General features: G+C 46.1%; 2 protein-coding genes across 2 annotated transcripts; one reads left to right on the forward strand and one right to left on the reverse strand.

The window, feature by feature from the left end:
• The first annotated feature begins 41455 nt into the window (after nucleotides 1–41455).
• PRMT8 (protein arginine methyltransferase 8) lies at nucleotides 41456–122220 on the forward strand. The gene is made up of 9 exons (XM_056855132.1): nucleotides 41456–41569; nucleotides 57899–58054; nucleotides 83517–83580; nucleotides 100084–100226; nucleotides 101631–101718; nucleotides 103650–103765; nucleotides 112243–112393; nucleotides 119182–119303; nucleotides 122098–122220. Exons 1-9 carry the CDS (start codon nucleotides 41516–41518, stop codon nucleotides 122218–122220), a joined length of 1017 nt encoding a protein of 338 aa, XP_056711110.1. The 5' UTR covers nucleotides 41456–41515.
• A 15180-nt stretch (nucleotides 122221–137400) lies between these two features.
• CRACR2A (calcium release activated channel regulator 2A) lies at nucleotides 137401–231321 on the reverse strand. The gene is made up of 17 exons (XM_056855753.1): nucleotides 231157–231321; nucleotides 211230–211341; nucleotides 201640–201811; nucleotides 197495–197641; nucleotides 190406–190496; nucleotides 188417–188512; nucleotides 176907–177094; nucleotides 176121–176192; nucleotides 175223–175268; nucleotides 173251–173342; nucleotides 165777–166098; nucleotides 159196–159328; nucleotides 153263–153344; nucleotides 152253–152367; nucleotides 142872–142973; nucleotides 139364–139440; nucleotides 137401–137491 (listed from the first exon to the last, which is right to left on the reverse strand). Exons 1-17 carry the CDS (start codon nucleotides 231319–231321, stop codon nucleotides 137401–137403), a joined length of 2103 nt encoding a protein of 700 aa, XP_056711731.1.
• Between the last annotated feature and the right edge of the window lie 57037 nt (nucleotides 231322–288358).

The raw sequence follows: 288358 nt of genomic DNA on the forward strand, positions 1-288358 counted from the left end.
TAAAGTAACACAATAACACAACATCTTTTTAACACATTTCTGTCTTTATGAAGCCTAATGGGACATGTTTTCATATCAAAATCCTGTTCATATGTAGTTGCCTGGGACAATGGGACCTGTCCCACCATGGGTTGAGCAGGGTGTGCTCGACATAGCTCGTCCACCTCTTGCCATAGCCTCTCCAGCAAGCCCCGCAGGGTAGCTACCTGCTCGATCAGTTCATGGTTTTGGTGCTGGAGGCGTTGGTAATCCTCGTCCCGTTCTCGCCATCTCTGTGTCTGGAGTTGAAAGTCCTCGTCTCTCTCTCGCCACCTTTGCATCTGGCTCAGTCCCGTGCCCCACAGTGGTGGCTCCTCAAAACCCCCTGTCTCTCCCATCCAAGAGTCAAAAGCAAAATCCCAGTCTTCCTCCGGCAAGATGGAGCCCACTCCCCGCCGCTGCCGGGTATTAACGTGTGGAGGCACCCATGGCCGAGGAGACTCCAGCCATAGTCGCAGACAAACGTCTGGAAGTCCAGGTACCCCTCCGTCCGTGCCCCAAGGCTTCAGTTTCTCCAACAGGTACCTGGGGTCCCCTGGTCCCACCGGCAACTCCGGCAACTTAGGCTCCTCCTCTGGTGCCTTAGGGTTCGCTGGCTCCTGATCAGGAAAACCCATGTCATAGTGTCTGGCACTTTGGTGTCCAGAGCTTCCCCCATGGTGTTGGGGAGAACACGGCACCTCAGCCTGAAAATAGATTTACTAACCTAATGTCAGTCTCAGACGTCTGCCCCTAGTATCCCTCAAGCACACTCATCCAGACAGGTAGATCTGAAGCAGTAATACTTTATTAGGAACTAAAAGGCAAAATAAAAGAACTGACTGCACTCAGGCAGGCGAGGTTAGCAATGGAGACCCAGTACAGGTTACTTGCTTAAAAACATTAGGACGGGAGAATAAGATAAACATTGCTAGGCAACAGCGAGATAAGCAGTTTCCGTGGATGAAGACAAAACACGCCACAGCTGTGAGCACTGGCACAAACAGGAGAGACACAGGAGCTTCTGACCCTGGGAACCAAGGACTTGACTTGTGGCCAGAACTTGGCCTGATCTTATGTCAAGAGCCTGACTGAAAGTTGGGTTCAGCGAAGAACCTGACACTCTCTTTGCGACTCCTTGTTTAGCTGGATCCATATTACCGCCACTCCCCATCCTCATTCTCCCTTCCCCCTCTCTTTTCTTAATCTCTGCTCTTGGCTGCCTGAGGGTGTTGCAGCTAAGACGATACACTGGTTTATAGATTTAATCAACAGTTTGGCATTAATGCAATATTTGCAGCAATTCATTTTTGTGATGTACTGTGATTCTCAAGGTAGTTTACTCCCCCCCCCCGCCCCTGCCACCCGTTCAGCGAACCTGGCTAGATCCAGACTGTCTTTTCTCTCAATACTCCAAAGCTTGGGTAAGTACATAAGAACATAAGAAAAGCCATGCTGGATCAGACCAAGGCCCATCAAGTCTAGAAGACTGTTCACACAGCTGCCAACCAGGTGCTTCTAGGAAGCCTACAAACAAGACAACTGCAGCAGCGCCATCCTGCCTGTGTTCCACAGCACCTCATATAATAGGCATGCTCCTCTGATCCAGGAGAGAATAGGTGTGCATCATGACTAGTATCCATTTTTACAATGGATACCCATCTCCTCCATGAACATGTCCACTCTCCTCTTAAAGCCCTCCAAGTTGACAGCCATCACCACATCCTGGGGCAGGGCGTTCCACAATTTAACTATGCGTTGTGTGAAGAAGTACTTCCTTTATCAGTTTTGAATCTCTCACCCTCCAGCTTCAGCAGATGACCCCACATTCTGGTATTATGAGAGAGGGAGAAAAGCTTCTCCCTGTCCACCCTCTCCATACCAGGCATAATTTTATACACATCTATCGTGTCTCCCCCTTAGCCGCCTTCTTTCTTATTCTTTTTCTTTAAATAATTTTTATTGTTTTTCTAAGTCAAATAAACATATACATTTCTACAATTGCTAACAAACAAAAAGAAAAAAACACGTTATATTGTTGTTGAAAGTATATCCAATATAAAAAGAAAAAGAAAAAAGAAGAAAAAAGACTTCCCCTAAATCTTCCTCCATCCATCAATAAGCCTATGTACTCTTTAGTATAGATAATTCCAATCCTAATATTTGTAATTTTATTAATTAAACTAAATCACATGCAATTTTAAAGGTAAAGCATTGAATATATTCGTTAAAAAATTAATTGATACTAACACAACAAAAAATTAATAAATCTCATTAATAGTAAATGGATTAGAAGAATCAGTAACATTTATTACCTCCTTTAAAAGTCAATTTCTCTGTAAACCCTCCATGTCTCCCAATCACTCATAATTGTAAGTTATCTTTCTAGTATATGAGGTTAGTAAATTGTTCCATTTTCACCAAAACTAAGCCTTTTAACCAGTTCCTTTTTTGTTCCAGAAAATCTAAACTCTTTTAACCAGTCCCTTTGTCCAGAATTTCCAATGTTTTCCACTTTTCCTCTTTAACACCAAACGTCGAAGAGCATCCTTGGAGAGTGTTGATAAAATTCCCTCTGCAGCCATAGGGTTCTCATAGTAAATCTGCATTGTAATTTCTTCCATCCCAAAGTCGTAGAGAGAGAACCCAGTAACTCCAGCCTTTCCACCCTTTAAATCCTCCAAGTTAGCATTAAAGAGTTCTTCAGGCAGGTTGCAAAGACAGAAATCAAAGTCTCTTACATTCAGATCCATTATAGCCAGCTGATCTATTACAGTTTCTTCTTGAAGGTCTGCAGCCTCTGGTTGTTTATCATGGCTTTCCAGTTCCTTTATAGGATTTTTCTGTTCTTCAGCCGTCTTCCCAGTTAGAAAATCCACTGCTCCCACATCTGGCTTCATTATAGTAGCTTGGTTATTTATATCTCTAAGTTCGTCTACGATGATGTCCAATTTTTGGTTGATAGATTGATATTGAGAGTTTATCATAGCAAGTAGTTGATCCAGCTGATTAATCGCACGTTCCATGGTTGCTGCTTTTAAAAATTCTGTTAAAGCTTAATTGGAAAAGTCCAGACAAATACACCGAAAAAAGAAAGTTTATAAATAGTTTGGCAGGGTTCTTGTGTTGTGGGTAGTACTTCAGTATTAGAATACCATCAAGTTGAAGACACTCTAGCACAGAGATGCTGCAGGAAACAGGATATACACAGGAAGTTACTGGATCGTGGACCTTCCGTTACCTCCTCTTGATATCCAGGAACTGGGGAGATATTTGCCATTTGCACAAGGGAGACACACTTCCGGTCCCATGATCGATGATACTACAATGGTATTAGATGCCTTAGAGAGCAACAAGTTTTTTACTGTCTTCCGGTTCTCCAAGATAAGTCGCTTCCAGGGGAAATGTGGCTGGAGGACCTACTTAAGTCGGAAAGGCATCACCACTAGGGTGGGGGGTATCTCCTCCCTCCCCTTTCTGTGTCGTAGTGTCTGATTGGTAGTTGTAGCGTCTTTCAAAAGATCCTGTTCGTTATGTCTACCCACCGATAAAATTGATAAGATTCCTGCCGGTTTATCAGATATTTTCTTGTTTTCAACGAGTCATTTATACATTAGGCGGGGAGACGCAGATTTAATAGATGTATTTAACAATCCTTCAGAGCTTCCAAATCCAGGTAAAACGAAAGAGTTCTTGTAACTTACTCAGATTTTAGAAGAGTAGGTATTCTAGCTTCCATGTAGTTGCTTAGATGGTAATAGATAGAGGAGATCTGAGCCTGATGCCAAAGAGACGTTTGCGGCGATATATTTCCCCTCAATGCCGGCGGGACCACACCCAATGTTCCGAGAGACTTCCAGGAGTTCTCTCAGAAAAAATGGGGGTCAAACCGCTCTTCATGGCTGCAGGGGTATTCCTGCTTCCCAGTTCACTGTTTAGGAACCTGGGGGGGTGCAGGGTTGCACCCCAAATTCAAACGTTTCTTGGGTCCCTCGGGAGCTCCCGAGGAACGTGGCACCCAGATCAGCGTCTCTACCGGAAGTCCCTTAGCCGCCTTCTTTCCAAGCTTTCCCCACAGGGTAGCTGCTCTAGTCCCCTACATTTGGAAAGAGTTATTGAACAGGAATGTTTGCTGAGAAATAGCCTTTAAAAAAAACTTAATTTTTTTCACAAAAAACAAGATGACAAAACAGATAGTATCACATATATCCAATTACACAGTTCTAGAGCCAAAATTAGACAGATCAAAAAATCACAGAGGAGGTGAATTACCAAAAAATGTTCCCAGCTATGTGGAAATGCTGCAATTGAAAGATGCCTGGAGATGGAAAAATCCAAAGGAGGAGGGCTGGACATTCTTATTCAGACAGAGGCAGCCCCCCACCCCCATTTTTCAGTCACAACTCCTCCTCATCCACCCTGCTTGGCAACTTGGAATGCATTTAATAGTAGGATAGCAGCAAACCTTTGGGAATATTATGAACAGATGGGGAGAGTTAATATTTTCCCATAATCGATCAAAGTAGTAAAAGGATGTCCCCCACTTCCACCCTTTATATGCATGGTAATAGAATGTTAATCTGCCTTGGTAATAAATGAGGAACAGAAGTTATATCTTAGCTTAGCCTCCATTGCAAATAGTGTGTGTGTGTGTGTGTGTGTGTGTGTGTGTGTGTGTGTAGTTAACCTGGGCCAGGATGGTCTGATTCCTTTCATTTTTGGCCCTGGAACTCCTATGATCATCTCATTTTGACATTCCTAGGTTTATAGTCTGATGAATTATGCCTTCCACCAATAGACAGACAGATGGACATGTGGATTTTGAAATTATTATTACAGATGCATGGCAAGAGCCAGCCCAATGTGGTTTTTTTTTTTTCTGGGAGTGGTATTTGATTCGGATCAGGGTTGTATGGGGGGGCAGAGGGAATCCTTGCCCATGGTGGCTTTTGGCCGCTCTGGATGTTGGCAAGGCCAAAGTAGTGATCCTTTGTTTAGATGGGCATATGGGATGTTTTAATTATTGGGCTAATTAAATTATCATGCCACACTATCTGACCTCTTGTGGCCTGTTTGAGTGTGGAGCACCAGTTAGGGAATGACTTCTGTCAGGGCAGGGATATCATTTTTGTTTACATCACTGTGTAAAGTATGCACCAAAGGCATTGTAGAATTGATGTAGAAATAACAGCAATCTTAAGACCTTATTGACCTGCCCAGTGCAAAATATCACACTTGACACTTTCCCTTAAAAAGATGGAAGAAGGTGAAATGAAGAGAAAAATGGGGGGACCTTGTTGCCCTGAAAATTATGTAAGGAACTCACCTTGAAATGTGTATCTATCTCTGTTACAAAAAAATGATGTCTGTGGGGGATGAATACATGAGTTATTCCCAGTTGCACTCCCTCTCAAGGAGACAAAAAAAAACAATACTGAAGAAAGGATCATGTTCCTGCGATCTTTCTGAAATGAGTGTTGGAGCAGAGAGACACACACACACACCCTGTCCTTGTGTGGCCTTGTTTTTTTCGGCAGGTTACTTTTTGGCAGCTCGTTCTCCCCGGGCGCTGTGGCTCTGTCGAGCGCTGCAGCTCTATTTTTAGTTTGTGCCATGACACTCGGTAATGAAAATCTATTCCAGACCCTCCTTTGCTTCCAGTTCTCAGTCCTTTACCCCTGTCTTTAGCGTACACTGAATCACCCTTGACTTTTGAAGTTCTTCAGGCAAAATGTAGGCTAGCCTGTTCTGGTACCTGCTAAGAATTTAAAGAAACCAATCCTTCTCCTCCACTTCTACTATCTAGCTGCTTAATGTGTGAGGGTAAAGGGAAGATGACTGGGGAAGGCACTGGCAAACCACCCCGTAAACAAAGTCTGCCTAGTAAACGTCAGGATGTGACATCACCCCATGGGTCAGGAATGATCTGGTGCTTGCACAGGGGACCTTTACTTTTAATGTGTGGAAACTGGGTTGTTTTCTTATCTGTATCATTTTCGTATTAGAATGCTACAGCCCAGTTACTGTTGGGCACTAAGGGGAACACATATCTGAAACCCATTCTGTAGACTCTCCATTTGTTACCAGTCCTCTACTGAATTCAATTCAAGGTCCTGGGTGTCATCTACAAAGCCCTAAAGGGCCTCGGGCCCATATATCAGCAGGACCACGTCTCCCCCTACCCTCCGCAGTGACCGCTTCCCCATTGGAACGGCCTGCCTGAGGAGGTCAGGAAAGTTTCCACACTTCTACCATTCCTCAGAATGAGTGGGACAGTCAGGTTCAAGGGAGGGTTTTTGTTTTTAAAATGCCTGGGTGCCAACAGCAGGGGATGGCCTTGGCCTCTATGACCTGTTTGGTGACCTCCAGGGCAACTGGTTTAGCCACTGTGTGGGTTGCCAGGTCCCTCTCCGCCACTGGCAGGAGGTTTTTGGGGCAGAGCCTCAGGAGGGTGGGGTTTGGGGAGGGGAGGGACTTCAATGCCATAAAGTCCAGTTGCCAAAGTGGCCATTTTCTCCAGGGGAACTGATCTCTATCAGCTGGTGATCCGTTGTAGTAGCAGGAGATCTCCAGCTAGTACCTGGAGGTTGACAACCCTAAGTGGAACAGGTTGCTGGTCTAAAAGGACCCTCACTGGTCTAGAAGGACCCTCTAGCAGGGCTATTCAAGCCTGTGGGGACTTGATATGAATGTTCGGATTGCATCAAAATCTGTCTGTGTGCAAACCTGCATTTTATTTGAAAGTGCCCAAGAACAACCAGCCTCTAAATAAGCTGAAGAATAAACTTAATTCCTCTTGTACTTTAAGTGGATACTGAATATATCAGCCTCCTGTTTATACCATGGTACAGACAATGGCTAAATGAATGGCACTTTGATTACCTGTCAATTACCTCATTTGAGTGGGTGAACATAATTTTTCAGGCTTTATTAAAATCCAGTTCTTCTCTGAGTATGTAAAAATAGCCCTTTCTTATTCACTGCTTTCTTCTCTGTTAAATGGGATATTAAAATGTCCTTTCTGAAGGATTTTGATTCTGCTCCTAGGTAGCTGCTCGATACTTCATTGAAATATGATGCAATCTTATATTCTAATAGCAAAGTCGGCCAAATCTGGGGATACTTAAATCCAGTGACTCAAGCTGTGAACGGGGCCTACAAACTGAAAAGGGCCCCAGGTTTGCAGAAAAATGTAAAATAAAAAAATACATGGGGGGAGTTTTAAAAACAAACCAAAAATGATAACAGGAGTTATCATTTAAGCAACAGATTCCCTCACTGGCTGTTGCTAGGCAACTACAGGTTCCAAGGCTAGGTTCTGTCAGTAAAAGCAATGGAGGGGGGGGGGGGCAGAGAACTTCCCAGGGTTGTTTTGGCCTTTGAGGGAGGCCTCATCGGGGCCAAACCCTGTAGGGTTGCCAGGTCCAAATTGGGAAATTTGTGGAGATTTTGGGATGGAGTCTGAGTAAGACAGGGTTTGGGAAGGGAAGAGACCGCCGCTGGATTTAATGCCATAGAGTCCATCCTCCAAAGCAGCCATTTCCTCCAATTGTGGGGGGGGGGGAGCAGATGTCTGTAATCTGGAGATAAGTTGTAATTCTGGGAGATTTCCAGGTCCCACCTGGAGGTTGGCAACCTAGGCCTGGCAGTAACCACTGGGTGACTTGATACCACTCAACTTGCATGACTCAACTAGGCCTACCAGCTTGCTACTGTTCAACAGCAGGCACCCTATGAAAGCCAGTGGTATAGGGGTTAGAACTTCAGAGTGATGTCTGGGGGACTCAGGTTCGAATCTCCATCTGGCTGTGGAAGGTCACTGGGTGATTTTGGCCCAACCATGTACTTTCAGCCTAACCTACCTCACAGGGTTGTTGTGAGGATTAAAAGGAGGAGCGGAGTATAATGTAAGCTGCTTAGGTTCCCACTGTGGAGAAAGGTAAAGTATAAATGAAGTAAATAATAAATACAGCTGAAAAGGGGAGGTAGATAAAAGGAAATCTGGTGAATGACTGAGAAGGAGAGAATGAGACAGGGAAAGGGGAGAGGATATGGGGGTTGCCAGGAGTGTCAAAAGACAGTGTGGGGAGGAGGAAAGTGAGGTGTCCTCTCTAAAGCCCTTCAGGATTCCCTACCATTCAAGTGGGCCACAGTTTCCCTGGGCAGGTGCTGCCGGGCAGGGGGTGGTGGATGAAAGCATAAGACAGAGGGCAGATAAAGGTAGGTGGTCAATTGGGTAGGAAAGCGATAGGGTTGCCAACTCCAGGTTAGGAAACACCTAATAATCTGGGGAGATGAAGCCAGAAGAGGGTGAGGTTTGAGAAGGGACCTCAGAGGGATATAATGCCATAGACTCCACCCTCCAAAGCAGCCATTTCCTCCAGGGAAACTAAGGTTGTCAACCTCCAGGTGTGGGCTGAAACTCACCCGGAATTACAACTGCTGTCCAGATGACAGAGATCAATTCTCCTGGAGAAAATGGCTGCTTTGGAGGGTGGATTCTGTGTCATAACCTGCTGAGGTCATTTCCCTCCACAAACCTCATCCTCCCAAGGCTCCACCCAAATCTCCAGGACTTTCCCAGCCTGGATCTGGCAGCCCCAAGGGGGACTTCAGTCTTTGGGTGCCTCCGGCTGCTTGCCCTGTTCCTGTTCCACCCTAACTCTAACGGTGGACTTGCCATAATGATGAACATTTCACTGTTGCTTACTTATTGAGCCAGTGTGGTGTGGTGGTTAAGAGCGTGGTTAAGAGGTGGTTAAAGATACATAACTTTATAGGCATATAAATTCCTAGACTAGCAGTATAAGCCAACCTGTCAGGCCTAGCCTGTGCAATGTGCAGAGAATGCCAGGCATGGTCTGACAGAGGATGTTGTGCTTTCTCCAGGTGCTGCCCAAGGTCAGCTCTAACAACTCTACCAACTGCCAACTATGTGTTTTGACTCTGGACTCTGTGGGAATCTTGCCTCAATGGGAGGGGGTTACTGTGGCGACCTGAGTTGTTCTATGCTCTTTCATATGTACCCTGCACCAGGCTTATAGTTCTCATTAGTGCCAACGTGACTCTTAGCTGCTGTAAACCTGTGGATTTTCCAATAAATCAACTCTCTTTTGGACTGCTTGTCTACGGATGTTGTTTATGGGATTGTCAATGGACAAGTGCTCACATTATGGCACTAATCTCCCTTACCTCTTTTAATTGAATTTGGATCCCTGGCTGGAGCCCTAGGGGGGTCGCTGGGACCTTGGGTTGGAGCAGAGGACGTGCTCCCCGAGCGTGTAGACCTTGGCTGGAGCCCTGGAGGGTTCGCCTGGGCACTCGTCTCCTCCGCTTGAGGTACGAGGCGAGGGTTCCGATTTGCTGCATGCCGTCTTAGAGGAGACGCTGCGAACCGACGCGGAGGCCACCTGATCAGTGGCATCGCCTAGCTGAGACGACCCGTTGGACGACCCAAGACGCTGATCTACGTGCCCGCACCGACCTTTTGGGACTGGATTCTTTACTGGAAGAGGTCCGGCTGGCGCATGAGGACCTTGCCCTGCTAACTCGGTTGTTGTCTGAACTGAAGCTCAACGACCCGCAATGGGAGTCAGTGGTCCCCGTACTGGGGCTCGGGTCCAGTTCCGTGATGGCGGCAACCGGAGGGGAAGACGTTCCGCCAGCTGTCCCAGACCCCACCGCATGCCACTGGGAAGCACAGAACATTGCTGCTCGGACAGTCCTGGCCCTTATGGATTTACCGCCAACCACAGCAACGGTTGCAGAAGTGGAAAAGGTTTTAAAACCGGACTTTGGTGTTTCCTCCGTGGATTTGGCTCAACAGGTACACCTGCTGTTGGGAAATCATAAAGAGATCCTATTACTCTTGGAACAAATGGCCGAACCCATTGTGACGGCCACCGCAGTTGCCAAACTCGAGGCGGACCGAGTGCTCGCGGGTGGAGGAGCAACTGTTGGCCGATGCGGCCGCTGCTCGGGCGCGAGTGACGGCAAGAGACGATGTGCGACCAAAGGTGAGCAGGGGACTGGAACAATCTTTCCCCTCGTTTTCCACGGATTGTGGCCTGCCTCGAGATGTGGCACGCAGATGACGACTTGCCTTCGCTTCCGACGTGCTGGAGTACTCGGATGATGAGGACTTGTATACAGAGGAGGACTGGAATACCCATTTCCGAGTCGGGCCTCCTGCCTCCTGCCTGAGACTGTGGATTTGTCTCCCCTGCCTGGCATTAGCAAAAGGGGGCGGCTTCAGTATGTTTCTGTTTGTGTCTCAGACTCATTTGTTTTACAGCTCCTGTGGAAAGACTGGTGATTTTTAGTTCTGGATCTGTGGCAGTCATGCCTATTTTAGACTGCCTGAGTTCTCTGGTGTTTTCGTGTTTCTCTTTGTAATGATCTCAACTGTATGACTATTGTGAAAGGTTTTGTGAACATATAAGGTTGTGCTTTCACCAGGTGCTGGCCAAGGTCAGCCTTACCAACGGTCAACTGCCAACTATGTATTTTGACTCTGAACTTCGTGGGAATTTATTCCAGTGGGAGGGGCGTTACTATGGTTTCCGGAGGTGCTCTGTGTTCTTTCATTTATACCCAGCACCAAGCTTTTAGTTCTCATAAGTGCCGTCTTGATTCCTAGCTGCTGTTAACCTGTGGATTCTCCAATAAATCAACTCTCTTTTGGACTACTTGTCTGTGGATGTTGTTTATGGGATTGTCACGGGGCAAGTGCTGACAAGTTCACGCAGTCTCAGCTCAATTGGCCGATCTGGAAAAAGGAGGCTGCTGCGGTCAAGCATGCCCTCACGGTGTGGAGACAATTTTTAGAGGGTTCTAAAGTCCCTTTTGAAGTGTGGAGTGATCACAGAAACCTGAAAGCGTTAACGGGGACTCACAAACTGTCCACGAAACAGGTAAGATGGGTGGACTTCTTTGCCCAATTTTCCTTTGTATTGAAATATGTGCCAGGGAAGCAAAACTTGCTAGCTGATGCTTTGTCTAGACTGCCCCAATATCCTACCAAGATTGAGTGCCCCACAGAGTCCCTCTTCACTCCTGCTCAGAGGGGTTTACTGCCCACCTTGGCAGTACAAACCTGGTCGTAGACCCGACCCCCAACGCAGCCTTCGCAGGGGGGGAAACCCAAAGCCCGACCACATGGGTCGGCCCGTCCACCCCGCTCCCCACGCCTCCTTCACCGGCTCTGGTTTCACCCCTCATGCAATCCCGAAATGCCTGTCCTGAAGAGCAAAGGCCCGTCCGCCCAAGCGAACCGACTGCCCAAACCCCCCAACAGCGCCAACACCTTCTCCTGCAACGAAACCTGTTGGCGTGGTGCCCACAACGCCGGACATGGAGGAAGTAACCGATTCCTTTAGGGAATCTCTCCGTTGCAGTTGCCAAGCCGAACTCTCCACGAAAACCCTCCCGGCTTCTCTGATTGGGCACGGGGGTTATTGGTATAAAGAATCTAAGTTGTATATATCTAAAGTACTGCGGAGGGAGGTTCTGCATCTGGTTCATGGGGCCAAAACCGGAGGACACTTTGGTTTTCTTCAGACTTTGCATCTGCTAAGGAGACAATTTTGGTGGGCGGGCATGCGAACTGACGTGGATTCGTTCATCTGCAGTGTGTGCTGCTGCCAAGAGACCCCAGGGCAAACCACCCAGACTGTTGCAACCTTTGGAAACCCCCACTAGACCCTGGGAAGTGATCGCAATGGATTTTATGACAACTACCTCTCAGCAAGGGAAAAACTGTACTTTGGGTAATCACAGACCTATTCTCGAAACAGGTGCATCTTGTACCTTGCACAGGTATCCCTTCCGCCCCAAAACTGGCCCGTCTCTTCGTGTCACACGTCTTCTGATTGCACGGATTTCCACGTAAGGCGGCCAGCGACCGTGGAAGTACTTATGTGGCTAAGTTCTGGAAAGCTTTCCTAAAGTTGGTTGGGGTGGAACAAGGACTGTCAACCGCCTTCCATCCCCAAACGGATGGCCAAACTGAACGGGTAAATGCTGTGTTGGAGTGCTACTTACACTGTTATGTTAATTACCACCAAGATGATTGGGTAGAACTGTTGCCCTTTGCTGAATATGCTTATAATAACGCTGTGCACCAGTCCACCGGGTTTAGCCCTTTTCAAGCTGTGTATGGACAAGATTTCAGCCCCATTGGCCATATTGACATATCTGGGGAGGAGGGAGGAGGAGATGTGGCTGCCTGGGTACACATAATTCAAACAACCTGGCCGTGGTTAATAAAAAATCTGGAATGTGCCAAAGGCAAATATAAGGCTCAAGCTGACAAACACTGATCGCCGGGTAAGGAATACGGGGTGGGAGATACGGTTTATCTATCCACCAAAAACCTACGGTCAACCCGCCCGTGCGGCAAACTCAGTGCCAAGTATGTGGGTCCGTTTCCCATTTCCCGCATCATCAACCCAGTCACTGTAGAACTCTCGCTCCCGAAGTCATTAAGGCGAATCCATACCATATTTCACGTCAGTCTGTGAAGCCGCATGTTCCCTCCCCGAATTGGCATCCCGAACCACCGCCTGAAGTGCCTGTGCTGGTGGGGGGGGGGGGGAGAAGCATTTTGAAGTTGCTAAAATCTTGGACTCGTGTATCCGTCATAGTTCCCTCCAAGATCTAGTTTGTTGGAAGCACTTCAGTTCTGCTCAGGACGAGTGGGTGCGCTCGCATGATATTTCTGCCCCTCACCTGATCCGTGAGTTCCATGATGCCTACCCGCATAAACCAGCACCCGGAAAGTGAAAGGGGGGGCCTTTGGGGGGGGCAGAATGTCAGGCCTAGCCTGTGCAATGTGCAGAGAATGCCAGGCATGGTCTGACAGAGGATGTTGTGCTTTCTCCAGGTGCTGCCCAAGGTCAGCTCTAACAACTCTACCAACTGCCAACTATGTGTTTTGACTCTGGACTCTGTGGGAATCTTGCCTCAATGGGAGGGGGTTACCGTGGCGACCTGAGTTGTTCTATGCTCTTTCATATGTACCCTGCACCAGGCTTATAGTTCTCATTAGTGCCAACGTGACTCTTAGCTGCTGTAAACCTGTGGATCTTCCAATAAATCAACTCTCTTTTGGACTACTTGTCTACAGATGTTGTTTATGGGATTGTCATGGGACAAGTGCTCACACGACCTTACTTTTTTGCACTCAGAACTCAGGAAGTCAGCCGTCTAATAAAAGTCACACCATTGTTTCCAGAGCACACAAATGCCTGCGCTAAAACCGTGTTTTTCCTGGGAGTTCAAAGGTAGGCAGGAAGGTGTCTCTGGCAGGAAGATGTTGACTCAAGCAGATGAGAAGCTCCTCCGGATGCAAGAGCAGCACTACTTCCATTAGCACACGGTATTTGCACACTCCAGGAACAAGAACCTCCGTGGCAGCGTGGATCTTCTGCCCCGTGGGAGTGCCTCGCGCCTCCGCCTGTGCTGAATGTGGACTCTTACCACTACAGTCCTGCCCAGGAGCCTCAACGGCGGCTCTCTGCCAATGCTGCTCTCCCACAACCACCAGGGCTCTCGTATGACAGGCACAACCCCCTAACAAGTGGTTTTCTGTACACTTTAAAAGATGGTCATGAAGCCTGAGACACGGCCACGTCCTTGCTCACTGTACAGAGTCTCTCCCTCCCACAAGAGGAGGCATGTGCTTGAGTGCTGAGTAGGGACGCTTGAACGGCACTCAGCAGTTCAGCTCATGTCCTGGCCGCCCACTGTTTCCGGGCAGCGCTCCAGCAGGGATGCAGGTCAGGATGGACCCAAAGTACCAATCATCTGCTGAACCTAAAACACAATCAACAGTTACCAGGGCCTTATCTACATTATTTTCAAGGGGGGGGGGCAAAAGTAGAAAATGATGCCCCCCATATATTATATACATATAATATAGCCAGGCTTGATAAATGATCTTAGTCATAATTGCATGAATATGCTTAGCTTGGAGACAACTTCTAAAGCATGGGTGTTCTCAGGGGAAACCATTTTTTTTTCTCTGAGAACATTAAATAATACAGTTAACTGTGAAGCTGTTGTGATAAACAATGTGTGCAGGTTCTTGTTTCCGAAATCCATATACCAGAAGCACAGGAAAATGGCAAACCTTCCTGCACGGCCATCAACGAGTTCAGAAACCCATACCTGCGCACCTCAAATTGCCTTTCTGGTTTATTTATTCTTTCATTTCTACCCTGCCCTCCATCGCTGGAGCTCAAGGTGGCCTCTGTCATCTAATATAATCCATATCGCAATACAATAAAACCATAAAATCTATCTACAATCATTAAAATCACAGATTCCAACAGATAAACCACTCCAAAGGAGCAGGATAAGAGAAGCGGGGCTGCCGGCAGCCACCCCTGCAATGCAGTCAGGGCCCCTAATTCAATCTGATAACATCTTAAGGGGAAAGGGGAGGTAGGGAGGTCAGCTCTGATGGAACCGTCACTGTCCTCAACTATAGGCCTGGTGGAGAATCTCCGTCTTACAGGTCCTGCAGAAGTCTTTAAGAGAGCCTGTGTGGTGTAGTGGTTAAGAGCGGTGGTTTGGAGTGGTGGAGTCTGATCTGGAGAACTGGGTTTGATTCTCCACTCCTCCACATGAGCGGCGGAGGCTAATCTGGTGAACTGGGCTGGTTTACCCACTCCTACTCATGAAGCCAGCTGGGTGACCTTGGGCTAATCACAGCTCTCTCAGCCCCACCTAACCTCACAGGATGTCTGTTGTGGGGGGGGGAGGGAAGGCGATTGTAAGCTGGTTTGATTCTTTCTTATGTGGCAGAGAAAGTCGGCACCAACTCTTCTTCTTCTCTGGGCAGGCAGGCGGGAGGGCCGAGGGTCTTCCTCCAGGAAGGGCTTGGCCTGGCAGCAATGGGGGGCAGGGGTCCTGGGTGACCTTGGGCTAGTCACAGCTCTCTTAGAGCTCTCTCAGCCCCACCTACCTCACAGGGTGTCTGTTGTGAGGAGGGGAAGGGAAGGTGATTGTAAGCCGGTTTGATTCTCCCTTAAGTGGTAGAGAAAGTCGGCATGTAAAAACCAACTCTTCTTCCTCCTCCTCTTAAGGTCCAACAGGACCCTGGTCTCACCAGATACAGGATTCCACCTGACCTAGGCCACCAGGCCTAGTTGAGGACAGGGCCCAGGTCTCACTAGACAGAGAGTTCCACCAGGCTGGAACTGGGCCTTTTTGGCCCTGGTCGAGGACAGCCAGATGTTCTTAGGGCCAGGGATTGCCAGTAGATTAGGGCTTTAAAGGTTAAAACTGGAACCTTCAACTTGATCCAGAATTCAGTGTGGACCCAGTGCAGCTAGTGAAGCACCGGTTGGTTATGTGTAGTCCAAGATGCTCCTGTTAGGACTCGCACAGCCGCAATCTGGACCAGTTGCAGTTTCCGGAGCAACTTCAAGGGCAGCCCCAGAAAGAGCGAATTACAGTAGTCTAGTCTAGAGGTGACCATTGCATGGATCACTGTGGCTAGGTTGGTACAAGACAGATAGGGGGCTTACTGCTGGACCTGGTAAAGGTGGAAGAATGCTGTCCTGGCAGTCTGTGTAACCTGGGCCTCCATAGATAAGCTGGCATCCAGGGTTACCCCTCCAGACTCTAGATGGAGGCTGATGGTTTAAGCTACACCCCATCAAGAGTGGGAAGATGGAATTCGTGTCTGTGCCTCCCCGACCCAACCACAGGACCACCATCTTTGATGAGTTCCATTTCAGGCGACTCTGCTTTAGCCACTTCACCACAGCCTCCAGACACCTGGCCAGATTTTCTGGGGCAGTGGCCAGCTGGCCGCACATCAACAGATATAGCTGGATGTCATCAGCATACTGATGACACCCAAGCCCAAAATTCCATACCAACTGGCTGAGGGTGCGCATGTAGATGTTGAAAAGCACTGGGGAGAGAATCGCCCCTTGTGGGATGCTGCATGGTGTGTGGAAACTGCCTCTCCCCAATTACCACCCTCTGTCCCTGGCCGTGGAGGAATGAAGACAGCCACTGAAGGGCGGTTCCCCCCGCCCCTCCAGCACTGGCAAGGCGGTTGGTCAGCCGTGTCGTGGTTGGTCATGTCAAATGTTGCTGTGAGATCGAGCAACACAAGAAGCGACGACCCACCCCAATCCAGTTGTCTCTGGAGTTTGTCTGTGAGAGCTAGGGCTGCTGGAAAAAAAAATCGGTATAGTTCGGATTCGGCAGAATTCAGCCCGTCTGGATTCAGGATATGCCGAAGTCCGAACTCCCCCGCTTCGGATCCGTGCAATTCGGCACGAATTCAAAGTTCGGGGGAAAAATTCGGCCGAATAAAGCCATTAAAAACACAACCGTGCCTTTCCGCGGCTCCAGGGGGGGCATTTTTGGGGGTAGAGGTCCCAAACTTTCAGCGGAGCTTCAAAGGACCCTTCTTGCAAGACCCCCCATGTTTTGTAAAGATTGGGTCAGGGGGGCCTGAGATATGAGCCCCAAAAGGGGTCCCCCCACCCTTAATGTGCATCTCTGAGCAGAGCTTGCCGCCCATGCACAAAGCTCCCAGCCCCGACAAACAGCTGAGAGCAAGGGCGGGGCAGGTGCTAAGAAGTTTGCAAAGCAACAGAACTGCAAAGCAACACTGCAAAGCAACACAACTGCAAAGCAACACCCACAACTGCAAAGCAACACCTTTGCAACCATGCAAAGCAACACCTGACACCTGGGAGTTTGCAAACCATGGAAAGGGTTTTATGGATCTTAAGGGAGCTTTTGATACCATCCCGAGGGAGAGGCTATGGTTGAAACTATCACATTCTACTATGGATAGGAGGTTACTATGGCTTATTCAGCAATTTCATACCGACCTCACAGCTCAGGTTCGCTGTGGCAACCAAGGAGAACTAACCGAGCCCTTTGAGCTCGTCAAGGGAGTTAGACAAGGTTGCCTCCTTGCTCCTCTCTTGTTTAATCTATACCTGAATGATATGGCAACCAATTTCTCAGAGTTTTACCACCCCCCAAAGCTTGCAAGTCATCCCACCCCGATTCTACTCTATGCTGACGATGCAGTTCTCCTGTCCCGCACAAGAATTGGTTTGAAAAGATCTTTGCAAACTTTTTCTGAGTACTGCTCTAGGGAAGGTCTTAAAATAAACCATCATAAATCTAAGATTATGATCTTCACTAAGAGGAGAAAAATGCCTCTTTTTCGCTGGGTATTAGATGGCTTTGAGGTTGATCAAGTCAAGGAGTTTGTTTACCTTGGCATTCTGTTTTCCCATAACCTAAATTGGAATGCCCATCAAAAAGCAGTGTCCAACAAAATTAAACCTGGGGTTGGTGCTATTGTCAATTTTTTTCACACCAAAGGTGGCAAATATATTCCAGGGGCTATTCAGGTTTTTAACCTGAAAATTACCCCAATTATCCTCTTTGGTGTTCCCAAGGTCATCAGTCATCAATTACAGTCATCAATGAATCTATAGATCGTCCACTGCTTCAGTTCTTACGAAAACTCCTAAATGCCCCTCGATGTGTTGCTGGCATTACTCTTCGTTCCGGGTTTGGCCAAATGTCACTTGAAGCTAGGGAGTGGTTGGCCGCCTTTAAACTACACCTTAAACTGTGCTTTAGCACTGAGGGGTTCCTAGCTTCCCTTTTAAATCCTCATGGCAAAAAATCTTAGATGAGAAACTGGCGTTGTTGGGCTTCTTGCAGGATATATCAGATCTTGGGAAAACTGAAGCTTTTGCCAAAATTAAAAAGCGCATTAAAGAGCTCGATTATAACAGCACTACTTTTCGTGCTCGTCATGTCTGTTCATCCCAGTTCTTCGGAATACCCCCTCCACGTGGTCTGCCTGCCTATACATATTATCTAACAACTCCTCATCTCTGTAGAGCTTTTTGCTTGGCTAGATTGAATGCTAACCCTTCTATGGTAATGCAGGGCAGAATTCTGAATATACCATACTCAGACAGGATCTGCCCTTGCTCTTTTGGCTTTATTGACTCATTAGCCCATGCCCTTTTGGAATGCCGCTTTTACGAGGAACTTCATTCGCACTATATTTTCCCCCCTTTTAATATACAAATCCAATGCCTCTGTGACTGACATAATGCCTTTTTTACTGTGATAGGGACCCCAAGGCTACATTGTCAGTGGCAAGATTTGTTTCAGTCCTTATATCCCTCCAACGCTAGGTATATGCTGCTCAAGATGAATTGATCAAGGAGCTTCTAAGGCAGTGGTTCTCATCCTGTGGGTTTTCTGGGGGGTCGTCGCCTCCCATACGTTTTAGCCCATGCTTCTTTGGTATGGAACAGGGCAGTCCGGCTCCTTCAGTGCGCCTGCGCACTTTTGAGCGCTCTCCACGTCCTTTTTCTCTCCCTTCCCGCTCTGCTGCCCTTAAGAAAGATGGTGCCCGCGGTAACCAATCAAGAGTGGTTGCGGCGAGCTCGGATGACGTGTTAGGGGTGCGCCGCTGCCACCGGAGGAGAGCGCGGGGGGAGCCGCTTGAGTCGAGCGGAAAACGTCTAGCGCGATAAGTCTCGGCTTGGCTCCACCGCCTTGGACGCCCCACTGCCTTTTCCATCTAGGCCTTTGAGCGGTGGGCAGGGATGCGGCTGCAGCAGCGAAGGCGCCCGGGTCTGAGGAGGCCGCTGGGGCGGCGGACAGAGGAGCTGCAAGTGCCGACTGGCTCTCAGCCTTCTTTATGCCCGTATCATCAGGACGGGGATGGCACCGCACCTTGCCTGCCTGCACGAGCCGTTCCCCTTTGGTGGCTCGTCTGTGCAACAAGGGAAGGGCCGGTGCGCTTTCCGTTAATGGTGGAAGCACCTCTGTTGGATGTTGAGCATTGAAGCGCCCTCTTAGAGAAGAAGGGGGGGAGAACCCCAGCCCAAATAATGCACTTTCAATCCACTTTCACGGCACCTTAACAATCGTTTGCAAGTGGGTTTTGCCGGTTCACACAGTAAAATCCACCTTCAAAGTGCATTGAAAGTGGATTGAAAGTCCATTGTTTGGGCTGGGCTGGTTTGAAGGTGGATTTTACTGTGTGAACTGGCAAAATCCCCTTGCAAACAATAGTTAAGCGGCAGTGAAAGTGGACTGGAAGTGCATTATTTGGGCTGTGTGAAAGTGCCCCTGCTGAGCCTCCTCACAGGGAAGTGTGTGCAGGATATGAGCCTTTTGGGCAAGCAGTCTGGTGGAGCTCCTATCAGTCCTGTTGGACCCAGCGGAATTCATTTCCGGGTGAACAGGTGCATGAGGCTGGTATAAGAGTTTTGGTGCACCTGAAAGGCTAACGAATTTAGGTGTATCCTCTTGTGAACCAGATCTCACTTTGCTCCTGTGTAATTTTGAGATCCAATGAAATCTATTGGAGGGCAGAGGAGTTTGGACTGGGCTATTCTTCTGAATTTAGTGGGTCTAAATTGGGTAACTTTCAAGTACTCAGCTGGTTTGCCCTTCTGTGGACCAACACGGCTAAAAGGAGACAGTTAAGGGGTCCCTGCTGTTGGTGAGTCAGTTTTGAAAAAGAGTAGTAGGTTCCATCATAAACTGGCAAGGCCAATCATAAAGTAGGTGCCATAGGAGGCTGTCCCAACTATAAAATGGCTGTAATAGGGGAAGGGGAATCACAAAATGTCAGGCAGTTCCAAGCCTGGTGTCCTCTTGCTACAGAGGTATCTGCTTCCAAATGGGCACTCTGTGTGGAGGCAGAGGATGCCTCCTGTGATCTTCTGAAGCACTACCTGTTCCAAAGAGTTGGATCATCATCTTTCTCTGGGGTAGTAATGCCTCTCAATCTCAGTGACCAAAGTTTTAATTCCATTTGCCTCTACATATCTCTGCAAGAGTGGATTTTCAACGCTTCTTCATATCAAAACAAAGGCAAGAAACAGACTAAATGTTGAGGATGACATGAGGTTGGCTTTAACAAACACTCAGCCACAAATTTTGAAGCTGGTTACCCAGATGCAAGCACAACCATCACATTAAATATTAATTAATTATTTAATGAAATTAGTTAATTAAATATTACATTGGAATTCTATTCTGAAAAATCTATTTTTAATGTGTTTTCTTTATCCTATTGAAAATGTCATTTTATGGCTTATGCAAATGTGGCGGGGGTCGCAGGTTACTTAACAATTGTAAAAGGGGGTCGCGGCTCGAAAAAGGTTGAGAACCACTGTTCTAAGGGATAAAAGGAAAGGAAAGGAAAGGGACAGAGGCAGCTAACTATACATAATTAGCAGTAGGGGTGGAATTTCCCCTTTTACATCGGACCTGGGACCAGGAAAATGCATTCTTTAAGTAACCATTTGAAAACCAGTTTTGAGCAAGCATCAAAATAGACCTAACTGGTCTTATGAATGATGGAAAACCTGAGGACACACAACTGAAGCCCCCCCTCAAACCAGGGAGAGACTCGAGGGGGCACATACACCCCAGGCAGAATGGGCGAAAGCCCCCTTTGGCTTCCCCCCCACACCCACAGAAACTGCTCCCTCCCCACACACACACAGACTCTGCTTCCCCCCCCACACACACACACAGGAGAAAAATTATAGATTAAAGCCCCCAAAGGGGTCTTACTGTGGCTGTCTTCTGTTCCATCAGGAGGGGCTGGCAGGAATGGGTAATCCAATATGATTCCATTTAAGCATGGAAGGTTTTGCCGCTCTGGAGATGCATACAGTATCGGGTGATCCATTCATCCCAATAGGGAAAAGGGGAAAGCCCATATCTCGGGACCCCCTGACCCAATGTTTACAAAACTTGGGGGGTCTCTTACGAAGGCTCGTCTGAAGCTATGTTGAATGTTTGGGGGCTGCACCCCCAAAAATGCATCTCCTGCAGCCACGGAAAGAGAAAAGGGGGGAGCCCATATTTCTGCCCCCACTGAACTCATCTTTACAAAACTTGGGGGGTTTCTTAAGAAGGCTCGTCTGAAGCTATGCTGAAAGTTTGGGGGCTGCACCCCCAAAAAAGCACCCCCTGCAGCCACGGAAATGGAAAAGGGGGGAGGGAAAAGGGGTGGAGCCCATATTTCGGGACCCCCTGACCCAACATTTACAAAACTTGGAGGGTCTCTTCAGAAGGCTTGTCTGAAGCTCCGCCGAAAGTTTGGGATCTCTACCCCCCAAAATGCGCCCCCTGCAGCCACAGAAAGGAGTGAATGTGCACAAGCACCCCCCATGAGGATTTCTCTCACTCTCCCCGGCCCGGCCGCGCAGCAGCTGATTCCTCCAGTACTCAATCCTGACTGGCCAGAAGAAGACCCAGCTTGGCCACCGATTGGCTGGGGGAGAAGAATGCTGCTTACTGACGGTTATGCTGCTTACTGACGCCCGGAATTTGCCGAATTTATTCATGAACTCCCGAACTCACTGAATTTGGCTCCCCTGGTTTCCCGCCATTTTTTAGTTCGGTTTGTCCCAAACTAAAAACCGCCGAATCGGGAAATTCGGCTGTTTTTCAGTTCAGGCCGAACCGAATCGACAGCCCTAGTGAGAGCTACCAGCACTGTCTCCGGCCCTTTGCCAGGCCGGAAGCTGGATTGAAATGGATCCAGTGCCGATAAACCTGCTACATGCACAGTTAAAAGTGCCTTTCTGTACTGAGAAATGCTCAAAACGGCACATGCAGTTTGGCCTTGGACATAACAGTCCAGCAAAAGCTGATGTCATGTTTCAAGGAACTAGTTTGTATAACTGTTTGGTTCACTTCCATGGATTTCAATTTGAATGGGATTGAATTGTGATGAATCTGGGTACAGCATGGTTACAATTATTTCATAGAAAACAATTTTTATGTCTTCCATTTAGCAGAGCAATGGACTTGTACGACATAAATACATGGAGGCCACAGAGAGCCCTGCATAAGATTATGACTCTTTGAAAGGAACTCTCTTCCTCTCCTTCAAACATTTTTAAATGAACCCAAATTATAAATACCGTATTTTTCGCTCCATAGGACGCACCGCTCCATAAGACGCACCTAGTTTTTAGAGGAGGAAAACAAGAAAAAATCTTGTTTTCCTCCTCTAGAAACGCGGGCAGGGAGCGGGCGCGCCAAGCGCTCAGAGCGGGCGGGGAGGAGGCGGGCGGGCGCTCCAAGAGCTCAGAGCGAGCTGGGAGGAGCCAGGCGGGAGAGGCGTGCCAAGCGCTCAGAGCGGGCGGGGAGGAGGCGGGCGGGCGCTCCAAGAGCTCAGAGCGAGCTGGGAGGAGCCGGGCGGGAGAGGCGCGCCAAGCGCTCAGAGCGGGCGGGGAGGAGGCGGGCGGGCGCGCCAAGCCGCCCCCCCTCCGTTTCCCAGCTGGGAGGCGAGCAAGCGCACAGAGCGGGCTGGGGGGGCGCACAGAGCCGGCTGGGCGCGCTGGAACGGTGCGAGGCAGCTTTCCCCGGCTGCCTCCCAGCGCGCCCAGCCGGCTCTGTGCGCACATTCGCTCTATAAGACGCACCCACATTTCCCCTCACTTTTGAGAAGGAAAAAAGTGCGTCTTATGGAGCGAAAAATACGGTAGTTGCCAGTTTTGAGTCTAAGTTTGAAAGAATTAAAAAATTTAGTAGGCAGGCAAAATTCTTAGATTTGGTGTGTGCTTTTCTACCACATCTTTTAAAATAGAACTGTGAAAAGCGTTTTGATGTACCTGAACATGTAATTGTTTTGCTGATCCAAATATCCCCTGAAGTGTTCAGTCAGTCTTCCTATAGAGAGAAGTATAAGAACTGTTCAAAAGCTTGAAACTTGGAGTGCCTTATGGAAACAAGATTATGTAACAGAATCAATCCAGTTACTAAAATCCAATTATTAAGATCTTAACTGTTGTGGGATTTCTGACTTGCTCAGAAACAATAAATTCAAAATCTCAAAAGTTAACTATCTAAACGCAGATGGGGCAAGCTGCGCCCCCCCGGGGGGGTCTGGTTATGAGCTGTAGACTTCTGTTGAAGGTCAGCATTTACAACTGAACATCTGAAGTCTATATTTCTGATACTTTACAATCATTACAAGATCCTACTGTTACCACATCCCCACCAACACGTGAACATACATAGCTGTGAGTAGCAAATTTTCAGTAGGAAAAGAATGGCAGAAACTTAATTAAAAGGAATATAGAGTTTATTGAGGGATTTAGTACAATAGTAGGAGGGGGATCTTATCCTAAGCAAAAAGTAGTGATAGTAAATCAAACCACAGACATTCCTTATGCTATCTAATATAGCAACAACAACAATGTTCAGCAGAGTTATCTTTGAGCTAAAGGTGTACATTTGGGGAAATGGGGAACAGGACCGAGGAGAAGTAAAATCAGTTGGGACAGAGGGGGACAGAATTTCAGATGTGAGGGCCTAAAGAGCAGAGAGGAGCAAAATGCCAGCTACCTGTGTGGTGCAAGTGTGGACTGGAAAATAAATGGGGAAAGATTAAAATGGGGAACAAAGATACCTGTCCTAGTCTGCAAATAAATCGAGATGAAAGAAGGAGTGACCCCATGTCTGTTGCAGTTTAGTTGGTAGCCAGGATCAGAATCAGATTACTGGCTCTAAAGCCAGGCTAATTATACTGTTGTACTGTTTTGGGGTTCTTTTTAGGAAACAAAAGATTATGACTGAGGATAAGGAATACTTGAGAGATGCCAAAGGATGCTTGAAGGCTGTGTTCCATTACTGGGACTTTATCTATACATCTAATTCCCACGTGTGCTCCCTGTCTGTGGAAACCTAAATTCACAGATAGGGGGGCACATTCACCCCAAACAGATGTTTCTGCAGACTTGGGGGCCCCACCTAGGACTGCATTGGGCCCAGCGGCGGCCTCAGTAGCTCCCAGCAGGGGCCTCAGAGCTCCTGACTAGACCAGTCTGGGTGAGCCACCGAAAGAGCAAGAGGGAGGGAGGGAAGCCTCGGTGCATCTGCGTGAAGCAGTCTGGGCAAGCCAACGGGGAGGGGGCGAAGTGGGTTGGTTTCCCCGCTCCTCCACATAAAGCCTGCTGAGTGATCTTGGGCTAGTCACAGTTCTCTCTGAACTCTCTCAGCCCCACCCACCTCACAAGGTGCCTATTGTGGGGAGGGGAGTGGAAGGTGATTGTAAGCCCCTTTGAGACTCCTTAAAGGTAGAGAAAATTAATAAATTCATGCTATTTTCATCTTAACCCTTGATGCCTATTTTTGCATCCTTGTCCACCTTCTTCCCACGGGAGAGCCCCCCACCCTTCCACATTGGTTACACTTTCCAAAATATTTTACAAGACCTCATAAAGAAATTGATGACCTGATGAAAGAAATGCCGTTCACAGATATAATAACCGGTTATCATTAAGGCTGCATGGGAGGTGAAATTGTTCAAGGCAGCCAAATACTCTGGTAGCTAAACTATGCAGTAAAAGGGGAAAGAAAGGAGATAATTTCATTCCACCGCTCAAGTAGCTAATGGTGATATGATGAACTTTTAAAAGACGTTGGATGAGAGACAAATGCAGGGAGGAAAGGGCACTTCCATGAATTAGTGATGAATCACAACGGCCAAGAAAGTAAGCCCAGTTTCAGACATAATCTTCTATTACAGAAAGACTAAACGGAAATTGCCTGGAAAGGGGTGATGGTGTTGGAGACGGTGGCTGCTGCGGAGGGTTCACATCCAGGCCCATCTCTGGTGTCTCTCATCCTCTGGTTGCTGAACAATGTGGGCTGGATGATCTCTTGATTTTCATCACTCTATAACTTGAAGTTGACTTCTCTGAAGTAACCCCGGTTCTGAAACGGCAGGACTTTTTGACCCAAAGTCTGAGGCCCAGTTCAGGGCTCAGCAGAGAGGGCCCCGAAGAGGTTGTCCAGGGTTCTGCAAGGGGGTTTTATTTGGTGCCCTAAACTGAAAACCTCTGTTGAAGCACTTATTGAGCATGCGTAGATGACATTAAGTATTTCTGCCAAATGCTCATCCTACACATGCAGCACATGAGACACACTGCCCTGCTGAAGCTGCACATGCAGCCCTCCGCCACCCGGGTCTAGAGGAGCAGCTGCCATGATGACTGCTCTGCCCCCCTGCCCAAAGGACCCCATGCAACATCATAGCTTCTGGGAGTTCACACATGCGTCCTGGCATGCTGAGTCTGGAGTCTGGGTGTGGAGCACACATGCAGCTGCCGTCCCGTCCTCTGTTGCAGGGTGACTCCACGTTAGGGTTTTGATTCTGCCAAGAATTTTTCATAATCTGGCAGGCATCCCAAGGTTTCCTGGAGTTTGCACATGATCCATATCACTTTTAAAATGTGCTGCTGCTTCTTTTTTGTGGGGGGGGGATCTCTAGACAGCAACATGGTGGGGCTTGTAACAATGTATGTTGCCATTTGTGCCATAATGAAGTATTAAACAGTCATGGCCAGTGGGCAATATTTTATGACTGCACTCATTCCACTAACTGGTCATTTGAAGAGGCCGTCATGCAAGTTCCAAGCGGACAGCGGGCCTCCCTTTTGGCAGCAGCTAGGCTCTTTCATCTTGAGGAGTTCCATTCAGAAGTCCTGGACAGGGTGTGTAGCTCACTTCAGGACTTGGCAGGCTTGTTTACACTCCATGTTATAAAGGAGGGTAAAGAGTTCATGAAGCACAGAATGCATGAAGCACTCTTTAGGGGACATCAGGAGGAAGAGAGAAAGGAACTAGTTGAGTAACTCAACTAGAGAAAGGAACTAGTTGAGTACCTCAGCTAGAGTACTGTGTTCAGTTTTGGGCACCACAATTTAAGAAAGATGTAGACAAGCTGGAATGTGTCCAGAGAAGGGCAACAAAGATGGTGAGGGGTCTGGAGACCAAGTCCTATGAGGAAAGGTTGAAGGAGCTGGGTATGTTTAGCCTGAAGAGGAGAAGACTAAGGGGAGAAGAAGAAGAGGGGATATGATAACCATGTTCAAGTAATTGAAGGGCTGTCATATAGAGGAGGGTGCCGAGTTGTTTTCTGTTGCCCAAGAAGGTCGAACCAGAACCAACGGGTTGAAATTAAATCAAAAGAGTTTCTGTCTAGACATTAGGAAGAATTTTCTAACAGAGCGGTTCCTCAGTGGAACAGGCTTCCTCGGGAGGTGGTAAGCGCTCCTTCCCTGGAGGTTTTTAAGAAGTTAGATGGCCATCTGTCAGCAATACTGATTCTGTGACCTTAGGCAGATGATGAGAGGGAGGGCATCTTGGCCATCTTCTGGTCACTAGGGGTGTGGAAGGGGAAGGTAGTTGTGAAATTCCTGCATTGTGCAGAGGGTTGGACTTGATGGCCCTGGTGGTCCCTTCCAACTCTATGATTTTATGAATCTCAATGAATGGAGGCACAACCCAAACACGAGGAGGAGGCATGGAAGAATGTGACCCACTGGAGCTGGAAAATCAGGACTCCTTCTGATCCTCTGTTGCTCAGCAATCAGTTCCAGGAACTTCCATAGATACGAGAGACACTGTCCTTCAGTGTTATTCCTCTGAAGATGCCTGCCACAGCTGCTGGCGAAAGGTCAGGAAAGAAAATACCAAGTCACACAGCCCGGATAACCTACAAGAACCAATCCATAGATACTGATTCTGGACTACGGGAACAAGGGCTACCCTCCCTCCAAAGCTTGAAAGAAATTTCTCAGGCTCCTGCGCATGAGAGGTCTCAATCTTCCACTCCCCAATTAAGGAAGAGGCATGTTCTGGTCATTGGGGATTCCCTACTGAGAGGGTTAGAGTCTACGGTGTGCCGACCGGACTTTTCAACTTGAGAAGTCTGCTGTCTACCAGGTGCCCGCATTCAGGATGTGACAGAAAGGGTAGGAAGACTCATCAAGCGCACAGATTATTACCCTTTCTTGCTCATTCATGTAGGAACAAATTACATTGCCCGACACAGCCCAGAACGTATTTAAAGAGACTATGCAGCTCTGGGTGAGAAGGTGAAGGACCTGGGGGAACAGGTTGTGTTTTCATCATTTCTGCCTGTAGAAGGTCGTGGCTTAGGAAGGGAAAGACAAATAGTACAAATGAATGACTGGCTGCGTAGATGGTGTCGTCAAGAAAGGTTTGGATTTTTGGACCATGCTTATGCTTTCGAGATGAAGCTCTTCTATCAGGAGATGGTTTGCACCTCATGAGGGTAGGAAAAAATGTTTTTGGTGAGAGCCTTGCCAACCTGATAAGGAGGGCTTTAAACTAAATACTATGGGGGAGCGAGACAAGAATTTAAAGCCTAGCTTGATGACAATAACTGGAGATGAGGACAATAAAGATTTGTGGGGAGTGCCATGTATGCGAGGAAACATAAACTTGAGGGTAAGTTCAGAGACTAAAACCTCAGGGCACATAAACCATGGATTCCGATGTCTGTACACTAATGCACAGAGTATGGGAAACAAGCAGGAACTTGAAGCCCTAATACAGGAAGGGGATTTTGACCTAATTGGCATTACTGAAACTTGGTGGGATATCACTCACGATTGGAATGTTAAGATGCAACTTGTTTAGAAGGGATAGACAGATAAGGAAGGGGGGAGGAGTAGCACTGTATGTCAAAGATGTGTATACTTGTGAAGAAGTACATGAATCTGAACATGGTAGTTCAGTCAAGAGTCTATGGGTAAAAATAAAAGGAGTAAGAAATAATTATGATATTATGGTGGGGGTCTGCTATCGACCACCAAACTAGGCAGAGGACTTGGATGGAACACTCATAGACCAGATTACAAAGTTATCAAAGAGACGGGATGTGGTGGTCATGGGAGATTTCAATTATCCAGATATCTGTTGGAAGACCAGCTCTGCTAAAAATGCAAGATCCAATAAATTCCTGACTTGTCTTGCTGACAACTTCCTATTCCAGAAAGTGGACAGGGAAACAAGGGGAATCTGCTGTCTTAGACTTGATTCTCACCAACAGGGAAGGACTGGTTGATGAGGTTAAAGTAGTAGGCACACTGGGTAGTAGTGACCATGTAATCTTGGAATTTACAATCTTGGGGAAAGGAAAAAACTGTATGTAGACAGACATATAGGTTGGACTTTATAGGAAAGCAAATTTTAACAAGCTTAAACTTATGCTGGGTAGAATCACATGGTTAGAAATATTTAAGGAGAAGGGAGTTCAAGAAGGGTGGGAGTTCCTTAAAAATGAAATACTGAAGGCACAATCACAAACCATTCCTATGAGAAGGAAAAATTGGAAAAGCCTAAAGAGGCCAGGATGGCTCCATAAACAGCTTTTTAAAGAGTTGAGAAATAAAAAAGACTCATTTAGGAAGTGGAAGGAGGGCCTTATAACCAAAGAGGAATATAAACAAATAACTGGTGCTTGTAGGGAAAGTGTTAGGAAAGCTAAAGCTCAGTATGAGCTTAGGCTAGAGCGAGATGCTAAACACAACAAAAAGAGCAAGAGTCCAGTAGCCCCTTAAAGGCTAACAAAAATATTTTCTGGTAGGGTATGAGCTTTTGTGAACCACAGCTCACTTCTTCAGATCACTGAAGAAGTGAGCTGTGGCTCATGAAAGCTCCTACCCTACCAGAAAATATTTTTGTTAATCTTTAAGGTGCTACTGGACTCTTGCCCTTTTTGACTACTGCGAACAGACTAACACGGCTACCCACTGTGAATTAACAACAAAAAGAATTATTTTCCGATGTACAGAGTAAGAGTAAGAACAAGGAAAGGAAAGTGAAATTGTAACAGGAGATGAAGAGAGGGCGGAACTCCTCAATTCCTACTTTTCCACAGTCTTTTCTTGTGAGGGAAGTGGTGCTCAACATGATATAAACAGAACACATGAAACAAAGCCCTCTGGGCCAGATGAATTGCATCCAAGGGTACTCAAAGAACTTGCAGGTGTAATTTCTGAGCCTCTGTCCATTATTTTTGAGAATTTATGGAGTACAGGTGAGGTGCCAGTAGACTGGAGGCGGGCAAATGTTGTCCCCATTTTCAAGAAGGGGAAAAAGGAGGATCCGGGTAACTACCGACTCCTCAGCTTGACTTCTATACCGGGAAAAGTTTTTGAACAAATCATCAAACAGTCAGTCCTTGAGCATTTAGAAAGGATGGATCTGATCACTAAGAACCAGCACGAACAAGTCATGTCAGACTAATCTTATCTCCTTTGTTGAGAAAATTACTACCTTGCTGGATCAGGGGAATGCAGTAGACATAGCTTATCTTGATTTCCCCCCTTCTGGATGCACATCTTAATGTGGTGAGGGGGTTTGTGAGTGTCAGGAAAGCTTAGAGCAATACCGTAAGGGATCTTGACTCTATCAAGAGACTAAACTCCTAGCAGAGTCACTCAAGACGGAATGGTCACAGCTGAGACACCAGACAAAGATGCATCCACCCCCTTAAGGGAGCAATGGCCACATCCGCAGAACAGGCAGTTCCAATGGGGATGGGGGTAGAGGAATCCCTGAAGGTTAGCTACTGGGCAGCAGCAGTAGTGGAAGGTGACACTGGCGGAAGATCTTTCGTAGACAACGGCAGTGCCACTACGGCTAACTCTGGTTAGTACTGCACAGAAGAAGGCACTGGTAAACCACTTCTGACCAACCTTTACCTTGAAACCCCTATGATGAGACAATCCAAAATGAAAAAAGATATAGTGCTGGAAGATGGGATCCCCAGGTCGGATGGCACTCAATCTGCTACTGGGGTAGAGCAGAGGACAAGTACGAGTAGCGCTGTTCCTAATGATGCGATTGGACTAAAGCCGAAAGGACGTTCAGTGGTTGACATGAATAGATGCAAAAGGAAAGTCCGAAGCTGTTCGACGCATATAATAGGAACATGGAATGTGAGAAGCATGAATCAGGGTAAGCTTGAAATTGTTAAACAAGAAATGGAATGTATGGACATTTCAGTCCTGGGAGTAAGTGAATTAAAGTGGACTGGATTAGGACATTTTCAATCAGAAAATTACAAAGTGTTTTATTCAGGGAATGACAAAAAGAGAAGAAACGGAGTTGCTTTAATAGTGAGGCAAGATGTAGCAAAGGCAGTCAGGAGCTATAATGCAAAGTCTGACCGAATAATATCAATCAGACTTCAGGGAAAGCCTATCAACATAAGCATCCTTCAAGTTTATGCCCCAACTACAGATGCTGATGAGGAAGAAATTGAAAGTTTTTATGCCAGTGTTCAGGAAGAAATTGATCACACACCTAAACAAGATATGCTGATAATCATAGGTGATTGGAACACAAAAGTAGGAAACAAAGCAGAATCAAATGTTGTTGGCAGATTTGGGCTAGGAGCACGGAATGAAGCAGGAGAATGCCTTGTAGAATTCTGTGAAGACAACAATCTGTTCATTGCAAACACATGTTTCAGGCAACCAAACAGACGATTGTATACATGGAAATCACCAGACGGCCAGTATAGAAATCAAATAGATTATATAATTGGAAGCAGAAGATGGAGAAGCTCTATTCTCTCGGCCAAAACAAGACCAGGAGCCGACTGCGGTACAGATCATGAATTGGTAATATCGAAAATCAAGATAAAGCTTAAGAAAAACACCAAAACATTCATAGCACCAAAATACAATCTAAGCAATATTCCGGAAGAGTTTAAAGACCATGTAAAGAACAGATTTGCATTACTAAGTTCAAGTGAATGTAAACCTGAAGAACTATGGGTGGAAACTAGAGCTATTATCAAGGAAAAATGTGCAAAGACTATTCCTGTAGCCAAAAGAAAAGAAAAACCTCGATGGATGTCTGAGGAAACTCTTAAAATTGCCAGAGATAGATGAGAAGCAAAAGTAGAAGGTGACAGCGACTAGCACGTAGAGACAAAGAGACCTATTATAATAACCAGTGTAAAGAAATAGAAGAGAACAACAAAAAAGTAAGAACAAGAGATCTGTTCCACAAGATCCAAGAAATCAAAGGGAAATTTAAAGCACGGTTAGGCATGCTGAAAGATCAGCAAGGAAATACATTAACTGAACAGGACAAAATAAAGAAAAGATGGGAACAATACACTGAAGAACTATACAGAAGAGATGAAAGGATAAAAGATTCTTTCCAAGAAGAATCTTTTGAAGAAGAACCTACAGTTTTAGAAAGTGAAGTGAAAGCTGCATTGAGAGCAATCGGGAGAAACAAATCACCAGGAGCAGATGGGATATCAATAGAGCTATTCCAAGCCACAGAAACGGAGTCCATCAAAACCTTGACAAGAATATGCCAACAGATATGGACAACAAAACAATGGCCCACAGACTGGAAACGATCCATTTACATTCCAGTTCCCAAGAAAGGAGACATCAAAGATTGCTACAACTATCGGACCATTGCATTAATTTCTCATGCAAGTAAAGTGATGCTCAAAATCTTACAGCAAAGGCTGTTACCATATATGGAACGAGAAATGCCTGAAGTTCAAGCTGGTTTCAGAAAAGGAAGAGGCACTAGAGATCATATTGCAAATATACCTGGTTACTGGAGCGTACGAGAGAATTTCAGAAGAAAATCAGCTTGTGTTTCATAGATTACAGCAAAGCTTTTGACTGTGTGAAAAGCTATGGCTGGTTTTAAAGGAAATGGGTGTGCCACTACATCTGATCGTTTTGATGCGCAACCTGTACTCTGGACAAGAGGCCACAGTTAGAACAGAATATAGAGAAACGGAATGGTTTCCAATTGGCAAAGGTGTCAGACAAGGATGTATTTTATCTCCCTATCTCTTCAATCTATATGCAGAACATATAATTAGGAAAGCTGGATTAGATTTAGATGAAGGTGGAGTGAAAATTGGAGGGAGGAACATTAATAATTTGAGATATGCTGATGACACTACATTATTGGCAGAAAATAGTGAAGATTTGAAACAACTACTGCTGAAAGTTAAAAGAGAAAGTGCCAAAGCAGGACTACAGCTGAACATCAAGAAAACAAAAGTAATGACTACAGGAGAATTACACAACTTTAAGGTTGACAATGAGGAAATTGAAATTGTTCAAGACTTTCTATTCCTTGGCTCCACCATCAACCAAAAGGGAGATTTCAGCCAAGAAATTAGAAGGAGGTTGAGACTGGGAAGGGCAGCCATGAAGGAGCTAGAAAAGGTTTTGAAGTGTAAGGATGTGACTCTGGCCACCAAGACTAGATTAATTCATGCCATCATATTCGCTATTACTATGTATGGGTGTGAAAGCTGGGCAGTGAAGAAAGCTGATAGGAAGAAAATAGATTCCTTTGAAATGTGGTGTTGGAGGAGAGTGTTACGGATTCCGTGGACCGCCAAAAAAACAAATCAGTGGGTTATAGATCAAATCAAGCCTGAACTGACCCTAGAAGCTGAAATGACTAAACTGAGGCTATCATATTTTGGTCATGTCATGAGACGACAAGAGTCACTGGAAAAGACAGTCATGCTAGGAAAAGCTGAGGGCAGCAGGAAAAGAGGAAGACCCAACAAGAGATGGATGGACTCAATAAAGGAAGCCACAGCCTTCAATTTGCAAGATCTGAGCAAGGCTGTCAAAGATAGGACATTTTGGAGGACTTTCATTCATAGGTTGCCATGAGTCGGAAGCGACTTGACGGCACTTAACGCACACATCTTGATTTCAGTAAGGCTTTAGATAAGGTTCCCCATAGTATTCTTGTTGAGAAACTGGGAAAATGTGGTTTAGATCCTATTACTGTTAGGTGGATCTGTAACTGGTTGACAGATCGCACCCAAAGAGTGCTTGTTAATGGTTCCTCTTCCACTTGGAGAGGAGTGACTAGTGGAGTGCCTCAGGGATCTGTCATGAGCCCTGTGTTGTTCAACATCTTTATAAATGATTTGATTGAAGGAACAGAGGGGATGCTTATTAAATTTGCAGATGATACTAAATTGGGAGGGGCAGCAAATACAGTAGAAGACAGAGCCAGGATACAGGATGATCTTGACAAGCTGGAGAATTGGGCTAAAACCAATAAAATGCATTTCAGCAGAGATAAATGTAAAGTTCTGCATTTAGGTAGGAAAAATCAAATGCATAATTGTAGGATGGGGGAGACTTGTCTAAGCAGCAGTGTGTGCAAAAAGGATCTTGGGGTCTTAGTAGACCGAACACTGAACAAGAGTCAGCAGTGTGACGCGGTAGCTAAAAAGGCAACTGTGAACTTGGGCGAGTCCTGGCGGAGGGGAAGGTGGGCGCTCTGCTGCATGTCCTGGGGTGGGGGGGCGGTCCTTGGGAAGGGTCTTCTGTGGGCCCTGGTTTGGTTCCGGCTCCCTGCTTGGCCCGGCCTGCCCAAGAGTGCTTTGGAGGGCAACTCTTGGCCCTGTTCCCAGGCAGAGGGAAGCCAGGGGGCAGCGGGCAAAGGGGGGGGCAGGCCGGGGGGGAGGGGGAGGGGGGCCGGTAGTCTTTCGGCAGCCGGTGGAGCATCGGAGGCGAGGGCGGCGGGGGGGGGGGTCGGTCGCCTGCCTGCCTGCCTGCCTGCCCCCCAAGCCCCGGGGCGGCAACCGGTGGGCTGGACTGGCCGGGCCGGGGGGGCGGGAGGGGGCGGGCGGTGCGGCGAGGCGCGGCGGGCAGAGGCGGCGGCGGCGGCGAGCGGCGCGGCCCGTGCGGGGCCCCGATGGGGGGGAAGCCCTCCTCGCCGGGCTGCTGCCTGCTCCTGCCCAGGCACACGGCGGAGGGCGGCCAGGTGAGCGGAGCGGCGGGGGGGGGGGGTTGGGGGTTGGGGGCGGGCGCTGTCCCGGGTGCTGCAGGGGCCGGCTCCTGGGGCTGGGGGGGGCGGCGGGGCGCTCTCCCGGCAGGCAGGCAGGTCCCGCCCGCTCCCCCGGAGGCGGCGGCAGCAGGAGGGCAGTTGGGGAGCCCTCCGCCAAGGGAGCCCCCCGGGGGTGCGCGGCGCCCCCCCCCCGCCCATGCTGCCCCCCTGGGTGGAGGCCTGCGAGTCCGCCAGAAGGGGCGCGGTCCCGGGGTGGGGGTGGGGGGCGGGGGCTTGGCTTGGGGTGACTGGGCCGCCCGGCGAGCAGAGCGGGGGGCGGCGGGGTGGGCGGCGGCGGGGGTCCTTCGCCTCACGCCCCTGCCTCTTCTGCAGGGAAGGGGGCGCGGGGGGGTGGGGGTGGGGGCCGGACCCCCCTCCCTGCGGCTGCCCCCAGCCCGGCGGCCAAAGGAGAGGCCGGCGGAGGGGGCCCCGGCAGGAGCGGGCCTCCAGGGTCCAGGAGCTGTGGGCGGCGCGGGCCCCTGGCCAGCCCGGCCGCACACCGCCCCACAGCCCGGGGCCCAGCGGCCCCCTGCCGCCCCCTCCCCTCCCCTCCCCTCCCCGCGCGTCGGCCTCCTGCCCTCAGGGGAGGTCGCCTCCATTCCCTTTGGCCTCCCCCCAGACAGCCTTCCCCTCCTGCCAGGCATGGCTGGGATGCTCTCCTGGCTTCATCCAGCGTTGAATTCAGGAGACCTTTCGCTGGCTGATCTGTAGCACGTGCTTGGCCCTCCCCTTGGAAGCTGGCCGGCCCCTTCCCCGCTTTTGAGCCCAGGACCTGATGGGGAGGAGGACTTGCCCTGCTTTTGCCCAGAAAAGTCTCTCCGGTATGTTCTCGTTGGGAGGCTGGCTGGCTGGCTGGCTGTAACATCGCTGGGAAAATACCGGAAATCCCCAGTGCGCCGTCTGGCTCAGTCATGGATCACTTTGATGGCTGCCTAGAGGACCCTGAGACCTGGAAAGGCTGCCACTTGTAGTCTGGGTCCTTTCCAGCCCTGCTACTGAATGCATGTAAGCAGGATCATATCAATGAGCTCCTAATGTCCGTTCTAAATCCGTCAAGACCCAAGGCCCCTGTGAGGTTCTCCAGCCAACCTCAGCAATCCCAAAAAGTCACTCGCTCAGACAGGCAGGTCTAAAGCAGGTAAACGTTTATTCAGGAGCCGCAGACACAGCATGAGCAATCCACAGGTTCAAAGCTGCTAATGGCAAACCAAACTACAAAGCATAACTTTAAGCACGGTGTCATCCCAGGTGCAAAGCCAAGCGGCCTGGGAATTAAGAGATAACAGTGCCTGGTAGGAAGCAGGGAGTGAGCAAGCCATAAGACTGAAGTTGCTTGCTAGAGACTCAAGGTCAGAGCAGAGGGGGAGGAAAGGAGGGGGAACAGCTTGAACAGTTCAGAGAAACAAAACCAAAGGATAACATAGGAACAGGAATGGGCCTAACTCATGTCAGGAGCCTGTCTGGACAGCATGACTCCAGACAGCTTGACCATTTCAGAGAAACAAAACCACTAGACATACTTGAACAACTAAACCATTAGTTACACTTGAACAGTACAACCACTAGATACACTTGAACAGAAATAAGCAGGACTCTTGGAAGGACTCATGACATGCCTCTTGGCATGACTCTTGACAGCCCCCTTCCCTGGGCTCTAAAACCAGTGGTCATCTGTCCGTTACTTTAAACATCTTCGCTAGAGAAGAATGATGTAGCCAGCTAGTTCCTGATCTCTGTTTTGCCCTTTGTAAGCAAGGAGCCCCGTGGCACAGAGTAGTAAGCTGCAGTACTACAGTCAAGGTTCTGCTCACAACCTGAGTTCAATCCCAACGGAAGTCGGTTTCAGGTCGCCGGCTCGAGGTCGACTCCGCCTTCCATCCTTCCAAGGTCGGTAAAAGGAGTAACCAGCTTGCTGGGGGGTAAACGGAGGATGACTGGGGAAGGCAATGGCAAACCACCCCGTAAACAAAGTCGTCACCCCATGGGTCAGTAATGACCCAGTGCTTGCACAGGGGACCTTTACCTTCAAGCAAAGTGATAGAGTGAGCAGCAGAAGAACCACTCTGGGTCTTTCTAGATAACTCATCTGTCCTGGACACCGTTCCGCCCGGTTTCAGGCCAGGCTAGGTGATGAAGGCAGCGCCAGCGGCCTCAGTCAAGGACCTCCACCTGAATGTGGACGAGGACTTGTGCCCCTTGGTTGCTTTTGCGGGGCTTCTCAGCAGCTGTTGATACTGTGAAGCAGGTGGTCTTGTTGAGGCATTTGGGGGTAGAGGTAGGGGTAGGGATGAAAGGGTGTGCTTTGGATTCATTTAAAACTGTTCCCTCCAGGTAGTGTAGGCTGAAGGCCATGCTGCCGAGCAGAATGTTCTTTTCCCTCAGAAAGGCAAAGTGTGAGGAAAGGGTTGGTGCCTGCCTGGGACTGGGGTGGGACTCTGCCTGCTCCCCATCGACTATATCATGGCCCCATGCAAATGACAGAAAAAATGCACCCCACCACAGAGGTCTCAGGGTGGGTGGAGGCGTGGAGCCATTGAGTGCTGTTCAGGATCCATCTGCTGGAGTCCTTCTGAAGGGTCCCACGGCTCACGGCCCACGACTGAAGAGGACATGCCAATATGTAGGGCAGTGGAGAATGTGCAGTCCCCAAGTTCATTGGGTCCAGAAAGACTTTCTGGGCTCTCTGTGCTTACTGGTTAAACCTGAGTGGGATGGCATGGAGGAGGTCCCAAGTGCGCTGAAGTCTTTCCGGAGCAATTTCTCCTTTGCTTTTGCAATTACCTCGTAAGGGAACAGAACCTTCACAGGGCAAGGTTTTCGGAACATTTAAAAGACTGGTGCCCATCAGAATGACAGCATCTTAACTACACTTCATAACTATTTCAAAGGCTGCCTTCTCGTATCACACCAAGGATCCATCTAGTCCCGCATTCTGCTTCCAACAGAAACAGCCAGTCAGCTGACTTTGGGGAGCTCAGAACTGGAATTTCCTAGTTCAAATCTCTAGTTTTTGACAGCCTGTTCTTTCTCAGTCTCCACATCTGCAGTAGTGTCCTACTTTACAAGGTTATTATAAAGATTACTAAAACAACATGTGTGAAGTCCTCTGAAAATTGTAAATGCATCACATAAATGGTGTCATGATAGTCTCTGTTGTTTTTTAGCGCCTGAGATATCCTGCTGTCTTGCCCCAGGGGGAAGACACAAGTAACTCTTCTTTCTCTTTTGAGCCTGTAAGAGAAGTCCTGACCTGGATAGCAATAGCCCAGGTCAGCCTGATCTCAGCAGATCTTGCTCAGTTAGTATTTGGATGGGAGACCACCAGGGAAGTCCAGGGCCACTAGCAGAAGCAGGCAATGGTTAGTCTCTTGCCTTGAAAACCCCACAAAGGGTCACCCTAAGTCAGCTGTGAACTGACTGCAGAGAGAGGGAGGGTTTTTTTTTTCTTTAGGAATTTCTGTACTGGAAGACTGTCCTTTCTCTGTCTCCTTCCTCCCTGAGGCCAGTGATTGTTTACATTAATAAGCTACTTGCTTGCCAAGCAGATGTCAAAACAGCAATAAATCAAGCAATTGACAAGATGGATTGCAGGTTTTTGAAGCAATTCAGATTTTTGAAGGAATTCACAGGATGGATTGCAGGTTTTTGAAGCAAAATAAAACCGAAGCCCAGTGGGTCACCTGAAAGACTGCCACAATTTATTTCAATATGAGCTTTTGTGAGTCACAGCGCACATTTTCAGATGTGTGATTTTTGAAGAAAAACCAGTAGTGGAACTAGAGAGCATTAATTCAATATCGCATATAGATATTTATAAAATGTTTTCTGAAAGTGATGCCTAAGGGTTGAACCTAGTTATTCTTACAACTATTTGAGTATGTGTAACATCTATCCCAATAATTTGAAAATAAAACAAGTTTTGAAATATTGACCATAGTGGTTCTTGTAGGTTATCCGGGCTGTGTGACCGTGGCATAGGTATTTTCTTCCCTGATGTTTCCCCCGCAGCTGTGGCAGGCATCTTCAGAGGAGTAACACTGAAGGACAGTGTCTCTCAGTGTCAAGTGTGTAGGAAGAGTAATTTTGACTATATATTTTGACTATATATTTTGACTTTCTGACTATATATTACTCTTCCTACACACTTGACACTGAGAGACACTGTCCTTCAGTGTTACTACTCTGAAGATGCCTGCCACAGCTGCTGGCGAAACGTCAGGAAAGAAAATACCAAGACCATGGTCACACAGCCCAGATAACCTACAAGAACCAATGAACTCTGACCATGAAAGCCTTCGACAATATATTGACCATAGTGTTTTCAGGACCTGTGTTCTGAGTGCAAAAAGTAAGGTTGGCTTATACCAGTGATCGGCAAACCGCGGCTCGCGAGCCGCATGCTGCTCTTTGGCCCCTTGAGTGCGGCTCTGGAAAGCGCCCTCCTCCTCCTCCTCCTCCCCCTATCACACGGGGGCGTGGCCATCGCCGCAGAGACCATCTCTGCCCGAGAGGACGGAGTGACCAAGACAACCTCTTCCGCCTCAGACCAGTCGGAAGGGGAGTCTGAGCTGCTCTCTCCTTCCGACGTCGCCAGGGTGCCTCCGCGTGCTTAGCACCGGCAACCTCTGGCTTTTCCATCCTCCCCGGCAGTACAGCTTCTCTGGCCTCTTAACCTCTCGGCCAGAGAGTTCCCCTCCCCCAACTCCGCCCCTAAGCCTCCCCCCGGAAGACCCTCAAGTGCGGGGAGGTGAGTCCCTCCCCTTCCCCATCACGCGGCGACTGGCGTGCAGTGCGGCAGTTCCTGGGGCGCGCCCGCCGATCAGCTGATGGGCGGGGCAATTCTCCTCTGCGGGAGCCTTCACCAGAGCGGTGGATTACCGCTCCATGCTGGCTGCTGGGGTGGTGCCGCTTTTCCCTCCGCGTCTTCTTCTTCTGCTGGCTCCTGCAAGGGAAGACGGACAGGGTGTGGCTGGCGTTGCAAGAGGGCTGGTAAGTGTGGGGTTGTGAGAAAGACCCGTGGAACGGGGTTGTACCCCCATCCCAGGACACCCCCATTTCCCTCCCCTCACAGCGCATCCGGGTTTTGCACACGGCGCTCGAGGGCCGGCGGCGCCAAGGCTGGCGGCGGCAGCCAATCAGCGGGCTGCATTTTTCTCTACATGCACATTTTCCCCATCCAGATTCTCTAAACTCTGCATGGGGGGTTATTGGCCATTTATGAATGGGAGGTTTTGCCTTGGATTTGCCACTCAGATGCACATTTTCCCCATCCAGATTCTCAAAACTCAACAATAAGCCCCCCTGCAGAGTTTTGAGAATCTGGATGAGGAAAATGTGCATCTAGAGAGCGGCAAATCCAGGGCAAAACCTCCCATGCATGAATGGTTGTTAAAAGGCGTTGAGGAAATAAATAAGATCATTATTAAGTATGATATCAAGTTTTATTCAGTGTACCTATAGTTTAATTAAGACTTAAAACTTTAATTAAAGTTTATTAAGTTAATAAACAGTGTACCTACCTATATAGTTTAAGTTTAAGAAATTTGGCTCTCAAAAGAAATCTCAATCGTTGTACTGTTGATATTTGGCTCTGTTGACTAATGAGTTTGCCGACCACTGGCTTATACCACTAGTCCAGGAACTTATATGTCTATAAAGTTATGTATCTAACTAGTTGACAGATCAAAAATCAAATGCATAATTATAGGATGGGGAGACTTGTCTGAGCAGTAGTGTGTGCTGAAAGGATCTTGGGGTCTTAGTAGACCAAACACTGAACATGAGTCAGCAGTGTGATGTGGTAGCTAAAAAGGCAAATGCTATTTTGGGCTGTATTAACAGAAGTATAGTGTCCAGATCACGCTATAGTTAGAACTCACCTAGAATACTGTGTTCATTTTTGGGCACCATAATTTAAGAAGGATGTAGACAAGCTGGAATGTGTCCAGAGCAGGGCAACAAAGATGGTGTGGAGTCTGGAGACAAAGATGTATGAGGAAAGGTTGAAGGAACTGGGTATGTTTAGGCTGGAGAGGAGACAACTGAGAGGGGATATTATAACCATCTTCAAGTCCTTGAAGGGTTGTCATATAGAGGATGGTGCCAAGTTGTTTTCTGTTACCCCAGAAGGTTGGCCCAGAACCAACGGGTTGAAATTAAATAAAAAAAGTTTCCAGCTAAACATAAGGAAGAACTTCCTGACAGTTAGAGCAGTTCCTCTGTGGAGCATGCTTCCTCGGGAGGTGATGGGCCCTCCTTTTTGAATATTTTTAAGCAGAGGCCATCTGTCAGCAATGTTGATTCTGTGCAGATAATGAGAGGGAAAGCAGGAACGGTTGTGTCAGTATTTGGCTGTCATGGCCCTTTCTTACATGCCCAGGAAAATATAGATCACCACAATTTTCCTCCACTTTGGAGTAAGGAATTTCCTCCAGACCAGATTGGCCAGGGATCCTGGAGGATGTTCTTTTTTACCATCTTCTGGGCATGAAGTCTGGGTTACTGAGGGTGTGGGGGAGAAAGCAGTTGTGAAATTCCTGCATTGTGCAGGAGGTTGGACTAGATGACCCTGGTGGTCCCTTCCAAGTCTATGGTTCTATGACTCTACCATTACTGATCAATGGGTGTGTGTGTGTGTTTTGGGTCTCATCTCATTTTGGGTCTTACTCTTTTCCTATTTCCCTTAATGTTCTCTAGCAATACTGTTCAATACCAATCATTAAAATTAAACCAGTCACACCTTTGGCGAGTGCTGCTTCTGAGAATTAATGATTTGTAGCTTGCTCATGGCCCCAATGTCTCCAACAATTTAAGAAAAATAACCAGTAAAATAAAGATAGTCTCTAGTAACCCAAGACTGCTCCCATTTCGGTGGTCATCTGCATGTACCCCTTGCTCCTAAAATAGACTGCAAAGCATATTTTTTGAATGACATTCAACTGGACCTAAAGCCTGACTTCCAGGAACAGATGATGTTCTCTGAGAGCAAAACCAGACCTTGTGTTTTGACATGAGCCAGGTCAGAGTTCCCCAAGGTGTAGTATTCTGTGCATGTACCTCTCCAAATGGGATCAATAATCAGCTCTGGGACCATTTTGGGTTGGGAAGGCAGTGGGGAGACTGACTGTGAGAGGATTGGGCAAAATGTACAGGGGCTGCTTCCTTCTGCATGAGGAATGGCCAGACCTTCTTGAGTTTGTTTAGAACTTGCTCCATTGGTGCTGCCGCCGCCGCTGTTGGCAATGGTGTTGTCACGCATAGGATGAAAGTCAAGAATCTGAAGGTTGGAAACTTGAATCTGAATTGATAAGTTATTTTGCAGTAACAGAACCAAACTCAACAAATGGCAAGGATCGTTCCCTTATCTGTGTGACATGTATGTTGTGTTTTCTCAGATTAATTTTGGCTCTCGAGTGAAACGCTTACTGGGATGAGTCCAAAAAAGCCAAAATGTCTCAAGCTTTTCATTAATTTTCATTAGCTGTAAGAAACAGGAGTGTTAGTTTGGCAATGTTTTTCAAGTTGGGGAAGCTACACATAGAAAGATGGGTGGGGGGAGAGAATACACAGAAGGAAGATGCATAACTGGAAAACTGGACATTGCACCAGGTTAAGCAGCCCTTTGGCTCAGTTGCACTAATACTGGCTTATGCCTTCCTAGGTTTGCGGTGGCCCTTCCCAGACTCCTCAACCTGTTGCCGCTTCAAAGCCTGTAATTCATGAGCCTTTGCAAGCCAGCTGCCCGGGCCGGGGAAGATTGGCAAAACTCCTGAATCCAGAAGAGATGACATCAAGAGATTATTATTTTGATTCGTACGCTCACTTTGGGATTCATGAGGTAATTACATTTGTTTGTTTGGGGGGGGAACGTCTAACCCACCTTTGTCTCAGGCTGGGACTCCAAAATAATAAATCTTTTGGCAACATATAACAGAGCAATGTATTTTCAAACACTTCCTTACTATGTAATGGTTAACCGGATGTGATGAACAGCATTGGGCTGCCATTGAAAACAGCATTCATCTACCGAGCTGCCCCCCCCCCAACCTGCCATAGCTCACAGCAACACCAGGCTGTGCCTTTACTTGCCACTTCATTGGTGCGGAGTGTGATGCAGAATACGGCTACTTAAGTGCTGATGGAGACGCAGTGTGTCAATCCTTCAATTCCTGTATTAATTGTCCTTCATGGGCTTCCACTATGTTTCTTGGCCCAATTCAGATTGCTCGCTTTGACTCTGAAAGCTCTCAGTGTCTTCAGGACCACCTTCTCCGACATGTAGGCACTAGGGTTGTGCATATTGATAAACCCGAACCAAAAATAAACCCGAAATTAGCTGTTTTGGTAAGTTTTGGGTTTGGGGTTTACTGAACTCCAAAGCCGAAGCCGAATAGCCAATTCTCGAAAAAGCTGAATATTCAGCTTTTCGGGTTTGGCTAGTCACTTTTGCTCAGAGGCACGGGTCTGTGCTTTCTCCCCTTTTTCTTTCTTTTTTTGACTGGTTGTCTATGGGGCCCTTTTGAGATGGGGATCATGTAATCAGAGCCAACTTGGTCTGACCAGCTTTCCAGGCATATCACCCAACAGAAGACTAGTCTGCAGGCAGAAGAGTCATTAAAAGATGGGGCTCACCTAGCTCCATCCAGAGGGATATACCCTCCAAATAAAAAGAGCCAGCTTCAACAGCTGCTGACACTACCAGGCTTCCGAAGGAGATTTCTTAATCCACGTGGATGAGCAATCTCCTTCAGACAGTCCCTATGGTCAAGACTTTGACTGGCTCTGATCTCACCCCCCCCCAAAAAAAACTGCTCTCAAACTTGAGGTTGCCCCTAGTAGAGGCTTCGTTTCCCCGCACGGTGACTATCTGTTTGAATCAGATTTTTCATAACCCCAATAAAGGGCTGCTCACAAGGTGTCATTTGCCACCAAAAGGAATGTTTACCATGCCTTATTTCTCTTGTATTTAAGCCTTTTTCCTTTGTTTGGAAGCTCATTTGCATGGACATCATGAAAGCAACCCAGAAATGAGGGCAGACCCCAGACTTTGAGGCACCAGCCTGGAATCGCCTCTGTCCGCCAGTCCTTGGCAGTGCTGAACCTTTGAACCTGATGGACAGCTCGGCTCGCAAATGCCTGGGGGATGGGGGCAACCCCTTTGCAGGCCCATAAAATTGGACCCCCTGTCCCAATGTTCATCAAACTTTGGTGACTGTTGGTGATCCTTGCAGCCACACTGAAAATTTGGGGACTCTACCTCCAAAAATGTCCCCCCAGGAGCTTCGAAAAATCCCCATTGACTATAATGGGCCTGAATTTTTCAGGAAACCTAAAAATAATCCAAATACCCATATTTACCGGTATGGGTATTCAGCTTATTTCAGGCTTACCCCCCAAAAAATCAGGCCAAAAACACGCGAACATCAAATTTACCCAATTTTCTTTGGGGGGGCACAACCCTAGTAGGCACCCACATGCCTCGGTCATTGGGAGACATTCTGATCCATGGTTTACCACCACTGGAAATGCAGAGGAGGACATGCAAGAGAAGACCTTCTTAAAAATTTGGCAGCACCAAAACTTTGGAACTCCCTACTTTGTGAAGCTTGTTTGGCCCAATTCCTTTTGGACTTCACAAAAATAGTCAAGACTGTTTCCAGTAGGTGGAGAGATTAGCTGTGGTTCTAGGATTGTGATGATGGTATTGTACTAATTGCTTAGTTTCTCATCTGTGTTGGTCTGGATCTTTTTTTACGTAGCTTTGAAGGCCAGATTTTATACCTTATTGTATGTTGTGGCTTTACATGTTTACTAGAGTGTAAGCCTTTTTTAAAAATCAAAAGTAAAATAAATATGTTTGCCCAGGGCCCCAGAATCACTAAAACGGTCCCTGTCCGCTCCAGATCGCCAGGTGGGCCTGTGTCAGGCCCTGGAGCACCCAACCCCTGGGACCGGAGGGGAGGAGCAGGGGTGCAGTCCCAAAGGAGGCAGCAGCACAGTGGCAGGACTGAAGGGAGAAGATCAGACTGGGGGGGGGGTCTAAGGAGCAGGAAGGGGGGGCTGCACTCACTTAGCACTAGGTAAGCTTGCCAACATCCAGAGATCAGTTCCACTGGCAAAAATGGTTGATTTAGAACAGTGGTTCCCAAAGGGGGCAGTACCGAAAGATCCAGGAGGCAGTGAGGGAACAGGGAACGGTCGGGGGGGCATCAGAACCAATTGGGCAAAAAAAGTTTTAGACAAGCTAGATGACAAAATCTATGCACAAAAATCTAAGCAACAACACTTAAGTAACATTTATGCTATACAAAGAATAATAGCAACATAGAGTTATACATGGAAACATGTTTTTATTTTACTTTGTAGTCCAAAGTCAGAGTTAAAGTCAGAATGTTTGTATTTTGGTGATATGGGCTGGACAGGACACGTTGCCAACCTCCAGGTCATGGCTGGAGATCTCCTGCTATTACAACTGATCTCCAGGCGACAGAGATCAGTTCCCCTGAAGAAAATGGCCGCCTTGGCAATTGGACTCTGTGGCATTGAAGCCCTTCCCCAAATCCCGCCATCCTCAGGCTCCACTGCCAAAATCTCCAGGTATTTCTCAACTTGGAGCTGGCAACTCTCCGCTGCACACATCAGCCAGCCCAGTCGGCAGATGCCGCGGGAACTGAGGATCATTGCGTGTTCATGTCTGCAGGTGGAACCCATGTCATTTTTACGTTTACATTTCATTTCTATTAAAAGGTTTAGAATTTAGGGCCTAGAGAGCAAAAGGTCACAGAGCATGGGCAGTTAGTCAAGTTGCTGGCATATTACCAACTGCAAAAAAACCCCTCCTCAAGTCAGTCTGGCCTGTAGCGGGCGAGTGGAGAAAGCGCGGAGCTGGGCTGAAGGAACTGCTCATGTCTTTGCAGGTAGGGGGTGGGCCCAACCAGGGAGAAAGAAAGGTTTTGTTAAGCTGCTGATTTGTGGTTTAAGATATCTGGTTTCAAACTCTTTCCCCTGAGGAGCCAGTCTGGCCTGCAGCAGGAGAGAAAGAGCCCAGGGACTGACTGAGGGAAACTGCAGATTTCTTTGCAAGCCCAAGCCAGAGAAATCCAACATCCAGCAGCAGCAGCAGCAGCAAGAGCCGTTGAAAGAGCAGATGGGGGGAAAGGCGCTCTCCACTTCTTTAAATTAAGCTGTTGGATTTCTTTTTTCCTTGCGCTATTGGGCACTGTTTGCTGGGATTTGTTTTTGTTCTGAGTCCCCTTTCTGAAGGGCACTGGTGATCCTGTTTCTACAAATGCTCGTGTTAATAAGCATTTTGATTCAGGGCACTTTCACGCATGCCGAATAATGCACTTTCCATCCACTTTCAATGCACTTTGCAGCTGGGTTTTGCTGCGTGGAATGGCAAAATCCACTAGCAAACGATTGCTAAAGTGCATTGAAAGTGGATTGAAAGTGCATTATTCAGCATGTGTGAAAGCGCCATCAGTTGTACCACTAGTTGTAAGTTGTTGAGTTTATGATAAAAGTTTATTACCTTGAATTTTGTTCTTCTTTCTGAAGCATCTTCACATTTGCTTGCCAAGCCACAAAGGTGCTGTCAAATATTTATTTGAATTCCCCCCCCCTCAACTCTCCCATTGGAAAAGGTAATTTAGGAGAGGGATCCATGTAGTTGGGGGGTTCTGCAGGAAACAAAGGTTTGTAAGCTTTACAAATTATCTTCAGTCTTGCACTGTACATTCACACAATATATAAATTATATGATTGAGTGGTATCAGTGGACAGATGTCAAAGGGTGTGAAAATGTTGTGCCAAGGCTGGGATTTGCACTATTTTCATGTTTCTCAGGTTGGCCCAGTCTGCAGTATCTTTCATACAAACAAGGATAAAAGAACATGAAAGATACTGCAGACTGGGCCAACCTGAGAAATCAGCAGTGGCTGAACATGGACTGACACAAACAGGACACAGGGTCTTATTCCAAGACACTGAAAGACTGGACAATTCTACCAACTATTTTGTCAGCTTGCACAGAGAAGCCATTGAAATTCATAAACATCAGCACAACTTTAACAGAAAAGAAGCGAGTTTAAGAATGAATAAGGCTTGGCTTCCTGTCTTGAAAAACTCCAGACTAACAAAGACTACAGTCAACAATAGCCATGCAGATTAGCTTTGGATATCACGCATTAACAGATCACTTCAGGATACAATGGTTCCATATTAACATACCACACCCTCATTAGCACATTATCTTGATACTTACAGGACAATGGTTAGCACATTACCTTTGTTACTTTTTGCAGGACAATGATTCAGCTCAAACCCAACCCCTTTCTGACTATATATTACTCTTCCTACACACTTGACACTGAGAGACACTGTCCTTCAGTGTTACTCCTCTGAAGATGCCGGCCACACTGCTGGCGAAACGTTAGGAAAGAAAATACCAAGACAACGGTTACACATCCCGGATAACCTACGAGAACCAATAACTTTTCAGATTAGTTTTATGGTTATATCAAAAAATTTACAGATAGATAATTATTACGGGGTGAACCATCCCCAGTTTCATTTGGGCCACCAAGGCCTTTGCATTTCCTTGTTGCAGTTTGCATTTTGCACGCCTGCCCTGCCTTACCCTTGGGTAGAGGAACTTCATTAAAATATTCCCAAACTGGCTATCCATGACTCAGCACTGATCAAAATGTTTGTCCAGGTCACCATTAAAATAATATTGTATGAAATTCTCTAGTGTGATCTGTTTTAATTCTTTTGTGTAACATTATTATTTCTAGAACACCTCTGAGATTTCTAAAATATACCATATTACATAATTGTCCTATTTCTTATTAGAGGGCTTTGATGAAAACCTGAGTGTACTCTCCAAAGAATCATAGCAATGAGAAGCGAGGGAACACACACACACACAGAGAGAGAAACACTGACCTTGACAGAGAAACTAAGAACACTCGTTTTAGTATTTCCGTTAGTATTTAAGGTGCCACCGGATTTTCTTGTGTTCTCAGCATTTTCCTGGAGTTACATAGTAGGGGGTAATGCTGCCCATCAATGGCACGGCAGCCTTTTCAGAGCCAGGTGTGTCCGTCACAATGATGGGCAACAATGACTGTATGGACCGGGGGTTGTGAGCACCACACCAGCTTCCAGTTTGCTTCTGGATGTCAGGCCTAGCCTGGGCAATGTACAGAGAATGCCAGGCATAGTCTGACAGAGAATGTTGTGCTTTCACCAGGTGCTGCCCAAAGTCAGCCTCATCAACGGTCAACTGCCAACTATGTATTTTGACTCTGAACTTCGTGGGAACTTATTCCTGTGGGAGGGGGGTTGCCATGGTTTCCTGTGTTATTCTGTGTTCTTTCATTTATACCCAGCACCAAGCTTTTAGTTCTCATAAGTGCCGTCTTGATTCCTAGCTACTGTTAACCTGTGGATTCTCCAATAAGTCAACTCTTTTTTGGACTACTTGTCTGTGAATGCTGTTTATGGGATTGTCACGGGGCAAGTGCTTACATTACGGCACTTATCTCCTTCTTACCTTTTGTACCTGGACTCAAGTCCCTGGCTGGAGCCCTAAGGGGATTGCCGGGGCCTCGGGTGGAGCAGAGGACGTGCTCCCCGGGTGCCTAGATCGTGGCTGGAGCCCTGGAGGGTGTGCCAGGATGCTCGTCTCCACAACGTGGCCTACTAGTCGAGGATCCCGCTTTGTTGCAGGACGTTTTGGAAGAAACGCTACGGACTGACGCGGAGGCTACCTGGCTGTTAGGCGCAGATCTGTTCCCCCCCCCCCCCGCGCGCCATCAAAAGGCTTCCCTGAAGCCGCATGGGGGGCCCTTTAATCAGATGTGTGCCTCCCAACCGGGAGGCACAAATCTGTTCCACCACCCCCCGCGCGCCTTCAGGGGGCTTCCCTGAAGGCGCGGGGGGGCCCTTTAAACAGATCTGCACCTCCCAGCTGGGAGGTGCAGATCTGTTAAAGGGCCCCCTGTGCGCCTTCAGGGACGCCCCCTGAAGGCGCATGGGGGGAAAAACAGATCTGCGCCTAACAGCTGTTAGGCGCAGATCTGTTTAAAGCCCCCCCCCCGCGCGCCTTCAGGGAAGCCCTGTGAAGGCCCGCGGGGGGGCTGAATTTCCCCCCCGAACTCCGGATCTCGCCCGAATTTTGGGGATCCGAAGAGGGGCAGTTCGGACTTCAACACGGCCCGAATTTAAAAGGGCCGAATTTTGCCAAAGCTGAAGTGTACCGAATTTTTTTTCAACAGCCCTACCGTTTGGTGCCAACGGGAAGCTCAGAACATGGTGGCCAGGATGGTTATGGTCCTCCTGGACTTGCCGCCGACCACGACAATGGTGGCTGAGGTCGAGAAGCTACTGGTCCCTGAGTTTGGCTCTGCCTCAACGGATCTAGCTGCCCTGGTTCAACCGCTGTTGGGCCAATCCAAGGAGATTGAGTTGCTCTTGCAACGTGAGGCCCTACCGATCGTGACAATGGCTGCCGCCGCCAAACTCGAAACAGATCAAGCTCTTGCTGACCAAAAGTGAGCGGAGGAGCAACGTTTGGCCGATGCGGCTGCCGCTCGGGCGCGACCAGCGGCAAGAACCGATGTGCGCCCGAAGGGGTCCAGAGGACTAGGACAGTATTTCCCCTCATTTTCACCGGATTGAGGTCTGCCCCGGGAGGCGGCACGCAGACAACGGCTCACCTTCTCTTCCGACATGCTAGAATATTCGGATGAGGAGGATTTTTACTGTGAGGGGGACGAATGGAATACCAACTTCCGTGTCAGCCAAGCCTGCTGCACCGGGACATCTGAAGAGGAGGTTCATCTCCTACGGTTCCAAAACCGGGACTTAACGGACCACTTAGCCCGTGTGCAAGACCAAATGGACGTACTGATGCGGGAATACGACCGTCTACAGTGCACTCAAACGACTCCGGCAGCTCCACCGCAAGTGCCACCACCACAGGTGCCACCGCCGCAAGTGCCACCACTGGCACTTCCATCACAAGTGCCCCCAGAGTGACCAGTCCAGCAACCCCTGGCACTGCCGGCCCAACCACTTCCTGGACAGCCTCCGGCACCTCCTCCGGCGGTCCCAGTTATGCAGTGGAATCAACCCCGTCTACAAGTGACTTATGACAGCTCCGTAGAGACGTTACCCTGTTTTCTGCACCAAGTGGACAGTTATATGAGGGAACAGGGGCACCACTTTCCCACGGAAAATAGCAGGGTTTGGTTCGTCTCCTCGCTCTTGGTGGGAAAGGCCGCGGATTGGATGGTCCTTCAGTTCGACACATGGGCCCGATCCATCTGCTCGCTTAACGAGTTTATGCGAGTGTTACGGCGACGGTTTGAAGACCCGTTCCAAGGGGAGAAGGCCAAAGCCACCCTCCTTCAGCTCCGTCAAGGATCCTCTTCAGTCAGAGACTTTGGTGATGAATTTCAACGACTAGCAAGTAAGATAGTGGATTGGACTGAGGCTACTCGGGTGCATTATTTCCGTGAAGCCTTGCATCCCGAGATATTGAACTGGGCTTACATGTAACGGGATCCAGCCACCCTGGAGGAGTGGATCCTACTGGCAGCAGAAGTTGAGAGCTGCCGCCAGTTCATAACCTTGGCCCGACGTCAAGCCAAGGAGGGAGCAAACCAGAAAGCCCTTCCAAAAGCTCCTATCCCGTGGAGGCTGGCTGAACCCGAGCAAGACCGAGTGTTGCGTTTTCAAAGGGGAGCCTGCCTCGTTTGCAGTGGCATGGGTCATTTTGCTGGGGCCTGCCCGTCTCGTCCGGAGCAGCCAACTCTCGCTCCCCGCCCAGAGGGAACACCCTGTGGAAGGGGACATGCTCCGAGGAGAAGCGCAGCGACAGATCGCAGTGCCGCACCGGGGCGGAGAGCGCCCCCAGCCCTCCATGTCGAGGAGCCAGAACATGAGATTTCGCCAGCAGACCCATCAGGGTCCCGGATTACAATTGGCCCGTCGGGGTCCCGGATTACAATTGCCCCAACAGGGGATGGTTCAGCATCATCGGATGAGGACCGCTACTGGGATTCCGCCTTGAACCTGAAGTCTCCTCTGGATCTGTCAAAAAACGGACTGGGTCTGCGGTGAGTGGAGCGGCCCCGCAGACCTCCGCAGACATTTTTGCCAAACCCAAGGCTCCTGTGAAGGTGAGTGAAGTGGGAGAGACTGTATATGTGGACGTGGAATTACAACATCATAGCAAGGGACCCCCGTTATGAGTTAAAGCTCTTATAGACTCGGGATGTGCCCGCTCTTTGATAAATGAAGCCACTTTCAAGGCACTCAAGGTAAAATCAGTGCCTCTACCAACCCCCATTCATTTCGCCCAAATGGATGGCAGCGACTTCAAAGGTGGACCTGTTGACCGTCGCACTAGGGGAGTGGCGATGGGCATCTGTCACCATTGGGAACAAATCTACTTCACTATAGCTCCCAATATACGGTATGCTGTCGTATTGTGAATTAATTGGCTGAGGGGACACAGCCCCTCCATTAACTGGGAGGCCGAGACTTTATCATTTTCCAGCCCATGTTGTGAATGACATCGGTATGAGGTGGCTGTTAAAACCGTACTCCCGACAACCCCTGCCTTGTTTTCGGATGCCTCTGGGTCATCCCAACTATCTGCTGAATACCAGGACTTTGCGGATATCTTTGATGTACAAGAGTGTGATGTACTACCCCCCCACCGCAGAACAGACTGTGCTATTGAGCTGGTGGGGGAGGGGAAACTACCCAAAAGCAAGATTTATTCCATGAGCGCGTCTGAACTAACAGTGCTTCGTGACTTCTTAGACAAGAATTTGGCTCGAGGTTTTATCCAACCCTCTACTGCCCCAAATCAGCCCCCACTTTCTTCATGCACATAAAGACCGGTGACTTGCGATTATGCATTGACTTTGGGCCAATAACCCCCATGCAGAGTTTTGAGAATCTGGATGGGGAAAATGTGCATCTGAGTGGCAAATCCAAGATCCTTTGATCTCAGATATTTTGGGACAGTTAAAGGAGGGATGCATTTTCAGCAAGTTGGACTTAGTCGAAGCCTATTATAGAGTCAGGATTCGAGAAGAAGACGAGCCCCTAACAACCTTTTCCAGTTGCTTTGGTATGTTTGAATTTTTAGTGATGCCGTTTGGATTAAAGGGGGCTCCGGGGGTCTTCATGCAACTCATTAATGAAATACTGCATGACTTGCTATATAAAGGAGTGGTGGTTTATTTAGATGACATTGTTATTTACTCTAAAACCATGGATGAACACGTCGCCCTGGTTAGGGAAGTCTTACAACGTCTTAGACACAATCAACTCTATGCTAAGGTATCCAAGTGTGAATTTCACCAAAAGCAATTGACTTTTCTGGGCTATATAATTTCACACCATGGACTCACGATGGACCTGGAGAAAGTGCAAGTGGTAACCACCCTCAACCCATAAACAAGTTCAAAGGTTTCTCGGATTTGCAAATTTCTTTTTTTTTCTAAAATGTTTCTTTTATAAAAAATTTTTTATTGTTTTTTCATACATTCGATACAATCAATTAACATTACCTTTCAATATTTTCTAATTCTCAATTAAGAGTAATATATATATAACAATTATCTTCCCCTGCTTTGACTTCCCCTCTTCCTTCTTCTATCTCTAACTTATCTTTGTAATCCTCTTAGCAATTATTTTCTACTTCTTTATAAAAAATTTTTTTGTAAAACCTTCTACAGTTATTAAAAAAGAAAGAAAAATAGAAACAAGAAAATTAACCTAGTCTAAGTTGTAACCTTTAACATTTTGTACATTAAGTTCATTTTTGCAATAAACAATCCACGCCTCCCACTCCTTAACAAATTCATCATTATCTTTTTGATTTATTAACTCAGTCAATTTTGCCATTTCTGCTAGTTCAACCATTTTATGAATCCAATGAGTTCTGTCCGGTATTTCAGACATTTTCCATTTAGCTGCGTATACCATTCTCGCAGCTGTGGTGGCATAGAGTAAAAAAGTCCGTTGTGTTATAATGTGGTCCGGTATAATGCTTAACAACATCATCTCTGGAGTTTTAGGGATGTTTTGTTGTAGAATTAACCTTAGCTCATTGTATATCATATCCCAAAAGTTTTTAGCTTTATCACAAAGCCACCAAACATGATAAAATGAGCCAACTTTATCCTGACATTTCCAACAGTTTGGTGACATTGTACTGTACATTGCAGACAATTTTTTCGGTGTCAAGTACCACCTGTAAATCATTTTGTAGATATTTTCCCTTATTGATTGGGAAAGAATCTTTTTCATGTCTCTTGACCAAAGTCTTTCCCAACTTTTCAAGGAAATAGAGTGACGAATTGTTTGTGCCCAGGTAATCATTGTTGGCTTGATTCTTTCTTGTTCTGTATACAGCAACAATAAAAACTTATACATCCTATAAATTAGATGATCAGTATTATCCAAAAGTGTCAGTTGTAGAATTGATTTTTCTTTAAGAAATCCCTTTTTCATATCTTGGATGTATACAGATTGTACTTGATAATATTGAAGCCATGATACTTTATGTCTTTAACCTCATCAAAATCCTTCAGGGCACATGTATTCTCTTCCCATTTTAAAAGATCTTGGTATATTATAAATTGTGATGGTCTTAACGGTCGCAAAGTTAACATTTCTTGAGAAGATATCCATAGTGGTTCTTTGTCTCCAACAGATGTTTATATCTCAACCAGGTTTTTATCAATGATGATCTGATAATATGGTGTTGGAAAGCCACATGTATTTTAGTTTTGTCATACCACAAATACCCATGCCACCCAAATCTATTGTCAAAGCCTTCTAAGTCCAGTAAACGTGCATTTTTCAGCGTTATCCAATCTTTTAACCATACCATAGCTGAAGCTTCCGCATAAAGTTTAAAATTAGGAAGAGCAAAGCCACCTCTCTCTTTTGCATCTACCAAATATTTATATGCGATTCTTGGTTTTTTCCATTGCCAAATAAAGTTCAACAGGTCTTTCCTCCATACATCAAAATATTTTGTTTGCGTAAGTATTGGTAAGTTCTGAAACAAAAACAACATCCTTGGCAAAATGTTTTTTTGTGTTACAGCAATACGACCCAATAAAGAAATATTTTTATTTGACCACAATATCATATCTTTTTTAACTACTTCCCAAAGTTTAGAATAGTTATTAACCAATAAATCCTTGGTTTTATTTGTAATCCAAACTCCCAAGTATAGTACCTTACTCATTTTTGTCCAGTTAGAAATCTCCAAAAAATCCTTCTGTTGTTCCTTAGAAAGATTCTTAAATAATATCTGAGTCTTATCTTGGTTTATCTTGAATCCAGAAACTTCACCATATTGTTTCATCAAAAGCAACAAATATTTTATGGAACGATTTGGGCCATCCAAAATAAATAACAGGTCATCCGCAAAGGCTCTTAGTTTATACTCATGTTTGTTTACTTTCAAACCACGAATAGCCTCCATATCACGTATTTTACTGCAGAGAGTTTCCAAAGTCAAAATAAACAATAAAGGCGACAAAGGACAACCTTGTCTTGTTCCTTTTTGTATCTCACAGTTAGCTGACATCGATTCATTTACTAGTATTTTAGCTTTTTGCACCTTGTAGATAGCATCTATCCCTGTTCGGAATTTATTTCCAAAATTCAACTTTTCCAAGACCTTTTTCATAAACTCCCAGGAAACCATATCAAAAGCTTTCTCCGCATCCAAGAAAATGAAAGCCACTTTACGTTGTATATTTTGTTCGTAATATTCTATTGCATCAAATAGTATTCTCAGGTTGTCCTTTATCTGCCTTCCAGGTACAAAACCCGCTTGATCTTCATATATCAAGGTTGTTATGATCTGCTTTAGCCGGTTTGACAGTATTGAGGCATATATTTTATAATCCACATTCAATAGTGATATAGGCCTATAATTTGTAACTCTCTCTGTGTCCTTTCCAGCCTTAGGAATGAGTGATATAAACGCATGTGACTATGTCTCTGGGGCTTGACCTGTCTGCAATATGGAATTACATATCCTCAAAAAGGGAGTCTTTAAGTCTTCTTTAAACAATTTAAAAAACATAGCTGTAATACCATCTGGGCCAGGTGTTTTATCAATCTTTTGCCTAGATATAGCTTCTTCTAGTTCCGTAGTTGTAATTGAAGCATCAATCATGTCTCGCTGCTCTGAGGTTAACTTGTTAATATTTACTGTACTCAAAAAGGTTTCCATTTTCTTCTCCGGGATCAAATCCTTTTGGTACAATTTTGTATAAAATGATTCAAATTCTTTCTGTATAGCAGTAGTTGTAAAAACTGGCCCTTTCACCATCTGTAGTTTATTTATTATTTGTTTTTTGTCTAGAGTTCCTCAGTTGACTAGCAAGGAATTTTCCTGGTCGATTTGCTTGTTCAAAATATCTCTGCTTCGCGTACTTCAGATTTTTATTCATTTCTTCCATAACTACTAAATTTAATTGGTGTTTCACTACCTTTAACTTCTGGATTATTTCAAGTCTTTTGACATCATTTAATTCTTGAATTAATTGTTGTTCTAATTTTTGTAGGTCCCATAGTATTTCATTGGTTTGTTGCAGCTGTTTTTTCTTCCAGGCAGTATTCTTTTGAATCATAAATCCCCTTAAAACAGCTTTGAAGGCATCCCAAACTATATTCAAATTAGTTTCTCCATCCATATTAATTTCAAAGTAGTCCTGCAGTAATTTGTGCAGTTCTCGGACCTAGAACAAATGTTTATAGTCCAGGTAGATGCTTCAGACATTGCGATGGGGGGTGCTTTATTGCAGCGAGGGAGAGACGGTCAACTCCACCTGTGTGCTTACTTCTCAAAGAAGTTCACACATTCTCAGCTCAATTGGCTGATCTGGGAAAAGGAGGTGGCCGTGGTTAAGCATGCCCTCACCATGTGGAGACAATTTTTGGAGGGTTCTAAAGTCCCATTTGAGGTATGGAGGTATGCAACGAACCCTGCTAGCGTGGTGCCCACTATGCCGGACATGGAGGAACTAACCGATTCCTTCAGGGAATCTCTCCGTGGCGGTTGCCAAGCCGAACTCTCTGCAAAGACCCTCCCAACGTCACTGATTGAACACGGGGGTTATTGGTATAAAGACTCCAGGTTGTATGTGCCTACGGTACTACGGAGGGAGGTTCTACATCTGGTTCATGGGGCCAAAACCGCAGGACATTTTGATTTTCTTAAGACGTTACATTTACTAAGGAGACCGTTTTGGTGGGCGGGCATGCGATCTGACGTGGATTAGTTCATCCGCAGTTGCCCAGTGTGTGCTGCGGCCAAAAGACCCTAGGGCAAATCACCCGGACTGTTACAACCTTTTGACACCCCCACCAGACCCTGGGAAGTGATTGCAATGGATTTCATGACTAATCTACCCCTCAGCAAGGGAAAAACTGTACTTTGGGTAATCACGGACCTGTTCTCGAAATAGGTGCATCTTGTACCTTGCGCGGGCATCCTTTCAGCTCCAAAACTGGCCTGCCTCTTTGTGACGCACATCTTTCGATTGCACGGATTTCCGCGCAAGGTGGTCGGCGACCGCGGAAGTAGTTTTGTGGCTAAATTCTGGAAAGCTTTCCTAAAATTGGTTGGGGTGGAACAAGGACTGTCAACCGCCTTCCATCCCCAAACAGACGGCCAAACTGACGGGTGAACGCTGTGCTAGAATGTTATTTGCGCTGTTATGTTAATTACCACCAAGATGATTGGGTTGAGCTGTTGCCCTTTGCTGAATATACTTACAATAACGCAGTACACCAATCCATTGGGTTTAGCCCTTTTCAAGCTGTGTATGGACATGATTTCGGCCCCATCGGCCATGTGGACATGTCTGAGGTGGTGGGAGGTGGAGATGTGGTTGCCTGGGTATACACGATTCAAACCACCTGGCCATGGTTAATAAAAAATCTGGAACGGGCCAAAAGCAAGTACAAAGCTCAAGCTGACAAACACTGGGTGCCTGGTAAGGACTACGGGGTGGGGGATACAGTTTATCTCTCCACCAAAAACCTACGGTCAACCCGCCCGTGTGGCCAATTCAGTGCCAAATATGTCAGTCCGTTCCCCATCTCCCGCATCATCAACCCAGTCACTGTGGAACTTTCACTCCCGAAGTCTTCAAGGCGTATCCATCCCATGTTTCATGTCAGTCTGTTGAAACCGCATGTTTCCTCCCCAGAGTGGCATCCCAAGCCTCCGCCCGAGGTGCCTATACTGGTGGTGGTGGGGCGGAGCATTTTGAAGTTGCTAAGATCCTGGACTCGCGTGTCCGTCCTGGTTCCCTCCAGTATCTAGTTCATTGGAAGCACTTCAGTTCTGCTCAGGACGAGTGGGTACGCTTGCACGACATTTCCCCCCCTCACCTGGTCGTTGAATTCCATGATGCCTACCCGCATAAGCCAGCGCCTGGAAGGTGAAAGGGGGGCCTTTGGGGGGGGGCAGAATGTCAGGCCTAGCCTTGGCGATGTACAGAAAATGCCAGGCATAGTCTGACAGAGAATGTTGTGCTTTCACCAGGTGCTGCCCAAGGTCAGCCTCACCAACGGTCAACTGCCAACTATGTATTTTGACTCTGAACTTCGTGGGAACTTATTCCGGTGGGGGGGGGTTGCCATGGTTTCCTGAGGTGTTCTGTGTTCTTTCATTTATACCCAGCACCAAGCTTTTAGTTCTCATAAGTGCCGTCTTGATTCCTAGCTACTGTTAACCTGTGGATTCTCCAATAAATCAACTCTCTTTTGGACTACTTGTCTGTGGATGTTGTTTATGGGATTGTCACAGGGCAAGTGCTTACACTGGACTGAACTCCAAGAGCTAGTCTGTGCAGTCCTGAACGGCCTGGTTCGTCTGAGGCACCGTCTTCTCCAATGTATTCCTGTCAGTTCACTGAGGTAATCTTCAGAGGCACTTCCCCGAGGGCCAAACTACACAGTATGCTTTTGGACACGTTCAGTCCCTGGATCCCCCAGGAGCCCAGTTTGGCTCAAGACAATGGCACGGGGAGAGCAGGGGCTCCCCCCCATGCGTAGAGTGTTCCATGCATATGCAGCTCCGAAGATGGGGAAATTACCGCCCCCCCCCCCAGCCATTTCAGTTCAGGATAACAATGCAGGGGTGGATGCAGGAGCCCCTCCCACCACCCCACAGCCCTCGCCAGCCTGTTAGGATTCCGAGGGACTTTAAAAGCTCCCCTCTCTGCAGCTGCCGTGTGTGACTGTGAGGAAAGGGAGTTGGGGCTGGGCAAGCTGGACCCAGCTTGTCCACAAATATAATGTGTAGTTTGACCCTGAGTCACTCTTCTCTCGGAGGTGAGGTGATGGTGACCAGTGAGGAGGGCCATCTCAGCTGCAGCACCAGGCCTGCGAGGTCTGGTTGCCACCCTCTTTCCTAGCACTGAGATATCTACTATAGACTTTGTTTATGTTTGCTTTCTCCTATACTCTGCTTCAGTCAACTTGCTGGACAGTGCCTCATTCTGCTGTAATGTGGATGTAATTTTAGATGTAGATGTGAGAAGCATCTGCATGGCTAGCAAGTATTTTGTTTAAAGAATCAAATCTTTTATTATACCATATTTAAAATTTGGGAGTTTGGGATCAGATAATATGGCCCAGGAAGGGGCTGGATCCTGGCGATCTGGTGGCCGTTTCTGGCATTCACCAACCACTGATTAATATTGTCTGGCGCAATCAGTGGCATTTCATTGTTGGCACTGCAGCCTGCCCTCTCCACAGGATCAGGTCAATGTTGCCCTGAGACAATGTGCATGTCATTAGGCAAATTTAATCTTATGTTGTAAAGAAGGCTTCTGCATCAGGCTCCAGAGAGGCAACACATGAAGTGGCTCTGGTGGAAAAACCTTACTCCAAATACCTCTCTCTGATTGTCTCAGCTCTAGCCAACCAACTATGGTGTTTAGTATTAGATTGCCTAACATTTTCAGATTGCTTTGGCATGTTGTAAGTTCTGCTTGTGTCCTTTCACATTGGCAAACAGCATTCTTGTGATACGTGATTCTTTTACAAAATTAATTTAGTTTTGTGCTGTCAAGTAAACATTTGATGCCTTTTTCTAACACAGGAAATGTTGAAGGATGAGGTGCGCACATTAACATATAGGAACTCCATGTATCACAATAAACATGTGTTTAAGGATAAGATTGTATTGGATGTTGGAAGTGGCACGGGGATCCTCTCAATGTTTGCAGCAAAGGCGGGAGCCAAGAAAGTGTACGGGGTAAGAAGAGCATTTCCCTTTCACACATACAACAGCACGTGAATATATATATATATATATATATATATATATATATATATATATATATATATATATATATATATATATATATATAATATATACATGCCCACACACGCATGAAATACACACACTTAAGAAGTAGAGTTGCCAACTTGGATGGGGCTAGGGAGGACGTTCCAGTGGATTTTTACAGATCAGCAAGTAGGAGCCAGACGTGGGAGTATTTATGAGAGCCGTTCCTCTTGCCCTCCAATTGCTGAGGCCCCTTTTCCTTTTGGCTTTCTGCATCATTGCTTCGCTCAACTCAGCAGAACCTGTGTGGGCAGCTACAGAGGAACAGCAGAACCACACCCACAGGCACGGGGCAAACTGGAATGCAGAATCACGGGAGATGGTCGGCTGGGCAAGCTCAACAACATGGTTCCTTTTTGCCCGTGCACAACTCAAGCTTGGGCACTGAGTGGGAAAACAGCCGTTGGCTTTTCACATACCAAAAATCCAGTTTGATTAAAAAAATTCTAACAATAAGCCCAAATTCTTGGCATCTATGTGAAAGATTTATGCCATGAACAAAGGCCAAGGGGCATACCAGCGGGGGCAGGGAGTGTCAGGAGAGTTGGCAACCCTACTCGGAAGGGACCTGCATGGGATATTATTTCTGTATTGATGTTGTTTTCCTCCAGTTTGTCACCATGTGTGTCACTTTTATGCGTATTTGCATCTGGGCCAGATCATCAACGGATGTCAATGAGGTGGGAGGCAGAAGTCCATTCTGAGGCGAGGGGTATCGGGGTGAGTTGATGAGGAGGAGGTAATGGTGCCCAGTGGTGTGTGAGTGCGGAAAGACAGCAACCACCTGTTGGGACTGCTGGTTCACCCTCATGGGGCTTTATGCAGAGCTGCAGTTGGAGACTGATCTGAGCTGGATCTGCCCTCCAGGCAGATTTGGAAGGTTGGTTTCATGTGATTTATCTGAGCAATTGTGAAGAAAGCAAGCAAGTATTTCAGCGAGGCCCACAAAACTGGCCCTGAGTTTCTGCCTTCCTCTCAGTTGCTACCAGTTTATTTTGATCCAAAATGTAAAAATTGTTGAAGGAATCTTGAAAGAAGCAAAAATGGGTTAGCAACATTGCAAAGAAGAGAGGCACTTATCCGTAGTCAGAGCCTTTAAGCAACGCCTCCTTCTGTCAGTAATCTTTGTGGTGGTTTACTCGTGCCAGTGAAGCAGTCTGAGAAATGAAAACACCCTCCTAAAGCCCTGTAAACAAAGAAAAGGGAAAAGATAAATATGCAATTGTTGCTAGTGTCAAAAATATCTTAATAAAGGTGATTCATAGATAAAATTGTGATAAAAGTGGTGGCTACACATATAAGCACTTGTATTCAAACAAGCATTGGCCAGTTTCAAACCAGGGTTTGACACGAGAAGTCCACTCCTTAGGCCAGCCACAGCTACCCAATGGCCTCAGGCTCCACCACCAGTGCATTGATGAGACCATTATAGCATTGTAAGGATCCTGGTTGAGGGGAAATATGTGGCAGAAACTCCCCAACAAAATGCAGAGAACATGGAGATTGCGCCAGAGTCCATAGAAAGCCACCGGTCATGAGTGGCATGCTGAGAGGCAGGCGTAGACATGGGCCACGGCCCCTGATGTTAGGCCACCTTCACCCATATGGAGAGCATGTCAAGGGAGGGAGTAAAGAGGGCAGATCATGCTCGGCCAGAAGGAGCAGGTGTGGGTCTGAGTCCTTTCCCACAACCAGGTTTCCTTTTGCCAGGTGTTTCCATAGGGAAGGGGAGATCTCCAAAGCTGCCGCAGCATTCACAGAAGACAAAGCCCGCTTTTTGGCAAGCGGCAGCAAAGCAGAGAGCAGAGGATGGCCTCAGCCCACCCCCCCCCAACACACACACACACACACACTCCGGAGCAGCTCCCCAACCACCTCTCCAACTGGGCACACAGGAATGAGATGCAGCAGAACACCACTGGCATCATGTAGCAGCCCCCAGACATCAAGACCAGCCACATGACGCCGGTGGAAAGGCATCGCTTTTGATTTTATTTATTTATTTGGTGTGTTTTGATCCCACTTTTCTCCTCAGCGGGGACTCAAAGCGGCTTACAAAAACACAATACAATGTAACATACAATGTAGAGCCAGTGTGGTATAGTGGTTAAGAGCGGTGCTTTGGGGTGGTGGACTCTGATTTGGAGAACTGGGTTTGATTCCCCCACTACTCCTCCACATGAGCGGCAGATGCTAATCTGGTGAACCGGGTTGGTTTCCCCACTCCGACACATGAAGCCTGCTGAGTGACCTTGGGCTAGTCACAGCTCTCTTAGAGCTCTCTGAGCCTTACCTACTTCACAAGGTGTCTGTTGTGGGGAGGGGAAGGGAAGGTGATTGTAAGCTGGTAGCTAAAAAGACAAACGCGATCTTGGGCTGCATCAACACAAGTATAATGTCCAAATCACGTGAAGGGATGGTATCACTTTACTCTGCTCTGTGTTTAGCTTTGGGCACCACAATTTAAGAAGGATGTAGACAAGCTGGAACGTGTCCAGAGGAGGGCAACAAAGATGGTGAGGGGTCTGGAGACCAAGTCCTATGAGGAAGGGTTGAAGGAGCTTGGGGGTATGTTTTAGCCTGAAGAGGAGAAGACTGAGAGGGGATATGGTAACCATCTTCAAGTACTTGAAGGGCTGTCACATAGAGGATGGTGCCGAGTTGTTTTCTGTTGCCCCAGAAGGTCGGACCAGAACCAATGGGTTGAAATTAGATCAAAAGGGTTTCTGTCTAGACATTAGGAAGAACTTTCTGACAGAGTGGTTCCTCAGAGGAACAGGCTTCCTCAGGAGGTGGTAAGTAGGGCTGTTGGAAAAAAAAATTCGGTATAGTTCGGATTTTGCCGAATTCGGCCTGTCTGGGTTCAGGATATGCCAAAGTCCGAACTCCCCCACTTCGGGTCCGTGCAATTCGGCGCGAATTCAAAGTTCGGGGGAAAAAATTGGCCAAATAAAGCCATTAAAAACACAACTGCGCCTTTCTGCGGCTCCGGGGGGGCATTTTTGGGGGTAGAGGTCCCAAACTTTCAGCAGAGCTTCAAAGGACCCTTCTTGCAAGACCCCCCACGTTTTGTAAAGATTGGGTCAGGGGGGGCTGAGATATGGGCCCCGAAAGGGGTCCCCCCACCCTTAATGTTCATCTCTGAGCAGACCTTGCTGCACACGCACAAAGCTCCCAGCCCCGACAAACAGCTGAACTGCGGGGAGCAAGGGCGGGGCAGGTGTGAAGAAGTTTGCAAAGCAACACAACTGCAAAGCAGCACAACCATTCAAAGCAACACGTTTGCAACCATGCAAAGCAACACCTGACACCTGGGAGTTTGCAAATCATGGAAAGGGACAGAGGCAGCTAGCTATGCATAATGAGCAGGAGGGGGTGGAATTTCCCCTTTTGCATCGGACTCGGGACCAGGAAAATGCATTCTTTAAGTCACCATTTGAAAACCAGTTTTGAGCAAGCATCAAAATAGACCTAACCGATCTTATGAATGAGGGAAAACCTGAGGACACACAACTGAAGCCCCCCCCTCAAACCAGGGAGAGAGAGATTCGAGGGGGCACACACACCCCAGGCAGAACGGGCGAAAGCTCCCTTTGGCTTCCCCCACCCACCCACAGAAACTGCTCCCTCCCCACACACACACAGACTCTGCTTCCCCCCCCCCCACACACAGGAGAAAAATTATAGATTAAAGCCCCCAAAGGGGTCTTACTGTGGTTGTCTTCTGTTCCATCAGGAGGGGCTGGGAGGACTGGGTAATCCAATACAATTCTATTTAAGCACGGGAGGTTTTGCCTTGGATTTGCCGCTCTGGAGATGCATACAGGATCAGCTGATCCATTCATCCCAATAGGGAAAAGGGGAAAGCCCATATCTCGGGACCCCCTGACCCAATGTTTACAAAACTTGGGGGGTCTCTTAAGAAGGCTCGTCTGAAGCTATGCTGAAAGTTTGGGGGCTGCACCCCCAAAAAAGCACCCCCTGCAGCCACGGAAATGGAAAAGAGGGGAAAAGGGTGGAGCCCATATCTCGGGACCCCCTTACCCAATGTTTACAAAACTTGGGGTCTCTTAAGAAGGCTCGTCTGAAGCTCCGCTGAAAGTTTGGGGTCTCTACCCCTAAAAATGTGCCCCCTGCAGCTACAGAAAAGAGCGAATGTGCACACGCACCCCCCACGAGGATTTCTCTCTCTTTCTCTCCCTGGCCGGGCCGCGCAGCAGCTGATTCCTCCAGTACTCAATCCTGACTGATTGGCCAGAAGAAGACCCAGCTTGGCCACCAATTGGCCGGGTGAGAATGCTGCTTACTGACGGTTTTGCTGCTGCGCCCTGAATTTGCCGAATTTATTCGTGAACTCCCGAACTTGCTGAATTCGGCTCCCCTGTTTTCCTGCCATTTTTAAGTTCGCTTCATTTCGAACTAAAAACCGCCGAATCAGGGGAAATTCGGCTGTTTTTCGGTTCGGGCTGAACCGAATCGACAGCCCTAGTGGTAAGCGCTCCTTCCCTGGAGGCTAGATGGCCATCTGTCAGCAATGACCTTAGTTCATGAGAGGGAGGGCATCTTGGCCATCTTCTGGGCATGGAGTAGGGGTCACTGGGGGAGTAGTTGTGAATTTCCTGCATTGTGCAGGGGGTTGGACTAGATTACCCTGGTGGTCCCTTCCAACTCTATGATTCTATGATTACTTAAGTGGTAGAGAAAGTCAGCATGTAAAAACCAACTCCTCCCCCTCCTCTTCCTCTTCTTCACAAATTTCAATAAAATAATAGAACCCCCCCCCCCCACACACACACAGACACACAATACATCTTGGGCTGGTGTCCACCAAGTTACTCCATCCAGGTGGTTCTCTGCTCCTTCTCTCAGCCCAGCTGACTTGACTTATCAGTCTCCTTCTGAAGTCCCAGTGTTCATATGTTGTGTTATAAATTAATCGCTGTAAATAGAAAAGTATGAGTGGGGGCTTGTGTGGAGGGGGGAATCCCATCTCCCCCTTGTGGTGGGAGTCCCATCCCCCCCTTCAGGGCTCAAGGTGTTCCCCCCCCCCCAGCCTTGCTTACTTGCCGGATTGGCCAGAACCGCTCGGTGAGCGCGTGGTGATGCCTTCCTCCCGCCCAGCCCCACTCTCTGGCCGGCTCTCGGCTCCTGCTGCCACTGTGGGGGAAGGGGAAATCCCGTCTCCCCTCCCCCCTCATCACTTGCCTTGCAGTGATGGGGGGGCAAGTGGGCCCACCAGCAGCTCCCAGGCTCCCCTACCACCGCGGATGGGCTCTGCGGCCGCCAAGCTGCTGGGCTCCCCCGCCAGCTCCTGGGTTCTGCCACGGATCCCTGTGGGGCCTGGCCACGGCAGCCAAGGCAAGGCTCCTCGGACACCACAACGAAATCAGCAAGCCGGTCAGAGACAGCAGCCCACGGCATGCTTGGTACTCCTGCAAGGAAGGCAGGGAAGGGCACACGTTTCATTTTACTTCCCACAGATTCTCCATCATTAAGTATTCATATTGTACTTATTCTATATGCATTCCCTTTTACATATTCTCATACATTCACACCAAACCAGATAATGCAAGTGTGACTAGTGGTGAGGAAGAATTAGATTTCTCCATGGGAGGAAGAAGAGCCGGTTCAGGATTTGAGATCAATCAGTAGTGTCTAATTTAATATGGAAATACTTGCTCCCTGCAGCAGGCATCCTGCCATCTAAGCTTTAAAAAAGTGGGAGTAGGAGAGACTGTTATTAAATAAAACCAGAATGCCCGAGAGCCTTATTGTGCTGCTTGAAGCATTTGTGTCCAATACCACAAGTCTGCCAGGTCAGGTAATATAATAATAATAATATTTATTGGTACAGTCAATCAGACCAGCCAGGTCAGGTAAAAAATGCTGAAATCGACCAAGCAGGAGTCAGGATTTAGCATCTTTTACCTGTGTTTTCCATTTTTGTAAAAATAAACAATAAAAATAAGCAAATAAAAACAAAAACCCCATCACCTCCACTTGCGGATCCCAGGAAAAGAGGAAACGTTCAGCTGCAGACAGATTTACCCTCCCTGTGCCCACAGTTCAAATGAGGATTTTAAGTGCCTCTAAATTAGGAGTTGCTTTCTCTCATCTGTCTCAAACCTGCAGGCAAATTCCCTACAATGCCTGAGAATTTAATTCCAATTGCCGGATTTTTAAAATGTACAAAATGTACAGTCCTAGGGGGAAATGTGCAATTATGAAGGAACATTAGTGGAGTTCAAAAATTCGTGTCATACCTAATTTGTATTATGTTAGCAGACAACAATGTGAAAACCAGGTGGATATGTGTCTCCCATTTAAACCAATGAAAATTAATAAAACAGGAGAAAAAATAATCCAAACTAGTATAATAATTGTTACTTTTAAAAAAATGAACAATACAGTCATAATGAAATGTCCTTACCAGGGTTGCAGTTGTCGACCGTTTCTGGATAGGGCTCTTCTGAGTTTGGGGTGTGTTTCAATCTGTGTGTTTGACTCAACCCCCTTTTTATCAGCATTGGTTCTAATACCAGATGTGACCCTTCTTGAACCTTATCAAAAGTAAATACAAAATATATAAAATACCAAAACAAATGAGAAATATATGACCCACAAAATAACTCTGTATGAGTTGGGGCTTCCTTTGCAGATTTCACTGAAACGTCACCTGGTCCAAAAATGCTGCCGTTGCAGGTTGGTGCTGAGCTGGGGGCCCTGGGGCCCGTCTGGCAGGACCTTTTCACTTGTTTCTTGATGTGTGGAAGCCTTCATGGCATGAATCCACAATTTCAGACGGGTTCTTGGTTTCGTATACATGAATCTACCCATCCACTGTGGTCTCCCTGTTGCCTGAGGTGAAATGGGCTGTGACCAGTGGTAGAACCTTTTCTGATGTGGCACCACATATCTGGAACATCATCCCAATTAAGTTCATCTAGTGCCCTCACTAATGGGATCTAGGTGCCAGGTGAAAATCTTTTCATTCCATCGTGCTTTCCTTTCCTTTCTCTGTTTGTTGTGTTCATCCTTGTGACCCCTGAGCCACAGAGGACCTGATGTGAACACTTCGCATGTAGTTGGATGTGGGTGGAGATGCCTGCTGCCTCCCTGCATGAAGAGAAGACGTGCTTTTATCGGCAGCTCCTGCTTTGTGTTTTTGTCTTTGGCACCTCTCATTCTAAGGCATGGAATAATCTCAGCATCTCTACTCTCTCCACATTATGGCAAAAGAAGTGCTTTTTAAAAAGTGCTCCCAGTAGCAATGGTGAGATATCCCAAGTTGACATTCACTCCTTGGTGAGGAGCATGATGTCTCTTGCTGCTGGGTAGGTCAGCAGTTTATGCTTCAGGCATACAATGATATGGCTTCAAAAGCAGCCTTCTGGGGAAAGGTGGGGAAGGCCACACTTCACCCATTGTGAAGGTTTATAAAGATGTCTTCAACAGATGTGCAAGATCAACTTTGCTTCCATTGGTCCCAATATCAGTTTCATGGTCCTCTACATCAGAACCAAGCGTTCCCCTGAAAAATCCATGGACAAATCAGTTTGATGGAGCCATTCAGAACTACTGTATAAGAAGCCCAAATAAAAGCAAAAACATATAGGAGAAATCCAATTCAGATAAGCAAATGAGGATGGAACAAACGAGCCCCACCGGGAGTGGCACACGTTAATTTTTTTTAATTGTCTGGAGGATTCAGGTGAAACAGGGATGACACAAAGTTTATAGACGATAATACTTTATTAAGAGGATAAACAATCCCAAATGGGTTGCAAGGTGCTTTTCTTTAAGTCAGACTTGTCCATACCGTTGAATTCCTTCTCTTCCTTTAGCCTCAAGCCCTCTTTGTTTCATGGTTTCTCAGTGGTTGAAAATCCAATCTTTTCTGCTCATCAGCATAACAAAAGAACTGCATCTTTACTTGTTATTGAAGTTCACATTGGAGGTGACTCATGCCTGCAGCTGCACCCATGCAAAGAGGACTGAAGGCCAGAGGGCTGTATGCACCAGTCCAAAAAGCCAGATAAGGTGCCTGAGACTAAAGCAGACTGAAGAAGAAGAGTTGGTTTTTATACGCTGACTTTCTCTACCACTTAAAGAAGAATCAAACTGGCTTACAATCACCTTCCCCTCCCCACAACAGACACCCTGTGAGGTAGGTGGGGCTGAGAGAGCTCTAAGAGAGCTGTGTCTAGCCCAAGGTCACCCAGCTGGCTTCATGTGTAGGAGTGGGGAATGAAACCCAGTTCACCAGATTAGCCTCCGCCGCTCATGTGGAGGAGTGGGGAATCAAACCTGGTTCTCCAGATTAGAGTCCACTGCTCCAAACCACCACCCTTAACCACTACACCATGCTGGCTCTCATCCAAAACGGCCAGTGTGTGTGTGCGCGCGGTGGTGGTAGTGGTGCTGCTCCCAAGTGACTATTCTTTTAGCAGTTTTTCAGGGAGGCTCAAGCTGGATGGAGGCACCACGTCTGTGACTTTTGCAATAGAGGGATATTCTCTTTTCCTTTCTCTGTTCAGGAGGGCATGAAAACAATGACTTCCGGGAGCAGCAGGGAGGACACACATTCCTGTTGCACAGGCAGCAAGATTTCTGCCTTGCAACACTAGACTAGCAGGTCGTGAACCTGGTGGTGCAGCACAACAAGACAGGGCAGCTCAGTGGAAATACCACAAACAAACGGATGGGCAGAATTTGAGTTAACTGTTGGGTTTGAAAGCTGCCTCTCTTCTCTCCCCTGGGGTTAGAGGGAAGTTTTCAGCTAAGGCCAGTTTGTCATCACATGCTAGTAAGTGTGCATTAACAACAGGATTGTTTCCCGACAACTGGGAATTTTAACCATGCCTTTATCCTGGTTGGAGGGAAGGCAGCCTGGTATAGCCCAATCTTGTCAGATCTCAAAAGCTAATCAGGGTTGGTACTTAGAAGGGTGACATCCAAGGAAGACTCTGCAGAAGAAGGCAATGGCAAACCACCTCTGCTTCTCACTTGCCTCGAAAGCCCCTTGCTGGGGTCACCATAAGTCAACTATGACTTGACGGCACTTTACACACACAATCCTGATTAAGAACCATTGGCTCTGAGGTGAGAACCAACCATTCTGTTGACGCGCTCTGCATTTTTGGTGCTCTCGGCTCTGAGCCTCCTGCTAAAGCCTAGTTTTACAGCTAAAGGGCAGACAGGTGCCCCCTGTTTCCATCTTTGCTTCCATCAGCTTTGATCTCTCTCTACCCAGCACACCTATTTTGAAACTCCTGCTAATGCCTAGCTCTAAGGCTCACACTCAAATAAATCAAGCTTGGCTCCACCTGATTTTGTTCTAGCTGTTGACTAGGAAGACGTTGTTTTGGAGCAGATGCTTGGCTTTACACCCCCTCCTCACTCCTGGAGGGTGTCTCAAAATCCCTTTCTGAGGGCAAGCTTAAGCAATATGCCACTCTTTGCTTGGTTCCATTGCAGTCTTCCCAATCATTGAAGAAGTGTCTTGGGTATTTTCAGCTGCCTTTTCTGACAGAAGTGGTGATGCTTTTGTCTTGACTGTGAGGGCACCTCTGAGGCTCATCATTCCATGTGTGTTTATGTTCAGGCTTTGCTCTCACTCCTTTCCTCTCTTTTATTGGCATCGCTCCACATAAGACTGTCCCTGGTGTTCTGAGGACTAGAATCATCACTGATTCTGAGGAAGAGTTCTCCATTCCACCAGTTTTGACCAGCCTTCAGAGTCATCCACACATCACACCCCCTGCAACTCTGCATCCGTCTCTCTAAAGGAGGACTTACGTCTCTACTCACAGTAGGTACTCTGATGGAAGAAGTCTCCCTGGACATTGCAGTCTTTTCTAAACTGGCTTCTGATAGAGCTGCTTCTGGAAACCTTCAGAATATGCATATTCTTTCAGGATTGTTCCATCCTCTTTACACTAATCTCTGTTGATGTTCATGCAATGCAGATAAAATATCGCTCCACCTCTCATTCAGCAAAGTCTTTAAGATATGTGCCCTTGGCAAGCAGCTATATCCTCCTCAGCAATTTCCCTTTAACAGGCTAATTACCGGCTCCCCCCCAGCACATGACCCTTCTCTTTGACTCCATCTGGTAGAGGTTAGCCAAGGTGTTATAAACTGAGGCCACCAAGCTCTCCAACAGATGTTTATCTTTGTTCTACCTGGTCCATAGCCTCAGCTGCTGTTTTACATATGCTTAGATTCAGTGTCTTGGCTACATGAGGCAGTGTGGGGGATTTACTACTTGAGGACTATGAAGTGCTTAATACCTGGGCAGATGATGCCCTAAGAAAAATGAGAAAGAACAGGCTCATTGACAAGTCCTCTTTTGCCTCTCCTCTTATATGAGGATCCTGGGTACCAGTCCTTTAGCAGCTTCCAAATACTTTACTCCTATTCCTACTGTGAATACCCTCTTTCCATCTGTACTCTAAAAAGATATACTGTGGATCTGTGGCCTTATCTGTCATTGGCTGATTTCCACTCTTTCTGAACTTTTAGATGAAAATGACTCCCATCGCTTGGGAGTCAAAACATTGTTTTGTCTGACTGTTTCCTATTGTTTCCCCCATCTGTGTTGTGGGGACTCACTTGCCATCACTTTGTTTTGGGGACTCACTCCCCATCGCTTAGCGACCTTGCCATTCTTTACTGTGTGGAGGTCACCTGCCTTCCAAATAAAGGAAGAATTCCATCTATGGATTCCCCTGTGACTGAGCAAGGGTTTTATCCCTGCTACTTCTTCCTATTTTTAGTTCTGTATGATCTGATTTAGTGGATTACAGTTTCTAAGTTTTGCTTGGTTACCTTACAATTGTTAGAAATATAGGTCTGGTTCCCTGCCATAATTTTATTTATGTATTTAGAACATTTATGTGTTCCCGCTCCAGAACTTTAAGTAGCTTACAACTAGTGAAACCAAATAATTTAAAAAGCCAATCGTTAAAAAGTCAATGAAACACAAACATTAAGAAACAGGCCTATGTCATCAAGGTAAAATCAATAATAAGCTATAATAAAAAGACAATTTTGAGAGACAACAACTTCTCTCTACCTCCCTGCAGAAAGCCCCTCTGTGTTTGGTGTGCAAATATTCATGAGCAAAACATGGCCCTTTTCTTCTGTTTGACACAGAACAAAAGGAGCCTTTATGGTCTCCTCAACTGCAGTTGAATTTTTACTGCAGTAAAAGTGTGCCTGTATGGGACACTTGGGCACAATATTGTTTCTCTCTCTCTTCCAAGGCAGATAGTCCTGTGTGCTGACCTGGTGGTCCTCAGTGTCATAATTTTTCCTGTGGCATCCTCTTTGGCTCTGTGTCTCTGGATTTTTGTGTAACCTCATATGCCTCCCTTACAGAATGGGGTACCTGCTGTAAGGGTATCTCTACCAGTAGTTCCTGGTCTCCTGCTAAATCAATTTGTCGCCCTACCCTCTTAGACACAGAGCATTAAGATCTGTCATTTCTTTTGCTATAGTGTCATCACAGACATTATGATTGTATTTTATAGACTATACGTAATAGCTGGGAAGGAGAGCTTTCAGGAGGATGCTTTAAGTCGAACCCTGCCTAAGAACCAGGAGTGGTCAATTCTACCTCACCTCCTCCTTGCCGTTTTTCCTTTGAGCTTGGTTTTCCTACAGTGGCCTGTTTTGCTACCCAGTAGACCATCAAAGACCTTTTGCCTCCTTGCTGCCAGGAACCCCCATTTCCTTGGGAAAGCCCCTCTAGTGTCTTGGCAGGATCATCTGTTCTCTGCTCCCCCTCCCCTTGCCCTCACGGGATGATGTGTGTTCTGCCCGCTGCACAAGGTCCAGTTGCAGATATGGAAAGTCGATGCCACCCTTGTCAGATACCAACAAAGGGAGCTTTGGCTCCCTTTGGCTCTTGTTGGTCTCAAATAGAAGAAGAAGAAGTTAGTTTTTATATGCCGACTTTCTATGCCACTTAAAGAAGAATCAAACCGGCTTACAATCGCCTTCCCTTCCCCTCCCCACAACAGACACCCTGTGAGGAAGGTGGGGCTGAGAGAGCTCTAAGAGAGCTGTGACTAGCCCAAGGTCACCCAGCTGGCTTCATGTGGAGGAGTGGGGAAACCAACCCAGTTCACCAGATTAGCCTCCGCCACTCATGTGGAGGAGTGGGGAATCAAAACTGGTCTCCAGATCAGTCTCCTCCACTCCAAACCACCACTCTTAACCACTACACCACACTGGTTGTCTCAGTGATAAGAATGCATTTTAGAGTGAGGACTTCAGTGTTATCCACTTGTATCCCGATCCGATTAGTTCCTTGGCTTGCACTGTTTCCATGACCCCTGAACAGATGGGATCAGGTAGCCTATGAGAAGAACACTTACTGTTTGTCAACAATGTTGATGGAGTTGCCAAGAGAGGCAGCAAACAAGCATTAAAAAGTCAGGGTAAACACCACTCCTCGGCTTCCTTTTCATGATGAATATACCCACCAGTGAAAATTCAACATATCACCAAAATGTGGATAATGGCCATTGTAAAACAGAAGACACAAGTGGGGCCCCACGGAACTCACAGGGGGAATCCCATCTCACATTTGGGGGGGGGAAGTCCCATCTGCCCCCAATCGCAGCTCTAGGCCTCCTCACCTCCCAGCCCCACTCACTCGCAAGCTCGCCCAAAGCCGCTCCGTGATGGCATGGTGAGGCCTCCCCCCCCAACCCCGCTCTCTCACCATCTCGGGTCTGGAGTGGCTCCTGGCCTCCACTGCAGGGGAGGGGGAAATCCCACCTCCCCCTCCCATTGCTTACCTTGCAGCGAAGTGGGTGGGTGGGGAGCAGGCCTGCTGTCGGCTGTCGGGCTCCCCCGTCACCGTGGATGAGCTCTGCTGCTGCCGCGCTCCCAAACTCTGCCATGGGCAGACTCTGCTGCTGACTCCACCATGGAATCCGAGCCCAGGATCCTCCTCTGCCACCACAACTCTCGCCAGGCTCTAAGGGGGTAAGTGTATTCTCTGAGCATGTGCAGACAACACTTTGTTTAGTTGTTTTTTTGGGGGGGGGTTTAACCCCCTCTTTATTTTTAAAACTTTTTGTATTTTTCCGCAAACCCAGGAGGTCCCCTTAGTCAGCAGAAAAACCTGTTGGGGAAAGCGTGTCCCCTCTCTGCGGATCTAAGAATCTGCAGGCAGGGGCCACACTCGGGAATGAGATACATAGATTAATGTAAGCCATGTATCTGTAAGGCCAGCCCAGTTTTTGGATTTCTTTTGGGGCCTCCTTTGCTCGGTGGAGTGGTAGGATAAGCATGGGATCCACCCCATTATATACTTCAACTTCCAAAAGTCATTTGACAGTTTTCCTTGCTGATGATTCCTGAGTCAGTTTAGTTGTCATTGGATAAGAGCATTAAAATTGGTTAACTGACAGGAAGCAGAAAGCAGAAATAAATGAACAATTGGAGAGCTAGTGTGGTGTAGTGGTTAAGAGCGGTGGACTCTAATCTGGAGAACCGAGTTCGATTCCCTACTCCTCTACATGAAGCCTGCTGGATGAGGGGCTGTGGGAGGGGCCGTGGCTCAGTTTGTAGAGCATCTGCTTGGCATGCAGAAGGTCCCAGGTTCAATCCCCAGCATCTCCAGTTAAAGGGACTAGGCGGGAGGATGATGTGAAAGACCTCTGCCTGAGACCCTGGAGAGCCGCTGCCGGTCTGAGTAGACAATACTGACTTTGATGGACCAAATGTCTGATTCAGTATAAGGCAACTTCATGTGTTCTTCATGTGACCTTGGGCTAGTTACAGTTCCCTCCAAACTCTCTCAGCCTCACCTACCTCTCAAGGTGCCTGTTATGGGGAAGGTAAGGTGATTGTAAGCCGCTTTGAGACTCCTTAAGGTAGAGAAAAGCGGGGTATAAAACCAGCTCTTCTTCTTCTTTCATTCCCACTATGGGAAGTGAGCAGTAAGATCAATATTTGGAGTGGTGCTATTTACATTATTTATTAGTGATCTGGAATTGGGTATATTGACCAAGTCAGCGGATGATATCAAAGAATTCAGGATGGTGACTGTCCCTGCAAGGTTCCTGGGGCCCCTCTGTTCCCCAGGAGTAGCAATTGGGCTGAATTGGGAGTGGGGAGGTAAGAATGTTGGGGTCTGCAGATGGAAATCCCTTCTGTCCATGGATATCCTCAGCTGGATCCAGCCCACACCCATCCTTGGGCTGTTTTGTATAAGGCTGTCAAAAAAATTTTTTTGGTACAGTTCGGATTCGGCCGAATTTGGCCCTTGTGGGTTCGGTACGTGCCGAAGTCCGAACTCCCCCACTTCGGATCCATTCAATTCGGCGGGAATTCAAAGTTCGGAAAAAAATTCGGCCGAATAAAGCCATTAAAAACACAATCACGCCTTTCCGCGGCTCTGGGGGGGCATTTTTGGGGTTAGAGGTCCCAAACTTTTGGCAGAGCTTCAAAGGACGTTTATTGAAAGACTCCCCAAGTTTTGTAAAGATTGGGTCAGGGGGGGGCTGAGATATGGGCCCTGAAAGGGGTCCCCCCACCCTTAATGTGCATCTCTCAGCAGAGCTTGCCGCCCATGCACAAAGCTCCCAGCCCCGACAACAGCTGAGAAATTAGCAAAACAACTGCAAACACAACCTTGTTAAACAACACCTTTGCAACACACAACTGGAACCTCCCCCCTCAAACCAGGGAGCGAGAGACTCGAGGGGGAACACACACCCCAGGCAGAACCGACGAAAGCCCCCTTTGGCTTCCCCCCCACCCACAGAAACTGCTCCCTCCCCACACACACACAGACTCTGCTTCCCCCCCACACACACACATACACAGGAGAAAAATTATAGATTAAAGCCCCCAAAGGGGTCTTACTGTGGCTGTCTTCTGTTCCATCAAGAGGGGCTGAAGAGAGGACTTGTAATCCAAGATGATTCCAATTAGGCACGGAACGTTTTGCTCTGGAGAAGATGCACAGGATCTGATCCATTCATCCCAATAGGGAAAAGGGGAAAGGGGAAAGCCCATATCTCGGGACCCCCTGACCCAATGTTCACAAAACTTGGGGGGTATCTTAAGAACACTGGTCTGAAACTCCGCTCAAAGTTTGGGATCTGCACCCCCAAAAATGCGTCCCCTACAGCCATGGAAAGAGAAAAGGGGGGAGGCGATATTTCTGCCCCCACTGAACCCATCTTTACAAAACTTGGGTAGTATCTTAAGAATAATTCACTGAAGCTATGCTAAAAGTTTGGGGGCTATATCCCCCAAAAAGCGCCCCCTGCAGCCACATAAATGGAAAAAGGGGGGAGGGAAAAGGGGGAGAGCCCATATCTCGAGACCCCCTGACCCAATGTTTACAAAACTTGGGGGGTATCTTAAGAACACTGGTCTGAAACTCTGCTCAAAGTTTGGGATCTGTACCCCCAAAAATGCGCCCCCTGCAGCCATGGAAAGAAAAAGGGGGGAGCCCATATCTCGGGACCCCCTGACCCAATGTTCACAAAACTTGGGGGGTATCTTAAGAACACTGGTCTGAAACTCTGCTCAAAGTTTGGGATCTGCACCCCCAAAAATGCACCCCCTGCAGCCCTGGAAAGAGAAAAGGGGGGAGGCGATATTTCTGCCCCCACTGAACCCATCTTTACAAAACTTGGGTAGTATCTTAAGAATAATTGACTGAAGCTATGCTAAAAGTTTGGGGGCTATATCCCCAAAAAAGCGCCCCCTGCAGCCACATAAATGGAAAAAGGGGGGAGGGAAAAGGGGGAGAGCCCATATCTCGAGACCCCCTGACCCAATGTTTACAAAACTTGGGGGGTATCTTAAGAACACTGGTCTGAAACTCCGCTCAAAGTTTGGGATCTGTACCCCCAAAAATGCGTCCCTGCAGCCATGGAAAGAAAAAGGGGGGAGCCCATATCTCGGGACCCCCTGACCCAATGTTTACAAAACTTGGGGGGTACCTTAAGAAGCTTCATCTGAAGCTCCAGTGAAAGTTTTGTGTCTGTACCCCCAAAAATACGCCCCCTGCAGCCACAGAAAGGAGCGAATGTGCACAAGCACCCCCCCACACACACACGAGGATTTCTCTCTCTCTCTCTCTCTCTCTCCCTGGCCGGGCCGCACATCAGCTGATTCCTCCAGTACTCAATCCTGACTGATTGGCCAGAAGAAGACCCAGCTTGCCCACCGATTGGCCGGGGGAGGAGAATGCTGCTTACTGACGGTTATGCTGCTTACTGACGGCCGAATTTGCCGAATTTATTTGCGAACTCCCGAACTCGCTGAATTCGGCCCCCCTGGTTGCCCGCCAGTTTTGAGTTCGGTTCCTCCCGAACTAAAAACCACCGAATCAGGGGAAATTCGGCTGATTTTCAGTTCGGGCCGAACCGAATTGACAGCCCTAGTTTTGTAATTATTATATATTATTATTTTTATTGTTATTAATACACCAACAGCGGTCAGGGTGACCTGGGAACTCAGAAAAGCCCTCTCAGACCTACCATGCTCACTAGTGTGACATCCCTTCCCTGTTGGAAACTTGAAAACTGTTGAAAATATGAGCAGTGAGTGGAAATCAATCCTTACCTACCAACTCCCAAGCAAACATAAAGAAGTAAAATGTAAAGGTGCAAGCACCAGGTCATTCCTGACCCATGGGATGACGTCACATCCCAACGTTTACTAGGCAGACTATGTTTATGGGGTGGTTTGCCATTGCCTTCCCCAGTCATCTTCCCTTTACCCCCAGCAACCTGGGTACTCATTTTACCGACCTCGGAAGGATGGAAGGCTGAGTCGACCTTGAGCCGGCTACCTGAAACCAACTTCCGTCGGGATCAAACTCAGGTCGTGAGCAGAGCTTGGACTGCGGTACTGCAGCTGACCACTCTGCGCCACGGGGCTCTTGCTAAACAAACATAAACAGAACTTTAAAACAAGCCACATGTTATCAGAAATGGGGTTTTGAAAGAAAGGCAGATGGATGGGGTTGCCAACTCTCTTGGTGTGTTGTATATAGAGGCTGGCTAATCTCCTGTTAAGGAAAAATATCCCAACACACAGCCACTTCCAATTCTTTTGTTATTTTTATATTTTTCCTATGCTTAGTATCTCTTTAAATACCAGTTCACAAAGTTTTCATAACACGATTTACAAAACTAAACCACCATAGACAAGATAGATAAATTGTCCACAATGTCCTGCAATCCAAGTCCTCAAAGAGAAATTACAGATGTCTTGCTGCACAGTGTCGTCTTGCAATATGTCTTCTAAAAGTCAGCTGTTGTAATTCCCTATGGCTACCTATGGCCAGCAGGAGGCGTGTTTTATCCATATGTTCAATTCGGTTCAGCCATTTGGCCTAAATTCCTCCTTGGACCGCATCTGTTTTTTGTAAATAAGGAATAAGTAGATTTTGCACATAACTGGTTGTAATTCTAAAGGGAGAGAAAGTAGTGGTAGCCATAGGGAATTACAACACTGAGTACTATTCTTTTGCAAGAGTAGAAGAACGTAAGAGTTATCCTTGATTTACTTGCACTATGAATGTGTATAACAGGCAGTAATTCAAAAGGAGTAGATCATATAGAGTACATACCTGTTGTAAAAGAGTTGACTGTAAGATTTATCCCTTGATGTACCTGTAGAATGAAATGATTATATGTATGAAATTATATAACAGGTTGTAATTCAAAGGGAGTGAATTATAGTTGTTAACCTTGGAAAATCACAATTAAGGTGGAATTATCCCTTGTTGTACCTGTGAAATGGAATGATATCACCTGTATGAATTTATATAATGTAAAAGAGAAATAGCCTGACATTATAAGTGATATGGAGACATCTTTGTAAATGAGTGCTATAGATAGCTATAGGGAATTACAATACCAATAGAGTACTATTCTCGTGTAAGAGTAGTAGAATGTAAGAATTATCCTTTGATTTACCTGCACTATGAATGTGTACAACAGGCAGTAATTCAAAGGGAGTAGATCATAGAGAGTACTTACCTTTCGTAAAAGAGTTGACTGTAAGATTTATCCCTTGATGTACCTGTAGATTGAAATGATATTACATGTATGAAATTACATAACAGGTTGTAATTCAAAGGGGAGTGAATTATAGTTGTTAACCTTGAAAAATCACAATTAAGATGGAATTATCCCTTGTTGTACCTGTGAAATGAAATGATATCACCTGTATGAATTTATACAATGTAAAAGAGAAGTAGCCTGACATTATAAGTGATATGGAGACATCTTTGTAAATGAGTGCTAGATATTATAGGACATATCCATAGTTATAATTGTGAATCCCATGGGGTAGGTCATAGTTTAGGGCTGTAGTGAATGCTAAGTACAACAGAATACTTACCTTTTACAAGGAAGTTGAATGCATACACCTGTCGTTTGCTGTGTGATCTTTAAAGTAGAATAGTTAAGCTTAGGAATCTAAGGTGCCTATAAGGCTTATGAGCATGGAACTTTGAATCGCAAAATTGTGATCGGGTAAAAGGATATTAATATTGGTAAAATAATACTTGCATGTAATTATATTATATTTTTTATAATTGATAAATGTAAGGAGCATTATATTATCTATACCATTATGTTTTGTAGATGAAATTGTAATTATCTGAAGAAGCAGAAATCCAGTGAAACAAGGCATAACCGGTTGCTTGTCATATTATTGCATTAGCCTGCATATATTCACTACGGTGGATACTGAGTATGGATTGTTAAATGGCTGTGCAAAAGAGGAATCCTATTGGTCAGCTTGTCAGCTGACTTTTAGAAGACATATTGCAAGACGACACTGTGCAGCAAGACATCTGTAATTTCTCTTTGAGGACTTGGATTGCAGGACATTGTGGACAATTTATCTATCTTGTCTATGGTGGTTTAGTATTGTAAATCGTGTTATGAAAACTTTGTGAACTGGTATTTAAAGAGATACTAAGCATAGGAAAAATATAAAAATAACAAAAGAATTTGAAGTGGCTGCGTGTTGGGATATTTTTCCTTAACAGGAGATTAGCCCAACTCTCTTGGTGTAGCAAGGCTCCAGTGCCCTTGACAGACTACAGAATCACGGGTAGAGGTAACCCTATCATGGTATGCTCAAGATAGGTACAACTCAAGATAGGTCAAACAACTGTTTTTTTAACAGCTTGTCATGGTGAGAGTTGGCAACACTACCGCACAGCATTTAGCTGTTGTGTGGGCTCATGTACTTAGCCATGGCTTCCCTTAGGAGTTCCCGCATGGTGAGATGCATTTGTTGTGGGAGTGTCAGGCATGGCCTGAGAAAAGGATGTTGTGGTTTCTCCAGGTGCTGGCCAAGGCCAGCTCTAGCCCTGCAGACAACGTGTTCTGACTGGACTCTGTGGGAATGCCGGTAGAATCCTACCTCCCTGACAGCTCCTGCAAGGGGGGTTGCCATGGCATCCAGATCTACCCTGATTTGCCCTATGCTCTTTCATATATGCCCTGTACCGTGCTTATAGTTTTCATTAGTGTCCATTTGACTCTTAGCTTCTGTTAACCTGTGGATTTTCCAATAAATCAACTCTCTTTTGGATTACTTGTCTACGGATGTCTGTTTATGGGATTATCATGGGACTAGAGCTAACAGGGAGACATTGTAGTTATTCAGCCAGTACTTACCCATACCTTGTAGGGAATTGCATTGCAATCTTAATGGCCATTCCTGTTGGGGCTACTCCAGAAGATCGTGAGTCAGCGAGTGGCTCCTAGTCACCAAGAAATGTGGTCGGGCTGGTTGTTTCCATCACTCGCACGCGGGATTCCTCCATTCACATTCTTTTGTGCTGATTTCATGGTTCTGTGCTTAAAAGAGCTGGGATTGACTGCAGACTTAGTTTGCATCCTAAACTGTGCCCTGGCCATGTAGACATGGTGGGAGGTGGGGGGGTCATCTTTTTACTCCCACTGGTCTCCCTGGCAATGTGTGTATTTGTACCAGAGATTTTACACTCCCTTCTAAAAAGGAGGAGCTGTGGCTCAGTGGTAGAGCATCTGCTTGGCATGCAGAAGGTCCCAGGTTCAATCCCAGCATCTCCAGTTAAAGGGACCAGGCGAGTAGGTGATGTGAAAGACCTCTGCCTGAGACCCTGGAGAGCCGCTGCCGGTCTGAGTAGACAAGACTGACTTTGATGGGCAAAGGGTCTGATTCAGTATAAGGCAGCTTCATGTGTTCATGTGTACCAGGGTAGCCTTGTGCAGAGGGCAGGATGCGTGAGGGCAGGACTGTGAGGGCTTAAGACACCAACTGTTGACCCAGCATGCCCTTGGTGCTGCCCATATCTGGCCCCTATGCCAGTGCTAGGTTTACCAGCACAGCATTGGTCAGCCACGATGCTGGCGTAACTGCAAAAATCTGATTTATGATGAAATGGGGGCTAGCAGCTATCCCCAGCAGTGTCAAGCCAGGCCTTAGGATTGCCCCCTGAATCTTTTACAAATGCACAGAACTCTTCCCTCAAGCTTAATAAAAAAGAAATGTCTCATGGCACTGACCCCAGAATCTTACACCTATGAAAAACAGGCCGCGTAGCTGGAAGTCACCTGCTTCCTCTCCTCATGGCCTCCTCTGTGGTCCCCTCTAGACGGAGGGCTGCTGTCCTTGAGTGGTGGTCTCACAGCAATGCCCGTGGCATGGGACTGGAATGGGCTCACAAGTTTCCAACAGAAGTTTACCAGGCAATTGTTGGAAGTGAGTTGCCTCAACAAGGCTTCGGCTATGTAAGCCTCCACGCCGACCCACCCCCCAAAAAGCAAACAGGAACTCTTCCTGGCATATTACCAGGATTGAACACCCTCTGACACTACACTCCTCTGAAGCTTCAAGTCATCCCTCTCTTATCTGGGATGGGGCAAGCACCTTTCTCCAAGCCTTTCTCCTTCAATGTCTTCATTGCCTTCCTCTAGACACGTTCCAGCTTGTCTACATCCTTCTTAAATTGTGGTGCCCAAAACTGAACACAATACTCTAGGTGAGGTCTAACCAGAGCAGAGTAAAGCGATACCATCATATTGCATTATCTGGATACTATAGTTCTTTTGATACAGCCCAAAATCGCATTTGACTTTTTAGCTACTGCATCACACTGCTGACTCATGTTCAATGTATGGTCTACTAAGACCCCTAGGTCTGTTTTGCACATACTACTGCCAAGACAAGTCTATCTCCATTGAAATTTATTTTATTAGTTTTAACTCAGTTCTCCAGCCTGTCACGATCATCCTGCATCTTGGCTCTGTCTTCTACCATATTTGCTACCCCTCCCAATTTAGTATCATCTGCAAATTTAATATGCATCCCCTCTATTCCTTCATCCAGATCATTTATAAAGAATTTGAACAACACAGGTCCTAGGACAGATCCCTGAGGCACTCCACTAGTCAATTCTCTCCAAGTGGTTGAGGAACCATTAACAAGCACTCTTTGGGTGTGATCTGTCAACCAGTTACAGATCCACCTAACAATAATAGGATCTAACCCACATTTTACCAACTTGTCAACAAGAATATTATGAGGAACCTTATCAAAAGCCTTACTTGAAGTCAAGATAAACCATATCCACAGCATATCCAGCATGGTAGTAACTTTCTCAAAAAAAGAGATGAGGTTAGTCTGATATGACTTGTTCTTGAGAAACCCATGCTGGCTCTTCGTAATCACAGCCATTCTTTCTAAATGTTCAAGGACTGACTGATGGTTTGTTCTAAAACTTTTCCAGGTATAGACATCAAACTGATGGGTTGGTAGTTACCGGATCCTCATTTTCCCCCTTCTTGAAGATGGAGGCAACATTTGCCCGCCTCCAATCTTCTGGCACCTCACTTGTTCTCCAAGAATTCTCAAAAATAATGGACAGGGGCTCAGAAATTACAACAGCGAGTTCTTTTAGTACCCTTGGATACAATTCTTCTGGCCCTGAGGACTTACTTTCATTTAAAGCAGCTAGGTGTTTATGTACTACCCCTATACTGATCCTAGGCTGCAACTCCCTTCTCTCATCATCTGTTCTGTTTTTGCCATGTTGAGCACCATTTCCCTCAAAAGAGAAGACTGAGAAAAAGTAGGTATTGAGCAGTTCTGCCCTCTCTTCATCTCCTGTTACAATTTCACTTCCCTTTCCCCGCAATATGCCAGCCATGACCTTGTTCTTTTTTATGAACATTACAAAAGAACCCCTTTTTACTGTGTGTAGCATCTCTCACTAGCCTAAGCTCGTACTGATCTTTATCTTTTCTAACACTCTCCCTACAAGCACTGGTTATTTGTTTATATTCATGCTTGGTTGTAAGGCCCTCTTTCCATTTCCTAAATGAGTCTTTTTTATTTCTCAAATCTTTAGAAAGCTTTTTTATGAAGCCACCCTGGCTTCTTTAGACTCCTCCCATTTTTCCTTCTCGTAGGAATCGTTTGTGATTGTGCCTTTAATATTTCACTTTTAAGAAACTCTCACCCCTCTTTTTGTGTGTGTGTTCAATTTATAACCCGCCCTTCCCGGCCAAGACCAGGTTCGGGGCGGGGAACATCAAACATATCAATATTAATAATAAAGTAATAATTCTAAAATTAAACAATAAAACCCAATTAAAAACTCTCTTAAGTATTTCTGAACCTAGGATTCTACCTAGCATAACTTTAAGTTTGTTAAAATTTGCTCTCCTAAAGTCCAGCCTATATGTCTGACTATGTACAGCGTTTCCCTCATCTAGGCTTGTAAATTCCAAATTACATGGTCACTACTACCCAGGGTTCCCACTCCTTTCACCTCATCAACCAGTTGTTCGCTGTTGGTAAGAACCAAGTCCAAGATAGCAGAACCCCTTGTTTCCCTCTCCACTGTCTGGAAAATGACGTTATCTGCAAGACAAGTCAGGAATTCATTTGACCTTCCACTTTTAGCAGTGTTGGACTTTCAACATATATCCGGGTAATTGAAATCTCCCATGACCACTGTGTCCCATCTCTTTGACAACTTTGTAATCTGGTCTAGGAGTGTCTCATCCAAGTTCTCTGCCTGGTTTTGTGGTCTATACCACAAACCCACCACAATATCACTATTATTTCTTACTCCTTTTATTTTTTCCCAGAGACTCTTGACTGAACTTCCATGCTCAGATTCATGTATTTCCTCAAAAGTATACACATCCTTGACATCTAATACTACTACTCCCCCCTTATCTATCTATCCCTTTTAAACAAGTTGTACCTATCAATCCTAATATTCCAATCATGAGTGTCATCCCACCAAGTTTCAGTAATGCCTAGTCCCAGGACTTCAAGTTCCTTCTGCTTTTTTCCCATACTCTAACCATTACTGAAGAGACATTGGAATCCATGGTTTACGTGCCCTCAGGATTTCATTTCTGGGCTTACCCATGAGTTAATGTTTCCTTGCATATTGGCCACTCCCCATAAATCTTTTGTGTTCTCATCTCCAGTTATTGGCATTATACTAGGCTTTAAGGTTTTGTCTCGCTTCCCCATAGGATCTAGTTTAAAGCCCTCCTTATCCATTTGCAAGGCTCTTACCAAACACATTTTTCCTACCTTCATAATGTGCAAATCATCTGATAACAGAGCTTCATGTGGAAAGTGTGAGCCATGATCCCAATAAACCAAACCTTTCCTGATGACACCATCTATGTAGCTGGTCGTTTATTCACAGTATTCTTTTTTCCTTCAACAGGAAGAATGGATGAAAACACAACCTGGGCCCTCAGGTCCTTCATCTTCTTGTCCAGAGCTGCATAGTCTCTTTTAATACATTCTGGGCTGTGCTGGGCAATATCATTTGTTCCCACATGGATTAGCAGTAGAGGATAATAATCTGTGGGCTTGATTCTGTTCATGTAGATTCTGTTCTGATAAATTTTTGGATAGAACCAATTTCTAACACTTAAAGAGGTGATATGTACACTCATTAAGAAACATTACCATGCCTTTTGTCATGGGGCAAAAACGCACGGTCGCTTTAGCCTCCTTTATTCCCTGTTTCAGCCAGGATTCAGCCAGGATCAAACACACGTTTGGTGAAACGCATGCGTTCTATCCTGGCTGAATCCTGGCTGAAACAGGGAATAAAGGAGGCTAAAGCAACCATGCGTTTTCGCCCATGGACTCTGCATGCCACTTTAGACCAAGCTCCTAAGACTGTATGTATTCACAGCAACCCATTTCTCCTGGCTTGCAATAATGTCTTTGCATTGCCCCACTAAGTGTAGCTCGGCTTCTGCTAAACATCTGGTCAAAATTTAATCATGTAAAACTAGGGCTGCCAACATGCCTAGAGAAAGATGTCCTACCCTTTAACAGAGGATTAATGGGGCCCACGCTAGCCTGATCTTGTCAGATCTCAGAAGCTAGGCAGGGTCAGTCCTGGCTTGTACTCAGATGGGAGACTACCAAGGAATACCAGGGTCACTGTGCGGAGGGAGGCAATGGCAAACCACCTCTGTCCGTCTCTTGCCTTGAAAACCTACTCGGTTGCCATAAGTCAGCTGTGACTTGATGACACTTTACACACACACACACACATTTCCCTCCATGAAAAGCTTCAACTGCCTATTCCCACACATTAAGCCTGTGTTATAAGGACAGAACATTTTTCTTCAGGCATGTTGGCAGCCCTTCATCTCTGCATTCTGAAGTGGTACTAATTTGGATGATTGCATGCTGAAGCCCCACCTAAAAATTGTTTATTCCAAGTGATATAATCAAATACAGTCTCAATACAGTTGGCTTGTCACCTTTCTGAATCACTCTGTATGACCTGAATCACGCTATATGACAGGAAATAATCAGAGTTCTTATTTTTTTCTTAAATAGAATAATAAGACCTGTAGCTAAAACATCCCAACTCAGAGAGAATCTTTACTCTGCCCTCTGTGTGTGTGTGTGTGTGTGTGTGTGTGTGTGTGTAAAGTGCTGTCAAGTCACAGCTGACCTATGATGACCCCGTAGGGTTTTCAAGGCAAGAGTAATTCAGAGGTGGTGGTGTGCCATTGCCTGCCTCTGTGTCATGACCCTGGTATTCTTGGTGGTCTCCCATCCAATTACTAATCAAGGCTGACCCTGCTTAGCTTTTGAGATCTGACGACATCAGGCTAGCCTGGGCCATCCAGGTCAGGACAATCTAAACTATACTATAAACTTAAATCAGTTCAGCAGTCATTCCTTTCCTTTTAGTTATATGCTTTTATGTACCTATGTTCTTAGGTCTATTCTCTGGTTTTGAAAAGCTCAACTCAAAATTCTTCCTTTCTCTACCCTTTATCCCTATCTTTTTCCACCCCCCTTTCCTATTCTTCTTTAGATTGAATGTTCCAGTATATCTGACTACTCAGAAAAAATCATCAAGGCCAACCATTTGGATCACAGTAAGAAAGTTCTAAAAAATGTGGTTGTGTCTACTGTTTGGTTTTCTTGTACATTATTTATACAGCAATAATGGTGTCCGCCTATTCAGTTGATGGGTTTATTGTAATATAAAAGATATGCCTTCATAACCATAGGAACACTATTATAACTTGAGAGTCACAAATCTTTCCATTAATAGAAGAGAACCAGTCCCTTAATGTAAGAAAAACCTTGCTGGGCTAGCCTCAGGGTGGCCGGCCAGATGCTTCTGAGCATGTGGAGGCCGGTCTTCCCCTAAGGCTTTTCCTAAGGCAATGGGCCTCAGAGGATTCACACATAGGGCTTTCATGGAGCTATCATGACTACTGTTAATAGGACATGTGCAAAGACAAATCTGATTTAAAGTTTGATTGTAACTTTAGTCTGTCAAACTCTTTAATGCCAAAAGTATGACATTACATATAATTCAGGATAGAAGACCTTTAAATATCAGTTCCCTACCACAGAGAGATGATCTGAGAGAAGCCTCAGCATCTGCTTGTCTGCCTTGGACCTTGGTGCAGTTCTGTAGCTCCTCCTGTCAGCCAGTGACTATATAAACAAAGCATTTCTCTTTGTCCCTCTGCCTCATGAGTCTTGTTGCCATTGCCTTCCTGTAGTGAGGAGGGAAGGGCCTTGGCCTCTGTCCCCCCACCCACACCCCATCGACCAGTTGATATCAGGAAAGCTTGTCCTCTGCCTGGCCAGCAGGACATGCTTACATAGGCTCGAAAAGCCCTCTTAAATCTTGGGGGACAGTGCAGTGATGGGAGGAAAACAGAGACACAGACTGAACGCAAAAATGCCTATTTATCCATTTCTGCTGCCAGTATTTGTGTCATGCATGTCACTGATGACGTCATTCCTTATTTATTTTAAAAATGCATATCTTGTTCTTCCAAAAAGCCCAAAGCAACTTACATAATAATAATTAAATGCATTAAAGAAAAATTAGGAGAGAACAAAACAAACTAAAAAGCACACCAAAAGTGTAACTCTACCCATAGGCCAGTAGAACACCATCAGCAGTCCACAAATGTCCTCAGAAACAAGGTGGGCTGTGTGGCAAAATGACCCCTCAGAAGTCATGGATGACCCATCAGCTCTTGACCCTTTCCAGTCAGGCTTCCAGCCTGGTCATGGAACCAAAACTGCCCTGGTTACCCTCACAGGTTATCTCCCTTGATAGCTGGTTCGAGGTGAGTCAGCGCTGCTGATCTTACTTGATCTTTCATCAGCGTTCGGTAGGGTTGATCATGAGCTGTTAAACCACCGCCCCTCGCCCACCTTGGACTTCGGGAAGTGGCTTTCTTCCTTTCTCCAGGGTGGCGCTGGGGGGGAAAGTTATAGTCCCGTCACCCCTACTGTGTGGGGTGCCACAAAGGCCAGTCCTTTCCCCAATACTTTTCAAAATTTATATGCGCCCTCTTGCCCAGTCAGGAGTTTTGGGCTGGGCTGTCACCAATACGCGGATGGCACCCAGCTCCACCTGTTGATGGATGACCAGTTGGGATCGGGGGCAATGGACCTGACTAGTGGCCAGGATGCCGTGGTGAAGTGGTTGAGACTGTGCCGGCTGAAACTTGACAGAGCTTCTGTGGTTGAGCTAGACTGGACTAGGATGGGGGCTACAGCTACTGGCTCTTGACGGGACACAATTAGAGCCAAGATCGTCCATCAGGAGTCTAGATGCCATCGCTGACCATGGAACAGCAGGTCTTGACTGTTACCAGGGTGGCTTTTGATCACCGTGTCTGGCAATTAGCCCCCTACCTGTCTTGCTCTGACTTGGCCACAGGGATCCATGCAACAGTCACCTCCAGGCTGGACTACTGTAACTTGCTCTACATAGGGCTGCTCCAGAAGCTTCAATTGGTAAAGAAAACAGCAACAAGGGATCTAACAAGGTCGCCTTGGAGAGTTTCTGTCCAGCCTATTCTCTGCCAGCTGCATTGGTTGCCGATATGCTTCCAGATCAGGTTCAAAGTGCTGGTTTTAACTTTTAAAGCTCTTAACAGTCTGGGACCCTCATACTTGTGGGAATGCCTCTCCTGCTGTGTCTCCCTCCCCCCAGGATGCTTCATTTTAGTTCTCATAATTTAATGGCAGTCCCTGGCCTGAGGGCAGTCTGATTGTCCTCAGCCAGGGCCTTTTTGGCCATGGCCCCTGCCTGGTGGAACTCTCTATCTGAGGAGACAGGCCTTCGACTTATCTTTGTGACCTTAAAGAAACAGGCAGAAGCAGCTTAATTCTTTCAGGGAGCTTTGGTGGGGTGAGCCTTCTCTGCCCAACAGCCAAAAAGCAGTGCAAAACTCCGACTCAAAATAATATTACTCCCCGGCTTTCAGAGCAAGATGTTTACACATTGCATAAGCAAGCCAGGGAAACAACAACACAGTTTCTAGTCTACAAGTACTTTTTAGCAATGGTGGACACCATCCCTAATTATGCCCGGGCTTCAGTCTTAACAGACAAGACAGGGAAGGGAATGTTGAAAGCCTGTAAAGATATCTTCAAGCAAGAAAGAACACCCACTAAGCTTCAAACTGATCATGGTAAAGAGTTTCTAAACAAGTCTTTAGGCAGTGTGTTAAAGCAGCACGGAGTTTATCACCTGTGTCACCAATACTGAAGTCAGAGCCGCCAACGTGGAGCGCTTCAATGAAGCCTTAAAAAAATGTGAAGGACATGTTCAGACGTATTCAAACAAACAACTGTATATGTGGACATCGGTAACCAGAAAAAAACCCACATGAAAAAGCCCACAAGAAAATTGCTCACAAAAAAACCCCACAGTCATAAATGCACACAAGAAAAGAGCCCACATGGAAAAAAGCCCACACAGAAAAAAGCCCACATGGAAAAAAGCCCACACAGAAAGAAGCCCACACGGAAAGAAGCCCACACAGAAAGAAGCCCACATAGAAAAAACCGCACATGGAAAAAAGCCCACACAAAAAAACTCCACATGGAAAAAAGCCCACACAGAAAGAACCCCACACAGAAAGAAGCCCACACGGAAAGAACCCCACATGGGGGAAAGCCCACACAGAAAAATACTCACATTTGAATACTTAATATTATTTATTTATTTTGTTTTTAAAAAATTACAGCCATAATATAATTTTTACAACCCATAACATAACTTTCACAACTATTAACATTAACAATTACTTAATAAAAAATAACTAGATCAGAAAGAACCATATTTTATTATTTCGAAATCATGAAAAACACTATTTGTAGTGGTATGATAATACCTGATAATTATTCATTTTTTATTCTTACATTTCACGTTAATTTTATTCACACTTCTGTAAAAGTCTCTTATTTGTTATTTAACTGTATACTTTATTCCTTTATAGTGATTATTTGACATGAAATTAAAGCCATTTCACTGTTTTAATATCCCTGCCAATTCTTTCATTTGACATGAAAATGAAGCTATGTCACTGTTTTTATATCTCTGCCAGCTGTTGAAAACAAACCCGGAATGAATGGGGACCCCCTGGATTAAATGAGGGACCAACATTCAATAATAAATCGAGTAAATAATAATTCAGATATAAATCTTTACTGCAAATTAGCCAATCTCCTTAAGTAAGTAAGTTTATCTTCCACCTGCTCATACTCCTGCACAGAAGTGGCAACCATGTCATGTAGTGCCTCGTATCTTCTCTTTTTCACCTCTGGGCGACCTGCTTGTGCATTATCCAACGTTAATTTGTGGCAAGCCAGGTCCCTCTGCAGTCCATCAAATAGAAACCACACACTGGGATGACTGCAGTGGAACAGGGAATTAAGAGCGTTATGAAATCCTTCACAACAGTTGGTAGTTTTTGGTGACCGTTCAAGGTCTGCATCATGATGATTCCATATTCTTATAGGAAACTGAGGATCTCTACCTGCTGCACCCTCGATATATGTAGAAAAGAAGTACGTGAGCACCTCATTGTAGCTGTCTTCATCTGGAAATGTGGCGGCAAGCTTTTCAAAAACACTTCTTACATCATCTATTGGGACAAAGGCAAATGCAGCAAGAGACTTCAGTGTAATTTTTATGTTCATATTAGTTTCATATTCAGTCTTCAAGCCAACATTGTTGATTTTCCTAATGAGACTCTGACACAGATGAAAATAACACCCTTTGACCTCAGCGTGTGGAAAGGCAATCTTCACTGCATTCATACAAGCCTTCTCAAAATCGACTAAAACCTTTTGAGGTGCCAGATTTGGAATCAATAGCTTCATTATTTGAAACATTCTATTATAGGTGTCTGTGTTCTTTTTTTGGAGTAAAATGTAAATACATGGCGGATATGAATTACCCACCTTACCATGCCACGTGTACAGTTGGTAAAACATATTTGGCACTTTATCAAATGTGCCATCTCCATAGATGGTATCTTTGTTCAATTCGAGCATCAGATCTCTATCAACTAAAACCAGAATTCTGTCTGGATTCTCCACACCTGAAACGTGAAGTATGAGTTGACTGTACTTTTCAGGGATGTCAAAATTTATGGTTTTGGGGTTAGGCAAATTACCATTTGTCTGTGATAGAGAAGACTTCTTGCAAGGGATGATTGTCTGGGCATATGGGCCAATATATCATTAGTTAACACTGACAACACATTTCCCATCACATTGCGAGGAGTAGCACTTACTGCTCCCATGTCTTCCCTCATTTTGCTTCTGGCAATGTTTGCTGCTGCTTTGTGAGGACAGGAATCGTGACAATGCTCTGTTGGTTCTTGAACTACGTTGCCATCTTTTGTTTTTATAATTGAATGACACTTTATAGAGCGATTCTGTCTGCATCTCCAAGTCACCACTCCATTGACAGTGAGAAAAGTGAGATACTCAAACCCCAAGTAAATCATAACTTCATTGTTCTTCTGGCTTCTTGAAAACTCCACTGTTTGCACTACAAAAATAAAAAATAAAACTCATAATGTACATTAAAAAAATAAGATAGTTGTGTAATAATTGTGCAAGTCAATAGTGTGCCTGTGCAACTCAGACTTGAGGCAAATGCTGAAGTAGGCCTCTGGCGCACCTCCCTGCCATCCCCCTGCCCCCCATCCAGAGTCCTCATCTGGCGGCCTGGTCTACCGCCATAAAAGCCTCTTGGTAGACCTGGCCTCCAGCTGAGTCCCATCGGGAGGCCAGGTCTACCTATTGGCTTTCTTGGTGGTAGACTCCCTGGACTCTAGGGGCCTATAGAAGCCAAAGGGTAGACCTGGCCTCCGAGGGTCTTCACAAATGAGAGTGTTCTTGTTGTCTCAGAACACAAGCACAGGAAACTACACACACTTCAGCAATTCTCCAAAAACTACAGGGGCTGAAAAGGTCCAAACAGGCAGCTCCAACTAAAAAGCACAAAAAACTTTCTGATCCATAACACCTTTTACAAAGACACTTCAGAACTGTGTCAGCTCTGAGGGGAGAAACTTGGAGTTGTTGCCTGGCAGAGCCTCCAAATTCAGAACAGCTCTTTTCTAAGGCTTTGGCTGCAACCTGATTGAAAGAAGAGCTTAGGAGTACCTGAAGCAGCCCCCCTCCCTACCATGCAAAAGAATGTTCTCAATCAAGGATATACCCCATGCCTAGCAAAAAATGACAATAGCAGCAAGCAAGCAAACAACCAAAGCTATTTCAACAAGGAAATATAGGCACTACCCTTCCCCAGTGTTCTATTTCCAAACTAGAGTGAAATGATAACATGACTGAAAAGTAAAATAAAATAGAGACTCACTTTTCCCCCTTCGTGGATAGATGAGGTAGCTGTGTTTGTGTGTCCGAAGTAGAATAGAGCAAGAGTCCAGTAGAGAATGCAACTCAATTAACATCTGTGTGAGAACTCCAGAGGTAACGCCCTGCTTCTCTGAACTGAAGGTACTCAGGAAGCCAATTGTTGAAGGTAACGGATGGCCTTTCAAATGGACTATGAAGGTACTCATCATTTTAAACAAATAAGATGTTTGCTTCCAAACATATTGTGAATATGGAAATTTTTTACTTTGAGTATTTTTCCATGTGGGCTTTTTTCCGTGTGGGCTTTTTTCCGTGTGGGCTTTTTTCCGTGTGGGCTTTCTTCCATGTGGGCTTTCTTCCGTGTGGGCTTTTTTCCATGTGGGCTTTTTTCTTGTGTGCATTTATGACCATGGGTTTTTTCTGTGGGCAATTTTTTTGTGGGCTTTTTTTGTGGGCTTTTTTCATAGAACCATGGACATCACCATACAACCAATATAGAACTCAAATAGATTATATCAGCAGAAGATGGAAAAGCTCAAGCCCAGGACAAGGAGCCAGTTGTGGTACACAGACCATTAATAATGAAAATTAGAATAAAGCTGAAGAAAAATACCGAAATACCTTCCTGGGACCTGAGGTGTAGGATTGGTGGAGAGATGGAGATCCTCCCAGCTGGAACACCTTCACTGAAGATGCAACATTTGGAATCTTCTACAGGGAGAAGAGGTGTGATTTCAGCATTTATGATCTGGCAGGGAACATAAACATTGGCCAAAAACGCATGGTCCCTTAACCCACTTTATTCCCCGCTTCAGCCAGGATCAACTTTACCAGGGCTGGGGGGGAAACTATACGCATTACCTTGAAAAGCAGGGATGAAACTGTGCCAATCAATCCATGTAGACAGAAAACGCGGGAGACATGAAGTTCCAGTTTAGTTTGGCACACACCCCACGCCCCCGGTGATTGGTCATTTAAAATTGACCAATGACGGCCTTCCCTGCCCTGGGAAATGACCAATCACCAGGGGCAGGGATGTTGCAAGCTAAACAGGAACTGTGCATCTCTCCCACATTTTCTATTTACATGGATTGATTTGCACACAGTTTCGTCCCTGTTTTTCAAGGTAACGCGTACAGTTTCCCCCCAGCCAGGGTAAATTTGATCCTGGCTGAAGCGGGGAATAAAGTGGGTTAAGGGACCATGTGTCAGATAGGCTCTCTGCCGGCCCCAGATAATAATCAAGATGGTTCCCCCCCACGGACAAAATGGAGTTTTTGTGCACTCCATTCCTTTCCTTTTTGCACCCGGTCTCCTGACCAAGATCTGCACCTCAATGGAGACCCACCCGAGTAATCGCTGATCTGATATCGGGTCCCGCAAAACAATGCCGGGAGCCCGGGAAGATCAGCCAGTTAAAGCACGCATTTATTTCCTATATGCGTTGCCTTAAGTCATTACCGGTAGTTCATTTCTGTATTGTTTCTTTGTTTCTATAACCTAATCAACCCCATTGTATTTACCCTATATATGTACCGATACCCCCCCATGTCTGTATTCTAGTCTTATGTTTCTATGATCTGCTGAACTAGCTGACTTGCTGAAATAAAACTTTTAACTTGCTGCACCGTCTGGAGGAAAGTCTTTATTACCAGGAACGCAACGTGTTGCTGAGATCTGACACCATGTGGTTTTGGCCATTGTCACTCAGTCTCATCAATACTCTCCTGAACTGAGCCTCGACTATGACTGTGTTGAGGAAGGTCATACTAAAAGTGCCACCTACCTACACCTTTTCAGCATCTGCAGAACCTTTTAGGGGTGGCCTCAAATCAGCCTGTCAAAACCTACCTTTCACAGAAGACGTCACAGGAGGATTCAATGCTTTGTATGTTTATACAGCAGTGACCATCAACCGTGCAAATCATTTGGTCTTTCAGCCTTTCTGACTGTATGTAGGAACTTCCAAAGAGATCAATTTTATGTCAAGATTTAAGAAGTTTAGCATTATTTAGGCATTTTAGTATAACTTCTTTAGTTTCAACTGTTTGCCTTGTGTGTTGGCGGAAGCCCCTTAACACCCCTTTGCCTGAGCCCCCACCTCCCCCTTTCCACATTTTATACATGCGGGATCCCTTTTTAAATTTTTGAGAATGTTGTCACATGAAGCAGCCACAGTCCGGATGGTCTCCATAGCTCTTAAAGGACCGGAAGATGCCTGTGTGTTCATGCCCAGAAAACCTGGTGCTCGTTTACCCAGAGTTTCCATCTGCTCCTTTGCATAATAACCCAAACGAGCCACGTGCTATCACATGCAGCATTGAAAGCAGCATTAGGATTAGTAATGCCCATTTTCTGTTTCTTGCAGGGCGGCACAAAACCACCACCCCTTTTCTGTCTGTAGCTGTTTTGGTGTGCGTGAGGGCTAGTTTTGATTTACCATGTGCTTCTGGCTCGGGTCGGTTTGCCAATCCTTTCACACAGGTCTGTTGTAGGGACTGCTGATCTTGAGGCCTTGCTGGCAGATTCACAAGAGGAGGCGTGCTGCTTTTTTGACTAGTGGTTTATACTGCAGTTCTGCTGCAGGGAGCTTTGGTTTGAAGCTCTTTTAGGAGAGCCATAGGTCTGGAGGGAGAGAGAAAATGATTGCACTGGGAACAGCCACAAACTTTGGGGTGGACACAGCCCATTGGATTTACTTACTTATTTGTACACGGGGCTCCCTCGTTGCTAGCATGTGTTCTGCAGTGGGGGCATTTCACCAAATCAAACTTATAATACTCATTCAAAACATTTAACATTTCCAACACCATTTAACATTTCCTAACGCTAACCCCACCCACCCAGATAATTTTTTTAACTGTACCCTTGCCCTGCATTTTGCCACAAATGCCACAAAACAGCGTGCAATCCAAATATTTAAAGATAGCTGGTTGTGGCTTTTTGGGCTTCGTGGCACTCTGGAGGCCCTGCTGCGGAGCTGTATTCTTTTCTTTGGAGTTGCTGCTGCACGTGCAGGCTTGTGATGATGAATCCCTGCCGCTGCCCCCACTTTTGCTATCCGGAACAAAATAGGAGGCAGCAAACAAACAAAAAACCCCCCCTGCTTTTTGCTAAATAGGTAGCCATTTTTTTAAAAAGACCCCAAAATATTTACCCTCATTTTGAAGGATGGTTCCCAGACCACTGCTAGAAATGCTCATGGTTGATCTTTTTTTGATGGGTGAGCTGACCAGCAGGCTGTTCCACTTATGAATGAAATACCAGAGGTATCTTTTATATACAAAGGAACGTTGGAAACCAAAAGTCTAAGAAAATGGCCCAGATATTTGGAAATGGGTTCTAACACAGAATTGCTTCCAGATACAAAAAGTCTCCCTGGAAGGGACTTAATACCTTTATGAATTTTAGGTAATACATAAAATACTGGTGTTTTAGGATTTATATTATATCAAACAATTTTCTCTCTTGGTGAAATGTAACCCATTATCTCAACTTCTTCCAGTAGAAATCTAATTTCATCCTGTATGGATTTTAAAGGATATAACCAGTTTGATTATTGAGTTGCCCCATAACCTGTAGTTCATGGTCTACTCAGTTTTGTATAACAATTGGCTCCTCCCTTATCTGCTCCCTTTATAATTATGCTATGTTCATTGGTCAAGGTAAGTGCTTCTCTTTCTAGATTATTTAAATTCGACCAATAAGGTTTTATATCCTTTTCAATATTCTCTAAATCTTGCATTAATTTGTTTTCAAATACCTGAATAGAGAGAGGCACAGGACCTGGGGGCATAAATTGGGAGGGAGGGTGGAATTTTGTAGAGCAAGAACCATTTTCTAATGCACTTCCCCACCCCCCACCCCCCAAAAAAGCTTTTAGCATCAGGTTCCTGATAAACTTAAAAATCCAACTTTATATCTACTGGATCATGAGGAGGCGTGTGGGTACAAAAGACAAACTCCTGCTTAGAAGGCATTTCTTCCAGCTCTGTGAGAGTCCTATCAGATAGATTGTAAATCAAAGTCTCTGTTTTTTGTTTGGTTTGTGTAGTCTTTTCTCCCAAGGAGGTTGTTTTCTTCTGGTGGACATAATGCTTCTCTAAGACCATTAATGCATAGCTAGGTTTGAACTTGAGCGCATGGTGCGACAAGGCATGCCGCCGCTCTGCCTCTGATGAGTGAAGACAAGTGGAGGCGGCAGCGACTGGGCTGCCGAGCTGAGAGGGGGGCAGCGGCGGAGGGGGCGGGGGAGGGGGGAGAGAGAGGCTCGGGGTCCAGCTCTCTGCCTCTGACGGGTAGAGGCGATGGCAATTGGATGTGTGCACCATTGGTGCACGTGTGCTCTTCTTGGCGGGCTGTTGAGTGGAGAGGAAGGAGATGGAGATGGAGGAGTGCGTGGAAGCAGCGGGAGAGGGGAAAGGAGGCACAGGGTCTGGGGTGGAAAGGTGCCGCTGCCGCTGCTGTTGGTGCTGGGCAGTCCCCTGGCGGGGAGTTGACCTGGGTGCCAAAAACGCACCGGCAAACTCTAGGAACTATCACAAACCTTCCATTTAAATCGCGACAAAGCAGCAATTGGAAAATCCAGAAACGTAGGAGGTGGGTTGATCATGCGCATAGGAGAAGGATGTGCATTTTAACATTATATATTCACAACATTCGTGGGAGAATCTCTGGGCAAAACAGCCATGCATTTTCAATGTAAGTGGCAGCCTTTCAAATGCTTAAAAGAGCAATCATTTCCCCCCTCAATCTCCTCTTCTCAGCCTTTCCTTGTAGGGTTTTGGTCTTCAGGACTCTGATCATCCTTGTCGACCTCTCTGCACCCACTCCATTTTATCCCCATCCTTTTTGAAGTGAGGCCTCCAGAACTGCACATAATTGGTCAGGTGCAGCCTGACCAATGCAGTAGACAGCGGGACTATGACATCTTGCGATTTGGATGTTATGCCTCTGAGGATACACCCCAAGATCGCATTAGCCTTTTTTGTCACTGCATCACACTGACTGCTCATATTCAGTTTACAGTCCCCTCTGTATCTTGTTCACACACAAATATCAGTTAATATTAAGTTGAGGATGGCTGAACCCCTCATAGCTTCCTCCATCATTTGAAAAAGGAAGTTGGCGGCCAGGCAGATCAGGAAGTTGTGTAAAAAGATATATTTTGGCCTGGCACCTAAAAGAAAGTAAAGTAGGCACCAGGTGAGCCTCAAGGTGGCAGATGTTTCAACGGTGAGGTGCCATCACAGAATATGCCCTGTCTCTGGTTGTCACGTGCCTCGACTATGAAGGCAGGGGCACAGAGAGCAGAGCTGGAGAGGCAGATCTTAACTGGTGAGCTGGATAGCACGGGAGGAGATGGTGCAAATTTTTCAATGCAGAAACAATGCATGTAAGCAGCCCCTGGCAATAACCTGGCTGCAGCATTATTTCTGGACCATTTTCAAAGGTAGCCCCACATAGGGCACATTAGAATAATCTAACTTGGATGTGGTCAGTGCATGGGCTGCTGTGGCCACATCACCCTTTCTGAGGAATGGTGGTAGCTGGTGAACCCATCAGAGCTGACAGATAGCGCTAATTGCCACAGAGAAGACCTGAGCCTCCGACCGTAGGCCAGGATCCAGCAGCACCCCCAAACTGTCTCATCTTTATCACAGTGGCAACAAACCTTGCCATTCAGAAACTTAATACATTTTCCCCCTATCTGCAAGTAGTATTACTAATCCTGATCTGACCTTCCTGGGAAACAAGATTTAATGGTCCTCAGAAATCTTTTGCACTCAGCCTCAAATCTTGGGCACTGGAATGTGACATTTGACAACTCCTCCATGTGCTTATAATCAAAAGAGCAGGCCCTGGAGGTGTACAAAAGATCATTTTTAGCCAATAGTTAATGGCTGCTTTGTAAATCCAAGGTTGTTATTGAGGACGGTGATCATTGTCCTCTGGACATAGCTGAAGATGTTGAGAAAGGAGCAGCAAACAGGAGGCGGGCAAAGTTGTTTTCTGCAACTTATAGGCACTGGAGATTTCTAGAGCCTCCAATTACTGCTCCATATAGAAATTGGGGCAGTAATTTCATTTTAAAAATTTAAAAAGTTGGAGAAACCAAGCAACCTCATCTCTTCCTATAATATCTAAGGATACCAAGGACAACCTTTTCGAGGTTATGCTTAGGGCTGTCGATTCGGTTCGTCCTGAACCAAAAAACAGCCGAATTCCCCCCGATTCGGCGGTTTTTAGTTCAAATGGAACCGAACTCAAAAAAGGCTGGAAAACGGGGAGCCGAATTCAGTGAGTTCGGGGTATTCGGTGAATAAATTCAGAAAATTCAGGGTTCGGCACAGCAGCATAACCGTCAGTTAGTAAGCAGCATTCTCCCGTGGCCAGTCGGTGGCCAAGCAGGGTCTTCCTCTGGCCAATCAGTTGCGATTGAGCATGTGAGCCCAGCTGCCGTGTGGCCTGGGGAGAGAAAGAGAGTATCTGTTTGTGTGAGTGTCAGGCCTGCTTTCCACTGCTCTCAGCAGCCTGTCAGACTGAGAATGGTTTAGTTTCGATTCCACCAGGTGCCTCTCAAGGTCAAACTTGCTAACTGCTGAATTCCTGTTCCAGCGCTATCTCCTGTGGGAACGGCTCCTCGTTAGAGGGGGGGCCGCCATGACCCGTTGTGACTGGTACTTTCCCTTATAGGCCCTACACTGTGCTCCCCGTTGCCATTCGTGCCAATTTACCTGTAGCTCTGCAAACCTGTATGTTTTCCAATAAATCAGCTCTCTTTTGGACTCCTCATCTGTGGATGCTGTTTGTGGGATTACCATGGGGACAAGTGCTTACAGTGAGAGAGAAATCCCCTTGGGTGTGTGTGTGTGCACATTCGCTCCTTTCTGTGGCAGCAGGGGGTGCATTTTTGGGGGTACAGCCCCCAAAATTTCAGCGTAGCTTCAGATGAGGCTTCTTGCAAGAACCCCCAAGTTTTGTAAAGATTGGGTCATGGGGTCCCGAGATATGGGGCCCGAAAGGGGTCCCCCCTTTATGTGCATTTTTATTCCATTTACAGCACACATTCGAGCTATTCCGTGGCTGCAGGGGGCGCATTTTTGGGGGTGCAGCCCCCAAACTTTCAGCATAGCTTTAGATGAGGCTTCTTGCAAGAACCCCCAAGTTTTGTAAAGATGGGATCAGGGGGTCCAGAGATAAGGGTTCCCCCCTTTCCCTATTGGGATGAATGGGATCAGCGGATCCTATGCATCTAGAGAGTGGCAAATCCAAGGCAAAACCTCCCGTGCTTAAATGGAATCGTATTGGATTACCCAGTCCCTCATGATGGAACAGAAGACATCCACAGTAAGACCCCTTTTGGGACTTTAATCTATAATTTTTTCCCGTGTGTATGTGGGGGGGGGAAAGCAGAGTCTGTGGGGGGGAAGTTTCTGTGGGGGGGGGAGCCAAAGGAGGCTTTCGCCCATTCTGTCAAGGTGTGTGTGACCGCTCACCTCTGTGGGAGTGTGTGTACTGCTTTTTTTAAAGTTTAAAGTTGAGTCTGTGCGGCGGCTAGCGAGTCTCTCTCCGCTCAGCACCCAGGCCGCACCTCCTCCTTGGTGTTTTTCACTGTTTTTGCCTCTAGCCTGGGGTTGAGTGCAATGGGGCGGCTTGCGTGAGATCCCCTGTGTCTTGGATTTTTTCCCTGTTTGGGGGGTGCACTGTGGCGCCATATTGGTTGGAGAGGTGGGGGGTGGTGCTGGTGAGACTTGCTTGAGTTTGGTGGGGTCGTCTGCATAAGGGGGGAGCGTCCCTCCACCATGAGAAGGAGCAGGGCAGAAAATACAAACTCTGGGGTTGTTGTTTTTTGCATGGTCTGTTTTGTTGCTCACTCAAAAATGTTTTTGCAAAATCTGACTTTCACAATACATTTTCACTGTCCAAGTCACCTGCTCCTTTTTCCCTTTTTGGTATAGCTAGCCTAGTGCGCCTCTGTTCCTTTCCATGGTCTAGTGCGCCTCTGTTCCTTTCCATGGTCGCTCACGTGTTGCTTTGCATTGCAATGGTTAGCACTGGAGGTTTTGCCTTGGATTTGCCACTCTCTAGATGCATAGGATCGGCTGATCCCATTCATCCCAATAGGGAAAAGGGGGGAACCCATATTTCAGGACCCCCTGATCCCATCTTTACAAAACTTGGGGGTTCTGGCAAGAAGCCTCATCTGAAGCTACGCTGAAAGTTTGGGGGCTGCACCCCCCAAAAAACGCCCCCTGCAGCCACAGAGTGGCTCGAATGTGTGCTATAAATGAAATAAAAATGCACATTAAGGGGGGACCCCTTTCGGGCCCAATATCTCGAGACCCCCTGACCCAATCTTTACAAAACTTGGGCGTTCTTGCAAGAAGGCTAATCTGAAGCTACCCTGAAAGTTTGAGACCTCTACCCACAAAAATGCCCCCCGGAGCCGCGGAAAAGCGCCAATGTGCTTTAAGTGGCTTTATTCCTGTCACTGTGGGCGATTTTTTGGGGGGCAACCTCTTCCGGGCCCCTTATCTCGGGACCCCCTGACCCAATCTTTACAAAACTTGGGGGTTCTTGCAAGAAGTGTCCCCTCAAGCTACCTCGAAGGTTTGAGACCTCTACCCCCAAAAATGCCCCCCCAGAGCCGCGGAAAGGCGCGAATGTGTTTTTAATGACTTTATTCGGCCGAATATTCCCACTGAACTCGAACTAGGCGCCGAATTCCACGGATCCGAATCGGGGGAGTTTGGACTTCAGCATATCCTGAATTGAAACGGGCCGAATTCTGCCGAATCTGAACTATACCGAATTTTTTTTTCAACAGCCCTAGTTATGCTTGGCATAATCAATATGGGCAGTCCAAGAGCCTGACTGATGGAATACCCTCCCCTCAGTACTGAAAACCAGACACCTGCTATAATGGCTTCTCATACATTGTCCATTTATAATGATGGTGCTGTTCCTCTGAAGACCATGATCTTATTTTTATCATAATTTACATGGAGTAGATTTGTTTTACGATAGGAGCTGAACTGTTTCAACAACCTTCTTGGGTATGGAAAATTAGTAATGTGCATGAAATAAAACTGAGAAGGCCTTCCCTCCTACTCTAGCTTCAAAAAATTGGGATCCCAACAGGTATTGTCCCATATCATTTATATATACATTTAAAAGCAATGGGGTCAAAATACAACCTTGATGTACCCCTTTTTGAGGTTTTAACTGCGGTAGAAAGTTGGCCAGGCAGCACAGTCTGGGGGGGGTAGGGGGGTGGGGAAGCTGTGCTGGGGCTATGCCGGGAAGAACAGTGGTGTAGCTGAGTCTCTCCCTAAGGAGAAAATTACGCTGCCGCCAGCACCAAATCACTCAGGCGATTCTGGCTTTTGTGTACAAAGACAACATTTTGGGGGGAGTTAAACAAGTCACAAATGGGAACATCATTTTATTTAAACTCTAAACTCCATCTTCCAGTTCAGGTACCTACCTAAGACTGGAGAGGTCACATCAAGCATTTCTACCCACCTCATTCCATGTTTGGGTGACTCTACTCTGATTAGTTGTCCAGATCAGATCAGATTTATTATTAGTACGGCATATGCCAGTAAAACATTTGTATCATCTATACATGAGACAAAAGATTACATAGATTGGTTAGTTGCCCAAATTATTCTTAGCTCTCACACTCTAAATTGTGTTTAGGGAATCTATCCTTGTCATCATCCTCTGAGCTACGAAGCTGTGGACACGGGCGTTCAACCAGCCCCGTGGCAATTCCTGTCCCAGATCCTCGGGCTGCAAAGACCTGGGAAACTAATCTGAGAAAAACCCCTTCATCCTACAAATTGTTCCTCAGGATACATACTGGCATCCCACACTATAGTTGATTTCCTTTACAACTCCACAAATAGTGTGGGGAGGGTGGTACGGGGGGTACATCCTTACATGTTCCCTACCACACAATTGGGCCTGGCCTGGCAGCCAGCACCATACAGCTGGGCCAGAGGTTTCCCATGTAGAGGCTGTGGGGGGGGGGAGAGAAAGCTGAAAATGGGGTAGGGTTGCCAGGTCCTTCTTCTCAACCGGCGAGGGATTTTGGAGGCGGAGCCTGAAGAGGGCGGGGTTTGGGGAGGGGAGGGACTTCAATGCCAAAGCATCCATTTTTCTCCAGGTGATCTGATCTCTATCGGCTGAAGATCAGTTGAATTAGCAGGAGATCTCCTGCTACTACCTGGCAATTGGCAACCCTAAGATAGGGGCAGATAAAGAAGAGAAAAAATGGGGGAAAGGGGAGGCTATGGGGGCTCCAATGGAAGAGAAAGAGGAAATGGGGGAGGGGATCTCCTCTGTACATCCTTGCATGCCCCCCCCACTTGTTGTACAATAGTTTTCCAAATGAATAAAATGATCCAAATGAACACATGAACTATTTAGAAGATCCTTCCTTTGGGTAAACTGCATACCTGCTATTTTAGATTAGAGTCCCAATCATGATATTTTATTTTTCTGCAAAGAAGACATTTAAAAGTTTCATGTATCCTTCCTAAATAGACAAAGGGACAGGATGAGAATGAAATCCAGTTACCCCAGTGCCAGAGACCCTGTTTTTCACCAGGTCTTTATTTGTATATATAACTGGAAGATATAATCATGCTCAATAGCAAAGTCTTACTAGGTGAGCATACTACTGTGTGAAATTTATTTGTTTTGGGTTCTTTGTGCAGTAATCACAATATTTAAGGGCAAAGTAGAAGAAGTTGAGTTGCCCGTCAACAAAGTAGACATCATCATCAGTGAATGGATGGGTTACTGCCTTTTCTATGAGTCCATGCTGAACACAGTTATCTTTGCCCGAGACAAGTGGCTGGTAAGTGCTTTATATGGGGTTGGACTAGATGACCCTGGTGGTCCCTTCAAACTCTATGATTCTATGATATGTCCCACTTCTTGCCAGAGGGAATTGCGAAGCATTCTGTTATCTTCTCCTAATTATCACCAGAAGACATAATTAACCATAAGAGTATCAGTTGTGATGGATGCTTTGTAAAAGGTCTGCATAGAGGCTGCAATAAACCAAGGCGAAGAAGTTGCAGCGTTGAATTAAAACTTTGCCGTGTGGTTTTGCTGCTGTACTGAGTGGCTCAAAGGCATGTTTTGGGAGGCTGCTTTGGGGTATCCACCCCAGAAGCCTGCCTCTTTACAGAACAACTACTAACGCTACAGCTTTGCAGCTTGGGTGGGTCAAAGTAATGGAGGGCTCAGCCTTGGCTGCTGACTGGGTGGTCCCCTGCCCCTCACAAGGAGAAGAATCCTCATGGAGGAAAGGGCCGCTGGGGCCACGCACAGCCTGTCAGGACACCTCTCAAGGCAGCTGGAAAGGGGGCTGAGGACTTATCAAGAAAGGGATCCGGGCAAGGCATGACTGCTCCATTTCTGCACTAGGTATTCCTCCCCCTTTGACCCTTCCCTCATGTTTGAAATTCCTTACGACACCTAGCCATAGGCGTTGCTTTTATGCTCACCAGATTGAATGTCCTGCCAATTGCAGAAATGAGAGGATGATTCGCTAAAATACCATTCTCAGAATGTTTTTGTGATTGTGTATCTGGTGCATTAGAGACTCCAGACCATGCTGTGCATTTCTGTGACCAATGGGCTCCTCCCTGAGCCCTCTGGATTTTTCCAATTTGGTCCAGATACCAGCTCCCTGTTGAGCCCTGGGTGGTACTGTTATTATTAGCAGATCGTGATCCACAAATAACCTGATCTGCTGCAAAATATCTGACAATAGTGATCTCCCTAAAACATTGCTAAAATGAGTACTATTTTGTGATTTTAGGAGAAAATGTATAGGCTCATTGTTATATCTTACTTTTTAATGTGTCGTAGATTTTATGAGATATATGTATTTTATTGATTTTGTAGGGTTTTTTTTGTTCTGTCATGTTATATTGGTCTGAATTTTGATCTCCAATGATGTATTGGTTTTATGTTCAAGACCTTTGGTCATGGAAGCTTAATTATAAAAGGAAAGGATTCGACAGGAAAAGGAGGAATGTGGCGCTCGCAATCCTATGCACTCCTGATTTTGAGGCCCAAGGGCACTGTCCCCTGACACAAAATCTCACTCTGACACTTGGAGGAAAAATAACACAATTGCATTCAAGAGGGGAGGGCTGGCAGTATGTGTTTTTGTATGTTCAGTTCAAAATGTGGTGTCTTTGTCAGGTGAATAGATTACGAGATGCATTTCTCCACAATTCATCAACAGAAACCTGGCGGGCTCATGTTTCCAGACCGGGCTGCTTTGTATGTAGTAGCAATTGAAGACAGACAGTACAAGGACTTCAAAATTCACTGTGAGTACCCAGGTTATACTCTCTTCCTATACATTACGATACAGAAATGTGCAGCTTCTTAACTAAAGCTGATTGCTATTGGGCAGCTTCTTGAATTTTAGTGGAGCTGCACTGAATAGTCTCTATTTTCCATTTAAAAAAACAGCAATTTCATCTCAGATAGTACTTTCTTCTTTCTTTACTTTGATCAGCGCCATTGCTTCTCCAGCTGTTATTGTTCTAGGGACTGTTTTTCAGATGGCCGTTGCAGCTTTCTCCTGCCTCAGTTAGGCATAGAGATGATGTGCTATAGAGCCACTCAAATCAAATCTTCATTTTCACCATCCTGAATACTTGGTATCAATCTTGTCAAAAGCCTTTGCGAAGGCCAGGTGTATAATGTCTACCAGCTCACTCTTATCCACATGCTTGCTAACCTGCTCAAAGAACTCCAAAAGACTGGTGAAGCACAAAATGTTTAATGCCAAGAAGGTGCTCCCGCAACTCTTATACGGTTGTCCCATTTGGATCACAGCTCTCAATCAAACTATTGGGAGCATTCAAGCCTCTTTTCTAAGACGAATTCTAGGACCACCTAAATGCATTTCCTACCTAGCTACCTGTGCAGTTAGGTCAAATCTGTATTAATACTAAGGCTTGGATTGCCCCTTTTAAATATTGGATTAAAATCCATTTTAGATCTGTACCTGACAGTCTTCTAACCTATTTGAAAAGGGATCCTTATAGCCCGCAAAGCTATTCTACAGACGTTGGCCTGTATTCGAATTGATTTTGACACTTTATTACTTTCTGATGAAAGATCCGCTTTTCGAGTAATCAAGCAAAGGCTTCTGGATCATGAGCTGCAAATCCTTTTTCCTACTAAGGAGTATATATGTTCACCTACTTTTTTGGCATTTCTAGCCAGCTAAGCTCTATGGCTCATTATTTTCTGATCCAGACCAAAGAAGAGCTTTTTTCTTAGCTCATATGAATGCCTTTCCATCGAAGGTCCTACTAGATAGATTCAGTCACATTCCGTATCAGGAGAGACTCTGCCCCTGCGGTTCAGGATCTCTAGATTCGCTTATGCATATTATATTGGAATGCCGCCTGGGTGAGGGCCCTCATAATGACTGTCTATTAGATCTGCTTGACACGAAAATAGTCAATAATAAAAGTTGAATGTTATTTGCTCTATTGTCTGATGCTAAGCCTTAAACAACTGCTTCGGTTGCAAAATATTTGGTAACGTTATTGAGACGGGGATCCATGTAGCCCATCTAATATTTTAAGCTGCTGTTGTGATTGTGCCTTTATCTAGTGAATGGTCTATGATTGACTATTATTGTTTATTGTATTGTATCACTGCCCAGCTGGATGGGCAGATTATTTTAACTTTTTGCTTAATTTCAATAATGTGGTACATTTAATATATTTCATATTTATTTGTATTTTATATATTCTGTATATTTCTGAGCCTGATAGGGGCCCTGGTTTGTTCATCTTGGGTTGGTGTGATTTGATTTTGATCATGAGAATCTGTATGAGATGTCTTTTGAACTATGCCAATTAAAGATTAATGATGATGATGATGGTGGTGAAGCATGACTTTCCTTTGAAGAACGCATGCAAATTTTCATCGTTTGTCTTCCAGTGCAGCCCCACATATCAGCAGTCCTGCCTTCGGTAGACTCTTTTCTAGCTCCATAGCAACATCATAAAAATGTTTAAGCAACATTTCTGGGGAGTTTTCTGCTTTCCATTTTCTCTTCTCAAAAAAATATAATTTGCTTTTAACATGAGTATACTGTGCAAATTAAGTTATAAAAAATGTAAGCAATCTTATGGTTGCAATTTACAGAAGTATAAACAAATGAGAAATCAGGTTGGTCCTTCAATTTCTCGTTCAATTTGGTCCTTGACTTTTGACTCTTGCATTTATTTAACAGGGTGGGAGAATGTGTACGGCTTTGACATGACCTGCATCAGGGATGTTGCCATGAAGGAGCCATTGGTGGACATTGTAGACCCAAAGCAAGTGGTGACCAATGCCTGTTTAATAAAGGTTTGGTGCTTTATAAAGTATAAACTTGGCTTTTCTTGAAGGATTTCTGACATTTTTCAGGAAGGCAATGTTTTCTCCTAGTTACTTAGCATTGCTAAAATGCATCATGAATTCAGCATGCTGTAGTGATTAGAGTAGGAGACCCAGGTTCAAATCTCCATTCACCCATAAAGCTCACTGGGTGAGTTCACTCTCAGCCTAGCCTACCTCGCATGGTTTTTGTGAGGGTAAAATGGAGGTGGAGGGGGCTGAGGTCAGCTGCTCTGAGCTCCTTGGAGGCAGGGTGGGCTGATAGCGTGCCAAGGGAATGAATAAATAAATACCTCAATATGAAAGCAGGGCACGTTCCCTGCTGGAGATATGGTTCACAGGTGGTTGGGGCCAGATTCAGGGCGGGCCCACGGCGAATGCTTATGAGGAACATATTGGATAGATCTCACAAAAGAAGCAGTACTCCCACTCTGCCCTATATGTTTAAGCAAGCTATCAAAATATTTAACCTAACAGATGTTTGACAATGCCTTCACCCAAAATTAACATATACATTTTTCCCAGTCCCCCGTAATCCCCCCTCACACATACATTTCTCCTTAGTGTTGTCTGCTTTTGTTAATAATATAGACCAGGCTAAGATTGAGGTTAACACTTTTGCAACTCATGCTACGACTTCTATTAATCTGATTTTCAAAAAAGATGTCTAGAAATTGGAGATTTGATAATGTGACAATTTATTTCTTTATTTGTTTGTTTCTTTAATTCAATTTTGATCCTGCCCATTCCTGACTCAGGGTGGCTATAATCATGAAATAAGGGGGAAATGGCCAAGGGAAATGCAGATTTATCTTAATATCAATTTGGAACAGGAGACTTTGCCTATTAGTGTTTGGGAAGCAGGTAAAGCTTACTTCAGGGGTCTTGCAATCAGTACCTGTGGCTCAGTGGTAGAGCCTCTGCTTGCCATGCAGAAGGTCCCAGGTTCAATCCCTGGCATCTCCAGTTAAAGGGACCAGGCAAGTAGGTGATGTGAAATACCCTTTTCTGCCTGAGACCCTGGAGAGCCGCTGCCAGTCTGAGTAGGCAATACTAAAGGGTCTGATTCAGTATGAGGCAGCTTCATGTGTTCATGTGTATATTAGAAAACATAGAGAAGCAGAGCATAATAAGTGTATCAATATAATTAAAGAATTGGAAGCTAAACATAAAGCTGGCCACAATATAAAGAATTTGATGCTTAACGAAGCAAGATCAAAGTTCAGTTTATGATTGAAGAGTGTATAAATGTGTATAAATGCTGCAAAGGTAATGTCTAAAATTAATTACTTGGTATCCATTGTCCCTGTTATGATCCCTAACAAGACTTCAAAAGAGTGGCAGAGTGAAATAAATACATTTATTTGATACTCTAAAGATGAGACTGAAAGTCGCCCAACTGAAGAAGGCCCAGGGAGGTATTGCGGTACCTCATGTTAAGTTATACCACCATGCAGCAAAGATAGCCTGGCTGGCAAAAGGGATTAAGAACCAGCCTGTTGATCTTGAGATTGCAACTGAGTAGTAAGCTTTTGTGAGAACGCTACTGAAAACCCTTCCCCTTGGATTAGCACGTCTATTAGGCACCAGCTATGTAAGAAGGATATTTTTATCAGCAATAATTAAACTGCAGTTTTAAGATTCACAGAGAAAGAAACTGGCTCCGGGCATTTCACCATTGTCCTCCATGGTGAGAGAATGAGATAAAATCCAAAATTATCAGCTTCATTTGGTAAAAAAATGGGAATGATGTAATCTTAGACACCTATGAAAATTGAATTAGGTATAATTCCATTACTAACTTCGATACAGTTATTTATTGAAGCAGTTATAAGGTAAATTTTTTCAAGTATCTTCATGTTAAAAACTTTTATCGGGGAAAAAGCCAAGTGATGGCTTAAAATTATGAAAGAATTTGGAATTAGAAAATGTAATCAGGGGAGATCATTCTCATTAATTTACAGATTGTTAATGTCCATAATGTTGATCTAGCAAATAAGCAAAGCTTTCAGATAAAATGGGAAAGGGATTTGGGCTGTAATTTTACTGTATCTTCTCATTTTAAGGAAAATTTCCTGAAAATGTTACACCAGTGGTATCTTACCTCACATAAATTAGCAAGAATCTATGGTAATTCACCTGATATATGCTGGTATTTAAATCACTGAGAGCAGGTTTCCATCACATGTGGTGGACCCCTGCCCGTGAGCAAATAATTACAGGAAAGCTTGCTCAGACGTAATGGGGAGGGGGCTTCGGATTAAACTCCCCTTTGTCAATCGAGGCTCTTTTGCTCAACTATCTTCCTAGGGTTCCGAAAGTGTTACACTCTACAATGTTGAATCTTATCACAGTGGCTAGAATTGTCCTTGCAAGACACTGTAAACAAGAACTAGATAAAAGCAAAATTATCAGCTTCAGACGGTAAAAAAATGAGACCAGTAAGTCCTAGAATGGGCTCAAAAATGTTAGGAGGAGACCTACCATTTGATCAAATTAACTAATTTGCCAGCGTGGTGTAGTGGTTAAGAGAGGCGGACTCTAATCCGGTGAACTGGGTTGATTTCCCCACTCCTCCACATGAAACCTGCTGGGTGACCTTGGCTAGTCACAGCTCTCTTATTTGTTTTATTTATTTATTTTTCGAATTTATAACCTGCCCTCATCTCCAGCAAACCGGGCTCAGGGCGGGTAGCAACAGTTAAAACATAAATATCCAATATAAAACCATAAAAAATTAAACCCATAGACATTAAAACCATTAAAATCCTAACCAGATGGCCATAACTATACCTAGGTGCCCCAGCAGATAAGTGTCAGCATATCAGTCCCCCACAGATTTCAAGAGTGGGGGCAGGATGGGGAGGCCAGTAAAGATGGATGTTCTTCTTGCTGCTGTTCTCAGTTATAGGCCTGGTGGAATAGCTCCATTTTACAGGCCCTGCGGAACTCCTTAAGATCCTGCAGGGCCCTGATGTTACCAGGAAGACTATTCCACCAGGCCAGGGCCAGGGCCAAAAAAGCCCTGGCCCTCGTTGAGGATAGCCGCACATTCTTTGGGCCAGGGACCACCAGTAAATTACTGTTAACAGATCGTAACGCTCTCTGTGGGGGCATACCAGGAGAAGCGGTCCCGCAGGTACAATGGTCCCAAACTGTGTAAGGCTTTAAAGATCAAAACCAGCACCTTGAACCTGATCCGATACTCCAGCTGGAGCCAGTGCAGTTGTTTTAACACTGGTGTTATATGATCCCTCGGCAAAGACCCTGTGAGGAGCCTTTTGCACCAGTTGGAGCCTTTGGGTCAGTCTCAAGGGCAGCCCTACGTAGAGCAAGTTACAGTAATCCAGTCTAGAGGTGACCGTCGCAAGGATCACCGACCGTCGCTAGGTCGGGGCAGGAGAGGTAAGGCGCCAGCTGCCAGGCCCGGCGGAGATGAAAAAAGGCCGCCTTGACCACTGCTGTGACCTGAGCCTCCATAGATAAGGAGGCATCAAGGATCACACCCAGACTCTTGACGGCAGGGGCAGATGTTAATTGCATGCAATCAAGAGTTGGAACTCTGTCTCGACCTCGTGTGTTCTCCCCACGCGGACTTAACAGTGGCGATGAAGGTGGGATTTCTGGGCTACTTGATTGACACAGATGGCATCCACCAAACGCCCACCAAGATCAAGGCCATCCACAGCACACACACCCCAGTGCAAGCAGGAGCTCCAGGCGTTCCTTGGGCTCTTGAACTTCTACGACGCCTTCCTCCCCAACAAGGCATCGGTTGCGGAGCCTCTCCACTGCCTCCTCGACAAGGCTGCCCCATGGTCGTGGGGCCGGCCCAGCAGTGCGCTTTCGAGGCTGCCAAGGGCCTCCTGTCGTCTTCCAGCTTGCTTGTGCACTTCGATGAGAGGCTGCTGGTGGTTTTAACCTGCGATGCCTCGCCCTATGGCGTCGGAGCAGTCCTCAACCACCTGCTGCCAGACGGTCGGGAGGCCCCAATTGCCTTCTACTCTTGGACTTTCTCCACGGTGTGATGCGCCCAGATCGACCGGGAGGCACTCGCCGTCGTGGCCAGATTTAAAAAGTTCCATGCCTACGTTTATGGCCCCCCGTTCACCATCGTGATGGACAACAAGCCGCTCCTGGGACTGTTCGTGCCAGATCGCCAGACGTCACAGATCCTGTCCCCCGGCTGGTCGATTGTTCGCAACGCATACGACTTCTGGCTCCTGCATCAGCCTGGGAAGAGCATCGCCAATGCGGACGCCCTCATCTGCCTGCCGCTCGAGGGACACGACCCCAACCGCTCCCCGGCCCACGACGTCCTCCTACTGGAAACCCTTCCAGAGCCTCCCCTGCACACAGTGGACATTGTCTCCCATACGGCAAAGGACCGTACCCTTGCCCAGGTTCTCAACTGGGTGGGGAAGGGGTGACCGGCAACTCGGCCAGATGGGGAATTCAAGCCGTTCACCACCCGCCAACACGAGCTGTCATTACACAAGGGCTGCCTCCTCTGGGGGAGCCGGGTCGTGGTCCCAACCAAGCTCCGCATGAGGGTCCTGGAGGCTCTACATGCCTGCCACCCGAGGATCGTGCTCATGAAGGCGCTAGCAAGGAGCTGCGTGTGGTAGCCGGGCATCGATGCCCCAGTGGAGGAATGGGTCAAGCGTTGCCAACCCTGCCAGGAGTTGCAACCGGAAATTCCATGTGCCCCGACCCAACACTGGGAGTCGACACACACACCCTGGTCCCGCATCCATATAGACTTCACGGGGCCATTCCAGGGCAAGACCTTCCTGATCATCGTGGATTCCAAGTGGCTGGAAGTGGTCGACGTCAGGTCCATGACCTCGCAAGTAGTCATTCGGGAGCTGCACTGGATCTTTGTGACCCACGGCTTGCCGGACACCATGGTCTCCGACAATGGGGCCCAATTTACATCCACCGAGTTTCAGAACTTCATGGCTAAGAACTTAATCCGCCATATAACCTCAGCACCATTCCACTCCGCCACCAATGGCCAGGCAGAGCGAATGGCCCAGATGACCAAGGAGGCGTTACGGCGCATCGACTGCGGGGACTGGGACGTGTGACTGGCAGACTTCCTGTTAATCCAGCACATCACACCGAGCTCTGTGACCGGCAGGACCCCAGCCGAACTCCTCATGGGCCGCCGGCCAAAGGCCTTGCTCGACCGACTACACCCCGATCTTGCGCCAGAGTGTCCGGCCCACAAGGACTTTACTGCCACCCCGAGGGTCATAGAACAAGATGACCTGGTCTACGCCCGTAACTATGGGGCGGGCCCAGCCTGGATCCCGGCCACGGTCCAGGAAGCCACCGGCCCGGTGTCCTACCGGGTCGCCACCCCGGAGGGTCGTGTCTTGAGGCGGCACATTGACCAACTGCGCTGCTGCCCAGCAGATGCGCCCGACCTTGCCACCGCCTCGGAAGCCCCAGCGCTCCCCAGAGCCGCAGAGCCGGAGCAAGTTGCGGCGTTGGAGACCGAGTGCGCCGAGCGGTGACCACCAGCAAATGAGGCATATGCCCCCGAGGCCCGTCTGGAGGAAGGACTGGCCGCTGCAAGTGCGTCCAGCCCAGGCACCGCCGAACCAGCAGCAGCTCCCATTCCAGGGACTCCCGTTCCAGCACCTCGCCGCTCACAGCAGGCACAAGCAAGGCTGAGCTATCTCGAGGACTTTGTGTGTTCGTGTATTGTTCGGACTTAGGGGGGAGGGGTGTTATGTATGTATATAGTTAGGCCGGTAAGCAGGGGAAAACCTAGGAGCTTGAGTCCCCGATGAAGGATCCTAAACCTGCACTTGCCATTGGCCCTAAGCCGGCACTTGCCATTGGCCCTAAGCCAGCACATGCCATTGGTGACCTGGGGGTTATTCCCCCCTACCCTGGATCAGGGTGGGAGTGGCCACGGGCAGCCAGGGGGGCATATAAGCAGGGCTGGTTCACTGTATTCCTTAGTTCTGTTCTGTTCACAATAAACGCGTTGCTGTTGGAACTCCGTCTCGACCTCGTGTGTCCTCCCCACGTGGACTTAACAATACTGATGACAACCCAGCCCGAAACTCCTGACAAGCTGGGCAAGAGGGTGCATAAAGATGTTGAACAGCATAGGGGAGAGTATTGTACCCTGCGGCACCCCACACACCAAAGGTGCCACTGTGACACCTGCTCCCCTAGCACCACTCTTTGTTCCCGACCTTGGAGAAAAGAGCGAAACCATTGATTCCAATGTCGGCGAAACAGTGGTCTAGAAGATCGTAGTCGACCATGTCAAAGGCTGCTGACAGATTTAAGAGTATCAGCAGCCCCGACCCATCTCAATCCAGCTGCCGGCAGAGATCATCTGTGAGGGGGACCAGAGCCGTCTCCGTCCCATGGCCAGGGCGGAAGCCCGACTGGAATGGGTCCAGCGCCAATGCATCATCCAGGAATCTTCAGCTGCTCGGCAACCTGCTCTCTCAAATACCTTGCCCAGGACGAGAGATTCGAAACTGGGCGGTAATTGGTAAGTTTCTTAGGATCTAACAAAGGCTTCTTCAAGAGCGGTCATACCACGGCCTCCTTTAACTCCCCTGGGAAGGTCCCAGTACTTAGGGACAGGTTAACAATCTCTCCCAGGGGAGCCCGCACCAAATCCAGGCTGGCTTTCACCAGCCAGGACTGGCATGGGTCAAGAAGGCACGTGGTAGGCCTCACAGCTAGCAGGATCCTGTCAACATCGGCTGGTTCAAGCCGACTGAAATGGCCTCTAGCTCCCTTACTGTATCAAGATTGGCAGGGAGGTCACGGCGGAGCGACAAGACCTTATCCGCAAAAAAGCTTGCAAATGCCTCACAGCTATGGGTCAAATTCGTAATTAAATTTGGCTGTCCATCCAGGGACGTTAGAGACCTAATTATTCTAAATAATTGTGCTGGGTGAGAGCTAGCAGGCGCGATTTTCGCTGTGTAGTATTCTTTTTTAGCAGCTTTCACCGCCATCTCATAGGCTTTCATAAACGTCCTATAAGATGTTCTTGCAGCCTTGGTGTGAGTTCGACGCCAAACTCGCTCTAGCCATCTAAGCCTTTGCTTCATTACTCGGAGGCCCTCAGTGTACCAAGGGGCTCAGGTTCGGCGAGGGCAAAGAGAGTATTTGGGTGCGATTTCATCAATGGCAGTGGAAAGTCGGCTATGCCAGTCATCGAGAGAACCGCCAGGTGGGTTAGGATCCTGCAGAGCCCTCTGGAATCCAATTGGATCCATGAATCTCTGTGGGCGAGCGTAAATCAGCTCTTCGCCCAAACAAGGAAGAGGCAAGAAGTCAATCCAGGCCTTCAGGACAATGTGATCTGACCGTGGAACTTCCTCTTTCGGCATCAGAGCCAAACCTACCCCGGCCCCAAAGACAAGATCCAGCGTGTGGCCTCCTTGGTGCGTAAGGCCCGAAACAACTTGAGAGCTCTCTCAGCCCCACCTACCTCACAGGGTGTCTGTTGTGGGGAGGGAAAGGGAAGGCAATTATAAGCAGCTTTGAGACTCCTTAAAGGTAGAGAAAAGTGGGGTATAAAAAACAACTCTTCTTCTTCTTCCCCCTTCTCGGTCAAAGTTCCCCCTCTCTCTTTCTGCCCCACCCCATATCTGTCAATCTTTGCTCACCTGCCTTCTCCCCAATCCCTATATGTCAGTCTTTCCCCACTCCTTTCTCTAGCCATCTTTTCTTACCTCCCCTTTCTCCCCTCACCCCTTGTGTAGCAGAAGTGTTCTGGCAGTGGAATGATCGGTTGCAGAGTGGAATGACAGAGTCCCTAGGAATAAAATCAGAGCTCTGGGACTCAAATGACAGCCCCCCTGAGTTGAATGATGATCCCGGGGGGGGGGGCTTTCATTTTAGTCCTAGAACACTTCTGCTACTCTGAGGGGCTGTCATTCCACTCTGCTATCTGTCATTCAGTTCCAAGAACACTTCTGCTACCCTCTCCCCTCAATCAATCTCCCCCTTCTTCCTCTCCCCCTCTCCCTCATGCTGGTGCAGAGAGGTCTGTTTGGGGGGGAGGGATTAAAGACCACCTGCCAATTTTGGCAAAATTTTTAGATTTTTCTGCATACCTGGTGGGAATCCCAAGTTTGCCGGAACACACACACACACACTGATTAGTGGTCCCTGTTTTGAGAACAGAATGCAATGCAATGAATATACTGCTTTTAATTTTTATCTTGAATGTATCCAAAAGCAGCAGGCTGTGGCCTGGTACCTGGGCCCCTCCCCTGATGCCTTACTCACCTCCATTTCAAAAGGGCTTACCAAGAAGAAAAGAAAAAGAAAAAACCCAGCCCTCTCTGCCTTGTGCCCTTCAGTCAGTAAAAAAAATCCTCTTATTTTGTCAGGTTGGGAATTAGATATATTTATCGAGACTTGTCTAAATGCCCTGCTTTTCTCCATCAATACAGGAAGTGGATATTTATACAGTGAAGCCAGAGGACCTGGCGTTTACTTCAGCATTTTGTCTCCAGATTCAGCGCAATGACTACATCCACGCCTTGGCTACGTACTTTAATATAGACTTTACAAAGTGCCACAAGACGACGGGATTTTCTACAGGTAAATTCCTTTGTATTGTTTTCATATTATGGGTCACGATTATATGCAGGCCCTGTACCTACAGGGAGCAAATGGTGGCCGTATTCCCAGAAATATGCCATCTCCTCTGGATTCCCAATTTTAATTTAAAATAAAAAATAAGCCTGTAGTCTTTTATAATGATGGAAATGATAATAATAATGAATGGGAACCCACAAAGACCTGCGGGAGGCATCTCCTTTCACCTCCCCCCTCACTGTTTCCTCTTTCCCTTTCCTCAGCACCCCCAGAGCCCCTCTCCCCTTTTCCTACTTCCTTCTCTCCTTCTAGGGTTGCCAGCCTCCAGGTGGGGCCTGGAGACCTTCTGGAATCAAAACAGATCTCCCAACTGCAGAGATCAGTTTTCTCTTAGGGTTGCATGCTCCAGGTTTGGACATTCTTGGAGATTTGGGGGTAAAGCCTTGAGAGGGCAAGGTTTGGGGAAGGGCCATGGCTCAGTGGTAGAGCATCTGCTTGGCATGCAGAAGGTCCCAGGTTCAATCCCCAGCATCTCCAGTTAAAGGGACCAGGCAAGTAGGTGATGGGAAAGACCCCTGCCTGAGACCCTGGAGAGCCACTGCTGGTCTACGTAGACAATACTGACTTTGATGGACCCGGGGGTGTGTGTGTCTGATTCAGTAGAAGGCAGCTTAGTGTGTGACTCACCTGTCCCCAAACCCTGCCATCCTCAGACTCTACCACAAAATCTCTGGAGCGGGCAACACCAGTGAGGCCTGGCCACAAGGTGCCCTCCGTGAAAGGCTAAAATAGGTCTGGAAAGGGCTCTGCCCCCTCCCCCTGCCTTTTACTCACAGAACCAAGCCTTGGAATGCTGTGGTTGCCTAGAAACAGCCACTAAGGGAATCTGTTGCTAAATGCTACTGGTGCTCCTTTTATCATTTTCGGATTTTTTAAACCCCCAATGTATTTTTTTTAGATTTCACATTTTTCTACAAACCTGGGGCCCTTTTCAGGTTTGTAGAAAGATCTGTCTTGCCAGTTCACAGCTCCAGTCATGGGTTTAAGTATCCAAAGATACGGCTGGCTTCACTATTTAGAATATACAGTTGTGAGCACTTGCCCCGTGACAATCCCATAAACAAAATCCACAGACAAGTAGTCCAAAAGATAGTTGATTTATCGGAGAATCCACAGGTTAACAACAGCTAGAAATCAAGACGGCACTTATGAGAACTAAAAGCTTGGTGCTGGGTATAAATGAAAGAACACAGAACACCTCAGGATACCATGGTAACCCCCCTCCCACCGGAGTAAGTTCCCACGAAGTTCAGAGTCAAAATACATAATTGGCAGTTGACCGTTGGTGAGGCTGACCTTGGGCAGCACCTGGTGAAAGCACAACATTCTCTGTCAGAAAGCACAACATCCTCTGTCAGACCATGCCTGGCATTCTCTGCACATCGCCCAGGCTAGGCCTGACATTCTGCCCCCCCAAAGGCCCCCCTTTCACCTTCCTGGCGCTGGCTTATGCGGGTAGGCATCATGGAATTCACGGATCAGGCAAGGGGCGGAAATATCACGCGAGCGCACCTACTCGTCCTGAGCAGAACTGAAGTGCTTCCAACGAAATAGATATTGGAGGGAACCATGACGGATATGTGAGTCCAAGATCTTAGCAACTACAAAATGCTCCTCCCCCCCCACCAGCATAGGCACCTCGGGTGGAGGCTCGAGATGCCACTCCGGGGAAAAAACATGCGGCTTCAACAGACTGACATGAAACACGGGATGGATACGCCTTAAAGACTTCGGGAGCGAAAGTTCTACAGTGACTGGGTTGATGATGCGGGAGATGGGGAATGGACCGACATATTTGGCATGGAGTTTGCCACATGGGCGGGTTGACCATAGGTTTTTGGTGGAGAGATAAACTGTATCCCCCATCCCGTAGTCCTTACCCGGCGCCCGGTGTTTGTCAGCTTGAGCTTTGTACTTGCTTTTGGCCCGTTCCAAATTTTTATTAACCATGGCCAGGTGGTTTGAATCGTGTGTACCCAGGCAGCCACATCTCCACCTCCCACCTCCTCAGACATGTCCATATGGCCGATGGGGCCGAAATCGTGTCCATATACAGCTTGAAAAGGGCTAAACCCAGTGGATTGGTGTACCACGTTATTGTAAGCATATTCAGCAAAGGGCAACAGCTCAACCCAATCATCTTGGTGGTAATTAATATAACAGCGCAAGTAACATTCTAACACAGCGTTCACCCGTCAGTTTGGCCGTCTGTTTGGGGATGGAAGGCGGCTGACAGTCCTTGTTCCACCCCAACCAATTTTAGGAAAGCTTTCAAGAATTTAGCCACGAAACTACTTCCGCGGTCGCTGACCACCTTGCACGAAAATCCGTGGAATTGAAAGATGTGCATCACAAAGAGGCGGGCCAGTTTTGGGGCAGAAGGGATGCCGGCGCAAGGTACAAGATGCATCTGTTTCGAGAACAGGTCCGTGATTACCCAAAGTACAGTTTTTCCCTCGCTGAGGGGTAGATCAGTCATAAAATCCAAGGCAATCACTTCCCAGGGTCTAGTGGGGGTTTCCAAAGGTTGTAACAGCCCGGGTGATTTGCCCTGGGGTCTTTTGGCAGCAGCACAGACTGGACAACTGCGGACGAATGAATCCACGTCAGATTGCATGCCCGCCCACCAAAACTGTCTCCTTAGTAAATGTAATGTTTTAAGAAAACCAAAATGTCCTGCTGTTTTGGCCCCGTGAACCAGATGTAGAACCTCCCTCCGTAGTACCTTAGGCACATACAACCTGGAGTCTTTATACCAATAACCCCCGTGTTCAATCAGTGACGTTGGGAGGGACTTTGCAGAGAGTTCGGCTTGGCAACTGCCATGGAGAGATTCCCTGAAGGAATCGGTTAGTCCCTCTATGTCCGGCGTAGTGGGCACCACGCTAGCAGGGTTCGTTGCAGGAGAAGGAGTCGGTGCCGTTGGGGGGGTTTGGGCTGTCGGTTCGCCTGGGCGGACGGGCCCCTGCCCCTCGGGACTGGCATTCCGGGATTGCATGGGGGTGGAGCCAGAGCCTATGAAGGAGGCTCGGGAAGCGGGGTGGACGGGCCGACCGACGTGGTCGGGCTTTGGGCTTTTCCCCCCTGAGAAGGCTGTGTTGGGAGCCGGGTCTGCGACCGGGTTTGCACTGCCAGGGTGGGCAGTAAACCCCTCTGAGCAGGAGTGAAGAGGGACTCGGTGGGGCGCTCAATCTTGGTAGGGTATTGGGGGAGTCTAGACAAAGCATCAGCCAGCACGTTTTGCTTCCCCGGCACGTATTTCAATACAAAGCGGAATTGGGCAAAGAAGTCCGCCCATCGTACCTGTTTCGCGGACAGTTTGTGAGCCCCCGTCAATGCCTCCAGGTTTAAGGCAGAATCCCAGTGGTGGTCCTCATCCGATGAAGTCTTACAACGTCTTAGATGCAATCAACTCTACGCTAAGGTGTCCAAATGTGAATTTCACCAAAAGCAGTTGACTTTTCTGGGCTATATAATTTCACACCATGGACTCACGATGGACCCGGAGAAAGTGCAAGCAGTAACCACTTGGGAACCACCCTCATCCGGTAAACAGGTTCAAAGATTTCTCAGGTTCGCAAATTTCTACAGGGGTTTCATTCCCAGCTTTGCTCAAATTGCACTGCCCATGGGGCCCATCCGCCCAGGCGAACCGACAGCCCAAACCACCCCGACGGCACCGACTCCTTCTCCTGCAACAAACCCTGCTAGCGTGGTGCCCACTACACCGGACATAGAGGGACTAACCGATTCCTTCAGGGAATCTCTCCGTGGCGGTTGCCAAGCCGAACTCTCTGCGAAGACCCTCCCAACGTCACTGATTGAACACGGGGGTTATTGGTACAAAGACTCCAGGTTGTATGTGCCTAAGGTACTACAGAGGGAGGTTCTACATCTGGTTCATGGGGCCAGCAGTTTCTCAACGTCGGCCACCAGTGCCATAGCTGGCAAGTCCAAAAGGACCATAACCATCCTGGCTGCCACGTTCCGAGCTTCCTGTTGACACAAAGCGGGATTGGGAACAGTGGACTGGAGAGTTCCCCCCACAACTCCCGCCATAATTGTAAAATCCTCAGATCCCCAGATTGGGGCCACTGGCGTTTGTGGCGCCTCACGGAGAGAGAGGTCCGCCAACAAACGAATCAATGTAGCTAGCTGGACTTCTTCGAGCAAAATGTCCAGTTGCTGAAAGTCGTCCTGGGCAAGTTGATCAGCATCTGAAGACTTCCAGGGAGACGCCGTGGCCAGACGACGCCACTGGTCACTTACAAAGCTGACAAGCTGGGTGGCCTCTGCGTCAGTCCGCAGTGTCTCATCCAAAACGTCCTGCAACAGGTCAGGGTCATCGGAGAACGCGTCCGGTGTTCCCAACGAAGAAAACGAGTGTCTAGGCGAACCCTCCAGGGCTCCAGCCAGAGGCAGTTCACTTGGGGAGCACGTCCTATGCTCCAACCCGAGATCCCAGCGATCCTTCCAGGGCTCCAGCCAGGGATTGCAAATCAGTCAAAAGAAGTAAGAAGGATAAGTGCCGTAATGTGAGCACTTGCCCCGTGACAATCCCATAAACAACATCCACAGACAAGTAGTCCAAAAGAGAGTTGATTTACTGGAGAATCCACAGGTTAACAACAGCTAGGAATCAAGACGGCACTTATGGGAACTAAAAGCTTGGTGCTGGGTATAAATGAAAGAACACAGAACACCTCAGGATACCATGGTAACCCCCCTCCCACTGGAGTAAGTTCCCATGAAGTTCAGAGTCAAAATACATAGTTGGCAGTTGACCGTTGGTAAGGCTGACCTTGGCCAGCACCTGGTGAAAGCACAACATCCTCTGTCAGACTATGCCTGGCATTCTCTGCACATCGCCCAGGCTAGGCCTGACAACAGTAACATAAGTGGGCACCCACGAAACTCACGGGGGGGGGGGAACCCACATGTCCCCTTCATGGGGAGGGAAAACCCATCTGCCCCCAGGACTGCTGCTGGCCATCCTGGGCCCTGTAAAGTTCCTAGCCTCTGCTGCTGAGCTCGCTGCAGATTCCCCCCACACACACACACACACATTGCTGCTGCCGCCGACCTCAGGCCCATTGAGGCTCCAGCTTCTGCTGCAGTGGCTTTCTGCACATGCGCAGACAACACTTTTTTAAAAAAAACCTGAAAGAATTTAAACCTCCAACAACAGCAAAACTATTGTGTCTGGATATTTTGATGTGTTGGCACGTGATTGGTCAGTCGGCCGTATTAATAAATTTGGATTTGAACCCCCCCATACACACTTTTTTTACTTTCAGTTTTTTCTGCCAACTTGGGGCGTGCCCCAAGTATGGCGAAACATCTGTTTGGGGTGAGTGTGCCCTCTATTTGTGGCTTTAAGTATCCGCAGTCAAGGGGCACACTTTGGAATCAGATATATAGACAAATCAGATGTTTTGGTTTGGTTTGCCTGGGAAGGAAGGAGGATAGGGAAATGAAACTCTTCCGGGACAAATTAATTCTATCCTGCTCTGTCCCATCAGCCTTTCTGCCTTGACCCTTTGCATCTTTCTTTCTTTTCTGTTTGCTTCAATGTGCACAGTGAAAAGTAAGAACGTTGAACAGAAGCTGAAGTGAAATGTATCTAGGGTTGCCAGGTCCCTCTTCGCCACCAGCGGGAGGTTTCTGGGGCAGAGCCTGAGGAGGGCGGGGTTTGGGGATGGGTGGGACTTCAATGCCATAGAGTCCAATTGCCAAAGCGGCCATTTTCTGCAGGGGAACTGAGCTCTATCGGCTGGAGATCCGTTGTAATAGCAGGAGATCTCCAGCTAATACCTGGAAATTGGCAGCCCTAAATGTATCCTATTTGGGGATTGCAGCCTTTGTTTGTAGTGGGGAATTTGCCTCAAGAGGAGGGGGCATGGGAGGGGGCAGGTACAGATTTTTTTCAGTTATCTATTTAATCATAAATTGCAAGCCAGCTAGAACTTGTGTCTGTGAAAGATAATCAGTTCTTTTCAGTTTCCAAAAGAGACGACTAAGAGGGGACATGAAAAAGGTTTATAAAATTATGCATGGGGTGGAGAGAGTTGACAAGGAGAACTTTTTCTCCCTCACCCAAAATACCAGAACTTGAGGGCATCCAATGAAGTTGATAGGCAGTAGATTCAAGATGGACAAAAGGAAATATTTCTTTACATCACAGGTGATTAAAAGGGGGAATTAGCTGCCAGAGGGTGTGGGCAACGGGGGATTAGATGGATCCATGGAGGATTAGATAGATCCATGGAGGAGGAGAGGCCCATCAATGGACACTACCCATGGTGTCTAAAGGGAACCTCCACATTCAGAGGCAGTCAGCTTCTGAATCCCAATGGCCAGGAGGCAACATCAAGGGAAGGGGCCCTTGTTGCTGTGGCCCTCCAGAAGAATTGGTTGGCCACTGTGTGAGGCAGGATGCTGGACTAGTTGGACCCCTCACTGGTCTCATCCAGCAGGGGCTCTTCTTGTGTTCTTACGTTCTATGCATTGATGGTGAATTGGCTGGGGGTAATCTCTAGATTAGGAATGGGCTGGCACAGCTGTTTAAGGAGACTGCACAAGGACGTGGGCTTGCTGAGGCTGCTTGAAGAAGGAGGCCAAAAGCAGGCAGGCAGGGCAGGCTGCATGCCGCAGTGATGCTGCACCGATCCACCCTCCAGGGTCTTGACATGTGTTGCTGTGTCTGCAAGCCCTGTTAATCCCTTCTGCAGCTCCAGACGCTCCTTACACCCACTGGAAGCAAACTGTGTTCTACTTGGAAGACTACCTAACTGTAAGAAGAGGGGAGGAAATCTTCGGCACTCTGTCCATGAAACAAAATGCAAACAATGTGGTGAGTTGGCTTGGCTTACTTGAATTGGGAAGGTTTTTCATTTGGGAAGTTCTAGATTTCATCACAAACAGGGGCACAGTGTTGGTTTGAAATACCTGAAAACAATTGGCATTCACATCCGTTTATAGCAACCTGTGATATGTAGATTACTCAGGAATCTTCCTGTCTTCAAGATTGCGTCACGTGTCAGGGAATGTGTGTGTGTATGTTTGTGATTAAGCTTGTTATGGATCCACCATTTCCCTGTTGTCATTCTGTCCATATGTGAGGTTTTCATCTGAAGTTAAAACAAATAAATTGAATGTCCTGGAGCAATTCAGGGTGAGCATTATTGCATGAAAAATCCTGAATCTCTTGTCTCATAGAATCATAGACTCAGAGTTGGAAGGGACCACCAGGGTCATCTAGTCCAACCCCCTGCACGATGCAGGAAATTCACAGCTACCTCCCCCCCACACCCCTAGTGACCAGAAGATGGCCAAGATGCCCTCCCTCTCATCATCTGCCTAAGGTCACAGAATCAGCATTGCTGACAGATGGCCATCTAACCTTTTCTTAAAAACCTCCAGGGAAGGAGAGCTTACCACCTACTGAGGAAGCCTGTTCCACTGAGGAACCGCTCTGTTAGAAAATTCTTCCTAATGTCTAGACAGAAACTCTTCTGATTTAATTTCAACCCATTGGTTCTGGTCCGGCCTTTTTGGGCTCAATCTCCTTCTGGGCTCAATTGGGACATTAATGCACTCGTTGTTCTTATTTTTTTAAAAAGGGAACCCTACATTGAGAACTTGTGTGAGCCAATTTTCATGAGTTACACCATGCATTCTCTTGTACATGCTCAAGAACTCCTGTGATAGAATCAGAGTTGGAAGGGACCACCAGGGTCATCTAGTCCAACCCCCTACTCAATGCAGGAAATTCCAAACTACCTCCCCACACACACACTGGGCATGGAGTAGGGGTCACTGGGGGTGTGGGGGGGGAGGTAGTTGTGAATTTCCTGCATTGTGTAGGGGGTTGGACTAGATGACCCTGGTGGTCCCTTCCAACTCTATGATTCTATGATCAGCTCACTGTGAGCTTTGGCCTCTCTGACCTACAGTGCCTAGAAACCTGCAGATGCTCTTCTTCAGAATTCTGTCCTTGCCTCCATTTCTTGAAGATTTCCTTTTTCTCCCTTAGCTCATCATGGAGTCCTTTGTTCATCCACCTTGGCTTCCTGGATCCCCTTTCCTTCTTGTTGGAATAGTGAGGGCTTGAGCTTGCAACAGCTCTTGTTTCAGGAGAGCCCCCCTTCACTTGCTCCTTTCCCTTCCAGCAGTCTTGCCCATAGAATGATTCTCACTATGCCTCTGAGTTTATTAAAGTCTGCCCTACCAAAATCTAACAGACACGTGTGGCTACGAAATTCCTTGGTGTCCCACAGCAAAAGGAATTCTAGGAGGACATGGTCGCTTCCCCCTAAGGTCCCCACCACCTTCACCTCATCTACCATCTCTTGCCTGTTGGTCAATATTAAGTCGAGTATAGCTGAGCCCCTCATAGCTTCCTCTATCATTTGATGAAGGAAGTTGTTGGCCAGGCAGATCAGGAACTTCTGTTACTGTGGACACTTTGCAGAGTTTATTGGTTCTTGTGGGTTATCCGGGCTGTGTAACCGTGATCTTGGTATTTTCTTTCCTGACGTTTCGCCAGCATCTGTGGCAGGCATCTTCAGAGGAGTAACACTGTCAGTGTTACTCCTCTGAAGATGCCTGCCACAGCTGCTGGCGAAACGTCAGGAAAGAAAATACCAAGACCACGATTACACAGCCCGGATAACCCACAAGAACCAATGAACTCTGACCATGAAAGCCTTCGACAATATTTTGCAGAGTTTGTCTCCCAGCACACACCAGGAAAGTTCAAGTCACCCATGTTGTTTGGATACCTTGTCAAGCTGTTCAAGGAGTGTAGCATCAACTTCCTTACCCTGGTCAGGAGGTCTGTAGAAGACCACAATACTGTTTGTCCTTCCTTCCCTTATCCTCACCCAGAAAATTTCCACTGGGCTGTCACCCACCTCCGCTAGTATTTCCTGACAAGCAAACCTAATCATATCTAAATCATATCCCTCTGTCTGCATTAGAAGCTCAAGCTCTTCCTTCTTATCGCCCAAGCTTTGGGCATTGGTACATCGACACTTGAAGCCCCGCACCTGTGGCTCCTTTAGATCCAGCCCTCCCAGGTGGGCCTCTGCTGTTTGATCATCTTCATTTAAATCCCTACGTTGCTCATCCCCTTGCAGTATTAGTTTAAAGCCCTCCTGACGAATCTCTCCAGGTTTCTTCCAAAAACATTCTTCCCCAACCTTGAAAGGTGAATTCCATCGCGTGCTGGTAGGTCGTCATCCAGGAAGCCCCAGCCCTGTGGTCCCAGAATCCCAATCACTCCTGCCAGGCCCACCAACGCAGCCAGTGGTTCACCTCCATTATGTTCCCATCACGCATTCCCCCCTTTCTCTGACACCAACTGTGCCACCATCCCCTTCAGCTTCCTCCCCAGAGCTTCATAGTCAGCCTTAATGTTTTTGATGGTGTTCTCATGGTCCATGTGTTGGTTCCCACATGGACCATCACAAGTGGGTAATGGTCTTTAGGTTTGACCTGTTTGGGTGTCTGGTCTACAATATCTTTAATTTTTGCCCCAGGCAAGCAACTCTCCTCTTGGGTCATGGGGTCAGGCCTGGACACATGACCTTCCATACCCCTCAGCAGTGAGTCCCTGACAACCAACACTTCCCTTTTCCTTCCAGTGCCATCTCTTCGTGTCCCCCTATTCTCCTCCCTCTGTCTTCCTTGTGTTTGTGATTCTTCTGCTGGCAGTGTTTCCGGCTCTGCCACCACCACAAGGGCCTGGAATCGATCCTGAGTTCTAATGGCACTGAGTACCGTCTCTCTCGATGCCTTTGTGTACGGGGCTCTGAGGAGTCCCGTTAGGGCAGGCAACCACACTGTTGTCCCTTTGGATTGTCTTCCCTTCTTATGCAGGGCCTCCAGGCTTGTGTTAATAAAATCCTCCCCTTCCTTGATGTCATGGAGAGTAGCAATCCTTTCCTCCAGGCTCCGAGCCTTGTCTTCTAAAAGTCCTATCAACTTATACTTCTGACAGGTGAAGTCAATCTTGTCCTCAGGGAGGACAAACATGGCACACTCCCTGCAGGTGACTGGAAATGGTTCGTGAGCATCCATAATCACACATGTAGCGAATGTGTTGATCTACCCTGAAACTAACAGACCTGAACAAATGTCTACTGAAGGCAAAAGGGATAACAAGAACACCAATGTAAACACTTCTTAACTACTTAATTGGTGCCCAGGCCTGATCCCCAGCCTAAGAGCCACAGGGCAAGAGCCCTTTAGCTCTAACCCTGTGGCTCTTGCCAAAGGCTTGTGCCTCTGGCGAGGAGGAGCCTTGTACTTCAAAGCTCACAGCCCCACCTCTCAACAGTCGAGGCAAACAGGACCTCTTCACTCAGCAACAAGACAAAAGAACACATAGAACCACTCAGAAACCCCTCTTCAACAGACTCCAAGCAACTAGCAAAATGAAAAAAATTAAAGTTATTTGCACGTTAAACTTTCATTAAATTGTTTCAGACTTTTCCCCTTCTCTGTGTTTTAAATAAATGTTTTCTAAGTGTTTTTTAACGAGTTCTAAGAATTATTCCAGAGTTTTATGTAAATAAGCTTTTTTAAGAAGTTGGTAATTTTGCTTTACTGGGTCTGCCAGATCTTTAAGGGGTTGGCATTGCATTTGGTGAGCTCTTAAAACTGTAGAATCCCATAAAAATGACTTCTGCCATGGTGGGAATGTGTCCTCGCCCTCCACTGCCCAAGTCCTGCTCGCCCTCGGCCCCCCTCAGATGCACCAAGGGCCCCAAGGGCCCCAGCAGCCCCTTCTCAGACCACTTCCCAGCATCAGCCTCCCAAGGGGTCAGTGGCATTTTATGCATTGCCATACTTGACATGATAAAGAAGCACATCTTGACCGGAGTATGCAGACACAAACATTGTCAGACTCAGGCGTCTGTCCCTAGCATCCTACAAGCAAATTCATCCAGGCAGGTAGCTCTGAAGCAGTAATACTTTATTAGGAGCAACAGGACAGATAAAAGAACTGACTGTCTACAAACAGGTGAGGCTTGTAATGAGGAAACATTGGTAGGTGACATGGTTTAAAAGCAATGCAGGCTCTGGAAATAAACATGAGCAAGCAATCCTGAGATAAGCAGTTCCCAGGGAGAAAGACTAAACAGTGGCCCGACATCTGCGGAGCTGAGGAAAACAGGACGGTGAATACTATACACAGAGTTTACAGGCATGAGAACTGAGTTTGCAGGCATGAGAACTGAAGACTTGATACGTAGCCAAGCACTGGCCTAACTCAGATCAACAGCCTATACTCCTGTTAGAGAGCTAGGCCTGACATTCTGCTCCCACTAAGGCCCCCCTCCCTCAGCCAGTGGGTGAGGCATCTGGGGGTACGCTTCGTGAAACTGGCGCACCAGACGGGGAGCAGCTACATGGTGTTCCGCGACCCACTCATCATGGCTAGGACCCAGGTGTTTCCAACGAACTAGGTAATAAAGCACTTTATTGCGAACTCAGGAATCCAGGATCTTGGAAACTTCGAAATGTCCCCCCCCCACACACCAACACCGGGAGCTTGGGAGTAGGACCGGGGTGCCATTCTGGTGCAGGCATGCGTCTCTTTAGCAAACTGACATGAAACACTGGATGGATGCCCCGCAGGGACTTCGGAAGGCTGAGTTCCACATTGACTTCATTAATGAGCCGTGAGACCGGGAAGGGTCCCACATACTTCTCACTGAGTTTCTTACATGGGCGTAAAGAGCGAAGGTTCTTTGTGGACAGATAAACCTGATCCCCCACCTTAACCTCCCACCCCAGAGAACGATGCTTATCTGCTTGTTCTTTGTATTTGCGTTTTGTCCGTTCCAGGTTCTTTTCACAGTGGGTAGCCATGTTAGTCTGTCTGCAGTAGTAGAAAAGAGCAAGAGTCCAGTAGCACCTTAAAGACTAACAAAAATATTTTCTGGCAGGGTATGAGCTTTCGTGAGCCACAGCTCACTTCTCCAGATGTATCTGAAGAAGTGAGCTGTGGCTCACGAAAGCTCATACCCTGCCAGAAAATATTTTTGTTAGTCTTTAAGGTGCTACTGGACTCTTGCTCTTTTTTACTACTCCAGGTTCTTTTGTAACCAGGGCCAAGTGTTCTGTATTGTGTTCACCCAGTCGGCCACGTCAGTGTCAACCTCCACCCCCGTAAGATTCACTTTACCAAAGGGTCCGAAATCTTTACCATAGATCGCTTGGAACGGGCTGAGATAAGCAGTTCCCAAGGAGAAAGACTAAACAGCGGCCCGACATCTGCGGAGCTGGGGAAAACAGGATGGTGAATACTATACACAAAGTTTACAGGCATGAGAACTGAGTTTTCTGGCATGAGAACTGAAGACTTGATACGTAGCCAAGCACTGGCCTAGCTCAGGTCAACAGCCTATACTCCTGTTAGAAAGCTAGGCCTGACAAACATAAAAGAAAAGAACAAAGTTAACCCAGAAAGGATAAAATGCTTATAATGCACTTCTAACCCACTACTAATGAATGTGTTCACCGACGGAGTCATTATTATAAAAATAGCCACTCTTCAATGCTTCATCAGAGATATCCTACAAAGTACTTTACATATAAGTATATATTCTATAGGCTTCCAGGTAACTCCCTTTCATCAGTTATGCACTGACAAAATTAGCTTTAAAAGCCCATTGCTTTTAAAAAGCATTAAACTGAGGGGACATCTTTTCATGATATAGTTTATAAAAACCAACAGCACAATCCTGAGGGGAGGGACTGAAAGGCCTGAGGGATCAGAGTGACCCAAACGCCGGTGTAAGTAGCCCTAATGCCAGTGTAAGGGCTGGTTACACCAGCGCTGAGCCTCAGCTCAGCAGCACTGCAAATTCGCACACCCCCATAACATCTTTTTGTCCCCCCTGGGATCAGCAGCCCTCACAGACCCGGGGACCATGTAATCCCCACTGCCAGACAGAGGCAACAGTTGCTTATGTGAACTGGTGCCCTCCCCCCTCAGCCACCGCTCACATGGGGACATAATGGCTCGGGGATGGGGGTGCCTCCGCTAGAGCTAATGGTTGGCTGCCCCAGTGGGGATTGGCCCTCACTGATTGAATAGTTGTGAGGGGTGGGGTAGATAAGAGGTTGACCCTGCAATCATGGATGTCGGGAACCCCAAACAGGACCAGGACCCTCGCCGATGCCGAGGGGCCCACCGCAGGGATGCTGTTGAGGAGGACTGGTGGTCACTGCGGGCAATAGTCATCACAGCATGGAGTGGAGGGTGACCTCAACGATGAGACCGTGATGCCAGAGGGGGCAGGCCTGAGGCACTGTTGCCACTGGCCCCACCCCAAGGGCTGGCCCTAGACTAGGTGAAGACCCTCTTGACCTCTGGGGCACCCACCAGGAAGCTTCTGGCGCTCTGGTGTGGCTTTACAAACACCTTTCCTCCCACAGAGGTGTCCAGTGGTTGAAACATCTGCATTTGCCTGAATGTCTTGTGCTCAGACCCACACCTGTCTGGGGGCTGACCCCGTAGACTCATGCCCTGGTGAGCTTGCCTGTCTGGGAGTGTCTGGCATTGGGGATAGCGCCAGTGCCCAAGGTCCATGGCCAGTCTGCAGTCCGCCTTTTCCCTTTGCCCCCCCAATAAAGCTTCCACTACTCCAATCCCAGCGTCTCCTGTCCTCTATGAGGGCAGGTGGTTGAAAGGAAGGGTGGGTTGGAAGACCCTGGAAGAGGTGCACCCTGGATAGTCATTGAGCACCTACAGCCTGCCGGATGTAGCCATGCGCTCTGCCAGCACAGCAGCCTACAACACCTTGTCACTCCAGGGGGAGATGAGTGCCCCCACCCCAGAAGCAGCGTGGTGGACCCTCTACTGGAGCTTGGGGTGGACATGAGGGAGGGAGTTTGCAGACATGTAGCATTGCTGGGCAAATACATGGAAGGGCTAGAGAATGGCAGCGCCCAATGAAAGGGACCCTTGAACCAAGACTCAGCTTGCATTGAGGGGTGGGTTGGAGAGGGGCCACAGCTGGGGCAGTCCCCTTGTGGTGACAGATATGGCTGGTTGCGGGAAACCACGCCTATCCCCCTTTGGAGAGGCCATGTGGCCAATCTTGAACGGTGTGGCTGAAAGGAGGCATTAGTGGCTCCTTGGGCCCCCGCAGGCCCCCACCACTGGTCTCTTCCCAAGCCAACTCCAGCCCCTGCAGGGACCACTATGGAGCGGGAATAGTGGCATGCTGTGGAGAGTGGTGGCTGCCAACTGTGCGGGGGTTCCAACGCTCACCCACGGTACCAGGATGAGCCGCCATATGGCTGTCTATCCAGGCCCATGATTGGTGGCTGCCTCCCTTTCCATTAGGCCCACCCTCCTGCTAGGTGCCAGGGCATCTTTCATGATGAATCAAAGTCCACAGTCCAAGACAAGGTTTCCTGTCAGCAAGCCCCACCAACCAGATGAGACATGAGGCACAGGGTAGGCACCTGAGACAAAGCACCTGGGTCCCCCTCTCCTTTATCTTAGGCTCTGCAGTTACCAACAACTTGCTGAGTTTCAGTTAAAGAAGTGTCCATCTTTGCTAGGCCTCAGCCTGAACCACTGTCTGAATAAAGCAAGGAACTGCATTAAGAGATCAGTTTTCTGACAGGCCATTTCATGAGCCGCAATGGAGAAGGCACATGTATGGACGGTTGTTGACTTTGCCCATTTGTAGGCTGGCACCCACAGGAGACCCTGCTGACATGAGCTGTTGTGGTGCAGCATAGGGGTAGAGGCGGTCCCACCGATAAGAGGGGCCAAGGCCATGAAGGGCTTTGTATGTGATTGAGCCTGGTAACAGATGGGCAGCCGATGGGGTGTCTGCAGAATGGGAGAATAGGCATGCTCTGACCAGCTCCCCTTAATAGCCAAGCCGTGGCATTCTGCACCAGCTGGAGTTCCCAAATTGACTCTGAGGGGAGACCCATGTACAATGCATTACAGTAGTCTAGACTCGAAATGCCGACATACCACTGTAAAGGTAGGCCAAGCAAGTTCCCAACTTCCTTTTTAAAAAAAAAGTAAATCCCTATCAACTTCACAGTGGGTAGCCGTGTTAGTCTGTCTGCAGTAGTAGAAAAGAGCAAGAGTCCAGTAGCACCTTAAAGACTAACAAAAATATTTTCTGCCAGAAAATATTTTTGTTAGTCTTTTAAGGTGCTACTGGACTCTTGCTCTTTTCCCCTATCAACTTCCTTTGTGGAGATATAAGGGGGAAAGGCATATCTCCACAAGGGAAAGGTTAGAGACTTATTTTTTAAAAATGAGCTGGGAATTCAGAGAACCTGAGTGACCCGGCGTCACAGATGTTATGGCGATATTTTAGCGCCTTCTAAAAAAAATGCATCAATGATATTGATATCAGCAAGCACAAAAAATAAAAAGGGTGTGTGTGTGCTGTGAGGCCACTGATGACAACAGCGCACAGCATGGTGTGGCGGTTAGGAGCAGTGGGGCTCTGGAGATCTGGGTTCGATTCCCCACTCCTCCACATGAAGCCTGCTGGGTTACCTTGGGCTAGTCACAGTTCTCTCCGAACTCTCTCAGCCCCACCCACCTCACAAGGAGTCTGCTGTGGGGAGGGGAAGGCGATTGTAAGCCGGTTTGATTCTTCCTTTAGTGTTAGAGAAAGTCAGCATATAAAAACCAACTCTTCTTCCCTTTAAAACCGTGATTATTTAAGACAGCGCAGAAGAAAATAAACTGACTCCATAGATGTGAAAATGCCAGGGGAGGGGGGGAGAGACGTGCAGAAGAACCGTGCCCAAACTGATTCCAGTGTTTGTGGATTGATCCCCAAGAAAATCAGAAGTCAAGTGGGCAAAAAAGCCCCAGTGCAAAACCCAGCGCTGCACTTCCAAGTGGATCAATGTTTCTTACACAAAAAATGACCAGGGGACATTTGCCCAGATGTAAACATTCATATGAGTGCTAAAAACTGGAGCACAATTGCCTAAAAAAACTTAATTTTGATGCAGTGCAACCCCTGGAAAACTATTATTTGCCTGACAATCATATAATACTTTCAAGCAATGTAGGGGTCCTGAATAGCCAGCGATCTATCGGCAGCAGAGCTAAGGAACAGTGGATTGCCCGAGGCCCTCCATCGCCGGCCCGTCTCTCAGCCACTGCAGTATGTCTCGAGAACAGAATTTGTTGTAACAACTTTTTTTAATGAGAGCCCCTGTGCAGTTTAACAGTGTTTTATTCCAGCACAAACCAAAGTCAGTTGTGTCTTTATCATCTGCATAAATCTGTACATCTTCATTACAGCGTGATCTGGATTTCACATTAGACTTGGATTTGAAAGGACAACTATGTGATGTGTCTGTGTCTAGTGACTACAGAATGCGCTAGCAGCCGGGGGCTTTCTTTGAAAGAGCAAAAGGACGCTGAATCGTGATCTGCGGCACCTCATGATGGGAACAGTCACTTGCAGGACTTTTCAGTTGCCGATGGGAAGTTAGTCGCTCTGTCCCGCCTGCTTGCAGCAAAAAGAGCTTTGTATGAATAAGCAGTAGAAACTATATGATGCAGCATTTCAGGGTTCTTCCACTGCACAGTGTAGCATTTTTCTTACCAGAATATTTAAGGACAGGGAGTTGCCATACATGACTGAGAGTGTTTGCAGTATAAAATATACCCCTAATACTGTCTGTCACAAGAATTCTGTTGTTTCATCATAGAATTTTGTTTTGTGGTTGGCTGGTTTGTTTCTCTTTCAGTTTTAGTTGAGATGATAACTGCACTAAATTGCCAGCCACCCTCACAGTTTTTGTTTTTTACCAAAACACGCGAGATGTCGAAGAGCACAATAGTAGAACGGGGGGGGGGGGGTGCTTCTCATTCTGAGCATGTGGGCAGTTCCTTGCTTTTTTGGGGGTTTTCTGTACTGCAGTTTTTGAGAAGTTCTTCAAGCTATGCATTAGTGAAAGCTAGAAAGTGAGTTTTCCTCTTTTTTTAAAGCACAGCTCTTTGCTCCTATTCATGCTTTGAAAGACTTCTTTTAACTTCCAAGGCTGATTTCTGATTTGTCTGATTTTGCTTTCATTACAGATAGTGACTATTTTTATGTAGATGCCTAACCAAGCTGGCTATAGAGGGTTTTCTCATTTAAGAAAACTGTAAAGATTTTTATCACTTGAATGTGGTGCTTATGAGTGGAGTTTGCACGGACGCCAGCTGAAACTGAACAAAATGGTCTCTGAATGTGATGCGTCTAAAGCATATTTTTAGCAAAGGCTACCAGGGTGGATTTTTCTTCTTCTTACAATCTCATTTTGCTTCATAATAAACACAAGCTTTATATTTAATCTTCAGTGGTTTCCCTCTGCTTTTTCTCCTTTGTTTCTGTTTCAAGTCAGATGTATCAAACATAAGGTTCTAGATGTGATTCCTATCAAAGTGGCCATTTTTATTGACAAGTAGCTAAGAGGACAAGCGGCGAATGTCTTAAAGGAGAGAGCCAAAGGGGGAAGACGTTAAGTTTCCAAGTGGAGGGAGTATACTGCATACAAGCACAACTATGTTTGTGTCAGGATAAAAGGCATAGCCTGGCTCAAGGCACTCAGCAATGGCACATCAGACACTTTAATATGTTGGTGCTTTGCTGAGTTCATCCTGAAGGAAATCCAGGAATGTCACATTTCTGTGCTGATTAGCACACCTACCCTTGCATCCTGCTAAGAAAACCCCCTTCCAGTTTTTGTGGTGCTCCCCAAATCTTGTATTTTGCTGCCACTCAACTGCCAAGCTGGACTGCTTTCAAGACAGGTGTTTTCCACATTTCAGCCACTAGACTGGTACAGGTTTTTAAATATGTTTCCACATGATATTTTGTCCTCTAATTGTGCACCGACCATTAGCAGTGACAGAATATGCAAGTCTGTTCATATTAGCTATGACAGGTGGATTTAGATTCAGGGGATCTAAGTGTCAAGCTCTACTGGTACTGGTGGTTATCCCTGGGCATTGGCACAATCCGCCAGCTCCCGCAACAGGGCTCTGGGCCCAGTTTGCTACGCCTCACGGGACTAGTGAGAGTAGCACAGCAGCATCCAGGATTCCAGAAGCCATAGAAGCTGTAGAAGCAGTGGGAGATAGAGTGGTGAGATGGATCAATCTCAAATTCCCTTGGAGAAGCTGACCCAGGACAACTATGCTACGTGGTCGGTGAGATTGGAACATTATCTCAAGAGGGAGGCTCAGTGGGGAGCCGTAGATCATGTGCCTGTAACTGCAGTGGAGCGGGAACGGGTTAGTAAGGCTCTAGCTAATATAATTCTGTCAGTAGACAACAGTCAATTAGTCTACGTGTCAGGAAAGGCAAATGCCAGGGAAGCGTGGGAGGCTTTGAAACAGGTGCATCTTCAGACTTCAGCCGGGACTATCCTCTCATTAACGAGGAGGCTGTACCGAAGCCATAAATCACCCCACACGCCAGCAGCCGAGCACCTCAGGAATCTAGCAGAGATTTTCAGACAGCTAGAGCTGAGGGGGAAGAATTACACACCAGAAGACTGAATGCACATTATGCTAGGATCCCTAGATGAAAGCTACCATGTGCTGATAACATCTCTGGAGTGTATGGACGCGGCACGTTTAACGTCAGAGTACGTGTCGGGGAGAATCCTTGAAGATGAAGCAAGACGGTGGGAGAGCCAGGATGAGATGGCCGCAGCCCATGCGAGACCGCATCCGGTGATAAGAGCAGCTCATCAATCATCGTGGCAGACAGCAGCCCAGCAGTGGGAGGGTCACCCGAGAGAGGGACATCCCAAACAGTCTACGCCGATGGCAACGCAGATGACAACGCCGATGACTTCGCCGATGACATCGCCAAAGACACCAGGATGGGAGGCGTTCGTCTACCCTGCGCAGAGTTTGCAGCAGAAGCAAGCATGTGGAGCTAGTCGGAGGAGCGGTGGCTTCAAGGAGGAACCGGAGGAGTGCGTGCTCTTTGTCAGGAAATGCTTCAGCTGTGGCTCAATGAAGCACTTCAAGCACTTCGAAGCCCTAATGAGCTGGCCAAGAGACGTCAGCGTAAACAGATTGAACATTCCTCACATACCTCTGTAGTACTGGCAGAGGCTGGAGAAGCAAGCAGCCTCTGGCTAATTGACAGTGGAGCTTCCACGGTTTTTGTTAACTCTGCTGCAATGTTAAACGCAAAGAAATGTTCTGCCAAGAGTCATGTAAGTTTGGCAGATGGGAAGCGTTTGGAGGTGGCATGTGAGGGGGAGGTGTTTTTTTCTGCGTTAAATCACACGTTCAAGTCTGTGCTGTGTGTCCCAGGGCTCGAGAATAATCTATTAAGTGTTTCAGCCCTCACCCAGGCTGGATATATGGTGGTGTTTCAGGACAAAGCCGGCCTGATTAAGAAAAATGAGGCTGTGTTGTTAAAGGGGCACATTAACAAAGATGTTTATGTGGTGCACAGTGGCTCAGAAGAGTCTAATGCGGTGGAAGCATTAAACCCTAAACCACATGATGGCTGCCAGCATCTCCTCCACAGGAGGCTTGGCCATACGTCATATTCTACTCTTAGGAAAACCCTAGAGGCATTAGGGGGTGAACTGAAAGTAAATAAGTGCAACTCTTTCTTGGACTGCACAGTTTGCAAATCAGTGAAGAGTAGGAGGGGTCCAGTGGCAAAAGCCAGCGGCAGGGTTAGTAGCCAACCCCTAGAGCTCGTGCACATGGACCTGAGTGGCCCCTATCCAGACAGTGTGTCCAAGAATAAATATGCATTATGTGTGGTTGATGACAGGACCCGTTTTGGATGGATTTATCTCTTGAAAAATAAGAGTGAGGCTTGTCAAACTATCAAATATTGGCTTGCCAGGGTTGAAAGGCAATTAAACCTCAAAGTAAAAAAGATACAGTGTGATAGGGGTGGAGAATTCTTATCACATGCCCTGGATCAGTGGCTGGAAAGTAAAGGCATTGAGCAGAGACTTGCTAATCCCGGGATGCCACAGGAGAATGGGGTCGCAGAGTGCAATCAATACTTGCAATCAATGATGCAAGCTCTGCTGGAAGACTCTCAGCTCAAACCTAGATTTTGGGGAGAGGAGATCAAGACTGCAAATTACTTGATCAACCGCTTGTGGACCTCAAGCATAAATGACATCCCCTATAAAATGTTATATGGGAAGAACCCATCTTTAAAGCATTTGAGGATTTTTGGGTCTAAAGCTTGGGTCAATATACCTTTGCATCAAAGAAGAAAGGGTGGCAAAAGGTCTAAACAATTACTTTTCCTAGGCTATCAGAATGCAGCCATATCCTACAGGTTTGGAGATCCCCAAAATAAGATCACGTTCAGCAGATCAGCAAGCTTTGGGGAATCTTTAAACTGGCCAAGGCTGCATGGGGAGGAAAAGGAGCAGGAAACAGTGCAGATGAGAAAGATTCCAGATCAACAAGTGGGTACATCTTGTTTCTGGGGAAGGCACCAATTCACTGGAAGTCCCTTAAGCAAACATTCGTGGCTACTAGCTCATGTGAAGCAGAGTATAGCGCCATTAGAGAGTGTGTGGGACAAATAGAATGGTTTGTGTTCTTAATGAAGGAATTGGGTGTAAATGTATCTCTGCTGGTACAAGTGTTTTCAGATAATGAAGCAGCGCAAACTCTTGCTAATGAGCAGTCATTCCGTGGCAAGAGCAAGCATGTCAAGATAAGGTATCAAAATGTGTCGGCTGCAATAAACAATAATCTGATAACAGTAATGAGATGTGCAGGTGTAAACAATATTGCAGATCTGTTCACCAAGGTGGTGGATTGCAACAGATTCTTGCAACTGTCAAAGCAAATATGACAAACTTGAGAAGGAGTGACAGAATATGCAAGTCTGTTCATATTAGCTATGACAGGTGGATTTAGATTCAGGGGATCTAAGTGTCAAGCTCTACTGGTACTGGTGGTTATCCCTGGGCGTTGGCACAAGCAGCCGGTTATATTTTATTTTAAGCCTGTAAATAAATGGTGCGCTATGAGCACTATCAGCAGGAGCATTTTCTTGTGTCTGAAGGGGGAATACTGTAATGGCAGGACTTCAGTGAAGAGCTAGTCAGTCACTTGTTGATGACCGCAGGGGGCCAGTCAGCCCAAGACAACAATTAACATAACAGAAGAGAACCAGCTGCCTTTTAAACAAGGGAGAGGGGACGTCTGGAAGGGCCTCTGCAAATACGTGGACTTTGAAAAACAGTTTTTAAAAGTTATTGCATTATTCCTATGCAGTGTTAGGTATGCTTGTGGAGATTTTCCCCAAAACCAGAACAGAACCCCCCATACCTCAGCCTGGCTTTTGGACTGGGAGGAGGGAAGGGGTTTGTTTCTCAAAATAAAACTTGAAAAGGGAGGGTAGTGAATGCTGAGGGTCACATGAGAACATAGCGGGGCTTCAATGCACATTGGATGTGAAAAATGGATTACCTTCTGCCACCTAGAATCTCTGCTGCAAGGACTATTTCATACACCACCACATTAGCAACCTGGCCACTACAGAAAACCACCCTGGTCTGGAAGCAGCCCTGGAGGAGCTGAGGTGTGGGTGTAGGGTGTAGGAGGTGAGTAATATGAACCACCAACACTTTAGTAAACACTTAGAAAGGCCAACAGCCCAAATGGGGATGCTTTGCACTGTATTGGTAATTACTTCCTGTGTAGGCAAACCACAGAAAACAATTGGGGGAGAGGCCTGATATGAATGTGGAGGTAAACGTTTGACAGGTCCACAGATATTATGTAGTCATTGTGTTGTAAGGATCACACAACTGAATGAAAAGATTCCCTCCAGAGGTAGGAATCTTTTTAATCTAAAAGTTGAGCCATTTAAGATCCAGAATGGTCAAGAGCCTCAACTTTTCTTGGGCACAATGAAAGAAATTGAGTAGTCCCCAGAGTGGAAGCTGTTCTTCAGGAACAGGTTCTACTACTATCTCAAGCAGATGTCGGATAGTTAAGAGAATGAACTTATGCGTATTGTCTTGCACCTAGATATCTGACAGCATACGGCATCATGTGTGGTAAAACTGTGGAAGATACTTCAGTGGATCAGAGGGCAGGGCTGCTCAAAAATAGGATTTCTTAGGCAACTCAGAAAGGTAATGGATCATTTGTTCATTTATTTAATGCTCATAGACCAATCAGTCATGTGCATAGAGGAAAGGTACACTATTAGAAAACACAATTAAATATACAAGCTCAAATATAGGAATTACATTTACAGCCTTCATAAAACATTTTTAAAATTTTAGATATACAAAATTGTACAGTTTAAAATTTAGCAGCATCATTTAATGCCACAGATAGAAATTTTGCAACTGCCGGAGTCACATTTGGATCGGTGTCTACTGATAGCTTGATTACAAGTTCCTGTTTTTCAATAAGTCTCCATTTCTGAATATATTTAGTAATCAATTTCTCTCAGGCCGCGTTATACTTTTTACAATTGATAAAGAATTGCCAGGTGGTATCCAGCTCCCCTGATTTGCAGTTGCAGAGCTGCTTGGAAAAGGGGATCCCCTTTGAATCTGCCTGTTGGCTCCCCTAAAGGGCAAGGAGTTCATTCTGGCTTTTGAAAATAAAATTCTATATTTGGGTCCTGTTAGAGACTTACAGTATGCTGATTAGGGTCTTCGAAATTTGAAGACCCAAATAATATAAAGTGCATACTCTTTGAGCTGTACAGCATATGCTCCATTTATCGAATTTAAAGACACAAAGTTTAATTTGCTTGCATGCAAAGTGTAAATCCATTTGGTTAAAAGTTTCAAAGAAAAGACCCAATTTTTGTAATCTGTCATCTGCCAATTTCAACCATGAACTTTGAAAACCATCCTTGTTCAGATAGTACAGGTAGCAGACCTCTGGAGAATGGTGGATTTTATCTAAGGGAAAAGGTTGTTATCCAGGCCTTGGCCTCCATGGATGGTATGGCAAATTCTAGGCAAATAGCTGGGCCGGAGACACGTTTAGGGCTATTTGACAGTGAACTTAGGAAATAATTTAAACAGGAGTTGTACCTTTCATTTATCTTGGCTATGGCCAATGGAGCACCATAAAATAAAATGGGTGCTACCTTCACATGGAAAGCATGAATAGCAGCAGGTAAATAATTACCACCCAAAGTTCAAAAGAATCTCAAAAGAGCTGAAGAATGTATTGACGCTAACTTTTTAGTAGCAGTAATGTGTCCTTTCCAATTTAAATTATAATTAAAGGTAACACCAAGGTAACGAAAAGTATTCACTTGCTCAATTTGCTGATCATTTATAGACCAGGATAAATGTTGTGAAGGAGCACCTTTACAGAAAACCATAACTTTGGTCTTTTGATAATTAATTTCCAGTGACTTATTCATGCAATAATGTGCGAAAGCATTCAGCAATCGCCTCAGCCCAGTATTGCAACACAATATTGTCTGCATAAAGTAAATGTGAAATAGGTCTACTGGATAGGTTTGGAGGATGGAATGATTCACTAGAAAGAGAGCCATCAATATTGTTTAGGTAGAGGTTAAAGATGTAGGGAGCCAATAGGCAGCTCTGGCAAAGTTAATGGATCTTGAGCACCTTACACAAGATTTTGGGAAATATTCCTGATGAAATAGCCAGTATCTCCCTCCTCAGGAGCTAAGGAAGTATCAGAGCACTCAGACCCTAAAGATAAGTCATCCAACAAAGGCCTCCCATTACTTCTGCCTCTTAGTAGGTAGCTGAGTGGATGATGAATGGGGGGGGGGGGAATGTAACCTGAGACCTTGTTCCGGTGGCAAAGGAGACTTGGGACATGGGGAAGAGTCTCTGTCTATATCTGCCCCTATGACTAGACATTTCACTGGAGCACACCACACACACACACACACACAGAGAGAGAGAGAGAGAAGGGAAAGCAAACACTTTGTGGTTGGACAGCCACCAACACACACACACACCTTGGTAGGTCTCCAAGTAGAGACAAAGTATAATGTGTGAAATCTGGTAAAACCAAGGAGCTCCATGGTTGTGGTTTTCTGCGGGGGGCGGGGGGTGACCTTTTTTTTGTTAAAGGCAATTGCATGTTTCCTTCCATCTGACAAAATTATTTTTGGGGACAGAAACTGCTCTCCATCTTCAAACACTAGTGTAGATGAATGAATTGTATGGCTATCTGGCACAGTTTCATTTTCCTACCAATCCCTTTTAACATTTATTTTTACACTTTTGGGAATGCTGTTAAAATGTAGATAATATAATTATTTTTTAGTGCAGAGGAAAACTGAAGAACAAGATAGGCAAAAGCAGCATTGCAGACTCATTCCACCATAGTTCCTTAAGGAGTGATGCTACAGGGCGAGGGGAGAACTTGGATCATGAAGCTCTAAGCTACAACCAGGCGTTATTGCCAACTCTTGTCTAGTGTCATAAACAGTGTCCCTTCTCTCTCCCGGCAATATTTAGTAGGACTAAACAAGTGCCATGACGTCATCATATTACCCATTCCTCTGGCTCCGGAAACAACAGCCCATGAAGAGTAGGGAAACTCACATTAGCCTGCGGCACCCCTGCTGCAGCGGAGAGGAGGTGGAAGAGCAGCCAGCCAGCCACGCAGGGGCCCGGAGGTCCAGCTGGGAGGGAGATCTGTTTGGGAGGGGATAACTGACTGGCTCTTTTGTGGAATTTTACCACTGTCAATATTCAGTAACACACATAAAGTAAATACACCCCCAACTTCATTCAGCGGCTTTTTATCTTTCCATGGAGAAAACAAGAATAAGGTGTTTGTTAAGACTAATTGAGCCCCAGAATAAACCACAAATGCAACCAATATGCTTTTGCATAAGACAAACGTGGCAATGTAAGCAAAGGGGGTATTACGTTTCCTTATTCAAGAGGGAAAGTGGGAACATACAGGTCCTCTACTGTCTGGAACAACATGGCTTTTTCTTAAAACCTTGATGCAGCTGAACAGTCTTCTCCTTCACTTTGTCTTCTTGTTTTTTTAAAATCCTAGAAAGAAGCATAAAACAGCTGATTTGCTACATCAGGCCAATTGTTCATCTGATCCTGCATTCTGTCTACAACCACAACTAGCCACACTCTCTGGGGAGCTCATGAACAGGTTATAGCAATGCCTGTTTTTTGTCTCCATACACACCTTATAACCTATAGCTTCGAAAGCCTGACTATGGCTTTTCTAAAGACAACTGACCCCAGCTCTCAACTGGGCCTCTGACCTTAGAGGGTGACATTAAATGTCTGAAAGTATGTTCAAGGATAGGAAGGCCATTTGAACAGGCAACAAGATTTTCTGCTTGCAAATGAAGGAAATTGTTTATCTACACAGACAGACAGAACAAACAGTATCAGAGACTCTGAAACTGAGTAACTAATTTGGAACAAAACATTATTTAGCCATGATTTGTGAAAAAAGCCCATCTCCTGAACAATATGAAAGGGAGGGGTCAGGCTGAAACCCTTTTCTCACCGTTTAGCCTACAAAAGAAGTCAAACTTGACCAGCTCTTTGTCATTCTGGGGAAAGAGATCAGGCTTTCCATTGTGGTTGCCATCTTTGTCTTTCCTCAGGGTGATCCAGAGCGCTCTGACTTATTGTTGGTCTGTCTGTTAGTCTCTGTGTGGGGTTTATTAAATCTGTCACGTATTATTCTTCTCTTTTGCCTTATAACCTTTGTAAGTTCAATAAATCTATAAGCTTTACTGTTATATGCGTGTGTGTGGATTGGTCCTAAGTCTATGGTCTGTGTTTCTATCACATTCTCTGGCTTTGTTTTGGTAAGTAGCAGGCAGAGAGATTCCAATGTAAAAGAACCAAGGGAAGGGAAAAGGGAAATTCTCCCCACAATACCCTTCTTCCATAGAAGTAGCAAAAGAAAGAAGACTGAAAATCCTTATCAGCGTAAGCAAAGAATTCCTTGCAAATGATAGTTAAATGGCTTTGTGCCACCAAAGAGCCAGAACCTCCAGAGATCCCCCCCCAGGCTGTTTCTGACCCAAATTCCCAATGAAAGCTGCTTCCGAGACCAGCTTCCTTCCCAGCCCGGCTCTCTGATGCCAGCGTGTGGCAAGGTCTGGGCAGCCAGTGGGGCCGGGTACTTCCAGGATCAGACTGCGAGGGGTGAGGGGAGGTGGAAGGAAGGAAGGAGGCAGGAAGACATCAGGGGAAGCTGCCCGCAGCAGGCGCCAGCCGGAGGAAGACGCTTCCAGCACCTCCCCTGACCAGCTGGGACTCACGAAGCAGCAGGTGGCTGGCAAGCCTGGCTACGGAGGAAGCCGGGCTCGTGGAGCCTGCAGGAGACCCCTCTTTGCCGGGGGAGGCTGCAGGGGATGCAGGGAGCCTGGCAGGTCAGAAGGCGCAAGGGGTCAGCCAGGTCCTTAGCGAAAGGGAAGGTGTGCAAAGCTCTCTGCAGCACCAGGGCAAGGGACCGAGCGCGGGGGAGGTCACTCGCTGGACTCTGATGAGAGGCCAGAGAGCGCTTGTGGGCCCCAGGGGAGCCTGGGGGGCACCCCCACTGAGGAAAACGCAGGGGCACCCAGCCTGAGGCTACTGAGCTCACAACGCCCTGGCACGTCCACGTCCAGTCTTTTCCGCAACCAGCCCCCAACCAACGGAGGCTGCAAAGCACCCACGACCATCAACCTCGGCCTGACTTGGTTGTCTAATTGCACCCCCAACATTGATGCACAGGGATTCCAACACCAGGAAAACTGGAAAAACACCAACACGGTTCACTGTATTTATAACATAAAAACTGGCCCCCAAATTTTGGAGCCCCAGATTTTCTACTTATTGTGGCTATGGTAGACCGACACAGCTGGTGCCCCTATGGCACAGTGTACTAGCAACCACTCTCTTCTTTACCTTGCCAAATGAAGTACAGACTCACTGGTGTTGTGACCAGACAAGGCGCTGCATTCGTAGAAAATTAAATCATACTCCTAGAACAGAATGGGAAGAGGACAGTTTGCTTACATTAGTCTTCCACCAAGAAAATGGCAAAAATATAGGCAAATAGGAGTGGAGGGACTGTGGACCACAGACTAGGGCTGTCGATTCAGTTTGGCCCGAACTGAAAAACAGCCAAATTTCCCCTGATTCGGTGGGTTTGAGTTTGGGACGAACCGAACTCAAAAATGGCGGGAAACCAGGGGAGCCGAATTCAGCGAGTTCGGGAGTTCATGAATAAATCCGGCAAATTCGGGGCCATCAGTAAGCAGCATTCTCCTTCCCCGGCCAATCAGTGGCCAAGCTGGGTCTTCTTCTGGCCAATCAGTCAGGATTGAGTACTGGAGGAATCAGCTGCTGCGCGGCCGGGCCCGGGAGAGAGAGTGAGAGAAATCCTCATGTGTGTGTGGGGGTGCTTGTGCACATTCGCTCCTTACCGTGGCTGCAGGGGGTGCATTTTTGGGGTACAGACCCCAAACTTTCAGTGGAGCTTCAGACAAGCCTTCTTAAGAGACCCAAGTTTTGTAAACATTGGGTCAGGGGGTCCCGAGATATGGGCTCCCCCCTTTTCTCTTTCTGTGGCTGCAGGGGGCACATTTTTAGGGGTACAGACCCCAAACTTTCAGCGGAGCTTTAGACGAGCCTTCTTAAGAGGCCCCCCAAGTTTTGTAGACTTTGGGTCAGGGGGTCCTGAGATATGGGCTCCACCCCTTTTTCCTCCCCCTTTTCCATTTCCGTGGCTGCAGGGGGCGCTTTTTTGGGGGTGCAGCCCCCAAATCTTCAGGATATCTTCAGACGAGCCTTCTTAAGAGACCCCCCAAGTTTTGTAAAGATGGGTTCAGTGGGGGCAGAAATATCGGCTCCCCCCTTTTCTCTTTCCGTGGCTGCAGGAGGCGCATTTTTGGGGGTACAGACCCCAAACTTTCAGCGGAGCTTCAGACAAGCCTTCTTAAGAGAACCCCCAAGTTTCGTAAACATTGGGTCAGGGCCCCCCAAGATATGGGCTTTTCCCTTTTCCCTTTTCTCTATTGGGATGAATGGGATCCTGTATGCATCTCCAGAGCAAAACGTCCTGTGCTTAAATGGAATCGTCTTGGATTACCCAGTCCTCCTTCCACCCCTCCTGATGGAACAGAAGACAGCCACAGTAAGACCCCTTTGGGGGCTTTAATCTATACTTTTTCTCCTGTGTGTGTGTGTGTGGGGGGGGGGAAAGCAGAGTCTGTGTGTGTGTGTGGAGGGAGCAGTTTCTGTGGGTGGGGGGGAAGCCAAAGGGGGCTTTTGCCCGTTCTGCCTGGGGGTGTGTGCCCCCTCGAGTCTTCAGTGTGTCCTCAGGTTTTCCCTCATTCATAATATCAGTTAGGTCTATTTTGATACTTGCTCAAAACTGGTTTTCAAATGGTGACTTAAAGAATGCATTTTCCTGGTCCCAGTCCAATGCAAAAGGGGAAATTCCACCCCCTCCTGCTCCTTATGCATAGCTAGCTGCCTCTGTCCCTTTCCATGCTTTGCACGGTTGCAAAGGTGTTGCTTTGCAGGGTTGTGTTGCTTTGCAGTTGTGTTGCTTTGCAAACTTCTTAGCACCTGCCCCGCCCTTTGCATATTTGCAAAGGTGTTGCTTTGTGGTTGTGTTGCTTTGCAGTGTTGCTTTGCAGTTGTGTTGCTTTGCAAACTTCTTAGCACCTGCCCCGCCCTTGCTCTCATCAGCTGTTTGTTGGGGCTGGGAGCTTTGTGCGTGAGCGGCAAGCTCTGCTCAGAGATGCACATTAAGGGTGGGGGGGACCCCTTTCGGGGCCCATATCTCAGCCCCCCCTGACCCAATCTTTACAAAACTTGGGGGGTCTGGCAAGAAGGGTCCTTTGAAGCTCTGCTGAAAGTTTGGGACCTCTACCCCCAAAAATGCTCCCCAGAGCCGCGGAAAGGCGCGGTTGTGTTTTTAATGGCTTTATTCGACCGAATTTTTTCCCCGAACTTTGAATTCCTGCCGAATTGCACGGACCGAATTGGGGGAGTTCGGACTTCGGCATATCCCGAATCTAAACGGGCTGAATTCAGCCGAATCCGAACTATACCAAATTTTCTTTAATTCAACAGCCCTACCACAGACAGAGGCCCTCACGTTTGGGGCGAATCATGTAAAAACTTTGGAACTGATACCTGCATTTCTTGGGAAACTTTTTGTATTGGGAAACTCAGTGATTTTTCTGGAGAGACCTTTCCCCACCTGGCATTTTGTTTGGAAATAGTTGTTGTAAAGAGTGTTGCCAACATGAGGTTGGGAAAATCCTGGAGATTTTGGGGGTGGCGCCAGTGGAAGGTAGGGTTTGGGGGAGGGGGTGGCCTCATATAGCCCATGCTCCAAAACAGTCAATTTCTCCAGGGGAATTGATCTCTGTCAGCTGGAGATCGCTTATGATTCCAGGAAATCTCCAGGCCCCACCTGGAGGTTGGCAACCCTATTTGTAAAACACCCATCCTTCTAAAAAGCTGCAGAAGGAAGCAGATACTTTCCTACCAGAAGGCACCACAAAGAGATAGATTGGAAGGACTTGTAAGATTGACTTATCTTGCTTTATCCCTTTCTCCAGAATCCTGATTTTCAGCAGGAGGAACAACCGTCCTTGGCTTTATTTAAATCAGCAGCACCTCCCTTAATTTGGCAGCAGACATGTTTGGGGAGAGAGCAGCAGCCACCCAATGAATTTGCAGCTTTAAAAAATGCAAAGAGCTGCAACTCTTCATGTCAAAGATACGTTGCCCCCTTCTCCTCTCTGGGAGTGGAGGGCAGGCGACGGCATTCTGCAGCCGCGCACTGCCTCCCTGAGAAAGGGGGTTCTGCTCCCTTGTTACAAACCAGATAGGACTCTGTTCCCTCATCATCAGAAACAGAAGTGGAACCAGGCTCTACCAGGGACATTATTCTACACTTGGAAGGCGCAATTTGAAAACAAGTCCTCCCCCACTGTTAACACGGCAGCATCAAATGCATTCTCTAAACAAAGCACATGTAGGCTGCTGATTCATATTCCACAGTTTATCAGTAACCCCAGGTCAAAGAAGGTCAACAGTCATCGACTAAATTATTGTACAAAATAGTTCTTAAGCACAACTATTGAGGAAAGAAGGGTTTCAATTTTTAATTTAAAACCTCATTTAGGTTATTTAATGACAACATGTTTGGTGTGACTTTCTTTCACACTTGGCTACCTTGACCCATGGGGAAAAGGGGATATAAATGTATTGATTTAGAAATTGTTTATGCCACCTCTCCGGAAATAATAAAAACAAAAGGTATTAATGAAAATCCAGCAAATAAACTCATCCCAGCATAAAAAGTATAGATCATAAAATAGACCATAACTTAAAATTCTAACTAAAATAGTGTTTAAAAATATTTTGATAAATATCTGTGTATATACTGTACCTTGGCTAGATGCGCTCCTGATCCATAGGGGACTTCCCGTTCTTTTTCATTATCAGTTTTATTACCCAGCAAAAGGACAGGAATGTTCTCCCCTGTTGCCTCCTAAGACACAATGGACACTTGATATTGGTTCCCAGAATGTATGGACAATACTATCAGGATACCAGTAGGCAATTAATCAATTTCTCATAAAAAGATCATGTTTTACATTAAGGAAAAGGACTAAAAGGTGCATTCTATTCAGCTCATGACTGTTATCATAATGCCTTTTTCAGATCTCTGCCAGAAATTATTTTTTCAGATCTTTAATAAAGACATATAGTTTTACCTGGAATAATTTAGTATTGTAACTTTTTTTCCAATTAGACATCACTACATTGAATTGGGAATGGATTTTAATCATAATTTATTTTATTTATTTACTTCATTAATACCCCATCTTTCTCCACAATGAGAACCCAAAACAGCTTTCTCCTCTCCATTTTATCTAGTTGTTAATTATAACTAGGGCTGTGCACCATTTTTTTCCGGTATTTTTCGGATTCAGGTTTATTAAAGACAGAAATTTTTGAAAATCCAAAAAAGCTAAATATAAAGGATTCGGCTTTTTTGAATAATCAAAATTTTTCAGGTTTAATACTCGAGCCCAGTGCTTAGTTCTGTGCCACCTGTGGTCTCCGAAGTCCACATGGACATCGGAGGCGGTCCAGAGTTTAGATTGCCGTCCCCTGCTGCCTCCGGGATTGGAGGCTGCAGCAGACGGGCAAACTGCATGCTGGGCTCCAGACCAGCGCTTAGCTCATCGCCCCCATCTCAGAGGCGGCAGCAGCGACAACTGGGGCCGAAGCAGCCCTGAATCATGCTGGGAAAATTCAGCATGATTCGGGATCCGCTTTTTTGGCTCCCTTTAATCTCTGCAATTTTTTTTAATTGGTAATTTTTTTTCCAGTTCAGATTTAGCCGAATGCACACCCCTAATTATAACAACTGTAGCAATAATTTAAACAACTAGAAGTGCATTGTAATTGGGAACATAGTACAGAACCACTGCATTTCTTTAAATGTCCTCTTAAAAGCTTCTAATCTTTATTATCAATGGCATAATGTGACCTTGTTTGGGGTTTTTGTATTTTCAGTGGGAGGACTCAGTTTTTTACTTCTTCCTCCAAGAATGCCAGAGGTCCAACCTGACACCAGCACCTTAAATCTGCATACTTGATGCTGACAAGACAGTGTCTTAAAACCGTGACCTGAGTCATCTCCCTGAGTCGTCTCCCTCCACCCTTTTAGTGTGGTAATATATAGCCTGACGAAGAGTACTGGAGAAGGCTTCCATCATATAGCTTTGTTTTGCATCATATCGGTCGTTCCCAATAAAAGGTGCTACGAGCATTATACTCTTGTTTTCAGATTTAACATAACATAGTGCCTGTTACGATGGTCATTGTGTATGTGCCTGTGAGTCAGACTCAGCTGTAGACAGCAGGCTTTGCTTTCACTGCAACAACTAGTACAGGGTTTCCCTTCTAACCATAGATGAGCAAGGCAACAATAGGTTCATATGGGAGAAAGCAAAAGAGAGAGGGAAGGGCTGAACCTATTCCCTGACTCTTGCAATCCCTGAGTCTGGGATACTCGGCTATTTTATAGCAGTACTAAAATATCAGCTACTGAAAACAGCCAAATAACTACTTTTCTCCACAGATAACGCCCCCTTACACACACACACACACACACAGAGAGAGAGAGAGAGAGAAAGAGAGAGAGAGAGAGAGAGAGAGAGAGAGAGAGAGAGAGAGAGAGAGAGAGAGAGAGAGAGAGAGAGACTTGGGTCTTTTGGGGGCATGCATATTATTTATTTAACACCTATTCTATCTTATTTTATGCACCTTCTTATAACAACAATATAGCTACATAAAACCACACAAAAAGCTAGTCACCATAAAACGAAGTCACCAAGATAGCAATGCAACCTCAAAACAAGAAAGGTATTAATTAAAACTTGTATGAATATAAATATTTTATCTGGAACCAAAAAGTAAAGAAAATCCTAGATGAGAAGGGGAAATTGTCCTCGCCCTCCCTGGATCAGGGCTTCTTAAACTTTTTCCACTCGCAGCCCCTTTTCTCCCGAGAAATTTTTATGCGACCCTGGGTATATAGGTATATAAAATAGGTATACAAATGAAACATTTACTGATAACAAATCATAAAGAAATTTATTTTAAAACAATTCTACGGTATACATATAATTTTACCATTTATTAAAGACAAAAGCAAATTTGCATACTAATGAGATGGATGTTCTTATTTCGCGATCCCCACATTCAGTTATGCAATCCCATATGGGGTCGCGGCCCACAGTTTAAGAAACTTTGTTCTAAAGTAGGGCTGGCTACTACTTTTAGAGTTGTCTTTGCATTTCGTATGAATTTTCAGTGAAGAATTTACTTTGGGTGAATGAGGAATTTCCTTAAGAGAAACAGAGCTTCTGAAAGGGAAGATTTCATGTCTTTTTCATTTCCCCCTTGATCCAAGCCAGGAAGTTGCAATGTTTGAGGTTGCAGATTCTCCCTGTTTTTCCTTCCCTGAAGGTGGGGGGAAGGCTGATTAGGATCCGAAGAGGGGGAGGCCCCAATTCTTGCTTGTAGGACTATTATAGGAGGCATCGGGACAGGGCAGGGCCTATAAACAGAGTACTAAATGTACAACTCTGTTGGGCAAGGGATATTTTCAGAGCCATTGGTGGCAGCAGGTAGCCAGTTTTTAGGCACACCTGGAGAGTGAGAGGAAAAGTTGGGGACTTGGGGAAGGTTTTTCCGACCTCCTGGGGCCAACCACATAGAACAGGGGGGGCTTGTGAGCCTATTCCTACACAACCCACAATATCATTTTTGCATTTTCATTCACCATTTCATTTTGCACCAAGAAATGCTGAGCAGTAAACCTCGAAGACAGATAATGTTTTGAGTAAGAACATAAGAACATAAGGAAAGGCCTGCTGGATCAGACCAAGGTCCATCAAGTCCAGCAGTCTGTTCACACAGTGGCCAACCAGGTTCCTCTAGGAAGCCCACAAACAAGACAACTGCAGCAGCATTTATCCTGCCTGTGTTCCACAGCACCCAATATAACAGACCTGCTCCTCTGATCCTGGAGAGAATAGGGATGCATCATGACTAGTATCCATTTTGACTAGTAGCCATGAATAGCCCTCTCCTCCATGAATGTGTCCACTCCCCTCTTGAAGCCTTCCACGTTGGCAGCCATCACCACATCCTGGGGCAGGGAGTTCCACAATTTAACTATGAGTGTGATCATAAAAACTGTTAATGTTTTTTCAAGCCAGAGGTCTCAGCCATAAGCAATTTAACTGCCTTCTGGAGGAGAGTATGATCAGCCACTGGGTACCACATCACACTGAAGTGGACCGAAGCAGTCACAGAACTGTAGCGGAATACTTGTATGAATTACATAGCTAGATATAGTCATTTCTGAATCAGAAAGGGGTGTGAGGTACTGCCATGCATCACTTTCGCTTTTGCCCGTACAAGCGGCTCCTGACATGATTCTGGCCTCGGCTGTACAGTTCCCACTCCCTGTGCTGCCCCCCTCCCTGTGGCCTTGACTGCTCGCTCATTAGCAACCGCTATGAGTAAGCCCCAGCCTGTGTTGTCTGCTTCGCTGTTATCAAATCCTTTCCCACAGCACAGAGCTGGGCACCTGCTTTGTAGAATTGCTTATAGCTGTGTACTGTGCTCTGAACAATCACTTGCAGCTTTGCCTCTGCGAGGGCCTAGCTGAACCTGTTGCTTCTAAATAAAGTTTACCTGCTTCTGACCTGACCGTCTGAGCGAGTGGCCTTTTTGGAATAGCCCAGGAGGGCTGGAGAGCCTCACATTAAGCTGCAAGTCTTTTGCTTCAACTCCTGCTCCTGTTCGACGTTTGGACAGCTATGGCAGGGAATGGAGATGACAAAACGGACGAGGACAAGACTGTGCCTGATCCTGATTCCAAGACGGAGAAGCCTCCTGGGAAAACACCCAGTGGGGCTGGCTCTGGATCTGGCTCGGGCGCAAAGTCTAAGAATACCCGGCTGAGTGCCTGGCTGGAGTCCCCCCGACACTGGATGGGGTCGGGGGTGGACACATGGTCTCGGAGACCCAGATTTACAGGTATTGGGCTTGAGGAGGACCCAGCCCGAAAGGAAGCTGTATGGCAGCACCAGTTGGACGAGGAACGGCAGCAGTGGCGTTCGGAGTGGCAGGAGATGGTTGACCGGATGGATGCCATGCAGGCCGTTATGTTGGACATGGCCCGCGAGTTGGATGACTTGCGACAGAACCCGTCGCAGCCTGCAGCACCAGTGGGGGGTGGACAGCCCGTGGCGCCCGCTCCCCCACTGCGCCCTGCTCCGCCACCGTGGCAGGATATAAAAATCACCTTTGATGGGACGGGTGATCTGTTGTCTTACTTCTTGATCCAAGTGGACATTTTTGTGCGGGAGCAGGATGGAACCTTCGCTTCGGACGAAAGCCGGGTGCAGTATGTTGCCTCATTGCTGCGGGGAGAGGCGGCAGCGTGGATGGTACAGCACTATGAGTTGCATTCCCGAGTGCTGCGAAGTCTTGATGACTTCATGATAGCCCTCCGGAATCGGTTCGAGGATCCGCACTGGGGTAAACGGGCCAAAACTGCCTTATTGCAGCTGCGCCAAGGGACTAAGTCGGTGGTGCAGTATGCTAGCGAGTTCCAGCTACTCGCGAGTAAAATTCTGGATTGGAGTGAAGCCACCTGGGTGCAATATTTTCGTGAAGGACTAAACTCTGAATTGCAACATTGGGCTTTCATGCAAGGAAACCCTCCAGATGTGGAGGGCTGGGTCCGCCATGCAGCCGACATCGAGAACCGGAGGCAATTGCTGTACCTCTCTAAACAGAGGACAGGACGGGAAACCAGACCCCATGGAGACAGGCCTGGTGCCCTGAAGGACTCTCGCTTCCCTCCTGGGGGGGGGGCGTCAGTAGCGGAACGCCGCAAGCGTTTTGAGAGCGGGGCCTGTCTCATTTGTGGTGGTATGGGACACTTCGCCTCCCAATGCCCGTCCCGGACCGGAAAGCAGGGACCTGCTCTGCCAGCGACAAGGGAGCCGGAACAAGCCTGCCCTGAGGGACAGTCTTGTCGCCGCAGCGGCGCGCCAGGGAGACGGAGCGCCTCCTCGGCTCTGCAAGCGCAACCCGACCAAGGACCGTTGAAAGCTGCTGGCCCATCGGGGCCACGGAATACAAATGCAGTTGAGGGCTCGTCGGAGCCACGGATTACAGTTTCTGACTCTCCCTCCTCCAGCGAGGGGGAGGATTGGGACCTGCCGGCAAAAAACGCCGTCGGTCTGTTGTAAAGGGGGTTCCTCAGCAGACCGCTTCGGACCTCGAGCAGGGAGCTCCGATTATGGTAAGCGACCAGGAGGACAATGTTTACATGAAGGTTGCCCTTACTTTGCCTAAAGGGGGACCCCTGGTGCGTGTGGTGGCCCTAGTGGACTCGGGCTGTGCCCGCACTCTGATAAGGGAGGAGACCGCCCGAGAGCTACGTGTTAAATGGGTGAGGTTACCTGAACCCATCCAATTTGCTCAGATGGACGGTAGTGACTTTAAGGGGGGGGCAGTCACTCATCGCATGGCTAGGGTAGTGCTGGGCATGGGAGAACATTGGGAACACCTCCATTTGACTATTGCCCCCATAAAGGCCCCTGTAGTGTTGGGGATGAACTGGTTACTGAGGCATAACCCGTCTATTGATTGGATAGAACGAACTCTCACATTCCCGGGCTCCCTGTGTAGCCAACACAGGTGGGAAAGGGCACTCCGGGAGCAGGTGGCCGCGTTGACAGAGTTGCCAGTGGCCAGGTCTCCGGCGCCCCAACTCCCCAAGGAGTATGCCCAGTTTGTTGATGTGTTTGATGTCTGAGAGTGCGACGAATTACCCCCACACACACACACCGAGATACTGACTGTGCGATCGAAGTGGTGGGCGACGGTAAACTTTCAAAAGGGAAAATTTACCCAATGAGTCCTAAAGAAAAGACAGTGTTACGAGACTATCTAGATGCCAATTTAGCGCGGGGGTTCATCCGCCTCTCGAAGGCACCGTATTCAGCACCCGCCTTCTTCGTGAAGAAGAAAACGGGGGACTTGAGACTCTGTATTGACTTCCGTAGACTGAATGCAGTCACTCAGTCTAATGCTTACCCCCTTCCTCTCATTCCAGACCTGCTCGCACATTTGAAGGAGGGCTGGATTTTCACTAAACTGGACTTAGTGGAGGCTTATCATCGCATCAGAATAAGGGAAGGGAATGAACCTAAAACAGCCTTCTCTTGTTGTTTTGGAATGTTTGAGTACTTGGTGATGCCGTTTGGATTAATGGGGGCTCCGAGTGTGTTCATGCAAATGATTAATGAGGTCTTACATGATCTGTTATTCCGTGGAGTTATTGTTTATCTGGATGATATCCTTATTTATACCAAAACGATGAAAGAACACGTACGTTTAGTGCAAGAGGTGTTGAAACGTTTGCGCGCTCATAAACTGTATGCCAAGGTTTCTAAATGTGACTTTCATCAGCCTTCCATTACCTTTTTGGGCTATGTGGTATCCCATCTGGGTTTGGAAATGGACCCTGAAAAGGTTCGTGCAGTGGTTGAGTGGGACGCCCCCACCACGCGCAAACAATTACAGCAATTCCTTGGGTTTGCTAATTTCTATCGGAACTTTATCCCAAACTTCACTCGGGTAGCTCTGCCCCTTACCTCGCTTTTGCGCACAAAAGGAAAAGGAGAGGCCGCTACTCTGCCAACTGCCAAATTGCTGTGGTCTCCAGAGTGTCAGCAGGCGTTTGAGTCGCTTAAGCAGTTATTTACGTCCGAGCCCGTATTGGTGCACCCCGATTGTGAAAAGCCTTTTGTGGTACAAGTAGACGCCTCTGACGTTGCCATGGGGGGTGCCCTTTTGCAAAGGGATAAAAGTGGTCAGCTGAGGCCGTGCGCTTATTTCTCCAAAAAATTCTCCCAAGCAGAAATTAATTGGGCCATCTGGGAGAAGGAAGCGGCGGCCGTAAAACATGCTCTCACCATCTGGAGGCATTTTCTGGAAGGGGTTGAGGTCCCCTTTGTGGTCTGGAGCGATCACAAAAATCTGGAGGCCCTGAAGGGGGCTAAGAAACTGTCAGCCAAGCAAGTTCGTTGGGCGCAGTTCTTTGTCAAGTTTCGGTTCGTCCCTAAACATGTATCTGGGAAGGACAATTCTTTGGTGATGCCCTATCTCGGCTTCCCCAGTACCGCAATGACTTTGACCGGCCAATTGAGTCATTGTTTACCCCAGAGCAACTAGGGGTAACTCCTGGACTGGCAGTGACTACTCGTTCTCATGCTCAAGCTAAAGACTCTACCCCCCATTGCGGGGTCCCAGAAACCTTTCAAATAAAGCTGAGTGAAGCCGCTCAACAGGAGGAAGGGAACCAAACACTCCCTCAAGCCCTTATCCGTCAAGGGACTTTATGGTTTCATGGAGACAAGCTGTATGTTCCTGATAAGCTACGGAAAGAGGTGTTAGAGATGGTTCATGGGGCCAGAACTGCGGCGCACTTTGGGTTTGTCAAATCTTTGCATTTGCTGCGGCGTCAGTTTTGGTGGCCAGGTATGAGGGCCGATGTGGATTTGTTTGTGCGCAGTTGCCCCACCTGTGCCACTGCAAAGAAACTTATGGGAAAGCCTCCAGGACTTTTAAAGCCTCTGGAAACCCTAACCATTCCTTGGGAGGTAGTAGCGATGGACTTTATTACTGATCTGCCTCCCAGCCGGGGTAAGACTGTATTATGGGTGATAACTGATTTGTTTTCTAAACAGGTTCATTTTGTTCCCTGTTCAGGAGTACCTTCTGCTCAGAAGTTAGCCCAACTGTTCGTTACTCATGTGGTCAAACACCATTCGATCCCACGGAAGGTCCTCTCTGACAGAGGACCCCAGTTCGTGGCCAAATTCTGGAAGTCCTTTCTGAAAGTGATGGGGGTGGAGGAACAGGGACTGTCCTCTGCCTATCATCCTCAGACGGATGGACAAACGAAACATGTTAATGCAGTAGTGGAGTGTTATTTAAGATGTTATGTGAATTACCACCAAGACGATTGGGTTGATCTGTTGCCCTTTGCTGAATATGCGTACAATAATGCCCCTCATTCCTCTACAGGTTTCAGTCCCTTTTGGGTTGTGTATGGGAGGGAGTTTGGGCCATTTGGTACAACGGCTCTCACTCCTGAGATTGAGGAGGTGCATGAAGTACAAGACTGGGTGCGGGTGGTACAATCCACATGGCCCTGGCTTCAGAAAAACCTGGAGAGAGCAAAACGTAAATACAAGGATCAAGCCGACAAACACCGTTCCCCTGGGTGGGAGTTGAAGGTGGCAGAACTGGTGTATCCACCAAAAACCTACGGTCGTTATGTCCTTGCAAAAAACTCAATGACAGGTATGTGGGTCCTTTCCCTATCACTCGAGTCATCAATGAAGTCACTGTTGAGTTGGAGCTTCCTAAAAATCTCTGAGGGGTACACCCAGTGTTTCATATCAGTCTTCTGAAGCCATACTCTGCGGCTCCCCAGTTCCACCCTCAGCCACAGCCAGAAGTGCCTACGGTGGTGGGTGGGGAGGTCCATCTCGAAGTGTCTAAGGTGTTAGATTCTAGACTGAAAAAAGGCAAACTGTTTTACTTAGTTCGCTAGAAACACCTGGGGCCTGCTCACGATGAGTGGGTGGCGGCTCCCCATGTCGCGGCCCCTCGTCTGGTTCATGAGTTTCATGCTGCCTATCCTCACAAGCCTCATCCAGCCACGATGGGGGTGGGGGGGCCTTAAGAGGGGCAGAATGTGAGGTACTGCCATGCATCACTTTCGCCCGTACAAGCGGCTCCTGACATGATTCTGGCCTCGGCCGTACAGTTCCCACTCCCTCACAAGGGGCACGCAAGAACTGGAAGATGGCTTCAAAATCTCACTTTATGGCAGACAGCACAGAGCACCAAGTGGGCGTAACACAAAGATGCAGTGCAGTGGTTTGAATGTGAGGGAAAATTCACTGGGGAAATCCCCCCCCTCTCTCTCTCTCCCCCTCCCTCCCTCCCCCTCCCCATAGGGTTAGTGTGAGGACAGAACAAATGAGGGAACAACCATGTCTGCTTCCCTAACTTCTTTGGGATATAAATGGGACAGAAACAGCAGAGACTGTAAAATGCATTCTTGGTTTCCTGCTTTCTTCTATGAAAGGGAGGCTGTACAGAGTGCCTCAAGGTACATCTAGGGTGCATTGTGTTTACAGCTCATCCATCTTACCTCGATGCTCACCAACCACTGCTTCACAGCTGTCAATGTGTTTCTTTCTGTTATGTCATACATCACAATGATACCATCAGCTTTTCGGAAGAACTGCTTGGCAATGCTGTGATACCTGCAAATCACAACTTCTTAATAGAGCTTTGAACAATATCATTTATATATTTAAAAATTAGGCCCTCCCTGTCCACCATATGTGGTTCTCAAGGCAGCCTACAAACTATGCTGTCCTCTTGTTAAACTGAGAATTTGAAATGCCAAAAAACTCTGCGGTTGGGCAGAAGCCCAACATAACACAAAAGTTGTTTTGCTATTTTGGAGACCAATCTATTGAGAAAGGCATTATAAGAACATAAGAAAGGCCCTGCTGGATCAGACCCAGCCCATCAAGTCCAGCAGTCTGTTCACACAGTGGCCAACCAGATACCTCCAGGAAGCCCACAAGCAAGACAACTGCAGCAGCAGCATCCTGCCTGTGCTCCACAGCACTTAATATATTTGGCATGCTCTTCTGATCTGGAGAGAAAAGCATCTCACATTATTGCTCCTTGTTCAATTCCCACTCTTTGCTTCCAGTCCTTTTCAGACATGCGGTTAAACCCCAAGGAATGTCACTTGGTTTATTCCACAAGTAGACTTCCCACTGTCTGCCATCTGTCCTATACTCTAAGCCTATTAATTTTCAGCTAATGTAACCCTTTGAATCTGAAGACATAAGGGAGGGAGGGAGGGAGGGAGGGAGGGAGGGAGGGAGGGAGAGAGGGAGAGAGGGAGAGAGGGAGAGAGGGAGAGAGGGAGAGAGGGAGAGAGGGAGAGAGGGAGAGAGAGAGGGAGAGAGGGAGAGAGGGAGAGAGGGAGAGAGGGAGAGAGGGAGAGAGGGAGAGAGAGAGAGAGAGAGAGAGAGAGAGAGAGAGAGAGAGAGAGAGAGAGAGAGAGAGAGAGAGAGAGAATATCCCAGGGCGGCTCCTTCTAGACGAACACGGCGTCAGGTCAAGGGGGCGTCTCCTTACCTTTCTTGCCCAGCCGTGTCCCAGAGCTGCAGCGCCACCTGGCTGTTATCCACTGTCATTGTTTTCACTCTGTAATCCACACCTGTTAAGAAAAGATAGGACAAATCGTCTCCTTGCTGTGTACTTGGTTTAGTTTAAGGAAACCCATTTAAGAAAATGCACAGCTTTCTAACTTGACACTTAAGCATGTCTGCATAACATGTGACTCACCAAGCTGAATGCAACTCACCAGACAAGTATTATAGTCTGTCAGGTGCTTAAAATGTGCCTCCCTTAGCCACTTTCACAGCCCCCCAGAAAATTCACTGAGCCCTTCATGGACTGCCATATTGAGCTGACGAACTGCGTTTGACTTGGCGGATCACAAGCGGCAAGATCTTCCACTGATGCCTCGTTCACAGAGTCATGTAAGGCAAGGCAGCGACTTCCCTGAGTGTCTTAGTTGCAACCTTCAGTCTTCTAATTATTTATATAAAAACATATACCCATATTTACCAGAAAGAAAGACAACACTGAATGTAAGACCACCAGCCCTAAAAACAAAGTCTCACGTACACATAAAGTGTTTTTATTACTAATTAGACATACCTGTAATTTGCATGTGGATTTAATCTGACCCCCTATTCTTCTTGACCACTTCTGAGAAAAAAACCCTCATCTTCCTGTCATATAAATAGGGCAGTTATGGGGCTGGAGAGCTGTCCCCAAAGGTGCACATGGTTAAAGAGAATATGCTTTGGGCTGTGTATCTTCTGCAATTAAAAAAATATGTATCAAAGTAACCCAAGAGCTGGATTCTGAAACCTATTAAAAAAATGTAGATTAAATATATTTTGATGATTCTGATGCTGCTAATTTTAGCAGCGAGAGGATGTACAAGACATTGAACCACCAGAGGAAGGTCTAAAACGCACAGTCACTTACTCCAGTTTCTGCCCAGTTTCCTCCCCGTTCCAGCCAGGATTAAATGAACCCGGGCTGGGGGAGAATCTGTACGCATTACCTTTGTTGATCCATGGCAAAACTGTGTGCTGATCCGTCTGTGAAAACAGAAAATGTGGGAGACACGCACTTCCTGGTCATTCAGCAACACCCCCTCCCCCTGGTGATTGGTCGATTCACACTGACCAACGACAGCCTTGCGAGGGGAGGGGTTTGGAGGCAGGCGGGCTGTTGTGACGCGGGAAGACTCGGCTCATGTTTATCTGAGACGAGCCAGGGATAACGGTTTGGCTTTTCGATTGCAAAACGGGGTTCGTTTTGGGTCGACACATTGCTCAGCCAGCAGCAAATTAGGTGCTGTTCGTTTGCGAGGATTTGATCCTGGGTGAAACGGAATAAACAGGGAGGAAACTGGGCAGAAACCAGAGTAAGTGACCATGCGTTTTAGACCGAAGTCTTATTCACTTCCTCCTCCAGCTTCTGAGATCTTATCAGGTATAAGGACAAATTCTCCATCGAGCACCTCTTTGCCGGCTCCTTCTGTGCTCACACAGAATGGCAGAGTGCAAAACACCTCGATTCTGTGCCTTAGAATCACTTCACTTCCTACCACTGGAGTGAAAAGGGGTTTTATACTACTAGTAAATTCTTGTTTGCCCCAGCAGATGCGAGGCCACCTGTTCCCTGGGGGCTGCACCCCACTCCTGGCTTCAGACAGTACTTCTTAAAGTGACTGGATGGCAAAAGCAGGGCAGGGAATCCCTTCATGTTCTACCCAACCGTAATAGTTTCACCAGGTTGGAAAACCATCTCTTGCAGCTCTAATAAAGCAGAGTCAGATAATGATATGGTAAATGAAAACAAAAGTGGGAGAGAGGAAAGTGATGTCCTGGGGGTCCCTTTCTACCCCTACCCTAAGTGCCCACATTTCTGCAGGTGTGCCAGACCATGTCTATGAAGAATTTACTGGCTGTATAAACATTCCCTTTTCATTCCCCAGTGAATGTGCCGGGATGCACATGAGCAGTCCTATTCCTAGGTGGGTACAGATCCCTGCTGACTGAAGCATGTTTCCCAGGAAACTCTACACCAGGGGTGGGGAACCTTTTTTCTGCCAAGGGCCATTTGGATATTTAGAGCATCATTTGCTGGCCATACAAAATTATCAACTTAAAAAGTAGCCTGCTATATTTGGTCAAACATTTAGCCAAGAGGCACGACCGGAGACGGCTCTGAGTTCATTGGTTCTTGTAGGTTATCCGGGCTGTGTAACCGTGGTCTTGGAATTTTCTTTCCTGACGTTTCGCCAGCAACTGTGGCAGGCATCTTCAGAGTAGTAACACTGAAGGACAGTGTCTCTCAGTGTCAAGGGTGTAGGAAGAGTAATATATAGTCAGCCTTCGACAATACGGCTCTGAGTGTCTGCCACATAGAGCGACTCGCTTTTGAGCTCTGCTGTCCACAGCTGGGCCCAAGAGATTCAGACAGGGCAGCATCCTTCTGAGCTAGAGATCTGCCAGGACCCATGAAGGGCCAGACCAAATGATTTTGCGGGCCTTATACGGCCCCCGGGCCTGACGTTCCCCATCCCTGCTCTACACACTACTGCTCTCTTAATGCCACCCTCAGGTGATGATCATTTGGCAGTTCTAGGATACTTTGTAAAGATCTGATCGTATGCCAAATTGCTGCTGCAGATCTCTGCTTGTGCGCAGGTGACATGCAGGTCAATATAATGTGAACTTTAATCCAACTGTCAGAGTGGCATAGGATATCTTCTGGCCCAACAGGGACTGCTTGTATGATCCAAGTAATGAGTACATCTGTAATAATATTTGGATGCATTCCTGATAAAACTTGAGAACTCTCTGAAATCAAATCTCTGCCATCCACACTCCTCTGTCGTGTGAGACTGAGGCAGGGAGAAAGCGTGAGCTCCAATGAGATTAGCTGGTGAATAAATGATGGTCTGTATGTGACACAAAATAATTTTGTTGAAGCATAAGGAAGTATTGCTGGAGACTAAGATCAAGATAATTCATTCCTCATTACTATGTATAGAAGTGAAAGCTGACAAGGAAGAAAACTGATTCATTTGAAATGTGGTGTTGGAGGAGTGTTTTACAAATACTGTGGACTGCCAAAAAGATACAAAGAAACTCTGGCAAAGAAAAAAACCCTCATGAAACTGTCAAACACACTTGAAATTGACATAAGCAACCTGGCAAGCCCATAGAAAACCTCCTGAGATGCAAAAACAATGGGGGAGAGGGGGAGAACAAATGGGAGCCTCCTGGTCTTCCCGGTATATCCTGAATATTTCTAGGATTTCCCAGGACGTTTCTTTTGGTATCCTGAAAAATGCCCAGATATGGTTGGTATGCCAAATATACCCCCAAAATACAGATAACGTATTTTTCGGGTATACTTTTGGTTCATGTGTATCCAAATGTACACCCCTAATACATTCTGCACAGCAATGAATTCAGCAAGGAATACAAAAGAAAGGTGTAAACACACAATTCCTCTGTTCCTCACATTTTTCGGGTATACTTTTGGTTCATGTGTATCCAAATGTACACCCCTAATACATTCTGCACAGCAATGAATTCAGCAAGGAATACAAAAGAAAGGTGTAAACACACAATTCCTCTGTTCCTCACATTTTTCGGGTATACTATTGGTTCGTGTGTATCCAAATGTACACCCTTAATACATTCTGCACAGCAATGAATTCAGCAAAGAATACAAAAGAAAGGTGTAAACACACAATTCCTCTGTTCCTCACTCTGCACATGCCCTAGCTGATCTTATTCTAAGGCAGGCTCTTTAATTAGAAATTACTGTTTTCTAAACAATTCCCATCACCTTGGAACCTTTCTCAGGATCCAATCCTTTGTCTGTTCCACATGGCAATGGAGACCATCAAGGTAGAGCTTACCGTATATACCCATGTATAAGCCGACCCACGTATAAGCCGAAGTGACTAATTTCTCCCCAAAAATGGGGAAAAATTAGGCACCCGCGTATAAGTCGAGGGTCGGCTTATAACCCCTCCCCCCCCGCAGGCTTACCTGACAGGGCTCTCCAGCGGCGAGGGTCAGGCGGCGGCGCGGCCCGGGGGGGCCTGGGCAGCCTTCCTGCGGCTGCAGGAGGCTGCCCCAGGCCGCTCCCGGCGGGAGGAAGCGGCGGTGAGGCCCAGGGGGACCCGGAGCAGCCTTCCTGCGGCTGCAGGAGGCTGCCCAAGGCCCCTCCAGCCCGGGAAAAATGGCGGGGGGGGCGGGAAGGGCCGGGGCAGCCATCCTGCGGCTGCAGAAGGCTGCCCAAGGCCCCTCCCGCCCAGGAAAAATGGCGGCGGGGCCCGGGAAGGGCCGGGGTAGCCATCCTGCGGCTGCAGGAGGCTGCCCAAGGCCCCTCCCGCCCGGGAAAAATGGCAGGGGGGGCGGGAAGGGCCAGGGCAGCCATCCTGCGGCTGCAGGAGGCTGCCCAAGGCCCCTCCCGCCCGGGAAAAATGGCGGTGGGGGCCGGGAAGGGCCGCGGCAGCCATCCTGCAGCTGCAGGAGGCTGCCCCAGGCCGCTCCCGGCGGCAGGAAGTGGCACGGGCCCGGCGGCGGCAGCGACGGCGGTAAGTTTCCCCCTCCCTCCTCCCTCCCTCCCCCCGTATTGACCCGCGTATAAGCCGAGGCTGGCTTTTTCAGCCCATTTTTGGGGCTGAAAAACTCGGCTTATACGCGAGTATATACGGTAGGTGTGAGAGCTCCTTACTCCAAACGTATTCTGCCAAAATGGACCCCTCTCCATTCATGGCAAAGGATTTTATATCTTCATCCCCTTGTGGGTCAAACAATCCTTTCCTGAAATCTCTAGGAAGATACAATCTAGCCCCTCACACGTCAAACTCTCTGTGTCTCTTCTAGATGTCAGATTCTAGTCAAGATGTCTCTGGCCACAATATCCATTAGCATTTCCAAAGTTTTGATGATTGGTGGTTGAGTGATACTTGGAAGCAACTGACTTCCCCTTACCTGCCTGTGTTCTTCTAGGAGAGAGAAAAAAACTTTTAAAACTAAAAGGTGCAGCTGTGTCAAGCCCAAATCCCAAAATAAAAAGGTTACAAAACACAGTTACAAAATACGGTGTGGAACAGATTAAGGCAGCAATCCCATGCTTTCTTTTCTGGGAGTAGGCCTGCTGAACACAGTGGAGGTTACTTCTATAAAGGCATTCATAGGATCAGGGTGTAAGGTTTGAAAGCTGGGTACTATGTGGAGCAAGTCTATAATCTACAATGAATATTCAAATTGTGGTAACGATTGATTTATCATTTTCATCCCAGCCAACTTTCAGGAGTGTCCCCTAAACAGTGGCATTACAAGAGTGAAAGAACTCATAGGGAAAGGGAGCTCCCATTTCCTGTAATCCCCACCTGGCCTCTGCGCTCTCTCTTCTTTCTCACCCACCCCGCCTCCTCTTGCATCTGCCTCCTCCTCCCCCTCCCTCTTGCTCTCTTGCTCCCTCCCTCAATGCTCCATTTTCTGCTTTCTCCCCCTCCCCTCAGCCACTCCTTACGTTTTTTAATGCTCAGAAGATATCAGTCAACTTTTTTTCAATTTGGGATGTGTGTGTAGGCTTACACCTAGCTTTTCCATTGGGAGACCTTAAGCTAACCATTTTTTTAACTTTTAGGGTTTTTTCTGCAAACCAAGGTGCTTACCCAAGATTATAGAAATCTTTCTACACTTGGCCCATTGTGTGGATTTTGAAATCCATACTCAGATGCCGTTCAAAATTAGCTGTATGATTTCCCAGTTTTGGGCCCATTGCTCATGTGAATGCTATTTAGGTAGCTGCCAACATACCTTTTTAAAACACATATCTCTTTTTTGACATTCAGAACATTTTCTGGGAATGCTGGCAGTTCTCAAATGCTGACAGCACCTGCGTGTGCAGGCGTGTTGTCGCGTGCCTCATGTGTGTCTTCTTTAACTTACCTACAGTAGCAGCAGTGCCGGGGGAGAAACGGTCTTCACAGAACCTCCTTAAAAAGGAAGTCTTTCCCACGCTCGAATTGCCCACAAAAACAATCTTGAATAAACGATCTGGGGCAGAATATGTCCGCTTCTCCTTTAATCAAGCATAAACATGGGCTGTTCAGTCAGTACTTCTGTATTTGAGACATGCTTCATAGAGGGATTTTATGTAACACCAGTTTTAAAACAGTTGTGTAGCAGACAGCTACTGGTAAATAGATGCTTGGAGTGTGTCGACTGGCAGAATGAGAAAAAGATCTGAAATTTCTTTCAGGCAGATACTCAATGACTTGCATGCCCTGTGTATTTGTGTGTGTAAAGTGCCGTCAAGTCACAGCCAACCTATGGCAACCCAGTAGGGTTTTCAAGGCAAGAGACGTTCAGAGGTGGTTTGCCTTTCTCTGCATAACAACCCTGGCGTTCCTTGGTGTTCTCCTGTCCCAAGTACTAACCAGGGCCAGGAGCTTTTGAGATTTGACGAGATCAGGCAAGCCTGGGCCATCCAGGTAAGGGCTACAAGTCCTGCACCTTCCTTAGAACCCAATAAATTCACTGTGAAAGATATTTTAATGAGCCTTTTGTTAGAAAAAGCTAAATCTCTCTGACTTCAGGTACTTGAAGGTTTGACTTCACTTTGTTTATAAACCCTTCTTTGAACTGCTTTTGCTGCTAGTATCTTAACTGCCTTTGCTGCTAGTATCTTAAAATGCCTCATGTAAGGTTGTGTGTGCAAACCAGCATTTCCCAATGTGCGGGCCCCTGACACAAAAGTAGACGGCACTACCAGTGCCAGAGGGTCTCTGGCTTCTGCAGTTTTATTGGTTCGCTCATGCTCTGGTTTTTTACATGGGTCACAATATAAAGTACATTTGGACTTGTGGCTCACCATTTGAAAAATGTTTGGGGACCAAGGCTGTGAACTACAAGCTGGCAGCATGGAACAACTGCATCTTCTGTAATGTGGGTCTCTGTGACAGCCAGCTCCTCAGTCGGCCCTCCCTCAGGATCCCGAGAATGGCTCAATAATGCTCAGAATATTAACTTTCAGTCTGTTTATTAAATGTATGTATTTAATGGTTCAAGCCATATAGTTGATTCATCTGTTCACTGCAGAATAGCATGAGCATATATACCAATACACTTGCTGCTGATGACAGCGCAAGGGTTTTTCATGATGGGATAATTTTGGCTGAAAAATATCTAAAGATGAATAGATTATATGCTGCCTTCTTCTATTTGAAGTCGGTATTTGACACTATAAGCAGAGAAAAGCTATGGGTCGAGTTACAAATGTAAGCAATTTCTAAACGATTACTGCATCTAATTCAATTGCTGTATACAAACATAATTTTACAGATTCGATGGTCAAAACAGGGTCTTTTAACAGAAGAATTCTGGTGGTTAAAGGAATGTGGCAAGGATGCATTTTGGCTCCAATGCTTTTTGCACTCAGCAAAAAAAGAAAAAGAAAAAAGGCAGCATATAATCTAGAAACGACCTGAGACCGTTTTAGTCAAAAGTGAATGTAATGGCTCTATCACTAGGAAGACATCTAGTTAATCTAATGCTATATGCTATTGCTGTCTTGTTATTATCATTGATTAGGTAAGATTTAAGAACTCAAATTAAGCAATTTATTAATTACTGTGACATGGAGTTACTCAGCATAAGTCAAAATAAATCTAAAATACTGGTGTTCAAAGACAATAGGAAGATGGGGGGATCCTTGGAGGCTGTAGAGGATGGAGTTTGAGCAAGTCTATGCTTATAAATATCTGGGTATCCATTTTGATGCACTTTTGACATGGGAAATCCATTTAAAATATATAATAAGTAGCTTTCAGCTTCTGTCTAAATCCTTCAGAAAAATTTCACTTTACAAAAGGTGGACAGCATATGATTGTTAAAGACTTTTAGGGGAGGGGCCGTGGCTCAGTGGTGGAGCACCTGCTTGGCATGCAGAAGGTCCCAGGTTCAATCCCTGGCAACTCTAGTTAAAGGGACTAGGCAAGTAGGTGTTGCGAAAGACCCCTGCCTGAGACCCTGGAGAGCTGCTGCCAGTCTGAGTAGACCAATACTTTGATGGACCACGGGTCTGATTCAGTATAAGGCAGCTTCATGTGTTCATGTGATTTCAAAAAAATTGCAGATAAGTTTTTTTCAAAGTATACTGGGAATTCCCAATTGTGTCTCCAATTCAGTAACTAGATTAGAAATTGGGTTGTGCTCCCTACAATCAATTACATGGAAATATGCTATCAAGATGTAGTTTAAAATATTCTTGCTACAACCCCCTAGTCAATTAGTATATCTCATTTTTATCATCAATACTTTTCTTGGTAAATTGCATGAGTTGGGATTTTCGACAGATGATAATTTATTTAATTATTATTCTGATTGCTTATCAAATACAATAAGCAAAATATTTTAATGCAAGATTGGTCTGGGCTGCTTACTGATTTGTATAGGAAGTGTTCTTCTTTATATTATGGGTGTATTCCCACTATCTGTTTTATGGTTGCCAACTGTTTGATCACTATGCAAACCCTAAACATAGACACTTAATTTTATTAGCAAGATGCCATTCATTTCCATTGGCCGAATATGTTGGAAGGCTTAAAGCCATTCCCTGGATGGAAATAAAGGGTTGTTGTGCTCCTGGAACAATAGAAACTGTCTCACACATATTGTTACATTGTACCTTGATTGTTAAAGATAGGTGCAATATATTGGGAGGTTTTGTTAATTCTGAAGTTCAGTGTTCTAGTAATTATATTATCTTGAAATTGTTTTTTCTAATGATATGGATTGGTTGGAAATTGTTGCTAAATTTCTTGCACATGTTTTAAATACTTGTAATATTCAATGATTTATTAATTTGTTTTTGTTTGTTGTTTCCTTTTTCCAAATTCTACCAACATATAGTTGACGGGATAGGACGAAATAAAATAAATAATGTCAGCAAAATCAATCCCAGCGGTCCCAGCCAGACAAGAAGGGAGCGGCTGACTCTTGAAAGCCGATACCCTGAAAATCTTTTTCGCCTCTAAGGTCCTCCTGGATTTGAATCAACTGTTCTACTGCAGACCAACACGGCCGCCCTCACAAACTATCCTGTGATAGTTTCTCATGTTTTAACCTATACAGGGTGCCTCTGGTGATTCCACCTGCTGCAGTCCTGTATACACTTGAGCTGCTTAAACCCACAAATCCTCCAGTAGTTAAGCAGTCTGTCTGCAAGCAGGATTCCAGCCAAATGATTGCAGCTAGCCTGCTGAAACACAGGGAACAGCTGCAGAAGGGTCTTTAGCTCCCTCTATTCTCTAGCTCATTCCCTCTCTTGCCCCTTCTCTCGCTTCCCCTGAGCTGCTCTAAAGGATTTGCTACATCCTTAATTCTTTAGCTCTCACAACTTTCTCGGGAGAGAGAAGAAGAGTTGGTTTTTATATGTTGACTTTCTCTACCACTTAAGGAAGAATCAAACAGGCTTACAATCACCTTCCCTTTCCCTCCCCACAACAGACACCTTCTGAGGTAGATGGGGCTGAGAGAATGTGACTAGCCCAAGGTCACCCAACTGGCATCAAGTGGAGGAGTGGGGAATCAAACCCAGTTCTCCAGACCAGAGTCCACCGCTCCAAACCACAGCTCTTAACCACTACACCACACTGGAGGGATGTGTGACTGCACAGATGTGCATCAGATTAACTACAGTTAAAGCACAAGCCTGTTCTCACTTTTGTGGCATCTGTAACTAACAAGTTACTTCCTCAAGGATGGTGAGTCTTTCCTTTAAGCAGCAAATATAAAACATCCTTCCCTACCTCCACTTCCCTTCCAATACTGATGTCAGATGATTCACAGTGGGTAGCCGTGTTAGTCTGTTTGCAGTAGTCAAAAAGGGCAAGAGTCCAGTAGCACCTTAAAGAGTAAAAAAAATATTTTCTGTTAGGGTATGAGCTTTCGTGAGCCACAGCTCACTTCTTCAGATACCTGAAGAATCTGAAGAAGTGAGCTGTGGCTCACGAAAGCTCATACCCTAACAGAAAATATTTTTTTTAGTCTTTAAGGTGCTACTGGACTCTTGCCCTTTTTGATGTCAGATGAGTAATTCTTTATAAACAGAGGCATTTGGACTACGTTGCTCACAGCCACTCTCAGGCACCAGAATGTTTTGTTTTTAATCAGCAGTTGACACATCAGCATAGTGTTATAATGTTATATAACACTCTGTGTGTCAAAGTCTCTGAATTCTCAGCTTTTATTTTTAAAAGGTATGTCTTTATCCCTTTTGTAGCGGAGATAACTGATAGACAAATTGTTGTAACAATACATAAATGTCAATTAAAACAACAGCAACAAGAAAGCCCTCCAAGGGAAGAGAGGGACCACTGTGAGGCCCTGGGTGGTATCGGTTATACCTGCATATAAAATGAATAAAAATAAAATTTATTTTAAACATGTGTTTATTGTATTCAATAATTAAAGATACTAGAAGTATCCTGAGGCCGTTCCCTCTGAAGTTCTAAGGACAAACCTCAGGGAACCCATACAGAACCTAAGCGCCTCTCTGTTCTGGCCTCTTTTTGCAGGGTATAATGGATCTCCTTTTGTTTTATTTTTTCCATCACCAACCACCACTATCACTCCTGAGACTTATTAAATGTCTCTTGTTGTTTTTTCTGTCCCACACTTAAGATGGTTGGGGAATCCGCCCCCAAAAAATCATTCTTTGTAAAAGTCAGAAATATGGCATAAGAGAGGCTTATTGAAATAAAAACTCAAAACTGTTTTGTCTCTTGCGGGGAAATGGTAAAGTCAGGTTAACAAGGAAGTTTCAGAAAATAAAACTTGGCTGGTAACAAAACAACAGGGATAAGAAAACTTAGGCGGTTTATAAACAGTAGATATTTTGTACTCAGGATGTTTCTCACAGACAGGTGTTGATACTTTTGATACGTACTGAGATAGAGTTCACTTGGCAGTCACTGCTTAGTTGAAGAAGCATACATTTCTTGAAACAATAGTTCTTAAGTTGAAAAAGTTAGGAACACACAATTTCCCCCAGTTTTTTTCCACTTAGGAGCTATTTCCCTTAGGGAAAGACTTTCAAATCACTCCCCTCACACATAGGATCCTTCTTGATCCCAAAACAAATGTGTTCCTCTTATCCCAGCTGCCAGCCTCACCTGTCAGTTATCAACTGTCAGTTTCTTTACTGATCTCCCTCAACTGCCACTTGTAGAATTCTCAGGGCTTTTCTCTTTTCTTTTCGAACCTCCTGTCACTCAAAGTTCTATGACCTGGACAACTTATCCTTATGCAGCTGTCCATCACACCTGGCCTTTCATTTTCACTCTTGCAAGGAACTGTCTTCATACTGGGCACTTTTCAGCTTTGTGACCCCTCTCTCAAACAAAGTATAGTGACAGGGGTCCTCACACTGGGTCATCTTGCTCCCATCATCTGCTACTTTTTTCAGTTTCTAATTTTTGTAATCCCAGTTCTACTGCATTGTTTATTAGATCATTCATGCTATTTGATTACATTGTTTTGCAATATATAATACGCCTTCTCAGTGGGTATGGTGGCCTATAAACAGAATAAAAAAGTTTGAATGTCTGATTAAAATGAACATTTTTATCCACAGTGGTGAGGAGAGGGCTGAGGGAGAGTGAGCATCCCCTCCTGCTCCTCGTCTTCACATGACACTGAAGCCAGGTAGGAACATTAAAGAGGAGCAAAGCGGGGGGTACCTTACACTCTGATAAGCCAGAGCATCTTTTTGCAGTTGGCATTGTGAGGAATGCACAGATGCAACAAAGATGAACTAGTTCCTCCTGGTGACCCAGTATGCGGGGGAGTACATGGTAGCAGGTTCAAGACCAAACATCTCAGAATGTTAGTATGTAATAACTGGAACTGTTACTTCATGATAGAGGTCTATAAAATTATGCATGATACAGAGAGAATGGACAGGGAGAAGCTTTTCTCCCTCTCTCATAATACTAGAACACGGGGTCATCTGCTGAAGCTGAAGGGTGAGAGATTCAAAAGAGATAAAAGGAAATATTTGTTCACACAATGCATAGTTAAATTGCGGAACTCCCTGCCCAATGATGTGGTGACGGTTGCCAACTTGGACATGTTCATGAAGGAGAGGGCTATTCATGGTTGCTAGTAAAAATGGATACTAGTCATGATGCATACCTATTCTCTCCAGGATCAGAAGAGCATGCCTATTATATTAGGTGCTGTGGAACACAGGCAGGACGGTGCTGCTGCAGTTGTCTTGTTTGAGGGCTTCCTAGAGGCACCTGGATGGCCACTGTGTGAACAGTCTGCTGGACTTGATAGACTTTGGTCTGATCCAGCATGGCCTTTCTTATGTTCATCATGTTGGAGTACTAACAATCACATACTCCCAGCAAATAAGTCATATTGACACAAGCCCCTCATTTATATGGAGAGATCTGTAAAAATACAGTTCACACAGTTTGTGCAAAAGAAAAAAAGAAAAAATATATTATTTTGTTCCTTACATTTGACAGTGCTTCTGTCCCCACTGGTTGTCCTCTGGGAGAGGAAGGTTCAGAAGAGGGTTTTATCTGGATTCTGTCCATTTCTGTTTCTGGTGAACCATTTTCCTCTTCTTCTGGCCATTTAGTGAGCTGCCCATCTCCTGACCTATCAAGAAGCTGTGGCAGATGATCTTCTTCAATTGATATTATCCTTTGGAGGTGCTTTTTTTTAGTCAGTCGTGCATCAGTAGTAGAGTCAGAATCTAATGAAATGTGCCCATTCAAGGCAAAGGAATCTCTTCTTCTTGAGACGCTAACTGTATCATCTTCCTCTGAAGACTGGCTAGAAAATTATTAAGAAAAATATTACCAAATACTGCATAGTTCTGAACATAAAAATCATGGTAGAATTCTGAATGAATCTTGAATGAAAAATCTTGAATTTGAAATTTGAGTTCATATTTTGAATGTGAAATCTGAATTTAAAATGTGATATTTTAAATAATTTTAGAAGGTATTAAATATTAAATATTATTTTAAATAATTGGTTGGATCCTTTTTTACTCAGTTTCAGTATCAGTCCCTGTCCCACATAACATTTGTTTATGGTTTCATGAGCTGCGGAAGAAGGCCTTTTCAGTGATCAAAGGCAACCCCTTCCTCCCTTTTTCACCAGTAGAAGGAGGTGGCCGGATTCAAACCCACCCCCCCATTCTCAGAAATTGCATTCCAACTATTAAATCCCATCAAGTACCACTGAATGCTATCAAATACTGCTCCATGGCAAATCTCAAATATAGAAAAGGAAATCAGCTATCCAATCCTACCACAAATGAAACCCTAAATTCAGATGTCAAATATATGGCAAATATTTAATTTAATTTCAAAGTTCACATATGAGAATTCTGAGACATTTCAGTTCTACTACTAAATTACTCTTATCTTTTGATTTCAATAAACATAAATCTTTCGGTACGTTCTGTAAACATAAATATGGTGGTTGGGGGTGTTTTTCTACACTCCTGGTTTCACATGATAAGCCTTCCATAGCTGTGCCATACATTCTTTGCTGTGGTCTTGTGTCTGAAAACATACGGTGGGATAAATATGTTCTAAATGGTCAAGTATATTATGGCAATATTCTTCAGAGGATTCTTCAGCTTAAATCAGAACAGTTCAAATAACTTTGTTTTATCATGTGATTTTGTGCAATTGGTATTTCATCCTTAAAGGCTCAAGGATTTGTTTACTTCATTTATACCCCACTTTTCTACTCAATGAGGATTGAAAGTGGCTTACAACACCCTCAACCATTTTATCCGGACAACAACCTGTGAGATAGGTTAGGCTTAGAGTGTGTCACTTACCCCAGGTCACCCAGCAAGTTTCCACGGAACAGTGGAGATTCACATCTGGGTACTCAAGCATGAAACCCAAACCACTACACCACCACACCATCAGCTCTGATCAGGCTGTCACACAAGTCTACAAATTCACAAGGTTGGAAGAGACCACAAGGGCCATCCAGTCCAACCCCCTGCCATGCAGGATCACACAATCAAAGCGCTCCCGACAGATGGCCATCCAGCCTCTGCTTAAAGACCTCCAAAGACAGGGACTCCACTCCCACCCCTCTGAGGCAGCACATTCCATCGCTGAACAGCCCTCACCATCAGAAAGTTCTTCCTAATGTTTAGGTGGAATCGCTTTTCTCTTAGTTTAAATCCTTTACTCCGTGTCCTAGTCTCTGGAGCAACAGAAAACAAGCTAGTTCCCTCATCAACATGACATCCCTTCAAATATTTAAAAATGGCTATCATGTCACCCCTTAACCTTCTCCAGACTAAACAAACCCAGCTCCTTAAGTCTCTCTTCATAGGGCATGGATTCCAGACCTTTGACCATTCTAGTCACTCTCCTCTGGACATGCTCCAACTTGTCAACATCCTTCTTAAATTGTGGAGCCCAAAACTGGACACAGTGAGGTCTGACCAATGCAGAATACAGTGGTAGTATTACTTCCTTTGATCTAGAAACTGGGGCTGTTGATTCGGTTCGGCCCGAACTGAAAAACAGCAGAATTTCCCCCGATTCGGTGGTTTTTAGTTCGGGACGAACCAAACTCAAAAATGGCGGGCAACCGGGGAGCCAAATTCAGCAACTTCGGGAGTTCACGAATAAATCCGGCCAATTCGGGGCATCAGTAAGCAGCATAACCGTCAGTAAGCAGCATTCTCCTTCCCCGGCCAATTGGTGGCCAAGCTGGGTCTTCTTCTGGCCAATCAGTCAGGATTGAGTACTGGAGGAATCAGCTGATGTACGGCCTGGCTGGCGAGAGAGAGAGAGAGAGGGAAATCCTCATGTGTGTGTGGGGGGGTGCTTGTGCACATTCGCTCCTTTCTGTGGCTGCAGGGGATGTATTTTTGGGGGTACAGACCCCAAACTTTCAGCAGAGATTCAGACAAGCCTTCTTAAGAGACCACCCAAGTTTTGTAAACATTGGGTCAGGGGGGCCCAAGATATGGGCTCCCCCTTTTTTCTTTCCATGGCTGCAGGGGGTGCATTTTTGGGGGTACAGACCCCAAACTTTCAGTGGAGCTTCAGATGAGCCTTCTTAAGATACCCCCCAAATTTTGTAAACATTGGGCCTGGGGGTCTCGAGATATGGGCTCCACCCCTTTTCCCTCCCCCCCCTTTTCCATTTACATGGCTGCAGGGGGCGCTTTTTTGGGGATACATACCCCAAACTTTCAGCATAGCTTCAGACAATCCTTCTTAAGATACCACCCAAGTTTTGTAAAGATGGGTTCAGTGGGGGCAGAAATATTGGCTCCCCCCTTTTCTTTCCGTGGCTGCAGGGGGCACATTTTTGGGAGTGCAGATCCCAAACTTTGAGTGGAGCTTCAGACGAGCCTTCTTAAGAGACCACCCAAGTTTTGTAAACATTGGGTCAGGGGGTCCCGAGATATGGGCTTTCCCCTTTCCCCTTTTCCCTATTGGGATGAATGGATCAGCTGATCCTGTATGCATCTCCAGAGCAAAACGTCCCGTGCCTAAATGGAATCGTCTTGGATTACCCAGTCCTCCCCAGCCCCTCCTGATGGAACAGAAGACAGCCACAGTAAGACCCCTTTGGGGGCTTTAATCTATAATTTTTCTCCTGTGTGTGTGGGGGGGGGAAGCAGAGTCTGTGTGTGTGGGGGGAGGGAGCAGTTTATGTGGGTGGGGGGGGAAGCCAAAGGGGGCTTTTGCCGGTTCTGCCTGGGGTGTGTGTTCCCCCTCGCGTCTCTCTCTCCCTGGTTTGAGGGGGTGTTTTAGTTGTGTGTCTTCAGGTTTTCCCTCATTTATAAGAGCGGTTAGGTTTATTTGGATGCTTGCTCAAAACTGGTTTTCAAATGGTGACTTAAAGAATGCATTTGGAGTCCCATGCAAAAGGGTAAATTCCACCCCTCCTGCTCATTATGCATAGCTAGCTGCCTCTGTCCCTTTCCATGGTTTGCAAACTCCCAGGTGTCAGGTGTTGCTTTGCACAGTTGCAAAGGTGTTGCTTACAAGGTTCTGTTGCTTTGCAGTCGTGTTGCAATGCTTTGCAAACTTCTCAGCTGTTTGTCGGGGCTGGGAGCTTTGTGAGTGGGCGGCAAGCTCTGCTCAGACATGCACATTAAGGGGGGACCCCTTTCGGGGCCCATATCTCAGCCCCCCCTGACCCAATCTTTACAAAACTTGGGGGGTCTGGCAAGAAGCGTCCTTTGAAGCTCTGCTGAAAGTTTGGGACCTCTAACCCCCAAAATGCCCCCCCAGAGCCGCGGAAAGGCACGGTTGTGTTTTTAATGGCTTTATTCGGCCGAATTTTTCCCCGAACTTTGAATTCCCACCGAATTGCATGGACCGAAGTGGGGGAGTTCGGACTTCGGCATATCCCGAATCTAAACGGGCCGAATTCAGCAGAATCCGAACTATGCCAAAAAAAATTAATTCAACAGCCCTACTAGAAACAATACTTCTATTGATGCAGCCCAGAATTGCATTGGCCTTCTTAGCTGCCCTATCACCCTGTTGACTCATGTTCAGTTTGTGGTCCACTAAGACTCTCAGATCTCTTTCACATGTACTGTTGTCAAGCCAACTATCTCCCAACCTATATGTTGTTTCTGCCTAGGTGAAATACCTTACACTTCTCCCTATTGAAATCCATTATTGCTTATGGCCCAGATCTCCAGTCTATCAAGGTCATACTGAACTCTGGCCCTGTCCTCTGGGGTATTAACTACCCCTCCCAACTTGGTGTCATCTACAAATTTGATTAGCATATCCTCTATTCCATCATCCAAGTCATTTATAAAAATATTAAATAGTACCGGTCCCAGGACAGACCCCTGTGACACCCCACTGTAGGGCTGTTGAAAAAAAAATTCGGTAAAATTCAGATCCAGCAAAATTGGGCCCATTTTTATTCGGGAAATGCCAAAGTCTGAACTCCCCCAATTTAGATCCATGGAATTTGGCCTGAAATTCAGAGTTCGCAAATAAATTTGGCCATTTAAAGCCATTAAAAACACATGCACACCTTTCCGTGGCTCCGGGGGGCATTTTTTGAGGTAGAGGTCCTAAACCTTCAGGGTAGCTTGGGGGGACCCTTCTTGCAAGAACCCCCACATTTTGTGAAGATTGGGTCAGGGGGTCCCCAGTTATGGGGTCTGGAAGCGGTCCCCCCATCTACCCATTGGAATAAAGCCATTTAAAGCACATATGCGGCTTTCCGTGGCTCGGGGGGGGCATTTTTGGAGGTAGAGGTCCCAAACCTTCAGGGTAGCTTGGAGGGATCCTACTTACAAGAACCCCCAAGTTTTGTGAAGATTGGGTCAGGGGGTCCCGGGTTATGGGGTCCCCCCATCCGCCCATTGGAATGAATGGGAGCAGGCAATCCTTAATGGGCATCTAGAGAGCGGCAAATCCAAGGCAAAACCTCCCATTGTTTCTGGGGCAGCCAGAGAGAGACTCACCGACCTACACTGACTTCCAGGCGAAGGTGGCAACCAGTGAAAACAGCAACAATCACACTCGCAAAGAGGAGATCAAGCCCCCCCAGGACAGGTCACCCCCCCCCTTTGACTCCCCCTCTCACACACAGTAGAAGCCAGTCCGTGGCTTCTAAGAGCCGATGTAACTATGCCAAAAGTGCATCCAACAACGCTCAAAGCGTAAGTAAACAGTGTAACTAGCATGGGTAACGTTTCTTTTCATTTCAACACAGTCAAAGTGCATCTCATAAGGCTACTAGCGTTGGTGCGACCTGTGCAAATTGCGTATATTCAGTATTGATAGATTTCATGCTGCTGGATTCAAATCTTCCACAGCAACAATCACACTCGCAAAGAGGAGATCAAGCCTCCCCCCCCCAGGACAGGTAACCCCCCCAAATCACACTCCACAGAGGCAATCAAGCCCCCCCCAGCAGAACAGACCCCCCGAACCAGAAGACGCAAATTCCTAATGAAGGAGAAGAACAGGCCAGACAGAGAGAGACTCACTGACATGGGATGTACTAAAATGAATGACAGGCTAGCCCATTAGAAACAACAGGAGCGGCTGCACAGCCCATTGGAAATAATAGGAGCCAGCCAGAGAGAGACTCACTGACCCACAGTTAACTCCAGACGAAGTTGGCAACCAGTGAAAACAGCAGAAAGCACAGTCCCACACAGAGGCAATCAAGCCCACCCCCCAGCAGAACAGGTAAACCTGTTTACACACACACAGAAAAAAAGTTATAGAGAAATGGGTCAAACTGTGGATGTCTTCTCTTCCATCAGGAGCAGGGACTGGGAGTCAGGACTCAGGAGTAATCCAATACAATTCTAGCAGCAGGTCAGCTTGGGAGTTCTTGCAAGCAGGGTCCCTCTAAGCTATGCTGAAGGTTTGGGACCTCCAAAAATGCCCCCCAGAGCCGCGGAAAACCGTGAATGTGCTTTAAATGGCTTTATTCCAATGGGCGGATGGGGGGGGGACTGCTTCCAGACCCCCTAACTCGGGACCCCCCGACCCAATCTTCACAAAACTTGGGGGTGCTTGCAAATAGGGTCCCTCCAAGCCACCCTGAAGGTGTGGGACCTCTACTTCCAAAAATGCTTCCCCCCCGGAGCCGCGGAAAGCCGTGAATGGGCTTTAAATGGCTTTATTCCATTGGGCGGATGGGGGGACCCCTTCCAGGCCCCATAACTGGGGACCCCTGAATGTGCACACGAACCCCCCACGGGGATCTCTTACACAAACAGACACTCTCTCTTTCACTTCCCGGACCGCGCAGCAGCCAGGCTCACGGACTCATCCGCGACTGATTGGCCAGAAGAAGACCCAGCTTGGCCACCGATTGGCTGCGGGAGAATGCTGCTTTGGGGGCTCCAAACTTGTACGAATTTATTCAGCGTCCACCCGAACTCGCTGAGTTCAGCTTGTCGTTTTCCCACCTTTTTTGACTGGTTCTATCCAAAGTAGAAACTGCCGAATTGGGGAAAATTTGGCTGTTTTTCATGTCGGATGGAACCAAATCGACAGCCCTACCCCACTGTCCATCAATTCCAAATACATTCTGTGATCCCATTCATTTCAACGCAGGAGAGAGTAGTCTGGTGGACTGTGCCCTTGGCAAGGACTGACTGTCTCTTACTCTGCAGCATTTACTCTTACTCGACACCCCAAATCTACCACTTTTACAGCCCATTCCTGAGGGGGAGGGCTGCGCTGGTGGCTGGAGGCATGGGAAAACCCGTGCAACTGCTCCACTGGGTTGCATGGGGATACGCCACCTCAAAAGGTGGGGTATCTCCAGGTAAGGGCAAAGGGGGCGTTCCTGGGCTGAAACAGCTTAGGAGGCTGCCCAAAGGCGGCTCCTCCTCTGCCCTGGTGCGGGAACACCCCGGGAACGCACCCGGGAGGACGGTGCATAGAAGGATGCCATTTGGATGCCGTCGCAAGGCTGTGCCAGCATCCATGGGTGGCGTTGCCATGGCAGCACCAGGAGAATGGTGTGCGCCCCCCCGGCATCCATGCCATCCTGGGTGGCATAAGTGGCACAGGCACAAAGGGCCCAGATGCCAGCGCAGCCCCTTCCCAGTCTCCTAAGGACTTTCGTCCTTTCGGCTCATGAATGGGCTGTAAGGATGCTGCTTTCCCTTATCTCATGGAAGCCCTCCAGCTTCAAAAGAAGTTTTGTTTGCTGCACCTCAGTTGAGTCACAGCTGAAGACAACACCACAAATAACAAGTTCAGAAAAGAAATAGTTCAACAAATGGGCAAGCTAATCAAGATGTATTGTTTATATTATAACAAGTGGGATGAAATTTTATTTATATACTGCTTGTCTCACTGAATTATGAATCAGTATATTCTTTATATGCCATATGTCTCACTGAATCAATGTTATCTGTGTTTTGTATGTGCGTGTGTATATAAACATTTCTACATTTAAAATTAAAAATAAAATAAAAAGACGTACCTCTTGAGTGAAACTTTGGCCTCCACATATTTGCCAATGACTGACCCTGACCTTTGTATCCTGCTGGCAGTCGGAACGCTCTTCCTACATTTCTAGAGAAATAGTTTATTGAAATGTATGAATGAGGGAGCCATCCTAAGCAGCCATACTCAGAAGTAAGTCCCATTTTATTCCGTGGAGACTATTCTTAGGATTGCAGCCTTGAGGCAATAAAATATTTATTTACTGCTAACAATGATCTCCGCCCTGACCTGGATGGCCCCCAGGCTAGCCTGATCTTGTCAGATCTCAAAAACTAAGCAGGGTTAGAATTTGGATGGGCAACCTCCAAGGAATACCAGGGTAGTGACGCGGGGGCAGGCAATGGCAAACCACCTCTGTCCGTCTCTTGCCTTGAAAGCCCGAGGAGGGGGGGGTCACCCAAAGTCAGCTGCAACTTGATGGCTCTTTCTACCACCAACCATTAGCTCCAAAGTAGTTTAGAGAATAAAACATAATTTAATGCATGATAAATAAAACTGAACAGCTCATGGGAGCAGAATCATTTGGCGAGTTGGTTAAGGTGGCCTTAATATGCACCGCAAGGGTACAACGGTAGGAATAACAGCAACAGAGCTGGGGAAAGGATATACTGTGGAGCAGAGGGAGCAGCACAGAAGAAGACGATGGCATCGTGCCATCATAATAACCCTCATAAAATCTAGCTGACTACTTCCATCCATCTGAAATTTTGATCAGAGAATCTCCTTGGCAAGTGGTGTGATCTGGCACATTTCAGAGGGATTCATTGGGAAAAAACAACTGCATTTTTTTTTGTTACCCTTACTTGCCTGTATATAATTTTGAATATCTCCCCTTTCTGATTTCAATTGCCGCAAAATATTTTCATGGGTATTATTTACTTCATTTATACCAAAAACAGCTTACACTATTCTCCTCCATTTTTTCACCACAACAGCCCTGTGAGGTAGGTTAATTTGAGAGTATGTGACTGGCTCTGGGTCACCCAGTAAGCTTCCATGGCAGAGCGGTCTCCCAGGTCCTAGTCTGAGACTCTATCCACTACACAAATGGAACACGCCCTTCCGGTTTCTGGAAAAATCCTTTGTGATTTAAAGTTGTGAGGCTTTCAGATCCCTATGTTAATACTGTACTGAATTAAAGACGTGGCAAAGTAAACCTCCCCGTGCAACGTGGGACCAAAAGAAAAATGGCTGCCAAAGGCAGTGACCTGGTAATGCACAGCCAGTGATTCTTTTAAAAAGAACAAAAGACGACATGTGTATGATGCATTCCTAAATACGAGCGCTGCTGTGCTTTTGGGAAGCTGCTCTTTATTTCAATGGATCAGGGCAACTTCATGTAGATTATGCATACTACCTGTCTTCCCTTTCTCTGAAATGCCTGTCTTTGCCATTTCTGGGGTCTCCAAGCCAGAATGGGGCATGCTGGTGTGTTATCGTTGTTGTTTTGTTTTGGGTTTTGCATTTCCCGGGAAAGGAAAAGGGCGGGGTGTAAATAAAATAAATAAATACTCGAGCAGTAAAGAGACTGAATTGAGGGAGGCAAAGGGTGATTGTGTTATATAAATGCTTATATTAGTGCAAAATTGTGCAGGCAGGGGAGGAAGGAAAACAGCCTCGACGAGGCAAGTGGCAGGATTGTGGCTACGTGCACAATAAAGTTAAACCATATATAACATTGTTTCACATAACGCTTCAGTTCCTCAGCCGTTACTCAGAGCTACTGTGGACAACCAGAAGAGTAGAGGTCAGAATCTTCAAAAACAGACGGGATGTGGACAGTGTTGTTTTGGGATGGGGGCGGGCGGCACACACACGCAGAGTACCTAAACTGCAGTCCCAACACAGTTCCCAGACTAGTGAATTGAGGTAAGAGATGGAATGTCGTGGTATATGCTGAAGGTACCCATGATCAGAAAAAAAAAACTAGACAAGTGAAATTTGTTTACCTGTAAACACATGTCACGTTCATCTTTTAGATATTTGTTCCTTTCTCTATAGGGAGAAACCAAGATATCAGTTACTGTTGGAAGTGAAGGACTTTGGAAGTGAAGGACTTAACCTCAGACTCCAGAGGAGGACAAGACTAGTGAGTCAGAGAGATAGAGGGGACAAGACACTGGGGCATCCTTTCTCTACTGCTCTGACCTATCCCTTTGATGTGTAGATTGCTACTCTTAGGAAACTTCCTTCCTTCCTGCTTCTTCACCTCCTCACACACACTAGCACTTGTTCTCCATCTTGCCACCATGAGGGAAGGACACATGTCCTGGATCTCCCTCCACCCTAGTTAGTTAGAATAGATAGGCAACTATACTTTATCCTATCCAGAAATGGATTTCCTATAATAAATGAAGTATATTAGTTAAATAGACAAAAGGCTCCTAGCAATTTTGTTCCTGGCACACACAGAGGTTTGGATGGGCTTCTCTGCGCACAACAGCCTTTGTGCACTCTGCTAATTTAACAGGGATTTGGGCATAACAAAACCCTCACAATCCAACAGTTACATTCCTCCTTTGCCAAGGACAGGACCTTTGCCAAGGACAGTGACCAGGCGCTATAATTTTGTGCCTGACCAGGTCACTTAAAAACAATTAGGGGGTTTGTTCTTTTGACTAAACCTGGCAGACGAGCTGTCATTTCCCATCCCCCTCCTGTGTGGTACAATTCAGGAAGTTCAATTGTTAAACTGATATATAAGTCAGCCCCCCCCCCCAAAGCCATCTGCTTTCTTAAACAATTCTGCTGCCTCCCTCTTTCGGCCACAGACCTGGAACTCCTCCTCAAGAATCACTTCTCTCTCCTTTTCACAAATCCTTCCACAGAACTGACCAACGTTCTTACCTTAAGAAATCCAGCTGCTTCAGAAGACCTGATTTCTCCCTCTGCAAAGCTTCTGTCACTCTGTAGACCTCTCTAGGGGGACAAATATCAGACACACTATCAAACTCCATTTCTAGTATTACTTAGAGATAATGCTACTGAGATCTGTGCTCTCTGCATCACTTTGCGTGATCTGGACACTATACTTCTGTTGATGCAGTCCAAGATCACATTGGCCTTTTTAGCTATCGCATCACACTGCTGACTCATGTTCAGTGTTTGGTCTACTAAGACCCCAAGATCCTTTTTGCACACACTGCTGCTCAGAGAAGTCTCCCTCATCCTACAATTATGCATATAATTAATCATTCAATCTAGCAAAGCCACAAAGTTATCACTCCTTAACTTTTCTACAACGGACTTGCACCACCGACGCATGATTCTTAATATGCTGTATCATACTGTAACCTTTTACTGGGTTAATCGTCAGCAAGAGGTTGGAATCCCTGACCTCTCTCATCATTCATTATGTGTAACAAGCTGATCCCATTCCCGTCCGTTAGGCAGAGAATCATACCTGGAAAAAGCACAATGGGATTCCAGCCGAGCCTTTCTCTGCCCCAGCTCCTCCTCGCTTTCCCCCTCCCTTTCTGTAGTTTTCCTTAGGCAAATGTGAACTATGATTTCCTCTTCATGGCATCTGAAGAAGTGAGCTCTGACCTCATGAAAGCTCATGTTGGAATAAATGTTGTTAGTCTTCAAGGTGCCGGTGGGCTCTGTTTTTATGTAGGAGCAACTGTTACTCACATTTCCTTTTCTTCCTGCAGTATTTTGGCCTCATCCTGCAGCATCTGCAACTGTTGCTGGGCAATAACTAACTCCTGGGATGTTCTCTCCACATCTTTGTGAAGTTCTTGGTTGGTGAGCTTCAGCCTGGTATTCTCCACTTTGGTCTCATGCTTGTCACTGTGCAGCTCTTTACACTGTCTCTCCAACTGGGAGGGAGAAGAAACACAGGCTGTAAAAGTACACTGTGCTGCCTTGTTAGATAGAAATACAAACATTCAAGGTGCCCCAGTGGTAGCTCAGGAGATGCTTCCCGGGACAAGGAGGGCTTTCTCCGTCCCTCCTCCAGGACGAGAGGTGTTTGATGTCCTGAGAGCCAGGCAGAGGGGAACCAGGTGCTGTAGTAGAAATGCTCCGAACTTCACAGACAGCAGGTTTGAAAACTGGGCACTTGTGAGCAGGGCAATCTCTCATCCTCACCCAAGTCAAGCACAACCCCCCCCCCCATATTGATACTGAAGATCTTTTGCAATCTAAAATGAGACATAGGGCTGAGCGATTTTGCATCTATGCAGCTGGTGGCATTCATCATCACACAAGAAGCCGGCCAAGAGCCACTGCTTGACAACATATGTAATGTGTAGCTAGTAAGCAGTTTGGACATAGATTAGACTGATCTAAAGTGACAGCTAGTGTCATGTGACTAAGCCAGCCAGAACCGGTTTAGGTGACGTGAGCAGCCTGAGAAGGGAATTTCCAGAATGACTCACCATGACTCAGCAATTGTATATGATTGGTCAATTGTATGGATGTAAATGTATATAAGTCCATGATATGTGTACAGAAGTATGGTGGAGAGAAAATAGATGTTTGGCAGAGCAGTTTGTTGGAGAGAACTGTATCCTGACTGTGTAAATATTGTAAATAAATTGTATAAAGCTGTCCTGGTGTGGACTGAATTGTTGCCAGGTAACCCTGCATTCCAGCTCAGCTGCGCGCGTCACTGCTGTGGCGAGCTCAAAACTTACTGGGAACTGTATTTTCTCAACCTTCTATTCAGTTTGGGAGGCCACAAATCTAAACTTCGTAGCAAGTCTTGCACGAAGTCATGCTGTGGAAGACTGGGAAGAGTAATTTACAGGAAAGGCAGGAAGGGAAGTGAAAGTTACTGGCTTGGGAAGGAGGGCAACTGCTGGGAGAGGGAACAGACAAGAAAGCAGTAGGTCCTTGTAGGCACGTGCACACACGAGCACTCGTACACACTTTTTAAAAGTTCAACAGGAGGGCCTGCAAGAATGCAAGTGGTTCTGGTTGAAGCCTGGCGGTCTTCACACATCTACTTACTTAGGGTTGCCAACTACCAGGTAGTAGAAGGAGATCTCCTGCTAATTCAACTGATCTCCAGCCGATAGAGATCAGATCACCTGGAGAAAAATGACCACTTTGGCAATTGGTCTCTATGGCATTGAAGCCCCTCCCCTCCCCAAACCCCACCCTCTGCAGGATCCACCCCAAAAATCTCCCGCTGGTGGCGAAGAGGGACCTGGCAACCCTAGACTTACTCCTGCAAGCAAGACCCCAGTATGGGGGCCCCCTTATCCAGCAGCTCATTACACACATAGGAACACCCACTATGTCAGTAATCAGCCGACTGGGTGGGTGCCGGGTGGGTGCTAATGAAACATGCAGACAGGCTGGTGTGCACATGAAAAGTGCAGTGCCATTCATTTTTATGCGGTCTTTCTACCTAATGTTGGTTCCACAAGGGGGGGGGGGGAGACACACAATAAAAAATGCTAAAACAGTTTAAAAATCTACCGTGGGGCACTTTGATGGCTCAGGGCCCTCCAGAGGGGATAAGGACGTCTTGGAAGACGAGCCCAGTGGTGGTGGGGGCACAGGGGCACAGAGGGCAGCAGTCAGGGCAACCAGCCGGCCGAGTTTGTCTAGGAGTGTTGATGGTTGGGTGAGGGGCAGGTGGCAGCACATGGTGGCAGCACATGGGGAGGGGCATTTAGTTGGAATAAGTAGGTACTTAGGGATCCATACACCTGAGGATCCAAAATTGTTCTGTAAATACAACTGGGCCCCAATTCTCAGCAAAATTAAAGATGAATGCTTGCATCTGGCTTCTTTGCAGTTAGCTCTGTTTGACAGAATTAATGTATTAAAATGCTTGTCCTTCTGAAGTTAGATTATTATTTTTTTTAAATTTTCTGCTTATATCCCAGATGCTGAATTTAAAAAAATGTCAGAAATGTATTTTGGAATTTGTCTGGGGAAAAAGAAGCCAGGGATTGACTGAAAGCAAGCACAGCAGAAATGGAAATGTGAGATGCTGAAAACGCAGTCGCAATCCATTCCTAGAAGGAAGGAAAACAGAAGTCATTATAAGCAACCAGACTGGCTTTATAGGGGGCATTTGAATGATCTGCGGTTGAATAGGGTTAAATATGGGGAGTGGAAGAAGGGATATGTTGATAGGGACAAGTATATAAGGCTAGCTAAGATCTGCCGTGAGATACTCAGTAGGGCTAAGTGTTGGGTCTTAGATAACGAGATTCGTTACATGTCAGACAGTCAAGAGAAACCGCTGCCCAGTTACCTTTTTAGTTACCAAGCTGAAAGGATGGAAGAGCACATTCTCCCTGTGAGAATGGCTGCTCGTGAGTAAGCGTAGTAACTGCTAGAGAAGTCTAGCAAGCCTAGAGAACGTAGCTATGTAGGAAGTTTATTGTTTAACCCATGTACCTTACCCTTGAGATTAGTTAGTAAAGAATTGATTTGATTAAGAAAACGACTCTGTGGTGTTTTTGTGTGTGACTAACATTTACTTTCAATAAGCCAAAATCCAAGATCCATCAATCTGAATGGTAGCAGATTAATTAAGGGAGTTACAGAATCTAACAAGTGGTAGCAGAGACGGTTGAGGTTACTGGCTATTGAAATAAAGTCACACAGCATAATTTTTGATTTTTGAATTGTGTCCCATCGGGGAACTGAGGAATACAAAGGACCTTACAGATGCCTGAGGGAATTTTCTGTGAAGAAGCTGAGCAGCCAGTCTGTGAGGACGACAGGAAAACTCAACCCTCGCACGCTGCAAGAATGGGAGAGGACACGAACCAGGCAACCCTGCCAGTCACATCGAGCACAAACGCAGGAGCCGTGAGTGTAAATGCGAAAGGGATCCAATCAGTAATTATCCCTCACATAAGTCAATCATCCTTTCCGATATGGAAAAGATCTGTCGAGTTAGCATTCAAAGCGCTGGGAATTAAACATGTATTAAATGAAGATGCCCCAGAACGGACTGACACTGAAAAGTTTAATGCTTTTGATAAGGCTGATGCACAAGGGATGTGCCTTTTGGTGGGAGCAATATCACCAACAGAATCATCCATAATTTTAAATAGTAATTCAGCGAAAGATATGATGAATGCACTCAATGAAAAGTTTGGTGTTTTGTCAAAAAATCAGAAAATGAGCCTCAAGGCGGATCTATTCTCATGTAAAATGCCTGAAAATGTAACTCTCTTACAACATTTAAAGCATATGCAAGATTTGGAATCAGAGGTGAAATTTGCAGGAGGGGAAGTGAGCTCAGAAGATTTTTTAACAATATTCATTGGGAGTCTGCACCCCCGCTTTAATGCAGAAAAGCGGAACCTCCTAGGCAGAGAGGATTTAACCCTTAATAAGCTAATCACAGTCTTGAAAGAATCTGAGACAGACAGAGCTCGCGAAAATGAACTGTCTAATAGGGCTGTCGATTCAGTTCAGCCCGAACTGAAAAACAGCCGAATTTCCCGATTCGGCGTTTTTTAGTTCGGGACGAACCGAACTCAAAAATGGAGGGAAACCGGGGGAGCAGAATTCAGCAAGTTCGGGAGTTCACGAATAAATCTGGCAAAATCGGGGCGTCAGTAAGCAGCATAACCGTCAGTAAGCAGCATTCTCCTCCCCCGGCCAATCGGTGGCCAAGCTGGGTTTTCTTCTGGCCAGTCAGGATTGAGTACTGGAGGAATCAGCTGCTGCACGGCCAGGCCAGGGAGAGAGAGAGAGTGAGAGAAATCCTCATGGGGGGGTTACTTGTGCACGTTCGCTCCTTTCCGTGGCTGCAGGGGGCGCATTTTTGGGGATAGAGACCCCAAACTTTCAGCGGAGCTTTAGACGAGCCTTCTTAAGAGACCACCCCAAGTTTTGTAATCATTGGGTCAGGGGGTCCCGAGATATGGGCTCCACCCCTTTTCCCTATTGGGATGAATGGATCACCCGATCCTGTATGCATCTCCAAAACCTTCCGTGCTTAAATGGAATCATATTGGATTACCCAGTCCTCCTCCCAGCCCCTCCTGATGGAACAGAAGACAGCCACAGTAAGACCCCTTTGGGGGCTTTAATCTATAATTTTTCTCCTCTGTGTGTGTGTGTGGGGGGGAAGCAGAGTCTGTGTGTGGGGGGGGAGGGAGCAGTTTCTGTGGGGGGGGGAGCCAAAGGGGGCTTTCGCCCATTCTGCCTGGGGTGTGCATGCCCCCTCGAGTCTCTCTCTCCCTGGTTTGAGGGGGGGCTTCAGTTGTGTGTCCTCAGGTTTTCCCTCATTCATAAGATCGGTTAGGTCTATTCTGATGCTTGCTCAAAACTGGTTTTCAAATGGTTACTTAAAGAATGCATTTGCCTGGTCCCGGGTCTGATGCAAAAGGGGAAATTCCACCCCCTCCTGCTCATTATGCATAGCTAGCTGCCTCTGTCTCTTTCCATGGTTTGCAAACTCCCAGGTGTCAGGTGTTGCTTTGCATGGTTGCAAAGGTGTTGCTTTGCAGTTGTGGGTGTTGCTTTGCAGTGTTGCTTTGCAGTTGTGTTGCTTTGCAAACTTCTTCGCACATGCCCTGCCCTTGCTCTCATCAGCTGTTTGTCAGGGCTGGGAGCTTTGTGCGTGGGCGGCAAGCTCTGCTCAGAGATACACATTAAGGGTGGGGGGACCCCTTTCGGGGACCATATCTCAGCCCCCCCTGACCCAATCTTTACAAAACTTGGGGGTCTTGCAAGAAGGGTCCTTTGAAGCTCTGCTGAAAGTTTGGGACCTCTACCCCCAAAAATGCCCCCCCTGGAGCCGCGGAAAGGCGCAGTTGTGTTTTTAATGGCTTTATTCAGCCGAATTTTTTTCCCAAACTTTGAATTCGTGCCGAATTGCACGGACCCGAAGCAGGGGAGTTCGGACTTCGGCATATCCTGAATCCAGATGGGCTGAATTCAGCCGAATCCGAACTATACCGAATTTTTTTTCCAACAGCCCTACTGTCTAATGGAATACAGGTATTGCATGTGCATGAGAAAAAGTTTAAATGTTTCACCTGTGGAAGAATTGGCCATAAATCGTATGAATGCAGGCAGAGGGAATCAAAAGGGGGAACTCCCCCCCCCTCGGGGGGAAAAGCCCGCGAATTTTAGACAAAGACCAGAGAGGGAGCAGCAGAGACCAGATTCAGCCACAAGAGGGAGCCAAAGCTATAGCAAACCCAAGAGACCAGATCAGATCATTACGCTTTTGCTAAAAAGTCAATCAACTCATATTTTACCAATTAGAGATGACCCAAAGCGTGTACAAAAATTGCTTTTGGATAGCGGAGCAAGTAATCATACATGCGGAATTATGGAAGCGTTTGATTATTTGGAACCTTGCGCTGAAACGTTCATAATGGCCAATGGTGAGAGACAAATGTGCACCCAGAAAGGACAAATTTCAGTTTCTATCCAGTCTCTCTGTGGAAATGTAATGGGCTTAAAACTACAGAATGTACTTTATATGCCAAACTCCAAAGATTGTTTGCTGTCTGTGAAAAAGCTAGCAAATGCTAAGTTCCAAGTGACAATAAATGAGAACGGTTGCTATTTGTATGATTCTCAAGCAAGGGAATATGAAGTTTTGTCAGAAGGTTCTCATTTTTACTTGGAGAATGTTGCAGATCAGATTGTGGATTATACTGAGGACAGTGTTAATTCTGATGAACTGTATCAGTATGAGAAAGACAATGGACTTTGTGCAAAAGAAGATGCTGTTGTTAATGAGAAGGAATGCTTTGTTGGCTGCAATACGGAGATCAAAAGTTTAAATACTAAGAATTGTAAGCATGAGGATTGTGTGTATTTCTGGCATTTGAAATTGAAACACAGAAATATGGAGTCTGTGAGGCAGCAACTACATGAATTTAGCTTGCCAGTGAAGGACTGTATGAAAAGATTTGAACAATGTGATATATGTGTTGAAGCTTCAGAGCATGCGCAGAGTGATTCGGCAGAACCTCTAGCGCCATCTACTGATGAAGGAAATGTTAGCATCTCAGGGGAAAGGAAATTTCCATTGTGAACGAGATGAATGCAACTGAGTCTGAGAGAATGAGTGATGGAAAGGTTGGAAGAGGTGAGACCGAGCTGGTCAAATCCTCAGGGTGGGAGCTTATGCCGCCTGACGTAATAAAATGTCTAAAGGATACAGCGTCAGATGAGGGCAGTCCTGATGAAGCTGATGGAAATGTAGATGTCTCACCTTCCTTAAACCATTCTGAAGTGAAAAGTAACTTCTCAAGCCGGGAGAACAAAGAGCAAAAGTTTCTCGTTGGGGAGAAGGAATCACTGCAACAACATACAGCGATAAACATACTTTTAAACATTGCCACTTCAATGAAAATGCCAGTGATTATGTTTACTGTTACAGATAGTCATAAGCTTACTTCGCAACTACAGAGGCAAGGCTTCAAAAGAGGAAATAAAGAGAAATGTCTATTCAGCAGAAAGGAAAATGGACTATTGCAATACATTTTAATGATAATGGATAATGTTTTAATTTGCTGTGATACTGAGTCAAATGCAAAAAAAAATGCTGAACAACTGGAGAAATCAGCAGGATCCAAACTCTTTGAAGAAAGACACTGTTTTGATATGGAAACAGAAAGAGTCAAAATATTGGAATTTCTCAAGCAAAGAAAAGTGCAAGAACGCAAATCAAACAAGACAAGGAAGAAATCTTCAACTCAAGATTAACTCATTGAAAGACAAGAAACAAAGAGGACTTATTGATATGATATGTTAATAAATGTGATGAATTGTGTTTGCATGTCTGAATGTAACTGAACCTCGAAAAGGGGCTTGTTGGGTCTTAGATAGCGAGATTCGTTACTTGTCAGACAGTCAAGGGTTAATTAGCCAAATGGTCAGGAAGAGCAGATCACCATTGCATTCATGTCATATGGTCACGTAGGCAAAGTAATCTACATTTTACTGCCCTGATATATCCTTTGTTTGAAAGAGAAACCGCTGCCCAGTTACCTTTTTAGTTACCAAGCTGAAAGGACGGAAGAGCACATTCTCCCTGTGAGAATGGCTACTCGTAAGAGTAGTAACTGCTAGAGGAGTCTAGCAAGCCTAGGGAACGTAGCTATGTAGGAAGTTTATTGTTTAACCCATGTACCTTACCCTTGAGATTAGTTAGTAAAGAATTGATTTGATCAAGAAAACGACTCTGTGGTGTTTTTGTGTGTGACTAACCTTTACTTTCAATAAGCCAAAATCCAAGATCCATCAATCTGAATGGTAGCAGATTAATTGAGTTACAGAATCTAACACTAAGGCCCCAAATTAACTTTGGTTGGTGAGGGAGGTAACAGTGGAAAGGGGCTGCTGGTTTTTTAGTCATGTTAGGAGTAAAGAGGAAGAATAAGGGGAGGGGATGAGCATGTTTTAATAAGTGATGATGAAATGGCTGAGCTTTTAAATTCTTACTTTGTTTCAGGTTTTTCCTGTAGAGGAACTAGAATACAACACGGAGAGGAAGATGGGGATGATCACATAGTGTCAGATAGGGCTTCTGACAGCTCCGTCCTCAAACAAGATGGTATCCCCACAAACAAAATGGAGTTCTCCGTGCACTCCCCCCACCCCGTTTTGCACACGAGCTCCGGCCAGAGATTTACAATTGTATTGGGACCCGCCCGTGTAAATCTTCGATCTGATATCGGGTCCCGCGCACAAAGCCGAGAGCTCGGCCATCTCCTCCACTGATTGTTCATGATTGTTTCTGTTTCAGTTTTACTTAAGTCATTACCGGCAGGAAACGACTACATTGTCTCTTTGTTCCTGTAACCCTATTGTATCAGCCCTATAAATGTATCCACACTCCCCCTGTCATGTATTCTAACCTTGCGGGTCTCTTACTGAAATCACTGACTTCTGAAATAAATCTTTGAATTGCTGCTCTGCCTGGATTGAAGGTCTATTGCCTGAAACGCTGTGTATTTGCTGAAACCTGACACATAGAGGGATTTCATTCTAGAGTAAATTGGGATATAGTCTGGGAAAACAGAGTTGTACTTACCTGTATGTGTTGTTCATCAAGTGGTAGTCTGTGCAGTCCCATGCTGGGAGTGCGCATGCGCAGGCCGCCACAGGAAAGATGTCCAGAGCTTTTTAGCAGACGAGGAGCGCCCCTCTTCCCTCTGGCAGCTAACTGCCAAAATGGTCTCCTGGCCAGGAGGAGTGGGCGCCACTCCCTCAGTTCTCTCCGTGCCGCCGCTGGAGACCCCAAGAAACTAAAGTTCCAGAGAGTTCACAGCAGGGCAGGAGGGAGGGACGTGTGCCTACACAGAACGTGTGCCTACTCGATGCACAACAGTTACACATAAGTCCAAATCTGTTTTCATCTTTGTGGCTTCTGTGCAGTCCCACATTGGGAGATTAGCAAGCTCATTGAGTTATGGAGGTGGGTGTGAAGCTCTCAGTGGAAGAGACCATAGATGACCGCCTTCCCACTATGTTATCGTTAAATCTCAGCAGCACTTTCCTTAGGAATAAGTCATGTCAGACCAAGTTGATCCCTTTTTTCGACAGTCACTAGTTTGGTGGATCAAGGAAATACTGCGGATGTGGTCTATTTGGATTTTAGTAAAGTTTTTGACATGGGGCCCCACGATGCTCTTGTTGAGAAGGTGGTGAGATAAGGAATGGACTACTGTGAGGCGGATTAAGCCCTGGTGGACAGATTGTGCCCAAAGGGTGACAGTTCGATGACTCCCATCAACCTGGAGGAAGGTGATGAGTGGGGGGGGGTCCCTTAGGCTTCTGTTTGGGGCCCTGTCCTGTTTAACATCTTTATAAAAGACTTTTTTCAAGGAAAGAGATGTTGGAGATGGTTTGCCTTCATGGGGAGGAGTGGGGAATTGAACTTGTTTCTCCAGATTAGAGTCCACCGCTCTTTAACCACTACACCAAGCCGGCTCTCCTTTAAGGGCTACTAACTGTGAGGAACTGTACTGCTCCTTTGCTCTGTGTGTCTGGTTTGCCCGTACAAGCGGCAAGGCAGAACTTTGGTTCAGGTTGCTGTGTTTTAAATTTCCAGTGGGCCTCAAACTGGAATGTTGTGCTGATTCTCATACCCTCCTGTCTCCCAGTCCCTTCTCCCTCCTTTCTGCTTTCCGTGACCTTGGCTGTGTAGATTGTTAACGAGCTTCCTGAGACCTTTGATGTTACTGTGCAAGGCTTGGCCTGTTACGGTTATCTGTCTGTGAGTTCTCAAAACATGTAACTGACATCTGCAGTAGAGAAATGCTTATAGTCTAGCTTTTGTGAATGTACTGGCACTTGCAACTTTGGTCTTGTAAGAGATCCTATCTTTCTGAAGCCTTCCAATAAACTTACCTGCTTCTGAGTTGACCGTCTGAGCAAGTGATTTTGTGGAAGTTGCACAGGGAGGTGGGAAACCCTCACACTAACCTCATCACCTGCCTACCTGATATTTGGGGATGGGTTTCTTGACTGAGTAGCCACCTCCTCTAGGGCCACCACCCTAGAGGGCCATTGCTGACTGGAAGCAAGAGGAGCCAAAAGCCCCAGCAACGCTGCCTGGCCCTCAGGTGCTGCTCAGCCCGGACCCCTCACCAGCCGCGGGGGCTGGGGTCCGCTCTCAGAGTGCTTCCTCCTGCCCTGCTTGGAGGGACAATGCAGTAGGGAGCTAATGCCCACTGTCAGCCCCACAGAGTGGAGGGCCCCCACAAGGCCATCTTGGAGCAGAGGCCACCCATGGTGGTTTACTCCAGGGCCATTTTCACCTCTCAGCCCACACCTGATAACGTCAAGTGAGACGACACCACCATCGCCTCTGGTCCTGCAGTGCTCCCTCTCCTCTTCCCACTGACTGAACACCCCCCCCCCACACACACACACCTCTCCTTAGAAATGCTGTTAAGTTTTCATAACTGCGTGGGCGGGTACAGGCCAAATGTCATTCAAAAATACCAAAAACCTGAATACTTTTGTTTTGCCTTGATATTATGTTCTCCAGTCAAGCCAGCATCCTGTTAATCCTGGAACTCTCTAGAGATAATTTCTGTCCCAGTATCTTCAGTTCCTGCCACTAAAAGCCCATCAGCTGACCTTCTTTTCAGAGCATGTACGGAGGGATGGGATTTCCCCCCCTGGCAGGGCTCCTCTGCCTCTTGCAGCAGGGGCACTCAACAGTGCAACACACCCAGGAGATGAAAAAGTTTTGTGTGGAAGTTGTGCCCGACATACAGCTAAACTGGTTTGCTAAACTGTAGGCCAAGGTGGAACGACATGCAGCAGTGGTGGCTCCCACCCAGTCCTCCATTCCATCCCTTATTTGTAGTAATGAACAGGATTTCAGGTTTACAGAGGATGGGATGAGGGTGCAGATGAAAGGAGCAGGGGAAACCAGGGAGGAGAAGTCACAGCCACGCCACCTGGGGAATTAAAGACCTCGCTTCCGCCCCAGACTGCAACTCGGCAACCCAAGCTGTTAAAGGCATCTGATCCTGACAAAGGGAGCTTTGACTCTCCAAAGCTGACACCTGGGAAATCTTGTTGGTCTCTAAGATGCCACTGGACTTGAACCAAAGCCCAACGCAGCGCACTGAGAACTGTGCGCAGGTGGCCCATCAGGCACTTGACAAACCACCTCTTTTTGCAGCTTGTTTGGAATGCTAAAATAGGGGAGCTATCAAGACCCTGGCAAGCCTTCATGCAGGACTGGTGGACTAAATTCTGCTTGGCGGGCTACGTCACATAGACCTGATGTCTTTGAGGGAAGGGATAGCAACATTATTTGCTAAATCCCCTCCAGATAATGCAGGATCAAAGAGATCCATGCTGGATCCGGCATTCAACTTTTTCACTCAGTGCTGTTCAATTGCCTCTCTTAATTCGGCCTCTGTCCCACACAGCTTTTGACCTCGTGGGTCCCACAATCCCCAGCATGGCCTTTTTGATAGCCACCCCCCTTTTCACTATCAGAAGAGCTGGCTGGATCCACCTGAGAATACCCTGCTGTAAGTTCTCGATGACTCCGGACTTGAGGGCTTCCTCCTGGCTGAGTCAAGAACTTACAGGCCTCCTTACCAAAAATACCACATGGCATTAGCCCCACATACACCTGAACAGAGGTAATGACAGACCTCTCGCCCAACCTCAAGTTTTGCCAGGAAACCACTGTTCTCTCTGCATCATATATAATGTTTACATACACTTTTCTGTTTCTGAGCCAGTTGTTCCAGTTCCTGCTCTTTCACTGCAAGTTTTTGCTCCAGATCCTGTCTTCGTGATTGAAATCTTTCAGTGTCCTGGAAAATTATAAAGATTCGCCCTTCAGAAGAGATGAACATTAATTCTAAACAGGGGACTAGAAAGAACTAAGGAAACAAAAGGCAACACCAAATGCCAAAGATGTCTATCAGCGCATGTAGTGAAGGCTCCACCAAAACCATTTAAGGTCTATCTCAACAGCACTATGTGAACACCTTTCCTCCTCCCCCAGTGAGGATGGGCTGGCTACTTACTGGCCAGCCCTCTCTGCCTCTCTGCCTCCTGGCCAGAAGGAGAGGCCGCTCCTTGAATATGAGTCCCTCGTCTTCAAACAGATGATCAGAGGTTGCAGCACAGCCCCAAGCTACAACGGTGGGTTTAAATTTTTTTAATCATTGCCTTTAGGCACCCTGTTTCCAGCTGCAATTAGTTAACAGAACTGATTTCCAATTTGCAGAGACCTGATCTGGCCATGCTGATTCATGCTTAAGTTATCCTGAGGCTTGATTACTAAAACTTGCTCTACATGGGGCTGTTCTTGAATATGATCTGGAAACTGCACCTGTTGTGAAATGCGGTCGACTCTTAGTTGTCAGGTGCTAGCCAGAAAGACCAAGTCACACCTATTCTGAGATCCCTTCACTGTCCATTTTATTTTTCCTTCCACCTTGGCCGCACACCACTGTGGTCCTACATATTCTCATCTATTATCTTGGTATCTGCTGCCACTATTTACCTTTAAAAGGTAAAATACCCTTCTTATATCTTGGTAGCTTGGTAAATAATACTGCTAGTAGGTACAGGATTAGTCAGACACAGAGACCAATGCAGAACTAAAGATGAAAATGTTTGTTAAAAAACGAAAGGGGTGGATCTTGTGGTTCCCTTTCCACCAATTGTTTCTCCAACAGAGAAAGACCATCACAGGATACCTTTCTCCATCAGAAAACGTTATTCTCCTCTGGAAGAAGTCTTTCTCTCGTGAAGCAAGACTTAGCAGAAGAAGGTCATAGAATACCCAAAGTGAAGGAGTTCCTAAGCTCCAGCCCACAGGAATATATGACAGGAACTTTGCTATGCAGCAAAGGTCAGTGGCCTGGAAGGCTGAATGATGAACTGTAGGGAAGCTGTCTAGGACTACAAGACCTAGAAGCAGAAATTAGTCCACCTGACTATTTGTCTCTCTGGCTGCCCCCTTTCTTGACTGCACTAATGGGACCATAATCCTGACTTGATTTAAAGCATAACTACTTGCTTTAATAGAAAAGGGAAAGAGTCCAGTAGCACCTTAAAGACTAACAAAAATATTTTCTGGTAGGGTATGAGCTTTCGTGAGCCACAGCTCACTTCTTCAGTGATCTGAAGAAGTGAGCTGTGGCTCACAAAAGCTCATACCCTAACAGAAAATATTTTTGTTAGTCTTTAAGGTGATACTGGACTCTTGCCCTTTTCTACTACTGCAGACAGACTAACACAGCTAATTCACACCCACTGTGAATTACTTGCTTTAAGTGGGACCTGAAATGGGTTGCTTTGTGCAACCAGGTGAACCCTGCATCTTTTGGTCTGTGGTTGCCTTCTTATTCCTGAATTCCTGGCAATGTTCCTGGGAAATATAGAAACAGACCAACCCAGTACCTGGTTTCCCAATTCTGCCCATTCACTGGTGGGGTACTTCCTCCAGCATGATGGCCTCAGGGCTTGCTGAGGGGTCCTGACACCTGCTATTTTCAGCAACAAATGTGCTTTTCTACCTAATGAGTTCAGTTCAGGATTACAAAGTTAAACTTATGCTTTAAGCATTTAAAGTATTATATAAATGCTAGTTGTTTTTGTTGTTCTTAAGGATGGTAGCTCTGAAGCAATCTACAAACAATGTTGTAAATAATGGAGGATTACATTCCTAGTAACCATTTTAATAAACTACTCACTTTCAGGAGGAATTTCTCTTTCTCATTTTTGATCTGCTGTTCCATTTCTTCATACAGGTACTGAGTTTCTTCATCATAGGCAGCAATTTTCCTAATCAGAAACATAAAAGTGTATCCAATGAATCTGTGTTGTGGTCCTTCCAGACTTAAATAAGCAAGGCCAATATTTCTGTTTTTGATAGGTGTGTAAAGAGATACAGTTGGTGACATTTCTACACAACTTTGAAGTACAAGATAAGCACAGTGGCGCCATTCACAATAGCCATAATGATGTTTGTTTAGTTAAATCTATTGCTAAATCCTAATTTATCAGTCCTTATTCAAAATTATGTTATAATATATCTATTACTTTTTGTTGTGTGAGGAAGTAGATGCCATACAGCTATAATTCCTTGCAATGAATGAATCAGCATTATACAATATATTTCAAAAAGCACAGAAGCAAGGGAAACAGAAAACTAAGGCCTGGCCAGATCAGGGTCAGCAGCATAGTGTTGCACTTACCTGTGACTGTTGTTCATTGAGTGGGCCACCCGTGCAGCCACATACGGGTTACTGCGTATGCACAGAGGTCCTGTTGGGAGATTTTGAAGTGCATAACCTCTAGAGGGAGCTCCTCTCCCCCCCACACACTGCTTTCCTGCCTTTTCCAGTGTGAAATTTCGGGGGGCGGGGGCGCGGGAAACCTTCCGCCAGCTCCTCACTGCTGCTGTTGGAAGGAGCTAAGCTTTATTTATCACAACTATCAGAGCTCACAATGGGGCAGGAGGGGGGAACGTGTGAATGCACAGGTGACCACTTGAACAACAGTTACAGATAAGTGCAACCCTATTATCGTCATGGTACCTGTGTGGTCCAACATGGGAGAGCAGCAGCTGACTTACCAAGTCTTGGAAAACAGGTGTGAGTGCCAAGCTAAAAATTGACTGGAATACCGCCTTTCCAACTACTGCCTCCTTCATGGCATCAGTGTCTGTGGAGTAGCATTTGCGAAAGTGCCAGAGGAGGACCAGGTAGCCGCCTTTCATAGCTCTTTGATGGGAAGGCCTCGCCAGAATGCCGCCAAGATTGATTGCGCTCTGTTGGAGTGGACGTGGAGGTGTAACAGGAGACGATCCATCTAGAAATGGATTGTGTGGAGAGTCTGAGGTCTGACGTAAGGACTGAATAGGATACGTTACTGACTTTCCAAAACTCCTGTTTCTGTCCAGGTAGGGCTCTGTGGACATCTAGAATGGGAAGGTCACATTCAGTCTCATTCTATGGTTCCAGAAGGGACACTGGTAGGTTGATGTCTTGATTTAAATGAAATTCTGACACTGTCTTGGGACCAAATTTGAGAGGTGGCCACAGCACCGCTCTGGAATTGAAGATTTTAAAGAAGCAGGCTATGGTTGCTAGGTGTACCTTGACAGACGATAGTGGTCATTTATGCATGGTCGCTTTAACCTCCTTTATTCCCCGTTTCAGCCAGGATCAAAGTAACCCGGGTTGGGGGAAACTGTGTGCACTGGCTGCAATGATCAGGGACGAAACTGTGTGCTAATGGAGGCATGAATACAGAGAAGCAGTCTCCCAAGCTCAAATCAAGCCCCACCCCTTTAAATTCTGCTCTGTAATTGGCTGACTTCGCAGTACTCACCCTGAGAGATTTCCTTCCCCCCAGACCCAACTGCTGCATAAAAAAGCATTTTAAGAACAAAAAACAAAAAATGGAGCTACCTGAAAGAAGGGGGGGGGAGAGAAATCCAAGCCTCATTTTAAAAAAGCCTTTCTTTTGCTCAGAAAGAGCTCCGAGGTAGCAGGAAGCACTTGAATCCCTGCCTCTTTACACACTGCTTTGTGATTGGCTGTGAGAGAAGCCAATCTTCTGTGCTTTCCCTGTTTGGCTATCTGTATGCTGCCCTGAAGAGGGGTTTGGAAAAGGGTGGGGCGAAGCTCAACCCGAGAAAGTTGTGTGCTCGCTGAGTGATTCTGGAATGAGCCAGGATGAATGGTTTAATTCGGGACAGAAATAGGAAAAGCTGGGTTCATTTTACATCGACACAGGGTTGAGCCGACAAGGAATGAGGTAACGTGCATACAGAAAAATTTGATCCTGGCTGAAACAGGGAATAAAGGAGGGTTAAGCGACCATGCATAAATGACCAATGACATCCCTCCGTGGACTAGGTGTAGGAGGTAGCCAAAGAGTTGACCTAGGGGACATGCCACTGGGTCAATTTGTTGCTGGCTGGCCCAGGGTGAAAAACGCTTCCATTTTGCAGAGTAGGAGCACCATGTTGACAGCTTCTTGGCATTTAATGGTACCTGCTTCACAGGCTCTGAAAAGCTGTTGCTGTGGAAGGAATGAGCCACAGTCCAATGGAGGCCGCGTGTGTTTGGGTACAGGAAGGGGCCTTGATGCAAGAGGTTGTGATGGGGTAGGGTACCTGCCTCATGACAGTTTGAGCAGCATCAGCCAAAATGAGGCCATTACGGTGGCTGTGGTGTTCGGTTCTCATTTTGCTAAACACCAGTAACGTTAGTGGGAATGGAGGGGAGGCACAGTACAAGCCCCCTCCACCCCCACCCCCCATCTGTGAACTCTAGAAGGCATCTCCCAGCAGCAAACAAGGATAACAAGCTTCATGGGAAGAGGCACGTTTCTTGTCCACATCGGTCACAAATAGGTCTACGCTTGCGGGGGCGTCTCACTGCTGGAATAGTGGGGGGAGGAAGGGATGTTTCAGTTCCCATTCATGAGACACGAGTAGGGTGCAGCTGAGGAAATCTGCTCTGTGGTTGTTTCTTCCTGCTACATGTGCTGCTTGGATGATGGGCCCCTGAAGGATGCACCATTCCCACATTGTGGATGTTAAGCAGCACAGAGCAGATGAGGCCGGGCCTCCCTGCTTGTTTCTATAAAACATCGCTGTTAAGTTGTCTGCCGCCACCTGGATGTGCTACCTCATTAGGTGAGGCTGAAGAGCGGTCAGACTAGGTAAATTGCTTTGATTTCTAAGATGTTTATATGGAGTGATTTCTTACAAGTGGACCAAACACCACTGGCTGAAAAGGAGTCCATATGAGCACCCCAATCTAGCAGTGAGGCATCTATGGTAAGGGTGATTCCTGGTATGATGGGGTAAAACAAAAGCCCTGGCAAAAGGTTTTGGGGAAGAGTCCACCAGAACAGGGAACATATAACATGTCTTGGGGCATTTAACTTTCTGGACTGGGGGTGATGGAGGATGTTGAATACCCTTAGAAACCCCAGTTGTAAGATGTGTATACACAGTCAAGCTTATGGGACTATAGCTGTGGTACAGGCTGCTAATCCCAGGAGACTTTGGAAGAATATGGCGGGTTGGAGTCATGGGCAAGTGCAATGGAATACCCCTAGACACATGGCCTGGGGGTGGAAAAGTCTTTGCCAAAGTGGAATCCTAGGATCGCTCCTCCGAAGAACATCCTTTGGGTAGGTTCTAGTTTGAATTTTTTTAAAGTGACTTGTAACCTGAGTCCCTCCGAATCTCTTCAGGATTAATTGGACATTTGATTGTATTTGGAGACTTGATTGGGAGATTTGCTTTGATTCAAGCTTTGGCTCGATTAGGGTATGTGTTTACTGTATAATCCCTAGTAGTAAGTGGTTAGTTACAGAGGTTAGAGGAAGGGTTGGGTTGGTACGTTGTTATACATTGTACTGGTGATTCTGAGGTTTTAGTGAGTTAGGATTTATTTCTGCTGTGCAAACAAATGCAAGCAGGAATAGTTAGATCTGGGGAGGCCAGCATGGGGATCCCAGTTATCAGGGACGGGGTTCGGGAGGTATGGCGATGGAAGCAGGTGTTACAAGGGAAGGAGTCAGAGATATGGATATGCTCGGACTCCTTCCAACTTGCAGCCCATCCCGAGAAACGATGGTAGGAGATCTAGGAATTACCCATCTCTGACACTGCCGTTGTTCAGTTAATAATAATAAGACCGCCACTCTGCGTGATTATTTTGTATCACAGGGTGTGGACCAGGCTTGCATGATCGAGACCTGGGTGCGAGAGGGCAAAGTTGTCATCCTAAAAGAACTGGCTCCCCCAGGTTTCTTGGGTCTCCATCAGACTCAGAGATTGGGCCGGGGGGCAGGGGGCAGCATTGAGACAGTGCAGCTGGTGAAGCACCGGGGGTATATGGGCTCTTCATGGGGTCCCTGTCAGGATGCGCACCACCGCATTCTGGACCAGCTGCAATTTCTGGAGCAGTCTCAAGGGTAGCCCTGCGTAGTTACAGTAGTCCAGTCTAGAGGTGAACATTGCATGGATCACTGTGGCTAGATCAGTATGAGATAGGTAAGCGGTAAGCTGCCGGACCTGGCAAAGATGAAAGAACGCTGTCCTGGCAGTGTGTGTGACTGGGGCCTCCAAAGAAAGGGAGGCATCCAGAATCACTCCCAAGCTCCTGATGGAAGAAACTAACTCCAGCTGAACCCCATCAAGAGTGGGAAGTTGAAGTCCCTGACTCTGCCCCCCCCCCGGGCCCAGCCACAGGACCTCCGTGTTTGATGGTTTCGATTTCAGACGGCTCCGAACACATGGTCAGATTTTCCCCAGATCTAGCCTCCAAACACATGGTCAGATTTTCCAGGACGGTATCCAGTCAGCTGTCCATCAACAGATTCAGCTGGGTATCATCAGCATACTGATGACTCGGTCCAACCTACATGTCTGACTACATACAGCTTTTCCCTTCTCCAAGATCGTAAATTCCCAAATGACACGGTCACTACTACCCAGGGAGCCCACTCTTTTCACCTCGTCAACCAGTTCTTCCCTGTTGGTGAGAATCAAGTCCAATATATCACCGTGGGCTGTGCTGTGGTTATGCTGTGTGCCACCAACTCTATGTCATCAGAATCAGATTTGGTGTTTGGATAGGATCCATGCCTCTAGTGCCAGGATCTCTGTGAGTTCACACTTGTCCTCTGGTAGGAGTTGCAGATAGGGGATGAGTCCATCCCACACGAACAGTTGGTTCTGGCCATTATGCATTTGTAATTGGTAGTTTTGAATGCCAGGGCAGAAGAGGCATAAATCTTTCCGCCCACTCCATCAAATTTGCAACCTCTCTGTTGACAGAGGCTCTGTTGAGTGCCCTTGTTTTTCCCTTGGATTGTGTCAACCCACTAGGGAGTTGGCCAAGGGATGTTGGAATAGGAAAGGACAGCCTTCTTGTTCGGTCCTATATTGGTTCTTGATTCTGTGGCTAATGGTGGCACAGATGCAGGTTTGAGCCAGGGCATGGTTGTTACTTCTAGAAGTCCTCAATGACGGGGAAAGTGACTGACTTGTTGTGCTGGCATGCATCACGTTGAACATTGGATCTGTGGCTTGGGTGGGCATAGGACATGTCAATTTCAAGTGGTCTTGCCATACAAATCAGTTGCTCACTATAGAGCCTAAGATCTTCACTTGGAGAGTATATGGATGGCTCTGGAAGCTGGTCCTCTGAGATGGTTCTGAGGCTAAATCAAAGTTTGGTTTGTTATAAAGTGACAGTTTGTAATTGCAGTAGGACTGAAAATCTGATCTCGACTCCACTGAAGTCAGGGTGTGCTTCTGGCCCTGTTGGAGGATCCTGCATGGCATTAGTCTGATCGGAACTGAGCGGAGTGTGTGGGTCCCAATTCTCTGTAGGCATCATGTGGGCCTTCTAGGAAAGATTGCGGAGGAGAGGTGGGGAAGTGCCAGATACAACTGACTCAATCAACGGGATGTCAATGGTTGATGACATGGAGTTGGTGGTCCAGAATCGACAAGTTCACATTCTGAGAAAGACGAAGCTGACACTGGGTGAGGGAATTCTCAGGACTGGTGTTAGGTTTGGCAACAGGTTCAAGCGATGGCTGTGCCAGAACCCATGACTTTGTGATGTGAGGAGGGTGGACCACTTGGAAGACTTCAGTGAGGCTTTGTCAGCATGCTTGTTATTTGTTGCACGACTTTTTAGAAGGAGGCTCTGCAGCACCTCTTCCGGGTGATGTCGGGGTATTCGAGGCTTTGCTCCTTTTTAGGTGTTGTATCTTCTAGAGGCTCTGAAACTGGTTTTGGATCCATCAGAACCAACAATGATCAGATAAATCTCTCTGGGTTTGGTCTCAGCACCGTGCTGGGATGATTGTCAAAAGCTGCACCAGACCAAGATTTCTCCCACAGAGCAGCTTCCAAGTGGTTTGGGAGATGAATATTTTAATGGTTTTGCCATATTAATAATAAATCTGAAGTGCTTTGGGAGTGGCCCACTGTGCATGTACAGAGGGCACTTCAAGACATCCTGCTGAGGCATAGTGGGCAGGGAGTGTGGTTGTCCGTTTGGGGGATTTCAGCCCTGCAAGGCATGCATTTTTTGAAAAGAACTTTCCAGGCCATGTTGTTTGAGGCAGTTTGCTCAAAAGTTTCCTCAAACTGGTTGAGATTCGCAAAAGCACAGGACAGCTCCAAAGGCTGCAATTTCTTCACACAGAGCTTCAAAGAACAGAAGTGGCAGCAGAGAGAGAACGGAGGAAAGTGTGCTCTGCCCCTCCTTTTATGCTGGAAAAAGCAGGAAAGCAGAAGGGAGGGGAGGGGAAAGTAGCGCCTGCCAGTTTTTTTTTTTTTTTTGAGCTTCGGAAACTTCAGGCCTGCGAGTGCACAGGTAGCCACCACTGGGCCTGCACAGGTACCATGATGGTGAACTGACAGCTCTTTGCCCTTTGGCGCAAGGGGCCGCACCCTTCAACCTGATCAGAACGACGAGAGGAGTCAGTCATTCTGGGGCTTTTTGTGCAGGACCATTTTAACTTCTCAGTCCGGCCATGTTCAGTATTAATTGACAATATTTGCTCAATCGATCAAGGCTGGTTTGGACATTATTAGTGGGGTAGTAATACATGAAATGTCAACCCTGTGCATGATTTTGTGAAGGAGAAAAACTAAATGTTACAAGAAACGAGAGACTTCTTCAATTGCTAACCCTTTACTTAAAACATCTCTGCAAATTGCGGGTGGCAGCAAAGAGCCCTCTACGGTCCACCTGAGAAGGCGCCACGTGGACACAATCAAAAGAAGCACTCACTTTCTCAGGGCAGACTCCAGTGCATTCTTCTCGTGGTCAGCTTCTTGAAGCTGAGAGAAAACTCTTGCCAGGAATTCTTCAAAACTGGAAAGTAAACAAGGCTCGTCTTTCCTCAGCTTTGACCAGAGTTTCTTCAAATCATTCTCACTTATGAAAGAAAAGAAAGTAATTGTTACATGCTAAAAGGTTTCCAAGCTGCAAGAGCAGCCGATGCTACAGCCACCCTGTACCCCCAAAATATTCTCTGTATCTCTGTGTATGAGGGCTCTACGTATGGCTCTGTGTATGTTTTTTTAAAAAATATATAGATATAAACCTGTATATCAGCATGGTGTAGTGGTCAGACTAGGATCTAGGAAACCCAGGTTCAAATCACCATTCTGCCATGGAAGTTTACTGGGTGACCTTGGGCCAGTCATTTTCTCTCAGGGTTTTTTCTCAGTCATTTTTTCTCAGTCATTTTTTTTTCAGTGTTATTGTTGTGAGGATAAAATAGAGGCAAGGACAATGATGTTGTCAGCTGTTTTGGGTGCCCAGTGGGAGAAAAATGGAGTCCAAATGTCTAAATGAACAGTTTGCCGCCCCACCTCCCCACCCTCTAATGCGGGGTTGATTGAAGACCACATAACTGGCTGAAATTAATTGGGGCACACACCGTGTTATTTTCTTTCAACCGGGTTTCAATTATGCCAGCCAGATCAGTTTTCACTACCTCCAACCATCTAGACAGTTTATCCATCCAATCCTTTAAAAACCATCACTAGAGACAAATGATGTGGACAGTTACCACCTGGTCTCCAGTTGCCATTTCTGGGAATGATGACAGAGAGACCAATTGCAGAACATTTCAAGGTGTTCCTTGGTGAGCCACCTGCACTGGAGTTTCCTTCAGTCTGATACAGGCCAGGCTCTAGGATGGAGGCCGTGCTGGTAGCTTTAAACTGATGGTCTCTGAGCCAAATTAGACATTTGCTTTTCCAAAGAGTTGGGTCCAAGTTTCCAGGGCTCACTGGACCCAGCTCAGGCTCCCCTCAGTCACACAGCAGAAGGAATGCTGCTGCAGGGGAGTGGGGCTCCTGTCCCCCCACCCCCACTATTTCCCACATTGAAACAGCAGTGCTGGGGGGGGATTTATTTCCCCATTTTGCTGCTCCATGTGAAGTATTCTGTGCACTTGGGAGAAGCAAAAATGGAGAAATAGCTCCCCCCCCCCAGCACTGCTTTGGTGCAGAAAATGGCTGTTGAGGGGGGAGCTCTGCTTTATTTTTTAACAATTCCCTGCAGCTGTTGTGTGGCTGTGAGGAACCCAAACCTAACTCTTAAAAACAGTGAGCGTCTAGTTTGCTGTCCTTTCAAGATTTATCAGAAGCCCCTTTGACGCCGTGGACCATGGCCATCTTGTTGAGGTGTTTGGAGGCAGAAAAAAGGATTAAAGAAAGTGCTTTGGACTGGTTTAAAGAGTTCCTAGAATCATAAGAGTTGGAAGGGGCCCCACAGGCCATCAAGTCCAACCCCCCCTCCCCCATCAGCCTAAAGCATCCCTGACAAGGGTTTGCCCAGCTGCTGCTTGAAGACTGCCGGAGGAGACTTACAGACTGGACTCAGAAAGTTTCTGTTGGGAAATCAGTTGTTAGCGCTACCAAACCTTTCTTGGGGGATCCCACAGACCTACGTCTTATCCCCATTCATCTCTACGTAGAGCCCTTAGGAGAAATTATTTGTATTCTGGGAGTATATTGCCAGCAAAATGCTGATGACTCCCAGCTCTACATCTCTTCCTCCAAATTGCCTGGTGACGTTGCAGAGGTCCTGATCCACTATCTGCTTGCTGTGGGTAAGGGTGAATGAGTTGAAACTGAATCCTGAGAAGGCAAAGTTGATGCTAATTAGGAAGGCTGAGGTCTTGAAGGACATTCTGCTTCCCACATTTGATGGGGTCCAGCTGACACTCACACTGGTTATACTGGACCCAGCATTATTACTGGAGAAGTAAGTTAATGCCACTGCAAAAAAATGCTTTCTTCAATCCTTATTTAGCCCAGATGATGGTTCTTTACCTTGACCTGGCTGATCTGGCCACACCCCATGGTAACCTTGAGGCCAAACTATTATAATGCACTCCTCATAGATGTGCCCTTAAAGTCAACACAGAAACTCCAGTGGATACAGAACAATGCAGCTTGGTCTGGAGCTAGATTTTAATGATGTGTCTGGAGCTAGGTTTTAGTCTGGAGCTAGGTTTTAATGATGTGTTTCTTGTTGGTTTTAATGGTTTTAAGATGTGATTTTTTTTATAATAATTTTATTGGTTTTTATAATACAAATTTTCCATGATAGTAAACAACAATAAAAGCAATATGAAATTCAAATTTCTAACTCTATGTTGTTAAAGTTTCTTGAATTCATAACAAAAAAAAACAAATTAGAGGAAAATTTATGACTTCCCCATCTCCTCTCTCCGCCTCAATAAAGTATTCATCCCATCGTAATTAGTCTGATCTTAACTATCATAAATTCATTTAACTTTCATAAAGCATCTTCTATTAATATAAATGATTATAACTCTTAATATTAATTGTGTCCTTTAGATCAGATTAATAAGTATTCCTCCATTTTCCCCAGTTTTAATTCATATTCACAATATTTCATCCAATCCTCCCATTCCCCTAAAAATCGAACATTGTCTTTTTCATTTAAAATGGCTGTAAGTTTTGCCATTTCCACCAATTCAAACATTTTCCCAATCCAGTCTTTTTTCTCGGGAATTTCTGCCCCTTTCCATTTTGCTGCATAAAGCAGTCTCGCAGCTGTTGTAGCATAGATCAAAAAAGTTCTTTGTATTAGCAAGTCGTCAGGTATCATACTTAATAGCATAATTTCTGGTGTTTTGGGTATATTTTTTGTACTATTAATCTCAGTTCATTGTAAATCATATCCCAAAAATCTTTAGCTTTATCACAAGTCCACCACATATGATAAAAGGAACCAATTTCCTTATTACATTTCCAACACTTAGGGGATGTCACTTTATATATCTTTGCAATCTTCTTGGGTGTTAAATGCCATCTATACATCATTTTATAAATATTTTCTCGAATTGATTGCGCATTTATTCCTTTCAAATCTTTTGACCATAGTCTTTCCCATTTGTTTAAAGCAATATCATGTCCCATGTTTTGAGCCCAGTCGATCATAGTTGGTTTAATTGTCTCCTGCTCACAATATATTGTTAAAAGTAGATTGTACATTTTCGAGATCAATTTCAAATTATTATCTAATAACATCTTATGGAAAGGGGACTTTTCTTTAGAAAATCCATTTTTCATATCTTGTACAAAAACTGATTTAATCTGACAGTATTGCAACCATTGTAGATCCTCTTTGAAAAATTGGAATTCTTTTAATAAACATTTTTTCCCCTCCCATTTAATTAATTCCTGGTAAATTATAAATTTGTCCGGTCTAAGTGGACGTAGTGTTAACATTTCTTGCGGTGAAATCCACATCGGCGTTACTGGTTCCAAAATATGTTTATATTTCATCCAAATACGCAATAAAGAGGACCTGATTATATGATTCCTGAATGATGCTTGTATCTTAATTTTATCATACCATAAATAGCCATGCCATCCACTAATATTATTAAAGCCTTCAAGCTCCAGTAAACGTGTATTTGATAAGGTTATCCAGTCTTTTAGCCATGTTAAGGCTACCGCTTCAGCGTATTAAGATGTGATTTTATTGACATATGTCTTCATTTGTTGATGTTGATTTGTTGATTTTATTGATTTGTTGATTTTATTGATGGATGTCTTCATTTGTAAGCCACTTTGGTGGCCCTTATGAATCAAAGAATCAGAGAGTTGGAAGGGACCACCAGGATCATCTTGTCCAACCCCCTGCACAATATGGGAAATTGACAACTACCCCCACACACACCCCGAGGGCAGAAAGGCAGGGTATAAATTTTGTAAAATCAATAAATACTTGAAATGTGAGGTCCTTTTATGTGTGCCCATCATTTTTATATGTGAGAGCATTAAAAATATGAAAACTGCCGTTGTGGGCTAAATGGTGCAGCCTTTAGCGCAAGACCTGCATCACGTGATTTTCTTGGGACTCTGATGGTTCGTAACAGGACTTACTCTTCTAAGGCCTTGTTCGCACCCAGCTTCTCCATGAGATTTGAAAACTGTTCTTCATCTTCCTCCTCGTCACCATCCTCACAGCTTCCCGTCCATTTGGACTGATTCATGTTTTCAGTTCCACTTCCTTGTATTTCAGAAACTGATTCCTTTTGGCCAAACAAAAACTGGCCTGCAAATAAAAACAGATTAAGAGAGCAATCTTTAAGCACGTCTACACAAAATCCTACTAAGATATTGATCACCCAAAGCCACTGCAAAAAATTTGATATAACATAAGGGAGAAAAGTGAACAATAAAAATACAAATGAACAAACTTCAAAAAAATAAGGAGAACATTTGATCTCATTCTTAGTGAAAATGTTGCCACAAGAGCAGAAAGAGAAGCAGAATTTAGTAACACTTATTAATTGTGTTGTTAATTTCATATACTTCCAGAAGGAATGAGAGGAGGATTTTGGTCTAGTATTCTCTGAGGACTAATGGAAATAAAGACTAGAATTAACAGATGAGTTTCAGGGGTATTAATCAGTCAAGGGTCTCCCACTTTTGGAAAGGAAAGGATTGGGGATTGTTGTAAGAATATGAAAGAAATGCAGACTCTCAAAACGGATCTATAAATAAAACAGTTTGCATAATTTGATTGCCAATCATAACAAGCAAATTAATAAACACAGCCTGTAAAAATGTAGTTTCCCATAAGCACTGCTCCATGCAGCTCTGACCATGCAAAGCAAAGGGCATTGTATGTGTTTGATCTGTGGTGTGTGATTGCGCTCCCTGCACTCTGCACTTACAGGGGGAGGGGGTTGCGCTGGCAAGATGCTGGGTTAGCAGTGCAGTACTGAAGCACCAGCATGTCTGTGAGCCCCCCACCCCTGCACTGTTTGTACTTACTGCTAGCCACTGTTGTGGGATGCAGAGTTGTAGAGGCAGTACACAGAGTAGGCACTGGGCGGGGGGGGAGAGGTACTTGCTTGCCTGTGTGGGTTACCTTGTCCTGGCTCCCTTGGGGGTCCGTGTTCTAAGTGTGCATGACATGAGGCCAGAGCAGGATAGCCCTACGCCACACACCTTATCACCTGAGCTCTGGACATCCTGGCTGGGGTTTCAAGTTCTTCACTGAATGCAAGATCCAGTCAGGCCACAAGTCAAGTCTTTGGTTCTCAGGGTTTGGAAGTTCCTGTGTATACTTTCGTTTGTGCCGATTCTCACAGCTGCGGCGTGTTTTCTCTTCACTCATGGGAACTGCTTATCTCGCTGTTGCCTAGCAATGTTTATCTTATTCTCCTGTCCTAGTGTTTTTAAGCAGGTAGCCTGTAAGGGGTCTCCATTGCTAACCTTTGCTGCCTACGTGCAGCAGTTTCTTTTATTTGCCTTTTAGTTCCTAATAAAGTATTACTGCTTCAGAGCTACCTGTCTGGATGAGTTTGCTTGAGGGATGCTAGGGGCAGACGCCTGAGACTGACATGGGGTCTACATAGTCTTTAGAAGAGGTATGATTGGCTGCAGGCTTAAATGGCATCATCATGGGGGGCGGGCGTCGAGCTATGTAGAAGACGTCTGATCTCTACTCTCTGCACCAATCTACTAAAAAATCGCCGCAGTTAAATCCTAGCTAAGCCAAAAATATCCTAAAAGCTATGGGAAAACAAGGGGGGGGGGCAGAAACAGGAAAAGCAACCAGAAATCGCCGGAGTTGAAGCCTTTTCTGTGTAGAGGACCTTCAGAGCCTCCAGAGTTTCTAGGCAGCCAGGCAGGCAAAATGGCCGCCGAACAAGTTAAGCTGGAAGAAAAGTGCAAAGAACAAGCTCCAGAAGCCTTGGAAAATCAAATAACGACTGCCCTTCGCCAACTCGAGCACAAAATTGTAAGTAGGATGGCAGAATTACTCCAACCTATTTCTTCTTCTCTTCTAGAGCTCCAAAATAACTTAAAGTAAACAGATAAAACTGCAGAAACAGCATTAGAGCTGGGGATAACTGCTCAAGAAGAAATTAGAGCTCTGCAGTCCAATGAGGTCATCTTGAAAGAAAAAATAATCATTATGGAGAATAAACTGCGAAGAAGTTAGAAGATTTCCTGAGAAGGTGGAACAATCCGAACCTCTGGAAATATTCATAGCTGCTTGGTTAGCTAATATATTCAACTTGGAGGATGGGGTGGCTCCCTATATTGCTCAAGCATATAGATCAGGCCCCATTCCTAAACCAGACTCATCATTAAGAAGAGACATTATAGTGAAAATATCAGACAACAGAACCAAAACCAAATTTACAACGAGGCCAGAGCTAAAGGTTTTCTTCTTTTTAAACAGTCGAAAATCGAAGTTTTCCCAGATCTTGCACCGGAATCCCTTGCTAAAAGAAGAATCCTGAAACCCATCACATCCTCTCTTTCAGCAGCATCTACAAGATACAAATGGCTGCCTAATTCAAATATTTTGGTACGAAAAAATGGCCATACTTTCACAGCTGAAGACCTGGACTTCAAGACTTAGGGGTATTCTTCACGGTGGATTTTGCTTCGGTTTCGAACCGGAGCAAATAATAAACTGATTTAAATAGCTTCTTCATGGCAGTGCAGATTCTCCCCCCATCCCAATTTTTCACGGGAGAAACAGCGCACTTCTCTGCGCTGCTTACGTCTGCTGCCGCTCATGACTCACCGCTCCAAATCCGCCTAATCCCGCCCACTCTTCCCATGATCCTGTGTGTGTGTGTTGGGCGGGGGGGCATCCCAAGAGCAGCAAATCCAAGCCAAAACTCCCGTCACCCTTCTGAAGAGAGGCAGCCAGTCTGCTCTGGGTCTCCCTCCAGCCGGTGTGATCCTATGTGTGTGTGTGTGGGGGGGACCATGAGAGCAGCAAATCCAAGCCAAAACTCCCGTCACCCTTCTGAAGAGAGGCAGCCAGTCTGCTTTGGGTCTCCCTCCTGCCGGTGTGATCCTATGTGTGTGTGTGGGGGGGGACCATGAGAGCAGCAAATCCAAGCCAAAACTCCCGTCACCCTTCTGAAGAGAGGCAGCCAGTCTGCTTTGGGTCTCCCTCCTGCCGGTGTGATCCTATGTGTGTGTGTGGGGGGGGACCATGAGAGCAGCAAATCCAAGCCAAAACTCCCGTCACCCTTCTGAAGAGAGGCAGCCAGTCTGCTTTGGGTCTCCCTCCTGCCGGTGTGATCCTATGTGTGTGTGTGGGGGGGGACCATGAGAGCAGCAAATCCAAGCCAAAACTCCCGTCACCCTTCTGAAGAGAGGCAGCCAGTCTGCTTTGGGTCTCCCTCCTGCCGGTGTGATCCTATGTGTGTGTGTGGGGGGGGGACCATGAGAGCAGCAAATCCAAGCCAAAACTCCCGTCACCCTTCTGAAGAGAGGCAGCCAGTCTGCTTTGGGTCTCCCTCCTGCCGGTGTGATCCTATGTGTGTGTGTGGGGGGGGACCATGAGAGCAGCAAATCCAAGCCAAAACTCCCGTCACCCTTCTGAAGAGAGGCAGCCAGTCTGCTCTGGGTCTCCCTCCAGCCGGTGTGATCCTATGTGTGTGTGTGTGTGGGGGGGGGGACCATGAGAGCAGCAAATCCAAGCCAAAACTCCCGTCACCCTTCTGAAGAGAGGCAGCCAGTCTGCTTTGGGTCTCCCTCCTGCCGGTGTGATCCTATGTGTGTGTGTGTGTTTGGGGGGGGGGACCATGAGAGCGGCAAACCCAAGCCAAAACTCCCGTCACCCTTCTGAAGAGGGGCAGCCAGTCTGCTTTGGGTCTCCCTCCTGCCGGTGCGATCCTATGTGTGTGTGTGTTGGGGAGGGGAATCCTGAGAGCGGCAAAACCCCCATCACCCTTCTGAAGAGGGGCAGCCAGTCTGCTCTGGGTCTCCCTCCTGCCGGTGCGATGCTGTTAGAGTGGCAACTCCCCCAGCCAATCACCGTTCTTGGGGGAGGAGAAAGGAGACGTCCCGGGGAGCGAAGCAAACATTTCTTCATGGGCATCCGAGCAAAAAAACGCTCTTTTACTGGAAAGTACGGCTCAGAAGTGGTTTGGATTGCCTCTCTTTTAAACCGGCTTATTTTGCTCAGTGAGTGAAAACACGGCTCTGCAGTGAATAACCAAAATTTGCCTCCGACGCAAAACAGCGTCGAAGCAGCAGCAAATATCCATGAAGAATACCCCTTAGAGATAGACATAAAGGAAACCTCGAATGAAGATCTGGCGAAAACTCAATCAACTAAAGGCCCCACAGAACTGAAAAAGCATTTCACACAAAAAAAAATTATAACAAACCCCAGACTGTTGAGCATACTTAAAAACTTAATTTGTGGCTTTTGCATATATTAACAAGCTTATGCGGTGCAGTTCAGGATAGTTTGATCTTCTCCCTCCTTATTATAACCCCTCCGGCTACAGGTGTCATTATTGACCCTGTGCTTTAATAGGCTAGATATAGAATTAAGTACTTTCTACTGTTAAATAACAAGGGTGAGTTTATTACACCTATTTAATTTGTGTGTGTGTATGTTTGGGTATAGCCTTTTCCAGAGGGGCTTAGTTTAGTTTAGTTTAGTTTAGTTTAATAAGTAAATTGAAATTTAGATAAGTTTATAAAGTTATAGAGTTATAATTTTGTAAGTTGTTTGATGTCGCACAAAATAATCTCCCTCAACTGTAGAGGTTTAAATAATCGGATCAAGGCCAAGAGTATCCAGTCTGTGATTCTAAAAGAACACCCGGATACAGTTTTCCTCCAGGAAACTCACTTAAAAAATTCTAAAATACAACCATTTCAATCAAAGAGATGGGCTGAGACATTATATGCTTATGGTACATCCAAATCAAGAGGAATTGCCATCTTAATTTCCAGTAATATTAATTTTACCCCACAAAAATTAGTAAAGACTATAAATTAGTAAAGACTACCCCACAAAAAATTAGTAAAGACTATTAGTAAAGGCTTATTAAATGGCATCAAAATTACTTTGGCATCAGTATATGTCCCAAACACCAATCAAACTCAATTCATTGAGAATGTTCTTATGAAATTAGAAAACTTTGAAGAGGGAGAAGTTATTATGGGAGCAGATCTCAATATTATTAACAACCCTCATTTAGATAGGTCTAAAGTCACAAACAAAAAACGTAGTTCCCCATCTGAGCTGGGAAACAATACATCAAAATTAGCCATAACACTTCAAAAATTTAATATGATTGATTTGTGGAGAGTCCACAATCCCAATTGCAGAGATTACACTTATTATTCCTCACAATTTGAGACGTACACTAGAATTGATTATATCTTGATTTCAAAAAAAATATTACCTCTATTCAACTCAACAAAGATAGGGCTTAAGTTATGGACTGATCCCCACTGGGTTGAAGCCACAATAAAAAATCCCAAAACCAATATAAAAATTACAATTGGTCTCTCAACAGAAATTTACTGACAGACAGCTCTATTGCAAAAGAAATCGAACTTGAAATAAAAAATTATCTAGACCTCAATTGGAATTGTGGAGTAGCTCTGCCAATAACTTGGGACGCCCTTAAAGCTGAATTGAGGGGAAAATTCATTGCCATGGCCTCAGCAGTTAAAAAGAAAAAAAATCAGATTAGACAAAACATCACTACTATTACTAATCTAGAACATCTTCATAAGCAAACGGGAAGTAAATCTATTTATAAAAAATTATTAACAGAAAGGAAAAAACTCGAACACTTGGAATCCTCTCAAATTAAAAAAAACATTTTATTTATGAAGCAGCGCTATTGGCACTCTGGCCCTAAATCATTAAAAATTTTGGCCTGGAGAACTCGACAGAAATTAAATAAAGATTGGTGAGTTCCATCAAGGATGAAAAGGGCCATACCCATACGGATTCTAACTCTATTATAAAATTATTACACACATTCTATTCAAAGTTATACTCTTCCCATAGGCCAAACACTCAACAAATTGAGAACTATCTAAATACAATAGGTTCTTGTAGGTTATCCGGGCTGTGTGACAGTGGTCTTGGTATTTTCTTTCCTGACGTTTCGCCAGCAGCTGTGGCAGGCATCTTCAGAGGAGTAACACTGAAGGACAGTGTCTCTCAGTGTCAAGTGTATAGGAAGAGTAATATATAGTCAAAAAAGGGGTTGGGTTTGAGCTGAATCATTGCCTTCAAAGTATTAAAGGTAATGTGCTAATCATTGTCCTGTAAGTATCAAGATAATGTGCTAATGAGGGTGTGGTATGTTAATGTGAAATCATTGTATCCTGAATAGATTATACCAATCGCTTATCAGCTTACCACCAAAAACTCTTAGATCAACCCATAGCCCCCCAAGAAGTTTTAGATACTATTTAAAAAATAAAAATTAACAAGGGGTCTGGAATTGACGGCTTTCCATCAGAATTTTACAAAACAATTTCTCATTTACTCGCTTCTCCTTTTACAGAAATTTGCAATATGGTAATGGAAAGGGCAATAACTCCCCTCTCCTGGTCGGAATCTGCCACAATTTTAATACCAAAGCCAGGAAAAGACCTCTCGAATCCATCCTCATACAGGCCCATTTCTCTTTTAAACCAAGATTCAAAATTTTTTGCATCAATTTTAACAGCCAGACTGAACAAGTTTATAGGCAACTATACCAATACAGACCAATCAGGCTTCATTCCCCAGAGGCAGTTAACAAAAAATATCAGGAAAACCTTGAACATCATTAAATATTGCAAAAGCTTGAAAACTGATTCTGTCATCATTTCTTTAGTTACTGAAAAAGCGTTTGACTCGGTAGAAACTAATTACTTAATTCTTTTATTAGAGAAAATGCAATTTGGGCCAAAATTTATGCAAGCAATCAAAGCAAGTTACACTCATCCCACTACTAAAATAAAAGTCAATAGCTTGACTTCAGAATCAATCAGACTACACAGAGGAACTAGACAAGGGTGCCCCTTGTCTCCATTATTGTTTGCATTAGCGATTGAGCCCCTCGCCCATCACATTAGAACTAATTCAAAAATTGAAGGTATTAGCGTAGGAAAGAAGATATACAAATTGTCACTGTTTGCAGATGATATGGTTCTTTATATCACAGAACCCTGCTCATCACTCCCCTTTGTGGATGAAACTATTGGGCATTTTGCCAGTATTTCAGGTTTAAAAATTAACAAAAATAAAAGTGAACTTTACCCTATACATTTAACACCTAAATCCTTTTCAACAATCCAAGAGAATTTTGACTACAAGTGGGTGTCCACAACTTGGAACCACCTAGGTTTGTCAATCCCTGTCAATATTGCTGATCTAAAAAAATCAATATAACTAAAATAAATCAGAAACTCAACCAGTTATACTTGGAATGGCAAAGAATACAACTTTCCCTATTTGAAAGAATTAAACTTATTAAAAGTTCAATTCTTCCCCATTTTATATTCTTATTTAGATCTCTCCCATCAATGTTTTCTTACTCCTGTTGGAAGTAATGGCAAAATAAGATCCAAAGGTTCATTTGGAATAATCACAAACGAAGAATCTCACTAAATACACTTCAGTCTCCATCCACGAAAGGAGGCCTAGATGTCCCAGATATTCCCCTCTATCATGAGGCTATTCACCTCAAAAATATAATAGTATTAATGAAAGATAAGCCTGCCCCAGACTGGTTAGACTTGGAATTCTCTGGCGGAACAAAAATCTCAATATTTGAATTCCTCTTGAATAATCCCACTGATAGACCAAAAAGAACAACTCAGAATTCCTTTCTTAATTTGAGTATAAAGATCTGGGACAAATATCAACAAACTTTAGCCCCATCCATCTAGAATATCCCCCTTTAAAGGACAAAAATGGTTTAAGCCAGCTTTAAGCACTAATGACTTTACTTGGTGGAGGACAAATGGAAAAATTACTTTTGAACATATCATCAAAGCAGGACATCTATTAGATAAATCCAGGATTGAAGCTGGTACTAGCTCTAAGTTACCCTGGTTTCAATATTTCCAATTAAAACATTTATGTAATAATAAACAATTTATACAAGCTTTTAAAAAAACCCTAACTGATTTTGAAACTTTGGTTAAATTACACACCTAATCTCAAAACTTTATCATATTTTACTGAGGAAAACATTAGAAAAGGAGTTATTACCTACTTAACTAAGTGGAACAAAGATTGTGGAAAAATAATTTTAGACAAACATTGGTTACAAACCTGGAAATCATACAGCTATACATCAAGAATAGTTTCTGACAAGATGCAAATGGTGAAACTGTTGACAAGGTAGTATCTAACTCCTGTGAAATTAAACCATATTAATAACTCCTTCTCCGCAAAGTGTTGGAAAAATTGTGGTAGTCTGGGTACCTACCTACATTGTTGGTGGTCATGCAAACACATTAATTCCTTTTGGGATGATATTCTAAGAGAAATCCTCCTACTCACAGGTTATTCCATACCAAAACAACCAGAACTCATACTACTAAATCAAGGATATGATCCCAAAATTCCCAAGATTAGAATCCAGCTCATACAAATTCTTATTTCTATAGCAAAAATAATAATAGCATCACAATGGAGAAACAAAAATCCTCCCACAGTTTCTATGTGGGTGAATCGTATTAAAGACTTCCTGATTATGGAAAAAAATTCAGAAAAAGTAGAGCAAATGGAAAACCCCAACCACGAGTCACTTTTCTTAGAAACAAGGTTTCCAATCCTAGAAAAATTTGATATGTTGGCTTTTCCCGATTTTAAATACCTGTTTTAACTACTCAATATGTTCCAATGGGTAAAGGTTTAACCTACTATTCTTAAAGTCATTACCTCTTGATCTAATTCATCATAATGTGTGATGTTAATTTGTTACAAATTGTATTTGTTTGTATTTGTTTGTATGTGCAAAATAAAAAACTACAAATTAAAAAAAAGGCATTATCATCATCTGTGCTCGCAGGTGGGGCAGGAGGTGGTGAGAGGGTGCTCAGGGATTTTTCTTTTGCATGGGATTCTATAGTTTTGAGATACGTAAGGGCTTTTGTTGCAGTAAATGCTGCAATGAAGTATAAGGAGCTGGAGAGATTTTGGAAGCTAACTAAGTTTTGGAAGCTATTCTACTCACACCACACCTCTAACACTGCCTGATTCTATACCCGCATAGCGATTACATTGGCGCAGGGGCCAGCAGGGCTTGCTGCTGGCATATTTGGGACACGGTGATATATCTCCTAAATGTGTCAGCAAAGAGCTTAGTCACCTTTCAGGATGGGGTTAAGGGTTATGCCGTTGCTTTTGTAGATTACAATCCACTTTGTGAGATACGTTAATCTCAGTTGGTATACATTTATTAATACACATAGGTGCATAGCTGCAGAGAAACAAACCTGGTGAACAACAAGCCACAAAATACAAAAGGTACAGTAGGCATTATCACAGTTTTGGATCGTGAATTTTGGCACTAATCCCGGGGTGTAAGAAATTTCAACACATACACATTCAGTCATCCAATGCTGACTGACAAAGTAAAATGGACTCAAATGATATACATTTTTGTGTAGATTTGGGACTATGAGGGTCAGGTGAAAGGTTTTTGGAGAGCTATTTGCATTTCAGAACTCACTGAATCCTGAGGTGAATTCCTCTGGAGTAAGCGAACCATTGCCATCTGCATCCAGAGTATCAAATACTTTCTCCAGCTCTTCTGGGCTAAGGGGTAATTCTTTATGAAGCCTCTGAAACAGAAAATCATTATTTGGTTATATAAATTTTCATTATAAAGAATGTGAAATTCAAAATAGAGATCAAGTCAGAGACTGAAATAATCTAGTTTAACGTAAGAGTGTTTTTCAAAAACTGTCTAAAAGTGTACCTTCTGTATATAGATAACCAGATGAGGTACGGTTGTAGTAGTAATGATACCATTCTTTTTTTTTTTTGCTGAATTTGCAAGTTGAATGAGTGGAACACCATGAGTTGAATTTGCAAGTTGAACACTCCTGTTATTTTGACAATCCTTTGTTTTGGACAGAGTTGGAATAATTACAGAAAAAGACTTAATTGCTTTTTAAGAGTTGTGATTGGCCTTCTTATCTTGGTATCTGTAAGCTCTAGTCCTGTGGCAAATCCCATAAACAGATTCCAGCAGACGGCAAGTCCACGAAAGCAGTTTTATTGATTAAGCACTACAGGTTACAGAAGCCATATTCAGAATGTTACTAGTGAGGGGCTAAGGGAAGGCATTTGGCATATATACAAAGCAATAAGAGATAACCAGTAACCCAGGCAACCCCCCTCCCAGAGGCAGGAAGGAGTACTTGGCATTTCCCACACTGAAGGAATCTATGAAGTCTAAACACGGGGCACGGACTGGTGATCTAATCTGGCCTTGGAGAGAGCTGCAAAACAACACCTGGGAGCGCAACCATGAACTGCCTTCATGGCCTGCTCCTGACATTCTGCCCCCCTAAAGACCCCCCTTCCCCCGGGGGTTTGTGAGGGTAGGCGGAATGGAATTCTTGCACCAGATGGGGGGCAGAGACATCATGGGCACACACCCATTCATCTTCGGTGGGAGCAAAATGTTATTGAAGGACCAGGTATCGAAGGACACCGTAGCGAAAGCGGGAATCCAGTATCTTAGCCACTTCAAAATGGTCTTCCCCCACCACCATTTCAGGCACTTCAGGTTGTGGCTCAGGATGCCATTTTTGGGAAGGAATGTACGGTTTTAAGAGACTGATATGGAACACAGGATGGACTCTCGGTAGAGACTTGGGCAAGGAGAGTTCTACAGTTACTGGGTTAATGATCCGGGAGATAGGAAATGAACCTACGTATTTGGCACTGAGCTTATCACACGGGAGGGTGGATCACAGGTTTTTGGTGGACAGATAAACGAGACCCCACCCTGTATTCCTTACCGGGGGAACGATGTTTGTCAGCCTGAGTTTTGTACTTTCGTTTGGCTCGCTCCAGATTTTTGACCAGCCATGGCCAGGTGGTTTGAATGGAACGCACCCATTCAGCCACATCAGCTCTCCCTTCCTCCTCAGACACATTGACATGGCCCACAGGATTAAACTCTTTACCATAGACAATCTGAAATGGACTGAACCCTGTGGATTGGTGAACCGCATTATTATAAGCATATTCGGCAAAAGGCAACAGGTTCACCCAGTCATCCTGATGGTAATTAACATAGCAATGCAAATAACACTCCAAGACCGCATTTACTCGTTCGGTTTGACCATCCGTTTGGGGATGGAAGGCACTGGATAGTCCTTGCTCCACTCCCACCAATTTGAGGAAAGCTTTCCAGAATTTGGCCACAAAATTTGAACCCCTGTCCTTCACCACCTTGCGTGGGAAGGAATGGTGACGGAAGACATGTGACACAAAGAGGCGGGCCAATTTCTGGGCAGAAGGGAAACCTGTGCAGGGCAGATCAGTAATCACCCAAAGTACAGTCTTTCCCCCACTGAGGGGTAAATCCGTCATGAAATCCATCGCAATCACTTCCCAAGGCTTAGAGGGGGTTTCCAATGGTTGTAAAAGTCTAGGCGGTTTTCCCTGCACCCGTTTGGCCGCTGCACAAATGGGGCAGCTGCGGATGAAGGAGTCCGCATCAGATCAAATGCCCGCCAACCAGAATTGCCTTCTAAGCAAATGTAACGTCTTAAGGAATCTGAAATGTCCGGCAGTTTTGGCACCATGAACCAAACCCAAAACCTCCCCCCGCAATACCTCTGGTACATATAGTTTAGACCCCTTGAACCAAAAATCACCACGTCTAACTAGAGAGGTTGGAAGGGTCTGTGAGGAAAGTTCCGTCTGATAACTACGAAGAAGAGTGTCTCTAAAGGACTCGGAGAGATCCTCCACCCGCTCTGGAGTAGTGCCGGTGGGCAACTGGACCGGGGACGGAGCTGATACTGGAATGGAGGGGAGTTGAACAGGGTGCTCGGGTCCCCGTGCCTTGGGAGACATGGTTGTAGATCGCTCCAAGTGGGGAGGCAGCGAGATGGGTGGCATCACCGGCTCGTCTGGGCATGGGTCACTCGTGCCCTCTGGAAGCGGCAGCGGCAGGGAGTGAGTCTGAGAACGGGTTTGTACAGCCAGAGTGGGCACTAGACCCCGTTGGGCAGGAGTGAAGAGCGACTCTGTGGGTCGGTCAACTTTGGTGGGACATTGGGGAAGTCTAGATAGGGCGTCAGCCAGTAGATTCTGCTTCCCTGGTACATGCTTCAGGATGAATCGGAATTGGGCAAAGAAGTCCGCCCACCGCACTTGTTTTGCGGACAGTTTGCGGGCCTCCATTAGGGTGAGCAGATTTTTGTGATCGGACCACACTTCAAAAGGTACAGTGGAATCCTCTAAAAACTGTCTCCACGCAGTCAGGGCTTGTTTTACAGCAGCTGCTTCCTTTTCCCAAATAGCCCAATTGAGTTCAGATTGGGTAAACATTTTGGAAAAATAAGCGCACAGACGCAAGTGTCGATCCTCCCCCCATTGCAGAAGTGAACCCCCATTGCTACATCGGAAGCATCTACTTGAACTATGAACTATTGAGTGCAGTCGGGGTGTTGCAAGACCGGCTTGGACGTAAAGAGCTGCTTTAAACTATCGAGGGCGGCTTGACACTGGGGGTTCCACTTTACCCGGGCGTTGGGTAAAGTGGCCGAATCTCCCTTCCCCTTAGTCTTAAGGAGATCCGTGATGGGTAGAGCGATTCGAGCAAAATGAGGGAGGAACGCCCTGTAAAAAATTGCAAACCCGAGGAATCTCTGGACCTGTTTGCGAGTAGAGGGTGGTTCCCAACTGAGCACAGCTCGCAACTTTTCCAGATCCATAGTCAGTCCTTGGTGCGAGACAACATATCCTAGGAAGGTTAATTGCTTCTTGTGAAACTCGCACTTAGAAAGTTTGGCATAGAGCTGATGATCTCTAAGACGTTGCAACACCTCCCTGACCAAAGTAACATGGTCCGCCATGGTTTTGGAGTAAATAAGAATGTCATCCAGGTAAACTACCTCGCCTTTGAACAGCAGGTCATGGAGGATCTCATTAATGAGTTGCATGAAGACCCCTGGGGCCCCTTTCAATCCAAACGGCATCCCCATAAATTCAAACATTCCAAAGCAACTGGAGAAAGCTGTCAGAGATTCATCCCCCTCCCGAATTCTGACTCTGTAATAAGCTTCGACTAAATCCAATTTAGTGAAAATGTGTCCTTCCTTCAATTGTCCCAAGAGATCAGAAATGAGGGGGATGGGGTAGGCATTTGTTTGAGTAACAGCATTGAGTTTCCAGAAGTCAATACACAAACGCAAATCCCCCATTTTCTTTTTTACGAAAAAGGCTGGTGCCGAACAGGGCGGTGGACGGCCGGATAAAACCACGAGCCAGGTTTTTGTCTAAGAACTCACGGAGCACTGTTCGCTCTGTAGGGCTCATTGGGTAAATCTTACTTTTCGGTAGTTTGTCATCCCCCACCACTTCAATAGCACAATCAGTCCGGCGGTAGGGAGGTAAAATATCACACTCCTGCACATTGAATACATTTACAAAGTCCTGGTAGTCGGGGGGTAAGTGGGTTGGACTGGAGGGGTCCGAGGCAAGAACAGGGCTTGGCGTGACTACGGTTTTAATGGCCACGTTATGACGGTGCAATTCACATAACGGGCTGTTAAACGTTAAAGTCCCAGCGTCCCAGTCTATGGTGGGACTGTGTCCTTTGAGCCAATTTGCTCCCAACACCACCGCATATCTAACATTAGGCACAATAGTAAAATTGATTTGTTCCCAGTGGTGGCCAATTCCCATCGCCACCCCATCAGTGCGATGATCTACTGGGCCCCCTTTGAAGTCACTGCCGTCCATCTGGGTGAACTGGACTGGAGCAGGCAGAGGGACTGACTTCACCTGGAGTGCCTTAAAAGTGGTTTCGTTTATTAACGAGCGGGCACATCCAGAGTCAATTAAGGCTTTCACTTGTAATTGAGGACCCTTTCTATAGTGTTGTAATGAGACATCTACATACACAGTCTCTTCCATTTCACTCACCATGAAGGGGGCTCCGGGCCTTGCCCCGGGCTTCGCAGGAACTCCTGCAGGGGTCTGCGGTATTGCCCCCTCTATCGCAGACCCAGTCCGTTTTTTGGTGGTTCAAGGGGAGACTCCAGGTAAAGAGCAGGGGAGTTCCAGTGGTCACCCTCTTCACAGGAAGCAGAGCTGACCTCTCCAAGGGTAGAAATTGTAATCCTGGACCCCGACGGGTCCGTTGGCGACGGGTCCGTTGTCACCTCTCCAACGAGTAGGGCTGGGGGTGTTTTCCGTCTTGGAGCGATGTTTCGCTCGACCGCTGCACCTCTCCCTCGAGCGGCCCCTTCCCGCGAGGAGTCCCCGCCGGCTGTGTAGAGGGACTCAGCAGACCCTGTCATGAAGTGGCGCATAGTACCGCAAATGAGGCAGGCTCCCTCGGTCCGATGGAGGTAGAGCCTGCCTCCGTGGGGCCTGAGGAGCGGCCGGCTTGGGAGGGTTTTTCTGACTTTCCCCCTCTCTGGCCTGCTGTCGGGCAAGCGAAATAAACTGGCGATGACTTTCCAATTCTTCCGCCAGTAAAATCCATTCTTTTTTTAAATAATTTTTTATTAATTTTTATAACACAAAACAAACAAATACAATAAAATTAATCTAAAAAAATACAAAAAGAAAATACAAAAGAGTATCTTTATATACTAATTATTACATTCATGATTACTAAATTATAAAATCCACAAAGATACCCCTTCGTCCTCCACCCACCTTAAAAAAGTGACCCATCACCCAACTTCCAAAGAAGTGTCTAAACAGTTTTTATAATGAAATACCTATTAACAGTATAATATAAAAATATTAAAACTAGTTTCTATAACTCGCTAATTAAAATAGTAAAATTCATTTTTGCCAGTTTATCCCAATATGTGGCGGCCTTTACCCATGATTTTTTAAATTCTTCCATATTCTTTCCGTGTAGGAATTCTGTTAGTTTGGCCATCCTCATATACATTCCATAATTTATCTCTCCAGTCAGCAATTGAAGGTTTATTCACTTGCTTCCAAACTTTAGCTATTACAATTCTTGCAGCAGCAAAACTATATTGACAAATAACCCTATCATTATTACTCATATTTTTTTGTGGAATTCCCAATAAACAAAATACAGGCTTCCTTTTTACTCTACCATTAATCAAATTATTACTTTCCCTAAGAACATTTTTCCAAAATTTTTTAAAAAATTTACATAACCACCATACATGCATATATGTACCTCTTTCCTTTCCACATTTCCAACATAAATCCGTACCTCCTTTTTTCATTTTAGATATCATCACAGGGGTTATATGCCATCTGTAAAACATTTTATATAGGTTTTCTCTAATTTCATTGGTTATTGTGAATTTAAATTCTCTCTTCCATAAATTTTCCCGTATTTCCAATTCAATATTAAATCCTACTCCTTCATCCATTTTATCATAACTGGTTTAATTATTTCTTCTAAATTAGTTTTGACTGTGTGGATCATGAAAAGCTATGGCTGGTTTTAAGGTTTAAAAGGAAATGGGTGTGCCACAACATCTGATCATTTTGATGCGCAACCTGTACTCTGGACAAGAGGCCTCAGTTAGAACAGAATATGGAGAAACGGAATGGTTTCCAATTGGCAAAGGTGTCAGACAGGGATGTATTTTATCTCCCTATCTCTTCGATCTATATGCAGAACATATAATTAGGAAAGCTGGATTAGATTTAGATGAAGGTGGAGTGAAAATTGGAGGGAGGAACATTAATAATTTGAGATATGCTGATGACACTACATTATTGGCAGAAAATAGTGAAGATTTGAAACAACTATTGCTGAAAGTTAAAAGAGAAAGTGCCAAAGCAGGACTACAGCTGAACATCAAGAAAACAAAAGTAATGACTACAGGAGAATTACACAACTTTAAGGTTGACAATGAGGAAATTGAAATTGTTCAAGACTTTCTATTCCTTGGCTCCACCATCAGCCAAAAGGGAGACTGCAGCCAAGAAATTAGAAGGAGATTGAGACTGGGAAGGGTAGCCATGAAGGAGCTAGAAAATATTTTGAAGTGTAAGGATGTGACTCTGGCCACCAAGACTAGATTAATTCATGCCATCATATTCCCTATTACTATGTATGGGTGTGAAAGCAGGACAGTGAAGAAAGCTGATAGGAAGAAAATAGATTCCTTTGAAATGTGGTGTTGAAGGAGAGTGTTACGGATTCCGTGGACTGCCAAAAAAACAAATCAGTGGGTTATAGATCAAATCAAGCCTGAACTGACCCTAGAAGCTAAAATGACTAAACTGAGGCTATCGTATTTTGGTCACGTCATGAGACGACAAGAGTCACTGGAAAAGACCGTCATGATAGGAAAAGTTGAGGGCAGCAGGAAAAGAGGACGATCCAACAAGAGATGGATTGACTCAATAAAGGAAGCCACAGCCTTCAATTTGCAAGATCTGAGCAAGGCTGTCAAAGATAGGACATTTTGGAGGACTTTCATTCATAGGGTCGCCATGAGTCGGAAGCGACTTGACGGCACTTAACACACACACAAATTAGTTTCAGTTAATAATTTGTACATTCTTCCTATCAGTCCTTTATTTCCTTTTATTCATATTTTTTCCAAATCAGATTTGTTTTTATTAAATCCAACCTGATTATCTTTATTAAATATATCTGTTAATCTATAATACAAAAACCAATCCTTAATATTAAGTTCTTCTCTACTTCTTAAAACCCATTTTCCCTCTTTCCATTCAATAATTTCTCTATATATGTCCATTTCTAAATTTAAATGTATCCCTCGTCTCATATGAGCTTCTACTGGATTAACCCATCCCGGGGTCTTATTTTCCAAAATCCTTCTATATTTTTTCCAAATTTGAAATAATCCAACTCTAACAATATGAGTATTAAAATCTTTGTTTACCCTTTCCTTATCATACCATAAGTAAGCATGCCATCCAAAATGTAAATTATAGCCCTCTAATTCTAAAATTTAGTATTCTCTAACATAATCCAAGTCTTTAACCAAGCGAAACAGGATGCCTCATAATACATTCTTAAATCTGGTAACCCTAAACCTCCTGTTTCCCTTAATTGGATCAGATTATTGTATGCTATTCTATGTTTTTCTTTACCCCATAAAAAAATTAAAATATTTTTTTTCCAAATTTTAAATATTTTGGTTCCTTTTATAATTGGTAAATTTTGAAATAAGAAAAGCATCTTGGGTAAAACCATCATTTTAATTACTGAAATTCTACCCCATAATGATAAAGGTATTTTCCCTCAATTTTTCAAATCTACGGTAATTTGCTGCCATATCTTAATATAATTGTTTTTAAACAAATTAAAATTATTTGAGGTTAACCAGATACCCAGATATTTTATTTTATGTTCAATAGAGAAACCTGTGCATTTTGATAGTTCTTGTTGCTGCAAAAATGTCATATTTTTAACCAATATTTTTGTTTTGTTTTTGTTTATTTTAAAACCTGCAAGTTTTCCATAAACCTCAACCATTTTGTTCCATTCTGCAATTTGACTAATAGGGTTAGTTAAAAAACAAACTAAATAATCTGCATTAGCTTTAACCTTAAAATGATTTCTTCCAATTTTACAACCTATTATATCTATATTATTTCTAATCTTCCTCAATAACACTTCTAACATTATAATAAACAATAAAGGTGAAAGAGGACAGTCTTGTCTTGTTCCATTTTGAATTTCAAATTGTGATGTTAAATTCCCATTAATCAACAACCTAGCCGTTTGATAAGTATAAATATTTCCAATAGCTAGTTGAATTTTCCCCCCAAAATCCATATATTCTAATACTTTTTTCATAAATTTCCAATTTACATTATCAAACGCTTTTTCTGCATCCAAAAATATCATTGCAAAAGGGGTAGTATTAAATTCTGCATATTTTATAAGATCTAGTACTACTCTTAACATTTTGACTAATCAATCTTCCTGGAAGAAAACCAGCCTGATCCTCATGTATAACCTGGTTCAATACAATTTTCAATCTATTTGCTAAAATAGCTATGAAAAGTTTATAATCATTATTCAGTAATGAAATTGGTCTATAATTTTTAACATCCGATAAATCCAAATTTGGTTTAGGAATTAATACTGTTTGCTTGTTTCCAGGTATTTGGGGTGGATTCTCAGTTTTGAACCAGCAAGACATGGATTTCCTCTCCAGTATCAGTCCGTCGGCCTGGCTGACCCGGTAATTGGTATTCCAGTCGCCTTCCTCGAGGTATTCGGTCTCCTCTTCCTCATATTCATGGACATCAGGAGGGAAGGCGAGCCGACGTCGGCGTGCTACTTCTCGGGGTTGCCCTAGCTCTGGAGAACCCCAGGAGAAGGAAGGAAAAGACCAGTCTATTCCTTCAGTGATTTTTGACCGGGATTCCAGCCTCTGCCGTTGCTCGTGCCCGAGCGGCGGCCGCCTCCGCCAACAGTTGCTCTTCCGCACGCTTTTGGTCAGCGAGCGCTCAGTTCGCCTTGAGTTTGGCGACCGCGGCGGCCGTCACAATTGGTTTGGCCACTTGCTCCAAGAGTAATTGGATTTCCTTGTGTTGACCCAACAGCGGTTGAACCTGTTGAGCCAGATCCGCGGAAGAAAGCCCAAACTCCGGGTTTAAAACTTTCTCTACTTCCACTACTGTCGCAGTGTTTAGCAGTAAGTCCATAAGAGCCAGGACCGTCTGGGCAGCAATGCTCTGTGCTTCCCGGTAGCATGCGGTGGGATCTGGGACAGTTAACGGAACGTCTCCCTCTGGCGTCCCCGCCATCGGGACGTGAGATCCGAGTCCCTGGACAGGGGCTGCCGACTCCCGTCATGACTCGCTGAGCATCAGCTCAGTCAACAACCGAGTTAGTGAGACGAGGTCCTCCTGCGCTAACCGGGTCTCTTCCAGTAACACATCCAGGTCCAAAAGGTCATCGTGAGCCCGTAGGTCAGCATCCTGGGTCGTCCAGGGGGTCGTCTCTGCCAGGTGACACCACTGATCACTCACCAGCCAAACCAGCGTGGTGGCCTCCGCGTCAGTTCGTAGCGTCTCCTCTAGGACCTCCAGGGCTTCAGCCAAGGTCAGCAATTAAATCCAATGGAGAGGACAAGTAACATAATGTAAGCTCTAGTCCTGTGGCAAATCCCATAAACAGATTCCAGCAGACGGCAAGTCCACGAAAGCAGTTTTATTGGTTAAGCACTACAGATTACAGAAGCCATATTCAGGATGTTACTAGTGAGGGGCTAAGGGAAGGCATTTGGCATATATACAAAGCAATGAGATAACCAGTAACCCAGGCAACCCCCCCTCCCAGGCAGGAAGGAGTACTTGGCATTTCCCACACTGAAGGAATCTATGAAGTCTAAACACGGGGCACAGACTGGTGATCTAATCTGGCCTTGGAGAGAGCTGCAAAACAACACCTGGGAGCGCAACCATGAACTGCCTTCATGGCCTGCTCCTGACAGTATCTCAGATGATCTCATAAGCACTTGCTAACTGGCTATTTGCACCTGTGTTGCTATCTCTGGAGTAACCAACCAGATATTTAGATATAGTCACATGATTGTGAAAGCCAAACTTAGAGAAAGATAAGATTGATAATTTTCTCCATAAATAAGCACTCCTGTGAGAAGCAAATCAGATTTCTCTAGTTTGAAGTCTTAGAATGCAGAGGTTTAAAAAGAAGTAAGATCTCTTGGCGAGACTGGGTAATCTGGTTATTTTTTTATAATCCCTAAAAGTAGAGACTAAAAACTAAAAACCTGATTTGTTTTAAACAATTTTAATAAATTATAATATGAATAATGCTAGAAACTCAGATCTCTAGGGTTGCCAACCGCCAGGTACTAGTTGGAGATCTCCCGCTATTACAACTGATGTCCAGCCAATAGAGATAAGTTCAGCTGGAGGAAATGGCTGCTCTGGCAATTAGACTCTATGGCACTGAATTTCCTCCACTCCCCAAACCCTGCCCTCCTCAGACCCTGGCCAAAAAATCTCCCGCCGGTGGTAAAGAGGGACCTGGCAACCCTATTGATCTTGTTAGCATGCATGCCCACAGTTTCTGTGGGATTATTTTATGCCTGTATTTTTTACTGCCTTGTGTTTCGAATTGATTTCTATGTGGCCCTTGGGTTGCCAACCTCCAGGTACTTACCAAACAAAACAGCAACGATATGCGAAAAATACAAGTGGTATTAATTTATCATATCCACTGTAGTATAAATAAACAATTGGTTCTGTATGCAACACTTGGTATACTGATATACAGAAGTACAAACTTGTACAAACTTGTCAATAACAAGAATTAAAACATATTAAATGTTTTAGAAAATACACTGTGCATAATAGCATGTGTAGCTTTAATAATTGCGATTCTAAAAATCTTATTTATGCTGTCAAATGTGCATGCCAATATTGGTATATTGGTAAGACACAGAGAGCAATAAAATAGGAGAGTTTTTTCTACAGGTGTCCGGTAACCATCTGTTTCGGCTTATAACAAAGCCTTCCTCAGGGACCACTAAATCATAACAAAATAATTTTATACAGTATATGTAACGCAAAGAGGCATAAGGAATAGAATACAAAAAACACAAGGTATAATATACACAAAGTAAAATAGAGTACTCACACGCTTGCTGTTAATAACTTGCTTGCGTGTTGGCAAAGTAGCTCAGTCATAACACTCTATTTAAGCATTGCTATCACCTGAAAAATTCCTGCTTGTAGAGCCTTCACATTTAAAGATACAGTTACATTATAAAGTCATGAGAACAATTAAAGATACAGTTATATAAAACCATAGGACTAGTGCAAAAAGCTATTACAGAAAGCATGCCAAATCCATAGAGGTGTTTAACCCTTTGGGAGCTAGGGTATCAAAGAATTGAATATACTTTGATTCCTGGCGTCTTAATATAAGGTCTATATTAGACCTGTCATACTTAGTTGTAGCACTAAAGCGCCAGAGCACAAAAAATGAAAGTTCCTCATCACTATGATTTTTATCTAAGAAATGTTGGGTTAAAGGGGCCTCTAATACTGAATTCCTAACCCTAGATCGGTGTTCGCTAATCCAATATTTTATTGCTCTCTGTGTCTTACCAATATACCAATATTGGCATGCACATTTGACAGCATAAATAAGATTTTTAGAATCGCAATTATTAAAGCTGTTTATATTAAATTTGCGACCTGTAACTGGGTTCGTGATTTCTTTAACAGTTAACATGAATCTACAACTCTGGCAAGAGCCACATCTGAAATTTCCTTTGGGTAGTGTAGATGTTATTGGTGGACGTGGTATCCTATTAACTAACAAGTCCCTGAAAGATCTAGTACGCTTATAAGCCATACGTGGTGGTAACTGGCAGCCTGGGAGATGCTGAACAAGATGCCAATGTTTAAGCACAACACGTTTAATCAGAGGGGACATTGAAGTGTATTGTAGTACACAAGTGACACGTTTAGGGGATTGTTTAATAGTCTGAGTTAGCAAATCTTTCCTCAGTTTAGTCTGTCTTAAATTTAGCCTGCTGTATAACATTCCTAGGATATCCTCGTTGTATTAAATCATGTTCAAATTGTTGAGCTGACCTTGCAAAATCCTCTTCCTCTGTGGAGTTCCTTTTTAAATGAACCATTTGACTGTATGGGAGATTATCCCTCAAATGGGGCGGATGGAACGACTTATAATGTAGTAAGGTATTGCGTGCCATTTTTTTCATAAATGGACACACTCCCAATTTTACGTTTAATTTTTTATAGACATAAACGTCTAAAAACAGAATTCCTTCCATATTCCATATTGCCCTCCCCGCTTAATTTAAGATTGGGATCACATTCGTTAGGAAAATACGCATTAAATGAGACTACTTAGAGATCTGTAGCACAATGTTTAACTATATAACTCATAAAACACAATTATTGTTTACATTTGTCACTTTGTGAACATCTGTTAGTAACTGACAGCCTTGGACAGATTACAGAAGGCAAGAAAGCTTATTACTCATATCTTTGAGAGAAATATGGAATATGGAAGGAATTCCGTTAAACACCTCTATGGATTTGGCATGCTTTCTGTAATAGCTTTTTGCACTAGTCCTATGGTTTTATATAACTGTATCTTTAATTGTTCTCATGACTTTATAATGTAACTGTATCTTTAAATGTGAAGGCTCTACAAGCAGGAATTTTTCAGGTGATAGCAATGCTTAAATAGAGTGTTATGACTGAGCTACTTTGCCAACGCGCAAGCAAGTTATTAACAGCAAGCGTGTGAGTACTCTATTTTACTTTGTGTATATTATACCTTGTGTTTTTTGTATTCTGTTCCTTATGCCTCTTTGCGTTACATATACTGTATAAAATTATTTTGTTATGATTTAGTGGTCCCTGAGGAAGGCTTTGTTATAAGCCGAAACAGATGGTTACCGGACACCTGTAGAAAAAACTCTCCTCTTGGACAAGAGACAAGCTACACATGCTATTATGCACAGTGTATTTTCTAAAACATTTAATATGTATTAATTCTTGTTATTGACAAGTTTGTACTTCTTTATATCAGTATACCAAGTGTTGCATACAGAACCAATTGTTTATTTATACTACAGTGGATATGATAAATTAATACCACTTGTATTTTTCGCATGTCGTAGCTGTTTTGTTTGCTAAGTTGTTGTCAGCACGCTAACTTCAGTTTGCTAAACCTCCAGGTACTAGCTGGAGATCTCCCGCTATTACAGCTGATCTCCAGCCGATAGACATCAGTTCACCTGGAGAAAATGGCCGCTTTGGCCATTGGACTCTATGGCACTGAAGCCTCTCCCCTCCCCAAACTCCGCCCTCCTCAGGCTCCACCCCAAAAACCTCCCGCCGGTCACTAAGTGGGAGCTGGCAACCCCATGGGGCCCTGTTGCATGGTGTCAGCCACTGAGCCAGGCGCACGTGCGTGACGAGAGGACAGGATTACAACTGAACTCCAGAAGATCAGAAGATCAAAGATCTTCTCCCCCTGGAGAAAACGGCTGCTCTGGAGAGCGGGCACTCTATGGTGCACCGCGCCCTGCTCAGGCTTCTCCTCTCCCCAAACCCCAGCCCTCCTCAGACTTCACCACAAAATGGCTGCTTTGGAGGGTGGAGCCTATGGCATTAGACCCCAACCCCGAGGTCCCTTCTCTCCTCAAACCTCACTCTCCGAAGGCTCCACCCCTCAAATCTCCAGGAGTTTCCCCACCTACCAGCCCCACCTCCTTCCCACCCAAGAGCCCACCTGCCTTCATCTGTCTTAAGTCTTCCATCTCCTCCCCCCTGCAGTCTCTACCCTGGAAAACTACGGTCTTTTTCCACAGTGGGGACCAAAGCAGCTTACATTGGTCTCCTCTCCTCCTTTTTATCTTCACAGCAACCCTGCCAGGTAGGTTAGGTTGAAAGTTTATTTGAGTGGTTCAAAATCACCCAGTGAGCTTCTATAGCAAGATGGAGATTAGAACCTGGTTCTCCCAGACCCTACTCTGAAGCTCTAACTGACGCGCGCAGCTGAGCTGGAATGCAGGAGTATACCTGGCAGCAATTCAGTCCACACCAGTACTGCTATGTACAATTTATTTACAGTATTTACACAGTCCAGAATGCAGTTTTTTCCAACAAACTGCTCCGCCATACATCAGTAATTCCACCACCACACATCTGCACGTATTTCATGGACTTATATATATTTACAGCCATACAGTTGACCAATCACATACATTTGCTGTGTCACTGTGAGTCATACTGGAAATTCCCTTTTCAGGCCGTTCAAGCCGGTCCAGGCTGGCTCAGTCACATGACACTAGCTGTCAACTAGATCAGTCTAATCTACTGTTCAAACTGCTGACTAGTTACACATATTTACATGTTGTCACGCCTCCCTAATCAAAGTTTGACATACATAGTTCTTTTTTCAGGAATTGAAACCTCTCTGCAGATAAACATTTGGTAAAAATATCTGCTACATTTTTATCAGTGTTATAATGCTGCAAAGTTACAAACCCTTTGCTTACAGCATCACGCACATTTTGATATCTTATGTTAATGTGTTTACTTCTGGTACGCACACCTTGATCCTGTGCTAACTGCTATGCTGCAGTGTTATCACACATTATCAGTATTGGTATTTAGCAATTGCATACACCATTCAGTTTGAATTATGCAGTCACTCAAAGCTGAATACTCTGCTTCACATGAACTTGCGGACACATGAGTCTGTTTGATAGACTTCCATTGTACCAATGCTCCCAATACATATAATACATACCCTGATGTCGATTTCCCATCAATGTATTCTCCCCAACTCGCATCACTGTAACCTTTCAATAATGTTTCTTTATCTGCCTTCAGTATCAGTTTATGTGACATTGTCCCCTTTAAATATCGGTGAACTCTTTTTGTCGCCACCCAGTCTTTTTGGTAAGGACAAGCTAGTTTTCTATGCAACCAGTGTATATACATATATCAGGCCTTGTCCAACAACATATATACAGTAGTGACCCTACTAATGATTGATATAGTTGCTTTTGTTGGAACAATTCACCATCTGGCTCTGTCAGGTTCTCCAGCCAACCTGGGCAATTCCCAAAAAGTCACTCACTCAGACAGCCAAGTCAGAAGCAGGTAAACTTTATTGTAGAAGCATCAGGTCAAGCTAAGGCAACTTGCAGTTTCAAAGCTGCTAATGACGGGCAAGGCTACAAGGCATAACTTAAAGCATGGTTACATGATTACATCACAGCTGCAGGTTCAAACGGCCTGGGAAACAGATAGATAACGGGGCATGGGAGGAACAAGGAGTGGGAATCTCAAAGCAAATGAACATCAAAGTAAACATGCGCACACTGGCCTAACTCATGTCAGGAGCCTGACCACTTGTATGGGCCAGCCCAAGCATGGCTAGGCAAAGACTCAGAAGACATTCAGTGAAGAACCAAAGGAATCGAAAGGCAACCTCTGACATTAGAACCAAAGACATTGAAAGGCAACCTCTGACAGGCTCTCTGTTATAGCTAGTTGTCATTGGGGTTGTTACTTCATGAGCTTCACTCATGCCATATTTGGTCAGTAATTCCTTGATTTTTGTTTCTTGGCTCAATTCAAACCAACCATTTGCATTTCTGGTTACATGCACTCCCAGGTAGTTTTGAATTGGCCCCAGATGCTTCATTTTAAATGTCTCCTGTATAGTTTTCTCAAACCATTTCAATTGTTCCTTGGTATGATAGATTAGACACACATCACCAACAAAAACAAGTAAATAACAGGTTTGACTACATATTTCTATACTGTACAGACAAGGATCTGACACACTGTGTTTAAAACCTTTCCGTGTCAAAGTATCTTTCAGACATATGTTCCAAGCACGTCCTGATTGTTTTAAACCATACAATGCCTTGTGCAATCTCAGCACTGTTTGAGTATTCTGACATTTGAACCCTGGAATCTGCTCTAGATACAGCTCTTCCTCTATGGGTGCATTTAAATAAGCTGTGTCAAAATCGAAATGATTCACAAACATTCCTTCTGCTCCTGCCTTGGTCAATGCTATTCGAATCATCTCCATGCATATAGTGGGTGCATACGACTCACAAAAATCTTGTCCTTCTATTTGCAAAAAACCTCTCGCTACAAGTCTTGCCTTACATTTAACATTTCCATCTGGCAGGTTCTTAAGCTTATACAACCAACGACATCCTATTGCCTTTCTATCTGTTGGCAACTCAGATAAGGAAAACACTTTGTTAGACACTAATGAGTTATATTCCGCCTACATAGCTTTTAGCCAAGCATTTTTTTCTTCAGTATCCAATGTTAACACCTCATTGTAATTATTTGGCACCTTTACAAACACATGATTTGCTACCACGCCATACCTCTGAGGGGGGATACCTTTAGTTGATCTAGAGGATACTCTAGGCACTTCCCTCTGATCTGTGCTCAGGTCTGTACTTTGTACACTCTCAGAATCTGAATATACCTCCTGTTTTACCTCTGGCATATTATCTGTTTCACTATGCATAGGCAATAACACAGTAGATGGTAATTCATTAGCATGTATCTTGGCCCAATTTGCATCCTCACAGAAATTAGCTGAACGACTAAAACTCAGCGCATTGTAATTATCAGCAAATCTGTAAGCTTTCATTCCTGTCTGATACCCCAGGAATGTTAATTTCTTAGCCCTGGCACCACCTTTTCTACGTTGCTTCAATGGGATATTTACCCATGCCTTGGTACCAAAATTTCTGATGTGATCCAAACTTGGATTTTTCCCATACAAAGCTTTATAAGGGATATTATTTGTTGCACTGGTCCAAACTCTGTTCAATATATAGCAAGAATTCTTGGCTGCTTCTGCCCAAAACACCATAGACATTTCTGCATCTGCTAACATTGATTTAATCATTGTTTGTAGAATTCCAGCCTTTCTTTTCGCCACTCCATTCTCCTGTGGCATGGCAACATTTGCAACTCTATGCTCTATTCCTTGAAGCTTGAACCATTTGGCCAATTCACTAGACATGTACTCACCACCAAAATCACTTTGGATTTTACAAATACTCTGCCCTATTTGTCTTTGCACATTCTTGGCCCACATTTTTATTGTTTCACACACCTCTGACTTCTTTACCAGTGGGTACACCCATGTAAACCTTGTGGCATCATCAACCAATACAAGTAAAAACCTTCTTTTAGATATGCTATTTGGGAACGGACCCACTAAATCGGTGTGTACGAGTTTTAAAGGAGTATCAGTCATTCTCTCACTTTTCTTTGCCACTGGATGTGCTTTGATTTACTCTGTTTACACACATCACAGTCTAGGTATGACTTCCACCCTTCCACCTTCTCTTTGCCTAACAGGGCGAGCGTTTTATTTAAGGTGCCCCAGCTTACATGTGCTAATCGATGATGTAATAAATGGATACATTTGTGATGTGGACTCTGATTAACAACAGCTTGTGCTTTCACTGACCTGTTCTCAAGCACATATACATTGTTTGTCAGTTTTCCAACTGCTATCACCTTGTTCTCTCTAAGAATATTGCAGCTCTTATCCTTAAACATTACACTGAACCCAGCTGCATCTAGCACACTTATACTAAGCAAGTTGGTCTCAAGAGAGGGTACACAGAGAACATTATCAAAACAATAGTTCAAACATTCAAACTTCACACTCCCTTGGCATGTGACAGTTGCAGAACGTCCATCTGCTAAACGTACATGTCCTAAAGACGATTGCTGTGAGTTCATTAAAAGTTTCTTATCATTGACAAAAACAGTTGAAGCAAGAGTCAATAATCCATTTCTCTTGCTTGTTGTCTGCTGCCAATCTCACCAATGTTGCTTGCTGGTGTCAGGCCTAGCCTGGGCTGTGTGCAGAGAATGCCAGGCGTGGTCTGACAAAAGATGTTGTGCTTTCTCCAGGTGCCGGCCAAGGTCAACTCTAACAACTGCCAACTATGTATTTTGACTTTGAACTTCATGGGAATCTTACCTCGGTGGGAGGGGGGTTACCATGGCATCCTGACTTGTTCTGTGCTCTTTCCTATATACCCCTGCACCCTGCTTATAGTTCTCATTAGTGCCGCCTTGATTCTTAGCTGCTGTTAACCTGTGGATTTTCCAATAAATCAACTCTCTTTTGGACTACTTGTCTGTGGATGTTGTTTATGGGATTGTCACGGGACAAGTGCTTACATTGCGGCACTAATCCCCTCTTACTTCTTTTGATTGATTTTCAATCCCTGGCTGGAGCCCTGGAGGGATCGCCAGGATCTCGGGTTGGAGCTGAGGACGAGCTTCCCCCCTCCTTGGCCCGATGGCAGGCCAGAGTTATGAACTGGCGAGGTGGGACCTGGAGATCCCCCAGAATTGCAACTGAACTCCAGATAACAGAGATCTGCCCCACCCCTGGAAAAAATGGCTGCTTTGGAGGGTGGAATCTATGGCATTAAATGCAGCTGAGGCTTCTTCCCTCCCCAAATACAGACTTCACCACAAAATCTCCAGGAATTTCCAAACTGGCAACCTTCACCAGGCCTGGCCCCAGTGACTCTCTCAAAGGCTAAAATTGGCCTGGAAAGTACTCTGCCCCCTCCCCCTGCCTTTTTACTCACAGAAGCTTAAGCCTGGAATGCTATGGTTGCCTAGCAACAGTCACTGAGGGAATCTGTTGCTTAAAGCTACAGGTACTTTGCTTTTGTTTTTTTTAGATTTCACATTTTTCTGCAAACCTGGGGCCCTTTTCAGGTTTGTAGAAAGGTCTGTCTTGCCTGATCACAGCTCCAGTCACTGGATTTAAGTATTCAAAGATTTGGCTTACTTCACTATTAGAATATAAGATGATTTCATTCTGATTATTAATTTGGTTTAAGATGGGTTTGTATACTACTCTGTTTTTAGTTGTTAACTGCCTTGGTGGCCCTGACTGGGTTGAAAAGGCAGGATATAAATTTTTATCAATCTTAATCAATCTTAATCAATCATCATCATCATCATCATGGAGCAGGCGGTCTTTAAGGTTATTGCAATACACTCTGTGTGGGAATGTCCTAGAAGATTGTCTGCAAACTTCATCAGGTCCAAAATGCAATGACCAGATTGCTGTCAGGGTTTGGATGCGGAGATCACATCACCTTTGTACTGAACGATCTGCACTGCTGACTTGGGTAGCCGTGTTAGTCTGTCTGCAGTAGCAGAAAAGGGCAAGAGTCCAGTAGCACCTTAAAAACTAACAAAAATATTTTCTGGGAGGGTATGAGCTTGCGTGAGCCACAGCTCACTTCTTCAGATACAGCACTCACGAAAGCTCATACCCTACCAGAAAATATTTTTGTTAGTCTTTAAGGTGCTACTGGACTCTTGCCCTTTTCTACTACTGCAGACAGACTAACATGGCTACCCACTGTGAATTATCATCACTGAGATAGTTTTACTACTGAGAATATGTATATCCCACTTTTATCTTATAGCCAAAAATGCCTACAATTTTTTTTAAGACAAGCCAAGACTTTTCACTTAACTTTTTCTAGAAACAGAAATTCAAGATGCATGCAAGTTCCAGCTTACACAAACACACACACACACACACACACAAATCCCAAGAAATTTGAGTGAATCAAAACAGATATTTGATTAGATCAGCAAAATGTCTTAGTGAGGTACTCTGCACAACATTACTTGGGGCCCACAAAAATTTATTTCAGGTAATTTATCAAGCTACGCCATGGCTATCATCCTAAATCTCTCAGAAACTGTGTTCTGTTGAGAATCTGTGTGTGTTAAAGAAACTCTTTCTGCGCTGGGAAAATGTGATAGAACTTTGGAGTAGAGTTTGCGTCACGTGAAATGTCAAGGTGAATTTGGAGGTTCCTGCTCACATAAATACATTTGTGATTGTGCTGTTTTACCTGCATGTTATGGCGAGTTACGAACCCTTTGCCTTCCACATCACAGATCCGAAAGAATTCCTGTGCTTTGGTGAAAATGTTCAGCTGTGCTCCTGGGTCTTCATTCTCTGCTTTGCTCTCTGCTTGATCTCCTTGTGGCCCAGAAAAAGCAGAGGGTCTGTCCATCTTCACAGTTCTAATCACAGAAGCATCGGAGAAAGCTGCCACTTAGCTGAAAATTCTGGACCAAAATCTGAGTATGAAAGATAGAGCAGGTGAGCAGCCCCTCTCAACTATGCTCTTTGTAATCTCTTAGCCACAGCCTCTTTAATTAAGAGTAATTAAAGAATATTAAAAACATACCATCTCTTTTGTTAATTAAGTGCATGATTCACACACAAAGGGCAATGAATGGGAAGGTAGAGGCAGGAAATAGGCTGTGGCCAGTGTGAGCCAACAGGAACATCACTTCATGTAGAGCAGTGGTTTGTGTTGGATTCAGCAAGTTTGTCTGCCTGCTCTTGGCCAATTCCTCTCCTTATTGCAACCTCCCTATCCCACTATGCAGATCCCATGATCCCCAGCAAAGTGATTTTGGTGATCAAAGGGTGATCTTCTTCAGTGATCTCCCCTTTTTCACAAGCAGAAAAGCTACTTGGATCCAGCCCTTTATTTTGCAATGGAACCCACCCATGGATGTGTGTGTGTGTGTGTGGGGGGTCTCTCCAGGATAGAAGTGGAATAAGAGGAGCAAGGAAGAGAAGGGGTGGGGGGGGGAATGAAAAACAGAAAGGGAAGTCAAGCTTAAGAGGAGAATGAGCAGAGAAGAGGTGGGAAAGACCAACAATGGGCTTTCATGATTCAGAAAAGGGAGTGGGAGAAATGGCACAAGTCCAGGAGCAAAAGGATGAAGACAGTGGCTGACTAGCAAGGGAGGACTGAGGCAGCAGCAGGAGCTCTCAGTGAGTAGAGGAGAATGAGTGAGAGAGACAGCAAAGTAGGAGAGTTGGTTGAGACTGAGAATGGCTGGGAGAGAGAGAGAAATCTTCTGACAGTTAGAGCGGTTCCTCAGTGGAACAGGCTTCCTCGGGAGGTGGTGAGCTCTCCTTCCCTGGAGGTTTTTAAGAAGAGGTTAGATGGCCATCTGTCAGCAATGCTGATTCTGTGACCTCAGGCAGTTGATGAGAGAGAGGGCATCTTGGCCATCTTCTGGTCACTGGAAATGTGTGGGGTAGTTGTGAATTTCCTGCATTGTGCAGGGAGCTGGACTAGATGACCCTGGTGGTCCCTTCCAACTCTATGATTCTAAGAGAAAGGGCAGGAGAGAAGGTTAGAGAGAAGAAGAAGAAGAGTTGGTTTTTATATGTCGATTTTCTCTACCTTTTAAGGAGACTCAAACCAGTTTACAATCTCCTTCCCTTCCTTTCCCCACAACAGACACCTTGTGAGGTAGGTTGTGCTGAGAGCTCTAAGAGAACTGTGACTAGCCCAAGGTCACCCAGCAGGCTTCATGTGGAGGAGTGGGGAAACCAACCCAGTTTACCAGATTAGAGTCTGCTGGTCATGTGGAGGAGTGGGGGATGAAACTTGGTTCTCCAGATTAGAGTCTGCCACTTTTAACCACCACACCACACTCTGAACACTACATCACTGAGAGAGAAAGAGAGAAAGAAAGAAAGAAAGAGAGAGAGAAGAAAGAAAGAGAGAGAAAGAAAGAAAGAAAGAAAGAAAGAAAGAAAGAAAGAAAGAAAGAAAGAAAGAAAGATTGCCTGATTCTTGTAGCATGAGCATAGTGTCAAGTTTTGAAAGGGGTGGAGAAATGAGCAAGGATTGGTGCACTTTTCCTTTTGTGCTGCCAAGGACCATTTCCCTGGAATCTGAAATGCAGTTTGAAAGCAAGTCCTTTTATTCTTAAAATTTGCACACATTTCTGGCCGTGGTGGGAAGCAGGGTTTAAGGGTCTCTAAGTTCTTCTGAAGGTGTTGGCCAATCCCATGGAGTCACAAAACAAGCCCCTTGATTAAGCGGTGTGCCAGTTCCTCCCACTGACCTGCCCATGTCATCATAAAAGGATGTTTAAGCCTCACGGGTTTCCTGGTTTCATGCAAGCAGTGTGTGCAAACAGGGTGTGCTAAAAGGGGAGTTTTACATGATGGGGAGCAGCAAATCACCCCAGAGACATCGCTTCTCGAGAAAGGATGCACAAGCAAACCTCCTGTGCAAATTCAACAACAGGGCAAGGAATTATGTTTCTTGGTGCTGGAATGTGCATAACCTGAACAGCTTTAAACAGCCAAAGCAGCCAATGCACACAGAAGGCCAGCAGGGGGTGGGGGACTATCTTTCACAAAGAGCGCCATACACAGTTATTTGCCAGTGGACAATAATTGCGGGCTTATGCTTGTTGTGTGCTCACGCTTGTGGCACTTGCTTCTCAGGGAAAAGATCAGTTCCCTTGAGGGAGGATCGCCAGGTTCGAGAAACTGACCGAAACAAAGTGGTACAAGGACGATACCTTCAGGGCTGTGACTAAGGTCCGACTGCCATAATAACAGTCCACCTGCTGTTATGGAGATTGATGGTCTTGAGGTGGGAGGGCAGAGGGTAGGAAGCTCAAAGCATAGACGAGAAAGTGGTGCTGGGAGGAAAGGTTTCAATTTGTTAGGCACTGTCAGGCACTGAGGAACTTTCTGGGACAAGTCAAACTGGTACAAAGGAGACGGGATTCACTTGAACTGAAAGGGAACTGGGCGGCTTTGCTTAACATCAAAAAGGTGGCAGAGCAGATTTTAAACTAATTCTTTGGGGGAATGCTGACAGGAGCTGGGGAGCCTCCAGTTTGGGACAAGTTACCCCTAAGGGACAGTATGGTAAATACTCACGGTAACAGTGGTGGGAGCAGACTAGAACTTAAAAACGAGAGCAGGGCAGTACAAGGAAAATCAAGTGCCAAGGAGGAGAGGATCCTTAGAGATGGAAACAAAGTCTGTATGTCAGTGCTAGAAGCCTCTGAGCTAAGATAGGCTCAGCAAAAATAGGCTGCAAGAAGATACGTGTTTGGTGCTAAATGACAATGTTTCAGAAACTTGCTGGAAAGGCGAAAATCAAGGGGCCACTTTTATCCATGTATAAAAGGCAACAAGAAATGAAGTTCTAGGACTACTAGGGAAACTGAGAGTCTTTGGTCCTGATGGGTCCAGAAAGTGTTTGGATCCAGTCCAAGGGTTATTAAGGAACTCAAATGTAAATCTGTTGATGAATTCCAAATATGGACTACCCACTGAACTTGACAACTGTCCTGAGAGTGATCATATGCCCCTGCTTCTTTAACTTAATTCCTCAGAAAAGTTTCATCTATACTTTAGGCAAACCACCTTAAATTCAGACTTGCAGGTAGCGATCAGGGGAATTAAGTGGAACTACAAGGGTGAATCGAGAACTGGACAGTCTGTTACAGTCTGATTTCTGCCCGATTCGGCAGTTTCTCACCTTCCTAAAAAAAGAAAGAGCTCTGCGGGAAGTCCCGGGGAGGCAGCCAGGTGGACCTTTAAAAAGATCTGCGCTGCTAAGCCAGGCAGCGCAGGTCTTTTTGAAGATCCACCTGGCTGCCTCCCTCCGCCCCCACCCCCACCCCCACTCTCCCGGGGGCTCCTGGCCCCGGCAGGGGCCAGGATCACCTTGCCTTCCCCACCCCACCCCCACTCTCCCAGGTGCTTGGGAGAGGGGATCTTTTTAAAGACCCACCCGCTGGCCTCCTTGGGACTCCGGGGGACACGGGCGGGCTGCTCTTTAAAAAGATCTGCGCTTCCAGGCTTGGGAGCACAGATCTTTTTAAAGACCCACCGAGCCGCCTCCCCGGGAGACCCAGGGACACAGGCGGGTGGCTCTTTAAAAAGATCCGCGCTTCCTGGCTTGGGAGCGGGGATCTTTTTGAAGACCCACCCAGCCAACTCCCTGGGAGACCCAGGGACATGGGTGGGTGGCACTTTAAAAAGATCTGTGCTTCCAGGCTTGGGAGCAGGGATGTTTTTAAAGACCCACCCGGCCGCCTCCTCGAGAGACCCGGGCGGATGGACCTGTTGGTCATTTATGCATGGGAGGTTTTGCCTTGGATTTGCCACTCTCTAGATGCACATTTTCCCCAGGCAGATTCTCAAACTCTGCATGGGGGCTTACTGTTGAGTTTTGAGAATTCAGATGGGGGAAATGTGCATCTAGAGAGCGGCAAATCCAAGGCAAAACCTCCCATTGTTTCTCCTTGGCTATTTATGTATGGGAGGATTTTTTGCACATCTCCTGGGGGGGCATTTTTGGAGGTAGAGGTACCAAACTTTCAGGGTGGCTTGCAGGGACCCTCCTTGCAAGAACCCCCAGGTTTGGTGAGGACTGGGTAAGGAGATCTGGAGTTATGGGGTCTGGAAGGGAGTCCCCTTCAGACCCCCTAACTCAGGATCCCCTGACCCAATCCACACCAAACGTAGGGGTTCTTGCAAGGAGGGTCCCCTCAAGCTACCCTGAAAGTGTGGGACCTCTACCTCAAAAAATGCCCCCCAGAACCACAGAAAGCATTGAATGGCTTTAAATGGCTTTAAATACCATTTAAATGCCTGAATCATTTCGGGAATGTCGAATTTCAGCAGAATCACCCCGAATCCAAATCAGGGCGATTCGGGAATCGGCATTCCCAAACCAAATCAAAGCCACCTGAACCCGAACCGAAATTTGTTTTACAGCCCTAATGCCCAAGAACAGCTGGTTAGTGCCAGAGAAGCCCAACTGAAACTAAGGAAGGCCCCTGGTCCAGATTATGCCCCCCCTCAAATTGAACAGTGCTTGGCTTTACTGTCATACCATCTGGAGAAGGAGAGGGCAGCAGTCAAGCACAGGGTTTTAAATATGGATTACCAGAATGTGCACACTGTGGCACAGAGGCCTTGTTCACCTTTAACTTTGGATCTAAATGTACCAGAAATATAGGACAGCTTTTCCATTAGCACGTTGCAATGCTTTGCCACTAGCTCAGGGACAGGCATACTGGATGGGGGATACACTTCTGGGTAGCAGTGTGTATGAACAAGATCTTGGGGTACGGATGGACCATAAATTAAATATGAGCAGCCAGTGTGATACAGCGACAAAAAAGCTAATGTGATCTTGGGGTGTACCAACAGAGGCATAACATCCAAATCACAAGATTTCATAGTTCCTGCTGTACACGGCATTGGTCAGGCCACACCTGGAGTATTGTGTGCAGTTCTGGAGGCCTCACTTCAAAAAGGATGTGGACAGAATGGAGCGGCTCCAGAGGAGAGCGACGAGGGTTATCATGGGCCTGGAGACGAAGCCCTATGAGGAAAGACCGAGGGAGTTGGAAATGTTCAGTCTGGAGAAGAGGAAGTTGAGGGGGGGGAACACGACTGCTCTCTTTAAGTATTTGAAGGGCCATCACTTAGAGGAGGGCAGGGAGCTGTTCCTGTCGGCAGCAGAGGAGTCACAAGAATGGGTTAAAATTGAGGGCGGAAAGGTACCAGCTGGATATTAGGAAAAAGTTTTTTACAGTACAATTGCTAAATTTTGTTTTACTGACTGTATTACTGAAAGGTCTGTTGACGGTATAATAAACTTTGTTGTTGTTGCTAGGATGACCGCAGTTTTGCCGCTCTCATTCTGTTTTCAATATAGAAAGATCCTATATTCTCTACAGTTTCAGAAGAATTTGTCTCATTATTTTTAAAAAATACAGACCTCACAACAAGAGTTTGCATTCACTTCTTTCCACAAGTTGGACCACACCGAAGAAATAACATCTTCCTTTTCTGTTATTTTTGCTTCTTCTGGCCTAGTAAATATGTCACACAAGTGTCTGATCCTAGTTGTATAAAACAATGAACACAGGCCCACCCAAGGTAAACCAGGCAAGAGAGTAATCTGTAAGATCCTGGTCCTCAGACTTGCTGCACAGCAAATAATTGCTTAAGGTGGGGTTGTGTCAACTCACTGAAGTCTTTGTGCACATTCCCTCTGCCTCCACGATGCTGGCTGCTGGTGCCGCACAGGGGCCAAGAGTGTGAGCCATGGTTTGAGTCCCCTCTCCATGTTCGGGAGGCATTTCCAGGCTTCGGGGCTCTAAGCAACATGCCATCCAGTGGTCACCACTAGAGAGTGCAGCCAACACAAAGGCAGCAACTGCTGCTGTCCTTGTGTTTTGAACATGAACCACCAATTGGAGGAGCCATAGACACTTGTTTGCCTTTCTCTCTGGTTGGTGATGGCGCTGCTGATCCCGGGGGTCCCCCCTTCTCACAGGGGCATGTGAGGGAAGAATGGGCAGCAGTTTGACTCTGACTGCCTCCTGACTTTCCGGCAGAAGAAGAGGAGCCATTACCTCCATTTGTGAAGGTGGCATACATGCCAGGAAAGCGGGAGAGATGGCCAGACCCAATCCTTCCAGGGAGGCCCAATGCCGCCACTTAGAGAGAAGGGGCAGGCTGTGATCGCTGCTGCTGGTGTGGAGACTGTGGGCTTTCATCAGCTGCCTAATTATGCCCACAGCAGAGGGAGTCCTTTGGTTGTGGCTCTCTGACATTTGTCCACTAGATGTTTAGGAACTCACATCTGCCCATCACATTCATGAATGTGGAGGTTCCCTTTAGTTATCATGGCTAGTAGCCACTGTTGGACCTGTCCCCCTTGAATCTGTCCAATCCCCTTTTAAAACCACCTGTGCCTGTGGGCTGAGGCTATCGTACTTTGATCACATTATGAGAAGGCACCGGAAAAGACAGCAATGATAGGAAAAGTTGGAGGCAGCAGGAAAAGAGGAAGACCCAAAAGGAGACAGATAGATTGACTCACTCAAGGAAGCCTCAGCCCTCAGTTTGCAAGATGTGTTGGAGGTCATTAATTCATAGGATCGCCATAGCTTGGAAGTGACTTGATGGCACTTAACACACACATACGTGCCTGTGATGATCACTACATCCTCTGGCAGCAAATTCCACATACTAATCACTAATTGTGTAAAAAAGTATTTCCTTCTGTCTGTCCTGAATCTACAACCCGTCAACTTCATTGGATGCTCTCAAGTTTTGCGAGAGGGAGGGAGAAAAAGTTTCGTATGTCCACTCTTTACCCCATGAATAATTTTACAAATCTCTATCATATCTCCCCTTTTGTGTGTGTTAAATGCTGTTGAGTCGCTTCCGACCCATGGTGACCCTATGAATCAATGTCCTCCAAAACGTTCTATCTGATTTAAGAGTCAATAAAGATAAATCTAAATTTGTGGTGAAGAATGTCTCCCGAAAGGGTCAAAAACAACTGGAACAGAGATCGGGTTTTCAAATAGTAAATAAAATAAAATGTTTAGGAATTATGATAACAAATATTATTACCCTAATCTGCTTCTTTTATGCCATTAAAGGTTTTGATATTGATAACAAATACTAACCTGACACTTTTCCGTAGTAATTATGAAACTGTTTGGAGAAAAATAAGAGAAGATATGAAGAAATGGAAAAAATTGAATTTATCATTACTAGGCAGAATATCAATTATTAAGATGAATATATTGCCAAGAATATTATTTCTTTTTCAAAATATACCCATCATAAACTCTGATAGCCCTTTAAATATTTGGCAGAGAGAACTTGCTAATTTTATTTGGCAAGGACGGAAAGCAAGAATAAAGATGAAAACCCTTTGTGATAGTAAAGAAAGAGGAGGGTTGAAAGTACCCAATTTAAAACTCTTGGCATTAGAAGGGAAAGGAATAACATTTGGTTGGCATGCTTATATCTGGTATGGAAAAGAAAAAATAAATAAAAGATTTGGTCATCATATATTGAGATTTGCAATAAGTAAGGTGTGGAATAGATATAGAAATTAATTAATGGATAAGATCCCCCTATGGCTTTCACCACATGAGGCTCTATTTAAGAGTAGGATAGGTATGGAAAAACATTGGCTTACATATAAGGATTTATTATCAGAAACTATTGAAAAGGGCAGAGTAGTATACAAATTAAAAACCTTGGAAATGTTGGTAAAAGAGGATAAACTAAACGAATGGTGGCTTTTTGCCCAATTAAGAGACAGATATATTAAAGATAAAAAAGAATACGGATTTGAATTAAAATCAACTACATTAATAAATAAATTGTTAAATGATGATGACCCTTTAATCAGAAGCATGTATGAGGAATGTTTGAAATTAGACACAGAAAATGAGATTGCTAAAGAATTTATGGTGTCATGGGCAAGAAATTTGGGACATAATATTCAATTAGAGGATTGGCAATACTCATGGGGAAAGGGCCTCAAATTTTCATCCAGCTATTATATGAAAGAAAATTATTATAAGATGCATTATAGATGGTATTTGATGCCTTTTAAAATATCAAAGATGAAGAAGAATAAAAGAGGAATAGAAAAATGTTGGAAATGTCAAAGTGAAGTGGGAACCTTTTTCTACCAATGGTGGTGTTGTAAAGTGAAAATTTTTTGGAAAGGTATTCATGAGGAAATTTCTAAAGTTATGGGAGTAAAAATTCCACTCAAACCAGAAATATATTTACTGGGTATCTTAAATAGGACATTAGAAAAACAGTTGGGATATATCTTTAGATATTTAACAACAGCGGCAAGAGTCATATGGGCGAAAAAATGGAGACTAGAAGAAGTACCCACATTGTATGAATGGCATCAGAAAGTTATGGAGTTGGCCAAGATAGCCAAGTTAAGTAAATATATAGAAGATAGCTGGATTTTCGACTTTAATATAGATTGGAAGGTATGGTCACTATATATAAATCAGTATTTTAGGGATAGAAAAATGACCCTAGGTTTTAGAACCTAAACTTACTAAACTGTAGACTAAGATGAAAATAGCTAAATAATAATTAAAGTAAAAACAGACAAAATTAAAGTGTTATTCACAAAATAAATAATATTTATAATATTTTGTTCTGTATGAGGAGAGTTGGAAGTCAGTTTCTGAATTGTTTTATATTTCACTTTTTCTTTTTTTCTTCACTTTCTTTTTTGTGAACTATGTTTCTTTACATATTTTGTATATTTTGATATATTATGTAATATTTTGCATACTTCAATAAAACTATTCAATAAAAAACATTCTATTGTTAACAGACTTGCTCAGGTCTTGCAAATTGAGGGCTGTGCCTTCTTTTATAGATTCAATCCATCTCATGTTGGGACTTCCTTAGTCATTTTAACTTCTAGGGACAGTCATCTCTTTTCTAAACTGAAAAGTCTCATACTCTTCAGCCTTTCCTCATAGGTGATCCAACACCTTAATCGTTGCCAGCCCCGCCGCCTCCCTTTTCTTCGCCAAAGTCCAGCCCGACCCCAGTGGTGAGTAGTGTATCATTTTGGTTGGTCCTAATAAAAGGCATTACATGGATTGTGGCTGGGTTTTGGATTGTGATTTTCAACCAGCTCCATGGTGCAGTGAGGTAAACTGTAGTACAGCAGTCAAATGCTCTACTCATGACCCAAGTTCGATCCCGACGGAAGTCGGTTTCAGGTAGCCAGCCCAAGGTTGACTCAGCCTTCCATCCTTCTGAGGTGAGTAAAACAAGTACCCAGCTTGATGGGGGTAAAGGGAAGATGACTGGGGAAGGCCCTGGCAAACCACCCCATAAACACAGTCTGTCTGGTAAACATCGGGATGTGACATCACCCCATGGGTCAGGAGACTAAACAGCTGCAAACAACGTTGGATGATGTAAGGCAGTATGGGAGATAATGAAAAGCCTGTTCTTCTTACCCCCATCAGGGTATCACAAGAGGCAGCCACGCTGAGACTCACAAACACAGTTAGTTTAGAAAGGAGTCGAATAAAGGGGGACACAATAGAGGTTTATAAAATTTTGTCTGGAGTTGACAAGGAGAACTTTTTCTCCCCCTCCCAAAATGCTAGAACTTGAGGGCATTCAATGAAGCTGATGGACAGCAGATTCAGGATGGACAACAGGAAATACTTCTTGACACAACGAGTGATTAAAATGTGGAATTCACTGCCAGAGGATGTTGTGATGGCTACAGGCAGAGATCGCATTAGACCCATGGAGGATCAGTGGCTATTAGCCATGGTGACTAAAGGGAACCTCCACATTCAGAGGCAATCAACCTATGAATTCCAGTGGCCAGGAGGCAACATCCGGGGAAGGCCTTGGCCTCTATGCCCTGTAGTTGAACCTCCAGAGGAACTGGTTGGCCACTGTGAGACAGGATGCTGGACTAGATGGACCCTCACTGGTCTGATCTAGTAGGGCTCTTCTTATGTCCTTATGTTTGCACCAGTAGTCAGGTTTGGGGACACTGCACGGGCCCTTTGTACATGGTTCCAGACAAAGAAGTCAGTCCTCTGGACGTTTAAATGGTCAAGAATCTCATGCTCAAGACTGCCACGGTGGCTCAGTGGTAGAGCATCTGCTTGGCATGCAGAAGGTCCCAATCCCCAGAGGCATCTCCAACAGTTAAAGGGACTAGGCAGGTAGGTGATGTGAAAGACCCCTGCCTGAGACCCTGGAGAGCCACTGCCGGTCTGAGTAGACCAACATTGACTTTGATGGACCGAGGGTCTGATTCAGTATAAGGCAGCTTCATGTGATTATGCTCAGTGTCTGGCACGAAGGTTCTGTTCCTGACATTGTCAGTTTTAAAAGGTTGTAGATCTGGGAACAGCCCAAACTAGCCCAAGCTTCTCTGATTGCAGAAGCTAAGCAGGGTCAGTAGGATTGCCAGGTCCCTCTTTGCCACTGGTGGGAGGTTTTTGGGGTGAAGCCTGAGGAGGGCGGGGTTTGGGGAGGGGAGGGACTTCAATGTCATGGAATCCAATTGCCAAAGTGGCCATTTTATCCAGGTGAACTGATCTCTATCGACTGGAGATCAGTTGTAATAGCAGGAGATCTCCAGCTAGTACCTGGGGGTTGGCAGCCCTAAGGGTCAGCCCTGCTTAGTACTTGGATGGGAGACCACCAGGTAAGTCCAGGGTTGCTGTGCAGAGGCAGCAAATGGCAAACCACCTCTGTTCGTCTCTTGCCTTGAAAACCCCAAGGGACTGCCATAAGTTGGCTGACACTGGAGGGGAATTTTCCATCACCACCACGGCCCCAAGGAACAAAAGGAGTGCTTGGGAAAGAGTTCAGATTTTAGTGTGTGCCTGAGAGGTATTTAAAATATTTCATTTTAAAACATTCAGAAGCCAAAGCCATGCAATACCAGCCAAAATAACCCAGCACAGTTTGTAAGTTTTCAAGTTCTTCAGAATTCTTCAAAAGGCTGGATACTAAAAAGCAAACCAAAAGTGTGTGTGTGTGTGTGTGTGCATGCGCGTGTGCGGGAGAAAGGTGGAGGGGGCAAATATTTTCATTGCAGTCCTAAACATGCTGTTGACTAAGAAGTCCAACTGAGTGCCATGGTACTTAGTCATGAGCACGCAGGCTAAGAATTGCAGCCCTTGTGTACTACACATGGAGGGAAAGCAATTATATAATCATGCACACACACACAAAAGGAAAAACCCTTCCCTTGCCATATTCCTAGATAAAGCATTCTTGCTTTACAAAGTAAAAGTCACACCTACCTAGCAGAAGAAGTGAGCTGTGGCGCACGGAAGCTCCTACCCCCGATTAGAAATGTTGTTAGTCTTGAAGGTGCTCCTGGACTCTGGCTCTTTTCTACTGCTGCAGACAGACCAACATGGCTCCCAGTTGTGATCTACCTGCATAGATTGTCATGGATCACTTGTTGTTATTACATACCCCCACTCCCCCCCAGCATCCTGCATCAACTTGGTGTTCCTTATCTTTAAGGTTACCATAAAAATTACACCACGCCCTCTTTCTCTCCCTCATCAGGACAAATGAGCCAGGAAACAATCCACTCCACGGATCATCAACAAGAACAAACTCCCCCCCCATTCCTTGCCAGACATCGCAGCAAGGGCCTCCGCCGGGCAGGGCAGCAAAGCAAAGCTGCACCCCAGGACAGCGGGGACCACCAACCTTCTGTGTCTCTGGTGGCTTCGTCAGTTCCATCAGAATCCACTGGCCAAGCCGGCCAATCTTAAAAACCATTTTAATATGTCTCACCCTATTTCTACATTTTTCCCATTGGGCAGCCGTGGGCTTTGCCCAGAAAAGAGCCCATGCCTTTCAGAATAAAGGGGGAGAAAGCCCCTCCAGCTTGAGTGTAGGGAGGAACTTGGCTGAGGTCCAGAAAGGCAAGAAGACTGATTAAGAAGGGAGCGGACCGTTTGCAAGCCCTGGACTGGTAGAAAATTCAGTAAAGCTTTCTTTTCATTTGACTTCTGCTGTAAAAGAGGCAAGCAGCAAGTCTTGTGGGGCTCTGCCCCCCTTTGCCCTCATGGCCGCCCCTGCTTAGAATTCTGCCTGTTGATATATCAAAGGAAGGAGGACCGGCTGTATCAGAATTCCACCAAATGCTCCCCTGCAGCTATGTATTGTCAGGACCAGCTGTCATTCTGGGAAGCTTGTCACTCAGTGATCTCCTAACCAAATAACTCATATTAAGCCTAAAGTATTTGTCTTGTCTGAGTGTGACAAATGGCACACCAGGTATATAAAAAAGGGGGACAATACTCTTGTGCAGGGGAAAAAATTGTGCGGGGGAAAAAGCACTTGGACATGTGCATCTCATAAGAGCAAAAGATTAAACAAATTATTAGACATCACTCTGACAACAAAGTTAATAATACAAATGGGAGAAGACAAAGCATTCGGTATTTCCTTAAAACACACAATCTTTGTGGTAAAATAATTGCTAAGAGCCTCTACTAAAGGGTCAGAACATTTAGGGTATTTTATTTGGTAACAATATCTTTACTGTTTTCTAGGCTGTAAGGATTTGTAAGGATGCCTTTAACAGACAAAGAAGCAGACATTTGTAAGGATGCCTTTAAGCTCTGCAGTTCTATATTTATTGAGACCTTGCTGTAAGTGTTAAGACACAAGAACGTTAAAACCTTATTAATGATGTATATAGGACAATTGTTTTAATCAATATTTTTATTTGTTCATTAATCTTTCAGAGTACTATGCCCAAAAGTCACAAAGATTTGGAGAAATTTGATATACAATTTACAGTCTGGTGTGCTAGTTTCTTTTAGACCACTGAAGAAGGCAAATACACCAAAACGCATATGGTCTACATGTGATTGTATGTTTATGGTTTGTATATGATTGTATGTCTTATTGTATATTATGTCAATTGTGTTATTTTAATACATGTGTTTGGAAGGCTCCTCGCAAGGCCATATAGGAATCATTAGCATAATTTGGTTTTAACTTGTATTAAATTTATATGTACTTAGACAAGTTTTTAATGGTTTAAAATATTGTCGAAGGCTTTCACAGTCAGAGTTCATTGGTTCTTGTGGGTTATCCGGACTGTGTAACCGTGGTCTTGGTATTTTCTTTCCTGACGTTTCGCCAGCAGCTCTTCCTACACACTTGACACTGAGAGACACTGTCTTTCAGTGTTACTCCTCTGAAGATGCCTGCCACAGCTGCTGGCGAAACGTCAGGAAAGAAAATACCAAGACCACGGTTACACAGCCCGGATAACCCACAAGAACCAATTTTAATGGTTTAGCTTTTAATTATATTGTTGGCCTTTTAAGCTGTTTTTTGCTTGACCTTCTAGGTTCTTAATTCTGTTCATAGGGTTAAGTTTTGGAAAAAAAAACTTTTTTTTTTGGACAGAACATTTCCCCCAAGGCCTGTTGGCAATCTTAGGAGGCAATTCTCACCTTCCAAGATCAGCTGACACTACACATGAATTCCCATACTGCCAGCACTAACACATGCCCCTATTTTATGCTGAATCAGACCATTGGTCCATCAAGGTCAATACTGTCTGCTGAGACTGTCTACTTCAGAATTTTACGTAGAGGTATTTCCCATCACCTACCACCTGATCTCTCTAACTGGGGATGCTGGGGATTGAACCTGGGACCTTCTGCATTCCAAGGAGATGCTCTACCACTGAGCCACAGCCCCTCCCCTGGAGTATGCTAAAAATATGCTTTATTGTAAGCTGATGACCAGTCTGATTCTCTCAGAGTCACCTGCAGGGATTAATATTTGGCAATTAATCAAGATAAAACTAAAATTCTTGTCTTTTCAACCAGCAGAGTTAAATTTAAACTGCTCATAGATGGCTGTAACAAGTACAGTCCAATAAGTATTTGAATATTATTGTTCTCTTTTCTGGTAAATGGACTACACATTTCTATCATGCACAAGCAAAAGCTACACAATTTGCTTGAGCAACTACTATGTCCTAAAAGGTAGCCAATTTGTTTCTGCTGTGATTCATTTTTATTTTTTTATTTAATTTAATTTAATTTATATCCAGCCCTTTCCCAGCCAACGGCAGTACAATATTATATTCATTTTAAAACATCAGCATAAAAACATATAAATACATAATTAATTAGTATTTATTATAATAACCTTAATAAATAATTAAAAATGGCACTCTAGTAGTGGTTCCCTCAATTTAAGCAAGTTAGAGAGGGAATCACTCTTAACCAGGGCAATACTGGTCCTGGAGAAGAGAGCATGGTCAACCAGGAGGCACGGGATTTGATTGTACCCAGCAAAGGAGACCAGCTGGTGTAAACCATCACTATTGTCCAGGGTCAGGCAGCTGGCAAGGGCGGGAGACAGCAGACGTGGTCAGTGGATGCAGTCCAGGGTCAAGCACAGATAATTCCAAGTCCGAAGCATCAAAGCAGGAGAAGGGAAATCCAAAAGGTGGGGTCAAGGTCTAGTCTAGAAGAGTCAGGTTTGCAGAGTGCAACGTATAGCACGGCTACAAAGGCAGGCACACAAGTGAGATGTTGCTTGAACAGAAGGCTCTCTTCACTGCTGTTTAAATAGGGAATTATCTTGCTGGGACAGATAAGCCAGCTGTAGTTAATTGTGTTGTTTCGACATGCCCAGCCCGGTGTAATTCATCGCCTCAGTGCTGCTGTCAGGGACTGATCTCTGCTGAGCCAGCAATCTTCCGCTTCTTCGTCTCTCCTGAATTTCACATCTTAAATGCCTCCTTTGCTGCTCTAGAGGCTCCAGTGTCCTTGCGCAGGAGGGCTGAGGACATGGTGCCACAGCTTCTGCCTGCAGTCACTTTCCTGTTACAACTTCTCCCTACTAGTTTTCTTCTGTCATCAGCCATGGGCTGGGACTGACCTCTTCCACCTTTTCCTCGTCTGAGGAGGTATCAGCAGACGGACTCACAATTAGGGCTGTCAAAAAAAAAAAAATTCGGTACAGTTCGGATTCGGCCGAATTTGGCCCTTGTGGGTTCGGTAGGTGCTGAAGTCCGAACTCCCCCACTTCGGATCCGTTCAATTCGGCGGGAATTCAAAGTTCGGGAAAAAAATTCGGCCGAATAAAGCCATTAAAAACACAACCGCGCCTTTCCACGGCTCTGGGGGGGGGCATTTTTGGGCTTAGAGGTCCCAAACTTTCAGCAGAGCTTCAAAGGACGTATATTGAAAGACTCCCCAAGTTTTGTAAAGATTGGGTCAGGGGGGGCTGAGATATGGGCCCTGAAAGGGGTCCCCCCCACCCTTAATGTGGATCTCTCTGCAGAGCTTGCCGCCCACGCACAAAGCTCCCGGCCCGACAAACAGCTGATGAGAGCAAGGGCGGGGCAGGTGCTAAGAACTTTGCAAAGCAACACAACTGCAGAGCAACCCCTTTGCAAATATGCAAAGGGCGGGGCAGGTGTGAAGAATTTTGCAAAACAATACAACTGCAAAGCAACACAAGCACGCAATGCAAAACCTTTGCAACAGTGCATAGCAACACCTGACACCTGGGAGTTTGCATACCATGGAAAGGGACAGAGGCAGCTAGCTATGCATAATGAGCAGGAGGGGGTGGAATGTCTCCTTTTGCATTGGACTTGGGACCAGGCAGATGCATTCTTTAAGTCACCATTTGAAAACCAGTTTTGAGCAAGCATCAATAACCTAACTGATCTTATGAATGAGGAAAAACCTGAAGAATAAAAATGAAGCCCCCCCTCAAACCAGGGAGAGAGAGACTGGAGGGGGAACACACACCCCAGGCAGAACCGGCAAAAGCCCCCTTTGGCTTCCCCCACCCACCCACAGAAACTGCTCCCTCCCCACACACACACACAGACTCTGCTTTCCCCCCCCCACACACACAGAAAAGAAAAAATATAGATTAAAGCCCCCAAAGGGGTCTTACTGTGGCTGTCTTCTGTTCCAGCAGGAGGGGCTGGGAGGCTGGGTAATCCAATATGATTCCATTTGTATCCAATATAAGATCCATATGTATGCATCTCTCGAGGGTGATCCATTCATCCCAATAGGGGAAAGGGGAAAGCCCATATCTCGGGGGGCCCTGACCCAATGTTTACAAAACTTGGGTGGTCTCTTAAAAAGCCTTGACTGAAGCTCCGCCGAAAGTCTGGGATCGGCACACCCAAAAATGCGCCCCCTGCAGCCATGGAAAGAGAAAAGGGGGGGAGCCAATATTTCAGCCCCCACTGAACCCATCTTTACAAAACTTGGGTGGTCTCTTAAGAGGGATTCTCTGAAGCTATGACAAAAGTTTGGGGGCTGAACCCCCAAAAAAGCGCCCCCTGCAGCCACGAAAATGGAAAAGGGGGGAGAGGAAAAAGGGGTGGAGCCCATATCTCGGGGGGCCCTGACCCAATGTTTACAAAACTTGGGGGGTATCTTAAGAAGCCTAGTCTGATGCTCCGCTGAAAGTTTGGGGTCGGCACACCCAAAAATGCGCCCTCTGCAGCCATGGAAAGAAAAAAGGGGGGGGAGCCCATATCTCGGGACCCCCTGACCCAATGTTTACAAAACTTGGGTGGTCTCTTAAAAAAACCTGTCTGAATATCCCCTGAAAGTTTGGGGTCGGTACCCCAAAAAATGCGCCCCCTGCAGCCACGGAAAGGAGCGAATGTGCACAAGCACCCCCTCACACACACATGAGGATTTCCCTCTCTCTCTCTCTTTCCCCGGCCGGCCGCACATCAGCTGATTCCTCCAGCACTCAATCCTGACTGATTGGCCAGAAGAAGACCCAGCTTGGCCACCGATTGGCCGGGGGAGGAGAATGCTGCTTACTGACGGTTATGCTGCTTACTGACGGCCGAATTGGCCGAATTTATTCGCCGAACTCCCGAACTCGCTGAATTCGGCCCCCCCGGTTGCCCGCCAGTTTTGAGTTCGGATCCGTCCGAACTAAAAACCGCCGAATCAAGGAAAATTCGGCTGATTTTCAGTTCGGGCCGAACCGAATTGACAGCCCTACTCACAATAGCTATCCTCAGCTGTAGGCCTGGCAGAACATAGAATCATAGAATTGGAAGGGGCCATACAGGCCACCTAGTCCAACCCCCTGCTCAATGCAGGATCAGCCTAGAGCATCCCTGACAAGTGTTTGTCCAGTTCCTGCTTGAAGACTGCCAGTGAAGGGGAGATCACCACCTCCCTAGGAAGCCGACTCCACTGTCGAACAACTCTTACTGTAATAAACTTTTTCCTAATATCCAGCTGGTACTTTTCCACCTGCAATTTATACCCATTATTGCGAGTCCTATCCTCTGCTGCCAACAGGAACAGTTCCCTGCCCTCCTCTAAGTGACAGCCCTTCAAATACTTAAAGAGAGCAATCATGTCCCCCCTCAACCTCCTCTTCTCCAGACTAAATATTCCCAACTCCCTCAGCCTTTCCTCTTAGGGCTTGGTCTCCAGGCCCCTGATCATCCTCATCGCTCTCCTCTGCACCTGCTCGATTCTGTTGACATCCTTTTTGAAGTGAGGCCTCCAGAACTCCACATGGTACTCCAGGTGCGGCCTCATCAATGCAGTTTGTGCGTGTGTTTTTGTTGTCAAGTCACAGCTGATTTATGGCAACCCCGTAGGGTTTTCAAGGGAACCGATGTTCAGAGGTGGTTTGCCATTGCCAGCCTCCTTGTCACGACCCTGGTATTCCTCGGGGTCACCTATCCAAATACCAGGGTCAAGGCTCAGAGTGTGAGACTGACCCAAGGTCACCCAGCAAGTTTCCATGGCAGAGTGGGGATTCGAACCTGGGGTTCCCAGATGTTAGTCTGACACTTTAACCACTATGCCACACTGGCTGTCATAATGCGGGGGGGGGGGCTATGACTTCTTGCAATTAGGATGTTATGCCTCTGTTGATAATCTCCAGTTAAAGGGACCAAGTAGGAGGTGATGTGAAAGACCTCGACCTGAGACCCTGCAGACTGCTGCCAGTCTGAGTAGACAATACTGACCTTAATGGACCAAAAGGTCCCATTCAGCTTCATGTGTTTGCATGGTACTTAATTTGGCTTGATGGTTAAAATATAAACATAAATCAAGCACAGGCTTGATTTCTCAGAGCTAAACTGGGACTCCCTAAATGAGGAACGGGGCCTTACGAGTCTTGACATGGGGATAGATTCATTAGCAACAATGCAAGGATCACAGCAATCACATTTCAGCTATTTGTCATAGAAACACACCCTTGAGTTATGTCTCTTTAGTGTCTGAAGATGCATGTATGAGCAAATGGAAAAAGTTGTAATACAAGAAATTACCTGTGCTGGATATTCTGTCTTGGTTTGTGTGTGTGTGTTATCTGGAGACAGCGCCGGCATTAGACAAAAGATTGCCAAAATATGTGCGCCATGGTATGCAGATGTTGCTCACCTTTAAATTTCAATCGAAACTTTCCAGTCCTTAAGCAGTGTGCAACCCATTTAAATATTTTAACTGAAAAATATATATTTTAACTGCATCAAAATATAGGAGATCTTTTAAATTATGGCCTTTGTCCTGGTGTTGGTGGGGAATACTCTAAAGGACTTAGAGATGGAATAATTATTTCACTTTTGACTACTGTCCCAGGTAGTTCAGTAGAAGACCTAGTTACCTTTTTCTCTTGCTGGGGACAATGTATATATGACTAAAAGAATAGCTTTTTAAAATGTAGCCATTGAGACAACATCCTGGATGATTAAGGGATTGTGTTAACCAATCATGTACAAAGACTATTTGCTTTACTTAATGCCCTGTATTACTAAAGGCTGCTGTTTTTTCTCTTCCTAAGTTTTAATGAATACTATGCTAGTTTGATGGTTTTAGTTTTCATTGATAATGTCATTTTAATATTTTTGTGAGTTGACTTGATAGTATCATTGAAACTACAAGATCAATTATGTCTGAACAAATTTCTGTATAATTAGCAACATTCTAAATTTTGGCAAGGATGTGTTATTCGATATAAATTTGTCACTTCACAACTTGCCTTTACTAATTTCTTAAATTTGGAATGTTTTTTTTTTCTTTTTTGCTGAATCATGCTCTCATTAAATGGGTGATTGCATACATTGTTTATAAAAAGGCAATTTGGCAATAGTCTGGGGGTACATCAAGTACGGATAATTCTTGAAGTCCATAAACTGAAAATGACTGTACTTGTTTCCTGCATTTCTAGGGAGATAATAGTATTTTGGCGTGTGTCACCTCTCAGTGGTTTTGAAATAGCCGGTGTTCAGCATGAGAAACAGATTGTACTAAAGGATATAAATAAATAAAATTGTGTGCGAGCACAGCCTGGATTGTATAAACATGGCTTGTGGTGACCCGAGGCACGGGTTGCTTTTGGTCAGGTTCAGAGGGCAAAGTGCTGGGAATCACTAAAAGCCAGCGGAAAGGGGAGGGGAAAGGTTTCCCCCCACTGTTACCACCCAGTGAGCTGAGGGGATGCTCGCCCCTTACTGTTCCTCCAGTCCCGCTGGCAGCAGCTGTTTCAAGGGACAACCCACCTGCCAGCAACAAACCCTACTGGGAAACGGCCCTGCCCACTTCCCTGAAACAGGGCAGGGCCCACCTGAGGCAACAGCGCTCAGAAGAGCCGTGGGTGGATATATCAAAGGGCCACATACGATTCCCAAGGCCCTGAGTGAATGCCCCAGTTATATACAACTCGACGCGCCCAACGTCCTGGGACCAAACTGCCTCTGACCATTAGGGTTGCCAATAGGCCTGGAGGAAAAGGTCCCGTCCCTTTAATAGAAGCTTAATGAATGGAAAGGGAAATGAACTGCTGAAGCCCTCATGTCATGAAGGTCGATAACATTACCTGGTAAATAACATCTCAGCGTACAGGGCATCCTCATAATATGGATGGCCATAATTTATTTCATTTACTTTATTTATATCCAGTAGTCTCTATGCCCATAAAGGTTTGAATTTGAATTTATATCCAATAGTTTTTAGTTTTCAGATCACAAATATCTTTAGCATTTAGTATTCTCACAGATTGGATCAGAGTCAGCAGTGCTGGATCTTTATCCTTTTCCCCCCTTTAATATGTTGCAATGTTTTACTTGTCTCTGGAAGCGAAACCATAGTCGCATCCACATCAGCTTTTCATTTCATTCTCCAAACTCTTTTCTGTGTTCACTGTAAGGGGGGGGGGGACTGCCCTCGAAAATGCTTCAACAGCAAACAAAAATGTGGTATTGCATGTAGAAATCTTATATTTGTGGCTTGATCATCCCTCTTTGGGACTGTAATGTACAGTCATTCAGTGATCTACTTAAATAAAGCTATAAGGAACTTTTGTCTGTGTCTACAGTTTTTGTTTGTCCATAATGTATTGCTTCAGTATTTCACAAGCAAACTATTTACCGAATAGCTGTTTCTCAGACTGTGTGTATCTGGTTTCTGCATCAGGGAGAATTTGGATGCATATGTTTGCCAGTGGTCATCATGAACACATGAACACATGAAGGCTGAATCAGACCCTCCTGGGTCCATCGAAGTCAGTATTGTCTACTCAGACAGGCAGTGGCTCTCCAGGGTCTCAGGGGGAGAGGTCTTTCGCATTGTCCTATTTGCCTAGACCCTTTAGCTGGAGATGCCAGGGATTGAACCTGGGACCTTCTGCATGCCAAGCAGATGCTCTACATATTTACGTATGCACCCAGTTTGGTTTGCTGGGCATCTGCTGAAGTTTAGACGGCTGCCTTTGGGGTGTAGTACTCTAACACCAGCTGGAGTATCAGGTGTTACTTTAAGAATTCCCAGGATTCCTCCTGTCTACATTGATTTTTCTGTTAAGTTTAATTCATTTACTTCTGCTGTTGTAGACAAAATAGAGATAGACGTTGAAGTTTGCCATTCCTGAAAGCCACTGACCATCTTTCTTTGACTGTAGCTGTGGCTTCAAGTCTGTAGCCAGAATTTTTATTTTACCTGCTTCATTTTACCCTTCAGCAGAAATATCAATTCTATAGCCAGGAAAACACATTTATCCCTCTTTCATTTTAAGTTTGCAAGTCCTTCTAGTGTTCAAAGGTTCCCAAATTAATTGATCATGCCTCTTCTTTAGTTGTCCTCCAAACGATAATGTTGTCCACGGGAGTGCTCCCATTCCACTACTCTTCTGACATAGATGTGTGACACCAAACAGCAAGAACAGAGACCCCATATCATCCAAATGGAGTAGTAAATGTAGTCTCTTCTGTTAACTTCAATTGCCCAAATCCCGAAGAAGCATCCAATTTAAATCTCCTCTTCAGTTAGCAATTTGATCTCTTTTACAGTAATTGCTTTATTGAAGTCTCTTGGATCCAAGCATATAAGCAACTGGCCATTATGTTTCTCCTCAAGAGACTTTATCCACTCTGTTGGGTCTTCATTTTTTAAAAAAATGCATACAAGTCCTCCATCCTTTTGAGCTCAAGTTTAAGTTTACTCCAAGGAACAGACTGCAAGTGTGGATAAGAGGATGTACTACCCTATTAATCTGAATGGATTGTTGACCTGGCAAACAGCCCGGCCCTACAAACAAATACTGGTATTCTTGTATAAACACAAGAGCCCTGATAGGTCAGACTATCCAGTCCAGCATCCTGTTTCACACAGTGGTGAATCAGTTGCCCTGGAGGGGCCAGTGAACAAGGCCAGAGACCACGTTCCCCCCCCAATGAGGTTTATGACCTCTGAATGTGGATGCTCATCATGGCAATCACTACATCTATTGGCAATGAATTGCACAATTTAACTGTGTGTGTAGAGTGCCATCAAGTCATAGCTGACTTCTGGTGAGCCCAGCAAGGGGCTTTCAAGGCAAGTGAGAAGCACAGCCATCGCTTTCCACTGTGGAGCCTTCCTTGGTGGTCTCCCTTACAAATATTGACTCTACTTAGCTTCCAAGATCTGACCAGATCAGACTATCCTGAGCTATCCAGACCAGGGCCTTAATCATTTAAGTTGCCCTCTTCTGTGATTTTTTCCAGCTCTTCAATGTTCTTTTTGAGATACGGTGTCCAGAAATGTACACAGTATTCCAAGTGCAGACACATCATGGTTCTATACAAGGGCATTACAATACTGGCTGTTTTGTTCTCAGTCCCTTTCCTAATAATCCTCGGCATGCAGTTTCACTGCTGCTGCATACTGAGTCTACGTTTTCAACGTACTGTCCACTTCAACCCCAAGAACTCTTTCAATATTGGTCTCAGCCAGCTCAGAACTCAGCAGTATATATTTAAAGTTAAGGTTTTTTTTTGTTCCAGTGTGCATCACCACACTGAACAGCAGTGAACTTCATTTACCAAACTGTTGCTCACTCATTCAATTTAGAGAGTACTGGGTAGCCACAGGGTGACCCCTGAAGGACAGAAAATTCATGAATAAGTTAAAAAAAAAAAAAAGCTGCGGAACACTTCCATTTGGATCACACAGCTAATAAGTAAAAAAGGTAAAAGTCCCCTGTGCAAGCACCAGGTCATTCCTGACCCATGGGGTGATGTCACATCCCAACGTTTCCAAGGCAGATTTTGTTTGCGGGGTGGTTTGCCAGTGCCTTCCCCAGTCATCTTCCCTTTACCCTCAGCAAGCTGGGTACTCATTTCACCAACCTCGGAAGGATGGAAGGCTGAGTCAACCTTGAGCCGGCTACCTGAAACCGACCTCCGTCGGGATCGAACTCAGGTCGTGAGCAGAGCTTTTGACTGCAGTACTGCAGCTTAACACTCTGCGCCAAAACCAAGCATAAATGGCCAGTGTAATTTATGACCTTTACTGGTAAAGGTCATTTTTATAGAAAATATATTTTCATTATTTAATTTACATGTGTATGATTTATTTGTATTTTATATCTTATTTTTAAGGGGGGAAGATGAAGTGATAAAGCATGTAATTTAGAGCCATTCCCTTTAGTAGTGATAGGGAGCAATCCTAAACCGGTTCACTCAGAAGTATTCCGATAGGCCTGCTGCCAGGAAAGTTGTTCTTATGTCTGTGACCTTAAGGAACTGGCAGCCTGAGCTCTTTGCCCTAAGGCTGCGTAACCACGGTTTGTTCTAGAACAGGTAGAAGACATTGTAGTGGCTGTTTCCATTAAAGCTGTTTTAAGACATTCCTTGTTCTTATCTGTGGACCCAGAAATATTACATCTATCATTATCAAAGTGGAAAAATAACCCCCAAATGCTCTCAAAATATAATGCAGTTTTGCCTTAAAATCGGTTCCTCCAAGAGCTGGCTTGGTGACTTTGCTGCAAATCTCTCTCCCGCTAAAACTATCTTGCCCATTTCTACTAAAATGGCACCCTGGGCTCAAGGGCTATGTCAAGCCAGCTGGGTGACCATGGGCAAGTCACACTCTCTCCGCCTCACCTGCCTCCCAGGGTGTCTGTTGTGGGGAGGGGAAGGGGAGGGGACTGGGAGCCGGTTTGAGTCTCCCTTAAGTGGTAGAGAAAGTCGGCATCTAAAAGCCAACTCTTCTTCTTCAAGTCTGTTGCCCTCGTTAATAGGCAGAACTCAAAGACTATCCCTCCAACGCCAGCCCTCCCCCCCCCCCGGTCTTTCCTCAGCAGAGGAAAGCGGTTAAGCTGTTGCGCTGCCAGGCAGGGAGGGAGGGAGGAAGTGGGGCCAGCCACCCTTCAGCCTCGCCAGCGGCGCGGTTGAACTGCCAGCCGGTTTCTTCAGAGATGCGGCGTGTGGCTCGCGAGCCATTGCTCCGCTTGCCTTGGGCCCCGCTGCTGGGACTTCAAGGAGCGCGCGCCCTTACCCCTCGCCGTGCCCTGAGAGACGCCTGGCGGCCCCCCGGCTGCCTCGTCTGCCGGAGCCTCGCAGCTGCCTCTTACTGCACGCCTGCAGCTGCCTCGCCGCCTCTCCAGGCACGCAGGCAGGAAGGGGCGGGCGGCCGGCCGGCCGGGCGGGCGGGCGGCCGGCCGGGCGGGCGGGCGGGCTGTGGGCGCGCCGCCTTGGCCGGCCGGCGCGCGGCTTCCCCGGGGCGCGGCGCGGGCAGGGCGAGAGCGAGGCGGCCTCGTTCTTCCTCGTCGCGTCTGGTCGCTTCGCGGGGGCCGTTTTCCCACCGGGCGCTTTCGGTGTACCCCTGCTACTTGGATCTTCTAGTAAGAGCAGTTCAACCAGGGAAGCCTTTCTTGGGGCTACTGTTCATGTTCTCTTTTTCGGGTGTACATACCTACAGCTACAACATGCAATGCACAAATTTTAAAAATGTATATTTAGAAATGCAGGCAGGCTCTTTGTTACATCCTAGAACAACTTTTATTCGCAAAGGTGTCTGGAGGATACTGCCTCTTGGCTCTTGTTAGGAGACAGCCCGGAGGGATTTTGGCCACATTAAACAATTCCATGTTTTAAAGGTCAGTAAATTTGTATACGAGCAAAAGAGCAACTACATATACAGCGACCCAGCAAAACAAGGACTGTCAATCAACACACCCAGGCAGCCAGAAAGTACAGGAAACCTCTCTCTCTCTCTCTCTCTCTCTCTCTCTCTCTCTCGCTCTCTCTCGCTCTCTCTCTCGCTCTCTCTCGCTCTCTCTCTCGCTCTCTCTCGCTCTCTCTCGCTCTCTCTCTCTCTCTCTCTCTCTCTCTCTCTCCCTCCCTCCCTCCCTCCCTCCCTCCCTCCCTCCTGCTCCCGTCTCCCAGTTAGGGGGACAGAACAGCTTTCTATAAGCATGTTCCAAATTTTTCCAGCCCAGTTTGAGGCATCCCAAATTTTAAAAGACCGACACACAGACAGACAGACAAAGGACACAACCCACTGCCCTACACAAGGCTGAGACATAGGGCAGGAGATCGGGGTCCGGCTGTCCAGCGGCTGGCTGTCTCTGGTCTGCCGAGAGGCCTCCTCCCCCTATGGATCTGATCCAAAATAAATGTCATAACAAATCACTTGGCTTTCTGTTACTGTGAACAGAATAATAACTGTTACCTGGGGATAAGCCCCATTGAATTGAGACATCAGTCTCTCTCAAACAGTACTAAAGTGCAAAAAGACTTTGAAATATTTCTGTTAACCTGAAGCAAAAAAAGCAGATTGCAGGATGCGTAATGGGGGGGGGGAGAGAGAGAAGAAATTTGGGGAGATGTCAGAAGTCCGTTTCACCATTCAGGGAGAAGAGGCAGGTGAGCACAGTCCTCCAGAGAGTGGTGTTTTCTTGCACCTGCCCTAACTTTAGAAAGCGATTCTCCTCCCCAGATGCTAAACTTCAGTTAGCTCCAGCTCTCTGTTCCCATCCTATCCCCTCCTCTCTTGCTGCTGCCTCCTTAAAGCGGGAAAAAGAAAGCAGGAGAGGAAGAGCAGGTTGGGCAACTGAAATTACTATGGAAATAACTTCTGCAGTGGCCCAATCCATGCAACTGATCAGGTTGAAGGTACAGATCCGTAATAGAGCAAAGGGTACAGAATAGACTAGATCAGGGGTGTCAAGTAGGGCTGTTGATTCGGTTCGGCCCGAACTGAAAAACAGCCGAATTTCCCCTGATACGGTGGTTTTTAGTTCGGGACAAACCGAACTCAAAAATGGCGGGCAACCGGGGAGCCGAATTCAGCGAGTTCGGGAGTTCACGAATAAATCCGGCCAATTCGGGGCCGTCAGTAAGCAGCATAACCGTCAGTAAGCAGCAGTCTCCTCCCCCGGCCAATCGGTGGCCAAGCTGGGTCTTCTTCTGGCCAATCAGTCAGGATTGAGTACTGGAGGAATCAGCTGATGTGCGGCCCAGCCGGGGGGAGAGAGAGAGAGAGAGAGAGAGGGAAATCCTCCTGCGTGTGTGTGTGTGGGGGTGCTTCTGCACATTCGCTCCTTTCTGTGGCTGCACGGGGCGTATTTTTTGGGGTACAGACACAAAACTTTCAGCAGAGATTCAGACAAGCCTTCTTAAGAGACCACCCAAGTTTTGTAAACATTGGGTCAGGGGGTCCCAAGATATGGGCTCCCCCTTTTTTCTTTCCATGGCTGCAGGGGGTGCATTTTTGGGGGTACAGACCCCAAACTTTCAGTGGAGCTTCAGATGAACCTTCTTAAGTTACCCCCCAAGTTTTGTAAACATTGGGTCAGGGGGCCTCGAGATATGGGCTCCACCCCTTTTCCCTCCCCCTTTTTCCATTTACGTGGCTGCAGGGGGCGCTTTTTTGGGGATACAGCCCCCAAACTTTCAGCATAGCTTCAGACAATCATTCTTAAGATACAACCCAAGTTTTGTAAAGATGGGTTCAGTGGGGGCAGAAATATTGGCTCCCCCCTTTTCTCTTTCCGTGGCTGCAGGGGGCGCATTTTTGGGGGTGCAGATCCCAAACTTTGAGTGGAGCTTCAGACGAGCCTTCTTAAGAGACCACCCAAGTTTTGTAAACATTGGGTCAGGGGGTCCCGAGATATGGGCTTTCCCCTTTCCCCTATTGGGATGAATGGATCAGCTGATCCTGTATGCTTCTCCAGAGCAAAACGTCCCATGCCTAATTGGAATCGTCTTGGATTACAAGTCCTCCCCAGCCCCTCCTGATGGAACAGAAGACAGCCACAGTAAGACCCCTTTGGGGGCTTTAATCTATAATTTTTCTCCTGTGTGTGTGTGGGGGGAAAGCAGAGTTTGTGTGTGTGTGGGGAGGGAGCAGTTTCTGTGGGTGGGGGGGAAGCCAAAGGGGGCTTTTGCCGGTTCTGCCTGGGGTGTGTGTTCCCCCTCGAGTCTCTCTCTCCCTGGTTTGAGGGGGGGGGTTTCAGTTGTGTGTCTTCAGGTTTTCCCTCATTCATAAGAGTGGTTAGGTCTATTTGGATGCTTGCTCAAAACTTCTCAGCTGTTTGTCGGGGCTGGGAGCTTTGTGTGTGGGCGGCAAGCTCTGCTCAGACGTGCACATTAAGGGTGGGGGGGACCCCTTTCGGGACCCATATCTCAGCCCCCCCGACCCAATCTTTACAAAACTTGGGGGGTCTTTCAAGAAACGGCCTTTGAAGCTCCGCTGAAAGTTTGGGACCTCTACCCCCAAAAATGCCCCCCCAGAGCCGCGGAAAGGCACGGTTGTGTTTTTAATGGCTTTATTCTGCCGAATCTTTTACCCGAACTTTGAATTCCCGCCGAATTGCACGGACCCAAAGTGGGGAAGTTCGGACTTCGGCATATCTTGAATCTAAACGGGCCGAATTCAGCCGAATCCGAACTATACCGAATTTTTTAAAATTCAACAGCCCTAGTGTCAAGCATAAGGCCTGCGGGCCAGATCCAGCCCCTTGAGAGCTCTTATCCAGCCCAGAAGCCAGCCGAGGCAACCAGGTAAAAACATTAACCACATTCCCTCAATCTGTAAGCTCTTCCTCGATCAAAGAAGGAAACAAGGTTGGTCTGGCAGGACCTGTTAGGGACAAATCCATGCTGACTTCCCCGGATCACCAAGTTCTTTGAGCACTCTCGGGTGCGTGCCGTCTGGCCCGGGGGATTTGTACTCATCCCATGCAGCCAGGTGCTTGTCAACTAGATCCCTGTTCATGTCAACCAGCAGCCCGGATCAGCACGGGCTCAGTTCTGGAAGAAAAATATTTTTGGGCCCCTTGTCAAGAGAGTTTCTAAGTTTGTTCAGCTATGGTTCCTTTTTGGAGAACTGAGAGTCCGACATCATGCACAATCTTGATTTAATTAAACTAACTTTGATTATCTCTACTATCTGTGGTCAGACTTCATCGCACTAGGATCGGAAGCCAGAAATTGAAGTTGTTTATTAAACCACATATTAACTATAGTTTTGTGTGAAGTGTGCACAAATTAGCATTTGAGTGATTGTGAGCTGAATCCTGGTTTTACAAATTAACCATAGTTAACATAAACCAGAGCTTCAGTTTTTGTTTGAATTGAGGTTCTGAACTGCACTCATTTTTCCTTTTTCAGAAAAAAAGAAGTTTTAGTTTATGCTATTTGGGGTGTTCTGAAGGACTTGTTCTTCAATAAGCATTTTCATGCCTTCCTTTTTTTAAGTCATTGAATGTATGATTTCGCAAAGCTTCTGAATGAAAAAGGGTCAGTTTTTCAAGAGCAAACAAAGGGAAACCAGCCCAATTTTGGAATGATGCCCATGGCTCAAAAGACCTTTCACCCTGCTGACCAGGAGGGTGCCCCTCCAATTACAGTAAAGGCACCTGAGTTTCCTTTTGCACAATTCTTAGCTGTTGCAGTAGAATTGGGAGATGAGCCGTGAGGTGCTGTAAAGTGAGACCAGGCTGCTCCCACTAATAAATAACTTTTCCTCAGCATTTCAGTCTTTTCGGAACAACCACAAAAGAACATATGGCTTCCAAGCCTCTTTTTAAGCACTGTTCCTGATGTAATACCAAAATGACACAATCGGATGAACACTAGCTTTGCTTACTCTGCCTGGGGGAGTCACGTGTGGTGACTGCGTGCAACGTGTGCATGAAATTTACCCCAAAAGCCCGGTCTGAAAGAGCCACGCTCTTAAAGGCAGCTCTTTGGACAAAGGCTTTGACTCCACCTTCGGAAACGACCCGTGCGGGGAGTACGAGAGAGGCTTCTCCCGCTCAGTCTACCATGTCTTCTAACAAGAGACGTTTCTCTAATGCCCCACTGCCAAAAACCACTCAGGGCTCAAGCTACCCCAGCTCGGTTCCACTCACGGATCTGATACCGGTGACTCCCTCACAGACGGCTCCGCCCCTCCCTCCTTCGGGGAGAGCCACTGATGCTTCTGACGAACCTCCTCCAAAGAAGCATAAACGCAAAAATAAGCACTGTGACAAATCAAAGGAGCCGAGGTCTACTCGGAGGGACCTGGATAAACAGAGGTTTGACCCCCCCTTTTATGCCACAGTTCCAGAGACTTTACTGGCCTCTCAAGGCACCCCATCCTGGGGCTCTGAGTCCTCCCTCAGATCTTTATCTGATCTTGAGGGCAACACCCCTCTTGAAGGAGCAGGGGACATGCCTTTTGATCCATTCCCCCCCTAGAATCAACAGCCACCATTCCCTTACTTCCCACCTGAACTGATGAGAGAATGGATGGAGTTTTGCCGCTCCAGGCAACAAGGACAACTTAATAGGGTACAGCCATGATAGCATACGGGCCTGCCTGAAACTCCTGGACTGGACTTGGCAACCCGCTATGCAGGTACATGACTACTTCCCAGCCATGCGCCCGCTCCAAATGCTACTGGGCGGTCGCTGCATGGTCCGTTTGAAGCTGACACGGCTGCTCTTGCGAGCTCCGTGCAGCCAGCAGCTAGGAAGCAGATTGTCAGCGAGGGCACCCAGTCGGACCCGGGATGAGTAAACTCTGTCCTCTTTCCCCCCTTCCGTTCCCATGGGAAAAGGGACAGAGGCTGGGAACTGAAACACCTCCACTTCAAAGCCTTCCTGCTGTAAATCTGAGATCGATCTTCCTAGTGTCATTTGTAACACCTTGTGGAAGCTTCAAAGAAACTTGTTGTTCTTGCATTTCAAAGTCTACTTGTAATTAATTCTTTGTATGTTCTATATATGCTGTATTTGTCTTTCTCTGGTCATTCTGCCGATGGATATCTTAAAGATGCTGATCTCGTAAGCTTCTCTGAAATAAACTTTAAACTTTCTATAACGTCTGAAGTGGAGTTTATATTACTGGAATGCTACGAGGGACTGAAACCCTGACACAGATGCAGGAGCAGCCTCCGGTGAACCAGAGGGAAGCCATGTTCCTGTATAGGCTCTATTCCAGCCGCAGCCATGTCAAGAGAAGCAAAATGTCATGTAGTCAGTGTCAAGCACCCCCCCCTTGCAACATCCACCGCTTAATGGGTCATCAGCAGCAATCCAGATATCATGATGAGTCATTCCTCCTCCTCAGCAGCAGCGACCCCAGGACGTTTGCACAGATCGCACCCATTGTTCCTGTATGTTAATCTCATCAGCAGAGCAGCTCATCACGGGTTGCAAAAGTCATTGGCATCAGAAAAGATTTCCAAATTCTCACTACCCTGCCCCGGTAGACACAGTTTAATCCTTTTGTCACCTTTTGTCACCTGGGAACCTGGGAGGGGTAAAACCCCTCTTCCGGCCCCCAGAAAAACAGTATAACTGGGGTGCCCCAAGCCCATTCTAGTCACCTTAGGTCTTTCCTGGCACCTTTGCCGTTACTCTGTTGGTTTGGTTTGCGCAGCCAACCACGCTCCCTCCCGCCTTGCTGGTCAAGTCCACGGGAACCCCTGCCCCCATCTCGGCTTTAACTTTCAATCTGTCTTAGTCTATGTCAATTTGGACAACACCTCATCTGGATACGGTAAATATATTCAACAATCTCCTGCCACATTGGCAAACGTCTCTGTACTCCTCTCTGTATATTCCTAGCCTCTTTGTATGTTTGTGTGCATCACTGACTGAAAGAAAAGATACATAAACACTATTTAATTTGGAATCCTTTGTCTGTCTTTATTCAAGGTCTCATTAAATGGATTCTGGTAGAGTTGAGTGCGAACCCGCTATATAAATACATAGTTACCGATTGCTCAGCTAATTTCCCCATATAAAGGAACAATTCGGCTAACAGCCATCAGGCTACACACAACCTACCGCGGTACAGCTAAATTACACCCAGGTACCATATGGAGAATCATCTGAGTCACATGACATACTCTCCCCTCCGGATGAGACTTCAGAGACACAGTCTGGTTTCTCTGAGGATAGGGAAGAGGACACCGGACAGTTTTCATCTAACGAAGATTTTCACCTGCATGCAGAGCAAATGTGTCGCATGGCACACGCGTTAGAGATAGATATATCAAAGTCCGATAACAAACCAAGAGACAAGATTTTAAGCATGCTCCATACTGACTCTCCATCTTCAGTGGCTTTTCCCATCCTTGGGGGTCTAGCTGATATAGCAGCAACTATCTGGCAAAAACCGGCGTCTACATCTGCCTCTACCGAGACTGGAGAACCTATACAGGATTAGACAGGGGACCCTTGACTGCCTTCAATCCCACCCTCACCCATCCTCCATAGTAGCCGGTGAGATGCAAGCAAAACAGAGATAGGGGCAGCATTCTACACCAGCTGATAAAGAGAGTCGCAGGATTGATTACCTTGGAAGAAAGCTCTACTCCTCAGCCACACTAATTTTCCGCATTGCTGATTACCAAACTATTATGTGGGGATATCATCTCTTCCTCTGGGAGAAAATTGCCCCCCACCTTTATCTCCTACCAGACGAAGCTAGAACCGCTGTTAACCTCATTCAGTCAGAGGGCAACAAGCTCTCCAAACAAGAAATTGCAGCGGGAAAGAATGCAGCGGAAGTAGCAGCACGGGCCATGGCTTCCGCGATCGTGGCAAGGAGACGCTTGGCTACGCACAATAGCCCTCCCCATTGAGACGAGAGCCCAAGTTGAGGACCTCCCCTTCAAAGGTCCTACACTGTTTGCAGCAAACACAACGGAGTTTCTGACTAATGTGAAGAAAGATCGGCAGACAGTGAAGTCACTAGGGGTCATGCTGAATCAACCAAGGGAAAGGTTTCAACAAAGACAGCAATCCTACTCATCATTCTTCCGGGCTCCTAGATATTCTCGACAATACCAACAGCAGTATCCTACAAATAGATACCAGCAGCCCAATTTCCAGCAACAACCGGGCAGATGTAGGGGCCCTAATAGACCAAGAGCAGGTCCTAACCAGCCACGCTCAAAAATTTTGACTATCACAAAATACCCCCACTGAGTCGCTCCAGTTTGGTGACCGACTAAGCCGATTTGCTACACAGTGGAGGGAGATCTGTTCTGACTCCTGGGTTTTAAGGATTGTTGTAGAGGGTTACTCCCTCGAATTTAAATCTTTACCTGTATGTTCTCACCCGTCTAAGGCAAGGGATAACCCTTTCCCTCAATTTGAGGTGCCGCTCCAAGAGCTTCTCGCTAAAGGGGCAGTCCAATTAGTTACATCAGAGTTTCCTATTTCTGGTTTCTATTCAAGGATTTTCATTGTAGAAAAGAAAGGGGGAGGTTTTCGTCCCATTATTGATTTGAGAGAGTTAAATAAACATCTGTTCGCTTCAAAATTTAGGATGGTCTCCCTTCCTATGGTACTGGAATTACTCTCACCACAGGTATGGTTATGTGTTTTGGACCTCAAGGATGCCTATTACCATATAGCTATACACCCGACACATCGCAAATACTTATGATTCCGCTTTGGTCAGAAGACCTACCATTTGGATTGGCCACGGCCCCTAGAGTTTTTACTAAGTGTATGGCAGTCGTTGTAGCACATCTTAGGACACTAGGATGCTCAATTTTCCCTTATCTTGATGACTGGCTGATTACAGCAACATCGAAACAGGACCTACTAGACCATGTTGAGCTGGTCACTACCCCCTGCTCCAGAGTAGGCCTACTTATAAATCGGGAAAAGTCAAAATTAATCCCGTCTCAATGTGTCCAGTTTATAGGTGGGATCCTTGACTCATCGAAGACTAGAGCATTCTTACCGCCAGATAGAGCATACAGTATCACATCCCTAGTCACCTCCTTCCAGGGGTCCCGTAGACACCAAGCACTCCTTATACAGAGGCTGTTGGGCCTCATGGCTTCCACTACAGCAGTTACACCTCATGCAAGATTGCACATGAGGGACATACAGAATTGGTTTATATGCAAATTTAACCCTGTCCTAGACAGTCAATTCTGTTGCCTTTCAGTTCCAAGACCCATCCTTTCAGCATTGGATTGGTGGAAACGAAGGTGCAATCTCCTACTGGGTACCTCCTTCGGACATTGGATTGCACACCATACAATGACCACGGATGCCTCCCTAATGGGATGGGGAGCTCAATGCGAGGGCAGAGTCACTCAGGGTAATTGGGACTTATCCCTATCTGGTGCGCACATTAATTTCTTAGAACTTAGAGCTGCACGTTATGGCCTTATTGCCTTCTCAGATATCCTGAGGGACTCCAATGTCCTAATACAATCGGACAATACCACTAGGGCTGTTGGAAAAAAAAAATCGGTAAAGTTTGGATTCGGCAGAATTCAGCCCGTTTTGATTCGGGATATGCCGAATCCGAACTCCCCAGATTCAGGTCCGTGAAATTCAGCGTGAATGCAAAGTTCGGGAAAAAAAATTGGCTGAATAAAACCATTTAAAACACATTCGCGCCCTTCCGCGGCTCGGGGGGGGGGCATTTTTTGAGGTGGACGTTCAAAACTTTCAGCATAGCTTGAGGTAGCCCTTCTTGAAAGAACCCCCAGGTTTGGTGATGATGGGTGCCGGGGGGGCGAGATATGGAGCCTGGAAGGGCCCCCCCACCTATACGCCCAAGAACAGAAATAGAGCGTCTGCGTTTGCAGAACCATGCAATGCATGCAACACCCAACCAAAGGAGTCTGCACTTGTGCAATTTGCAAACTGCAGGCTGGGCAGAAGCGCTCAAGATATGCATTGCATTGCATGGTCAAAAGGCGGCTCAGCGAGCTGGAGCTGGAGGTCATTCACCACACCACTCAACTCTCTTACAAAAAGTCACTGAAGGAGGGGAAAGACAGAGCCCCTCCTTCCTTTTCTCTTTTTGTGTTCTGTGTGTATTCTATCTTTGACTTTCCGAGGTGGGGCTGCCTATCGGCTTTTGGCAAAACCCAAGTGCAAAAATTAGAGGGAGGGACTAGGAGGATAGTTCCGTGGGTGGCATATCATCATGACCACTGTAAAGGCAAACTCCTGCCTTTCCGACTGAGGGCCACCATGGTGGCCTGAGCTATAGTGGAGTAGCTGGAGCGAGAGGTGCAAGCGCTCGAGCTGTCCAGGTTTTGAACAGCCTACCCATTGCGTGAAGAAGCTCCCCACCCCAAGTGGTGCGGGCTTCCGAACCATCTACTTGAAGATCATGGGGATCCCCCTCCCCCTAAAAACGAACATACCCTTGGAAAGCCAACCTTCTATTTCAATCTAAAAACCAGGTACTCTCTGTTTTCCTGAAAGCACCCTCTCTTGACACCTGTCAAAACGCCGGGAGCAGTCAGGTACCCATCCTGCTCCTGGGCTTGAAATTTGCATATGTCAAACCCTCTGGTGCAGACCGGGTCAGCTCTGTTCTATGTCCCCTCTCTCCCCCTCCCCAAGGAATGTACCAAGTAAAGAATGTAGGAAATGGTGCCTCCCTTTTTTGTGTATTTTTTTTATTCTATCTTTTACAAGTATAGTGAAGGTCTCCGCCTTGGCGCCTCCCACAGGTCCTCGTGTTTGGAAATGGCGGCGAGGAGACGTTCGATACTGTGGCAGGGGGAGGAGGTGGAAGAAATGTTGAAGATTAACCGAGACCGTGGCTTATCCTTCATGATCTCCAGCAACGCCCCGCAAAGACCAGTCTTCGTGCGAGTGGCGAGACTGCTGGTATGCGCCGGGTACGCGCGGAGGAGCACGGCCAGCTGCTGCCGGAGGTTTCGAACCTCCTACTGGAGATTTGTGGAGGAGGGGGGGAGAGACCTCACCACTTCGACAGAATGCAGGAGATATGGGAGGAGGCCGTGAAAGAAATGGATGCACGTGTAGGTGAGCCAGTCACTAAACCACCAAAATGGTGGTTGAAATAATTGACATGTTTTGCTTGGAATGAATCGCAAGTGCACTAAGTAAGGAACATCCGTGCTGGATCAGGCCTTCCATGGGTACATCTAGTCCAGCATCTGACCTGTGTTACATGGAGAATAACCAGGAGCCTTTGGGAAACCCACAAGGAATATGGCCACACAGCAGCATAGTCCTGCCTGTTTTCAAAACACATGACGAGGACTTACATTCAAATAATTGGGGATCTCTCACATTTACTGCCTTTGCTGACATGAGCAGTTAGCATAGCTATATCTGGTAATCTCCTGATTCCAGAATACAGAGATCAGTTCATGGAGACATGACTGTTTCGGAGGGTGTAGTCGGACTCTATTGGGTTACACCCATCGAGATGCCTCCCCTTACCAATCTGCGCCAGTATAGTTGAGATTCATTGCTGATTGCTTCCAGCCAAAGGGATGCTAGCTGGAACAAAGAGCCAGCATGCCTCCAGCTCAGGACACCAGCACCTGATTTAACAGGGGGAGACTATCTCATGAGCGTTACTTTTTCATGGCACTTCCACCAAATCCCTACATATTTACAATTGTCTGGATTTGGATTGATAAAAGGAGGGGAGATCAGGGCACCGTAATAACATGAGCAAGGACTCAGCCGAAAAAAGATGACTTGCACATCTACAGAGAGGAGAACCCAGTGCAAGACCTAGCACCATTTATAAGTGGCCGGAACATGAACTGATCTCTTTTTCTCCCTCCCTACAGAGGCAGAAACCAGGGCCAGCGGGGGAAGAGACGTGGCCCGGTGGGCCCGGTCAAGGTGAGTGAAGTGAACTTATAGGTCAGGTTCAACCGTGATGTGATGCATAACCACCCGTTGATTTTGGATTCTTTCACCTTCTTTGCTGGTCCAGGTTATGCGCATCTATCTCCTCCCGCTCCAACCCCACCACTTTTTTAAAAAGAACCCGCTTTGTATACTACTGCCCACCGCAGTTTGTAATGAAAACAGCATGCCTTTGAGCATGTGCACAGTGTCTTTCCCCCAAAAGTGACCACTTATTCATGTGGCTATGTTATTTTTCAAGCTTCATATTTAACAAATCTCTGGCTACAATGACAATGTGTTTCTGTCACAGATCCCGTCCTCCTGAACCAGATTCTGATCTCAGGGAGGTTGTGGGACAACTTCAGGCCTCCGGTGAGTGCGATGAGTGCTGGGACCTGGGAGCATTGTTCAGGAGGGACCAAGAACTTCCTCCACCTTGTTTTCTCTTTTTATGAAAAGCCAGGCTTCCACTAGCGTTGCTGTCTGACCTAGCGCTCTCTCCTTATCTTGTTCTTTCCTTCCCCCCCCCAGTTGACCATCCAGAAAAGCCCTGTTTACTATTTAAACCTGTACAGTAGAATAATACTCGTGTGTACTGATAACGTTTGAAAATTGGGTTTACATAATCTGTAGAGCACTGGTTTAAGGTGTTACAGCACATTAACCCACATTTACCCCATGGAAGGATTGGGTCAGGCGTCGAGCGGTTGAGGAATTCCCCCCCTCCAAGTGTTGCCTACCGACCCTTGCAATCTACAGACTATTCTGTTCCTTCCCCCCCCCCTGCAGTACAACACCTGGAGCGCCGTGTAGTGCACCTGGAACAGGCACTGCTGCCTGGGCCAAGCGGAACCTGAAACAAAGACTCACAACATTGAACGGTTTATGGTGTTTTATTGTTGATGTTTAAAAAAAAGGAGAAAAAATTATATTATTGATCACTAGTGTTAAAAGTTGAATATTAAAAAATATATATTTTTGTTGTTTTGCAAAAGTTGGTGACCATAAAAAAGGTTATTAATCCAATTTGTCTATGTGTGAAGTTGATACTTTAATAGGTGAAATGTTACAAAGTTGGACCACTTTGCTTTTGCAGTACTTTGAAGTTTTTGTTTAATGACACAGGGTTTCCACGGTTGCACTGATTGTCGAAGTGTCCGCATTTCACTAGTTAGCAAAGGCACAGCGGCACACACACCCACGTTGAGCCCATGGAAGGAAGGCCTCAGACATCGAGAGGGAGGGGTTTGATCGCACCCAGGTCCAGCTTCTCCCTCTCCGGAGTCACGCACAGCGCATCATCACACACAGTGCAGAAAGTGGATAGGTCATTGTGCGACTGCTCTTTGTCATCACTGGCCTTCCTATTCCATTTTCCCCCACCCACCCCTGAAAAGAAGAGTAAACGTTAAGGGGTGCACATCATGCTTTCCGGCCTTGGGAAGTGGAGGGCTACTTGGGGAGGTGTCACCTGTCCGTTTGGGGCATGAGAGGCGGGGGAGGGCCTAGATCAGACCAACCCTTTCCTTCCTTCAACTGGAGCTCGGGTGGAGTGGAAGCTTCCTGGATGGCCCCAAGCAGAAAGGAACAATTGACCTGTGAAGGAACAAAAACAATCAAATAAAGAAGGGATTTTAAAGGCTGCACGGCTTTTAGTCTTACAAACTCAGTAACTTGTCCACGATTGTCAGATTTTATTGGCCAAATCAGTTTGGGAAAGTGACCTGAGGCTAGCACCTCAATTTTAATCAGGGGAAGAGGTGAAAGCGGACCTAAAGCGGCTGTAGGCCTAAAATTGACACCAGAGTTCAACCTTCATATGCCACTTTTCCGCCCCCAAGCCCCCACAACCTCAGTATTTAGGAATGCCAGAATGGCACACACACCCACAGTGAGCCCATGGAAGGAAGGCCTCAGACATTGAGAGGGAGGGGTTTGATCGCACCCAGGTCCAGCTCCTCCCTCTTCAGAGTCATGCACAGTGCATCATCACACACACCGCAGCAGGTGGAATATGTCAGTGTGCGACTGCCCTTTGTCATCACTGGCTTTCCTATTCCATTTCCCACCACCCACCCCTGAAAAGAAGAATAAACATTAAGGGGTACACATCATACTTTATGGCCTTGGGAAGTGGAGGGCGACTTGGGGATGTGTCACCTGTCCGTTGGGGGCATGAGAGGCGGGGGAGGGCCTAGATCAGACCAAGACTTACCTTCCTTTGGCCGGAGCTCGGGTGGAGTGGAAGCTTCCTGTGGCCCCAAGCAGAAAGGAACAGTTGACCTCAGAAGGAACACAAACAATCATATAAAGAAGGGATTACAAAGGTTGCACAGCTTGAAGTCTTACAAAATCAGTGACTTCTCAACGATTTTCAGATTTCATTAGCCAAATCAGTTTGGGAAAGTGACCTGAGGCTGTATGCTGATTTTTTTTATTAGGAAAAGAGCTCTTCACCCAAACCTCCAGACACTGGCCCCGTGGACATGCAGTCACAAGCATGTGCTCACCTCATGCATCCTCAAGCTCCAGGTCAGGGAAGCCAAACAGAGGCAGGTTGACCTTTAGGAAGGCCAACTGCTCTGCGTGCCAGGGCACCAGGCTTGCGTGTTGTGGGCGAAGCACTTCATCCAAATGTGAAAAAAGGCGCTCGCTCTGGACGCTCGTTGGGGGGCAGGAGAGGAGCCTCTGGGCCACTACAGAGAGGAACGGCCAGACCGACTCCTTCGCGGCCAAGTAGCTCAGTGGACACAAGGTCTGCGATTCGTAGGGCTCCGAAAGGTACTCCCTCACCATCTCCTCCGCCGTGTCCTGTCTCTTGCGCCTTGCCAACCCCTGGGAGGGGCCAACTGCCCACCCGATAACGTCCATCTCCATCGTCATCGAGGTGGTTGCCTGGAGGGGGACGGTCCTGTCGCGGTTCGGGCCGTTAAGTGCCTACACTCTTAGAAAGGACCCCTTCCTGAGAAGGGATATATTATCTTATTCAGCGAGACACCACTAGACCGGAATCAACGGTTCCTAGAAATTTGTTATTGCTCGTAGGACATCTCTTGAACACGCCAATAAATTTATAATAATGGACAAGAGTAGAAGTATATAAAAAACACATTTATTTACATTATATAATATATGCTTTTTGGTTGCAAAGCCTTAAAATATCATATAAGGATAGACATCATTAGTCTTAAACATGTTTATGTAGCAAGTAATCATTCACATTCTCTATGCCTCCATAAAGGAGTATTTTAGTCAGAATATACTCATAAAGTATCCTTAGTGCAATGCACCTTCATTCAGAATATAAGGTTACAGAAATCCTGTCAAAATATGGTTAATTCTTTGAAGAAAGATTTGGTTAGAAGCATCCTAACTCAAACCATTCAAAACATCATAACATTTCTGTATAGAAGACACACTATACCTTGCTGTGTCATCTGTGTCATCTGGAGTCCTTTAAGAGTCTAAGCTCTATGAGCACATATGAAGTTATCCCAGAGTATCTGTATTTGCTAAGTCTTGAATCCTTTAAATACTTCTATTAATATTCTTAACTGATCATCATTAAGATCATGTACATGCTATGCATGCTCTTTCTAGTTTTAGACAGCAATGCTGAATATATAAATACTATGTGTTAGCTTAAAGCTGTTTACAGTCTCTTTGACTGTGCCAATCTGTGTATGTGCATTGTGCATATCTCACAGAGTACAGAGTCTCCTTTCCCTTCAGGAACATCTCTGGTCTCTTGCTCTGAGGAGGTTCAGAAGTCCCTCTGTTAAGTAGAGGACGTTCTGACACAATCTCAGAGGTCTAGCTATTAGCCCTGTATTCAGGATGCTTCTTAGCATTGGTAAGCCAAATAGGCTTAGTTTGTAAGAATCCATAAATCTGATGGACTCTCAGTGTTCCAATACATGGAAAGATCACTGCACTTAGATTCCTATTCAAAGAATAGGAATTCTAAGGGTCTCTATCCTCTTCTAGGAATAGAGCAGTCTCACAAGAAGACTGTAAGTAAGATATGTTGAAATATCCAGATCTTGATACTTCAAGATATCTCTGAGAACTACTGTCCACGCAAGGACAGAGTTTCAATGTTTTACATCTCAAGCCTTTTGAGATGGAGAAGTGTTACTTCAGACAGCTGCAGTCTGCCAGCTATAACACTCTAAAGTGCCAGTTGTATTATAGCTGTATTTATACTGTTTCTAGACTCATAAAGAGTGAAGAAAGATCCTTTATCCCCTCCTTCTTATCCTTCAGAGGGGTGCCTTTATTCTCTTTTATCAGATACCAGGAGCAGTGCAGCAATAGCTTAGTAAGCAGCTGCTCATGTCTTCTGATGTCTTATGTCCTAATATGGACTTCCGTCCCTTTCACTCCTCTGTGCTTAAAGTATAAACCCTCATTTCTGAGTTACATGATCACGTTACATATTTAATTTCTATACCATCCTCTTCGTTAGGACTATACGCATTAAATGAGACTACTTAGAAATCTGTAGCACAACGTTTAACTATATAACTCATGAAACACAATTATAGCTGACATTGTCACTTGCAGTGTCATTGTTTACATTTGGTCAGCTGCATAGCCTTCAGAAGGCAAGAAAGCAGATTACTCTTATCTTGAGAGAACTGTAATGCCTTTAAGCTATATTAAGCACAGTTTCAGCTATTAATGCACTCTTAGTACATTAAGATATCTTAAAACCTTGAAAAGGCCAAGTATTCTGCCTTTGGTATTCTTTGAGATTCTGACATCTGGCAGCTGAGTCAGAAAGGTGACTTTTGCATACTTAGATAGATAAGAGAAAAGTGCTCTGCACTGCCCCTTCAAGGACAAAGCCAGAGTAACTTTAGTAGTTAGCTTTGATAGAGCTAACCTTGAGCTAGCCTGTCAGCATGACACAGACATTCATTATACATTACACAAACCTATGTAGTGGCTTAGATTGCATGATGTGTTTAAGCTCTATATGGAATTAATTCTGCACATGTTCACAAAATACCATGATCATGTCAGAGACTGTTACAGTCCTAGATGGTGAAGTTGGGGGACAGGCAGCAAGGGAGCTGCCATCCGGCTCCACCTCCTCAGGCGAAATCCCCCTTTCGGCCCGCACTTGCTCCACAAGCTGGGAGAGCTCGTCTCGCCAGTGCACCAGCTCGTTGGCCCGCTTGGCAATGCTGCTCTTGACACGCGGGTCGCACATGCTTGCCACCATGTAGACCTTATCCTGGGCGATAGGCAGCAGACGGTTTTTCACACCGTCCCGAAGCCTCTCCACCAGGGCGCTCACAGCTGAAAGAATCTCTGCACGTGTTTTGGCCAGCTCCAGAAAGGCACTCAACCTCGCATGAAGCCTGTGGGCCATGGGGGTGAACAGAGCCAGCGTCGCCGTGTCAGAGGAGAGCATTTCTGTGCAACGCTTGAAGGGCTCAAGCACATGCACAGTCTGAGAGATAGTCTGCCACTCACGTTGGTTGAGCTGCCTCTCAGACCCCACGGAATGTAAGCACTTGTACCATTGACAACCAAAAGCCACACCAGGAGACTGAGTAGTCCAAAAGAGATGATTTAATGGTATCATAGGCAAGCAGAGCTTAGAAGTCCAAAGACAGCAATGGGGCCAAATGGCATGCACTTGATAATATAAGAACATTGAAAAAAGCGTTCAGCAATACAGTCTCATGAGATTACTTCAAACAGTCTAGAGGCATCCCAGCTCCCACAGGCACTAGCTAGCTTCAAATGCTCCTCCCCCCCACCATCACCGGCTGTTCTGGAGGTGGTTCCGGGTGCCAATCTGAGGCGGCAACATGAGGCTTGAGGAGGCTGACATGGAAGACAGGATGGATGCGCCTCAGGGTTTTAGGGAGGGTCAGTTCCACAGTGACTGGGTTAATCAGTCGAGCAATGGAATATGGCCCCACGTACTTGGCACTGAGCTTACCACACGGCCGGGTGGACCGTAGATTCTTGGTGGATAGGTACACTAGGTCACCAACCTGGAAGTCTTTGCTGGGAGAGCGATGTTTATCTGCTTGAGCTTTATATTTGCATTTGGCCCTTTCTAAATTTTTCACCAGCCAGGGCCAGGTGGTATGGATAGCTCGAGCCCAGGAGGCTACGTCATCACTTCCCTCCTCCCCCGCAACATTAACATGACCAATAGGACTGAAATATTGACCATACACAGCATAAAACGGACTAAAATCTGTAGATTGGTGCACAGCATTATTGTAGGCATACTCAGCAAAAGGCAAAAGTTCAACCCAATCATCTTGGTGATAGTTGACATAACACCGCAAATAACATTCCAGTACAGCATTTACACGTTCAGTTTGCCCATCCGTTTGAGGGTGAAAGGCACTAGACAAACCCTGTTCCACCCCCACCAACTTGAGAAAGGCTTTCCAAAACTTAGCTACGTAGGTCCCCCCGCTGTCGCTTATTATCTTACGTGGGAAGGAATGCAAACGGACAACATGTGACATAAAGAGGCGTGCCAACTTCGAGGCCGAGGGTATGCCCGCACACGGAACTAGATGTACCTGTTTGGAAAACAAGTCAGTAATAACCCACAGAACAGTTTTCCCTTCGTTGAGCGGGAGGTCAGTCATAAAATCCATAGCAATTATTTCCCAAGGCTTGGTGGGCACCTCTAGCGGTTGCAATAGTCCAGGGGGGTTGCCTTGGGATCGTTTGACAGTGGCACAGATGGGGCAGCTGTGAACGAAGGAATCCACGTCAGTACGCATGCCCGCCCACCAAAATTGCCTGCGCAACAAGTGAAGGGTTTTTAAGAATCCGAAGTGTCCTGCCGTTTTGGCTCCATGGGCCATTTGCAGGATCTCTTTTCGAAGTGTTTTAGGCACGTATAATTTCGAGTCTTTGTACCAACAACCACCCCGTTCCAGCAGACCCGAGGGCAGTGCCTGAGTGGTGCGTTCGGCTAGGCACTGAGCACGGAGAGAGTCCAGGAAGGAGCCGGACAGGATCACCCCCCCCCGTAGAGGGGGGTGAGGCAGGAGCTGCTGGCAGTGGTGTTGGGATGGAGGGGGGGATGGTGGGTCAGTTGAGGGAGTTGGTTTCTTCTTGACAGATGCTTTGCTGTCCGCTGCTTGGGGCTGGGACTGGAGCAGAGTTTGGGACCGAGTCTGTACAGCTAGAACTGGTAGAGCTTCCCTTTGCGCTGGGGTGAATAAGGAGACCGTAGGATGGTCGAGTTTCACCGGATACTGGGGAAGCCTGGAAAGAGCATCAGCGAGCACGTTTTGCTTTCCAGGCACATGCTAGAGCACAAAACGGAATTGAGCAAAGAAGTCAGCCCAACGTTGTTGTTTTGCAGACAGTTTGTGGGGCCCCGTGAGGGCTTCTAGATTTTTGTGATCAGTCCAGACTTCAAAGGGGGCCCTGGAACCTTCCAGGAACTGCCTCCATGTAGTAAGGGCTTGATGGACAGCTGCAGCTTCCTTTTCCCAAATTGGCCAGTTTAGTTGAGAGTGCGCAATTTTTTTTGAAAAATAAGCACAGGGGCGAAGAAGACCGTCTGGTCCTCTTTGCAAAAGAGCCCCCCCCCCCATAGCTACGTCAGATGCATCTACTTGCACAATGAACATTTGGTTTGGATCGGGATGCTGCAGCACAGGCTCAGAAGTAAAAAGCTGTTTGAGAGTTGCAAAGGCAGTTTGACATTGATCTGTCCAATGCACCTTGGCGGTGGGCAACGTGGCAGAGACCCCTTTACCCTTAGTCTTAAGGAGGTCGGTGTGTGGCAGTGCCACTTGAGCAAAGTTGGGAATGAAACCATGGTAAAAATTGGCGAAGCCGAGAAACTGCTGCACCTGCTTGCGGGTGGAGCGAGGAGCCCAATCCAGTACAGATTGTATCTTAGCAGGGTCCATGGTAAGGCCCTGATGTGAAACTATGTATCCCAAGAAGGTTAATTGCTCTTGGTGGAACTCACACTTAGACAACTTTGCATAGAGCTGATTGTTTCTGAGACGTAGTAATACTTCTCTGACCAGAGTAATATGTTCATCCATGGAATTAGAATAAATAAGGATATAATCGAGATAAACCACCATGCCCCGATATAATAAATCATGGAGATTCTCGTTAAGGAGTTGCATGAAGACCCCCGGGGCCCCTTTTAACCCAAAAGGCATCACCAGAAATTCATACATTCCGAAGCAGCTAGAGAAGGCTGTGAGGGGTTCATCCCCGTCACGAATCCGGACCCGGTAATAAGCTTCAACCAAGTCCAGTTTGGTGAAAATGCGCCCCTCCCTTAGTTGTCCCAAGATGTCCGAGATCAGCGGAATGGGGTAGACGTTGGCTTGGGTGACTGCGTTGAGTTTTCGAAAGTCAATGCACAAGCGCAAGTCACCCGTCTTTTTACGGACGAAGAAAGCAGGGGCTGAGTTGGGAGCGGTTGACGGCCGAATGAACCCCCGAGCAAGATTTTTGTCTAAAAAGTCTCGCAGCACGGTGCGTTCGGAAACACTCATAGGGTAAATCTTGCTTTTAGTCAGTTTGCAGTCTCCCACCACTTCAATTGCACAGTCTGTAGTATGGGGGGGGGGTAATGCATTGCATTCTTTTACATCAAAAACATCCTCAAAGTCTCGGTATGCCTTGGGTAATTGGGTCGACGGTTGAGTATCGGAGGTTAAGGCTGGGGCGGGTGGAGGAGCAACCGCTACCTCGTGTCGATGTTGGTCACACTTAGGGTTGGGAAAGGCAATAGTGTCAGCCTCCCAGTCTATGAAAGGACTGTGCCCTTTGAGCCAGTTAATTCCCAAAATGATTGGAGCAATGGTAAGGTCTATTTGCTCCCAATGGGAACCGATGCCCATCGCCACTCCCCGTGTGTGACGGTCGACTGGCCCCCCTTTAAAGTGGCTACCGTCCATTTGGGCGAATTGGACGGAAGCCGGTAGGCTTTCGGATTCGACTTGTAGAGCTGCAAACGTGGCCTCGTTGATTAAAGAGCGCCCGCAGCCGGAATCTATGAGTGCTTTGACCTGTAACCGGGGGCCCTTTTTATAGTGTTGTAACACTACGTCCACATACACAGTATCGACTTCACTCACCATGACAGGAGCCTTGGGTTTTGCAGGGGTTTCCGCAAGGGTCTGTGGGGACGCTCCACTCACCACAGACCATGTCCGTTTTTTGACAGGTCAAGAGGAAATTCCAGATTTAGAGCTGGGGAATTCCATTGATGATCTTCGTCGGAAGGAGAGCTGTCCCCCACTGGGGCACTTGTAATCGGAGACCCTACGGGGTCGATGGGTGCAGGGAGACTAGATGATTCCCCAATGTGAAGTGCAGAGGGTGTGAGTCATCCCGGCACTGCGCTGCGGGTGGCCGCGGTGCCTCTGCGTTGAGATCACCCTTGAGCTCAAGGCGGTACGCCCGATCGAGTGGGCTCTGGACGTTGAGGGCAAGCCACGGCAAAGTGGCCCATAACACCGCAAACGAGACAGGCTCCTCTCTGGAATCGGGTCTCGCGATCCAGAGGGAGTTGGGTTGGTCTCCGCGGGTTGGGAATCGAAGGTTTGGGGGGAGGTTTTTGACTGCCCCTTTCTTTGGCCCGATTTCGAACCAGGGAAACGAACTGTCGGCGACTTTCTACTTCTTTGGCCAGTAGAATCCAATCCTCCAGGGTATCGGGGTCACCTCGCATATAAGACCAGTTTAAAATGTCCGGGTGCAAAGCTTCTCGGAAGTAGTGGATAAGAGTAACTTCAGGCCAGTCCACTACTTTACTCGCGAGTCGTTGGAATTCATCTGCGAATTCCTGAACCGGAGAGGAGCCTTGCCTGAGTTGCAAAAGTTCCGCTTTGGCTCTCTCTCCCATGAAGGGATCCTCAAAGCGCCTTCTCAAGGTGAACATGAAATTGTTGAGGGAGCGAATGGAGCGGGATCGCATATCGAACTGGAGAATCATCCAATCGGCTGCTTTTTCTGTTAGCAGGGAGGCAATGAAACGAACGAGGCTATCTTCGGTAGGGAAGAATTGTCTTTGCTCCCTCATATAACTATCCACATGATGTAAAAAACGGGGCAAAGTTTCAACAGAGCCGTCATAAGTAATCTTCAACTTTGGTTGCTTCCAAAGGGGGTGCAGACGGGTATCCAGGAACTGGGGCTCCCGGTAACCCCGGCGCGCCCGGTAGTACCGGTAATGCAGGTGCAACAGGCACTTAGTCGGGGATTATGGGTCATCCACCAGAAGCTACGGGACCCCCGCTAGGAGTTGCGGGGCCTCCGCCAGGAGGAACCACTGGCGCAGCTGGTTGCTGCGGCGGCTGTTGCGGCTGCTGCTGCGGTGTTATGGGAGCTGGGGCAACGGGCGCAGTTTGGGCCCGTTGTAACTGGTCGTTGTCTCTGAGTACCAGGGTCAGTTGCCTGCCACAGCTGCTGGCGAAACGTCAGGAAAGAAAATACCAAGACCACGGTTACACAGCCCGGATAACCTACAAGAACCAACAGCTGATATGTTAGATTCAGTACCTGGGGAACCTAGTCTACACTCTAGAGACCTGTCTAACCCTGGAGATGGAATTGTAAACCTTTTTAACAGAGGGAGGTAATGGCTGGAATAAGTTAAACCCTATCTAATTCTGCAGGCCAACAATGGTTCCCTAGGGAACCATGAGGAATGTTGTCCCTGCAAGGATGGACACTACTCCCTCACCTTTGACTATATCTAGTAGCAGCGGCCATCCACAAGACAGGCCAGAAGCTACCCAACAACGGCTTTACCTAGTTATAGCCTACTTAAAAGTCAAGATCCCTTGCCGCTTTTAAAATCCTAGCAGGCCCTAGTCTTTGGAGAAGCTGACCTGCACTACAGCTATGGTTTTTATTGCGAGGGCCCTAGGCCAGACAATGCCTAAACAATCTTATTGCCGAAAAGCCAGTGAGGACACACACCTGAAGCCCACCCTGCAAAGCAGTGATAGAGAGAGGCAAGCTGACACACCCCAGGCAAGGGTGACCAAGGGAAGAAACCGGCGAAGGCACACACAAACAAAGAGGCGAGCGGGCACACAGCCCCCTAGGCGGAATGGGTCTAGGCCCCTTCCCCCTTCTCAAACCAACGCGGGTGGGCTCGGTTGGAGTGTGGAACCCAAGCACGGGGAACGGGGGGGAGGGGAACGCACTAGGTGCTCCTGCCTAGTTCCAGGGGCAGGCGCAGGACCCACGCCCCGCCCCGCCGCAGCCCTTCCCCCTTCTCAAACCAATGCCGGTGGGCTCGGCTGGAGTGTGTAACCCAAGCATGGGGAACAGGGGGGAGGGAAACACACTAGGCGCTCCTGCCTAGTGCAGGGGGCAGGCGCAGGCCCCGTGCACCGCCATGCCGTGGCCCTTCCCCCTTCTCAAACCAACGCCGGTGGGCTCGGCTGGAGTGTGGTGTCAACATATGTCAAAGTTATGCCTAGTCTGCAGTTTGCTAAACAGATCATACTGATCAGAGTGACAGCTAAGTCATGTGATGATGCTGGTCTGATCCAGTTTGTACAGCCAGGAATGGGGATTTCCAGAATGACTCATCTCAGGTGAACTGTGATTGGTCATAAATATGTATATAAGTCTGTGTAGTGAATGTAAGTTACCTCTTGCCTGAAATATACATGTTGGCGGAGCATACTGATGCTCAGAGCTGTGAATGTTAACAGCCAAAGGACTCTGTGTAGATATTGTAAATAAACTGTATATAGCAGAACTGCGTGGTGTGAAGTTGCTACCAGGTAAACTCCTGAAGTCCAGACAAGCTGTGCGCGACAGGGTTATGGGCCCAGATAGACTGCGCTGAGAGCTGGAGGTTCTATTGTGTAGCTTTACATGTCAGGAAATGTTACATATGTGGAAAGGAGGGACACATCCAAAGATTTTGCCCTGCTGCAAAGAAATACAGAGGAGGAAAAAAGACTCAATTTGTGACCAAACAGCAAGCTACGCTGGTGAGAGCAAGTCCAGACTCCCTGAACGACTCTTGGATAATTGACTCAGGAGCTTCACAAATATTTGTGAGGGAGGAAAGGCTACTAATGAACTCACATCAATCGGCTTTAGGTCATGTAATTTTGGCAGATGGACGTTCTGCAACTGTTTCCTGTGAAGGAAGTGTAATGTTTGGAAGTTTAAACCATACATTTAATGATGTGCTTTGTATACCCTCTCTTGAGAGAAACTTATTAAGTATAAGTGCACTAGATTCTGCTGGATTCAGTGTGATTTTCAGAAATAACTGCTGTAATATTCTCAAAGGTGATAAAATTATGGCAGTGGGGAATTTGAAAGATAATGTGTATGTGCTAGAGAACATGGCAGGTAAAGCACAAACAGTGTTAAATAAAAACCCACACCATAAATGTATACATTTGCTACATAGAAAACTCGGCCATGTGGGCTGGGGCACCTTGAATAAAACTCTTGCCCTGCTGGGCAATGAGAAGGTAGAAGGGTGTAAAACATATCTGGATTGTGATGTGTGCAAGCAAAGTAAGTCTAAAGCACACCCAGTTGCACCAAAGAGTGACAGAGTAACAAAAACCTCTCTATATCTTATACATAGTGATGTGGTAGGCCCTTTCCCAGACAGTATATCTAAAAGAAAATATCTTCTTCTTTTGATAGATGATGCCACAAGGTTCACATGGGTGTATCCCATAGCAAAGAAGTCAGAGGTGAGTGATACTATAAAGATGTGGGCTAACAATGTGCAAAGGCAATTGGGGCATAAAATTTGTAAGTTCCAAAGTGATTTTGGGGGCGAGTACATGTCTGGTGAAATGGCTCATTGGTTTAAGACTCAAGGTATTGAACATAGAATTGCAAATGTATCTATGAGTCAAGAAAATGGTGTTGCAGAGAGAAAGGCAGGAGTACTGCAAACAATGATAAAATCAATGCTACTTGATGCTGGATTGCCAAAAATGTTCTGGGCTGAAGCAGCAAAAAATGCTTGTTATATTTCAAACAGAATTTGGACAAGTGCCACAAACAATATTCCATACAAGGCTTTGTATGGGAAAGATCCCAGTTTGGATCATATCAGGATATTTGGCAGTAAAGCATGGGTCAATATACCACTGAAACAACGTAGGAAAGGTGATGAAAGAGCAAAAAAGTTGACATTCCTGGGGTATCAGACAGGAATGAAATCTTACCGTTTTGTAAATAACCAAAATGCATTAAGTTTCAGTCGTTCAGCTACATTCTGTGAGGATGCTAATTGGCCTAAGATACATGCAAACCAATTACCATCCACAGTACTGTTACCTATGAATGATGATTCTGATAACATGCCAGAAGTGAAACAGGAGGTGCAGTCACCAATACATGCAGACTCTGAAAGTGTGCAAAGTGCAGATCAGAGAGTAGTGCCAAGAGTGTCCTCTAGATCTACAAAAGGTGTTCCACCTCAAAGGTATGGTGTAACTGCTAACCATGTGTTTGTGAAAGTTCCAACTGATTACAATGATGTGTTAAGTCTAGCCTCAGAAGAGAAAAATGCTTGGCTGCAAGCCATGGAGGCAGAATATAACTCATTGGTGTCAAATGAAGTATTTTCCTTATCTGAATTGCCGGCAGATAAGAAAACTCTGAGTTGCCGTTGGTTGTACAGACTCAAAACCTTGCCAAATGGGAATGTTAAATATAAGGCAAGATTAGTTGCGAGGGGATTTACGCAGGTGGTCGGACAGGATCATTATGAATCATTTGCCCCCACGATTCGCATGGAAACTATTAGAGTTGCATTAACCAAGGCTGGAGCAGAAGGAATGCTAGTTGATCATCTTGATTTTGATACTGCATATCTGAACACACCTATTGACGAAGAGTTATATCTTGATCAAATACCAGGGTTCCAATGTCAAAATGCCAAAACAGTGTTAAAATTGCACAAGGCATTATATGGCTTAAAGCAATCAGGACATGCATGGAATATGTGTATAAAAAATGCTTTAACCAAAAAAGGGTTTAAGCAAAGTGTGTCTGATCCATGTCTGTATCAAGTGGAAATATGTAAACAAACCTGTTATTTATTACTTTTTGTGGATGATGTATGTCTAATGTACCACAACAAGGAACAGTTGAAATGGTTTATGCAGACCATACAGGAAATGTTTAAAATGAAACATCTAGGCCCAATTAAGAATTACCTAGGGGTGCAAGTCTCCAGAAATGAGAATGGTTGGTGTGCACTAAGCCAGGAAACTGAAATGTTTGAATACTGAAAGGTTTCAATACTTAAAGAAATGGCTGTGTTTAACAAACGTTTGACTAGGGAGGCGTGTCAACATATGTCAAAGTTATGCCTAGTCTGCAGTTTGCTAAACAGATCATACTGATCAGAGTGACAGCTAAGTCATGTGATGATGCTGGTCTGATCCAGTTTGTACAGCCAGGAATGGGGATTTCCAGAATGACTCATCTCAGGTGAACTGTGATTGGTCATAAATGTGTATATAAGTCTGTGTAGTGAATGTAAGTTACCTCTTGCCTGAAATATACGTGCTGGCGGAGCATGCTGATGCTCAGAGCTGTGAATGTTAACAGCCAAAGGACTGTGTGTAGATATTGTAAATAAACTGTACATAGCAGAACTGCGTGGTGTGAAGTTGCTACCAGGTAAACTCCTGAAGTCCAGACAAGCTGTGCGCGACATGTGGAACCCAAGCACGGGGAACGGGGGGGAGGGGAACACACTAGGCGCTCCTGCCTAGCGCCGGGGGCAGGCGCAGGCCCCACGCACCTCCACGCCATGGCTCTTCCCCCTTCTCAAACCAACGCCAGTGGGCTCGGCTGGAGTGTGGAACCCAAGCACGGGGAACGGGGGGAGGGGGGAGGGGAACGCACTAGGCGCTCCTGCCTAGCGCCGGGGGCAGGCACAGGCCCCGCACACCTCTGAGCCGTGGCCCTTCCCCCTTCTCAAACCAATGCCGGTGGGCTCGGCTGGAGTGTGGAACCCAAGCACAGGGAATGGGGGAAGGGGAACACACTAGGCGCTCCTGCCTAGTGCCGGGGACAGCCGCAGGCCCCGTGCACCACCGCACCGCGGCCCTTCCCCCTTCTCAAACCAACGCCGGTGGGCTCGGCTGGAGTGTGGAACCCAAGCAAACCAAACCCTCAAACCAAAAGACCCCCAAACACCCTCAAACCAAAACACCCCCCAACACCCTCAAACCAATTCCGCTGGCTGGACTCGGGTGGATCTCTCAACCGCACTAATTCCGCTGGCTGGATCTCTCGCCCGCACCATCACCAAAATGGAAGGCAATGGGACAGGACGGGAGGGGCAGGAGTGTTATACTTTCTCCGGGCCAATTCAAAAGTGATAATCCCTCCTCTGATTGGCCAGGAGAAGACGCTGCTTGGCTACCATTGGCCGCGGGAGAATGCTGCTTACCAACTGGTGATTTAGCTGCTGCGCCTGCGCCGCCGCCAAACCCCGAATTCGCCAAATTTATTAGCCGAACACCCCAAACTTGATGAATTCGGCTCCCAGATTTCCCGCCTTTTTTGAGTTCGGCTCCATCCGAACTAAGAACCGCCGAATCGGGGGAAATTTGGCTGTTTTTCAGTTCAGGATGAACCTAATCAACAGCCCTAAATACTACCACAATCTTCTACCTTAACAAGCAAGGGGGGACGGGATCACTATCCCTCTGTGGAGAGTCCCAGAAGATCTGGGACACTGCTATTTCCTTGGGTGTCTCGCTTTGGGCCATGCATATTGCAGGAGTTTCGAACCGGTTGGCGGACCAACTAAGCAGAATCATCCTGTCCAACCATGAATGGACGCTCCAATTCAGATATCTCTACCCCATTTTTCGTATGTGGGGTACACCCCAGGTAGACCTTTTTGCCTCTAGGGATAATAGGAGAGTCAAGAGGTTCTGCTCCAGGGCAGGGGAAGACGCCCTGTCTATAGGGGATGCCTTCCAGATCTGCTGGCAGGGATGCTTATTTTATGCCTTCCCCCCCTTTCCCCTGCTAGCAAGGGTATTAGCTAAGATGAAGGCTGAGTGCTCGGTCGCTATACTAATAGCACCCTTTTGGCCCCACCAGGTGTGGTTTACAGAACTGAAGATGTCTCACAACCGCTACATCCAACTTCCAGCTGTGCAAGACCTACTGAGTTGGGGGGATGTGTTACATCACAATATCACCAAGCTGAACCTTACAGCCTGGCTAATAACTCCTTAGTGCATAGATTCTCAGATAGGGTGATACAGACATTAAAACACTCTAGGAAGACCTCTATGAGGTATTCTTACTCAAAAAGTGGGACAAATTCAATCAATGGTGTGTGGAGAAAAACCTCTCTGCATTTACATGCGCGATTTCTGTGATCCTCGATTACCTAGTGTCACTAGCCCACAGGGGATTGGCAGTGTCATCCATCAGAGTACAATTAGCCGCAATATCTTCTCTTCACGAGCCTATAGAGGGATATTCGGTATTTTCTCACCCACTCTCAAAGAGGCTTCTTAAGGGTCTTCTGAATCTGTTCCCACCCCTATCCACAATTACCCCACAGTGGTCATTATCCCTGGTCCTCACTTACCTGATAGGTCAGCCATTCGAGCCACTGGCAACCTGCCCTTTGGATTTGCTTTCCATGAAGGTTACCTTCCTAGTAACAATCAACTCTATGCGTAGGGTGAGCGAGCTTGCAACTTTACGCATTGACCCTCCATTCCTAAAAATATGTAATGAGAAGGTAGTACTCCATCCTAGACTTAGTTTCCATCCAAAGATGGTTTCTAAGTTCCATTTAGAACAGGACATTAGACTACCCATATTCTTTCCGAACCCCACTTCAGAAACAGAGAAATTACACTCACTCAATTTGAAGAGGGCAATACTTTATTATCTGCAAAGAACTAGAGAGTTTAGAGTCACTAATACCTTTTTTGTTTGTCACTCCGGCCCCAAAAAGGGTAGAGCGGCCTCATCACAAACCATCTCCAGATGGGTGGTGTCAACTATCAGAAAGGCCTATGAGGTCAGTAAGACTCCCTGTCCTCTAGAACTGAGGGCTCACTCAACTAGGGCTCAGGGTTCCTCTGCAGCTTTTTTCCCAAAAGTTCCTTTGGGGGAGATCTGTCGATCAGCGACGTGGTCATCAGATGAAACCTTCGTGAAACACTACGCCATTGACCTGCAAGAAAGAAGGGAAGCGAATGTTGGAAAGGCTGTACTGCATTCTATGTTCCAGTAAGATCGCACCCCTCCACCTGGGTACATGAGTAGCTTGCTAATATCCCAATATGGGGCTGCACCGGGACCGAAGATGAAAACAGAGTTGCACTTACCTGTAACTGCTGTTCATTGAGGGACCCGGTGCAGACACACATTCCCTCCCACCTACCCCGCTGCTAGCTATCTTACTGATATATTTTATTAGTTAGTGGCGGCATGTAGGAACTGAGGAGGGCGGGGGCGCACCTCCGAGGTAGGTGTGACGGTTGGGCTGGATCCACTCACGCGCGCCTCGAGAGGAGCACCCCCTATAGGGCTTAGACTAAAGAAAATTTTCCAGCAGTTGGCCTGCGCACAGGCACAGTCCCAATGTGTGTCTGCACCGGGTCCCTCCATGAACAGCAGTTACAGGTAAGTGCAACTCTGTTTTTCTAGTGACCTCACAAATAAGTGCAGCCTTGGTCTAGCAGGTTTCCAAATAAGAGATCTTTAGGGAGCGCAGAGCTGACCCACTACCAATCCTTTAACCAAAGCTTGTGCCCCTCTTTTTATTTGATTGTGGGTGGTTTGGGGTGGTGGTTAAAGAATCCACGGGAGAGGTCAGGGGTGGGGGGGAGGATGCTCTTCAGTCCAGAAGGCAATGGCCTCAGCATCTCTCCCCCCCCTTACCCCACAGCTGCCACATAGACAATGGTGGTTTTCACCCTTCAAGAACCAGAGAACTTGAAACTGGCATTAGATATTGTAACATTTTTGCTCGTTTTCTGTGAGATCCCTTGTAGGTAACCTCTGTAGAGTTTGGAGACGATGTGTGTTATGCTGCCTCTCTCTCCTTCCATATTTTGGCTGCCACCAAAGACTCTCTCTCACCTTAGAGACCTTAGTTGGACCCAAAGAACATTGCATGTGGCTTAGTTGCATGTGGTAGAATGACCAAATGGTCAGCGTGTGTCAGATAGGGCTTCCAACAGCTCCGTCCCCAAACAAGATGGTTTCCCTGCGAACAAGATGGAGTTCTCCGTGCACTCCTTCCCCCCCATTTTGTACACGAGCTCCAGCCAGGGATTTACAATTGTATTGGGACCCGCCCGTGTAAATCTCCGATCTGATATCGGGTCCCGCTCACAAAGCCGAGAGCCTGGCCATCTCCTCCACTGATTGCTCACAATTGTTTCTGTTTCAGTTTTACTTAAGTTGTTACCGGAAGGAAACAACTACATTGTCTCTTTGTTCTTGTAACCCTATTGTGTGTAGACTATAGGGGTCTCAATGCAGTGACTGAAAAGAATGCGTATCCCATCCCCCTCATCCCTGACCTCCTCAGTCAGTTACAGGAAGGCAGGGTATTTTTGAAACTGGACCTGGTGGAAGCCTATTACAGGGTCTGGATTAAGGAGGGGGACGAGGCGAAGACAGCCTTCTCATGTTGTTTTGGTCTTTTTGAGTTTAGCGTGATGCCGTTCGGGTTGTCTGGAGCTCCGTCCTGCTTCATGCAACTCATCAACGAAATTTTACATGATTTATTGTTTCGGGGGGTTATCGTGTACTTGGATGACATTTTAATATATTCTCGGGATCCGGAGGAACACCGGATGTTGGTGCGGGAGGTACTGCGCTGACTGAGGAAGCACCACCTATATGCCAAACTGTCCAACTGTGCCTTTAATCAGGACAAGCTTGCTTTCCTTGGGTTTGCAGTGTCTCCCAACAGGTTAATCATGGACCCCGAGAAGGTCCAAGCGGTCCGAGACTGGGAACCCCCTTGAACCCGTAAGCAGGTTCAGCAATTTCTGGGTTTCGCAAATTTCTATTGGGGATTCATCCCGGATTTTGCCGAGATAGCCCTCCCGATCACGGACCTCCTCAAGACCAAGGGGAGGGGTCAGGCGGCCACGGCCGCTAACTACCAGGTGGCGTGGGACGACCGCTGCCAGGCAGCGTTTGACTTGCTTAAGTGCCGGTTCACATCTACGCCCATTTTAGTTCACCCTGACTGTTCTCAGCCTTTCGTCCTGCAAGCAGATGCTTCTGACAAAGCAATGGGGGGAGCGCTTCTGCAGAAGGACGCTCAGGGGAAGCTCAGACCCTGCGCCTACTTTTCCAAGAAGTTCTCTGGGGCCGAGCTCAACTGGCCGATTGGAGAAAAGGAGGCCATGGCTATCAAACATGCCCTCATGGTTTGGCGCCAGTTCTTAGAAGGGGCGATGGTGCCATTCGAGGTTTGGACAGGCCACCGGAACCTCGAGGCCATCTTGGGGCAGAGGAGGCTCTCGGCAAAACAGCGGAGGTGGGCAGACTTTTTTTCTAGATTCCGCTTCACCATTAAGCATGTTCCCGGGAGGGAGAATTGCCTGGCAGATGGTCTCTCCCGCATGACGCAGTACGACTGCAGAGTCGAGCGGCCGCTTGGGTCCCTTTTTACCCCAGAACACCTGGGCTTGGACCGGGAAGGGGCAAGCGCTGGAGTTCTGACCTGGGCCCAAGCCCGGGCGGTGCCCCCCCCCACAGGCCCCAGTTCTTCCGCAAGGCGCACGAGCGGTACCACCCGTCCCCCAGGGGTTCAGACCCGGGCCCAGTCCCAGGCGGTGGTTACCCTGCCTGTACCGGACCTCCAGCAAAAGGGAACACCCGATGCCTTCCCCCCCCAGGGAGTCCGGACCCGGGCCCAAACCCGGGCGGCGGGTGCTCCGCCTCCCCCGGCCCTCCTGCAGAGGGAGACTCATGATTCCCCCTGCATTCAGGGGGTTCCTGGAGATCTGCCCACTGCCACAAAGACCAGGTGGGAGGAGGTACTTCGCGAGGAATGAGGGGAGGGTCCCCTTGGGGTGGAGGAGACGGACCCCAGAAGGGAAGACTTATGTTCCCCAGAAGCTGCGCCAGGAAGTGCTAGAATGGAGCCATAGCTCTAAGACGGGGAGTCACTTTGGGTTCATACACCTGGTACGGCGGCACTTTTGGTGGCCAGGGATGCGCTAGGACATAGATTGTTTCGTAAGGTCCTGCCCAATGTGTGCTACCAATAAACGTCTTATGGGAAAGCCCCCTGGATTGCTGAAACCCCTGGAGACCCCAGAGGTGGCAGGTGATTGGTATGGACTTTGTGACCAACCTTCCCCCTAGCCAGGGGAAAACCATGCTTTGGGTCATCACGGATCTGTTTTCTAAGCAGATCCACCTTATTCCGTGCGAGGGGTTGCCCTCAGCCCACAATTTGGCCTGCCTGTTTGTTCAACAGATCTTCCATCTGCACGGTTTTCCTCGGAAGATCGTAAGCGACAGAGGCTCAGTGTTCCTGTCTAAATTCTGGCAGGCGTTTTTGGGAATTGTTGGGGTACAACAGGGTCTATCGTCAGCCTATCGACCCCATACGGATGGGCAGACGGAGAGGGTGAATGCTGTTGTTGAATGCTACTTGCGCTGCTTCACCAATTATCACCAGGATAATTGGGTCGACCTGTTGCCCCTGGCGGAGTATGCCTATAACAACTCTGTGCACTCTCCTACTGGGCAAAGCCCCTTTAAGACTGTCTTTGGGATGGAATTCGACCCTTTGGAGGTGGTCCCCTTCCCACCGGGGGGTGACCCTCCAGAGGTGTCGGAATGCTCTAACACCGTCAGGAATACTTGGCTGGGACTTGTCAAACAATTGGACCAGGCTAAGGAACGGTACAAGGCACAGGCCGACAAACACAGAGCACCTCAGTGGGATCTTGTGGTCGGGGAAAAGGTGTACCTTTCCACCAAGAACTTAAAGTCTCTGCGTCCTTGTAGAAAGCTTTGCCAAATGTACGTGGGTCCGTTTACCATATCCCGGGTAATCAATGAGGTCACTGCTGAACTGGACCTCCCCAAAACTCTGCAGGGGGTACACCCCGTGTTTCACGTTAGCCTCCTGAAACCTTTTTCTCCCACCCCTGATTGGCACCCCGAACCCCCAGAGGCAACACCTATCATGGTGCAGGAGGAACAGCATTTTGAAATTTCCAGGGTCCTGGACTCCAGGCTGTGGAGGGGTCAGCTGGAGTACCTGGTACACTGGAAACATTTGAACTCGAATCATGATGAGTGGGTCGCAGCAGAACACGTGAACGCTCCCTCTCTGATCACCGAGTTCCATCGGAGTTGTCCCGAGAAGCCTGGGAACCCGGGGAGGGGGTCTTTGGAGAGGCGGAATGTCAGATAGGGCTTCTGGCAGCTCCATGCTGAAACAAGATGGTTTCCCTGCAAACAAGATGGAGTTCTCCGTGCA

Source organism: Euleptes europaea, chromosome 9 (assembly GCF_029931775.1).
Source record: "Euleptes europaea isolate rEulEur1 chromosome 9, rEulEur1.hap1, whole genome shotgun sequence".
Classification (NCBI taxonomy): Eukaryota; Metazoa; Chordata; class Lepidosauria; order Squamata; family Sphaerodactylidae; genus Euleptes; species Euleptes europaea.

Bases quoted from the DNA above. Each gene is read 5' to 3' on its own strand.
- PRMT8 (XM_056855132.1), top strand. From the start codon at position 41,516: ATGACATCAAGAGATTATTATTTTGATTCGTACGCTCACTTTGGGATT. The intron at 83,581-100,083 runs GTAAGAAAGTTC...TTCTTTGTGCAG, and splicing joins GGCCAACCATTTGGATCACA to TAATCACAATATTTAAGGGC. The intron at 100,227-101,630 runs GTAAGTGCTTTA...ATTCATCAACAG, and splicing joins TTGCCCGAGACAAGTGGCTG to AAACCTGGCGGGCTCATGTT.
- CRACR2A (XM_056855753.1), bottom strand. From the start codon at position 231,321: ATGGACAGACCCTCTGCTTTTTCTGGGCCACAAGGAGATCAAGCAGAG. The intron at 197,642-201,639 runs GTAAGTCCTGTT...TTCTTTCATAAG, and splicing joins GCGAACAAGGCCTTAGAAGA to TGAGAATGATTTGAAGAAAC. The intron at 137,492-139,363 runs GTAAAGAAGAGA...GCTTCTTTCTAG, and splicing joins TCTGTACTTCATTTGGCAAG to GATTTTAAAAAAACAAGAAG.